Here is a 286368-nt window from a genome sequence, read left to right as displayed (position 1 = left end):
CTTAACTGGCTGTGTTGACCTTGAGTGAATACTTAACCTCCCTGAGTCCCAGTTTCTTCACCTTCCACAAGGAGAGCAACTGAAGTCCCCCTAAGGCAGTGTAGAAAGGGTGCCTTGAAGTCATTGCACCCTTCCATGGGAGCTAGGATGTAGAAAAGAGCCTCATAGAGCCCCCAGATCTCCATGACCAGGGACAGTGGGGTGGGATTGGGGGCAGAAAGTCACTGATCCCACAACTTTGGGGGTATAAGAGGAAGTAGGACTCCCCCAACACCCAGCACCTTTGTTCCCTCTTGCATCTGTCTTTCCACTCCCCAACCCTTCATTCCAGAAGCTTCCAGCATGAGGATCCTTCAGGCTTCTCTGAAGAAGAGGGGACTAATTAAACCTTAATTGACACAGCACTAATTAACTCCTTAATTACATGGAACCACATGATTAGCCACGCAGCAGACACTAATTGTTCATGAGGCAGTAGCCCCTTCGGTCCCCCTCCCCTTTTCTAGGACCTACCAGCTAAGGCACCTGAGAGGCCAGGTAAGCAGCAGCCCCACCCTCCAGCCAAGCCCCTGAGCCCATCAGCTCCTAGAGAATGGGCTGGAATAGTTCACACCACCCTGGCCTGAAGCGAGGTGCCTTCCATAATAATGTAAATGATAACAACTGGTACAATGTGGAGCAGGGTAGATCCTGGCCTCTGTCACCTTCCTCCCTCAAAACCTCTGCCCTAAATCAGGACTGAAGAATGGTGCTCCAGAGCCCTGAATTTCCACCTGCCTGAGGTGAGGGGAGCAGAAGGCAGGTCCAGCTTAGAGAGTGAGAAGGAACTGGCCTTCCCCAAAACCTCACCTTCCATCAGTCCATGCCCCTTGCTTAGGTTGAACCTCCTGGCACACAACAGCACAGGCCTTTTCCAAATGAGGAGACGGGGGTCCACAAAATTTGAGAAATATACCCAGGAGGTCCACATGGCCAGTAAGTGATGGAGCTGGCTCCAAATCTGGCTCTGTCTCTCTAAACCCAAGCCACCCCCAGTGGTCCTGCTGCTGCCTACAGAACTCTCCAGATCCTGCAAGCAATTTGAAACACAGACCTGGCTGGGAGAGGGACTTACCCTGACCATCCCCCCAGGTGTGACACTCTCTACATTTCTCCCCATCCCAGCCTGTTCTGGTCCCCCTAGGTGGCCTAGCCCCACCTGGCCCATAGAGGCCCACAGATGTCCCAGCTCCTCCTACAGAGGCGTGGGCAGGAAAGGGACTGACACTGTGTCTGGTGACCTCACATCTTGCTTCTCCCAAGGCAGTCACAGCTGTCACCTGTTGCCCTGATGCAATTATTAATAATGTCCCCTTCGATTGCAAGTGGGACTTTACCTAACAATTGCAATCAGTGTAACCTGGCTTATTGTACCCTCAATGAATCCCCAACAATAAAAAAATAATAATAATAATAATGTCCCCTTCTACTGTTGAAGACAACAAATGATATGATACCTCATTGGGTTACCCCCACCCCCGGGGCGGCTGTGATGACTGCATCCTCTGCCTGGGAGGTGGTGCAGTTGTCCCCGTATGATCAAAGAGGAAAAAACAAAGGCGTGGGGACATGAGCTGTGGGCGGAGGACTTCCCCAAGCCCCCACCACTAGGAAGGGGAGGAGTTGGGATGCTAACCCACATCCAGAGGCCTGGGAAACCCTTGCCCCTTGTCCTCCTGCCCCGCCATGCCCTCTGCTCTGTGCTAACAACAAAAAGGTGGGGTGGGTGATGAGGACTAGAGGCGGTGGGGTCCGGGAGACAGGAGGTTATCTGAGCATCTATGTTTTCAGAGTGTCAACTGCACTGCATTCCAAGGACCCAGGCCTGGTCTCCAGGGCTGAGATGCCCCTGAGCAGGGTGACCCACCTCCTTCCTAATTGGGTCAGCCCCTCCCTTGGTGAGGGAGGGGCAAGGGAAGTGAAGATACCCATCTCTGGACCCCTAGCGAGCAGGCTGTGGGCAGTGCCAGCCACTCCCACGCTCCACCAGGTCCCCGGTGTGCCGTAAAAGACACAGCAATTAGGTCAGCACCCCTCCAGATGCTCACCCCCTTCTCATTAACTGGAAACTGTGACAGTGTAGCAAGGAAAGCCTTCTGGGTGTGTTTTCCCATCTGTTGCTCTGTTTCTGACACATGCTCATCCCACCTGGAATTCCTGAGCCCGCCTCTCCTTCTCTTATCTAGACCCTTCCTGTCCTTGGACAAATTACCAACCCTCTCTGCACTTCTCCCTGTCTGCAGCATGAGTGGACATTTGTGGATGTGATAGTACTCCCCTCCGCACAAGACTCTCTGTGATCATTCACATAAGGCACACAGCACAGGGCCTGGCACAGAGGAGATTCTCAATAAATGGTGGCTATAATGTTCCCTCAAGGCCCAGCCCAAATCCCTCTTCCCCCAGGAGGCCCTCCCTGACTGCCCCAGCCATAGGTGGGCATTCCCTACACTACCTTCTGTTGCCCACTCCTTGGTGCTTTTCACACCCTGAGATACACTTACTGGGCCAGGCAATAAGCGCTTTACATCTGGTTATATTTTTTAAATTTCATTTTGTTTTGTTTGAGACAGGACCTGTTGCTCAGGTTAAAATCCAGTGACATGATCATAGCTCACTGTAGCCTCAAACTCCTGGGCTCAATGATCCTTCTAAGCCCTAAGCTAGGGCTACAGGTACGTGCTGCTGTGCCCAGCTAATTTTATTTTTGTAGAGACAGGGTCTTGGCATATTGCCCAGGGTGGTCTCAAGCAATGCTCCTGCCTTGGCCTCCCAAAGGGCTGGGATTACAGGCATGAACCACTGCAACCAGCTACATATGTTAACTCATTTAACCTTACAGCATCCCTATAGGATACATATACTATTATGATTCCCATTTTACACAGGAGAAAAATGAGGCACAGAGAGGTTAAGTAACTTGCCCAAGTTCACACAGCAAATAAAGTGATGATCGGAGGCCAAGAGCCCAGGCAGCCAAACTCCAAAATCCATGCTTGTAACTTGTACTATAATTATAGGCTTGATCAACATTTGTGGTAGGGAGGAAATACACATGACAAGTATTCAAGGGCTTTATGGAATCTCCATTTTCTTTTCTTTTTTTGGCTGGGGCCGGGTTTAAACTAGTATATGGGGCCGGCGCCCTACTCCTTGAGCCACAGGCGCCGCCCTTTTCTTTCTTTCTTTCTTTCATCTTTTTCTGAGACAGCGTCTCACTTTCACCCTCAGTAGAGTGCTGTGTCGTCATAACTCACAGCAACCTCAAACTCTTGGGCTCAAGTGATTCTCTTGTCTCAGCCTCCTGAGTAGCTGGGACTAAGGTGCCCACCACAATCGCTGGCTATTTTTAGAGACAGGGTGTTGCTCTTGCTCAAGTTGGTCTCGAACTCCTGAGCTCAAGCAATCCACCCCGCTCGGCTGGGGTCTGCATGTTCACGTGGCCTCTATACCAGTGCCGTGGTGTACGTTCACAGCATGTATACAATGCGTGTGCAGAGGAGTGTCTAAAGACTGTGTCGGATGTGTGCAGAGCTTAGACACCACAGGGAGTGCACATGCACACACATACAATGTGTGTGTGTACCTAGTGTGTGATTCTGTGTGGCGTTTGTAGAAGGGCGTGTCACACCCCTCTGTGTGGCCGTCATTCTACCTTTGCAACAGTTAAGTGCTGGGGAGGGAGGTGGAGTAGGGTTTATTTCCCCTTCTTTAGAAATTGAGATGCCAAAGGCTGGACAGGCCGCATGACCGGTTCCCCATGCTGCCCAGGCTTCTTTCTCCAGGACATACTATGTCTGCATGGACTGCACCATCATGACCCGAGCACGTGCACACACACATCTGTATACACACGCACACCTTGCACATGTGCGTCAAGGGCTTTGTATGTGTCTTTTGGTGCACAAAGGCTACATGTGCTCTGTGTGTGATAAACGTGTGCACGTGCGTGCAGCCGAGTTTATAGCGGGACGGGCGCATATGCATGCGTACATATGAGGAAACGGTGGTGGAAGATCAAACAGTAAACTAGAACTGAATTCCAGGCCTGCTTCTGTCACTGGCTAGCTGTATAATCTAGGACAAGTTGCTGAATCCCCCAAGGCTCAGTTTCTGTGTCACACAGTAAGAATAACAATACCTATCTCAGGAGAGCCTGGAGAGGAGTGGCGCTCACAGACGTGCAGCGCAGTAGGGTTCAGTACGTGAGTACTATTTGGGAACGTATCTGTGTGCAGCTGTGTACGTGCAGCTGTGCATTTGCAGAGTGTGGAGGTGCGTGTGGGGAGCACACAAGTGTCTGCAGGTGCCCAGTCTGTGGAGGTGAATATATGTGTGGGGGGTGCAGAATGGTGTGACCGTGGTGTGTGTGACCATGTGTGTCGCCCTCTGTGTGTGCCTGGGCCTGTACTCAGGCCCCTCATGCTAGTAAGGCAGGAGTCAAGGTGCCTGGATGGGCTGAGGGGGCTATCTCTGCCTGTCAGTCCCGAGGTGGGTGGGGGGCGCCCTCTCAGAGGTGATTGAGCCCCTGCTCTCCCACCAGGCCTGCCAAAATACAGCGAGACAGGGTGTAATTACCGGCACTTACCGTGGCCATTACCCCCCTCGCCGCTGCGCGTGACACACGACCCGTCAGCTCAGCGTTTGCACCATTAAGGGGCCTCATTAGCATCCCAGCTCAGAAGCAAAATTACCCTCACTGCTCATTTCAAGATGTCATCAATTTTAATTTAGGGCCCAAAAATAGTACAATGGGAAGGCCCTCCCCGGCCCGCCGCACACAGAGCAAGAAGAGAGGGTGGGGGAGGGGACTGTTACGGGGAACCAGGGCAGAAGGGGTGGTTGGGGAGCAGAGGGACAGGCAGGAAGGGAGGAAGGATGGGGTTAAGGGAAAAAGGGAGAAAAATGTTGATTTCCCCTCCAAGAGAGATCGCCAGGCTAGGACCTCCACTGGCACCCCCCTTAAGAGGGAAAAGGAATTGAGGGCATAGCGGGGGTAGGGCCCTGACTCACCCACCCACCCCCTGTTGGGCCATCTGGAGGCTGAGATGTCTGGAGCCACAGCATGAGTGAAATGCAGTGCCTAGCTTTTCCCTTCAATTATTCCTTGAATGCCCACAACCACCTTGGAAGGTAATGGGAAACTGAGGCAGGGAGGGGGCTCCATCACACATTGAGCCATGGCAGAGCCCACATTGAAATCGGGTCTGTTTGGCTTTGCTGCTCCCTGCCTTCCTGGACCCAGACATGTAGCTTTGTGGAATTGTCTCCTAGTTAACATGCCTGGGCTTGGGGGTAAAGCAGAGGTGGCTGCTCGCCCAGCCCCAGTCACTGTCAGTTCCACTGTGCCCTTTCATCTGCAGCTGCCCCCATTCCTCAGGCCTTTGCACACTGTGTCCTGTGCCTGGAAACCCCTCCCTCTCTGTCCATGTGCCTCACCCCTGCCCTTGTCAGCCTGGTCCCTCATGACCTAGCTTAATGTCACCTGCCCCTTTCTCCAAACCCACTGAGTCATTATTGCAGGCTCCCAGGTCTGTCTCCCTGTGTCTACCATGCCCCGGGGAGAGCTAGGCTGGCTTTCATCTATCGATGTATCACCAACACTCAGCACAGGGCTAGCTCAAAGTGGGTGCTCAGGATATTCTGAGTGAAGGAGCACCCACTTTGCTCCTCCCACATCCCATCTGGGCTTCCTGTCATCAGGGACCACAGAGGTCTCCCCACCCGACCCTCCCTTGCTCAGACGTATGCTGGGGCTTAAGATGAGTTGGGTAGGGGCTCAAGAGGGGCTATTTCAGTCTGTCTCTTGCACAAAAGCAAGTGTGCCACAAATGTTTATTGAATGACTGACTGAGTATATGAACGAATGAATAAATGGGTGAAAAGCATTTCTTCCTAGACACTTCTAGGTCCCTTCATAGACAGAAATCTTGGCTATTCCCTCACCAGGCCTTGCAGTAACTTGAAGTATCAATATTCCTGAGGCATTTTCATTTTATAAGCAGAGCCTGGGCACATTCCACACACTGAAAGAGTCTCTTTTGGAAATAGGAAAATTTCACAGCTAGTTCCATAGACCTCTAGTCAGTGGAGAAGATTTTCTAGAAGGCCTGGTTTGGGAAATAATGCAAGAGGTATTTCTCATCTTCTCTATATGTCCAACCAGCTCTGCCACCCCAGCCTGTGGTAACTCACAGTGGGCCTCAGTTTCTCCAAGTATAAAGGAAGAGGCCATCACCCATGTCCCGGCTCTGCAGGCCACTGTGGCATGAGGCTTAGTGACATGGCAGCCGGAGGAGGGCTGGGCCTGCAGAGGCCAACAGGCTTAGGGGAAAGGCCACTAATTGTACCTGACCTCAGCACCTGCCTCCCTCTCCTGCCTGGCAACACCCCAACCTCCTTGGCCACCACAGGGTGAAAGAAGGAGGAAGGGACCCCATCCTAAGCCCTGCGACAGGGTCCTTGCTGGCGGCAGGCACAGCTCCCCGGCCTCACAGAAGACAGATCACTCCCTTAATCACTCTGGAAAAGAACCCCAAGCCGATATAATATTATAATTAATTAATTCACTAAAAAGGTATTAAATTTCTCTCCCCCCCTGTGGATATTATCTGAATTCATTGACCTTTAGAAAAATCACCCTCTAATTGTAACCAGGTCCAAAAGCATTTGCAGCCCGTCCCTTTTACATTAATAATATCTTCCTGGACTCAGCTCTGGCTGCTTAAATATTGTATAAATTCCACTGCCCCCTCGGAAAGGAAAGAGCAAAGAAAAAAGATGAGACTGGAAGAGGCTGAGGGGGGATGGGAGCTGGATGCTGAGAGGTGAGGGTGGGGGAGGCCAGGGGCAGGAGGTGCTGGGGAGAGACTTTGGTTTCCCCCACCAAGCATGGGCTTTGTGGTAGGGCAGGGGCATGGATTGGGGGTAGGAGTGTTAGTCTTGGGGTCAGTTTGGGAGGCTGTGTGTGTGTATGTGTAGAGGATCAACAGTATGTACCATCCAAGTTAATGGCCCTAAATAATAAAGAAAAAATCTCTAATTTTAAAGGGCCATGCGTAATGGAAACTTATGTAATTCCAAGCCGGACATTCTCTTTTTTTTTTTTGACACAGAGTTTCACTTGGTTACCCTTGGTAGAGTGTTGTGTCATCTTAACTCACAGCAACCTCCAACTCCTGGTTCAAGCGATTCTCTTGCCTCAGCCTCCCAGGTAGCTAGGACTACAGGCACCCGCCACAGTGCCTGGCTACTTTTTAGAGACGAAGTCTTACTCTTGCTCAGGTTAGTCTTGAACTAGTGAGCTCAGGCAATCCACCCGCCTCAGCCTCCCAAGTGCTAGGATTACAGGCATGAGCCACCGCGCCTGGCTTCCAAGCAGGACATTCTGAAGAACTGCTCTCCACTCACTCGGGTTCTGACCTCCCAGACCTGCTCCAAAGGGAAGCAGGTCTTGGAGCAGATGTAGCCAGGCACTGGAACTACCTACGGCTGAGGAGGTGGGTACTAAGGCAGAGCGGGCAGCGAGCAGGACCAACAGACACAGGAACTGGAGCTGAGGACAGCAGGGGCAGGGGCGGGGCTCACTCTCCCAGCACCACCTCTGCCCTCCCGCCCCACCCTGGAGGGCAGCTACAGTTGCTTGTCCCCACATCTGCTCATTGTACACTCTGCTTGTTCTCAAGCCCCAGGGGGCTTTTTGGATAGAAATGAAGGAGCTTGGACAGGCATTTTCACAATAGCCAACATGCCCATTCTGCCTTTTTGAAAAGAATTTTCCCCCGTGGACCTGATACCCAGAAAGGTGCTGTCCACCAAATAAAGAACATGGCTAAAGAATGCATTCCCCGGGCGGCGCCTGTGGCTCAAGGAGTAGGGAGCTGGTCCCATATGCCGGAAGTGGCGGGTTCAAACCCAGCCCCGGCCAAAAGAAAAAAAGAATGCATTCCCTTCTTATTTAATCAGAGGTTCACAACCACCAGCCTGAAGGTGGCAAAGCTGATGGCCCAACTCCATTCCAACCACAAGATGAGGGTGGTGCAGGCCAGACTCAGATATAAGAATGCTTTCTGGTGGCTTATTGAAATGCTGGAGGTAGCCCTCGGCCATCCTTAACCAAACCAGCAGGACTGCAGGAGCCCAGGCAGGATGGAAGCCACCCAGGCAGACAGCTTGGAATGTACAGTGAAGCTGAGACTCCACCACCCCTACCAGCAGGGCAAGTGGCTGCCAGGTCCTGGCCCAGGGGCACCCTCTTGTGGACAAAACCCCACTCACACCTTTAGTCCTGTTGAAGTGCAGTCCACACTACACTCCCTAAGCTGTAGGTGGTGGCTGGGCTGAAGGAGCCCCGGGGACAGGAAATGAGCAAGCAGGTGGAGGGGTACCAGCGATCTTGAGGGCTACACGAGGAAGCAGGCAGCAGCTCTGTACTCTTCTGAGTGAAACCCCAAGGTGAAGTAGAAGACCAAGTGAGAGGGCTAGGGAGGTATTTCTTTCAGACTCCAGCCCCTTCAGGGCCAGGCAGCCAAAGCCTGAATCATCAGGTGTCTCCCAGCCAGAGTCCAGAATGGGCTTAGAGAGAGCTCCCAGAGCCTAGGCAAGCCCCAGGCAGTGGGGTAGGACCTGGAACTGGAAGCAGACACCAGTGCCCTGGTTGGCACAGACTCCACAAGGTCATCCATGGCTCCATCTGACCTTGAGATTAATCCTGCAGTCTCTGCCAGCCCAGCCACCAGCCCCCTTTCCTTCTCTCCCCTCACATATTAATTGCTCCAATGTTGATTTGATCTCCCATTTTGCACAGAGAAAATTGCCCTCTTTGCCACTTCCATCCTGCGATTTTTTTTTTTTTTTTAATTAGGCCCCTTCAGCCTCTCAGGGCCCAGGGAAGGGAAGCTATTTTGGTCTCTGCCTGAAGAGACTGGGAAAAGCCAAGAGGGAGCTGGACATTGCCCTAGAAGACCCTTTCCTCCTCCCCCCAGACTCCTAGGGCTCAAGGAGATACCACTTGGCTCCTCACTGCCCCAAGGCCACTTCCCCATCCTGGGTGAGATCAGAAAATCCCAGAATCTTAGCGCAGGTCTCTAGGGACTATTGTGTCTGGGGGATCCCAGCCCAGAGAGAGCAAAGGGTCACACTTGATGCAGATGGCGCCAGAGTGGAATAGTAGAGCCCCATGTCTCTTACACCTACCAGCATCCTGTGCTCCTATCTCCTCCCAATAGTTCACATGGGTCCCTTCCCCTGAAACTGCAAGATGCAGCCCCTCAGTTACCAGAAACCTGTCCTGCCAGAGACACTACAGCAGAGACAAGGTGCCAGCCTTGCCTCCTGAGCACCTTGCTAGAGCTTCTTAAGCTGGGTGTTGGCCCATCTGGGGAGGGGAAAGACATCTGGAGAGGTCACCGCTAGAAGTAGGGTCGGGGAGAGGAGAAACTTACCCCCTACCCTGGGCCAGAGATAGCCTGGGTCAAGAGTACCCAAAAAAAACAGCTGAGGTCGGTAGACTTGGTTGAAGAGCAGCCGGGTCCCCAGCATCATCACCTCCTGGGTCTGCCGCCACTGCTGGAGGTGTAGGACTAGCGTGGCTGCAGCGCCACCTTGTGGCCACAAGGAGGGACAATACCCCCCATCAGCACCCAGACCCAAAAGTAAGCCTACACCTCCAGCTTCCTGGGGCAGGGCTGAGGAGTAGGGGAAACCATCTGATGGGCTATTCCCTGTACCCCTCACCCAACCCCCTTCAAGGAGCATCCAAATTCTGCGGCCAGAAGAGGGCCCTTTGGGGGAAATTATTCTGTTTTTTGTCAGCCCTAGACCCATTCCAAAGAGACAGGACAAGCAGGTACAAAGCACAGTGTTTATTAAAGGCACAAAGTGGGAAGTCAGAGGGGGCTGCTCTTTCAGCAGTGACCCCGCAATCTAACCTGAACCCAGCCGCCCTTCTCTTCTAGTCACCCCCACCCTCACACCACCTGGTGGAGAGCTGTTAGCACCAAAGGCGGGGGGCAGCCAGGCTGAGGGGATGGGTTTGTTGCCATCTGAATCCCAGAAAGGAAGGCCTGGGCACCCCCAGGACCAGTCGCTGACTCAGAGAAGGAGCTTCTGGAATCCTCTGGTCCAATACATCCTTCATTGGTGGTATGGAAGATCAGGCTCAGAAGACAGGAACCCCCCATTAGGAGTCCTCGTCTTACCTCTAGTACACCTGTCCCTCTCTTCCCCCTCACAATTTCACCTCCTACTCCCTCCCAGCCTCACCAAGACGGCTGCCCTGGGGGGCACTGAGGCAGGTACGAGGGGGCTTCTCCTGACCCCACAGGCTGCCAGGCAGGCACTAAGTCCAAACAGGAGGGTCAATGGGGAATAGTGAGGCAGGGCAAGTGGCTAATTCACACACAAGTGCAGCCTGAAGGATGGGAGGGCTGGAGGGGATGCCCCAGCCCTCCCAGCCCCCAGGCCAGCCCCTGTTCCCTGGCACAGGGGCAGCCAGGGTCACAGCACATCGCCCTCCTCCATGCTGAAGCTACTCCGGCGGCTACTGGCCTTGGAGGCCTCAGGAGACATGGTAGATAAGAGGGGGTCAGAGGCCAGTGGTAGCAGTGAGTCATCCAGGAGCATGAGGTCCAAATCCTTCTTGGACAGGTTGGGGAATGGGGAGCCATGCTCTGGCCCCAGGGGTTCAGGATAACCCGGGGGCCCCTCATCATCTCCGCCCCCAAAGCTCAGGCTGTGGCTGAAGTCCAGGTGATGGAATGGGGATGGTGGCTGGGCAGGTGGGCCCAATGGGGCCTGGGGAGGCAAAGCCGGCAGCGGCTCAGGATCAGAGACCTCGGCACCCATCATCAGGGCCTCCCCTGGGCCCTCTTCACTGGGCAGCTCTTGCTTCACCACTTGCTGGGCCAGCTCGGCCATGTTCATGCCCGATGGGGAGGTGGTGGGGAGGCCGTGCACTCGAGCCTGCATCTCCAGTTCCTGCAGGGCAGACAGACAGAGGGCTGGGGGCACACAACCATAGGCACCAGCTGCTAGACAACCTCTCCCCTGGACCTCCATCCCAGCACTTGCCCCTGCCCTTGTGGCCCCAAGACAGCAAAATGTCCCAGCTGGAAGAAAGCACAGGGTAGCTCTAGAGTCCAGACCAGTGTTTTCCAACTACAAGTTGCAGCTCATTAGTGGGTTATGAAACCAAATAGGGACTCTTGACCAGCTCTTTCTCTATATTTATTTTTAGTTGAAAAAGACTTGTCTAGACTAGACTGGAATAGAAATTATCAGAACAAGTTGCACCTATTAAAGATGAGTGTTCCTTCATGAAACTTTGATTTTTCACTTTGAGCATGTCTATGTGTGTCAGATTTTAATGTAATTTGTATTATCTACCATGAGAAGCAGAAAAGTTTAAAAGCTGAAGTCTAATGATCCTTTGTGCAGAGGACCAGCCTCAGATCCAAAGATAACAAGATGCCCTCAACACAGCCAGGACTGGAACTGTGCGTCCAGCTGACAGAGTTGGTTTTCCCAAGCCCTGCTCTTTAGTTTGCCAATGTGGTGATTCCTAGCACTAGCACCAAATGATTCCAGCACTCTACCTCCCTGGCCCAGGGTGGCTTGGTCTTTACTTCTCCCTTGAGATTGGATGTAGGGTGTGCTTTCACTTGGTCAAGCACATGTAAGTAGAACCAGTGAAGAGTAACACGTCTTTAAGAGCCAGCTCTAGATGTGCCTGTCCATCAGCCTGGGTCCCAGAAGGAGGGTTTCATAAAACAGTACCTCAGCTGCTATTTGTTGTTTAAAGGTGCTGGGAATTGTTTGTCACCAAAGCATAAGTTCTTGACCGATACATCCTCCTTCCTCATGGGCATCATTCCCATGTCTCCAACTTTGGAAATGTAAGGACTGCCCCTGGGGTCAGGAGACAGGTCAGGGTCAGGGATCAGAGCTATCCAAGAAGTCCAAGTTCAGGATCAGACCTGGATACGGAGCCAGAGCTGTTTGTTGGTCATTTCCAGGCGCCGAGAGTGGTTCTCAAGCTCCCTGGACTTCTGCAGATCCTTCTGCATCCTCCGGATGTAGTCGACAGAAGCCTTGAGGATGGTGCCCTTGTTCCAGCGCACGTCCCTGTAGCAGCAGGCCAGGCAAAGTCAGAGGTGCACGCTCAGAGGAGTGGCCAAGTCCTTACCACTGATTTGGTGTCAGAGCCTATGTCGCCTCTCCCAGCCTTGCCCACCAGTGCCAGACCTGGCCACCCCCTATTTGTGGAAGAGGCTGATTTCAGTTGGCACAGAATAGGCCTTCCAGGTGACTTCTGTTGCCACCACGCACCTCTCTGATCTCATGGAACCAAGCAATTTGGAGCAGCCTCTTTCCCAAGAGGGTCCAAAGCCAAGCCTACCCTGGGCTCTCAATAGTCCTGCCCCTCCACACCTCTCTCCTTTCCACCAGTCCAATGCCCTTGAGGAAACTTTCCCAGAGTGACTCTTCCTCCAGGAAGCTTTCCTTGACCCCAGCCCACTCCCAGGATAGTTCATCTGCCTTGAGCCTCCTGATTTGTCTTTTCTCAAACACAAAAGTGATTCTCTCCCATCCTAGCAGCTAACATGGGGCTGGAGGCAAATAATATTTGTCAGCTTCCTCCCAGCCCAGCCCCCTACCCTCCCTCGCAGAAATCTGCTCACAAGTCATTGGCCTTAGGGATCAGCATTCCCAACTCCTTGATGCGGTCATTGATGTTGAACCTCCTTCTCCTTTCAACTACAGGTGACAGATTCCAGAGGGAGCAATTAGAGGGATGAGGACCCCACCTGGGGAGAAGCATCCACCTAGGGAGGAGCACCCCTGGGGCAACCTGCAGCTTAGATTGAGCTGTTCTAGGAAGTAAAGAGTAACCAAAAGATTGGGGTTTCTATGGAGGTAAGGAGGGCCAGGGCAAAGGCCAGACACAATTTAGGGGTACTACAAGGCATAATCCACCCGGGTTAGGCTGTTAGCACAGTGAAGCCACCTGGGAGGACTATTCCCCACTGCATGGAACTCCTCTGTGGCCCCAGGTTCCATGCCTCAAACCAGAAAACAATCTAATAAACTGGGGATTTCATGAATATCCTTTCCCAGGAGCCCCTCTCCTACCCCCTCCTAAAAAGGACTAGTGGAAAGAGCAAAAATAAACCCAGCCATCACTGAGTTACACCAGTGTAACTTAAAACATATGCAAGGGAGTTGGCCCTGGGTGGGGAAGCCTTTCTAGAACTGCTCCAGGTCAGGGAGTGGATTTCTAGCCAGTCCAGGTGAGGGAGAGAGAGAGGGCTCAGACTCACTTAGATTGTGATTGTCTTTCTTCTGCCGCTCCTTGGCCAGGGCCCGGCTCTCAGCATCTGGAGGCCAGGGGAAGACAAAGGAGTTGGGGGTGGGGGTGGGGATGGAGGAGGAGGAGACCCAGGGCACAGAGGGTGCAGTACCTGTGAGCTCTCGCTTCTGGGTCAGGTCCGCTGGGCAGGAGCTACTGGTGACGCCCACCAGGGAGGCTGTGACCTGGGGGTCACTGCTGTACACATTCAGGTGGCTGCTGGACAGGGGCAGCTGTAGGGTAAGGCGGGGAGGAGGACCTGTCATCCCAAGAGCAGCTATTCCCAGAGACTCCAGGGGCATCGGGTCCACCCTGGGCCCCTTCACCCAGCAATTCAACCTGAAGGTCTGCAGAGTCCCAAGCTGAATAAGACCGATGCAGCCCCTGCCCTCAAGGAGCAGATCAAACCAGTGATAAGTGCAGGACAGGCCCTAGAAACCATAGGGCGGGACACCCAATCAGTTCTGAAGTTTCTGAAGGGTTTCCTGGAGGGTGTGGAACTCGATAGAGTCCTGAGCAGAGATGGGAGGGAAGGCACTTCAGGCAGGGAGAAGGGCACAAGCTAGAAGGGGAGGCCAGAGCATGGCCATGGGCAGCAGTGCAAGTCCCAGGCCTGCCAGGTGAGCTGTGGACATGGCCAGGAGACCGGCCTGGGGGTGGGCCCCAGAATGCCCTATTCGACTTGCAAAGACGAACTGGGATTTGGGAAGGGTCAGCCAGTGGTAGTTTAAGCAGGGGCCTGGCAGGAAATGATTCTCAGCTCCTGCCATAGAAACACACCAAACAAATCTTAGACCCAGATACCCCACCATGGACTAGTAAAGCAAACAGATCCTTGCACCCTCCCTTCCTGCCCCCTCCTTCCTCAGCCCTTGCTGGCCCTGCTAGCTACAGGTTTAGACCCAACTGGTCCCAGCCAGCTCCTGCTAAGCCACCCAGCAATGTCACCAGGACAGTAGGGATTGAGAATTAACTCCTTGACTACCTGCCGCAGGAATTGAGGACTTTCCCTTGGTGGCATGGGCTGGGGCCAGGATCAGGGTAGAGGACAGGAGTAAGCAGGGGAGGCTTAGGACCTCCAGGAGAAAGTGTGGGCAGGGTGCTAGTAACTCCACCTGCTCAGTGTAAACACTCGTCAGCCTTGCCCTCGATTTCTTGCCTCATCAAATATTCCCATAACCCTGTGGGTCCATAGCATCACCCCCATTTTGCAGTTGGGAAAATGGGCTTAGAATGGTTGATGAACTTCCCAAGGTCAAAACGATAGCCAGAAGTGAGGCCTTTCAAGTCCAAACCCAGCTCCTTCCCGCTTGCCACCTCACCTCTGCCCAGGAGACCCAGAGAGTTGGTCACGCTGCCAGGACGCTGCCAGAAGGAGGGGTCTTGTGGTTGGGGACAAGGCCAACCCCATATCATTTGCCCCATGGACTGAAGGACAGAGGCCTTTGCCTGCTGGGCCCTGGGCTTGGTAGAGGCCAGATCCCTGATGGAACTCCACAGCTCCAGGCCTCCCTGTGGGCACATTGCCCACCCCTATCCCACAATGCTCTCCCTGCCTTCTCTCTGCTCCCACCCCACCTCTGAAAGTCTTCCCTACTGCCCCAGCACCTCTCTCCCCTCTGAAGCCCCATGCCATACAGAGGCTGAGGCACATGCTTCTTCCATAATTCTGCTGGACCCTGGGCCCTTGTCACCTACAGAAAGATGCTGGCTTTGCTTGGGGAGGACCCTGTCTCTAGCTCTCTCCAAGCTCAGAGCTACTGTGGGCTCTCCAACCCCCACACCCCTTACACACCCACCCCAGCCTGGCCAGGAGTACCGTGTTGGGCATCTGCATTTCAGGATTGATGTAGCCCAGGACATCGTCCAGACGCATGATGTTGTCAATGACATCATCAAACTGGAAAAGAGAAAAGTCCACTTGGGAAGGGCCCACCAGGAGATGGGCCGGAGGAAGGGGCACTGAAACAGCCACTGACTTGGAGGGACCTGGGAGCCCGCCTTACCCAACCTGCTCATCTGGGAGAGGAAGAAACAGACTGAGTGAAGGGAGGAGCTGTCCACATCTCGCTGGCCCCAAGGCCAGGCAGGCCTTCTGCCCAAGGAGCCTACCTGCCCCAGGACCTTCCTCCATATGCCTTCTGCCAATAGCGCAGTGGGTGTACTGGGCTTCCCTACATGAGTGTTTGGTTTCTCCCTATCACAGCTTTCTTTCTTTCTTTCTTTCTTTTTTTTTTTTGAGACAATATCAAGCTGTCACCCTGGATAGAGTGCCTTGGCATTTTCGCTCACAGCAACCTCAAACTCTTGGGCTCAAGCGATCCTCTTGCCTCAGATTTTCTATTTTTAGTAGAGATGGGGGGTCTCACTTTTGCTCAGGCTGGTCTCAAACTCGTGAGCTCAAGCAATCCACTTGCCTCAGCCTCCCAGAGTGCTAGGATTACAGGCGTGAGCCACCGCGCCCATCCTTACCTATCAGAGCTTTCAAAAGTGGGGATGGTGTTTTTCCTCCATTAGGCTGGGGCTCCCTAAGGAAAGGGCTGTGTCGCCCCTCAAACTGGGGCCCCCCAAGGACAGGGCTGTGTTTCCCCTCAGACTGAGGCTCCTTGAGGGCAGCACCCCCACCCCTGCCATTAGAGTAGGAATCTCAGGAGCACAGACGTGGCACCAGCTCTACCAGCCGCAGCAGCCACTGGCTAACTCCTCACTCACCTCCCTCTCCGGGTTGGAACCAATGTGCAGCATAGCCATAGGACTATTGGGAGCACTGTTGCCTGCTGAGGATGACAGCACATGTCCAGCCCGCACCCCTGGGGAAGCAGCTGGTGGGGGCTTCGGGGAGCCCTGGGCGGGGCTGATATGGGCAGCAAACTTGTTCCCGTAGGTCTCAGACAGGTACTCCCGCACCTTCTGGTGCTGGGACTGCTGCAGATGGTAGGATGTGGGATTCTCCAGATAGGACTGCACCTGGGAGGGGGAGAAGGTGAGGACTCTAGGGAGTGCTGGGACCAGCAGGGGTAGGGACAGGCCAGAGCAGGCCCTACCTTTAACACCTCCCCGGGCACAGGTGGCGGCGACTGGAAGTGGACAGGGGTGTTGATGGCTGGGGTGGGTGGCCCCCCCAGCTGCTGCTGCTGCTGCTGCTGCTGCTGCTGTTGCTGCTGCATGTAATGCATGACGGCTTGCTGCTGCATGCGCTCCCGCTGCTCCTCCTGCTGCGCCTGCTCCCGCATGAGCTGCATGCGCAGCCCGATGCGTGACGCCATGGTGGCTGCTGGCGCTGGCTCCCTGCAGATGGTGGGGGGAGGAATTAGGTCTGTAAGGTACTTATCCCCAGAGCACCAGAGTTTGGGGATGGGCCTGGGCAAGTGGGATCACACCCGTCATACACGGGAAGACACTGAGCCCCAAGAGGGGAAAGGATCTGCCCAAGGTCCCTGAGCAAGTGGGTGACACAGCTGAGACAAGAGTCCAAGTTTCTGGGCGGTGCCTGTGGCTCAAAGGACTAGGATGCTGGCCCCATATGCTGGAGGTGGTGGGTTCAAACCCAGCCCCAGGCCAAAAACCACAAAAAAAAAAAAAAGAAGAGAGTCCAAGCCTCTGGATCCTGGATAGAGCTGGAGATTCTCTGTTCTTCGTGTATTCCAGCAGGTCAGCTTCAAACTCCTGGAGGCAACCTGGACCTCTTGCTCTGTCTCATGCCTACACGCTGATCCCGTTAGATCTGACCTCAAACACATCCTCCTCTGCGGCCCCCTCCACCACCACCAATGGGGGCCCAGCCTACCTGTGTCTTAATGGGATTCCTAAAGGAGCCGCCTAACGTTCAGACTCTCTCCTCCTGTCTTGCCCCACACCATTCTGCTTGCAACTCAGTAATTAGATGGATCATGTTAAAACTTAAGCCAGATCCTGCCACTCCCTCTGCTCTGAACTCTCCATGGCTCCCACTTTACTCAGAGGAAAATCCAAAGTCCTTCCCATGTCCAGAAAGGCCCTGTATGATCCTCCCCTACCTCATACCCTCTCTGACTCCATCTCCCCCTTTTCTTCCCCTCGTTCCATCTGTTCCAGCCACACCTACCAGCCTCTTTGCAATCCCTCAAACACCCCAGGCATGCCCCACCTCAGGGCCTTTGTACCTTCTACTCCCTCTGCCTGGAATGCTTTTCCCCCAGATGCCATCATGGCTCACTCTTTCACTTCCCCCAAGGCTCAAATGTTACCTTCCACAAGTACCCTATCAAAATTGCAAACCGTTTACCCCCCACACCCTTGCTCCCTATGCCCCTTCCCTCTTATTTACCTCCATATCACACATCATCATCTTAAATACTATGCATTTTTGCTTAGTTATTTCATTCATTGTTTTTCTCTTTCTTACTAGGAATGCAAACTCCCCTGAGGGCAGACATTTTGTCTGTCTTGTTCCCTGCTATACTTTGGGCCTGTGATCCAGGGCCTAGGATGTGGTAGGATGTGGTAGGTGCCGAATGCATATGCAATGAACGATTATTGTTTATGAGCCAGGAACTGGGGGTACAACCATAGTCCCCGGGCTCGTGGAGCCTATAGTCTAGTAAACGAGAAAGGCAAGTCCACAAGTAATTACAACCCTGTGTGGGGAGGGCCACTTCAGGGCACCTGCTGCTGCCAAGGCCCAGAGAGGACGTCCCACCAACAGCCAGCACATCGGCCCTAATCTTTTTTTTTTTTTTTTGAGACAGAGTCTCACTTTGTCACCCTTGGTAGAGTGCCGTAGCGTCACAGCTCACAGCAACCTCCAGTTCCTGGGCTTAGATGATTCTCTTGCCTCAGCCTCCCAAGTAGCTGGGACTACAGGCGCCCGCCACAATGCCTGGCTATTTTATGTTGCAGTTTGGCCAGGGCTGGGTTTGAACCCGCCACCCTGGGTATATGAGGCCGGCACCCTACTCATTGAGCCACAGGCACCACCCTGATCAGCCCTAATCTTTTATGGGTCTCAGCAAGACAGGAGTGACAGGCTGTCAAGCCTAGCCTGGAAGGCAGGGGGATGGGCAGAATAAGTCCTGCAGCTCAGAACACTCCATCTCTAGCTCACAGAGTGACCTTGGGCAAGTCCCTTCCCCTATCTGAGCTATCCATGCACTAAATGAAAGCATTGGGCTCTGGGATTGGCTGGGACTCTCTGAAATGTGCAGGGCTCCAAGGGGCACCCCAAACTCCAAGAAAGTCCTGCAGAGGCTGGAGGGTCCTGTCTTGGGGATATTGCAAGAGGCAGTTTGACCTCATGGTTGAGCAAGGGCTGTTGAACAGGGCAGACATGGGTTTGAATTCCAGTTCCGCCACTTCTTGGCTATGTGACCTTGGGCAAGTCACTTAACCTCTCACTTTCCTCATCTGTAAACAGTTTCTACTTCAGAAGATTAGTTAGAGTGTTAAATGAAAATAGTATGTCTTGCACAGCACACAGCACCTGGTAGGCTGAGCGCCTGAGACATGGATGAGCACGTGCCTGGCAGGGTGAGCTGACCAGTATGGCCCAGAGGCCAGAGTTATGTCCCAAGCTCCTAAGAGTGAACCCCAGACCACTAGGAATGGTGATAGAAGGCATCACAGGCTGCAATGTTCTGGCAAATGCCAGATATAGGACTTAGCATTGGTGAAAAGTACTAGCAAATAGTCAGCAAAAATCACCAGATCATAGAAACAAGATTAACTTGCATTTTTTGAGCATCTCCTGAGTGTCAGGCAAGGTTCCAAGCACTTTCACCTCAAACAGCCCTATGAGGTCGTTTTGGTTATTATTCTCCTTTAATAGATAAGGAAAAAACAGAGACATAGGGAGACTGAGTGTCCTGAGATGAGGGCAGAGGACCAGTGGCAGGCAGGACCTCATACAGAGCTGACAAGGAGCTTGTCCCTGGCTGCACAGCTCGTTGATCCAGAGCCAGGTCTAGAGCCCAAGCCACCTGGCTCCCCACCTGGGCTCCCTCTGCCACGGGCCACTTCACTACAAGGTGGGAAAGCACACAGTACCCCTCACCTCACCTCCCTTCCTTTTCTGCCCTCCTAGGCCATGATTCAGTAAAGGGGCTGTCCCAGTGCCTCAGTGCCTGGGTCTCTCTGCCCAGGTCCTAGCAGGGCAGTCCCCAGGGAGAAAGGAGCACCCTCCCCACTTCCTCCTCCATCCTGCAGCAGGGACACAGCTGCAGCCTCCACCCATGCCTCCACCCTCCCCCTTCCCATGCTTCTACAGGGTACATCCCTGTCTTTGCACCCCCTATGTGCCCCATACACACTAGCCTTACAGACCTCACGGGTTCCGACCCTAGCCCAGCCCACCCTCTCACAGCTGCACCCCCCGTACACAGTGCTAGGCAGCCCCTCCCCACTCAGGGACAATCTAACTTCAGTTGGCAAGGGGTGGAGGCAGGCACCGGGCCTGGTGGTGCCAGCCGGCACGGGGAGGGCTTGAGGAGAACGAGCCCCTTGTTTCTCTGACAAAGGGCTGGGTGCCTGGCCTGTCCTGGGCTAGAGCAGGCTTTGCTGTGAGGACAGGACACTGTGCTAGGCCTGCTCAGCCTCAGTTCTCATCTGTAAAATGGACTCAGAAACCCCTACCCCACTACCTGCCTGGCAATCTGTGAGAGCCTTCTCCTAGGGGAGGATGTTGGATAATTGTCAATAGCAAGGGTCTGCATCAGAAAATGTTAGCAGCTTCAGCCTGTCCTGTGTGTTTCAACAGGGTGGTTTGGAAGGCAGGGCAGAGTGAGGCTTTTCCACTCACCAGCCTGTCATTGTCAGGAATGTCACATCCCACAGAGCTCCTTTTGCCAGCAGAGTTCCAGCCATCACCCTTTGCCCTGGTTCCCAGGCTGGGTCCCTACAGCTTCCCCCCCTTGCCCTAGTTTGGGTGGCATGTGGGTGGGGGTAAGGGAGGGGCTTGAGGGGATCAGAGGGCAAAGGGGGTGGTCCAGGACATGCCAATCCCCCTCCCTCGCTCCCAAGCACATCCACCCACTCTCAAAGCCTGAGGAGCCACTCTTAGCTTCCCCTATCGCCCAGTCTAGCCAGAAGAACTAAGAGGAGGGATATGGAAGAACCAAAAGGCCTCTCCACCATCCAGATTCCAAACTCACCATGTCTAGACAGGGTCCAGCATTCGAGCAAGCAGTAACACCAGGGGCCTAGAGGGCCTACTGGGTGCAGACACCAGGGTGGGTGTTTCCCAGAAGAACCAGATAACACCCTCCTTCTGAGAGGAGGGGTCTGACCCCGCCCCAGAGAACCCCTTCCCCTCCCAAGATGCACAGTGTGCCCTATCCATTCCCTCAGGACCCTCCATCTGCCTCCCGTGGCTGCCCACCAAGAGCCTCTCAGCTAACTCTGCCTCAGCCCAAAGCTCAGTCTGGCTTCCAACTTGGTCATGACCAAAATGAGCTTCGCAGCCTGACAGACTCACTGCCTGTACTGGCTGGGTGACTGAAAAGCCACTTAACCTCTCTGTGTTTGCTTTCTTTGTCTGTAAAATGCAGCCAATAACAGCACCTGCCTCGTGGGGCCATCGGAAGGATTCAGGTTGACACTGTGAGTGTGTGAAAGCCGCCTGGCCCGCTAGGCATTTGATAATGGGGGATCCTGGCCTCCTCTGGGCAAGATTGAAGCTAGATTCATGTAGCCTTGGTATGAATCATCGGGTCAGAACTTTTCCTGAGGGAAGAGGTGGGCAGACAGAGAGGAGGGACAAGGAGAAATCACTTACAAGTAAGGAGAAAACAGGAGGTTCTTCTTCTAGAACAGGAAAGCCTCAGACATAGGAAAGAAGACATCAAAGACACAGCACTAGGTGGAGGAAGCAAGCTGCAGAATCAAATGTACAGCCTGAGCCCATTTTGGCAAGAAATGGGTCCATGTGAAGAAAAGATTAGCAAGATCTTAATATTGGTAGCTGAATATTTGCTGAATGCCTTCTATGGCCCAGGGCTGGTTGCTGTGCTTTTATTTTTTATTTTATTTTTATTATTTATTTATTTATTTAATTTTTTGATGCCCTTAGAGTGCCATGCTGTCACAGCTCACAGCAACCTCAAACTCTTGGCTTAAGTGATTCTCTTGCCTCAGCCTCCCCAGTAGCTAGGACTACAGATGCTCCCCACAACACCTGGCTAGTTTTAGAGATGGGGGGGGTCTCACTCTAGCTCAGACTAGAACTCCTGAGCTCAAGCAATCCACCTGCCTCAGCCTCCCAGAGTGATAGGATTACAGGCGTTTATAGGAGTTTGAGACCAGCCTGAGCAAAAGTAAGACTCTGTCTCTACTAAAGATAGAAAAACTGAGGCAAGAGGATCACTGGAGCCCAAGAGTTGGAGATTGCTATGAGCAATGACGCCACAGCACTCAACACAGGGTGACAGCTTAAAACTCTGTCTCAAAAAAAAAGAATTATAGACATGAGCCACCATGTCCAATCAATGTGCTTTAAAATATTAATTCATTTTTTTCCTTCACTACAGCCCACTGAGGTGAGTGCTACTTACTGTCCCTATCTGTCACTGGGGAAACAGAGACACACAGAGGTAAAGGAACTTGCCCAAGTTTCCATGGCTGATAAATAGAAGAATAGAGTTTTGATCCAGGTAGCCTGATTCAAATCTCCCATCTTTAACTACTATTCTAGGCTTCCCCAGCGCCCTAAACTGTTCAGTGTGATTAGCGCAGGGCAGGGGAGTAAAGAAGGGTTTGGAGTTTCTCATTCCACTTATGGAGCACCTAACTCCTGTGATGTGAATTTGTCCTACCCATGTGATTCTCTTAATACAGGGGGGAGAGGGCAGGGCAGCTCCTAGAGGTTTGTGAGGGGCCCAACCTGCTTCCAATCATGTCCAAAGGTAGGTCTCCCAGGAAAGGCATCCCCCAGCTCCACCTAGTCTGGCCCAAATCCTGCCTTGCTCAGTGCCATAATTGTTAGGCCAGCCAAGGACCCTGAGTGAGTGGCCAGCAAAGGCACAGAGCCAGGGTCAGCAGCCACATACCAGCTGGAGATGGAAGACTCCAGCCTCTCCCTTCCATCCCAGGCATGAGCCCTTGGAGGGGGTATAGTCTTCATGCAGCACCCCTCAGACTGCTCTTAGCTGAGGCAGATCCCTTCAATTGCTTGTGGGGGCCTGGAGCGCCCTCTAGAGGATCCTTTAAAAACTGGAGTAGGAAGCTGACACACATCTACCCCGTGACCTACTGACTCCACTCGTACAGACATGCCTAAGAAAAAAGCATCTGTGTGTTCACCAAATGGAACCAGCAAATGGAATGTTCACAGCAGCACCACGTATAGGAGCCAAAACTAGAAACCAGCCAAATGGCCATTAAAGAAGAATGGATAAAGAAGTTGTGGTACATCCACAATCCAACACTACTCAGCAATGACAGCGAATGAACTACTGTTACACACAACAGAGACGACTCGCAGATGTAAAGTTGAACAAAAGAAGCCAGACACAAAAATGCATACAGCATGCACTACGGTCTATGTATATAAAGTTCAAAAACAGGAAAACGAATCTACTGTGTTAGAAGTCAGAACTCTATTTCCCTTTAGAGGAATGCCTGGGAGGGACACCAAGATGGCTTGACTAGGCCGGAGACTAGGAACGTTCTATAATCTGGCAGATGTTGGTGCCATAAAAGCTTCTTGTTTATGATTATTTGTGCAGCTGCTCACTTACAATTTGTAATTTTCTGTGTTATACTCTGATAAAAACATCACATAAAAAGGACAGCTATTCACAGTTTAAAAGAAGAGTTAAGCAAACTTCTTTCACCAACGTTCCCCCTTCCCTGACTGTCTATAATTTTAAGATGCCTTTGGTACCAGGTAACTTCAACACAACATCCAGAGCATATCTTGGCTCACCTCCTTAGAAAAGCAATTTATTGATATGTATCAAAGCTTTAAAAAAATTCGCTAGCTTGGCTCAGCACCCATAGTTCAGCACTGGCCACATACACTGGGGCTGGTGGATTCAAATCCAGCTGGGCTTTCTAAACAACGACAACTACAACAAAAAAATAGCTGGGCATTGTGGCAGGAGCCTGTAGTTCCAGTACTTGGGAGGCTGAGGCAAGAGAATTGCTTAAGCCCAAGAGTTTGAGGTTGCTGTGAACAGTGATGGCCACAGCGCTGTACTGAGCGTGATGTAGTGAGACTCTGTCTCAAAAAAAAAAAAAATTTACTAGCTTAAAGAAGTAATCCTAGAGCTCAGCGCCTGTAGCTCAAGCGGCTAGGGCGCCATTCACGTACACTGGAACTGGTGGGTTCGAATCCAGCCCAGGCCTGCCAAACAACAATGACAACTACAACTTAAAAATAGCCAGGCGTTGTGGCGGACGCCTGTAGTCCCGGCTACTTGGGAGGCAAGAGAATCGCTTAAGCCCAAGAGTTTGAGGTTGCTGTGAGCCATGATGCCACAGCACTCTACCCAGGGTGACAGCTTGAGACTCTGTCTCAAAAAACAAACAAACAAAAAGAAGTAATCCTAGATGCAGAAAAGCCTTTTGTACATAAAAATGCACTTTACATTACATAAATATAAAGAATAATTTCAATGCCTAGTTATAGGATAGTTAAATAAATTATGGTATGCTCCCTGCTAATGGAATGTAGCATTTACATTAAATAACATGGGGATATGTCAAGTGACAAAAAGTAAAATACAATATTGTATCTAAAATCTGATCACCACTGGGCAAAATTATGTGTAGAAATGCCACTTAGAGCCTGGGCACATAGCAAGACCCTGTTTCTATAAAAAAATATTTAAAAATAAAAAATCAGCTAGATATGGTGGCATGCACCTGTAATCCCAACTACTCAGGAGGCTGAGACAAGAGGATCACTTGAACCCAGGAGTTCAAGGTTACAGTGAGCTATGATTGGACCTCTGCACTCCAGCCTGAACAATTGAGAGACTCTATTTCCAAAAAAGAAAGAAAGAAAAAAAGAGAAGCGTCATTGGTAGGAAATGTACAAAAATATTACTTACTTCTTTGGATGATACAATCATAAATATTTTGTGTGGCTCTTAAAAATCTTTGGAATGTTATTCTTTTCCTATAATATAATAAACATATATCTTTCTAAGAAGGAAAAAATATTTTGTGTTACTAGCTAATGTTTATGGAGTGCTTACTATGTGCTAGGTACTGTTCGAAGCATCTTATTTAATTATCACAATTATGTCACTGACGTGAGTACCATTATTGTCCTCACAGGCAATAATGAGGAATGAGGAAACACAGGCACAGAAAGGTTGTCCCTTGCTACAGGTCACAGAGGCTGGACCCTGGCAGTCTGGCTCCACTGCCCTAACCCTGGAGTCAGGCCTCAGCCCTGCACTTGGGGTGAGGGTCGCCACATTGTGTTTTAGAGATTCCCACTGAAGAAGTCCCCCTGTGATCAGGGGTTTCAGCAGCTGATCTCTTTTCATCCAGCCCAGGGGCCAGAGGGTTTTCTGGACAATGGAATGGTCTGGAATCCTGAATACAAGCAGAAAAAAATTTTACCCTTCCTTAAAGGGCAGAGATAATTTCCTGCATTCCCAGAAAACACATGTCTGGCAGCTGAAACAACAAAGTGTGTGAGCCCGGCAGCTGGGGGACCTGTTTAAGCCATTTGGGGTGCTGTAGGCCTCTGTGGTCTGAAGCAGTTTTCTTCTGATCTAGTCTGTTACGAACTACCAGTTGTGTAGGAGCTGCCCAGTCAGTCCTGGGGAAGTAGACTGGCCACTAAAGGAAGGCCTCCTGAACAGGTGCTGAGGCTGCCAGAGGCAGCAAGAAGGACTTTGTGACCTACTAGGGACCTTTCAGCCTTGGGAAGGGAAGAGAGGGAAAGATTCCAGGTTGGGGGTTTGTTTTGTTTCTTTGAGCCCCTTCTGGCTGGGGAGGTGGCAGAGCAAGGCCTGATGAACTAGGAAACAGAACAAGAATTGCCACATAATCCCCATAGACAAGCCTCTTCTAAATTACCAAGAAGGTTGTGGGTCCCCGCAGGGGCTGGGGAGATGGCACCAGTTGACCCAGACCCAAACAGAGCTAGGCATAGGGAGGTGTCATATGGCTCCCAGGAGCCAGTGGGCCTGCCCACAAGATGCTGTGGGGAGGCTGAGGGCATGGCATCAGATGCTTGCATTCAAATCCCAGCCTTGGGCCTGACTCAGTACCTGGGCTCAGCCTCAGTCTCCTCATCAGTCAAGTGCGGTTTGCAGCTGAGGTCATCTCTCTGCGTCCTAAGTGAGGAAGCTGGGCATAGGGGCCTCTGTGAGGGTGAAAGCATGGGCAGAGAGGTGCCACCATTCCACCACTGTTCACTATCGCTGCAACCAGGCCCACTGGGGACATCCCTGCACAAGTTCCTTCTGCTCCACTTAAGTTCCTATTGGGGAAAGGGTCCCCATCCGTCCACCCATTGATTCACACACTACAACATCAAATGCCCAAGGCTGGGGCAAAGCAGAACAGCATGGCAGTGACCACAGCCTCTGCCTCTCCTTACTGGACAGGGTGAGGAAGGCCTTGGGCCAGCTTTTCCCATTGCCAACCACCCTTTTTTCTTTCCTCTCCAAAAACCTTGAGCTTTTAAGATTTTCTTTTCCAGGCGTCGCCTGTGGCCCAGTGGATAGGGCACCGGCCCCATATACTGAGGGTGGAGGGTTCAAACCCGGCCAAACTGCAACAACTGCAACAACAACAAAAATAGCCAAGTGTTGTGGCGGGCGCCTGTAGTCCCAGCTACTGGGGAGGCTGAGGCAAGAGAATTGCCTAAGCCCAGGAGTTGGAGGTTGCTGTGAGCTGTGACGCTACAGCACTCTACGGAGGGCGATAAAGTGAGACTCTGTCTCTAAAAAAAAAAGATTTTCTTTTCCAAAGCTTGTATGTCATGTAATTCACTGCAGTGGATCTGAGGAGAGAAAGGTGAGGAATAATAATATCCACCTCTTTGGGTTCTACAAAGATGATGAACCCATTTGTTAAGGCAGAGTACTTAGCACAGTGCCTGGCACATTGATGATGACATTTAATAATGTAGGTTTAATAACCTATATTACATTATTACATTGCCTGGCTCAGTGGTTACCCAGATGTTATAAAGGGTAACAACAGGGTTCTCTGGATACTCCCAATACTGAAAAATAGCAAGCCAAAGTTACCTGGCAGGCCAGCCATAATGGCTCACACCTATAATCCCTGAACTTTAGGAGGCCAAGACAGGTGGATTGCTTGAGCTCAGAAGTTTGAGATCAGTTGAGCAAGAGCGAGACCCTGTCTCTACTAAAAATAGAAAAACTAGCTGGGCATTGTGGTGGGTGCCTGTAAGTCCCAGCTACTTGGGAAGCTGAGGCAGGAGGATCACTTGAGTCCCAGAGTTTGACATTGCTGTAAACTATGATGCCATAGTACTCTACCCAGGTTGACAAAGTGAGACTATGTCTCAAAAAACTTAAAAACAGAAAACAAAGTTACGTGGTAAATTTGCACTGTTTGATTAGAGTGTTATCAGAAATGGAAATAAGGTCAATAGTGTGGGTACATACTTTTAATTATTTTTTTTTTTTTTTTTGAGACAGAGTCTCACTCTGTCACCCTGGGTAGATGCCCTGGTGTCATAACTCACAGCAACCTCAAACTCTTGGGCTCAAGTGATCCTCTTGCCTCGGCCTCCCAAGTAGCTGGGACTACAGGCACCCACCACAATACCCGGCTAGGTTTTTAGAGACAGGGTCTTGCTCTTGCTCAGGCTGGTCTCAAACTCCTGACCTCAAGCGATCCACCTGCTCAGCCTCCCAGAGTGCTAAGCTTTTAATATTTTTAATTCTTTCTAAAATCTTTTTATTTTTTTGTTGAGCTATACTTTATCCCAGCAAAATGTACAGATTTGGAGTACATAGCCTGATAAACTTTTATAGGTTTTGTACTTGTAAAATTCACCATTTAGGTCAAGATGGAAAAGGTCTCCAGGACCCTGCCCCAGAGGAAACTCCCTGTCTGGCCTCCATCACCATGGCTGAGTGTGCTGGTCTCACTGAAGCACATAAAGGCTGTCATGCAGGATGTGGCCTTCTGCATCTGTCATGCAACATAATCACTCTGCCAAGTGGGAACACTTATTGCTGACTAACCAAACCACTGTTTGTGATGAATAAAGATCTGGAAGTAAATAACGAAGCCAAGACTTCAGAAAAGGAACCTGCACAGTGCGCATCAGTGGTAGCAGAGTAAGACTCTAAGCCAGACCGTCCTGTGGCCACCTCTCCTCTACACAGGGCTGTGGGCTAGGAGCAAAGGCTTGTTTTTAAATCTCTGAGGACCAGCAGGAGGTGAGAAGGCGGGAAAGGAAGGAGAGGGGAGGAGATGGGCAGTCACAAGAGCTCCTGGCCCATTTAGTGGCCTCCAGTTCCCACAACTCAGGCCCATCAGCCCCAAGACCCAGGTCATATCCCACAGGAAAGGGCGGGAGCTGGCGCCTCCCAGCTGGCCAGCCTGTTGGCCTGGGGCAAGAGGGGGAGCAGCTTCAAAGGCAATTGCAGACCAGAGAGGTGCCCCGTTCTGTTCCACGGGGACCAGCTGGATCCTGGCACAAAGCCTACCCAGGAGTGCTGCCACTGGGTGTGGCAGGAAGGGGGTGGGGGGACATGGAGAGGAGAAACCAGAAAGGTCTGGGGGTGTTCCACCCTGGTGATAAGCACAGATCCAGTCCAGGACCGACTCTCTGTCTCTCTGTCTCTCTCTCTCTCGCCCTCACACACACACACACACAGGCACACTGCTGAATCCCTAGGCTGCTCTTTGCAGTCAAAGGCTCCCCTGAGCAGGCAGCGGCCTTTCTCCGGATAGGAGTGGGGTGGGGAGCCTGAAGTCCCACTCTTCCTTGCTCACTGCACCTTCCTAAGCATCCCATCCATTCATACATCCTGCCTGTGTCCACTCTGCCTATTTTTTAGATGTTTCCTAGCCCCTACCAGTCTCCTTAGCTACAAGGAAGCTTCCAGAGAAACCTTCTTCTTTAGAACCTCCACACCATCCCACCATTCAAACTTCCCAGAAGGAGACACAGGGCCCTCAGGGCTGCTTGTCCAATGGCCCAACAAATGCTCGATTAGCACACACCAGCAAACACTCCCTGAATCCCTACTACGCACTGGGTAAGCCACTTAACATGTGACCCAGGTCAGATCTCGTTCATCTCCCACAAATACCTCACAGGACAAATAGCACCACTGGCAGATGAGAAAACTGAGATGCAAAAGGTTAAATGACTTGTCCAAGGTCCTGCCGTGAGAACCTAGTGAGGCAGGGATTCAAGGCCAGGTCCCTCTCAGGTGTGTGGCCTGCACAGAAGAGGAAACCTGGGGCCCCTGGGAAACCTCTCCACGATGGAGATGGGTTATTGTCCCCTATGCTGCCAGCACTGCCTCACTCCCCGTATGCCATGTCCCCCCTCAGTGAATCCTACAGAGGCCCCCCAGGGAGGCCTATGCATCTCTTGGCCTTACCAGACACCTCATGATGCAGGCCAGACCCCACATGCAGACATTCCTGCTAAAGAGCCAGGAGATCCCTGCCCAGGAGCCCCAGGGACGATATATCTGAATCTCGCTGAGGTGCTTAACGTGGCCTGTGAGAGGGCTAGGGGTGAGGTGGTGTTAGACCAGGTTGGTCAGACAGAAATGTGACTACAATGATCAGAGTCCTGGCACTGGACCATGGTGCAGTGAGTGTGGTGGAGGGCAGTGGGGTCCAGACCTTAGATGGCTCCTGGTATAGGAAAAGGGCCTGAGGGCAAGGGAGGGGGCTCAGAGAGGACTCTGAGTGCCCCAAACCCCATTTCCTCACCCCATTGGACCTGCTCCCTTCCCCTGCCAGGGAAAGTCAGCTGTTCTCATGGATGTCCACAGCTGTCACCCCATGTGGCCACAGAGGCCCCTCTCCAGGGAGACTGAAGCCAAAAGCTCTGCCCGATTGGTTATTTCATGCCATAGTGGATTTGGGGACCACAAGCCTTGACCCTCTGGAATGAATTTGTTTCAGAAGGTTTTCCTCATCCCTATAGGCCCAGCACAAAAGCCTGCTTATGGCCATAGTGGGAAGAGCTTTGCTACCACCCAGCTCTGTGCCCTTGGGCAACTCCTGTCCTCTCTCTGGGCCCACCACTGGACCCACCACTGATAATGTGCAGAAGCTGGATGGGACCTCTCAAACGCTCCGCCCAGTCTGGGCTGCAAAGAGTTCTGCAGCACTCATATGTGCAGGGCTAGGCCCCTGTGGACTCAGCCTACAAGACTTCCCTTTCCAGAGCTATGGCAGCCTTAGGGCCCCAGCCTTTGCTTCTCCATCTCCTCAGGAGAGAGGAATCCATACCCCAGCCTCTTCTGTCAGCTACTTCGGGCAGGGAAGGCTCATTGACTCAGGTATGAGAAGATGCCGTACAAAGGGCACAGAGGAGTGTGCAGCCAGGCACACAGGTTTCTGGCCCACACCCAGCCCCAGGTCAGGCCTCCCTGTATCTGTCCTTCTGAATTGACTAATAATGGCCCTTACAGCCTCAATACCTAAGCCTCCCTGCCCCAAGTCCAGGGTCTGCAGAGCACTGCGACCCCACTAGTGCCTGGCCCCTGCCCCTGCTCCTGGGGTCTCCCTCTCCTTCCTCGCTTTTGACCCCATCCCTCCCCCCCACCAGCCCCAGCCTCCCCAGTCTCCTATGGCTTGCCCACTGGCTTTATTTTCACAAATCTAATCCACCCTGAGTACTTTGGAAATAACCACCTTATAACTGAAGTAGCCAGGCTTTGCTAAATAAAAGACATTGGAGAAGGGGAGGGAGGAAGAAAGGAAGAAAACATCTCTGAGCTTGGACAATTGCAGTAAGTTCACAGAAGGTGAACTGTTGTCTCCCAGGTACAAACCAACAGGCAGTGTCACACATATTATTGAGTTACTGAGCATTTGCTGTACACTAAGCATTGTTCTGAGTTGATAGTATTACTGATTTAAACTTCAAAGCAACCCCATCTACCCATGAGAGAGGTATTAATATATGCCCCCACTTTACAGAGAGGACAACTGAGGCACGAAAGGTTGAATACCTGCCCAAGGTCACACAGCTGGTAGGAAGTGGAACTGGGGTGACTGATGTTGGAGTCTGCACACCCGACCACTTCCTGCTCATACTCCTGAGCATGAAGAACACTCCCATTCAATCTCTCCTTCCCCCCAAGATACCACTCCATCCAAGAGCCACCCAGCCTACTCCTGCAATTCCCTGACAGCTGCATTTGATCCCCACCAGAGGATGAACCTGCATCATCCCTGCCGAGTCTGTCCACTGGAAGGCAGCTGGGTTTACTCTGGACCCTGAAGAACCAGAGTTCAAATCTGGCTTTGCCATTTATCAGCTGTGTGACTGGGGGCAGGAACTTAACCTTTCAGAGCCTTGGTTTCCCCATCTGTGAAACAGGAAAGCAATAATGCCACCTTCTTCAGTAGGGGTGAGGAGGTTAAAGGAGCTGAAGTCTGCGAGTCTGGCACATGAGGGGTGATCATGAGTGTTATTTCCCTGCCTAGATGGCCACAACCCATCTGGTTGGATACTAGGACCTTAGATAAGAAAGAGCCTTTTAAGACATCACATCTCCTGGTTAGAAATACAGACTCTCAGGCACCAGGCCAGAATACTGAGTCAGAATCTGCATTTTAGCAAATCACTGCAGGAGATTTGTGGTCACATTAAAGAAATTTTGCTTTTTGCCTTTGGGGACTTAGTTACCTACTTCTAAGCATGAAAACTGGTGACAGGTGGGAAAATCAGGGAGGTATAAGACCCCAGTAGACAGATAGATATCAAAGAACAGGCAGGACTCCACAGTGAACTTGAGCAAACAGCCTGATTCTCAGGCCCAGGAGCCAAGGGGAAAGTCAGAACTCAGGGCTACAGGCCGGTTCCACACTCAGCAGCTCACTCGGTGCTGAGCTCAGGCCCACGCAGGAGAGGGAAACAGTCCAGGTAGAAGCTGATATGGTTACCAGCAGAAAAACAACCCGGTGGAACCTTGTGAGACACACCCACTCGCCCACTCACACCATCTCTTGCATACAAACCACTGTACACACATACATACTCACCATCATATACCACTGTCCCAGAGCCCACCTGCCCAAAAAACAGCTCCAGCAGAGACAACCTTGGGGAGAGCGTACGCCTGGGCCTGTGTGCCACGTGCTCTGTAGGAAGCTTGGGGGAGCCAAAGCCCCCCAAGGAGCCCACTTATTCCCCATACTGCTTTGCCCCTACCTCTCACCTGCCTAAACCCTGCCTCCATCTGAGCAATGAGAAACCCTAGCCCTGCTCACCTGGTTAACAAGGACCCAAACGTTAACTGGTCACCTGCTGATCCCTGCCCCCTAGTGCACGATCACCCACCTCACCAGGTTGCTGGGTGGCAAACCACAGAGTGGGGCTCCGACCACAGGGTGCCCTGAGAGGCAGCCACATGCCACATAGCCCAAGTCCATCTCCAAGGCACACGCTCACACCGACAAAGCCAACCTTCTCTCCAACCACTCAGCTTCCATAAGGGTAGGGACTCCTGCCCACCTCATCCCTGGACAGGTGACAGCTCTCACCTTGCATCCCATCTTCAGCTCAGAAACACATACTGACCTCTTTTACCACCAAAAGTTGGACAGCCAGGGTCCCCCAGGTTCACATGGGCTCCAAAGAAACCCGTGGGCCAGAACCCCAAGCAGGCCCAGAATGCCTAAGAAAGAACCATCAACTAGGAGAGTCAGTCAAGGCCACAGCAGGGTGTGTGATTTCACAGGTTCTGGAAAGGCCCTGGGCCCCAAAATATCTCCCCTCTGGGTCCGGAAATCCCTCTAAGATTCACTGCCAGGAGAAGCTCCCACCTGAAGCACTTGTCAGCTCACACCCCTGGGAGAGGCAGCTGACAGCTGACCTGAGAGTGACTAAAGATGGCAGGGGCAGGGTGGCCGCCAGGCCCAGAAGGACAGTACTGCGAGCCAGGGCCACCCTGCCCGCCAGCTCCCAATGGGAGGGCGCGCTCTGCCCTTCCAACACCCCAGAGGGCTGGTCCCCAGAAACCAGCACCTTTTGGCCAGGGTGGAGGGCCTGGCAAGTGGAGGAGCATTTTAGCACACCCCTCCCATACATTCCAGGGGAAATCAAGCCATGTCCCAACTGTTCCCTTGAGGAAGTCAAAGTGCTGAGACCAGGAGGCGGTGGGAGCCCTAAGAGAAGGGGGTGGGGCAGAAGGGGGAATTAACCAGGTTCCAAAATAGCACAGTTGGTTCTGCCTCACTTCACCCTGAGCAATGTCTGGCAGCTTCTGCTTTCGATCTGACTCACGCCTGGTGGGGACAGGGCAGCCAACATAGGCAGTGGCCCAGGAACTCAAAAGCCAAGGGGCTCTTCTTTCCCATGACATGCACCTACCCCACCAGGTATCCTCTCCTGTCCTGCCCCAAGAGCTGGGCTTCTGGGAAGAGTTAACAGGGAAAGTCCAGGGGGCACCTTGCCTTGGTCCTATCCCAGCCCCAGCCCACCCCAGGACACCCAAATGATATCAAGTGCCCCAGATCCGGAGCTTGGCTTTGCTCCTGCCCTGCCCCAGTATAGTCCACCCCAGCTCCGGACAGAGGAGAAAGGGCCTCCTGCAGCAGCATCCCACCTGTCTCCCAGGGATGAGAGGAACATGAGGGCCTTATTCACAAAATTCACAGATATGTCTAACCCTTTATTCTATCCTTAAACACCACCAGAAGCACTCTGCCCTTTTCAGGACAGAAAGAGGAATCAAGTACCTTGAACTCTGTGCATGTTGGGGGCGTGGGAGGAGTGTCGGGAGGTCTGCTCTCCACTCTCATCATCTTGCACACATCCTTTCTCCATGCCTTCTGCCTCCCCAGCCCCAAGGCTCAAAGCTGCTCCTCTTCTCACACGGGGGTGAGACTCTTCCCTGGAGCAAAGATGCTGAAGCATAAGCCTGAGACAAGATGGAAGCCCCACCATAAACCCCAACTTCCACCTCCTGTACGAGTCCTCTGCGTTCTCCTCCAGGCCCTCACACCAACACACCTGCCTGGAATAAGTGTACAGCCACCTTTCTTTGCAAGTGAAATGTTCCCGCTGTCAAGGCCAGTCCTGCCCATGAGCTGGGGAATGGATGTTCCTAGTAAGGGGGAAAGATGTCAGAGGAAATGAGGTGGCAGCTACACTCCTGCATCTGCCTCTGGGCACATGCACCTTGACCAAACCTGGTTTGGAAGTGAAACTCAAGGGCAAAGGCAGGGGCTGGGTGGCTGGAGAGAGGCATCAAAGGGACTGTGATTTGGCATTCCTGCTGTGGCCCAACATACCATCTCTAGCTAGGACACACAGGCCAGTCCTGCCCCATCCCTGTCTTCTGCCCTCCCCCCGCACCACCACAGAGGGCCTTACCTACATAGCACTTCCCACTTTTAATTCTTCCCATTCGCTCAGACTCAGAAGGCATCAGACCTGGAGCATGAGGCTGGGAGTTCTGGGAGCAAAGCAGGTGAAGTCAAGAAGGAGGCCCCTCTCAGGTAGCAGGCATTGACAGAGCCATCACAGGGACAAAGAGGGATGCCCTTGCATCAAATGAACCCCCCAAGCCTGCGAATTGCACACTGTTGTGACGGAGACAGAGAGAGGGTACAGGAGGGTCAGTTCCCAACTGGCTACGAGGCAGCCACATGGCAGCCATGGGCAAGGGGAAGAGACAGGGGCATTGAGAGAAAGGAAAAGGAAGTCAGAAAACCGCTACAATCACAGTCTCAGGATGTGAGCATTGGGAGGGGACTCAAAGATGGCTCCAGGCTATGCGCCGCCCAGCGTGTGTGCACTCCTTCTAGGAGAGCATGTAGCGCAGAGGTGTCACTAGCCAATGTCTGGCATACGGTAAGTACCTCATTTATTCAAGGTCACTTTCCTCTGCTGCGAGTGCCTGGGGGACCCTGACAGCTCCCTCTTTCTGACCATGGTGCTGGTATCAGACACTTATGGGAAGGCATATGCTTGGGCAAGCCTCTCAGACATAAAAAGGGGGCTGTAAGAAGAGGGGTTGGTAGACCACCAGGGCCTACTGAGTGTAGCAGAAGCTGTCAGGGCCCCAGCCATGTGCCCTGGGCACTCACAGTCTCCAACCTGCCCACCTGGGCATTTCTAGGTGCTAGCATCTGCATTGGTGCCAGAGCCAAAAAAGTCGGCCCCCTGTCCTCTCCCATCACCCTCTAACCTAAGACCTCAATTCCTCCATTAGGTGACCGTAAAGCATGTGCTACAGTGTGCCCCAGTGGGATCAAGCCTCAGATGTCCACAGCAGTCACCTGCTGACTGACACACATTTTATCTGCTTCCTTCCCTTCCCTGTTTCACAAATCCTACTCTACTACTGATGCTCCCTGGGGTAATTTCCCAAATAAACCATTTGCATGCACATCCTTGTCTCAGCCAGTGGAACCTGAGGAGGCAGTTTTGAGCTGAAATCGAGCAGCTAACTCTAACAGCTTAGAAAGAAAGGCCAGTAAATGGCCAGAGCAATGGGTGCAGGCCCACTTGTGGGATGCAGGTGTATAAGACCCAGTTACTGAGGAGACAGGTTGAGCTGGATGCAATGGCCAAATGCACACTTCCCTCAGAAGTAGACTTCGGAAGGAAAAGAGAAGAAAAACGGATCTGCCATGGTTGCAAGTTGTATGGAGAAGAAACCTCCACACCAGGGGTGATGGCAACATTAGGTTACTAATGAGGCAAATGCCAATAGGACTGCCAATAGGCAATAGGCTTAGAAGGCCAGCATTGCCTTCCACCCCCATCCTGCCCCTGGGACAGAACTATAGAACTCCAGAACTCCAGAATTCTAGAACCTGGGCACAGCTATGTGGTCCACGCTCAAAACTAGGCACAGGTGACATTAAGTGAGGCCATTTGATTCAACACTAAGAGTATACATTTTGAAGCAGTTAGAGCTGAATTCCAGATCTGTAGTTTACTAGCTGTGTGACCTTCATCAATGCACTTAACTGCATAGGATCTTAGTATCCTCATGTGTAAAATGAGGATAATTTCCATCTTGGAAGGTTTCTGTAAGAATTAAATGTGAAGTATCAAATGTGTACTGCCTGGTACAGATGCTCAATAAATATTTGATGAAGGCAGGAATGCATGTATATAATGGATGAATGGATCGGTGGATATAATGATGAATGGATAGATGAATGGACAGAATGGATGGATGGATATAATGGATAGATGAATAGATATCACAGATGCATACATAGATGGATAAACAGATAAATACAATGGATGGATGGATGGATGTGAGTTTAATACAGGGATGGATGAATATAATGGATGGATAAAATGAATACAGGGGTGGATATAATAGATGGACAGATGGCTATGATGCATATATAGATGGATGGATGGATGGATGGATGATGCCATGGACACATGCATAGATGGATGAATGAATGATGGATATAACCTAAGGATTGATATAATAGATCCATGCATGCATAGATAGATGGATGTTTGACAGGAGACAGAAGAGACATGGCAGTTGTCTGCATAGTTTCTATCTGATTCACATCCCTTTCTACTAAATTCACAAACGAGAAAAGGAGAGCCCACCACTGCCTAATTTATCTGTTTTGGAAATCTGTATTTTCATTTATCAGGATGACAAATTCAAAGAAAGATCCCTCTTATGAGAGTTAGGCACGTCATTGGGGGAAGGTCTTTCCCTGAAGGATGTATTGCAGTGGTTCTCAACCTTCCTAACACCTCCTAATGCCGTGACCCTTTAAAATCGTGGTGACCCTCAACCATAAAACTACTTTCGTTGCTACTTCATAACTATATTTTGCTACTGTTATGAATAGTGATGTAAATATCTGATATGCAGGATGTATTTTCATTGTTACAAAGGGGTTGCGACCCGTGGGTTGAGAACCTCTGATGTATAGGGTCATGTCAGAACAGAGGCTATCCTCCTGGCTTAGTCACCTTCATACCAGTTCCTACTATGTGGTCACACCATGTCAGTATCCTTCTCCCCTCAAGTACAATTCCACCTAAAACCTATTCCAGGGAAGAGGGTCAGGGGCCTGGGAGAGGAAGGGGGAGCCAGATAGAAGTGAGCAGGGAGAATGAATGGATGGATACAATGAATGCAGGATGGTGGAAGGATGGATGGCTAGATGTAGGGGTGCATATAATACATGAATGGGTGGATATAATGGATTGATGAATGGATGGATATCTATCCAGGCCAGGATGGCCAAGGAGAAGCCAAGTACAGAGTATGGGTATTTGGGATGGAGGTGAATGGGGACCAGAGAGAAGATGCTGAGGGGCAGAGAGAAGGATTTATCATCTTTGAAAACATAGAGAATGAAAATAGCACTGTGAGGCTGGGCACCTCAGAGGCCCCTTCTGGCTCAATGTTTAGGGCGCCGGCCTCATGCATGGGGCAGGCTGGCAGGTTCAAACCCGGCTCAGGCCTGCTGAACAAAAAAAAGAAAAGAAAATAGCCCCATGAGAACAGAAAGCAGAAACAAAATGGACTGAGCAACAGAGAAAGATGTTTCTCCTGCTCTGTCACCCCAGTGACTCCCTGCCACCCACCAGATAAAGTCCAAACTCCCTAGCTGGGAGTTGGCCTTCAAGGCATGCAGAATCACTCTCCTTAAACAATCTCTAGGTTCGGCCAAGGGGACCTCCTTACTCTCTCACCCTAACCCAAATATGGACTTCTCAATGCTTCCCCCCAGTTCCTCTCCCATAGATTATCCGACCTTAATCTCTAGAAGCCCTACACCAGGGCCTCCTTCTCACCCAGGCACCCCACCCTGACTTCACCCTCCTCTGATCACATTTGAAAATAATCACTTCGTCTGTTCCAAGTCAGGTTCTGTGCCTGACACAGAAATACAGGAGTGAGTAAGAGAGCTCCTGTCCTACGGTACTCATAATTCTGCTTGGAAAAAATATCATTACCAATGACAACATCATATATTGTCATTCTTATACCACTATGAATTGTTACTATTGATAATAAGACCTGTATCGATCCTTTTTTTTTTTTTTTTTTCAGTTTTTTTTTGGCCAGGGCCAGGTATGAACCAGCCACCTCCAGTATATGGGGCCGGCGCCCCACTCCTTTGAGCCACAGGTGCCACCCCTGTATTGATCATTTAACCATCTGTCTGGAATGGTTTCTAAGGGCTTTATCATGTATTAATTCATTTGACCTTCCCCAAAACTCTAGAAAGTAGGAAATACTAGCATACCCATTTTGCAAATGAGAAGACTCAGGCAAGTAACTTTGCCTGATTTCCTGACTAGAATGTGAGCTTCCTGAAGGCCGACCCGGGTTTTCTCCTTCTCATCATCTTCCAAGTGGCCTCCAGGTAGAGGACACTCAGAACTGGCCCTCTGAGCTCTGCCATGTTTCACACCCTCTGGGCTCAACATGCCTATTTCTGTGGCCTGAGATGAAAATGTGTCTACTGGTTGGTGGAAATGTATTATATAAACAGAGGAAGAGCCCAAGCAGAATGGAGAAGGGGATAAGGCTCCAGGGTCCGGTGGGACGGGAAATGGACTCAGTGTCTCCCTGCAGCTTCTCTCTTCCCACCTGTCCCCAAGGCTCAGCTCTGGCATTTCACTGCAGAATGCCCTGGCCCTTTGCTAAGAGAGCTGAAGTAGCCCTGAAGGAAGGAGCCAGGCTTCATGCCCAGGAGGTGGGGGGCTCAGGTCAGGGGCAGTGGAGAAGAGAGAGTACTTGTCCCAGAAGGCCGGGACAATTGGAGTGAGTAAGTTGAGCCTGGAAAGTAAAAAGCAGGGCAAGCCAGATGCAGTGGCATGTGCCTTTAGTCCTGGCTACTCAGGCAGCTGAGGTGGGAGGGTGTCTCGAATTCAGGAGTTTAAGACCAGCCTGGTCAACACAGGGAGACCCATTCTGATCAAAACAAAAATGGGACAGACTCTGCAAGGGTCATGTCTGGGTACCCTCACCTTGGCCTGGGAGATATGGGCACGGCAAGGCAGAGGCAGGACCCTCACAGCTTAGAACAAAGATGCTCCCTTGGCAGCCTCACCTGGCCTCAGAGGCCCCTTCTGGCTAGGAAACCTGAGGACAAGGGGTGGTTCGGGCCAAACTCAGTACTAATATTTGGGATCTATTACGTATTCTCAGAATAGAAGTACTGAGAGGCCTCACTTTCGTGTCTAGGTTGGTGGAGGGGGTTTCCTGGCCAGCCCATGGAGCTTAGGACAGGGAAATAGGCCCCAGCCCTGGCCATATCTCACCTCTACATTCCTATCCCCTTCTAGAGGGCACAAGGGCTATGTAGTGCAGGTAGAGAAGGGAAACTGAGGCATAGAGCCTGCCCTTCAACTCTGGAGACCTGTTCTGCCTGGCCAGCCACTAGCACCATCCTTGAAAGTTAACTATGCTTCTCAAAAGCACACACGGACACCAGACCCTACCATCCCAGGATCCTCTTCCTCCCTGGGGACACATTTTCCAGAAAGAAAATATTCTTTGCTCCCCAAAGTTGGGCTATATAAAGAAGGCACCCTGACTTTCCTCGGTCCCAGCCCAGAGTTGAGTGAGCAACACAGTAAGTGGCTCAGGCCTGGCGCGGGCACCAACCCCAGCTCTGCTACTCAATAGCTGCGGGGTGTTGGACAAGTTAAAGAAGCCTCCCAGTGCCTCAGTTTCCTCCTCTGTGAGCAGGCTGAGCCTCCCTGTTCTTTGTCTCTTACAGTGGATGGCTTCTCAAGTATTTGAACGGTCCTAGCCCCTCACTGAGACTCTAACCTCTAATCACCAATCCTTCTTCCTATTCACCAGGGGCCCAAGGGCAGGGGGTGCTGAGGATTTGACGGAGCTACTGCTGTTGATAGAGCTGGTGCCAGGCCCTTGGCGGGCACAGGGCCCAGACACACAATGGGTCTGTGTGTGCACCCAGCATTACTCTGGAGCAGAGCTGGGCAGGCCAGCATCTGGGGTCAGGCCAAGAATTCATGTCCCTGGAGAAAACCTCCCCACCCCCTCAGAGGCAGCCCTGTCCAGGGGTGGGTAAACACCACTTACTCCCCCACTGAGCCCTGAGAGGGGAATGAGAATGCCCTGACGTTAGGGAATGGGGACTCCTTAGTCTAGCCACAGCTCAGGCAATGGTTGGACTTATGAGGCATTTGGGATCTATAATCTGGGGTGGCAGCTTCCCCTGCGGCCAGAGGGAGGGCAAAGTCTGCAGCGGCCAGGAGAAGGAGCAGAAGTCTGCCTGAGAACCCCACCCCACCCAGAGGGTCTCACTCCTTTCTCCTCGGCTTTCCAGGGCCCTGGACTCAGCCCAGGTTTTCTGAGATACCCAGGCTTTGAGCCACCCAGCCTGCACCAGGGTGCCCAGGTACCCAGGAGAGGAGCTGGCTCACTCCCCAGGGAAGTGAGTCACCAGCTGGCTGCAGCCAGGATGGTGGGGTGGGCAGTGGACAGGTAGGGCTTGTCCTCTCCCTTCCCTGGCAGGTCTTCTCAAGGTGGAGAGCAACTTGGCTGGTACCAGTGCTGACTAGTGTCCCAGCCCTGGCGTCAGCAGGTCAATTCCTCTCGTGTGGATATTGCCTGCCCTGTGGATTCAGGAGGCTTGATGGCCTCCCAGTCCCCACACTGACTCCTGTGGCAGCAGGTGTGGCCAGCCCAGCCCTCTGAAATGCCTCTGAGAGGGGTGCCAGACTGCAGGTGAAAGCAGCCACTTACCCGGAGTGAGAAACCGTGTCTGAGGAGGGAGAACTTGGGCACCCGGTAGGTGGCGGGACAGGGAGGAAGCCAGGCCACCTTATACCTGAGGTTGAGGCCAAAATGGGAAGGGCCCCTTTGCATGAACCACTTTCCATTCTCCTCAGAGCCAGGAACACCTGGCAACAGGAGCTAAATGCCTGTGTCCCTCGCTGGCTAGAAGCTGCATCCACACACTCCTCACACCCAGGCACAACGACACAAATGTGTGCCCCTCTGGCTGCCACCCACACTCTCAGAAGGTCACACACCAAAGTCACTGTGGCAGCCCCAGCCCCAAGGACACAGTTGGATGGCTGCCCATCCCCTGACACCCACGGGCACCCCCGCCTGAGCAACAACAGGCCACACCACATCCTGTAGGCCCAACAGTGCCACGGCTCAGGGCACTGGGCTCTGAGGGGCCCTGCTGGTCAGGGGAGAGGACCTTCCCTGGCTTGGACCACTTCACTAGACATTGTGCGCACACACGTATGGGGGGAACTTATGCCACCCCCACCTTCACCCTAAGAAATCACCCGTTACTCAAGAATAGAGGCTGTGGGAGCCAGAGGAAGTGCTGAAGACAAGCCCATCCCCTTATTTCACAGGTGGACAAACTGAGACTCAGATTGGGGAAGTGTCCTTGCTCAAGATTAGGAACAAGGCTGAGACTGGAACCCAGGTCTGGGGTAGCTTAAGGCTAGCCCAACAAAGCAGGCAGTGAGGGAGAGACGGAAGAGAAGGGCAGTGGGGGAGCTCTGCCACCATGTCAGGGCTACCACTTTGCTGGCACTGTTTCATTCTTAAATCGCAAACATTTCTTGAGCACTTACTATGTCCCAGCACTGTGGCAGGGTCCAATATCACCCCTCCATCCTATGAGCCTCCACCTTGGGATTGACTACTGTTTCCAGGGCTCCCCTTCCCAAGTGTGCAGTGAGGCCAGGCTGGCACTCAAAGCAATACCCCAAAGCAGCAGCCAGGAAGCAGCCCCCTCTGTGCCTCCACCCCAAGGGAGCCCCAGCAACTGGGGCCTTGGACACTTGGCAGCACCCCTCCCAGAGTCTATGCCAGTTGGAAGGCATAGAATGTCAGACAAGGACCCTGGGAAGTCAAGCAGCAGAGAGTCCTAGACCAATTTTAGCAGAAGAAACTGTTTGGGGGCAAAATTTGCCTGGAACCTCAACCATAAAACATGACAATAAAGCAGTTCCAGAGAGGCACCAGGGGTCAGTGTGAGGGCCAAGAGGGTATCTGTGGAGAGCAGGGGGCCAGACCACTTGCCTCCAACGGGAGGCCTCCACCACACTCCCAGACAGGCCACAGGTGCCTTTTGGGTTACTGAGGAAGAGTTGGAAAGTCAGTTTTCTCTGGCCTCTGCACCTTACAGAAGCTCAGAGGAAGTAGGTAGGGGATACAGATCACACAGCTCAGGAGCCAGAACCACAGTCCCCATCCCTCCAAACTTCAGGCCAAGCTGCTTCCCATGACTACAAAGGCAATGGGACCCTATCACTCACATGAGAAGGGGACACAGCAATAGCCCTCTCCCCTAAAAAATTTTTGCAGATTCAGGTCCTAGCATGTACCCTGCCCTGGGCAAATGCTCCATATACATCATGCTCTGTGGCCTAGGTCAGAGGTGGGGAGACTGAAGACTCTAGGTCCTTTTAACTGAATCCAAAGTTTACAGAACAAATCCTCTTATTTTTATTAATACAATTTTAAAAATTAACATATTTAAAATACCAAAGAATAAAATAAATATAAACAAAATAATCCTCCCAGATTGACTGGAATAATTAGAACATTAGTTTTAATGTTCCGCTACACTCATGACTTACTTCTAACTTCCCCCACCTGACTGGTGCGGTTATCACGAGGCTGGTTGGTGAGAGTTTATGGGGGTCAAGTATACCAGTCTGTTATTAGCTTTTGACAATGGTGCACTGTGTTTCTGTTTGAAGTGGAATTTGTAAATAGTTGCACAGCTCAACAGTATTTTTTAATTCTGTCTGCTTAACAGCCCATCATGTCAAAGAAGACCAAGAGAAGGCTGAAGAAAGATGAAGATTTTTAAGTGAGGATTGGGAATTGCAATATTATTTTGTTTCTGCTAAACATAAGATGATTTGCTCGCTTTGTGATACTCGTTCCAACACTCACAAGGACCAAAAATATTTTAGATTAGAGAGAAAGGCACAAAAGGTTGTATTGCAGAAATTAAGAGATTAAAAAAAGAAATTAAGAGATAAAAAGCTAAAGCAAAGACAATTCTTTCAAGCAGCAATTAGGCCTGGAAATAATGCCATTGAAGCAACTTATAGGATACCTTATTTACTCAGGGAAAAAAGAGAAGCCATTCAGTGATGCATAAAGTGTGAAAGAATGCGTTGTCAAAGTTGCAGGATGCTTAGACCTTAATAATGTTTCAAAGTGCAAACAACTACCTCTTTCAAGGACAACCATAACTGATCAGCAACATGAATTAGCCTTCAACTTAATAGAATAACTTCATGTAATAACTTCAAAAGCAAAATATATATTATTCAATTGCTTTGGATGAATCAACTGATACTACTGACTCCACACAGGTTTCATACTTCATTCAGGTCATAACAGAAGCTTTTCTTTGCTACAGTGAGTTACTCACTTTGGGCACTCTTGGGAACAGAACACCAGGAATATATACATCTTCAACAACTTTCAAGATAAAGTTATGAAGTCTGACCGAATTTGGTAAATTTAGTGAGTGTATCTATAGATGGTGCACCTTCCATGACAGGAAAACATGAAGGTTTATTCCTCAGATTAAAAAAACATATTAACAGATCTACATACTTTCATTTCTTTCCATTGTATCTTGCATTAATAAAATTTTTGTGCAAAATCTACTATTTTAAGTGACATTTGCAACAAGTTGTAAGTATTGTTGTTTTGGGGGGGTTGTTTTGTATTGTTTTGTTTTGTTGAAACAGCGTCTCACTTTGTCATCCTTGGTAGAGTGCCATAGCATCATAGCTCACAGCAACCTCCAACTCTTGGACTCAAGAGATTCTCTTGCCTCAGCCTCCCGAGTAGCTAGGACTACAGGCACCCACCACACACCCGGCTATTTTTAGAGATGAAGTCTCACTCTTGCTCAGGCTGGTTTCAAACTCCTGAGCTCAGGCAATCCACCCACCTAGGCCTCCCAGAGTGCTAGGATTACAGATATGAGCCACCATACCCAGCCATAATTATTAAATATTGTCAACAAAATTCATGCAAATGCAACACAACGTCATCAATTTTGTAACGTGCTGAAGTAGAAAGATGAGGTACTCAGTGTGGATTGTATCATTCTAAAGTGTGTTGGCTACGGCAAGGACTGGTGTTAGCCAGAATTTTATCTATAGGAGAACACATGGTTAAATTTTAAAAAGAACAGAATCAGTAATGTGAATTTTTTTTCTTTCTTTTTTTTTTTTTTATTGTTGGGGATTCATTGAGGGTACAATAAGCCAGGTTACACTGATTGCAATTGTTAGGTAAAGTCCCTCTTGCAATCATGTCTTGCCCCCATAAAGTGTGACACACACCAAGGCCCCACACCCCTCCCTCCGTCCCTCTTTCTGCTTCCCCCCCATAACCTTAAAGTAATGTGAATTATTGAAAGAAGATTTCTATAGGAATGCAGTATTTCTGTGTGATATCATGGCAAATCAAAATGACTTGAATATTTCTTTGTTAGGTAAAACTAAATCTATTTATGATATGTGGCAAAAAATCCAAGAATTTCCAATAAAGTTATCTTTTTTCAGAACACTTCTTCAAAAAGAAATTCTGGATGAACATTTTCCCCAGTTATCAAAGCTCATTGATGATCAGGATGATATATGTGAATTATCTGAAGAATACACCACTGTCACACATGTAACATTAATTGAAGAATGTAACGAAAAGTTCAAGGCCAAGCGCGGTGGCTCATGTCTGTAATCCCAGCACTTGGGAGGCTGAGGCAGGTGGATTGCCTGAGCTCATGAATTCGAGACCAGCCTGAGCTAGAGTGAGACCGCATCTCTAAAATATAGCCAGGTGTCATGGTGGGCACCTCTAGTCCCAGCTACTTGGGAGGCTGAGGCAAGAAGATCACTTGAACCCAAGAGTTTGAGGTTGCTGTGAGTTAAGACACCACAGCACTCTACTGAGGGTGACCAAATGAGACTCTGTCAAAGAAAGAAAAAGAAAGAAGGAAGGAAGGGAGGGAGGGAGGGAGGGAGGGAGGAAGACTCACTGATTCACAGGCAAATTAGCATTGCAGCTTCACCTAGTTAATAGCACCAAGGCTCCTAAAAAACTACAGACGGAATTGATGGAGCTCTCAGTCATGACATTTTAAAGTCATTGTTTGGGGCGGCACCTGTGGTTCAACGGAGTAGGGCGCCGGCCCCATATGCCTGAGGTGGCGGGTTCAAACCCAGCCCTGGCCAAAAAGTGCAAAAAATAAATAAATAAAGTCATTGTTTGATGCTAAGAAAGACCCAATCAGGATATGGAACAATGCAGTAAAATATCCCCACCTTTGGCAAGATGCATGCCCGAAAAATGCTTTCTTGCTTTTCAACCACTTATTGCTGGAAATCTATTCTTCCACCTAACCTAAATCTAGACACTCTTAAGGTCACAAATAATTCATACCCATCTCTAGAGGATCAACTGAACCTCCAAGCTGCAATCAAATATTCAAACAAAAAGTAGACACAACAAAGTCATTGAAAAGTTAACTTTAAAATTAACAAAAAGTTTTCTTTCTTCTTTTCTTTCTTTCTTTCTTTTTTTTTTTTTTTGTGTGGTTTTTGGCTGGGGCTGGGTTTGAACCCACCACCTCTGGCATATGGGCCCAGCGCCCTACTCCTCGAGCCACAGGCGCTGCCCCTTTCTTTCTTTTTTCTTTTTTTTTTTGAGACAGAGTCTCAAGCTGTCACCCTGGGTAGAGTGCCATGGCTTCACAGCTCACAGCAACATCAAACTCTTGGGCTTAAGTGATTCTCTTGCCTCAGCCTCCCAAGTAGCTGGGACTACAGGTGCCCACTACAAAGCCTGGCTATTTTTTTTTTGTTGCAGTTGTCATTGTTGTTTCATCAGGCCCGGGTCAGGGCCAGTCTCAGTGTATGGGCCAGCGCCCTACCCACTGAGCTACAGGCGCTGCCAGAGTTTTCATTTTTTGAAATTACTAAGTACATAGTAGTTAGATTTTTTCCTTTTTTTTTAATTAGGTCTTTTGTAAATAGATCATAATTACATTTATGCCATTTTCAGTGTGTTGATTATTTGTACAAATTGGAGTGCTTACATCATACTAATCAACATAGCTTTCACCTCATTTACCCAATTATAGCATTAGGACATTTGTGTTCTACACATGATAGATCCAACTTGTACTTGCAATGTGCGTCATAGTTGTGGTCCCCCTACTATCCTCTACTATCCCTCCCATCTCCTCCCCTTCCTTCTCCCTCCCCTTCCCTCCTTCATCCTAGGCTAAAGTTGTGCTTCATTTTTCATATGCAAGTGTGAGTTATTATAAATTGGTTTCACAGTAGTACTGAGTACATTGGATACTTTTTTTCCATTCCTGAGATACTTTACTAAGAAGAATATTTTCCAGCTCCATCCATGTACACATAAAAGAGGTAAAGTCTCCTTTTTTACTGCTGCATAGTGTTCCATGGTATACATATACCACAATTTATTAATCCATTCATGGGTCGATGGGCACTTGGGCTTCTTCCATGACTTGGCAATTATGAATTGAGCTGCATTGAACAATCTGGTGCAAATATCTTTATTGCCAAATGATTTTTGGTCCTTTGGATACACACCTAGAAGAGGAATTGCAGGATCAAACGGCAGGTCTACATTTAGATCCCTGAGAGTTCTCCAAACTTCCTTCCAAAAGGAATGTACTAGCTTGCATTCCCACCAGCAGTGCAGAAGTGTTCCCTTTTCTCCACATCCACGCCAACATCTGTTGTTTTGGGATTTTGTGATGTGGGCTACTCCTACTGGAGTTAGATGGTATCTCAGAGTAGTTTTGGTTTGCATTTCTCTGATGATTAAAGATGATGAGCATTTTTTCATGTGTCTGTAGGCCATGCCCCTGTCTTCTTCAGAGAAGCTTCTGTTCATGTCTCTTGCCCACAATGAAATAGTTAGATTTTTACGAGATAATGTACACTTTTAAGTATATCTAAGTGAAGTTTCTTGAATGTGGCTTCATTTGATTACAGCTAATACAGCCTTCCAACATGAAAAGTTTCCCCACCACTGGCCTAGGTATTACAATCTCTGTCTTATACATAAAGAAATGTTTGTTCGAAAAGGCCAAGTGATTCATCCAAAGTCATCCAACTTGTGAGTGGCAAAGCCCAGATTCCAACCCAGCTATATGCTACTGATCCCTTGCTGTAGCCTTGCAGAAATTGCCACCACCATGATGATGCCTGGGGATAACTGCCCCACTGCAAGCTTCATCTCACTCAGAGAAAAGCTGAGAAGCCTCTTACCCATCTCACCCCAACAGGATGTCACATACATTGCTTCTCATTAATAAAAACAATACAGGGAATAGAGTCCTTGACTGTTTTTTCAGCTTGACTATTGTTGGTATATATGAATGCTACTGGTTTGTGTGTATTGATTTTGTAGCCTGAGATGCTGCTATATTCCTTGATCACTTCTAAGAGTTTTGTGGTTGAGTCCCTGGGGTTTTCCAGGTATACGATCATATCATCTGCAAAAAGTGAAAGTTTGATCTCATCTGACCCTATATGGATACCCTTGATTGCCTTCTCTTGCCTAATTGCGATGGCTAAGACTTCCATTACAATGTTAAAAAGCAGTGGAGATAGTGGGCAACCTTGCCTGGTTCCTGATCTGAGTGGAAATGATTTCAATTTTACTCCATTCAATATAATATTGGCTGTAGGTTTGCTGTAGATGGCCTCTATCAGTTTAAGAAATTTCCTTCTATACCTATTTTCTTAAGTGTTCTGATCATAAAAGGATGCTGGATATGATCAAAAGCTTTTTCTGCATCAATTGAGAGAATCATGTGGTCTTTGTTTTTTAATTTGTTTATGTGATGTATTATAGATTTACGTATATTGAACCAGCTTTGAGAGTCTGGGATAAAATCCACTTGGTCATGGTATATAATTTGTTTGATGTGTTGCTGGATTCTGTTTGCTAGGATCTTGTTGAATATTTTTGCATCAATATTCATTAGAGAGATTGGTCTATAAATTCTTTTCTTGTTGGGTCTTTTCCTGGCTTGGGGATCAGGGTGATGTTTGCTTCATAGAAGATGGTGGGAAATATTCCTTCTTTTTCTATGTTTTGGGAAAGGTTAAGTAATATGGGTACTAGTTCCTCTTTAAAGGTTTGGTAGAATTCTGATGTGAAGCCATCTGGTCCGGGGCTTTTCTTTTTGGGAAGATTTTGTTGTTAGATTCTGCTATTTCAGAACTTGATATAAGCCTGTTCAACATTTCCACTTCTTCCTGGCTAAGTCTAGGAAGATGGCATGATTCCAAGTATCGGTCAATTTCCTTCAGATTTTCATATTTCTTAGAATAGAGTTTTTGTAATATTCATTATGTATTTTTGAATTTCTGCGAAGTCTGTGGTTATCTCGTCTCTGTCATTTCTGATTGATGAAATTAGAGATTTTACTCTTTTATTTCTGGTTAGGTTAGCCAAAGGTCTATCTATTTTATTGACCTTAATGAAACCAACTTATATTTACTTACACTTTCTTATGAAAGATAGAACACAACTATAGCCCAGGATGAAGGAGAGAAATGAAGTAGGAAGGGAAGGGTGGGGGGAGGTTTGATAGAGGGAGGGTAAAAGGCGGGACCACACCTATGGGAGCATATTGAAAGGGTACAAGTCAAATCTGTCAAGTGTAGAACATAAATGTCTTAACACAATAATCAAGTAAATGAGGTGAAAGCTATGTTGATTGGTTTGATGTAAGCATGTCAGATTGTATAAAAAATCAACACTTCGGCGGTGCCTGTGGCTCAAAGGGGTAGGGCGCCAGCTCCATCTGCCGGAGGTGGCAGGTTCAAGCCCAGCCCCAGCCAAAAAAAAAAAAAAAACTGCAAAAAAAAAAAATCAATAGAATGTACCCCACATATGCATAAATTTATTCATGATCTATGTGTATATGACTTAATAAAAAGAATACGGGCTAAGGCAGGTGAATTACTGGAGGCCAACAGTTTGAGATCAGCCTGAGCAATAGCAAGACCCCATCTCTACTAAAAATAGAAAAAATTAGCTGGATATTTTGTCGGGCACCTGTAGTCCCAGATACTCAGGAGGCTGAAGCAGGAGGATCTTGAGGTTGCAGTGAGCTATAATAACACCACTGCACTCTACCTAGGATGACAGACTGAGACTCTGTGTCAAATAATAATAATGACAATAAGAATAACAACAGCAACAACAATACAATTAAACTGATACCAACACCTCTCTATTATATAGCACTTTCTATTTAGGGACTTCATATGTTTTTCTGTTCGTTTGTTTTGTTTTGTTTTTACTTAATCCTCACAACACTAGACTTCCATCCCCATCTCACAGATGAAGAAACTGAAGCACAGAGAGGTTGATGAGTTGCTTAAGTTCACACAGCCAGGAAGTAGCAAAGCCAGGATTCAATCCCCAGCAGTCTGGACGCAGAGCCTGCACATCTAACCACTGTGGCTTGCCTTCGCCTCTGAAGCCTCTCTCTGCAGGGGGTTAGAGGTCAACTGGACTCCAAGGGTTGGACTCAAGAAAGCCTATCTAATGAACACCTGTAGCCCATCCTCTCTAGCTATATGGTAATGCCATCCCTCATAGGAGCTAGAGCTGGAAGGATGAGGAGGGCAATCAATGCACAAGCACGAATAGGACACCTAAGGCATGCTCATCTTCAAGTTGTGGCAGGTGCAGGAAGTAGAATGTTCTGTCCTTGCTCTCCTGCCAGAGGCTCCAGTCCTCAGAAATGCCCAAAGGGGTCGCCCCTGCCAACCCCATCTCCCTCAGCACTGGCTGCACCAGATGCTGGCAACACTTAGAAACAGGTCTAAAAATAGACACTATAATGAGTCAGGGCTAAGAATAACTTGGGCAAACAGACCTCCCAGAGAGAAGACTATCAGGGAGGCACTACCCCTTCTCCCTCCTAACCCATTCTGGCCTGCCCTCTGGCCTGTCACTTGGAGCCCCCACAGCTAGCAGAAAGCGCAAGTATTTCTACCCTACCTGCTGTGTCCATCAGCGTGCCCACATGCATTCCCATCACAAGCCAAGGGGGCAGCCTCCCTCTGTGAAGGGTGGGGGTGTCAGAGGGGTGGGCAGAGCTTCGGGGACTCCCAGATCAAGGCCTGAACCGAGGCACCAAGATGTTTTGAGTTTTTTCCCAACTCTAACACCAACTCCCAGCAGGAAACTAGGAAAATCAGATCTCCAATTTGAAAATCATGTCTTGTCTGTGAAATAGGTACATAAAGTCAGCCAGATTGGCCTTCCTCAGGGGTCAACAGGAAAACTGAGACCAGAGAGGGGTAGGTGGAAACACACTAAAAGGCAGACATCCATTGTGGAGGGACCAGAACTTAGGAGTCCTAACCGCAACACATCCCATGACCAGGGGACCTCTTTCTCCTTCATGTTTCCATTGTCCTCATCTGCCGCCTAACCAGAAATGGTTAGATTCGTGGACATCTGTATGTGGATTGAAAATTAATACAGCACATTTGCATATGATGTCAGAGCTGAACTCAGTAATTCCAGAAGACAGACGGGATGATGAGTTTCATCACACTGTTGTAGGGATAAGGCTCAGAAAATGGAACTAACATCCTAGGGGACCTGCAGCTGGAATGCAGCCTTCCCGCCATCCAGCAGCCTGGGAAATATCTCCCAGGAGCCACCCACTGGGCACAGCTCCATCTCCTCAGCCATGCCCAGCAGGGACAGGACACCCTATAATGGTGGGAGCCAGAGGGAGGGGGCCAGAAAAAGGTAAGGAGTGCTCAGGAAGGGAGCAGCACCACACACAACATTCCTCTGAGAAGATCAAAAGAAGGAGGAAAAGGAAGAGGTGTCCAGGCAGAGTGCTGGCTATGGAGTCAGAAGCACCGGTGTCCAGTCCCAGACCTGTCAGAAGTAACCGTATGACCTGGGAAATCTTTCCTAGATGTCACTCCAGTTCTCAGTCTCTCCACCCGGAAAATGAGGTTTTCACCACCAGGGCTTTGAGATACCCTGGGGTATATCATCATCACATATTGGACATGCCCAGTGAATATTAGCATGTCAAAGACTCTAGCAAGTCCTGCAACAAGGAAACCCATTTTGGATTTTCTTTTTCTTTCTTTCTTTTTTTTTTTTTTAAGAGACAGAGTCTCACTTTATCGCCCTCGGTAGAGTGCCGTGTCATCACACAGCTCATAGCAACCTCCAACTCCTGGCCTTAGGCGATTCTCTTGCCTCAGCCTCCCAAGTAGCTGGAACTATAGGCACCCACCACAACGCCCAGCTATTTTTTTGTTGCAGTTTGGCCGGGGCCGGGTTTGAACTCGCCACCCTGGGTATATGGGGCCAGCATCCTACCCACTGAGCCACAGGCACCTCCCAGGAAACCATTTTGGATTTTCTTTAGTTGGATGTGTTTATGGGGTACAAAGTGATGTTGTGACTTATGAATACTAAGTGGAATAATTAAATCAAGCCAATTAACATATCTATCACCTCAAATATTTATCCCTTTTGGTGGATTCAAAATTTATTTAGTGATTTTATAAGGCATAATACCTTATTATACACCATAGTCACCTTGTTATGGACTATCACTAAAAAAAAAAAAAAAGAAAGAAAAGAAAAAGAAAAAGGAAAAAACTACCCCTGTATAATTCAGGCTTTGTACCCTTTGACCTTCCTCTCCCCATTCCCTCAGCCCTACTTTTCTTTTCTTTTTTTTTTGACTCACACTCTCCCACACCTGCTTGACCCTCAAACCCTTCCACAGAAAATACCCTGGGAGACCCTGGAGTAGATTTGTGATCACCAGTTGAAGTGCCTGCAGGGATCAACAAGAAATGTGAGACCCTGAAGCTGGCCCACACAGAACGCATCAGGATCTGCAGTTAGCTGCGAGCCCTGAAAATTCCTGGCAGCTCTTGGGTTCAAGCAGTTTAGCATTGCTGTTTTACTGAAGGCCCTCCTCAGGATTCACCTGGGAATCCAACCCCTAAGAAGTCAGTAGCCAGCTTCGCACAACTGAGGAGACTGGGAGCCCTGAACTGGGAGCTGAGGGTCACACAGCAGGGTATTGCTGTGGGCAGGAGAGATGATGAAGAGGGTCCCATTTCCTAGGCCCTTTACTAGACACTTTACAGTCACCCTCTGACAGCAACCCTTCAAGGAAAACACAGAGGAAGGAAACTAATGGTCAGAGAGATTTAGTCACTGTCCAAGGGCCCGTAGGTAGTTAAGAGGTACCACCCAGATGTGAACACTGGCAGTCTGAATCCAGAACCCATTCCCTCAGCCCAGTACTGCCACTCACTAGCTAGGTAAACTTGGGAGAGGGACTTAACCTCTCTGGGCCGCAGTTTTCTCATTGGTAAAATGGGATAATAAAAGACCTGTACTATGTATTAGGTTATTGTGAAGATTAAATTTGCAAATATACAAAAGTTCTTAGCACAGTGCCTGGCACCCAGTAGGTGCTCCATACATGTGGTCTATCATTAGATACCACATTCTACTGTGGGAACTCACACCTAAGCCCCTGGGCTCTGTGTTCAACATGCTAGAAGCCACCCAGAGCTTCCTCAAAATCACCCCTCCACCAGGCAACACAGACCCCAAAGTAGGGCTTTTACACCACTGAAGGCAGATTGGGGGAGGGTTGGGGTTCCCAGACCAAGGCCAAGCCAGGGTCTCGTTCTCTGAAGTTCCTACCACGCCACCTCTGCTCAGACCAAGGATATCCCCAGCCTGCCATGGGCCACAGGCCTCCCTCTACCACTCCTCCCACTGCCTTAGGTCACGGGGTGGGGAGGCAGAGGGCTCTCCAGCCAAGCAGCTGATGTCCTCATGACCTTCCCCAGCCCTCCCAGCCTTAGTGACAACAATAATAACTCCACCCCACACCCCCGGAGCACTCCACACTTCCTACAGCCACTTCATCCACATTAGGTCACAAGATGGGCATCACCACTCAGGAGGCTGGCTGCTCATGGCTTAGTATGCCCACTTTATAGATGGATAAACTGAGGCTCTGACTGGACCATGCACTTCCCAAGACAAGGTTATCAATGGTAGAAAGGCTTCTGGCTTCTGGACCAGGGTCCAAGTTGAGAGCCAGGTCGCAGGCCAGGCCCACCACAGCCAACGGGGGCTGCAGATGGTGGAGAAAGCTCAGGAGCTGCCAGAAACCAAGGCAAAAGGAAGAAATGGCTGGGCCATGGGCCCTGGTCCAACTCATGTCCCTGCAGATCTTGGGAGTTGGGGGGCAGCATTAGTAAGACTGAGTCCTCTGCTACCCTATCCCACTCCAGCCTCGGGAGGCAGGCACAGTCCTCACCCAGTGCCCTCAGACAACCCTTACCCAACCCTTTGCTTTAGCTAGCATAGCACCTGCTAGCAAGGAGCCTCCCATCCTCCCAGGTGGCTCTCTAGCCTTCAGACCCTAAGCCAGCCACACACCGCAGGCATTGTTTCCTCTCACCATTCCCATCCAACACATTTCTGCCTGAACACCCCATCCCCTACCTCTCTTGACCCAGAGACAGAGCGGCCAACTTGCTAAGGATTGGCCTCCCAAAGTTCTGGGATTACAAGTGTAATCCACCACACCTGGATCACCCCCTCTCTGAAGACTATACACTGGCAGCGAGCCTCCATGGAAGTCCACTCCCGCACCCTAACTACTACAAAACCATTCCCTGTATGAACTTAACTCTTTATATCTGTTGAGTACAGATTGGAGACAGGACAGAGAGAAGACAAGTCTCCTTGGCCAGAGCTCACAGACTGCAAGGCCAGCCCTCACATCCCTCACAGTAGGCCTTGCTATCTCCTCCCCACCCACCCATCTCTAACTGAACCCAGAGAAGGGGCAGGGAGGGGTAGACAATTCTGCCCATCCCTCCTTCACTGACATCACTGTCCTAGGGCTGGTCATGGGAGCCCTCTGTGCCTCCACATCCCCATCTATAAAATGGGGGTGATTATAGCATCTTCCAAACAGGATGACTGAGGGCCAAGGAGCTGGTGTAGGTACAGCATTTGGCACAGCACCTGACGTGGCATGAGGCCGAGTAAACATGAGCTCTTGCTGTTAATATTATCCTCAGTTCCAACACAAATCTCCACCATCAAAAATAATCACCCAGGAGCCCTGGTTGGGTTTTTGCTGTCTGCACACAAAATACTCTGTACAGGTAAAACGTTAACCCGCACAGAGTGCTTACTTAGTGGCTGCCAGGCTCTGTTCTAAGCACGTCACATAAGTCTTTTTTTTTTTTTTTTGAGATAGAGTTTCACTCTGTCACCCCAGCCTGAGCTCTGTGGCTTCAGTCTAACTCACAGCAACCTCAAACTCTTGGGTTCAAGTGATCCTCCTGCCTCAGCCTCCTGGGTGGCTGGGACTACAGGCGCCCACCACCATGCCCGGCTAGTTTTTTCTTTTTCAGTAGAGATGGAGTCTTGCTCTTGCTCAGGCTGGTCTTGAACTCCTGAGCTCAAGAAATCTTCCCACCTTGGCCTCCCAGAGTGCCAGGATTACAGGTGTGAGCCTTTTAATCCTCAGATTGAACACAGGAAGTGGGCTCAATAATTGTCAATCTCTTTCACAGATAAGGAAACAGAGACATCGGAGGATAAGTCACTTGCCCAGATCATGTGGCTGCACAGCAGGTAGACTGTGGTTTTCAACTGGTGTGCCACAAAAATCAAAAATCTTCTTTTTGAAAGAAGTTCAAAGCACAGTAAGTATATTCTTTTTTTTTTTTAATCTTTTATTTGATCAACATAATTTAAGTGTCCTTGGAAGTTTAACTACAGGTTCAAGTGTGCCATGAGATAAAAAAGGTTGACAGACACAGGGTATATGCCCCCAGGCCCTGATGTCAATGGGTGTTTGCTGTGCTGGTGCTGCACTAAATACACCATGCCCATGACCTTCTCACCAGAACCTGGCAACATGCTTCCCACTATCCCATGCTCCTCCCTGAGCCTGGGAGGGTGCTTCTCCCTGGCTACCTGCTTCCCCATCCTTCCTGTTCTGGCCCTGCTCAGACCCTTCCCTGCCCCTCTTCAAAAGATATCTGATGCCAGTGCAGTCTGAGAGGCCACGTCCCCACTCACCCACCTCCCTAAAGACACCATAAATGTGCAAAATTGCACACACGCTCACCCCTCATACCTGGGAGAGGGCAGCCCCCAGAAGGAGGCCCCCTGGAATGCTTGGCTCCTCCGGGGGCCAGAGCCCAGGGCCGTGCCCCCACCCGAGCACCAGCCCCAGCTTCCTCATTTTCCCCAGCACTGTTCCTCACCCACCCCCCTGCACCTCAGCCTGAGAGGAAGTTGCACAATCCCCTGGGAGCTGCAAATGTGGCCGAGGATTACTCACAGCACAGGGGAACCACAGGCCCAAAGGCCTTTCACACACACCACAAGCCTACCCAATGCAGACTGCTCCAATCTCGCCCACCAGGGTGCCAGGCCGCCTATGGTACTCTTTCGTCCCCCCCAACAGAGCCTCTCACAGCATCCCCCACCCAGCCTGGCCTCAGAGGGCCTCAGACACCAAGGTGGAGAGGGAACAAGAACGTCACTGGAGTCAGAATCCCACCAGGTCCAGCGCAGGTCTAACCCTAGCCCAGGCCTCCTGCCAGACCCTCCCAGAGACACGCGCCCTTTTAGATAGAAGCCCTATAGTTAACCACCTGTTTGACCACATACCTGCCACCCTGGCCTTGGACCTTGCCAGGGCCTCCAAACACCCAGTTTGAAGCCTCACTGTAGCCCACCTTGAAATGGACCCTGAGACCAAGCACAATACTGGGAACCTCTGGGAAGAACTGAGTCATCACATATTTCTCACTTGTGGGAAATATTCTTGCTCTACATGCAGTTTTGGAGGTTCTTCAGATCCCCCAGAGTATTCCTAACAGCCTGTCAAGGAGATCTAACAGACATTTTACTTAGTGCTCCTTTCTGGTAGCTGAGGGATTCTCATCTTTGATGAGTAAATACCTCCTGTCAAGAAAGGTGGGCAGCTGTTATCTACATCCCAGAGTGGATGAGTTTATGGGCCCTTTTGTGAGCATGCTTCAGGAAGGAAGAATGTAGCAGAGAGAAAACTAGGTGATCATGGCTCCTGAAAAAGGTAAGAGATGCCAAGGTGAGGTGAGCTCAGAAAAGGAGCCCAGACTCTGACCCCAAACCGGGCCCTCCCTGGGATAGCAAACTCTGGAAGGATACGAAGGATGAGTAGGAGCCTGGTCCAGGTATGCAGAGCCCCCAAGAATGACCTCTGGCTCCCACCCTTCTCTACTTTGGACCCACAATGGGCCTCAGATAAGGAACATGATAAACACTTCTTATCACCCCCACAACCTTGGACTCCCATCCAGCTAAGGACAAAGTCAGAAATGGTTTTGTCTTGGGCCCCAGGGCTCCCAGACAGCCCCTCGTTTCTGCAGCCCTCATCAAAAGGCTGGGGCCCTCAGGGCTATGGGGGAACCACATGAACCAGGAATGAGGCTCACAGATGGTCACCTGATGCCTCCAGCTCAGTGGACATAGGACACAGTCAAAGAAGAAGGGCCAGTGCTGGAAAGCCCTGCCTCCACTGGAATGCAACGACCACAGGCTCCTTTACAGGACTGCTGCCCCGAATGTCTGTGTACTCACCATCTCCCCCATCCAGACAACAGCCCCATGGAGAGGAAGGGCAGGAACCCTTGATACTCCCATTTTTCAGATGATGAGACTGAGGTTCAGCACACTTAAGTGACTTCCCTGAGGGCATACAGCAAGTTTATGGCAAATCTCAGTTTCCTGGCTGTTTTGTTTTATTTTGTTTTGTTTTGAGAGAGTCTCACTTTGTCACCCCTAGTAGAGTACCATGGTGTCATAGCTCACAGAAACTTCCAATTCTTGGGCTCAAGCAATTCTCTTACCTCAGCCTCCTGAGTAGCTGGGACTACAGGTGTCCGCTACAACACCCGGCTAATTTTTTTTTTTAAGAGATGAGGTCTTGCTCTAGCTCAGGCTGGTCTCGAACTTGCGAGCTCAGGCAATCTGCCAGCCTCAGCCTCCCAGAGTACTAGGATTACAGGCATGAGCCACCTTGCCCAACCCTGGCTCTTTTCTTAGATCAGAGTTTCTCATCCTCAACTCCACTGATGCCCAGGGCCAGGTAATTATTTGTTGTGGGCTGTCTGTGTATATTAGGATGTCTAGTAGTATCCCTGGCCAATGTTATTAGACAGTGGCAAATGTCCCCCGGGGGGACAAAATCACACCCAGTTAAAGAACCACTGCCCTAGAAGCACCTAGAAAAGACAGGAACTGACAATTCTAAATTGAAGGGTACACTCTCTGAGGGCTCTAGCCCTACTACTCCCCTTCTCCCGAGCTGATGAACTGGGCTGGTGGACTCGAAGGGTAGGGGGTACTGAGGGCTCACTACCCTCTGGAAAAGGCTGCCCCCCTGACAGGCACTGCCACTTGGAGGTCTCCTCTCAAGATCCAATATCACCCTCCTCCTCCTAAGCTACACAAGAGCCCCCTTCCTAGCATTCAATATTACAATGAATGGCCTTTCAACTAGTTTGATCGTACGCTCCTATAAATAAAAAATTTGAGCACCCTCAAAACATGCTTCTTCCCTCCTAAAGTGCTTATCTAGACACTAAGGCATGAATATACTGTGCTTGTTAGCAAACACACATGAAATAGATCATGAAGAAAATCACAATGAGGTACTGTTGTTACACACTCACCAACACGGTAGAAGTTACATAGCTTAATGATACCAAATGTTGACAAAGACATGGAGCAACAGGAACTCTATGTTGTCACCAGCAAGGATTAAATTGGTATAACCACTGAACAAAATATTTACTAAAGCTGAAATATGCATTGCACGCCCTATGCTCTAGCACTCCAGGTTATACATGCTCAGAAGAAATTCATGCACCAATGCACTAGGGAGCACACATAAGGATACTCTTACAGCATATTTCTTAGAGCCAAAAAGTGGGAAGCAATCCAATGTCCACGAGTAGCAGAATGGATACTATACAGCAATGAAAACGAAAATGAACATACCACAGCTCCACGTGACATGAAGAAACCTCACAGATAAACTGTTGGATGGGAAAACATGACATAAGAGAACATGTCCACTGTCATTCCAACTCTATCAAATTCAAAGCCAGCAAAACTAAACTCTACTGCTAAGGGATGCAGACATAAGAGGCTGGGTTACATTGATAAAAAGAGCAAGGAGCTGATTATTATAAAAGTCAGGGTAGGGGTTACCTCTGGGGCAGGAGGACACAAGTTGATTTTAAAGTACAAGCTACATTATGTTTATTCATCTGGATGGTTGACGACCTAAGGGTTCACTTTCATAATTATTTACTACATTGTATATATATATTTATGCGCTTTTCAGCAACTGTGTCACATTTCACAATATCAAAGAGAGAAAAAGATAAGATATAAATAGAAATAAAAGTTCTAATATTTTCTTCTCACAACTGCTTTTGAAAAATACTATAATCTAAAGAACTGGATAATGATCTATAGTTGGTCACAGGCCTGGAGTATCTATCTGATGATGCTTGGGGCTACCCAGGGAGGGTCCCTGTCCCCCAGTTGGCCCATGTTGCTGGCTGCCCCTCAGTCCACAGAAGCCAGTTGTCATAGCCTCTTCCACCTCTCATTCTGTTGGGGATATCCCAGCCACCACGCACCCCTGCCTGGCCAAAGACCTTCATATCTACCTCACTCTACCCAAAACAGTCCCTCTAGGGCCCTGACAGCAGGACTTGAAGGTTCCCTCTGGGGAAGGTACTGAGGGTGGGCCTTAGTAACCACTGAACCCATTAAATGAAGGAGGGAGGCTAAAAATGGAATGAAGAGGGCTCGGCGCCTGTAGCTCAGTGGTTAGGGCGCCAGCCACATATACCAAAGCTGGCAGGTTTGAACCCAGCCAGGGCCTGCTAAACAACAATGACAACTGCAACAAAAAAGTAGCCGGGCGTTGTGACAGGAGCCTGTAGTCCCCGCTACTTGGGAGGCTGAGGCCAGAGAATGACTTAAGCCCAAGAGTTTGAGGTTGCTGTGAGCTGTGATGCCACGGCACTCTACCGAGGGCAACATAGTGAGACTGTCTCCAAAAAAGAAAAAAAGAAAAAGAAAATGGAATAAAGAGGATAGAGAGAATGGGAGACAGAGAGCAGGAGAGAGAGACATGCACACAGTAAGGGGCTGATGCTCCAGATACTGTGGAAGTAGATTGGGGGAAGAAAGAAGGTGCTAGAGGTGGGGGAGCGGAGGCACTGTCCCCAGGTTCAAGCTCAAGTCTGGGGGCTCAGCAACAGGCAGGAACAGAGGCCTGAGTTGATGGGCCCAACTTAGCACCACAACCTCCCATGGCCCCAGGCCTTCCACATGGCAGGTGGGTGGCTCAGGCCTCCCATGGCACTCAGCAGTCTCTAGTCCTCCAGAAGGAAGGACTTGTCCAGAAAGGAAGCTTCCTGGGCCCGTAGAGGTGACCCCCAGGTGGGAGGACCAGGGAGCAATAGAGCTGCCCTTTCTGGGGCCTAGATGGGGAAGGGGCTGACAGCTGAAACTGAGTCAAGGATTCTGTGCTAGCAAGAGGCAAGCAAAGGGCCAAGTGCTGGCATGTTCATGTTCATCTAGTACACGATTCCATACTATCTTCTTTCATTCTGCCTTCCTTTGTCCTCTGTTATTACTGAAACTCCCTGGCTAGGCCATTATCTAATGGGAGAAGCAATGTTTTTGTTCTCACCCACTTGCATGGCCAGCAGTGCCAGGTACCCCACAAAGTACTCAGGACATGTCTGCTAACCCAAATGGCACTGAGGCCATGGGTTGCTGGTCCCTGGCCTTGATCCCCACCTCTCAACCACATGAGGGCAGTACCAGCTACCCTCCAAGGCCCCCAGCCCAAGAGCTGCAATTGGTCCGAAGCAAAGCCAGCCAGACCCGTCTTGGCAGGACAGCTGGGTACACCTAGCTGGAGCCGGGAGGGGACAAGAGGCAGCAGTGGGTAGATGGTATAGTGTGTCACCTCCTGGCCACTCCGCACCCCTCAGGGATTGTGGGGGGCTGGGGCAGGTGCTGTCCCCAAACCAATTATAAACAAGGCAAAGGACAGGCTGTGACTTCCCTTGGCAAACAGGAGAAAACAAATCGGAGCCCCACCCACAACCTCACTGGCAGAACTGGCGGGGAGGACAAGGCAGAGAGCTCAAGGCCTTTTCCAGCTGTGTACAACGTCCCTGGGTATTAGATGGTGAAGCGCCGGCAGGGTAGAGACTATGGTAGAGCACTTTTTTGTGTCATGATTTCTGGGCACATGATGGGGGCTCCATTCATTCCACAAAGATACACTGATAGCCACTGTATGTGAGGTTCCCTTCCAGGCACTGGGGCTTGGCATGGAACAAAGCAGACCAAGCCCCTGTCCTCAGGGGACTAATTTGGGAACCTCCCACTCACCTGTCAACTGACCAGCTCAGACTCCAGGCCCATCTCCCCCAGGGTTGAAGGGCCTGCCACCACCTCTCCTTGCCTCTACCGGCTTGCCCCCAGTTCCCTCAAGTTTCCAAAGGGAACTCTACCCCCCACACCCCCAGGAGCGAGCTCCTAGGTTTCTCATGACTAGTGGCTACTTCACAGCCCAGGACCTCCTAGAAGATGATGAAGACACCAGCGCCTCCAGCAGGGACCCTCTCCTGTCCTCCCAAATCTGGGATCTGAGCGAGGAAAAGAAAGGAAAATATCTTCTTTTTGTGTGTGTCTTATCATTTTTACTATTAAGAAATATGATTTGGGGGCAGCGCCCAGTGAGTAGGGCGCCGGCCCCATATGCCGAGGGCGGAGGGTTCAAACCCAGCCCCGGCCAAACTGCAAACAAAAAAAAAATAGCCGGGTGCTGTGGCGGGCGCCTGTAGTCCCAGCTGCTCGGGAGGCTGAGGCAAGAGAATCGCTCAAGCCCAGGAGCTGGAGGTTGCTGTGAGCTGTGTGATGCCACGGCACTCTACCGAGGGCCATAAAGTAAGACTCTGTCTCTACAAAAAAATAAATAAATAAATAAATAAAAAAGAAATATGATTTGAACCATAATCAAATACTTGCCCTCCATTGGGTGGAAAAGTAAAATAAATTGATGGGCTTTTCAACAGCCTGGATTCAACAAGGTGCAGGTCAACTTTGGCCAACACCACCCTATTCCAACAATGCTACTTTAGCTTCAGGGACCTCCGCAGCAGCTTCAGACCCTGCCCTGTGTTCCAGCGACTCTCAGCTACTGTTATCCTCATTTGTCCACCTCATCTTGCCTTAATCACACACCATGTATTTAAGTACTTGTCCCAGGGATCGAGACCAAGAACTATAAAGCTGAACGGAGGTCAGTTTAACAGGAAGTGGGGCAGAAGGTGGAGGGAGGAGGGAGGACTGACTGAAGGGGACACCTCAATGGTCTCAGAAGTAGTCCCTACCCCTGGGAATCCCTGCCTTTGATAAGGAGACAGACCTAAAAGATCAAAGCAATAAGAGTAGCTGCAAAGCAGGAGGCCTCTAAGACAGTGATTCTCAGAGTGTGCTCTGGGGACAGATGGCATTAGCATCATCACCTGATGACTTGTCAGAAATTCAAATTCCAGACCTTGTGGAAGTTGCAGGCCTACTCATTCAGAAACCTGGGAGGGGGACCCAGAAATCTGTGTTTTAACATTCTCCCAGTAGATTCTGATGCATCTTCAAATTTGAGAACTACTGCCCTAAAGAAAGGGCATTAGAACCATCTGGGAAATTTAAAATAATGATGCCTAAAGCTCCTCTCCCCGAGATTCTGGTCCAACTATATTTTTTAAGAGCTTCCCAGATGATGGTGATATCCAGACAGGCTGCAGTAAGAACAATCCCCCTGGTCTCCTAGAAAGGGGTGCCTGATAGAGAGGAAGATTTGGGTTATAGGGAGGGAGTAAGGAAGGGAGAAAACATGGACCCTGGCTTTCTGGATAAAGAGTCTGGTGGAATTCCTGGATGAATCCCCATGGCATCACATCTTACTTTGGGACCTCCGCTGTATGTATGAAAGCTAATAAGATGGCCTGCCCCCAAGAAAGCTGGACAGGAGATTGGGGTGGCCAGACTTAATTTCTTCTCCTCCTTAGACCCACAACTTAAAATCCAGGAAAGAAAGCCAGTAATGTACCTGCCTGTTGCCTCTCAGCTACCCTCTGCTCTTACCCACTGCCCCACCACTCCACAGCAAAGCATTTCCTATGTGCAGGATAAATCCCAGACCCTACCCTATCACTAAGATTTCATCTCTACCCTCAGTGACATTCCAGCCAAGGGGATCCATATCTCTGGTATAGAGTGGAAGAGGGGCAGGCATCAGGAGGGCAGCGGATTGCTGCAGCTAGAAGTGGGTGGTGAGGGGCCCAGCCAGATACTACCCACAGAGACCAAAGGGGCAGGGCAGGGGTGACAGAGATGCTGCAAACATTCCCAAATCTCCTCCACTGTCACGTTAAATGAGGAGACCAGGCTGGGTGTGATACAACAGGGAGAAGTAGGGATCAGGGCCATTGAGTCTACAAAGCCCCACATAAGGTATGACATTAGAGGACATTAGACACATGGGAATGCCTGTTTGCAACCCACAGGTCTTTATTCCTTTCCTGAAGCCCTTTATGCCACTATTTCCTCACTTGAAAAGGAAAAATAAAGAAATATATGAGTTATGAGCTAATTGCACTCATATTCTCAGAGCTGCACATGCACCGACATGCTCAGCCCTCATGCAGCACTAATACGCAGGTGCTACAACAACTCTCACTCTTTAATTATGGAAACTGAGGCACATGGGGGTTAAGCAGTTTCCCTAGGCTCATGCAGTATTAAGTGGCAGAGCTGGGACTCCAAGCCAGCTGGCCTGGCCCCAGAGCCCAGGCTGTCAACAACCCCCTGACCAGGGTGCCCTGGCCCAGTGCTTAATACATGGTGGCTATGGCTACATCCCAAGAAAAACTGCCTGGTTACTCAGCCTGTAGCTAGAGCTTGATTCTGGGGACTTCAGGATCCTGCAAACACCCACCCCAATCCATACTCCTTCCTTTATGTAGCCTTTCTTGCCCTAGTGCCTTTGGCAAGGATCTGTAGAAGGTTTGCATTGAAAGGGACTCCACAGATGATCTAGGCTCAGGGACTTGGAAACAGACTGAGCAAAGCAGTAACCTGCTCCAGCCACACAACTGGTCAAAGGCAGAGTGGGGTCTCTCCATCCCCAGTCCAGCACTCTCAGGACTTTCATGGCCATCCCATTTTCACCCAACAGTCTCCACAGCCTTTTCTCCACATCTGATTAGGCAAGCACTGCTCAGAGCTTCACTGTGAGTTGATGGATGTGAGTTCCCAGAAGGCTGTTAGTGAGTCTGTTCCCTTTCCTTCCTGAGTACCCAGGAAGCCTTGTCTGAACCCACCTCCTCTCTGGCCAGTCAAGACAGGTTCCAGTCAGGGTTCCTTTGGTCACTCACCCTGGCAGCTCAGAAGAGCGGCCAGGAGACAGGTGTGGTTCTAGGGCAGGAGTCTCAACAAGTTCCCACATGGCTTAGGGCAAGAAACCCTGGATAGAGAAAAGAAGGTCCCTAGGCCACCATACTCCCACTTTAAGAGATAACTCTTTGGAAATCCTAAAGTGGTCTTCTTTAGGGATTAAGAACATGGATTTTGGAGTCAAGTGGACCTGGGTTAGAATCCTAGTCCTGACACTGCTAGGCTGTGTGACTTTAAGCAACTTGCTTAACTTCTCTGAATCAGTATAAAGAAAACAATAATTCCTACCTCACTCTAAAGAGTAAACACACAATGAATGTTGGCAACTACTGCATGATAAATTTTTATTATACTATTGTTCTAGTACAGCATAAAGAGATGACATTCTATTACTATAACATTGTATTATTGTTATACTCTTATAGACACACATATACAAAAGTCATCTATTCACCCGGACCTAGATACCCGTAATCTCACACCTACATATACAAACTCACGCCCATTACACAAACCCCACACTGACCCAGAGAGCAACATCACATACTCACCATGTAGTAGGAATTGCTCCTCCCTTAATCCTCACAACAGCATTATAAGTGTGTGCGCTTTGATCTCCCTCTTTCAGAAAAGGACATACATAGAACAGTGTGTACACACACTCATTGCGTAGTGCGATGTGGACATTTCTGGCAGCTCTGGGTACCCTGAACTCCCTCCCTCTAGTCAGAGGAGGCCAACCCAATTTCCACAGTCATCTCCAGGGCAGCCCCAGCCGGGCCCCAAGTGCTGACTGCCCTCCATCCCCAGGACAAAGGCTCAACCTGGCTTTCATGACAGCTGTGGTTGGGTGGTTGGGGAAACCCCTGCTGCTGGCAGAAATCTAGTTGACTTTGAAAAGGAAGAGACAGAAGCCAGGGGGTGACTGGGCCACTCCCTGTGGGGGCAGGTGCTAAGTAACTCTATAAACTCCGCTAATGATGCAATTATAGCCATAACAGAGCTGGGGAGGGATCAGGGCCAGAAGCCAGACCCTCAAAGGGCAGACAGGCCTGAGGGGTGGGAGTCCCCTCCCACCTACTATTCAGCTTCCCAGGAGCAGGCTGACACCACCATTATCCTGGTACCCTGGATGGGCTCCTGCAGGCCCTGGTCAACCCTTGCCCCCCTCTGAGTCACCAGGCCGTTAGCCCTCAAAAGCCCAGCTGCTCTTTCTGGATTCCATGCTTACCTAAGATGTCCCCTGCCCCATCCCCTGTACATGGGGACCCCCCCAGAACAAAGACAGCTGGGTCCTCACTTGGCTGCACCTGAGGTGAACACAGCATAACACTGCAGCTGGAACCCACCTCCTGAACTGTTTAAGCAACACAGGCTCTTGGAGCATGGAGCCACCCCAAACAGCCCTGCCCTTGATTTACACCTTCAGGTTCCCAGCTCTCCCAGTCCCAGCAGCCAGGCGACTGGCAAATAGTAGAGGGCCAAGTGAGTTGAAAATTTTCCTGGGGCTGGGGAAACCGAGGCATGGTAAAAACATACCGTCAGACTATCGTGCAGGGCTCCTAAGGTAGCCGACCCTTCCCCTTCCATTGCCTTGCCACTGCCTCTCCAGGCCAGCCAGGAACTACTGCGGGCTGTCTCTGCCCAAACTGTGGGCTCCCTGAAGGGAGGGCCTGGGGCTGCGTTCTGAACTGAGCACATCCGCATCTGGTCGCCCGAATGGAAATCAGAGACTAGTCTCCCAACTCACCCCCAATAGCCCAAGACGCCACGTCTGGGCCAGTGGAATCTCGGCCAGGGTGGGTGCAGGGGCCTGAGGCTACGCCCTAGAGGCGTCACTGGGGACCTGCATCGGCCTTGTCCCCTTTCCTGTTAGATAAAGCACCCCCTCACTTGGGGAGGGTGGGAGTGGGGCTGTAATTAACCTACACTTCGTCCCGGTGCGCTAAGTCAAGAACTGTGCTCAAATTTAATCCAGAGACTAAGCGCTGAACCGTCCCCAGAACAGACAGGGCAGAGAACGGCGGCTAGAGCTGACAGGGGTTCGGCGAAAGCCGCGGCGGTGTGGGGCGGCGGAGAACGGAATGCGGGGGCCGAGCAGAGCAGGAACCAGCCCCGCCCGGGGCGCCCTCCCTTCCTCCCCCGGGGCGCGGGGCTAGGGCGCGCCAGGCGGCTGCGGCGCGAACCTGCTCGCGCAGCCCGGAGCCGCTCAAAGCAGCCGTGCGTGAAGCCAGAGCCCCGCGCCGGGAGGGGGCGGAGGGCGAGGACCCAGCCAGCATCTGCCCGCTCCCTTCGAGAAGGCGCGCGTACACGCGGGGCCCAATAGCTGATGGGGTACGCGGAGGGGGGCCAAGGAGCGCTGAAGGCGGGGAGAGCAGGGGGACGAGGGTTCTGGACAGCCCGGGGGTGGGCGGCGCGGACTCGGGGGTTAGGGGGAAGGGAAGTGTTTTCTGGGATTCGGGACCGAGAGACGGTGCGGGAAACTCCGGGATCGGGCGAGTGCAGGGAGCGCTGTGGGAAGCAGAAAGCCGGGCGCGCGGAGGGTGCTCTGGAGTTAGTGTTTTCCGGGGGTGAAAAAGACTACCCAGGGACTCTAGAAGCACAGGGGTAAGGACGGCTTCTTCCAGACGCCGAGCTGGAGGAAGGGAGGCGAAGGGAGGGAGAGATGGTACTTCCACCCGCCCCTGCCCCCGCCCCCCTCAGCAGCCCAACCCCTAGGGCGTGGCGCCGCTCCGGCCCTCCCACTCCCCGGGACCATCCAGGCTAGGTCTGGCCCTGCCGGACTCGGCCCCTGAACACCTCCCCTAACTCCGACCCCCTCCCCAGCATCACTCGCCTCAGCCGCGTCCGGTGCAGAGGGAGTGGGCGCAGGGCCCACGCGTCCCTGAAACTTCTTGCGAGTTCGCTGCCTCCCACCCCTTCGACTCCCAGGTCCCCAGCCGGGAAGGCCCATGCCCGCCCCAGCCCCTCCCGCCTGGTTACATAAGGTAGCGGAGAAGCCGCCCCCGACCCGGCCTGACCGGAGGGGCCGCAGGGGCTCCCCGGCTGGGCTAGCAGCGCGGCTCCGGCCACGCGCTGGGCGACCAGGACTGGATGGACTACCGGGCGGGTGGCGGCGCACACGGTCCTGCTCCCTCTCCTGCCGGCATCCCCCACCTACCCACCTGTCTTGGGGACCCACGGGATAGGGGCAGGAGACTTGGGGCTGATGACTCGGGCCCGCCGTGCGCCCCTTGCCCCCGGCCCCGCTCACCTCACTCTGAAGGTCAATCCGTCCGCCGCCCGCGCCCCGCGGCTCCAGCAACTTGTCCCAAGTTTGGGTGCCTGGCCTGCGAGCTGCGCCCGCCACCCGCTCCTGGGCTGCTCCGACTCCACGCCGCCAGGGAGGCCCGCCCAGTCCGCCCTTCCCTCAGCTATCGGCGCCGCCGCCGCTCCCTGAGTCCAGCCCGCGGCCGCCGCCTCCGCTGTCACCGAGCCCCGCGCGGGGCGCCCGGGCTCCGGCTGTCACTCCGCGACCACTTCCCTCAGCGCCCGACAGAGGGCAGCACCCGCTGCGCCCCGCCCCGCCCCACACCCCACCAGTCTGCCGCGGCGCATGCGGGGAAGTGTAGTCCTCGCTGTGGCCCGGCTAGGCACGCCGGAAGTTGTAGTCCCGCGGGCAAAGGCCTACTGGAGTTTGGCATTTGACTTGGAATCTTTGTTCCTCTTCTGCCCCTTTGCAGTTTTTCCTCCCTCTGTTAATAATGTCCCGAACTAAGGCTTACTATGTATGCTGTAGCCTGTCTGACCCTCAAGGAGGGACCTACAGCATGCTGTATTTCTGGCAGTCTCGCAAAGATACAGGCTCCCAGCTGACTGTCATTGCCGAAGAGACTCCTCTGGTGGCTCTAGTTTCCCTCCTGGTTTGGAGTGGAGTGCTGGAACTTTGATTCCTACCCCTGAGGATAAGGGGCAAGGCTGTGTTCAGCCTGGATAAGGACACGGTAAAAATATGACTAGAATGGAGCCTGACCCCCCATTATGGGTTTTCCTTTTATACTCCCTTAGCAGCTTGAGCTCTTATCCACCACCATGTTGCTGGACATGATGTCTTTTCATACCCCCTTCCCCTGATGGAAGGTAACAGGGTGTTGAGACATCATTCTCTGCTTTCTCCCCACCCCCACCCCCCACCCCCGTTCTCCTCCCCCACCTGCCATGTTCCCTCAGGTTTCTGGATATTTTGCTAGGAGGAGCCTAAGAAAGACAAGGATGAAGTCTAGAAGGACAAGACCCTCTTGCTGAGTTGGTTAAACCAAGTGGGCTTGATTGTATGTGACTCACGTAGCTAATCCTCTTGTCCACAGCTGAGGGCCAGCCCTCCTTCAAAACGGGTCCTGGGACATAAGAGTCTGGGTAATAATACAATCAGCCTAACTTAGCTTCTGCCTCCTGAAATGAAACCCTCCTGGAAATAGTTTCTGGAAATATTGCCCTCTCCTCCCAAAGGATCCTATGACTTTTACAAGTACACATAGGCATCCAGCATTCCTCAGAAACTTCTAGTCCAAAATAGATCAGCAGGTGAGGGGATGGATGCCTAAACCTGAGGTGTATCACACCATTCATCACACTGCTAGTGGACCTGTTTGTGGGTCCCAATATCTCTGGGGTGGTTCTGATGGTAATTTGGTAAATTGGATCAGCAGAGCATTTCAGGTTGTTAGAGTAGGGCTCCTTTGCCTATCCCCCATGATGCCACTACCACTGTTTTCCCTCTCCAAGGGCAGAGATGGGGGCAAAGGGAAGATACGAATGACTGTATGCTTTGAATAGAGCCCATTCTAAGCCATGCCTTAGAGCACATTTCTCTTAGAATCTCCATGACCCACCAGGAAACCTCCTAACCATTTGTGGAGAACATCCATCAGTGTCAAATTTGCCCCTCACTCTCACTCTCCCAATTCCCTGAGACTAGAAACACCTTACAGGCCACAACTCCCCTCCAACAACAAACAGGCTGGCCAACATGAAAAAGAACTATTTATTATTAGAGAATGTCCAGAGTCCAAAAAAGGAAGGCTGAATCCAGAGGGGACAAACAGAGAGAACCCTGCTACAGGGTGCAGGGCCAAGAGGAGGAAGGGAACCCACATGTCCATGCAGCAAGTCTAGACTGCGGAGGCAAAGCCCACCATGTTGTTGGTCATGTCATAGATAGAGTAGTAGGCCCTGAGGAAGACATCTCCGAGGATCCACAGGGGCTGGTGGGACGGAGAGATCAGGTAGGTAGCCTCAATTCCCACGGTGCAGTGGCCCTGGTTCTGCTCAACACAGAGAGTCAGCATTCATTCATTTGCTCACACATTAGCTGGGTACCACTAGGCCTGAGCACTGGGCCAGAAGTACAAATGCAGAAATAAGTGAGCCAAGGTCTCTGCCCTTGAGGGTTCATAGGCCAACTGAGCCACCAGAACAGGGACTGATGGGAGGGATTTCTGAAACAGGCAAATTCAGGCTGCAGTGGTCTTCTGCAGGGTCTCTTCTCCCCATGGTGAGTAACTTCTCTTCCCATAGGCCTCCCTTTTGCTACCAGTTTGAGCAGATCAGCATGGTGGTGAAACCTTGCAGCCAGGAGAACTTGGATTTAAACCTTAGCTTTTACCCTAACTAGCTGTGTAGACTTGTTCATCCTTACTAGCAGTGTAGCCTGTTCAGTCAGTTACTTAACCTCTCTGAGCCTCCAAGTTTTCATTTATAAAACATAAATGAATAGCTTCTTCATCAAATGTTGTAATAAGTAAGTGGGATAGTGTATATGAAGGGCCTTGCACAGGCTCAGCAAAGAACCTAGTGTCTCTCCCCGCTATTTAATATTAATTGATAATAGATGACACTTTTCTATCTCATAGCCTTGTTCCAAAGAATGGGGTTTAGAATTAATGAGTTGGTAAAATGAAACAGTATTGCAAAGAGTCAAGAAATGGCAAAAGATAAGGAGGCTGAGCATTTCTGGCTCCCCACTCTTTCCTCCCACCCCTAATCATGGTGGCTCAGCCTGTAGGGAGCAAGACTTACATTAATGACGTATATAGTGGGTGGCAGAGGGAATGGCACACCGTTGATGACGAAGGTGAAGATGGGCAGGGACAGGATCTTCAAACAGTCCACAACATACTGCAAAAAGAAACAGGTCCCCAGTTGCCACCTGAGAGAACCCACCAACCCCATCATCCTAGCCCTGGGATCCCAGGCTTGAGCCCCAGGATGAGCCCCAAGTCTGCTTTTGGCCTGGAGGATGCAGCTCCAAGGAAAAGTCCTGTGTAGAGAGGGCCAGAACTGCACATGTGGACTCCTATAGAATAGAATTCGGGGAGACCCAGGACTCTCCACTACCCCAGAAACATTTCTCTTGCCTGAATTTTCCCTATGAGAGATTGAATCTCTGTCTTTTCTCTGAAAGTGTCCTTTTAAAACACATAGATCTGCAGAAAGAGCACTCCATTGGTCTCCTGAAGTTAGTGGGAATAGGTTAATTAGGCAAATCCTTTGCTGGGCTCAGGACAGAGAGGGGCAAGGGGGTATGGCCCTGTGGAGTGAGGGAGGTGTGGATTACAGGTTAGCTCTTGGTACTCACCTAGCCTTACATTCCAGTTATTTTACTATTGCCCTAAAGTCAAACAAGTGTTTAATCTGTTTTATCTGAGTGACTGCAACTCAGAAAAAATTCTTGCCTACTAGTTACCTTTCATCTTTCCTCAGCACAAGCCTCTGGCCTGCCTGAACCTCTAAGCCCTCACCCTCCTGCAGCTCCAGTTGGCTGAGGTCCCTCCCCTTCCCCTTTCTTAGGTAGCTAGAGGCATGGAGGCCAGGTTAGACTATTCTTGTGTTCCCAGCCCCTGGGCTGGCCTCCTCTGGAGAAGGGGACACTCCCATTAGACATACCTCTCTTTGTGAGTCCACCCTGGCCCCTAAGGTCTGCAGAATATGATACAGGTAATTCTGGGGCACAGTGAGCCGAGAGGTACCTGTGTCCACGATGGCCTGGCAGCCGTGAACACATAAGCCAGAGCGCTTATGGCCAAGGATAAACCTGAATGGGGAAAGATGGGAAGCCTCATCACCATACCAGTTCAAGGCTGCTGAGGATGGACTCTCCTCACCATTAAGGGACAGGCAGCTGGTCACAGAATCAAGCTGTACTTATGAAAGTAAGGACCCTGCAAAGGGCAATCCAGCTATTCCCTTGAGCATACCATTCTAGAATCTATCCAAGGCCCCCAAATGGCCATGGGATCTATTCCTAAAACATTTCAAGGAAGGTTCCAAAACACTAAAACCAGGGTTACTGATTCATTGTAAGGCTTTCCAGTATATTAGTAATCACACTCTTCATTTCAAATCTATAAACCAGTGGTTCTCAACCTTCCTAATGCCTTGACCCTTTAATACAGTTCCTGTGGGTCGCAACCCACAGGTTGAGAACCGCTGCTATAAACCACCTGTAATATTTATAGATGGGGTTGGACAATAGGGTCTCTAATGTTCAGGATTCCAGGTTTTGCCTCTCCCTATGTTGTCCCAGCCCCGCCCTTCCTCTCCAGGCTGACCTGAGAGGTTTGACGGTCCTGCAGAGGACAGTTGTGGCTTTGTGGCGACAAGCCTCTACCCCCCCACCCCCCAACCAATCCTTGGTTGTGTCTATGACGGGGGGTGCCTTGAAGCCCCCATGCCAAGGGAATGCCACATCCCAAGACCCCACCAAACTCACTCATCAATGGCAATCTGCCAGTACGCCTTCCGGGTGACGGGGAACCAGAAGACCATCCCCCTATACAGATTGTTGTCCACACCCCCAAAGATGACAAATCCCTCACGCTGAGAGCCCATGGTTCTGCAGAGACAAAAAGAAGGGTAAGTCAGGGAGAGCTGTGGGAAAGGACTTCCCTACTCAACAGTCACCTTCAGAGAGAAACACAGCTCCTTCCCTGGCTTCAGCCAGGGCATCTCCCCTCAGACTGGAGCTCCCCGAGGACAGGGCTCTCTGCTTGGGCTCAGAATTCCCAGTGTCTCAGGCTCTAGAATAATGCCTCCCTCCAGAGGAGTCCCCTTGTTGTTGGAACCCTATCCCATGGCCCCATTTCTCTGCCTTCTACTTCATGCCACTAGTGGAACATGTCACCAGGAGCCTAGTCCAGGCCCACCTTATTACTTTTTTTTTTGCTGGGACTGGAGAGAGGGCCTTGCTGGAAGGAAGGAAAGGACATTATATGTTTGTTCCAAAGGCCTCCCCTAGTAGCTGGAGCGTGGAACTGGGTGGAGCTCCTAAAGGTTACATGCAGACAAATTGTAAATACAGGAAGGGTAAATTAACAACATTTGTAATGGGGTGATATTGCTGAAAGTCATATTCAGGTATTTGAGCTTTAGAGAACAGATGCTAACCATCTCTAGAAGGTGCTTGGCTAATTCAGAAGAGGAAAAAAGGGGAGGCGCCTGTGGCTCAGTGAGTAGGGCACTGGCTCTATATACCGAAGGTGGCGGGTTCGAACATGACCCCACCAAATTGCAACAAAAAAATAGCTGGGCATTGTGGTGGGTGCCTGTAGTCCCAGCTACTCAGGAGGCTGAGGCAAGAAAGTATCGCCTAAGCCCAAGAGCTGGAGGTTGCCATGAGCTGTGACGCCACAGCACTCTACCGAGGGCAACAAAGTGAGACTTTGTCTCCAAAAAAAAAAAGAGGAAAAAAGAAGTTAGTCCCAGGCCACTCAGCCCCACCCATCAGCCTGCTTAGTAAGTGTTGGCTGGCGCTGGCCAGGATAACAGCTTGTTAGAAGTCAGTGGTGGACCTAGACCAGAAGACTCCAGGACCAGGCTAGAACAATAGATCAAAGAAGATGAAGCAATAGATTACTGTACAAAAGAGGTATACAGGTAGAAAACATTCAGTCAGAGGAAATGAGCTAGCTGGGGCCCAAGGCAGGAGGCAAATCCTAGAGGTGCCAAGAATCAGAGCAGCAACATTCAGAGCAAAGTTCAGCCATGTGTGAGAAAGTTCTGTCCAGACCAAGGCCAAGGAATACAAAAAGTCAGAATGAGCTAGAGATATACATAGGAGAGGGAGATGCCCAGCAATAAGTCCTGGAACAGGAAGGGCTGGAGCCACAGGTCTGCTGGGAGGCCTCCAAAGTCCAAAGCATTGAGCTTCAGTTGTCCAGGGTCTGCAGGGGAGGGGCTGGAGGTGGCGGTTCCTCACTTGTTGAAGTAGAAGCTGAAGACGGAGCTGGTGAGAAGGTGCCTCTGCATCATGCTCTGCAAGACTGTGGTGGCCCCACCGACGGATAGGGAGGGGTAGCCCATACCCAGGATGCCATCAAATCCAGCGTAGATGAAACTGGCACTGGGCTGACTCTGGCTGAGGCCAAACTCCTGGTTGTGGATCTGGATGTTCTGGATCTTGGGGGTATGGAGAGCACACCAAGGAGAGGAGGTGACAAGTCTGATTTCACCTACCATCCCTAGGTTTCTGCAGAGACCCCTCAAGCTCCCTTCTTCTTCCCTTCCTCATTCTGTCCTTTCCAGTTTTGGCAGGTCTTGCTGGAGCTACCTCTTCCAGGTAGCCTTCTCTGACTGGTTCCACATGCCTCCCCACCCCTCTTCTTCTTTGAAATCCTCAGGCTTTAAGCTCCTTAAGAAAAAGGACCATAAGCTGGGCATGATAGCTCAGTGGTTAGAGCACTGGCCCTGCACACCATGGCCAATGGGTTCATAGCTCACCTGGGCCTGATTAAGAAAATAAAAAAATACAAAGAAAAACACAGACCTTTCGGCAGTCTCAGTGGCTCACACCTGTAATCCTAGCACTCTGGGAGTCCGAGATGGGTGGATCACCTGAGTTCAGAAGTTCGAGACCAGCCTGAACAAAGCAAGATCCCTGTCTCCACTAAAAAAAGGAAACTAGCCAGGCATTTTGGCAGGTGCCTGTAGTCCCATCTACTTGGGAGTCTGAGACAAGAGGATTGCTTGAGCCCAAGAGTTTGTGGTTGCTGTGAGCTATGACGCCAGAGCACTCAATCCCAGGGAAACTGAGTGAGACTCTGTCTCAAAAAAAATAAATAAATAACAAAATAAGAAAAAGGACAATGTCCGTCTCATCCATTGTGATGTCCCTGTGCCTAACACATCATGGCCAATGGTGACTGTCCAAGGAGTCCCTGAATGAGCCTCACTTGTCCTGCATTCCTTCATGCTTCAGGCAAGTGTCCCTGCTGGCTCACAGATCACAGATCTGCCCTCTATTCCCACACTGGAGAGACAAGGAAGCACCCACTTACAGTTAGAGTGTCGAAGGCAAAAAAACCGAGGAGAAGGCCGCTACCGTAACTCAGGAGAAAGGTCTTCCCTTTCGTGGAGTAGGTAGAAGATGCACTGGGGTTGAAGCGAGAATGGCTGGCTGCAGGCAGAGAGAGGGGACAGAGGGTCAGACTGGCAAATGAAGACAGGGCCACTGGCTGTCAGGCCCGTAAGGCTACCACTTCTGCCTCTCACCCAGCCTGAGCCTCAGCAACCCTCCTCCCCAAGCCAAAAGGATCCACCAAGGCTCCTAGTGTTGGAAGGCCCATGACAGCTGGTCACCCTTGGCTCCAAAGCCCCCTCCAACTTACAGAATCTTGGGATGCCACAGGACTGTAGCCTCCCTGTGAGTAAGGATGCGTAGAACCCAGATCCCCAGTCTGTGTCCCTGGCTCTCAGCAGAGCACTTGACATAGCAGGTGCCAACTAATTTAATCACTCATCAGATAAGAGGTAAATGGGCCTCAGAATTACCCTAACCCTCCAAGACACCCCAAGTGCCTCAACCTTCTCCTCATCAGGAAACTGATCATAGAATCCTGAGCTAGCATGAGAGTGGACTAGCCGTCAAGGGACCCCTTGCGCCAGAGGGGTCAGGACCCAAACCCCAAGGCTTTGGCAGGGACCAGGACAAAATGAATACTATTGGTCTCCCAAAACTACACCAGTACCATGATGTCATCCTATATTCTGTCATGTCTCTTGGAGATGCTCAGTGAGAACTTAATAAAGTAGAAAAGAATGTTGTAGAATTGAGTAAGATGGAATGGAGCAGAAATTATTCATGTGGCATGGACAGAATGGGGTAGAGTATAACAAACTGGAGTGGAATGGAGTGGGGTGAGGTGGGCTGGCATAAACACAGGGATATAACTTGGTCAGCAGGGAAGGTAAAAAGCCACCCAGCTGCAGGACCAGCCTCTTCCCTCTGCCATGGGCATGCTATGTGACCCTGTATAAGTGCCCACTTTGTCCTCCCCAAGAATGAGTTTCCCCCAGCAATTCCTCATGAAGTGTGGCCCTCCCTGGTGGTGTCCACGCCCTGCCCTGCCCACTACCCCTCCTGGTCCAGCCCAGCACTCACTGCAGGCCTGGCTCTGGCAGTAGACAGAGGGTACCCAAAAGTTGGACGATCCAGTGTCAAAAAGGACCAGGAATTTCTGGGGTGGAGTCCCAATGCTGATCTCACCAAAGTAGGAAGCCTGGGGAGCCATAGACAGGCTGTTAGTTCTGAAGGGATTCCAGGGCCCAGGCTTCTCTTTGGGCAGAGCAGTGACAACACCTGCTCCTGCCCGCCAGCCTGTACCACAATCAGGCGCCAAAGTCTTCCTAGCACACCTGCTCAGAGCCCACTGCCCCTTTGTCTGTGCCTGCTTAGGATGGTCAGTCGCAGAGGTGTCTGTGGGCTCAGCTGCTCTAGGGAAGGGAGCAGACCACAGGGCAAGGTGGGAGGGGCAAGGAGGGGTTGTGGCTTGTCACTCAGCTTGGCTGTCACCCTTTGGCAGCAGGAAGAGGGCCACCCCGAAGAGGATCAGGACTTACATCCATGTCAAGGTTGGAGCCATTGGTTATACCGAAGTCGCCGAAGTGGTACTTCCAAGCGGGGTCGTAATTCTGAGTCCTCAGGAACTCCTCCAGTACGCCCTTCTCCTTCATGTTCTCTCGGATGGACTTAAATCTCATCAGGGGGACTCTGCAGAAGGGCTGTGTATCAAGGCAGGCCCCCTTCCTCTCTTTCCAGTCTCCCCCCTCTCCGTCTCTGACTATTGCCTCTGACCCTGACACCCTGTCCCCTGAGTCTGTTGCTTATGTGTATTTCTTTCCCTGACTTTCCCTCAGTTTCTGTTTCTCTGTCTATGTCTCTGTCACTGTGTATGTGTCTCTCTCTGAGTCTTTCTCCCTCTGCCTCTTTCTTCTCCTCCTCTTCTCTTTCTTTCAAGTTTTTTCTCAGCATTTGCTCCAAGATTCAGAGAACCATTAACTTCGCTCGTGCATGCCCTCATCCTATGCCCAGGGTCCACCCTGTCCCTCCACTCTCAAATACCCCATTATTTCCTTCAGTAAGGGGAGAGGGACTTCAGGCATTATTAGGCCTTTCCAAGATATGCACACTTTTTAAAAGGAAAGATTCAGAGATGGCAAAGTTCACCCCAGAGTCTCTTCCTTTGGTGGCCATCAGACACCTGTCACCAGCTGAATGAGACTGAGCATGGAGGAGTGAGAATAGAACTAGCTGGAACTCGGGAAAGAGGACCCTAGTTCTGCCCCTTCTGTTAATTGTGTGGCTCAGCATCATCACTGCTTTTCTCAGGACCCCAGGACCAGCGGGGAAGTTGGCCTGGGTGGTCTGGAGCCCAGATCAGCTTGGGCTGATCTGGAATTGGAACTTATGAATTATGGTCTCTGCCCCTCTCACCATGGCCAAAGTCACCCCCTTGGCTCTCTTCCTCCCAGGACTGCTTGCTGCCATTGCCAAAGAGTCTCTGGAGATTCACCCAGGCCTTACTCCAGGCCCCAGAATTCCTACTTCGTTCACTGCTTTCCCCTTCTCAGTCCCTATTTCCTCAGGACCCTGCATTCCCCAGAGATCCCCTGTTTAGCCCCTTCATGCTGAGCCAAGAACACTGACAGTTGCTTCCTGCTAACCACCTCTACCAAATTTGCACTGGAAGTTTCTGAGAGGAGCAGCTGGCCACCTGATGAAGTACTCTTCCGGGATGGACCACAGGCTGTGGTGAGTGGCAGGCAGGGAGCCTTCAGCCATCCCGTGAGCCCTGTCACCTAGAGCTCTGGGAGTTTTCTCCTGGTCCCTCAGGGTGTAGAGAATTACATTTACTGCTGCTTCTGCTTAGATAATTTTGGCCTTAAGAAATTTTTTAGAAGATTGTCTTATCCCTTATCCAAAAAAGCATTGCTCCTTTCAGTGGGAAGAAATTCTTTGCAGGCTGGCTGGATAGCTCATGCCTGTAATTCTAACTCTCTGGGAGGCCAATGCGGGAGGATTGTTTGAGCTGAGGAGTTCAAAACCAGCCTGAGCAAGAGTGAGACCCCGTCTCTACTTAAAATAGAAAAACTAGCTGGGCATCATGGCGGGCGCCTGTAGTCCCAGCTACTCAGGAGGCTGAGGCAAGAGGATCGCTTGAGCCCAAGAGTGTGAGGTTGCTGTGAGCTGTGTTGATGCCATGGCACTCTACCCAGGGTGAAAGAATGAGATTTTCTCAAAAAAGAAAAAAAGTAACTATATCCAACATTCAGAGGCTGCTAGGACAGTAGTCACCCCTAAATTCTCTGTTTTGGGTCCATCTTTTTCGCATCAATGGGTGAAGGAACGGTGCTTTTTCCCTTTGGGCTAGAAATTGGCTGAAAGCGGGCACTGTGTCTCCTCCCATTTCAGAGTCTTGTCCAACACCAGCAGAAATGTCCCCTCTTCCTGCAGGAATTCCAGAGCAGAGACAGGTAGAATGTCCCCTGGCCGAGCTGTCCCGTGCAGGGTTTTAGGCTCCCACTCAGCCTCCCTGTACCAGCAGCCAGGCTCCAAACTTACCTGATCACTGCTGCCTCCGAGAGCTGGAGGCAGACAAAGGCCACCGCCATCCACTTCATCATGCCGGTTCCCACCCAGCTACAGGGGAAAAGCCACTCCGAATTCGGCAGTCTCACAGGAGTGACGCCTGGCGCCTTCCTCTTTTATACCCCGAGGACCTAGCTGAGTCCCTGCCTCCTTGCCCTTAGGGTAAGCATGTCCCCAATCTAGTGTATACCCTATGCTTCATGTTTCAATTGTTTCTGTGGGATTTTTTTTCCTCTTGAGGCAAAATAACAGATTTTTCATCTTATTGACTTTTTAACACAAGCAGTAGGGACCAGGAGGTGCAAGTGATCAGAGAACAAAATTGCCAAAAGATGAAGTGGCAAAGATTACTTCTTTTTTATTGCTGTTTTTTTTTTTGTTTGTTTGTTTGTTTTTGAGACAGAGTCTTACTATGTCACCCTCGGTAGAGTGCAGTGGTATCACAGCTCACAGCAACTTCAGACTCTTGAGCTCAAGCGATTCTCTTGCCTCAGCCTCCCAAGTAGCTGGGACTACAGGCACCTGCCACAATGCTTGGCTATTTTTTTTTCATTGCAGTTGTCATTGTTGTTTAGCAGGCCCGGGCCGGGCTTGAACCTGCCAGCCTCAGTGTGTATGGCTGGCGCCCTACCCACTGAGCTACAGGCGCCACCCTTGTTTGGGGTTTTTTGAGACAGAGTCTCACTTTATTGCCTAGGCTAGAGTGCCATGGCATCAGCCTAGCTCATAGCAATCTCAAACTCCTGGGTTCCCCCAATCCTCCTGCCTCAGCCTGAGTAGTTGGGACTACAGGCAGCTGCCACCACACCTGTCTAATTTTTCTAATTTTTAGTAGTGATGGGGTCTTGCTCTTGTTCAGGCTGGTCTCAAATTCCTGAGCTCAAGCAATCCTCCTGCCTTGGCCTCCTAGAGTGCTAGGATTACAGGCATGATCACCCTGCCCAGCCGAAGATTTCTTCTTGTCTAGAAACCAGAGGCATGGTATGGGCATTTGGGGACAAAGGCCAGAAAAAGGTAAAGCCAGAGTGAGGGGCATGGGATCTGTAATCAGGGTTTCTCAGCCTCAGCACTATTGACATTTTAGCACAAACAATTCTTTCTTACAGGTCCTGTCCTGTGCACTGTAAAATGTTTCACAGCATGCCTGGCTTCTACCAACTCAATGCCAGCAGTAGTCCCCCCCACACACCTTGTTAAAACCAAAAGTATCTCCAGGCATTGCCACACGTCCCCTGGGGAGCAAAATTACTGAGAACTGCTGTTCTGTAGGTGATTAGATTGCAGGCTCACTCAAGTCCTGATTCCCAGCACCCTCAAACCCTGGCTGACGCAGGGCTCAGTAGCTAGGATAATCATTATGAAAATGCTGGTAAGAAGGCTATGCTGATGGTGGTAATAACAGCAATGTCGGGAGGGCTGATATTGGTGGTGGGGCTGGGAATCAGAGCTATCTGGGTGACTCTGGAGGCTTCCTAGGTCAAATAAGACATTAGGAGAAATTCTTAACATAATTCAGCAAGTGGTCAGGGCACACTCACGGAGTAAGCCACCCTGGCTTCTGGCCGTGCCTTTCATCCTAGCCTAGAACAGAGTGCTTCTGTCCTTCATTGCCTCTTCTCCTGCCCCACTGTGCCATTGCCCCATCTTTCCTTCTCTTAAAATACCTATGTCCCCCCCATTACGCTGTCCCAAACCTTGTCTGTCCCCCGAGCCTGACCTACAATGTTGCTCTATCCTTCATCTCCAGCTCCCACCCCCACCCCATCTGCCCCACTCCTCCAAGCCCACTTCCCATTTACATGCTTCCCATTGCCTAAAGAGACCTAGAGCTGGCCCAGTGTTTGCTCCCCTGGCCCAAGCAGGGAAGCTCTCCATTTTGGGATGAGTGGAAAAAGTTCCCATATGAACACCTTCTCTACTACCTAGTATCCTGTACTCAGGGTTCTAAGAAGATATGTCATGTCCTCAGGCCCCAGGCAGAAAGCCAGGACCAGACAGGTTGAACACTGATAACATCCAGCCATTGGGGGATTTTCCACGCTGGCCACTGCTACCCACTGCCCAGCCAGAGCCCTGGAGCCTTTCCTACGATGGGAAAGGGGAAGGAGGAACTAGAAGTCTGCCAGGCCTGGCAGAGAGAGGAAGGTCCTGGCCTGTTTGTCCCTCTAGGCCAACTCAGCTCCCGTTCCTTTGTGCAAGTCTCCAGAGATACACTGGACCCTGGGGTGGAAGGTAAGGTGGAAATGCCTTCCTTGGGGTGCTGATCCCTAGATTTGCAACAGCAGACAAAAGAAAGTTAAAGGACCCTTGGGATTTTGCCAAATCCTATGACTATAGCAGAGTCCATGGGATCTCATAAGTCTTGTGAGGTCTACCAGGCTTGCCAGTGTGGGCCTTCAGGGATCCTTTCTTTATCTGGTAGGACCCCGGGAATCTAGAGGCTGTCAGGCTAATTTTCCAAAGCCCCAGTCTCACCACATCCTCGGAGCATCCCTGGCAAGCTGCAAGGACATCCCTGCTTGGCTGCCAGGCCCTGGAAGTCTGTAGCCCCTGACTATCCAACCTGATCTTCCGTCAGCTCAGTCAGTCTCCTCAGAGTCCCCAGCAACCTGAGTCCCCTCCCGTTCCCAGCTCCTCTCACTCCTATATCTGGAAAGCCCACTTTTCTCCCTTCTCTGTGTCAATTTCTGGCCTCCTTCGAGGCCTCTCCTCCTGTAGCCAGAGATCGACAGAGCCTGAAGACACCTTAGAAATCATCCCAGGCCACCTTCTGCAAAGTACAGAAGCCATAGGACACCTGGCCGCCTGGTTCCTGCCCAAGTTCTTCTTCTACCCCTGACTGCTTCACCCCAGCTGGTGTCCTCCCCTTAGGACTGGATCTCACACTGTGTGGAATTGCCTTCCAGTTGTTTCCTGGGGGTCTGTTACTTTTCTCCATATACTAGAAGCTCCTAGAGAGCAGAGACTGAGGCTTCTGCATCCCAGTGCCAGGCCTGGAGCTCAGGAAATCCTGAACAGCAGTGGAGCCCATGGGATTATTCTCAGTGTGGTGTAGTTAGTTATATCTCCCACACCCCATCATCCCAGTGCTCAGATTTCCACCCCACACCTCAGAGGGCTATTGTCAAAATCCAGGGCCTGAGATGCCCTCATGGTAATGGTCTCCAGGAAGGGGGCATTTTCTTATCACTTTATAGTCTCCTTTCCTCTAAGCCACCCCTGCTTCAAAACTTATCAAAGGGGCTGGGAGCGGTGGCTCACCCTATAATCTTAGCACTCTGGGAGGCCGAGGCGGGTGGATTGTTTGAGCTCAGGAATTTGAGACCAGCCTGAGCAAGAGCAAGACCCTATCTCTACTAAAAATAGAAGAACAAGCCAGGCATTGTGGTGCATGCCTTTAGTCGCAGCTACTTAGGAGGCTGAGGCAAGAGGATCTCTTGAGCCCAAAAGTTGGAGGTTGCTGTGAGCTACAACTCTAGGATACTCTACCCAGGGCCACAGAGTAAGAGTCTGTATCAAAACAACAAAGGAAGTTGAAATTGTAATACTTAGCACCCTTCTGAATCACCTTCCAGCTCACTTAGATTTTGTTGTTTTGAATCTTGCTCCGTTGCCCTGGGTAGAGTGTGGCATCATCATAGCTCACTACAATCCCTTGGTTGCAAACTCCTGAGCTCAAGTGATCCTTCTGCCTCACCCTCTCAAATAGCTGGGACTATGGGTGATGGCCACAACATGCAGCTAATTTTTCTATTTTTTAGTAGAGACAGGGTCTCACTATTGCTCAGGCTCATCTGGAATGAGACTCACCTTAGCAGTCCTGCCTCCAGGAGAGTGCTAGGACTACAGGCATGAGCCATTGCCCCCAGCCACACTTAGATTTTAACGTAGCTGTGATCAGTGTATAAACGCAACTTCTGGTTTTCTCACTTTGGATTACTCACATTTTTACACATTATGACAGGCCACATTCTTATCACTTTCAGCGGCCTTACATTGCTCTCTTATCTTGGTAGCTAGGATAACTTGCCCCTGTTCATTTGGGTTATTTCCAATTTCTCATTCTATCAATAGCACTTGAAGTTCACAAACTGAAAATCATCCAAAAGAGCACAGTAATGAGTCATTAAAGCGGAGTCTAAAGAGGCAGAGGTAATGGATTTAAGGTTGGCCCAGGGGTCTGGTTTTCCCTATATACTCTAACCCTGGAGTTTGCTGCCTCAGCTTGGGGGACAAATACTCTATAAACCTTACATCTTTGGCAGCTATCTACATGAATTTTTAGCTATAGTTTCGGCTATTATCTTGATCTTATAGTTTTTTCTTTAAATGTTTTATGTGTGTGTTTTCTTTTGTTTGTTTGTTTGTTTTTGAGACAGAATCTCACTTTGTCGTCTCCAGTAAAGTGTTATGGCATCATAGCTCACAGCAACCTCAAACTCTTGGGCTCAAGTGATTCTCTTGCCTCGGCCTCCCTAGTAGCTGGGACTACAGGTGTCCACCACAATGCCCAGCTATTTTTTTAGAGATGGGGTCTTGCTCTAGTTCAGGCTGGGCTCGAACTCATGAGCTTAAGCAACCCATCCACCTCGGCCTCCCATAGTACCGGGATTACAGGCGTGAGCCACCGCGCCCAGCGTTTTATGTGTGTTTTATACTTAAACTATTAGTTTGACCAAACCTCTTAGGGACATACTAGACATGAGATTTATGCTTTTTTAATTTTATGTCTTTATTTACTTATTTAGAGATGAAGTTTCATTGTGTTGCCCAGGCTGGGGTACAGTGGCTATTCATGGGACAATTGTAGCATATTGCAGTCTCAAATTCCTGGGCTCAAGCAATCTTCCCACCTCAGCCTTCCAAGTAGCTGGGACTATAGTGAGCGCCACTATGCCCAGCTAGCTTTTTCATTTTTGTTTTGGCATAATTCTAGACTTACAGAAAAGTTGCAGACATAGTACAGAATTTTCCCCACATTCCTTTCTTCCAACATCTACTATTGTCAGCATCTTAGTAATAGCCATGGTACAATTATCAAACCCAGGAGATTAACCCTGATGTACTACTATTAAGTATTCTACAGACCTTATTTAAATTTCCCCAATTTCCCCACTACTGTCCTTTTGCCGGTCCAGGCTCCAGTCTAGATTCCCACATTGCATTTATTATTCATGTCTTTTGAGTCTCTGCCCACTCTGTGATACTTCTTCAGTTTTCTTTGTCTTATATGACCTCGCTGATTTTAGAGAGTACTGATGAGTTATTTAGGTCATTCTGATGTTTTCTCGTGTTCATCAGGAGGCATGCATTTGGGGAAGAATACCACAGAGGGGATGTGCTTTGTTCAGCTCGCCACAGAGGATTATGTATGACTTGTCTTATCACTGCTGATCTCCCCTCCATCTGTCAGTTAAGGTGAGGTCTAGCAGGTTTCTCTATTGGAAAGTTAATGCTTTTGCCTTGGTAATTTACAAGCACCTTCTGGGGAGATACTTTGAAACTATGCAAGGACATGTCTTGTTTCTCACCATCTTTTGCCTACTAATTTCAACATCCATTAATGGTTCTTTTCTGCAAAAGTCATTATAGTGGTATTTGCCTAACAGTGATTTTCTATTTCCATCATTTCTTCTACATTCTTTAACGAGGATTCTACTTTAAGGAAGAAGTGAACTCAAAGTTTTAAGATGGGCTTTTCTTCCCCTGCCAAGATTTTCCATCATTGAGGGTATGCCAAGCAGAGTGCTTCATGTTTGTTTAATCAGGCAATCCTCACCACAGTCCCACAATTCTCAAAATAGGCTTCCTTTTCTCCATTCTATAGAGGAGTCCTTTTTATCTATCTATTTCTCAAATATCCAGAAATAGATCTCTATGTCTAAATGGATAAACAGATTGATTATTTTCTCTGATCTGTTGGTTAACGTAATTTTGCTTGTAGATGACTGCTTACTTGTCTGGTTCTTGAGGAAAAGAGGGTATATTGGGTGCATGGAGGAACATATCAGAGAGTGACCAGCTGCAGGAAGAGGAAGGATAGGGTGCATCCTCAGGATCAACTAGGATCTGAGATCCAAACCCTACTCAGACCCTTTCTCTGTTTCTCCTTTCTACCTCACTTCACTTCCTCTTTCTTTCTCCCTGTAGATTGATTTTCTCCACATAAATGACCAACAGCAACTAAATTTTACCTTTTCAGAGAAAAAGTGAAGCCACAATTCTCAGGGAAGTTTTCTGATTGGCCTGTCTTGGGTCAGGTGCCCACTCCTGGACCCATCAACTGCACCCACCACTTTTTCCTGGACTGTAAATAGGATAATGGGTCCTGCCCTGCAGGTTGCTGTACTAATTCAATAAGGTCATGTTGATGAAGGTGCAGCACAGTAACAGAGCCAGCCCTCACTATCAGCTGAGTCTGAATCATTTTCTTTAAATTGGGCACTGGGCTGGAAGCAGGGGACGAAAAGGAAAAAGAATCATTGGGGAATGCTGATAATATCTTGTTTCTTGATCAATGTATCAGTTATATATGTGAGTATGTTCGGTTTCTGATAGGTGTACCTTTCTGTGTATGTATTATACTTCAGTAAAAGGTTATATAAAAATCATATTTTAAAAAGAGAAATAAGAAGGAGGATGAGGAGAGAGAATAGAAAGAAGACAGAAACAAGAGAACCCCAAAGGCAAAGGGGGGGAGTCAGTCTCTGTTCTTGGGGTTCCAGGCTGTTGGGAAAACTCACAATCACCCACATGTAACCACATAGCAGAGAAGCAGAGGTGAGTTTAGGTGAAATAAAGATGAGAGTTTTTTTTTTAATAACCACATACTTTTCATAAGGCATTTTAGCACAAATATGTAATAGATCTATCACACCCACGATTTCATGGACATGGTGGGTTAAGACAAGCCAATCTGCCAGTAATTCTGGGTAACCACAGGACTCCAATAGACCTCCTCTGTATACAGCTGGGTCTTCTGTCCCCCAAAGTTGACTTCTTCCATAGTGTGGCATCCTGTTGGCTGTGAAACAACAGTCAGACTCAGGAAAAGGCAGGCACAGAGTGACCAGACCCCCATTTCTGGAGCCTACGTTCTGTGTCACTCACCAGCCATGACCCCCTTTGTCACCCTCCTGCTTCTCTCAAGCCCCTGAAGGCCCAGGATCAGGGTGGATTAAGCATTTAAGGAGCACAGGAGGAAGCTCCTGGGCAGGGGCCTTCTCACCTGCCTAGATACTTGTTGGCACTGGGATCCAATTCCACTTAAGAAATTTATGACTGTGTGGGCGGCGCCTGTGGCTTAGTGAGTAAGGCACCGGCCCCATAGGCCAAGGGTGGTGGGTTCAAACCCAGCCCCGGCCGAACTGCAACAAAAAATAGCCAGGCGTTGTCCCAGCTACTTGGGAGGCTGAGGCAAGAGAATCGCCTAAACCCAGGAACTGGAGGTTGCTGTGAGCTGTGTGACGCCACGGCACTCTACTGAGGGCAGTAAAGTGAGACTCTGCCTCTACAAAAAAAAAAAAGAAAAGAAAAGAAATTTATGACTGTGATGGCCCCAAGCTGCAGAGATGGAAGAGTAGGCTTGGTTCCTTATCCTTTCAAAGTGAACTATTTCAGAGGGGTTTCTGACTCCATCTGATTTAGGCCAAGCTGTAGTTCTATACCCCTGAGGGGAGATTGTGCTTGAGGGTGGCCCTTAGGAGAACCAGGACCCAGCAGCCTCCCCAGCAAGAACATTCTGGCTCGCTTCTGTGCTGGCTGGCGACTGGCTGTCTATCATACATGTCAAAACCAGGACTCCGCTGAGACTGCTGTGGGGAGAAGGGGTCCTCTGAGGAGCAGCAGAGCACTCCCTGGGCTGGAAGTGCCCATCCCTGACTGTCAGGAGTGAGGTGGGGGATATCAGGTCCCACTCTTTTACTCTCTGTTTCCATGTGAGTCCCTGCCCCTGGCCGGGTCCTTGCAGTGACCTGCACCCCACTCAGAATCTGTGCTTCTCCTAAATGGTGAGCTAAAGGCAGCCTCTCTTTGCTGGTGCACACTCCAGTCACCTCTGCCACTTCTAATTCTGATGGGTCTTCACACCTTGCCTCCTCCAGGTAGCCCTCCCTGAATACCCAGCGCTCTGAGAGCCCGCCTCTCAGATCCTACATTGGACACCCCGAAAACATACAAGTTGCAGTGTTTCCTGCTGACCCTCTCCTGTACACCTTGCCTTTCTGGTGAGACTGGCAAAAATGCTGTCTTTTGCCTTTCTGGGACTTCCTGCTGTGGGGACTTCCTCCCTTCACATGAGAAGGGACTATTTCTCTCCCAACCTCTAGGCAATTTCCTTGCGGCTGGGCCACCCCTCGTGTGGAATATAGGTGGGCACTTGCCATAGGCCAGACATTCACAGTGGACAGACAGCACCCCCAGGTTGGCCAAGCCTGTGTCAGAGAGGATTATGAAGTTCTGAGGGGGTCCCCATACTGATCTCGCCATGGTAATTCATTTAGGGGAAGAGATTATTCAGTGACTGAGGGTGATTTGGTCCCAGGCCCACAGTGTACCCTAGCCTTTCTTCTCTACCCTACAGCAGTTCCTGTAGAGTATAGCTCTGACCCTTACAGATGACCTCCCTACTGTCTTAAATTATTAAGGTACATCCTTTCAATCTAGGGCTCCCCGAGGATGTGCTATGTCCCCCATCAGACTGGGGTTCCCTGAGGACAGAGCTGTGTCTCCTCTCAGGCTGGGGCTCCCTGAGGACAGGGCTGTGGGAGGTGGATAGGTTGATTTCTCAGCGGGAGCAGGCAGGTGGGGGGGGACACCCCACCACTATCCAGGAGAAAGTGAGCAGACATGCCATCCCTGGGGCTCATCAAGATCACTAAAGATGAAAGGAGCCCAAAGGTGCCCCAGATGGGGTAAAGTCACTAAAATCATCCCTGCCACCAGAGAGTTAGCTGGCGGGCAGGGCTAAATCCTTTGAACTCCTGATTGGTGGTTAGATTAGAGAACCTGGCTTGCTTGTCCTGCAGGAATGAAATATATTTTCCCCTTTTTCTAAATGCATTATCAGCTATTGTTGACAACTCACTACCCTCTGTTCCCAATCATCCAGGCGTTTTCTCTTCACCCAATCCTGGGGACTTGGGATTCTTCTAATCCTATTAGAATTTTGGTACCTTTCATTTTGCATATACACTTTGTGTTAGAGATCAAGAAAAGGTTTCTGAGAAGTCAGAAAGTCGCTGCATTGATTCAATCTGCCACTGTGGCGTGTGAGTCAATGTATACCTCTCCAGGCTCTCAGATTCTATGTATTAAGCTGGTGTAAAGTCATGAATTTTACCCCCAACAACGTCTCCCCTGTCAACTCCCAACCCAGGTTGGGATCTGCAGTGAACCCTGACAAAGGGCCATGTCTCCTTTCAGACTGTGGCTCCCCAAGGACAGGGCTGAGTCTCCCCTCAGACTGGGGCTCCCTGAGGACAGACCTACATCTTCTCAGGACTCAGCTTTAGCTTGCGTGACACAGCAACAAATGAGTCACCCCAGTGAGAAAGTGGATGATGGCAGGCAGGTGGACAGAGCCTGACCTACTCATGTCTATATACAGTGATGTGTGACGTGAGGAGGGAGTATGTTCTGAGGAATGCATCACTAGGTAATTGCATCGTCCTGCAAACACCATAGGGACTACTTTCAGAACCCTAGACAGCATAGCCTGCTGTACACCTCAGCTATATGGTGCAGCCTGCTGCCCCTGGGCTACCAACCCACACAGCAAGCTGCTACACTGAATACTGTTGGCAGCTATAACACCATCATATTGTATAACTAACCATAAATACAGAAAAGGTACAGTCAATATATGGTATTATGATCTTATGAGACCAGCCTTATATATGGTTATCTATGTGGTCTTTCATTGACTGTAACCATCATTAATTATGCAGCAGGTGACTGTGGTTGGCCAGAAGCCCATGGCTGATGTTTCTTCAGGAAGTCCTGTGTCCAGGCTGGAGCACGTCAAAGGCCACAGTGAGTAGTGCATGGTCTACATTTCTTTAGAGGGATCCTGGAAGGTAGATCAGTAGATTGCACTCATGGCCCAATTCTCTTAGGGACTAGATAGGATTGATGGGGCCAGGGGACCTGGGAGAGTCCCCTAGGAAAAGGCTGCTAGTTAGCAAAGTGTGGAACCCCTAGACCAGGAAATCTGAGTGCAGCTCAGGAACCACATGTGAGGCCACACTGTGTACAAGGTGGCATGAGAGACACAGGGCCAGGGACCTGCCCGAGGCCCACTAGGAGATGAGGATTAACTTCAGAGCCTCCCACCTGGTCCAGCTTCACCCATTACCCACATCCCATCACAAGGGAAGCCTCTGCCCCTCCCCACTCCATGCACTGACCCCCTCTTGCAGGGGCCTTTCCAACCCACGAGTGGGCTGTATAGTCACCTGGTAAATCCTGAGGAGAATTTCTTTTTTTAATGTAACTGACTAAAAGAACAGAATAGGGTTCAGATAATAAGACTGCGTGGTGCTTCATGAGGTCAGACAACTAAGTTTGCAAACTCATCCTAGAAAAAGTGCTACATACCTCATTGCTGAAATCACTATGGCACCAGATGGCTAAGGGGAGTACTTCAAAGGTGATTGCAGTGATATTCAGCAATGAAGTATGCAGCACTTTTTCTAGGATGAGTTCTAGAACTTAGTTGTCTGACCTCGCATGTGTGTGTGTACATACGTGTCCTGGCCCATGGTGCCAAAAGGGCCCTAAGCTCACACGGCCAGGATCGAAACATGCGAACGCACATGTGCAGGCACGTGGCTGCATGGACATATGCCCAGACCTAGCCCTTGGGCTGCACACAAGCTCCTGCACCCAGAGTAGCATCTGTGTGTGTTTCCATGGCACGGCCATGCCTTCCTGTAAGCAGAGGAAGCAGGGGCTGGAAGAAAGGAAGGACGAGGACCATGGGAGACTTCCTTTCTTCCACCCCCTGCTTCCTCTGTTTCTTGCCCTCCCTTTCCTCCTTCTCCTTTTTTTCCTCTCCATTACAGAGGGCCATGGGAGGGGTTGTTTTGACCTTTGGACTGAACTGATGTGGCCCCAGCCTGAGTCTCTCTGGGTGAAGGAATGGGAAGTGCTAGGATTTGGGGATTGGATGGCACAGAGGGGAGAGTGCTGTGTCCAGGTTCAGGCACATCAAAGTTGGGAGAATCTAATCACCATGTCCTGGATAAGGAGCAAGAACTGGGCCTGATCCAAAAGTCTCAAATCAAACACTGATAATGGGCTCAGGAGGCTCCAGACTTGCCCTCAACTCTCCTGTCCCATGGCCCCTAATCAAATCTCAGATGGATATGGTTACAGTCATAGGCACTGGAGGCAGGGTCAGCCCCACCCAGACTGCAGCCAATCTAGTTGGGTTCTGGAGAAGTGTGCCCAAGAGTGGCAGTGTGCAGCCTGCCTGGGCTCTCCCTCCACTCAAAGATCCTTGTATGGGACACCTGGGGCAAGGTGGGGCCTGGGAGCCCAGGACAGGGAGCTGGGGATGCCCCTTGGCAGCTGTGGGTAGCCACATCAACTCTTTCTAACATCCTAACATCTGGAGGGCCATGGTACAGTGTACAGTGTGAGAAACCTGGTGCAGGGAAGGGGGGGACCAATAGAGGGTCTTCATGCAAACCTGTAGTGATGGGGAAGGAGAAGGATCCAGAGGCTTTAGATGATCACCTGAGCCACCCCCAGTGATTCCTGCCTGAAGTTTCCTTTTGCAGACTCCGAGGTTCTCTTAAAGTATCTGGCTGGCTGTAGCTCTTTCTCGTCAAGTCCAAGAACCCTTCTCTGGCCTTTCTCATATTCCAGAAAGTGGACACTGTGGTCCTAAGGCTCCAGAAGGATCCCCAAGGGTCTCACATTTGTCCCTTTGCAGGAGAATGTGCAAGCGCGGCCTAGTGCTGGGCCCAAGGTGCCAATGGCTCCTCCTCCAGGGAAACTGTCAGCTGGGCTCTCTCTGTGCTGAATCCCCCCAGGCCACCTCTGGACCTTAATATGCCCTTCTACCTACAGCGCTGCTGCCTCATGTCCCAAAGCCTAAGGGGTGACATGAGGGCTCAGCATCCAAGTCATCCGTGGTAACAGGTCCAGCAGAGAGTACAGGGGAGTGACCTGGGGCCTCCACATGCCTGGCCTGGCCCCCAGGACTGTGAGACTGATGGAACCCTCAGGTCTGATTCTCTGTTGCCTAGAGGCCCCTGCTTTGCAGCCTGTCTCCAGGCATGGGTCATGTGTCAAGGACCTGTCCTCCAGCCTTCCAGCTTAAACCTGTCCCTCTTCCCCCTGCATTCCTTTCTCATTTCAGTAAGTTATCTCTTCTTCCAGTTGCAAGTTGTCGGGCCCCACACCCCAAAGCCCTACTTCGTCCCTCTGTTCCCTCTTCCCACACCACTCCCTAACCTCCTTTGCCAATGCCCTGTTTGGTTCACCTCCGGAATACATCTCAAATCTGTTTACCTTTCTCCTTTTCCGCGGCCACCACCCAGCTGCAAGCCACCATCATCTAGAATAGCAGTAGCCTCCTCTCATAGTCAGCCTGGGCTGCTATAACAAATTACCAAGGCCTGGGGGGCTTTAACAATAAATATTTATTTCTCACAGTTCTGGAGGCTGGGAAGTCAGAGATCATGATACTGGCAAATGTCATGTCTGGTGAGAGCCCTCTTCCTGGTTTGCAGATAGTCATCTTCACATGGTGAAGAGCAGAGAGAGCATCTTTCTTGAATCTCTTCTTAAAAGGGCACAAATCCTATTCAGGAAGGACCCATCCTCATGACCTAATCAACCTCAAACCTCACCTCCTAATACCATCACTCTGGGGGTTAAGATTTCAACAGATAGGGGGCGGTGCCTGTGGCTCAAAGAAGAAGGGCAGCAGCCCCATATGCTGGAGGTGGCGGGTTCAAACCCAGCCCTGGCCAAAAACTGCAAAAAAAAAAAAAAATTTCAAGAGATAGGGCGGAGCCTATGGCTCAGTAAGTAAGGCACCGGCCCCATATATAGAGGGTAGCAGGTTCAAACCCAGCCCCAGCCAACTGCAACAAAAAATAGCCAGGCGTTGTGGCTGGCACCTGCAGTCCCAGCTACTTGGGAGGCTGAGGCAAGAGAATCACCTAAGCCCAGGAGTTGGAGGTTCATGTGAGCTGTGACACCACGGCACTCGACCGAGGGTGATAAAGCGAGACTATGTTTCAAAAAAAAAAAAAAAGAAAGATTTCAACAGATGAATTTGGGGGACACAAACATTCAGTTCATAATACTTCCCAACATGTCTCCCTGCTTCTGTCCCCCTTTCTCTACCTCTTGGTCCCCATACAGCAGCCAGAGCCATCTTGTTAAAACCTAAGTCCAGGCTGGGCTAGGTGGCTCACTCCTGTAATCCTAGCATTCTGAGAGGCCAACGCAGGAAGATCCCTTGACATCAGGAATTTGGGACCAGCCTGAGCAACAGTGAGATCCTGTCTTCTATCAAAAATAGAAAAATTAGCCGGGTATGGTAGCACATACCTGTAGTCCCAGCTACTCAGGAGACTGAGGGAGAAAGAACACTTGAGATCAGGAGTTCCAGGCTTCAGTATGGTATGGTGGCACCGCACTCTAGCCTAGGGTGACAGAGGGAGAGATTTTGTCTCAAACAAACAAAGGAAAACCTAAGCTGGATCTCCTCAGCTTAGAACCCTCCAATAGGTTCCTATTGCCCTTAAAATAAAATCTGCTCGCCTCCCCTGGTCCTCCATGTCTTGGAACCTCCTCATGGCATGCCCCACCTTCTGCCCCGTTTCCCCTTTGACTACCTCGTTAGCCTTTTCTGACCCTTTGCTTTTCCTCCAATTTATCCAGCATATTCCCCACAGGCCTTTGCACTTGCTGTCCCTTGCTTGGACTTCTTATCTCAGCTGTTCACTCAGCCTTTGTCTTGCAACTCAAATCTCTGCTTCAATGTCACCTCCCCAGAGAGGTCTTCCCTGACCTACCCATCCCTGCCACTCATCACATTACTCCTTTTGCTTTTTTTCAAAGTTATCTCTTCCCTGAACTTCACTTGTTAATATGTGCTGATTAATCATCCTACCCTTACATTCTTCTCACAGTAGAATATAAGTTAGTAAGGCCAGGTGCTTTATCTGTCCCCATCACTTCTATGTCCCTAGCACCCAGCACAGCGCCTGACACATTAGCAAGTGCTTGATAAATATTTGTTGGGTGATGGTTGAATGAGTGGTTGAACACGTGCTCTGAGCCCACACCCCCCTCACAATCCACATGCAGACACCTAGCCTGCTGCTCCACATCCTGCAAAGTGGAGTCATCTCCCCGCTTCCCGACCACCTACTCTAGCTCTTCCCACCCCATGCCCCATCTGCCCCTCTCCCCAGCCCAATTCTTCCCCTCCCACCTGCCCTCCTGCCAGACTAATCACTGTGTCCACACTCCCCTCTCCTTCCTCAAATCCTCCTCATCTTCCTGGTCCACCTCCTTCAGGACACTTCCCCACACCATCTGCTACTGCTGTGACACCCACAACAAAGGTAAGCCCAGGCTCTGTGCCAAATACCCACCAAGTGCTTCACGTGCACTTTCTTTTTTTTTTTTTATTAAATCATAGCTGTGTACAATAATGCAATCATAAGGTACAATGTACTCGTTCCATATACAGTCTAAAATATTTTCACCGAACTGGTTAACATAGCCTTCATGGCATTTTCTTAATTACTGTGTTCAAACCCTTATACTCTACATACACGTGCACTTTCTTATTTAACTCCTAACAACATTAAAAGGCAAAGTCATTAGTTCTCCTTAATACGTGAGGAAACAGGCTCTGAGAGGTGGGGTGATCTGCCTGAGGTCACCAAGCTATCAAATGACAGAGCAACGTGTCTCATAATCTTGTCTTGTGTGAGCCTTGTTTTCCCAACTAGACCATAAGTTTTGGGGAATATCCAGATTTGTATCCTGGACTCACTATGTCCAACTTTTGTTTGCAAAATCAAAGCCACTATACACTGTGTCATACCCTTACCACCACCACCCCATGACACACTGACATGTTTCTCAGGCTATCTAATTCCAGGTAAGTAGGCACTCACGAGGGAAAGTATGCACCAGCCTACTGGACCAGAGAGAGAAGGAACCTCCAAGAACACCTGGTGACCCCTCCCCACCTGAGACCTCAGCTTGATACCCTGAACTCCTTTTGCTTTTGCTGCCCCCCCCACATCTCTACGGCTACCCAGCTCTCCCCTACCCTGGCAGCACACAGTTCAAGAGTCAAGATGAGTGATGTAATTGCATTTACATTCCTTTTCCCTGGGGAGTCAGAGCCCCCAGCCTTCCATCTCTTTGTCCTCAAACTCTTTTTTTTTTTTTTTTGGCCGGGGCCAGGCCTGAACCTGCCACCCCCAGTCTATGGGGCCAGTGCCCCACTCCCTGAGCCACAGGCGCTGCCCTGCCCTGAAACTCTTTATTGGACTGCCACTCAGTGGGGAACCAGATCAGACTGAAGGTGCAGGTGGAGGGAGGCAACATGAAGGGTTCCCCAAGGAATCATGCCTCCCCAGGCAAGTGGGTAGAGCAGAGGGAGACGGAGGCAGCTAAGAAACCCCCCTTGGTTTCTTGGATTAGCAGGCATGTCTCCCTCCCTCATTAAATCAGTCATTATACTAATCATCCCTTAAGAATGAGCATGGGAGGCTGGGTGAGGTGGCTCACGCCTGTAATCCTAGCACTCTAGGAGGCCGAGGCAGGAGGAGTGCTGGAGCTCAGGAGTTTGAGACCAGCCTGTGCAAGAAGGAGATCCCATCTCTAAAAATAGCCAGGTGTTGTGGTGGGCACCTGGAATCCCAGCTACTTGGGAGGCTGAGGCAAGAGGATCACTTGAGCCCAAGAGTTTGAGGTTGCTGTGAGCTATAAATGCCATGGCACTTTGAGTCTGTCTCAAAAGAAAAGGAAAGAAAAGAGGGAAGGGAAGGGGAGGGGAGGGAAAGAGAGGGGAGGAGAGGAGAGGGGAGGGAAGGAAAGAGGGTAGGGTGCTGGCCCCGTAAACGGAGGGTGGTGGGTTCAAATCTGGCCCTGGCCAAATGGCAGCAAAAAAATGGCTGGGCATGTGGCAGGCACCTGTAGTCCCAGCTACTGTGGAGGCTGAGGCAAGAGAATCGCCTAAGTCCAGGAGTTGGAGGTTGCTGTGAGCTGTGATGCCATAGCACTCTACTGAGGATGATAAAGTGAGACTCTAAAGAGAAGGAAGGAAGGGAGGGAGGGAGGGAAGGAAGGAAAAGAAAAAAAAAGTGATGACAAACTACACATGGAGCACAGGTGATGCTCTCACTCACCTGACCTCTCAGGTCCTCTCCACAGGCAGCTCTGTAAGGAATGACCATCTCCAGAGAAACTGGGGTCCAAAGAGGCTCAGAGAGGGATCCACCTGGTGAGCAAAACAGATAGCTGAGAAGACACCACAGTTATCAGGAAGGGAGGCTTTCTACCAACCATTAGCATACAGAATGAAGCTTCCAGAAGCACTAGGCTGAGTGCCCCAAACACCACAGTCAAGTTGTCATGATCCACCGTAGTGGAGACCCTACTCTCTGCCACCCTCATCCCCCATCTTTATTTTCCCATCACCTCCATGTCCATGGCAAGAGCTGGAGCCTCTAAATTCTAGGACAGACCCAGACTAAAATGAAGAAATGTCGCTTGGATGAAGGGACAGTTTGGATTTTGATTTAACAAGCCAAGAACTCCAACATAAAAGTGGGTCCAGGCAAGGAATGCTGCAGTTGTTCAGTGGAGAAGACCAGGTGGTTTCAGGTCAGCTTTAAGGTCCCAGGAGCCAGCAGGACCAGTGAACTGAGTGCTAACTCCAACTACATTAGCAAGAGCAGAATGTCTAGAACAAGGAAGATTTGGGCCTGTGGAAAGATAAAGGTCAAGTCTGGAAATTGCACTCAGTTCCAGGTCAAACTAGAGCACAGAGAGTGGGTACAGTCATGCTGGGAATGACGATGTTCAGGTGAAAATAACATCTGCCAATCATTGAGCCCTTACTATGGGCCAATTGCCGTGGTTCACGTTGAGTGGACATTTTCTTGTTTGATTCCCACAATTCCACAAGGAAGGAACGGTTGTTACCTCTGTGTGCCACATGAGGAAACTGAAGCACACTGGGTCAAGTGGTTAATAAAGGCTGACACCAAGTTTCAAAGCTCAGCACCCTTAGCAGAGAGACTAGATTTAGCCATGTGTGGATCCAGAAGCAAAATTAGGACTCAGTGGGAAGACTTTTAGGGATTTCTTTCTTTCTTTTTTTTTTTTTTTTTGAGACAGAGTCTCAAGCTGTCACCCCGGTTAGAGTGCTATAGCATCACAGCTCACAGCAACCTCAAAGTCTTGAGAGATTCTCTTGCCTCAGCCTCCCAAGTAGCTGGGACTACAGGCGCCCATCACAATGCATGGCTATTTTTTGGTTGTAGTTGTCATTGTTGTTTGGCAGGCCCTGGCTGGATTTGAACCTGCCAGCTCCGGTGTACGTGGCTGGCGCCCTAGCTGCTTGAGCTACAGGCGCTGAACCAGAATTGTAGGGATTTCGTAAGACCAGAGTGGAGGGTGAGCTTGTGAGATAGTGAGCTCCCCGTTACTGGAAGTATGTGAGCAAAGGGTAGATAAACATCTCCAGGAATCCTGTTCGCAGAAGCCCTGGATGGGTCCTGGGTCAGCTGCCAAACACGGTTGAGATTCTTTCTGGGCCTCTGTGATACTATTAAGTACAGAGCCCTGAGAGGCCCACATAGGGTCTCCCCACCCTTACCTCAGCTCTCCCTATCCCTGCGGCCTTTCTGAAACTCCTCTCCACTTCTGAGCGGATTCCCATTCCATCAGGAGATGTAGAGGCAGGTCAGGTCAAGTGTCTTCTCATTCACCTGCCCTGACCCTGCCCATCGACAGAACTTGGAGCCATTTCTGAGGATTCAAGAATAGAAGGGACTGGGTTGGTAGGTGAGTGTACGGCAGGTTCCCCCTGTAGTTAGTGGGAAAAGGACCTGGCTTGGAATTCACAAGGATTCCTAATGGGAGCTGGAATGTGAACCTCTGCTGAGATTCAACCCAACACACTCTCCCTGCAGCCCACCTGAGAGAACTGGGCTCCATCAGGCCAGACTAGGAGCAGGAAATGGGGGACACAGGACTGGCATCCAGCCCCAGCTCAAGCCACTAATTAACTTTATGGCCTAAGGCAAGTCACTTCACTTTACCACGGTTCCTCCTCTGTACTATGGGGAACATCCTGCCTGCCCAGGGAGGCCTGAAAGATAAATGGTCTGCCTGGCCCTATGGAAAGCCCACTGTGTTTATACTCTTGGAAAGTGCTATTATTACATTGGGGTGGGTTTGGGGCGGGCCACTCCTGGTCTGACCTGAAATGTCACTCCCAGACAGGAAGCTGCATCCTGTCTTTTCCTGAGGATAGCCCAAGGTTGGGGAGGACCTGTTTCTAAAGAAGAGAACCAAGCCTTCAGCAAACATTCACTGATGCTGGTGATGAAAACTGATTTCATCTGTGCACCACACCCTGATGGCAGGGCAGGCTTGGACATAGGGCAGCAGTTGCCCTCCCAGGCATCATTCCCTCCCACCCACCCCTTCCTGCCAGGAAAACTGACCGCTCATGCCCCACCCTCCCCATGAGAGGAAAATTCCTGTGGTAGACCTCATGGGTCAGAGGCAGTGACTAGGGGAGGGGACAGGGAAGGTTGGGGGCTACCCTGGCTGGAAGCCAACTCCTGGAACACATCTCTTAGACTCACTCCCCCAAGCCCTATAACTGTGCTCACTGGGACAATTATGCAATTATGGCTTGCTCTAGGGGGACCCCTGGGGTTCAGACAAGGATGTTGCAGTTTAGAGAATAACGGGCTTGGTGAACTGGTCAGCAATAGCACAGCAATAAGCCTGAGGTTGGGGGGAATGAGCTGTTGTGACTTTTTGGATTTTTCCTCAGTGAGTTGTTAACACAACTTGTTATCTTATCTCTTTCCAAAGTGGTGTCCTGTTCATTGTCTCTTTGGCCACCTCTCCCACCAGCTAAGTTATTTGGGGTAGTAGAGAGTACAGAGTGGCTAAGTCAGGACCAGACCTTAGGTCTCTTGACTCAAGCCAGCCTCTGGCTACTCCATGACAGTTTGTCCATTAGTAAGGAGGAGGCTGCCCAGATGCCTCATGCACAAGCATGGCCAGGGGCCTCTACGCCTGGTCCTGGCATGAACATACTCACCCCCATCTCGGCAGAGAGACCACCCCCAACTGTGGAGACCACGAGGAGGAGCAGGTAAGGCAAAATTGAGCTGCCTGGGTAGGCTGCAGAGAAGTTATAATAGCATTTCCCTACCACAATGTGGAAAAAAGTACAATGAATCCAGCCAGATCTTCTGGTCCAGAGATCAAAGGACGTGAGAAGGATTAGGTGTCTGATCCAGGGCTATGGAAGCTTCCCCCTTGGACCCTGCCAGGCCCTGTTTGAAGGGTTTCTCTCTCAACCTGTTGTGGCTGATCCACACTGCCCATTTCACTGAGAAAGTAACACTCAAGGTCAGGGGGTCTGGAAGCTGGTCAGTCCAATCCCAGGAAGTGGGGCCTGGACAGGAGGGGGAGGGACCAGGGTGGGGTGAGCTCTGGCCTGTTTACTTGGTGAGGATAGTCTGCTTGCTCCACAGGACAGGGCTAGAGCACAGTGACCAGAGGACAGACTCTTCCCTAAGTCTTAGACAAAGCCCACTGTCATTCCTTACCTAGGCCCTGAGTGGCTTATCACAGAGGCTGGATTTCCTTAGATTAATTGCATAGGGGGTTGAGTCAGAAACAGTCTTGGAGAATTGGAGGCCAGCATGAAGAAGAGGAAAGAGGCAGCCTCAGGACAGAGAGAGGGAGCTCCTGCCACAGAACTGGACAGAGGCGGGTGCCCAGGCACAGCCCTGTCAGACCCTGGGCTTCTAAGGCAGATGCTCCAATGTGGTGGCTATGCCAGGGCCCCACCTTTGCAGCAGGGGAATCCCACAGTCCTTCCTTGGGGAAAGTTCTCTGGGAAAGATACATTTTGTAAGACAGATTATCTAGTTACACATTATGCTGTTTTTTCCTTTTGCTATAATCCTGGGCTTTTAGGAAAAGTCCTCTTTAAAGGTTTGGCCTTGACTCAGCAGTGCTGGGGGCACTGCCAGGGCCTGCCTTTGGGCCAAGGTGTTAAAGGAGAGCAGTGGCCCCTGGGGTGTGCCCAGTGGGTGGAGAATCAGTGCATGGTCCAGAGAAGAAAATGATGCTTGTACAGTGGCCCCCACCCCATATTCCCAGCCTGTTGCTAACCTCAGAGGGTTAAGGTTCTATCCCATTAAGGCAGTGCTCCTCATAGGTCCTCCTTTTGCATCTAGGATTCCAGCCATCCTGTCACTTTGCTTCAACAGAGCATCCATCCCTGGCCACTTTAAGTTCTGGGGCAGGATTTCTTGGAGGAGAGAAGGAAATATCATTGGTTTGTTGCAAAAACCACATGGCTGGTCTGAAGGCAGTATCCCACTTGATTGTTCAGTCAGTTACAGACTGAACTCCTCGTTTTCTTTTCCCCCTTCTTACTATTGAACTTGACTAGTCTTAAAAATCAAAACAAAACCAAAAAACCCACAACCACCCCAGATTTCCCAGGAGAAGCCCCTACCTCTACTGGAGCTGCTTTACGCCCAACCCAGAGCCATAGCAGAAAATATTTCATAAAATGGTATCATTCACTGAGCCAGAATTTAAAAATAATTATATTAATAATAAATATGTTAATTACATTTAAAACAATAAATAGAAAAATAAACTGATAAATAAAATCAACAGGTACAAAATGTTTCAAAATTCCAAACAAAAAAAAACACACAGAGACAGCCGACAGACGAGACACATGGACACGACAGAGAGTGCTAAATGCAATCCTGGGAACCCTTCACAGTTTACGTCATGGCTCCCTCCTCGCCTGGTCACCCTCTTCTCTCCTCAGCTCAGGGACCAGGAGACTCAGTGGCTGATATCTTTGGGGATGCCAGCCAGGGTAAGGAAGCATCTGGTCCCACCTCAATGCCCTCTGCAAAGCAACCCTGAACCCTGGGGAGGGTTGGTTCAGAGGACAGGAGTGTGAGGCAGAGGCTAGACACGGTGGGGTAGAGGGTGGTGAGGACCAGGACATCCCTACAGAGGCAGGTCAGTGCTGTTGTGCCGGGTTTTCCTGGCAGTGCCATCATCTCGGGGCAGAGCCCTCTGCAGGTTAGACATGGCCACGGTCTTTTTGAGGTCAATCACGGCGTAGGAGTCTGAGCTGCGGGCAGGGTGGGTGGTGGGTGCTTGGGGGCCCGAGGGGTTCTGGGGCCCCTTGGGTCGGTCTCCACCCCAGCCCTTTAGCTCCACCTGGATGTAGTTGAGCTGCCTTGGGGGCTCGGGGCCCGGCCGGCGGAAATCAAAGTTGAAGACCCTAGGGGAGCCCCGGCGGCGGGTCAGTGGCACAGGGAAGCTGCCATGGCTGCGGACGGAGGCCCTGGAGCTGGTAGGCTTCTGCAGTGGGGTCTCGTCTTCCTCACCATCGGGGAAGCCGTTGGAGGAGGGTGTGAGCCCATCCCTTGAGTCCCCATCATCTCCAGCCTCCCCTCCCAGCTGCTGGGAGTGACTTTCCCACACAGGGGGAAGAGGGGGCAGGTTCTCATAGTGCAGCAGGGCAGCCCGGCGCTGAGCAAGGCCATTCCACCCCGGCTCCTCTGGGCTCAGTCTCCAGCCAGCCCCTCGCCGCAACCCCCCGCTGACGTTCTCGTATGTGCACTTGGGCTGGGCTGGGCACTCGGAAGGGCTCTCATTGTTATTGTTGTGATGGGCAGGGTCATGCAGGCTGGGACAGAGGCCCTGGCACTTCATCATGTGCCGCCGAGCAGGGGTTGGGCCCAAAACGAACTTCACCTGGCCTGGTTGCAAGAACACCTGTGGGTCCCGTTGGTCGGGGCCCTGGGCCTGCGGAGGAAAGGGTGCCTGCCCCTCAGGCAGTGGCTGCAGGCAGTGCCGGCTCCTGCGGTGGTCATCATCACTGGCCGGTGTGTTGACATAGGTGTGGGACTGCAGGGAAAGAGTCCAAGTGAAGCAGGAGGGTCCCAGGGCAGGGAGGAGAGAGCAGAAGGGACAGATTGAGAGAAACACAGGGGAAAGGGCTGGAGTTTCTTCTTGTCTGTCCTCCAACCTTGCAGGGAAGCTGCCTCCCTTTCTGGAGACAGGAAGGGACCCTATCTATTTACTTCTCCTTCTCATGTTCCTTAATGGGAGAAGGCAGCCTCCTAATCCCCCCTCGCCACCCGGACAAACAGGGCAGGGGCTGGCCAGCTGTGTGCTCACCTGCTCATCAGGGACAATAAGGGCATGGGTGGACTCTTCCCCAAGCGAGGGGTGTCGTAGGCTGCTTGTGGAGAGCCGGCGGGGAGCTGAGAATCGTGGGCCCTCTCCAGGGTAGCCGTTGGAGAAGCTGGAGACAGTGTAGCCTAGAGCTGGGCACAGGTGAGACAAGGCCAGGTGAGGGTACTTAAGCCACCTGACAACCACTTGCAGCTGTGTATGTGGTGTCCTGGGACTGTCCAATGGAGAGGAGACGTTCTGCAGGCCCCCACGGTGGTAAGCGCCACTGACATAGCAGCCCCATTATCCTTTACCTTTCTCCTGTGCTTTCCCTCAAAGCTCAGTGTGACTCCCACCTCCCCACTTACAGTGTTACCTGAAACACCTAAAGCATGCCTTGTCACAATTGGGCCATCCCTTTGCCTCATTCTAGCTCTGACGGTGAGCCTCAGGGAAGCTCCTCAAAAATAGGGACTGTGTTTCTATTTCCTCTGTCTCCCACAGGCCAACCCAGGGAGGACGGCACACTGAGCAGGTGCCTGACCTGGACTCAGTGACTAAACCAGTAGAAGCTGCAGGAACCTTTCCAGAATATGGTCATGGCCAGAGATGCCTGCATCAGCAGCCAGGAAAGGTGAAGAGATGTGACCCACTAGACTCAGGAAGGAAGCAAAAAAGCTCCAGACTATGGTTTCTATGGAAACCCGGTGTCTTCTTGTCTGCTCCCTGACCATCAGCTGATACAAGGCCCAGGATTCAACAGGCTGAGCTTAAGTCACTTGATTGGCCCAGCCCAGGACATATGCATGTTCAAGGATGGTTCTGATTGTGGACAACTGTCATGGAAGGCTGAGTGAGCGAGCACCCCCCTATCTACCCTATCCCGTCCCGTGACTCATGCTTCCTGGGTCTGTGTTTGTGTGTGTGCATGCACATGTGCGTGGTGGGATACTGAAGATGGGGTCTCCTCACCGTTGGGTGGCTGGGGGGCCCGAGGGAAGTCAAGCTCAGCAGGGTGGCTATTGCGGGTGATGATGACTGGCTCTTCCATCACATTGATGCTGTTGCACTGCATCAGATCCTGAAGGAGGTTGAAGATTTCCTCAGCCCGGGAGCACTTGAATGCAAATATTCCTGGAGGAGAGAAAAAAAAATGAGCCTTCTCCAACCCTGGACTCATCCGGGAAGACCAGAGGGGCTCGAAAGGCACCTGGAGTGCAGGAAATGTCCCTGAAATCCAGCCCCAGGCCTGCAGGAGAGTCTCTCCTCATCCAGGGCATTCTTTCCAGAATCATTTCTCTAGAATCTAAGCACTGGAGGAGCTGGGCCCATGGTACCCTGCCTCCACACCCATGCAATCCATTACCATGGTCTTTCTTTTTTAGTAAGAAATGGAGTCTGGCTCTATCACCCAAGCTGGAGTGCAATGGAGTATTCAACTCACTGCAGCCTCAAACTTCTGGACTCAAACAATCCTCTCACCTCAGCTTCCTGAGTAGCTGAAACTAATGTGTGCACCATCACTCCTGGCTAATTTTTTTCTTATTTCATTAGAGATGAGATCTAACTATGTTGCCCAGACTGGTCTCAAACTTCTGGCCTCAAGCAATCCTCCGCCTCAGCCTTCTGAGTTGCTGGGATTATAATTGTGAATCATTGCACTTTGCACCATCATCTTAAGAGTAAATACTTCAGCTATTAGTATTCCTCTGAGGTGAAACCATTTCATGAATGTATTCAGGGGTAAGGAAGAGACTAAAAACCAAAGTAGAAAAGGGTAGTATCAGATGAGCAAACATTCCACCTCATACGTTGCCTCCATCTTCTTCCACCTACCACCTCTACCACCTCCTGTTCCCCAGGAAAAGAAGGTCCACTGGGGCACCAGTCCACAGTTCCATGCCCACTAGCCTCTAAGCTCTCTGAGAGGAGGGTCTGCCCTGAGAGGAGATTTAGCCCAGTGCCTGGCCAGAGAGTGAATGCCTACTGTGTATTGGTCCCTGACCTCACAGAGCTTAAATTCTGGTGCAGAAAGAAAGAAAAGATGGGCAGACTAGCTAAAGACAAATATGGCAAGACAATCACAGGGCTCCTCAATGTAGCCAGCGTTACAGCCCTTCAAACTCCAGTTGTAATTCAAGGTCTTGGACACTGAAGAACTGGGCTAAGCATCAGTGATTCGGGGGATCCAGAGATGCTCTCAGGGTATTAGACCTGCCTGGGATTCTGCACCCTCTTCTACAACAGTGGGACCTGGGATTTGGGGGAATCTACTTGGGGTGTGCGTGAGTATATATCCACAACTAAGATAAATACAATTAGGCTAGGGAATGGGACAACTATGGCTTGTAAGAATGGGACGGGAAGGATGTAGGGAAGAAAAGAAGTATTCTCGCAAGATATGTTAAGGGTCAGAAAAGACCAGAAAAGCCCGGAGTTTTAAAACCCTGTGTTGGGGCCTAGAGCAGCCCCTCCAGGATCCCAAGCATAGATCAAACATGACCAGGAGCAAGGAAGCCTCTTCCTGCCCTCTCTCTACTCACCCTTATGAGCTCCAAGGATACGTAAGCTACATGGAGGGGAAGGCTCCTCCAGCAAACACAACCTCAGAGATTCACTGTTGTGTTGGCAGCCTCGTCAGAGAAGCTCGTTCATTCCACCTCTGCACAGTCATAATCCCAAACTGCATTTAACATAATCACATGCAGGATTCCTTTTGCAGAGTTTATGTCTGGATCCTAAAAGATAAACCCATACCACGCCACTCCTTCAAAGAGCCATGGCTGGCTCTAGCCTTGACCTGAAGTAATAACCCACCACCTGCTTTGACTGCGGTTTGGCATGGGATGGGGGTGAGAAAGGGAGCAAGGGGAGGGAGAATGGGGAGATAGAAAGCAAGGGGAGGGAGAATACATCACACACTCCATTGCCCACAGGGGATGGAGGTCAGTGATTAATCTCTTGAGGGTTAAAATGTACTTAAGGACCCAAGAGGCCTGCCTCTCTAAATCTCTCCTTCCCAAGCCACTCAGCCCCACAGTATACACAGTCTCCTACCTGACCTTTCTTTCATTACTGATGGGTCCAAGGTACATCATTTGGGGCCTATTTAGAGGGTAACAGGGCTCCTTGAAACTGGAGTAACAGAGGGAGGAGGAGAATCATGAGCTGTGCAACAAGTGTTCCCACACAGGGACTGGACTAGAGCTGCAACGACTGAAGAGGAAGAGCACGGACTGGGAATCCACTTAGTTCTGTGACAACATGTCAAGGGCAACAACAACCTGCCCTTGGCCAAGACTCTTCACTTCTCTGGAAAGCACCTGCCACATCTTAGGGCTAGGTCGCATGTTAAGGCCCATTCTTGAATTCCACAACAAATTTCCTGACAGTTCCCTAAACTGCACCTTCCAGCCCCAGTGCCTGTCCCAGGGTCGGGTAGGGCCTGGTACTCACCCTGGCCTGTCTGACACCGGCGGCCACTCTCAAAGGAGAAGAGATTGGAGTCATAGCCGTAGCGCCGCAGGCAGAGGTAGGGCCAGCGGACAGCCTCCCGTCCATGTAGATGCAGCACCAGCTCATTCTGTGTCAGCTCCATCACCCCAGAGCCCAGCTCCACTCCCTCATCATCCACATTTGTCACCTGTAGGGGCAGCACAGAAGGGTTAATGAGTGAGTCCAACAAATGTTTGCATGAGTCCTTGAGCCACTGGGAAGTCTGATGTAGGGCTACAGCTGGGGTACCAAAGGTGTCACATGAGGCTACCAGATTTTCCTGAGTGACATGTGATTACTGGGGAATGGATGGAGCAGTGCTATGGACGCACAGCAGTCCTCTGAGCAAACCCTTCCTCTCCAGACCTTAGATTTGTCATTTGGAAAGTGAAAGAAAATGTGGTTTACCTCCAAGGTCAGATCTTTAGATGACCTCAGGCAGCCATGGCTTCGTATTCAAGGACCAGATCTTAATGGGGAAGGGGTTCAATTGTAAATCCAAAATCTTAAGACCCTAGGAAAGTCAAGCCCAAGGCAGAACAAGTATATACTACCTCTACCACCTCCCCCACTGGATGACCTTGCTAAGGGCTCCCTCTTTTGGTGGGCAGGAGAAACATGCACCTTGACACCCCCACCCCAACTCCCAACCAGTGGGAGCAACTGCCCCTTGAGGGATGTGTTATAAGGGGGCACACACAGGTCCATTGGCCCTGTCCTTGGCTTCCCAAGAGCAAACAGCAAACACTGGTAGGAGTGTTGACCATGTGCTAAGCACTATTTTAAATACACACACCTTTCTTTCTTTCTTTTCTTTCTCTCTCTCTCTCTTTTCAGAGTTTCGTTCTATTGCCCAGGCTAGAACACCATGGCTTCACAACTCACAGCAACCTCAATCTCTTGGGCTCAAGCAATCCTCCTGCCTCAGCCTCCCAGGTATCTGAGACTATAACACCCATCACAATGCCTAGCTCATTTTCTATTTTTAGTAGAGACAAGGTCTCTCTTGCTTTGTCTGGTCTTGAACACCTGAGCTCAAGTGATCCTCCTGCCTCAGCTTCTCAAAGTGCTAGGATTACAGGCCTGAGTCACATTAAACCACACAATTACATATATTTACTCACAAATATAAACTTATTTTTTTCTCCAAAAACAGTATACAAAAATTTATTAAAATATACTGACAGGAGGAAATGCTCTAAAGCACCATTATAGCATTTCTTTATTCTTGGAAGTATGAAGAGCTGCAAAAATGACAGTGGCCTGAGCCTCTTTTCCTTAGGCTGCCACAGAGAGCTTGAGCTAGAGAAGCTTAATCAGCCCACAACCTCAACCTGTCATTTCGCTTTCTGTGGAGAGGCTGAGGCAACTCCATTACATGGGACCTGAGCCCAAGAGGCCATTTAGGGAACATGGGAGAGGAAAGGGCTTTGAGTACCTTGAACTTGCTGGGGTGGTTGTCTGGGACACTGTCTCTGTTCAGGCAGCTGCAGCAGCTCCCCATGGTGTCAGAGCAGCCAGCTCACCCTAGGGAAAACATAATGGATAAGCAGGTCACCATGTCAGTTCCAAAAGCCCCCCTCTGGAGAACTTGGGCAAAAGTACCTCATTGTGATCACCTACTCCATCCAAGAGACTCAATGACACAGACCCTCCCTCAAGGAACTCACACTCCCAATCCATACACGCATTGGAAAAACATTAATTCAAGTTACAGTGTGTTAAGGATTAATGCTGATGAGTGGAGGGTAGAGAGTTCTCAGAGGTAGTATTTCACATGGACCTTAAGAAGCATATAGGATTTTGACCTATGCAGTGGCAGAGAAGGGAGACCCAGCCAGAAAGAAAGCAAGAATACAGAGGTGCAGAAGTGAGCAGCAACAGATGGAGTCAGGTGCAAAGAAACAGAAACTGTTACTTGGGAGTCCCAGACACTTTGACCTATACCTTTCTCTCTTCTTCCCTACTCATTCTCACCCACATTCAGAAGACTGGACATTTGAAACAGAGCACAATTTTTATAACCTCAATTGGGTATTTCTTCATTAAAGAAAAAGTGCTGGGATTGTTCCCCTTTGTCTGAAGAGGAGACCAGAGACCTTACTATTGGCCTTTTCCTTCCAGGATTCTAGTACTTGGTTTATGTGTTACAATAGCCAGGCCTGTGTCTATGATGAAGGGGATACCACTAAGGCTTGAATGACTTAAGGGAACAAGAAACGCATGGACCAATCCCAACCATGAGTTTTAATGGGTTGCAGCTCACTGTAAGAAATGAGTCTGTAGGACTAGCTATCCTTCTGGAACTCCTGCTGAATGTTTAAAGCCTTGAACAATCCAATGAACTGCACCCTCTATTCCTCCCAACTTGGGAAACTCCAAAAAAACTGACTCCTGCACACAGCTCTTACCTCACCCAGGCCATTGGGGAGCTGACCATGGGAGGGGCATGAGGAAGGATTCCCACTTTATTCTCCCTGTCCTTGATGGAGTGTCATGGTAAACAGTCTGCAGAGAAGTTTCCTGGATCTTGCTGGGACACACCTGAGGCTCACCTAGCATAGGAGACAGAGATCACTGATTAATGGAAATCTATTCTCACCCCCAACTGTGGACCTGCTGTCAGTCCATCCTACCTGGATATCTGTTTTAGGCCCTAAAGAGACAAAAACACCAATGAAGAAAGAGAGATAAAGGAAAAAGGGACCACGAATCCCAAGTCCCATAGGCCCTGAGAGGGACAGATTAGTGTCAGGAAGTTTGAAGTTTGAGATAGCCCAAGACCCTGTCTATTTCCTTTAGATCCCTTTCTGAGTCCTGTTACAACCAATACCAAAAACACCACCTTACCTTTGCAAAGAACTTTAACTCTACAGTCCTCTCTCAAAAGGACACTATGATATAGTGGAAAGAACACTGGTTGAGGATTTAGGAAAACAATATTCTAGTCAGTTTTGTTTCTGCTTACTTATCAGGGAGAATGTCAAGTCAATCCCCTATCACCCCTCCCAACTCTCACCCAAAGGTCTTAGTTTTTACAGGAACCATATGTAAACTATGGAGCTTCCAGATTAAGTAACTTATAGAGGTAAGTATGAAAAACAAACATCACTAAAATGGACATATTCCTCTTCCAGGACATTCAATTTCACATTTGGAAGCTTGACAGGCTTTCTGTTCCCCAAGTTCTCAGAGGCCTAATTTTAAACATAAATGTTAACAATAAGCCAAAATTTCTGGGCATTTGAGCCCAAGGTAGACAAGTCAATAAGCCAGGACTCTGGAGATTTTTGAAATCCCACTCTCCTGCGCTGGAAAACCAATATTTCCCAGGGCCCTTTGTACCCTGCTTCCTTGGACAACTTCCAGGCAAAAGGACCTCAAGCCCCTTCCTCTGGTTTATTGTCTGGCAGGAGGAAGCAGGCTGAAGGTGTGCACAGACTAAAGGCAGGTCACTGCAAAGAAAATACTGGGGCTTGAGCCAGCAATGAGTGGGTGGGGGATGGTGTGGTGGAATGGATTTAGAATCAACTACAGGGTGCAAGATGGGGGAGGAGTTGCACTTTTCCTATCACCATCTCTTAAGATACCAAGACATATCAGATAGACTATTGAGGGGGCATTACATTGGGCGGGTTAAGGGAGGAGGCTCTGGTCTAGAATAAGTGTGGATTAGAGACAGAAGTTACAGGGGGTTATGGGAACTGAAAATGTATGAAAAGGTTTGGAGCAACATGGGCTAAAATTTTGGATTTGGGCATTTTGGACACTGCAACGAGAGAACAGGGAATATAAACGATCAGAGAAATTTCAGGGCAGTGGAAGCATTTGAGGGCATCCAGGAGAGAATGATGGGTCTGTGGGCGAATCAGGTGATTTGTAGAGTGAGTGAGGGGCTCCTCTAAGGGCTCCAAGAGATGCGAAGGTATGCCCAGGATGGAGGTGGGAAAGGGTGGGGTTTGGGAAGTGAGAGGCAGATTTAGGTAGCAGGACTGTCAGGGGAAATTTCTAGACACCCATAAAGAATCAGGAGGTAGGGGTGCTCAGGATTCCCGCCCCCAGCCCCGGGGTTCCACCGCCCGCCCGCCCGGGGCTTCCTAGGGAGGGAGCGGAAACTGCGGCGCGGCGCGACGCGGCCTCGGCGGAGCCACATCGTCCCCGCCCCGCCGCACCCCGACTCACATCGCCCCGCGGCCCGGGCGGCGCCGGGTCCCGCTGCAGCAGCCGCCGCCCGCCCACAGCTAAGGCCTCCCCGTCCCGCCCCACGGGCCGCAGGGTCGGAGGTCACCGGCAGCACCAACGAGACGCTGCGGGCGGGCGGACCCGAACGGGACTACCGGCGCGCAAGCCTAGAAGGTCCCTTCGGAGGACTTTGCAGTCGGGAACAGGGACCATGTGCAGACGCCAGAGGGCGCTCCCGGCCAGCGCTCTGGCGGGAGCTGGGCGAAGCTATGGGCGGGGGCAAGGGATAGGGGCGGGCCGCATAGGCGGGACAAAGAAAACCTGGGACCAGGGGCATTCTGGGGAGCCGAAAGGGGATGGAGAATAGGGAGAGAAATATGAATGATACAGGAGAGGGCTGAAGGAACAGAAGGGAGAAGGGCAATAAGAGGGACCCCGGGAGAGGGCTGAGGAGTGGGTAAGGAGGCGGGGAGACCACTGGAGGACAGGTGAGAGGAAACTGGGGGAAAACACGGGGAGGGGCGGGGCTAGGAGACCAGAGGGAGGGTCTGGGGACCCGGGAATGCGGAGGGAAGGGTCTGTGGGCTCGGCAACGCGTTTCCATTCTGCGATTGGTTGAGAATCTGGCATAAGCGCAGCCCCTTGTGTCGCCTGGATGCGTATGGGGGAGCAGTTCTAGCTAAAAGCCGATACCCTTTCCACCCTGGGATCCCACAAACGCTTTCCTTCAGAATACAGCTCCAGGCCTCTCCCGGAGCCACCTTTCTCCTTCAGCCTGGGAGAGGCAGGCGGGGCTCCTGGGGGCGTGGGAGAGGAAGGACCGCCCTATCGGGGCGGCCTAAGGCTGGCGCTGAGGCTTAGGGTTGGGACTGGGCGAGGGGCTCCACGGCCGGTTCGGTTCAGAACAGCCCGAACTCGAGCGCGCAGCGAAGGCGGGACCCCAGAAGACTTCCCTCCTTTCCCTTAAACTCCCAGCAATCAGACGGGGAACACCCGCGGACTCGGGAACCACACGGTGCCCCCGACCCAGAGGTGGGCCCCACCAAGTCCTAGATCAGGACCTAGAAAACTTGGGGGATCTGTGGAGAGGGCACTTGGCGGGACCGGGCACTCCCTTTCTTCTCCCTCCTACTGTCCTGGGGAAATTTCCCATCCCTCCACCACCTCCCTAGGTTCTAGGGCCTCTCTGGCTCTTCCCTTCAGAGTAGAGGTGGAGAGGGGAGATCTAGCTCCTGAGCCCAGTTGCACTTAGGTTGGAGGTCCCTTATCTGAGGAGGGAATGAGAGGGGAATTATGGAAGTGATCTGGCATGTTAGTAAGGTGGGTTCCAGTGCTCGGTGGAGATGGAGTTTGGCCACCCCGGGAGAAGGGTGGGGAGAAGAGGGCTGATTTCTGAGTGTTGTTTCCGAGAAATTATTTCTGTGTTTGTGCAAACTAGACCTAACCTGAAAGAAGGTGCAAGTCTCCCTTCAAGGCCCCCTCCTTGCTGCCTGAAGCAGGGACAGAGCTGTTAGGGAAGTGGCTACTCCTGATTCTAAGTGTGAACAGCCCATCCTGGCCACCTTCCACAGGAAACCTGACCTGAGGGACAGAGAGGAAGGAAGCAGGTGGGTGTGGAGCCAGGAAGGATGGAAGGGTGGCACAGGATATTTGTAGGAGGTGGGGAGATGAGGGGATCAGGGCTGGGAAGCAATATAAATTGTTATTGTATAAATTGTTATAAACTCCAAATCCTGGCCCCAGTCCCCAAGCTGGGTCTTAAAGAGGCCAGGGATTTGACGATGGCCCTCCAGTGGCAGCTACTGTCAGAATCCATCCTTGGCCAGGTGTGGTGGCTCACACCTGTAATCCTAGCACTTTGAGAGGCTGAGGCAGGAGGAGTGCTTAATTCCAGGAGTTCGATACCAGCCTGGACAACATAGGAAGATCCCCATTTTTACCAAAAAATGAAATAAAACAAAAAATAATTTATACCAGCTCTGAGAGGCTACCTCCTCCCAAAGCTTCCCTTAGCCTTCTAGTGTGATCCAATTTACCTCAGTTTGTTTCAACAATCAAATAGGATAATAGAAACTACCTGATAGGATTATTGTGAAAATGCACTATATTATAAAAAATTCTAGAGTAGTCCTTGGCTCACAGTAAACATTATGGAAAAGATGGACTGGTTATGCCCCCCACCCCCTGCAAGGTGTATGCATATCTACCATTAGCTCTGCTCCCATTCTACTTGGTTTCATCTCTGTCTTACCCAGTAGACTATGAACTCCTTGAGGGAAGGGCCTATCTCTTCTATACATTAGTAGTCCTTGTCCCCAAAATACTGTGGTCATACATGTATCAGGACTTACTGACACTTGCTGAGAGGAAGGCTGAAGAGATGCACTTAGATTATGCAATGAAATTGCTGCTATAGAGGATAGAAAGGAATTTACAGACCTGATGAGGAGCTGAGAGAGATGCAGGGAGCAAAGAGAATAACATTAGCTGCTAAATCTTGGAACACCAACTGCACTTCTGGAGCTCAGAGAAAGGAGAGCTGGTATGGGCCAGAGATACTGAGAAGGGTTTCCTGGTGATGCGCTCCTTCAGCCTGTAGAGCTGGAAAACTGGGCCTATGTAGGGAGTTGGGAGGAAGAAGGCTCACTGGACAGTGGGTACACAGTGAGGCAGGGTGAGAATAAAGACTCATGAGGTGAGGCAGGAAAGGCCAACCTGCCCAAAGGCTCACCAGACAGGCAAAATGCTTTCTCTTTCCACTGTTGGGAGACCCCAGAATTTAAATTTCATAAATGCTGAAGTTAAAAGACCCATCCTCAAGTCCTGGCTCTGCCACTTATGAGTTGTTTGACTTGGGTGTACCATTTATGCTCACTGATCCTCAGTTTGGCCATCTGTAAAAAGGGGACAATACCACCTAAGTCACTTGGGTGCTGGGGGGATTGAGATGATGCCTGTAAAGCACTTAGCACTGCCTCTCACATTATAGGGGCTCAATAACTGGAGGTCTTTTTATTGTTTTAGGATAAGACTTTGCCACTAATGTCAGTGCTGAACCCTGGCTGGCCCCACCAAGAGGACAGCCCCACCCCTGGGGAGCCAGGTCCACCAGCCAACTCGGACAATGACTTAGGCCACCTGCCAGGGGAAGACCCTGAGGATACTTCCGCTCAGGTATTAAGAATCCTGCCTTTCTAGGCAGCGCCTGTGACTCAGTGGCTAGGGCGTCGGCCCCATATACGAGGGTGGCAGATTTGAACCCAGCCCTGGCCAGCTAAAACAGCAGTGACAACTGCAACAACAACAAAAAATAGCTGGGTATTGTGGCGGGTGCCTGTAGTCCCAGCTACTCAGGAGGCTGAGGCAAGAGAATCGCTTAAGCCCAAGTGTTGGAGGTTGCTATGAGCTGTGATGCCACAGCACTCTACCAAGGGCTATGGAGTAAGACTCTGTCTCAAAAAAAAAAAAAAAGAAAGAAAAAAAGAGAATCCTGCCTTTCCTCTGAGCCCAGCATAACCTCTATCTTTCACAACTCCTCTCTTTTCCACCAACCGGGAGGTAGTTTGCCTTTGTGCCTAACCTCTTGTGACCTTTTCTGTTTTCAGGAATTCCCATTTCTATATCTTCTTACGACATATGGTTTTGACTTTAAACTTATTCACATGAATAAACATTACCTCTTTAGGTGGTCTATATTTTCAAAGCGCACTAGGGGCTGTGGCCCTAAGGAATGAAGGGGGCAGTTTGGGGCATAAGAAGGGAAGCTGTTTGGGGTATGGAGCCTCCCCAACCTCCCTCAAGGAAGATCCCAGTTGTAGGAGTGGATCACTTGTCCTTGTACTCAGAAAGGATCTGGACAGAAGATTCTCTAAATGGAGGGAAATGCTTAGAAACCGTTCTAGATTGAAGGAAGGTGGCAATGAGGAGGGGGAAAGGAAAAACGTACTTCTCTCCTTTGCCCTGTCTCCTTAGGGTCCTACAGTTCTGCACTTGGGCCCCTCTTTCCTGGACACCAACCAAGCCCTCAAGTGGCCTGGACTTTGGCCCCTCCTGCAGCAGCTCCCTCCACAGGACAGTGATGTAGGTCTCCCATCTCTATCTTCCCATTTTCCTTTCTCTCTGTTTCTTTACTTACTGTGATAAGAACCTTTGTCCAGAAGGCAGGAGGCATATAGTCAAGGTTCAGCTATACCACTCAGAAGTCATTCCCCGCCAGCCTGAGTTTTCACATCTACCTAGTGATGCACTAGCATCTGTTCTGCTCTGCCCACCACAGTACTTCATTCAAGAGCAAATAAGAAAATGGAAATGAACGACTTTTGAAACAGATAATGGAATGTACAAATGTAGAGAGTATGGTTGATAAGTATTTATTGAGGCCCTACATGTAAGCTTAAAGGCTTACAGTTCAATTGGGGTGGTAAGACATATGGGGTGGCATATGAAATTATCAGAGAAAACACAAGAATGAGAAGTGATACTGAGCTCTAGATCACTGGGAGCAAAGACCTAAATATATGGTGACAGGGCTGAGTGTTGTGGGATTGTCAGGACTTGAGTGGTGACTATTTGGTGGGGAGGCTGAGACTGAGGGGAACTTTCTTGAATTCCTTTCCCCCTCCCTTCTCAATGCCTTTCCATATTGTTACCGCGTGCACTCCCTGAGGTTCTACAACCTCTCTGGCCCAGCAGCTAAGCCTTCTTTCTACAACAAACCAGTCTTGGCTTCTGAGGCTCTCCCCGTCACATTGTAGGCCTGTTTTTGCAGGAACTCTACTGCCTGGCCCTTGGGGAGGAGGAGCTGGCTGAGCTGCGGCTCTTCTCCACACAGCGGAAGCAGGAGGCCCTGGGACAGGGGGTGGCCTGCCTGGTACTTCCCAAGCATGAAGGACACACCTGTGAGAAAGTATGTAGTGCCTCCTGACAAACATTCCCTTTCTTCCGTTCTTTGCTCTCTCACTTCTGCAGAAAAGGCTAGCTTCTAGGGCTCTGGTTGAAAAACAGGGTTTAGGGATTGGTAATTTAGCAAACATAGAAAAAAGAAACCAAGTTTGGGAGCTCTTGATGGAATCTGCAGTGGGTTTAGGGTTGCCAGGGTATGGGGAGGGCAGGTTAAGTTTCCGGGGAAAGGGCCAGGAAGGAAGCTAAGAAGGTGGTGCAGAGCCTAACCAGACTGGCACCCCTGCCCAGCAGTGCAGGGAGCTGCTGACACCAGGGAAGTATGGAGTGTTTGCAGCACCAGCCGGGGAGCAGCGCTACTGGCACCAGCCTTGCTTTGCCTGTCAGGCCTGTGGCCAGGCCCTGATAAACCTCATCTACTTCTACCACGATGGACGTCTCTATTGCGGCCGTCATCATGCAGAATTACTGAGGCCACGCTGCCCGGCTTGTGACCAGGTATAGCTCTGAGGAGAGGGAAATGAGGTGGGAGGTGGAGCGTGTCTGTCCAGGGTCCAGAGTGGTTAAGATGTAAGGGAACACCCTCCTGGGCCCAAGCATCTCCCAGTATCGCAAAGTGGGGGACAGCAAAGTCCCTCAAATTTTCTTGGACTCAGAATTTCTCTGGAGAAATACAGATGTTCATCTCAGTCTGCTAAAGTGCTGGGTGCTATGCCTGATCATGCTAGAAATTCTCCTAATGTAAGGTAGAGCCCTGGGTTGGAGGGTCTAGGCGGCCGCTTGGACTTTGGGCTGAGCCACCTGCTAGCTGGGAGATCCTGGCTAAGCCAATCAGCTCTCACTGCGTCCCCGAGTGGCTGAGTAGATCAATGGCAATGTCTGTAGATGTATTTTAGCGTTAACTAGATGTAAGGCGTGGTTATTCGGTGAATGAATGAGTGAATGAATGAATGAACCGTTCTCTCCCTTTCCTAGCTGATCTTCTCCCCCCGCTGCACAGAGGCGGAGGGACGCCGCTGGCATGAGAACCACTTCTGCTGTCAGGACTGCGCTGAGCCCCTGGGCGGGGGACGTTATGCCCTGCCGGGGGGCAGCCCCTGCTGCCCCAGCTGTTACCAGATCCGTTACTCGGGTGCAGGCTGGAGCCCTGCCGAGGCACTAGAAAGGCAGACATCCCTTGGTAAGGGAGATAGTACAGATCGAAGCGGGAGGAGGCGGTGCCTTGGGCTGGGCGGAGGAGGGGGTTCTCCCGAGCTGAGACCCTGGCCCCTATCCCACACTGTCCCGTCCCTCCAGCAGCCCCTGTCCTCCCACCGCACCCCCCAGCCCCAAGCCTTGGGGCCCGCAGCTCTCACCGCGCGTCGCAGGCAGAGCGCTCCAAGGGCCTCTCGGACCCACCCCGCGCCGCGGTCGGGGCTGCAGAACGGGACTGGCTCCCAGGAGGGGGGACGCGGCCGCCCTCTGGTGGGCGGAGGCGAGGACAGGCGGGGGACCCTGGAGAGGACTCGCCGTGGCGGTGCGCACGGCCCGGGGTGGGGCGGGAGGCTGGGCCTAATCCCCGCTAACTTCAGCTGGCCGTCCGGCCAAGCTCTGGGAGAGGGGAACTTGGGCTTTGAGAGGGGCGTTTCTGACCCCGGAACAGGGAAGACTAGACCAGACCGAAATGAAGGAAGGGACCGCGCATCGCTAAATGCTGTGACCATTTCCCAAACAGCCCTTCTCGCTGCTGCCGGCAGTCCCAGTCTGGAAACCCAGACGGGGCTGCCTGCATCCAGCCCCGAGCAGGAGAGCCGAGTTGGGGGCAAGGCAGTGGCATCCAAAGTACGGGAGCAAGACCGCCCGGAGACTCCCCATGATTCCGAGGACGCCCACTGCCCCACCTGCTCTTCTTCCTCTGACTCGGAACCCGAAGACTTTTTCTTAGGCCAGCGCCTTCCTCGGCTCTGGAAGACCCGCGGAAGCTTCCAACCAGGGGACAGCGACACCTCCAAGAAGCATTGCACCATCTGCTAGTGGCGCAGCCCAGAGATGGGCTGTGAGTGGGCAGGAAGGGATCTGTAAAACAGGAGAACAAAGTTCTCCAGACTGAATGCAATTAGGGGCACGTCCGGGAGGGAAGAAATGACAGATTTGGCATGCGCCCTCTTCAGGACGTTCTATGATTTGATGGACACTTAAGGAACCTCATTTCCCAAACCTACTCTTCCCCTGCTGATCTACTGATAACCCACAGGCCGGGACAGCGTCGTCCCCACCATCTCCCTCCTCAGCCAATTAAGCGATCACTTAGCACGCGTGGACATAGAGACCGGCTGGAGAGCCGGAGGTGGGACCTGGAGCTAGGGTAAAGCTGGACTGCGCTCCTCGCCTCGCAGTTCGCGGACGCACAGCGGGGGGCTGTACCTCTCCTGGAGGTCGGGCCCAGCTAGAGCAGCACCACCCTCTGCTGGCCCCCAGCCGGCGGAAGTGCCAGACCGGAAGTTACATAAGCAGAGGGTGCCCGTACGGTGCGTCCTGCAAGGCCTGTGTGGAGCCTAAAGGTATTACCATGGCTTCCAGCGCGGTTTCTGTGAATGCTGCCGGCTCGGCAGATGAAGCTCCCGAAATTCCGGACAACGTGGGAGATTGGCTTCGGGGTGTCTATCGCTTTGCCACCGACAGAAATGATTTCCGGAGGTAACTGAGCTTGGGGAACTTGGTCCCGCTCTGGCCATCGCGACAGTGTACCTGTGCGAGGCTGGTGCCCCCGTAGATTTGTTTGCTTGTCTGATTTGTTTTTAATATTGCCAACATAGTTGCCTTTTCGTGGCTCTGGGTTTGCTTTGCTGACCCTTTTTACTACAATGCCTTTGTGGCAAAATCTGTCACGTGCTTATATTTATAGACAGTGTCACCCTGACTGGAGAAGAGACGCTGCCAGCACATAAACAGGTTTTCCAGCCGTAGACGAGTGTTTAGCTGGCCTTTGTGCTCTTACTAGGCACAGAAACAACCTCCAAATTTCTGCGTAGGGTTTGAGCAACCTGCCATGTAATAACCTTGTGTCAATACTTCAGGAAGCCATTCCCCCTCCGTACTTTTCTTTAACCAAATGATAATATGAGAACACAAGGTTAATGAAATATTGTTTTCCTAGGAACTTGATCCTCAATTTGGGACTCTTTGCTGCGGGAGTTTGGCTGGCCAGGAATTTGAGTGACATTGATCTCATGGCACCTCAGCCAGGGGTGTAGCCGAGTAGGTAAGCACTTAACTACAGCCTTATCTAGAGGCTGGGAGAAGCAGTAATTAATACCAACTATTCCCTAAGTGTAGGAAAGAGACTGGATGTAAAACCCTTAGCTATTCCTAGTTAAATGTTTCTAGATGGTGCAAGGGATTTAAATATCTTACCAGTTTACTTACAGTGCCTTTACGTTTCTAATGCCACCTGTTGTCCTGTCATCTGATTACAGACAATTGGAATCCTGTGCTGCACCTGAACCTTTCAAAAACAGAGCCTATAATCTGTGGCCACCACAAGATATGCCTTGATGGCAGCTGAAGTTTGATCCTCATGGGCACCTTCCCCTTCTCTACCTGGTTTCATTTTGTTCCAAGTCCCCTCAGAACTCCATTTTCTGGTCAGCAGTCAGGCTTCAGCTAAAGCATTGCCTCTGGTCTGTAAAGTTCTGTACATAGTTCAGTACAAGTTTTTGCAGAGGGTGATCTTTGAACATCTGAGGAATAACGATGTTGTTTTAACAAATATTTGAAATAAAGACTGCACACAAAGATAGCTATTTTATTCTTTTAATAAGAAACTTCTTACAAAAACAAGGTGTAAAAAGTCAAGATTACAAAAATCATAAAAACATGATTTATTTTTCACACTTATATAGGAACAAGCTCCAAACATGGATTGTTATGGAGTTGATTTGCTTCATTTGAAAAGAAAAAAAGAAATGGAAACTAACCACCATACGTTGACGTTAACATAGCAATGAAGTTTATTCTTGGGGAATTTGCATTGTTGAATAGTACTGGGGGAAGAAGCCATTTGGTGTTGCATAGCATTTTAGTGCACCAGGTGGGTTTTCCAGGCACCAGAGAGATGTTGTTGCTGGAACAGACTGAGATCTGGAGGCAGAAAAGCGCACTGATGTGTAGGAGGAGGCAAGGTTTACGTATGTCTGGATAGAGCGGCACCTGTGGCTCAGTGGGTAGGTTGCCGGCCCCATATACCGAGGGTAGCAGGTACGAACCCAGCTCCAGCCAGCTAAAACAGCAGTGGCAACTGCAACAAAAAATAGCTGGGCATTGTAGTGGGCACCTGTAGTCCCAGCTACTTGTGAGGCTGAGGCAACAGAATTGCTTAAACCCAAGAGTTGGAGGTTGCTGTGAGCTATAATGCCACAGCACTCTACCAAGGGCAACAAAGTGAGACTCTGTCTCAAAAAAAAAAAAGTATGTCTGGATAGTGGGCACTAAAGTGATACTGCTGAGAAAGATGCTTCCTTTATAGCAGTGATTTTCAGCTGGTGTGCTGCAAAAAATTTTTAAAGATCATTAATTAAATTATTTTTGAAAGAAGTCCAAAGCACAGTAAGTGTATGTGTATATATATATATATATATATATTTTTTTTTTTTTTTTGAGACAGTCTTACTATGTCACCCTTAGTAGAGTGCTATGGCGTCACAGCTCACAGTAACCTCAAACTCTTAGGCTTCAACGATTCTCTTGCCTCAGCCTCCCAAGTAGCTGGGACTACAGGCACCCGCCATAATGCCTGGCTATTTTTTTGTTGCAGTTGTCACTGTTGTTTAGCAGGCCTGGGCTGGATTTGAACCTGCCTGCCTCAGTGTATGTGGCCGGCACCCCAACCACTGAGCATAGGCACCAAGCCTCTTTTTTTTTTTTTTTTTTTGCAATCAACATAATTTAAGTGTGCTGTGGAAGTTTAACTGTGGGTTCAAGTGTGCTGTGAGATAAAAAGGTTGAAAAACACTGCCTTAAAGGAAAAAGATGTTTTCTGACCCTAAAATTCATGGTAGTGCTGTTAAAGGGTTTGGAGTTTTTGGAAGTGGAGTATGTGAGGAACTGGCATGGAAAGACTCGTGCAGCCAAAGAATGAGGTGGAGATAGAGATAGGTTCCTCATGGCAAATTTCTTCTAGTTGGTTTACTCCAATAGGATTTTTTTTTTCCCCTCAGAGACACAGTTTTACTCTATTACCGGAGGTGGAGTGCAGTGGCATCATCAGCATCATCATAGCTTATTGCAACTTCAACTGCCTGGGCCCAAACGATCCTCCTGCCTCAGCCTACTGAGTAGCTGGGACTTGGGCTATACACCCTTTACCCAGCTAAATTTTCTATAATAAGAGTCCCATTCTATAATAAGGATCTCACTCTGTGTGTCAGGCTGGTGGTATATACTCCCAGCTTCAAGCAATCCTCCTGCCTTGGCCTTCCAAAGTGCTAGGATTACTGGCCTGAGCCACCTTGCTGGGCCAGTATTTTTTCAAAATACTGCTTTTGTATGCCAAGTCTCTTATGGAACTGATGGGAGATTAAAAGACAGAATTGGAAAGAAGGGTCAGTATAAATAGTGTAATTGTTACAGCTGACAGATGTCTCTAGCAATTTGTTTACCAAAGGTAAATAGGACAAAATAGTCTTTCCTGACCCTGCCAGTATAAATCTCATTAAGAAAGCTGTTTGTGAATTAGATTTTTTTATATGTTAAAAAAAAACAGCTACTCGGGAAGCTGAGGCAAGAGAATCGCTTAAGCCCAGGAGGTTGCTGTGAGGCCACGGCACTCTACCGAGGGCCATAAAGTGAGACTCTGTCTCTACAAAAAAAAAAAAAAAAAAACAAACTCAGCCCCGGCCAAAAACTGCAAAAGAAAAAAAACAAAACCTACCATTCTCTTTTGGGTATTAATCTGATAGGGAGCCAAGACCCTTTAGCATCTGTCTACATAAGATCACAGATGATCTCAGGGGTTTATATTTTACTGGCTATTAGGACGAAGAAGGATCATATACATGAGAGCAAGGCTAGGTTTGAAGCTGTCAGTGCCAGGGGGGGAACTTTTAAGCCATAGCATAGATAGTAAACCCCATCAGACCTGCATCAGACCACTGCTACAAGAAATACCAGCACCTGGTTTTCATGAAGAATGAAACTTAGATCCTTAAAATCTGCTACATGATTTACTCATAATCGTGAGGTTCTATTTGATAATAATTCCCAAAGTTGAAAAATCAAAATACAGCAAGAATTAAGAAATGGCACCTCCCAAAAGCTTAATTTAAATTTCACTCAAATTGTAATGTTTTGGCTTTAAGTAATAATGTTTACTGTTGAGCAGCGCCCGTAGCTCAGTGGGTAGGGTGCTGGCCACATATACTGAGGCTGGTGGGTTTGAATCCAGCCCGGGCCAGCTAAAACAATGACAACTGCAACAAAAAGAAGAGCCAGGCGTTGTGGAGGGCACATATAATTCTATCTACTTGGGAGGCTGAGGCAAGAGAATCGCTTAAGCCCAAAGAGTTTGAGGTTGCTGTGAGCTGTGATGCCACCGCACTCTACCCAGGGCAACAGCTTGAGATTGTCTGAAAAAAAAGAAAATGTTTACTGTTTGTTGGGTAAAGTTTCATTTACTAGCTTATCAAAGTGATAAGCTATTTTTATCAAAGTGATAAAAATTTGTAAATAAGACCACTAAATCTACAATTTCTAAAAGTTTTGACAAATTTTGTAAATGAAAGTGCCAGCTTTCACCATTGCCAATCCAACAGTCTTCCCAAGGGAAGTTAATTGTATATCCTGTCACTTTTCAGCCCTAGCTAGTTGATACATAGTACTATGAAAATCTCTCACTAGTTAGATTTTTATGAAATATGCCGGCAGAAGTATGGAAAGAATCTACAAAAATGACTGCTTGCCTCTGCTATAGTAGTTATGGCATATTTAAAGCAGTGTGTAGGTTGAACACAAACAAAATGATTACAGTTATAGCCCCAAATCAAGAGATCTGCTATTAAACTTGTTAGATAAAAACTCAAGAGTCATACTTAGAAGGTGCTTTTCAGCTTTAGTGCTGATTTTTAAAAGAATGTGAACCAACAGGGAGATGCATACTTACCAGGTTAAAAAACTAAGTGGCCATGGGAAATTTTACCTGAAAGATACCTCTTCATCTAATTTGTTGATTAGCTAGGCTGAGGGACCCAATTATCAAGTGTGATTTGAATAATGAGCTTTTTAAACACCTTTTGGTGGGCGGTGCCTGTGGCTCAGTGGGTAGGGCACTGGCCCCATATACCCAGGGTGGCAGGTTCGAACCCGGCCCCGGCCAAACTGCAACCAAAATAAAAGTAGCGGGTCTTTCAGGTGGGCACCTGTAGTCCCAGCTACTTGGGAGGCTGAGGCAAGAGAATCACCTAAGCCCGGGAGTTGGAGGTTGCTGTGAGCTGTGATGGCCATTGCACTCTACTGAGGGCAATAAAGTGAGACTCTGTCTCTAAAAAAATAAATAAATAAAAATAAAATGAACACCTTTTGGTGACATCTTATTAGTTCAGTGGAAACTTTTAGGTTGGTGTAAAACATAAGCTATAACAGCCCTCCAGTCTTAGCTGGGTTTTAGCACCTTCCATAGCCACTCAGTACCATCTTAGCCCCTGCCAGGAAAAGGGTATGAAGGCCTGGGACATTGTCTTCGTGCCTTTCCTTTTGCATCATTTGCCTTTGTGTATTACACAGTGCATTGGCTTGTCTTACGATCTAAAAGTTCACATGTGGGGATCGTTTTTTCCACTGCTTCTTACATTTTTATGCAAAAGAACTTCAGAACCAATGAAGGTACCACTTCAGAAGGAACCATTTTTGTTTGGTTTCCACTGTATGTTGCTCAGCATTAATTACTGTTTTGATAAAAACTAAAATACCTTTTCTGAACATTTGTGCTCTCTCAACTAGCTGGAAAAGCAACCCTTCCATTCATAAAATATAATCCCAGATAGGGATAGAGTATACATTTAAGAAGGGGTAGCCTCCCAACCTGATTTGAAAAGGCTCAAATTAATGTTTGGAACAAGAAAAGCGTGGTGAAAAACAATGGTGTACATAGTCTGCCTTGAAAAGCAGTTATATGATGAATAGTCACAAATACAGAATCTGGACATTATAACAAAATTTCAGAATTTGCTGGTAAGAATGATTTGCATTCACACGTGACATGAAATGCTATCTAAAAGTCTGTGATCCCAAAAGTCCTTTAAACACTACACAGACCCATTTGCCCCTTGAAATGACAAGAAGGAATCCTTTCCCTTAATCTTTTCTATCCCATGCAAACAATAATTGGATACAAGGCACCAAATTTTATGAATTGTATAAAATTAGTTCACAAAGCTTTATCAGTAAAACAAATTCCATTTCTCCCTCCTTGTTGCCCTCCTACCTCCACCCCCCAACCCCCTCCTTCCCAACCAAGTTTTCATTCTGCACAACCGTTGAACTCTCTAGGGCCTGCGCTGGGGGATGCCCCACTGCCAGTTAACCCACCTCATTGGTCTTCCCTTGAACTTGGATGGAGTTGTTTGTAAGCATAGCCAGAGTAGGGAACTCATACAATTACTGAGTCTAGAAGCCTTGCCATTAGAAACAAAAATAAACTCTGCTATTGAGTCCATAGGACACAGTAACACTTCTACAGTTTCCAATTTTATTCATGACATTTTAAGAGACCTCTGGAAATTCTTTACATTGTGGCACTGCCCCCCACTCAGCCTGAGAGGAGCTAGATGAAAGCTGGCAAGAGCTCTGCCCACCATTTAATAGAGCTTCAGTATCTGGCTGCAATTTTTTTTTAAACACTAGACAGATACTCAGAGGGTCAGGTCAGATTGAGGTAAAAAATCCTTTTTGAGGGCCAGGGTGCATTCATTTTGGCTGGCTGTGGCAGCAAGCATACATGCCAGCCTGGAAGAGGATTCTTAACTACTTGCCCTGGGAGAGAAGCAGGTCCGTTAATTAAGGTTCGGTTAGGAGACCTTGGGTTTGATTTGGTAGTGTCTAAGTCAGTGTCTACCTGGTTCTTATTTTCTTTTATTTAGAATGTTTCAATTTAAGGTACCATGCAACTGAGACATTCATCAACTCCCAATATGTAAATAAATTAAAGGCAAAGGGACACTTCCCTCATAACAGCCATTGGCTTATGCAGCAGGGAACTCTTTCCTTTAATAAAAATCTCCTTAAATACTAACTTCCTAAGTGTCTAATGCTGCTGCCTCTGGGCACCTGAGGTGTCTGACTGCAGTGGGCACCTCCTTAAGTGTGTAGCTCAATAGAGACTCTGATGTTCATTTCTTTTTTGATACGTGGGTGTTCAGGGAAGTTAAGCACCTATTTCACAAAGTTCTTAATCTGCTTAATAATCCTTATAATATTTGGTATAAAACTACTTAAAAATTAAATTTGAAGCTCTTTCAATTTTCCATTAAGTTTTTATTAATAAGTATTCAAGTATTCCCCCCCCCAGACAATCTGAGGGGTGAAGGGGATGCTCTCTAGAGCTCTTTCCCATCTTGTAAGTTCTCTTTTTTTAGAATAATAAATATAGGGTTCAATGAAAGATGAGGCACAATTCATAAGTTTCTTTTCCTTTTTACTCTCCTTGTTTTTTTTTTTAGTTATGGGGCTTTTCTATTACCACAAAAAGTCATTACCAATCATGCTGACTTATAAATGTGGATCTCAAGAGTACAGCTTCACATCAGAGCCTCTGGCAACATGGGCAGCTGTGACACTTTAAAACAGTGTCCAGGAGAGGGTGAACCCAGGCAAAGCTTATACAAAAAAGCCTGCAGTAGACAATATAAAATAAACAGCATAAAAAATGCCATACGCTATCGCTTCCAAATAAAAGCTAAATATTACAGAAACCTCACAGTGTTGGAAAAAGCAAGTTTAATTTAAATTATAGTCAACTCCTTCCCTATCAGGGTGAGCCATTTTTGTCTGAATTTCCTCCATGTCTCAGTGCTGCCTGGTGGGTCCTATGGGAGAGTTCATCTCAGAAGAGGTCAACAGCAAATGGTACAGATCTGTTCGGGAAATGTGGCTCATCAACATTGCTAAAGCTATAACCCTCATTCTTTAGCCTCACTTTCCCCACTTCCCACCCCTCCCCAAACTCCCTTCCACATCTACTCCCTTCAAGTGACAAATATACTTCTACCTGAATTCAAACATTAATATGATATACTCAGTCAAAAGATGAGCATTATTAGTGACAGGTTGAGGCTCACTGCAGCAACCATAACAACAAGAGTTAGGGCTTGCATTCACTTTCACAGGTGAGTCTAAGTGAAGGATTAAGAAGGGCAACTCATCCTTAGGGACAGTGTCTACTTAAAAAAAAAAAAAGAATGGAAACTCAATGGTGTCTGATGGGGAAACAGGGTTTTTATGTGAGCAATTTCGTTCTATTTAGAAACTGACCCAATTTAAAAAGAAAATGTATTTTACTTGCACTGGAGTAAAGGACAGGGCACTCCTTTTTTTTTTTTTTTTTTTTTGGTAGAGACAGAGTCTCACTTTACCGCCCTCGGTAGAGTGCCATGATGTCACAGGACTCACAGCAACCTCCAGCTCTTGGGCTTACGCGATTCTCTTGCCTCAGCCTCCCGAGCAGCTGGGACTACAGGCACCTGCCACAACGCCTGGTTATTTTTTTGTTGCAGTTTGGCCAGGGCTGGGTTTGAACCCGCCACCCTCAGTATATGGGGCCAGCGCCCTACTCACTGAGCCACAGGCGCCACCTAGGACAGGGCACTCTTGCTTTTTTTCTGTAATGGATTCAGTATAGAAGGGTAAAGCAAGGGTAGAGATTAACAGATCTGGGAGGAAATAAGCCACAGCCATCAACAATAAATTGTTCAAATATGTAGGGGATAGATTCCTAAGGAGTTCCCATACCCTAGAAAAGCAAAAGCTACCAAATGTGAACGTGGACATTCTATTCTCCAGGAGCAGGAAAGAAGCTGTAGGCTAAGAAGCTGCATGCTATACCAAGGTGAGAACAGGTGATGTACATTCAAATAAGCCCTGGACCACCAGCTATCCCTGCCCACCTTCAACTGAGTTCTAGAAAGCTTCAGACAGCTGATTAAGGAGCAATTTAAACCAAACTATGTGCATACCCTAGACCTGAACCAGGAACCTGCTAAAGAACTGGGATAGCCAGGAGTGCCCTTAGGCTCTGCATGCAGCAAAGAATATATTCTAGTCTACGGCTTCCTTGTACGAACCGCCCCATTTTTAGAATGAAGGAGAATTCATGCCAGTCTCAGAAGTGTGGAGTGATTAAATTACAGCAGCAGTCAGGGAGGGTATGATGTATGAAAACCCACCCATTTTGCATGGGGCAATTTGCTCCATGGATCTCACTCTACTCTTCAACTGCTAGCCCCTGCAAAAGGAAGCAAGCATGTTTTCAGCCTTTAAGGGTTATTTCCTTTGTGGGAATAAATCCTTATACTTTTATCTCCCACCTGGGAACCAATACCATCCAGCAAGCTGCCAGCCCAGGGCCCTTCCTCATGTGCTCTGTCCAGGGCTGCTCACATAGGATGGGTTCTTCTGGTGCTTTAAGGAGGTCCTGATTAGCAGGAGAATCACAAAATGGAGAGAAAACAGGGCTGCTCTCCTGCATGGATATGATCAATCTATCCTCTTTCCTTTACCCAGATCCCTCTAGATTCAAAAACAACTGATGAAAGAATCTTCACAGAAGTTATTCCTTTTGATTTGTTTTTATGAAAAGAGGGAATTTCCAAATCCGTTCAAGAGAAAGTAACTATAAAATTTATAGTAGTACATGAATTACTCAGCACCTTCTACTCTAGACCCAGTGAGGTAAAGCCAGTAATCTGTTCCTGCAGTAAGCCTTATTTCCTACAAGAGGAAAGATGTATGGACACCAATAGTTTAAAAGCAAGCCAGTCTTTGATACATGCCTCCCATTCAGGGGAATGTCTGTGGTCTGCCTTCATCGTTGTTGCTGGACTGCACCTGAGCTTGGAGTTGGGTTTCTGAGATTCTTGCATTGCCCTGCACTGTTCTTTGAGTGTAAAAAAGGATGTAGGCCTGGGTTTTGCACACTTCCTCGACACTGCATACATTCAGCTTTGAGTCATTGCAGTGGACCCAAAAACCTGGGAAACCAAAGGAGAGAAAGAGAGAAAATGACTACCCAGCTTACATTTCCAAACAGCAGGCAAAATCAGGAGATGAAGAAAGGGACAAGAGGAGTTCTGAATAGAGCCAACTCTTGATTATTGGTGTAGGGGACAAATAAATGAAACCAACAGACTTCTCTGTAACTGGCTTTATCCCACCAAACCCCACTACAACATTACAGGCTGGTCTCAACTACCAACTGACTGTAATTTTTGTCCTCATTTTACTCAGGCTTTTTCATTGTCCATTCGGGCCTTCTACAAAGATATCGAGGCTGTTGGGAGGGAGGCAATGGGAAGAGGAGGAGAAGGAGAGGAGAAATGGAAATAGAGGAGTGAGATAAAATAACATTTAGAATGAATAAAACAGTTATTTGTTCACAGGCTCTAGCTGCCCCAAGGGCTGAGGGGTTTGAGAACAGTATACTGCTGAAAACACAGGTGTAGCTCATCTGCCTCAGTGCAGTAGCTGGGAGGCTCCACTCTGGAGGACAAGGACTGAAATCGCCTTTGGAGGGGACCTTGCATCCTCACACCTCCCACATAAAGGAAGCATTAAGGATGTAGTAAGTGCTCAGTAAATGTCCTCAGCTTTATTATGAGCTTATGCTTATGAGATTCATACAATATCTCCATATTACACAAGTACTTTTGTTTCTGCACAATCAAGAAGGAAACTGAGATCTACAAAAGAAGCATTACCGCAGCAATAGTAATACTATAGATAACCAATACTACCAATAATATCAATAATACTACAATATCCTCCAACACTGAGCAAGTACTATGTGCTAGGTGCTCTTCTAAGCATTTTTTATGTGTCAGTTCTTTTTAATTCTTAGAATGAGCATATGTTGTTACTTAGTGACATACCCAAAATTTGAATCCAACTTTCATGGTTGTTTCTACTAGATTTTATTGTATATAATTTTCTCCTAGGTAACGAGTGGGATAGAAATAAATGGGAAGCAATAAAATGTGGACAAATCAACCCTTGTGTCCCCCCACCCCACAGTCAAGCGCACGCACCTCCCTCTGTGTTGTAGCAATAGGCTGTGTAGTGTCCTGAGCCAAACCCTTTCCCGTGATGCATGACCACTGCGGAGAGATCATAGGCAAAGGTCTCTTTGTCAAGAGAGGAGAGCATGTCCCTGCAGCAGTAAGGTTCCATGCTTAATACCTGGTCAAAGACGACATGGACCCCAATCTTCTCTCGATGATTACGGCCAGACCACCTAGAACATGGATATAAACTTCTTACTGATAAAAACTGATATATGCATTCAGAGGGAGAGGTAGGTAAAGGTAAAGCAGGCAACCAAGAAAACTTAACTTTCTGCCTTTGGTTTTCCCATCAATAAAATGGTGGTAATCAATGCCTGTATATATTTGCTGTGAATGTTCCATGAAGTACTCTGAACCTAGAGATCCCTAAACAAGCAACCTAGGCAACAATCCTTTTGTATTTACTGTTTGCCCTTCCTTTCACACATTATTTTGCACTTCATACTGAAGATGGATCTACATAAGCCCAAGTAAAGCTAGAAATTACTTTCTTTCCTTCTCTCTCTCTTTTTCTTTTCTTTTTTTTTTTTTGAGACAGAGTCTCAAGCTGTTGTCGTCGTGGGTAGAGTGCTGTGCCGTCACAGCTCACATCAAACTCCAACTCTTGGGCTTAAGCGATTCTCTTGCCTCAGCCTCCCAAGTAGCTGGGATTGCAGGTTCCTGCCACAACACCCAGCTATTTTTTTGATTGTAGTTGTCATTGTTTGGCGGGCCTGGGCTGGATTCGAACCCACCAGTTCCAGTGTATGTGGCTGGTGCCTTAGCTGCTTGAGCTACAGGCACCAAGCCTTTCCTTCTCTTTTTTTTTTTGCAGTTTTTGGCCAGGGCTGGGTTTGAACCCACCATCTCTGGTATATGGGACCAGTGCCCTACTCCTTTGAGCCACAGGCGCTGCCCTCCTTCTCTTTTAAAATAGGTTCTCACTCTGTCACTCAGGCTAGAGTGCAGTGGTGCAATAATAGCTTACTGTATATTACATCTCTTGGACCAATTGATCCTTTAACTTCAGCCACTCAAGAAACTAAAACTACAGGTGTATGCCACCATACTCGGCTAAGTTTTTTAAAACTTTTTTAGAGATGGAGTCTTGCTATGTTGCCCAGACTGGCTTCAAACTCCTGGCCTCAAGCAATCTTCCCGTAGAAAATCTTTAAGCGCAGATACCTAGGCTAGACAATTAAACAGGGCCATGAGAGCAGAAGTCCAGTCCTGCTTGGCCCCAACATCAACATACCTTACTGGATATGAACCATTTTATTTCCATGGAAAGCACAAAGTCTTAAGGGAATAGGTCTCTTATCCTCACATCAAAGAAGTCATTTTCTCCCAACAAAGCCTTTGAAGCAAGCTATTCCCACAGCCATCTGGGACTCCCAGTGCATTCTCACCTGAATCTTTTAAGGTGCAGCCGGAGGACCTGAGGTAGTCTGTAGATTATTAACTGTTTTCTAGCTTCAGTCAGAACAAGGGGTTTTGGATTGGATTTTCGTCGTTTGCCTATATGGTTTGGAAAAGTATAAGACAGATGGTGAGGAGTCACATTCTTTTCTAGCTATGGCATAGTCAATGACTTGCTACTCAGAATGCATTCTCCTTGTTTACCAGTATTTGAACCTCAGTTTTATTTGGGACAGCAATGTGATCCTCTTTAAAGCTGCATTTCTTAGCTTCATATGCCTACATGATATGGCTGTGGAAGTTCTGGCTAAGATGAAAGGAATGATGTGTGGCACTCTTGGAATGGGAGTGACTTAGTTGTAAGGAAGTTATAAGACTTAAAGGGAGCTGACTCAGTTGTAAGGTGCATCCCTTTGTCCTTCCCACGGTCTGCAACAGCTGGAATTCCTCTTGGGCCACAAAACAACCTGAGGATGGAAACCTTGCATTAGGATAGTAAAGGAAAAAGACAGAAGGAGTTTGGGTCCCTGATGACCATACAACCTTCATGCCAGCCCCTGAATGTCTGTCAGAGTTCTTTTATACAACAGAAGGTTGTATGGTTGTATGTCTGTCAGATTTCTTTTATACAACAAAAAGGTTGTATCTCTTGTCAAGTCACTGTTATTTGGGTTGACTGTTACATGCAATCAAACTCACTTTTCAAACTTTTGCCGTCAGCAATTTCTAAAATAGGTAGAGGTTTACAATAATGCACTCCTGATAGCATGGCTTTAATTGTGAATAAGAAACATATGTTAGGGTTCTTGCCCTTTATATATGGACTCATAAATTATAATATAGCATAGTATAATTTTAAAAAGCTTTTTGTTTTCACTAGAAAGTCCTAATTCTATTTCCTGTTTATAGCCAGTTGTGTGCTACTGGATGAATTATTCAAAACTCAGAAGCTCAGTTTCCTCACTAGTAAAAGAGAGAATAATCCATATATTTCAGGCTTAGGAAAAAGATAAAAAGGGTAAGATTACCAAAGATCAGAATATTTACACAGATTTTTTTCAGCATGATTTGCTTATGGCACATTAGAAAAATATTTAGAAAATAAGCTCTGGCTAGGCACCTGTGGCTCAAGTGACTAAGGCGCCAGCCACATACATCTGAGCTGGTGGGTTCGAATCCAGCCTGGGCCCACCAAACAATGATGGCTACAACCAAAAAATAGCTGGGTGTTGTGGCGGGCGCCTGTAGTCCCAGCTACTTGGGAGGCTGAGGCAGGAAAATCACTTGAGCCCAGGAGTTGGAGGTTGCTGTGAGCTGTGATGCCACAGCACTCTACCCAGGGGGACAGAAAAAGAAAATAAGCTCTGCTGGTTCTGTATTTTTATGCTGTACCTAGTTTTGGGGATATGTTTCTTTGACAGAAACATACTGCTGGACATGCAGGACAAAGCTGATAGGTGTCTAAATTCACCTAGTCCAAAGCAGAACCAGTTCTCAGACTGTAATTTTATTTCTGGTAGGAAATGCATTTCTAAATTTCAGCAAATAAACAATGAAAAAGTTCTCTTCATTTCCATCAGCAGCCTTCTTGAGAACATTCACTGGTGACTATTCTATTTTATTTTATTTATTTATTTATTTATTTATTTTTCTAATTTTATTTCTGGTAGGAAATGCATTTCTAAATTTCAGCAAATAAACAATGAAAATAAAGTTCTCTTCATTTCCATCAGAACCTTCTTGAGAACATTCACTGGTGACTGTTCTATTATATTAATTATATTGGTAAATGGATGGGCATATAAAACGAGTGGTCAAGTGTGGTTCTTGCTAATTGTCTTCAAGCTATTGAAACCATGGTCTCACTGTCTGAAGAGCTTGGCATCTGATTCCAAGTCCTGTCTATACCACTTGTAAAAAGTAGCAAATGACAGCCAGATGCCATACACAGCTTTCTGTGACAATAGGATGTGGAGGTGTTGCTTCTCATAATAAATTGCATCAAAATGAGTGTGCCGTAGGAGAAGCTGTTACCAGAGTGTGCAGTCACAATATGTGGGGGCATGAGCAGAATTCAGAGGGGCCTGGCCTTATTTTATATTCCTATTCACCAGATTTTTGAAAATTACTGCAGCTTTGCCTGAGAACCCTCGCAGTGACTGCCACCCTCAGCAGAGGGAGTATGTGAGCTAAAATGAAGACAACATAGAATCCGGCTTTGTTTCCCTAAAATGAAATTCACAAAGAAAAGAAATTAGGGATTCAATTGAAATTGATCAATTCTGTCTCTGTTTGATTAAACTGGCCACACAGAGAGATAAAAGACCGACAATTTTGGAATTTCACAAGCAACAGATCAATGCATCTTATGCCCTCACCATAGCTTCCCTTCCCTGTCATTATTTGCATCTGCCTAGAGAAAGCCTGCTAAATTGGCATACCTGGCAGCCAGAGAAAACAATCTTTTCTTGAATAAAATAAATAAAAGTATTTCTTAGCTAATCTATCACATCCCAGAATGATAAAGCTGTTAATATCCTTTTGTTACTTACAAGTTAAAAAATATATACTGCTCCAATGAAACAAATCAACTCACCTGCTTCTCTGTATCTCAAAATAAAACAGTACAACATTTCAAAAAAAATTTTTTTTTGAGACAGAGTCTCACTTTGTCACCCTTGGTAGAGTGCATGGTGTTATAGCTCATAGCAACCTCAAACTCATGGGCTCAAGCCATCCTCTTGCCTCAGTTTTTCATTTTTAGTAGAGACAGGGTCTCACTCTTGCTTAGGCTGGTCTTGAACTCCTAAGCTTAAGTGATCCATGCAACTTGGCCTCCCAGAGTGCTATGATTACAGGAGTGAGCCACCTCTCCCAGCCTCAAATTTTGTTTTAAAATGTCAAAATGATATCAAGCATGACTTTTAGTTTTTATCCTAATCCCTCAAAGAACATAACAGGGCTCCTATAATTTACTATTTAAAAAAAAAAAAAAGCAGGGCGGCGCCTGTGGCTCAAGGAGTAGGGCACCGGTCCCATATGCCGGAGGTGGCGGGTTCAAACCTAGCCCTGGCCAAAAAAAAAAAAAAAGCAAAATATATTAAAAAGTGGTACCATAAGATTTTTTTTCTAAAAATTATAATCCAAACTATTTTATAACTGAAAATTGATTTCTAGGTCTCTGTATATAATCCATTAATTTTATATTTTTAGTTTCCAAATCTTTATATGCTATAAAACCCAAACATAGCTTGTACATATTTGGACCGCATTTCCTCTGTCCATGCTGGGTTAGCAAAACATTAAGGTTTGTGTGGCAAGACAGAAGGACCCTGCATAAGATGCCCACATAACCATATGAGGAGAGCTCTGCTTTAAAATTAAAGCTATAATAGATAAAAGCCTTAGGATCCTCTCTAAAATGTGAAATTTTCAGACAAGTGGAAAAAAATATGGAGAAAATATCCATTAAGTTGCTGCCTTAAGACTTAACTTTCTTGGGCATATTGTACCCATTTTAAGCATCACTTTTGACAGACTTTAATTCTACCAATTTAGTACAATAGCATGCTTTTATTTCTTTTTTTTTTTTTTGAGACAGTCTTACTATGTTGCCCTCAGGAGAGTGCCGTAGCATCATAGCTCACAGCAACCTCAAACTCTTGGGTTTAAGCGATTCTCTTGCCTCAGCCTCCCAAGCAGCTGGGACTACAGGTGCCCACCACAATGCCCAGCTATTTTTTTTTTGTTGTAGTTGTCATTGTTGTTTGGCAGGCCCAGGCTAGGTTCGAACCCACCAGCTTGGGTGTATGTGGCTGGTGCCCTACCTACTGGGCTACGGGTGCCACCCACAAAACATGCTTTTCTATTATCATACCCTTTAAACAAGCTATGCCATCTGAATTTAGATTAAATAAGACCTGTCAGACTCCATATTCATGAATTTAAGCAGAAGTCCTATAACACTATGAAGCTAATTACTAACATTCTCAGAGTCCCCATTTTAGAAATTATACTTTCATATACCTCCCAAGATAACTAATGGCAATCAGGAGCAGTCAAAGGAGGCACAATTCCTCCATCTTCATTTTTTGTTTGTTTGTTTCAAAATAGTTTAACTATTGCCCCAGGTTTGAGTGCCATGGAGTCATAGCTCACAGCAACCTCAAACTCTTCGACTTGAGCAATCCTCTTGCCTCAGCCTCCTGAGTAGCTGGGACTACAGGAACCCACCACAATGCCTGGCTAGTATTTTCTATTTTTAGTAGAGATGGGGTCTCACTGGTGCTCAGGGTGGTCTCAAGCTCCTGAGCTCAAGCAATCCACTTGTCTTAGCCTCCCAGAGTGCTAGGATTATAGATGTGAGCCACCTCACCTGTCCCTTTGTTTTGTTTTTTTACCATGTTTTTTACCATTTTGTTTTTTACTATTAAATGCTGTAAATTATTGTGCAATCATTCAAGGAAACAGTCTGAGATGGAGAATCTGCAAGTCCCTGTTCACTTCTCTCACCCTGGCATTCTTCCTCTTGACTTCAATCCTTCCATGAGCTTGTTTTCAGAGAAATAAGAGAAAAAAAAATATTTAAAAGATGCTTTACGGCTTGGTACCTGTAGTACAGTGGTTACAGCACCGGCTACATACACCCAGGCTGGCAGATTCGAACCCAGGCCGGGCTAGCTAGACAACAATGACAACTGCAACCAAAAAATAGCCAGGTGGTGTGGCAGGTGCCTGTAGAGGTTGAGGCAAGAGAATTGCTTAAGCCAAGAGTTTGAGGTTGCTGTGAGCTGTGAGGCCACGGCACTTTACTGAGGGCAACAAAATAAGACTCTGTCCCTCCCCCCCAAAAAAAGATGCTTTAGAACCATTCAATATCAGTATTACTTTTGACTAAGAAGGAAAAAGAGACACCTAAAACTAATATTCCAGTTGCACCCCCCTCCATCTGTACCCCTTCCACACAGCACTCACTGTTACACTGGTCACAAGCGTAGATTCTCCCTTCTAGAGCTTCTGTCTCTGTGAACTTGGCCAGCATCTCAGTGAGCAGGCACTCGGTCTGATTCAAAGGGACAAACCCCTTTTCTATGCAGTGATAGCGTTCCGGGAATTCCAGGGACAGATCCCAAAAGGGCTCAATGGTATTGGATTTGTAATTGCATGATACACATGTGACCTAAAATGAAAAGAGTGATTTACAGATTATATAACTTTCATGCTTTCCACATACATTTTTGTTTGTTCTATATAAAACACATAACTTTATGAAAACTAAGTGTATTATTTTTTTAAAAATTATATTAAAGTAACATACATACTTTAACATATTATTTCTATATATATTCTTAACTATGTGATGGTAGCTGGAATTCAAACACCACACTGAACAGAGATTATACCTCCTCCCTTTCCTCTTCTCTCCCAAAATACATACTCTACTATTAAATGCTGTAAGTTATTGTGCAATCATTCAAGGAAACTCTGAGATGGAGAATCTGCAAGTCCCTGTTCACTTCTCTCACCCTGGCATTCTTCCTCTTGACTTCAGTCATTCCATGCAGTTCAAGTTGCCTTTGGTTTTGCTCTTCTTTCTTGAAGGACCCCTAAACAATCCCCTCCATCTCCAGAGCCTCAAAGTACTGTGATAACATCTCTTCTCCCCCACAACTTAACCAGATGCACCTTTCTTTGTAAGGGAAGAGGAGATAGAGAAGATGCTGATAAATACTCTCCTTTCACATGCTAAAAACAAAAACCTAAACAAGCTTTTTCCATCCCTCTCACCATTCTTTCAAAACACTAAACCCTAAGACACAAAACCTCAGTAACACAGTACAGAGATTTTACTTGAATCTCTTAAATTTTTACCATAAAAATTTTCTTTCTGGGCTTGGTGCCTATAACTCAGTGGTTAGGGAGCCAGCCATATACACCAAGGCAGGCGGGTTCGAACCTTGCCAGGGCCTGCTAAACAACAATAACTGCAACAAAAAAAGAGCCAGGCGTTATGGTGGACGCCCATAGTCCCAGCTACTTGGGATGCTGAGGCAAGAGAACTACTTAAGGCCAAGAGTTAGAGATTGCTGTGAGCTATGATGTTACAGCACTCTACCGAGGGCGACATATGAGACTCTCTCAAAAACAAAATTTCTTTCTGGATATTTTCATAAGGCCTTATCTATGAATCTTTGCATAGGTCCATAAATGGCAAAAGATTCAGAAAATGAAAGATAATAGGAAGGAGAGGTACATAGGCCTTCAACACACCACTAGCCACCTACCTTCCTTGTACATAAAGAAGGAAGAAAGCTTTCAGACTACTATGGAACCAGAATAACCAGAGTTACTATGGAACTCTGTTCAGTTTTCTAAAACTGATCAAAGGATGGCATGCCAACAATGCGTACTTAATTATAGAAATGAGAATATATACCCATATCTTCATTAATAGGTAATACATTTACTGAAACTAAAGTGATGCGGCAAGTTTAACTAAAAATGTAGCCAAAAAAAGAACATAGGTAAGTTCACCAACAAGGCCATCACAATGTACAGAACAATGAAAGGTACAATGATCACCCTTAAAAAATGCATAATTGCAGCAATTGTTAGCTGTCCTAATTATTAGCCCAATAATCTGGGGGAGGCATTCATAGGAAACCCCAACATAGAATCTCTCTCAGTTGTGTTAGGCAGAGTTCGGGTAGGAGTGGGCACACACCTACCTGACTAAGCAGCTGCCCATGAAAAATGGTATTTACCACCTTTAAAACCTGTTTGGTGAGCTTTCTCTGGGAGAAGGGGATGAGGATGCGGCGCGTGGTGCCCTCTGATTCAAGTTCCTGCTGCACTTTGTGCAGTAGTTCGCAGAGAAATTCCTGCGCATCCTGTTGGTCGTAGCCACGGAAGGCAGGGATCAGGCTCCAGACGGAGTGAAGCATGGCGAAGGGCGACACGAGGGCCCACTTCCCAGACCACATGACTCGAAAGAGGGTGTGGAGTTCCCGGCAGAGGGAAATGTGCTTGGAGCTCGGCTCCTTATTCTGGATGAGCTCTAGACTCCGTGTAACAGAGGCCCCACCGTTCCTGCAAAGGCCCTCCCGCTCGCATGCCTCGGCCCTGTCGCTCCTCGAGTTCAGCTCCGTGGCCGAGGAACTGGCCAGCCTGCCAGAAAGCTGAGGCTTCCCATTGGCGGCTTTGGGAAACAAATATTCCGTTTGGGAAGGGTCAAGGTTCAGGAAACATTCTCGGAACTTTTGGAGGTGGCTGAGCACCTGGAGGATGGAGTTCATGTAGCAGGTGTTGCCCAGATTGCGCAGGCCAGTGACGCCCGGGGCCACGGCCGGCTGGCGGCGGGGCTTGAGTGCGGCCGGGGGCGCTCTGCGTGAGGTAGGCAGGGTGGTAGGGCGCTCGGCGGCCAGGCCCGCGTCCCGGGGCGTGTGCGGGAGCAGCCGCGCGCTTTTGCGCGGAGGGGCGCTGGCCAGCTCCTCCAGCAGCCGCCGTTTCACCTCGCGCCGCCGCTCCCGCGCGGCTTCCTTCTTGCGCTCCAGTGCCTCCTCCTGCCGCTGTTGCTGCAGCTTGGCTCGGCCCCGGGAGCTCTTCTCGAACCACAGCCGCAGTGTCTTGGCCAGCAGGCGCTGGCGGCGGTACCACAGCGCAGTGAGCATCTGCGGCTGTCCCTGAGGAGCACGCTGCTGCGGGACCACGTCCTCACCCGAAGCCATGGACCTTAGCGTCCGCCCATGTCTCATTAGCTGGTCCTCCTTCTTGCCACGGACTGCCAGGAGGGAGCTTCTCAGCAGCTTCAGGTCCCCCTCGGGGTTATCATTGAGCACGTAATCCTTGCACAGGTAACAGAACACATAGAGATCCCGGACTTCCATGGCTAGCGGGTGTCCAGTCGCTTCAAAGTGTTTCAGTGCGTGGTCCTCAATGTAGCGGCCGCAAGCCACGTGGGAGCACTTGAGACAAGCCCACACAGACTCGGTGGTGGTGCACTCCATGCAGCACCACTTCTGAGGGTTCAGGATGGAGTGGTCCTGGGCGAGCCGTAACCGCCCTACATGTTTGCATCTATCCATGTCTTATAGAAGTCGCCACTTTCTTAACCTGGCACAACAGAAACGAAACAAGAAAAAACAAAATACTGTCAGCAAAATATCTTCCTTTAAAAAGACTTGCAATTAGCACTTCAACTCAAGATTATTTCATTTTCAATTTGAAATTGGTTCCTTTGAAAGTTCTCTTTTTTCTTTTTAAGGCCTATTGGAGCAGGATGTGGTGGCTCACGTCTGTAATCCTAACACTCTGGGAGGCTGAGGAGAGATCACTTGGGCTCAGGATTCCGAGACCAGCCTGAGCAACAGTGAGACCCTATCTCTACTAAAAATAGAAAAATTAGCCATGCATGGTGGCAGGTACCTGTAGTCCCAGCTACTAGGGAGGCTGAGACAGGAGGATTGTGTGAACCCAGGCTAGAAAGCCATGGCATCAGCAACCTCAAACTCCTGGACTCAAGCCATTCATCCTCCTGGCTCACTCTCCCTCACCCTCCACAGTAGCTGGGACTACAGGTGCACACCATAATGTCCAGCTAATTTTCCATCTTTAGTAGAGATAGGGTCTCACTCTTGCTCAGGCTGGTTCAAACTCCTGAACTCGAGCGATCTACCAACCTTGGCCTCCCAGAGTGCTAGGATTACAGGCATGAGCCACCACTTGGCCTAGAGGACAAATTTAAAGAACAACTTTTTATTAACATCTTTTGGAAACTTGGCTTGGCGCCTGTAGCACAATGGTTACAGTGCTAGCCACATACACCCAGGCTAGTGGGTTCGAACCCAGCCCGGGCCAGCTAAGCAGCAATGACAACTACAAAAAAAAAAAAAAAAAGATAGCCAGGCACTGTGGTGGGCACCTGTAGTTCCAGCTACTTGGGAAATGAGGCAAGGAAATTGTTTAAGCCCAAGAGTTTGAAGTTGCTGTAAGCTGTGAGGGCGACATAGTGAGACTGTCTCAAAAACAAAACAAAACAAAAAAACACACCATTCTTTGGCAGCTTGACAAGTTTTGTCTTTTCTTTTTTTACAATACCTGGATTTAAAATTCCCAAAATGGGGGTGGCACCTGTGGCTCAGTGGGTAGGGCACAGGCCCCATATACCGAGGGTGGACAGGTTCAAACCCAGCCCCGGCCAAACTGCAACAAAAAATAGCCGGGCGTTGTGGCAGGTGCCTATAGTCCCAGCTATTTGGGAGGCTGAGGCAAGAGACTCGCCTAAGCCCAGGAGTTGGAGGTTGCTGTGAGCTGTGATGCCACGGTACTCTACCGAGGGCGATAAAGTGAGACTCTGTCTCTAATAAGAAATAAAAAATAAAAATAAATAAAATTCCCAAAATGGGCCTGGCGTCGTGGCCCACATCTGTAATACTAGCACTGTGGGAGGACAAGGCAGAAGGATCACTTGAGCTCAGGACTTCAAGACCAGCCTGATAGAGAAGACTGAGACCTTATCTCTACTAAAAATAGAAAAATTAGCTGGAGGGTTGTAGTGGGTGCCTATATTCCTAGATACTCGGGAGGATGAGGCAAGAGGATTGTCTGAACCCCTGAGTTTGAAGTTGCTGTGAGATAGACTGATCCCATGGCACTCCAGCCTGGGCAACGGAGTGAGACTCTGTCTCAAGAGAAAGGAAAAAAGAAAAAAAGAAAATTCCCTAAAGGTAGTTCCTCTTATAAAGTAAACTTCCTTCATTTCCATTTGTTCTCTACTTTTCATTTCTGTGAGCAAATGCCATGATTATGGGGTCAAACCTAAGAAGTTCTAAATCCAATGTACTGTGAGTAGTCCCTTTAGTTTTCCAGATGCTCATTTTGCTCTAGTCCTATTGCCAAAAACCACAAATAAATATACTGTAGGGACAAATTAGAGAATCTTCCCCTTTTTGTCCATTCCAGATGGCAGAAACCATGTCTCCACATAAGACCCTCAAATCAGGGCAGCGCCTGTGGCTCAGCGGGTAGGGGGCTGGCCCCATATGCCGAGGGTGGCGAGTTCAAACCCGGCCCCGGCCAAACTGCAACAACAACAACAAAAAAAAATAGCCGGGCGTCCTGGCGGGCGCCTGTAGTCCCAGCTACTCGGGAGGCTGAGGCAAGAGAATCGCCTAAGCCCAGGAGTTGGAGGTTGCTGTGAGCTGTGTGACACCACGGCACTCTATCGAGGGCGATAAAGTGAGACTCTGTCTCTACAAAAAAAAAAAAAGACCCTCAAATCATACAAAGGGAAGCAACCTAGACTATTCTCAAATCAGATCATGTTTTCTATTTAAATGTCAAAATTTAGTTTCCAATAAATTATTTTCACAATTATTGACTTATTGGTAAGTACCCATAGGTCATATCTCTGGATGTGTTTATCCATTTTCTAACTAGATATAAAGTAGTTCCCCCTTATCTGCAGTTGTACTTTCTAAAGTTTTAGTTACCCCAGGTACATATAGTACCTTTGATATTTTGAAAAAGAGAAAGAAAAACTACTTTCACGTAACTTTTATTATAGTATATTATTATAATTGTTCTATTTCCTTATTGTTGTTTTATTATATATTAGTTGTTTTCTTGTTGTGCCTATTTATTTATTTATTTAGACATAAGGTCTTGCTCTTTCAGTGCAGTCATCCTCACTTACTGCAACCTCAAATTCCCAGGCTCTGTGTGCTAGTTTATGAATTAAATTTCTTTAAGATGGGATCTTACTATATTGCCCAAGAGGGTCTTGAGCTCCTGGCCTCAAATGATCTTCCACCTCAGCCTGTGAAAGTGCTGAGCCACTGCACTCAGCCTATATACAGGAAAAATATCATACTATATATAGGGTTTGGTATTGTCTGTGGTGTCAAGCATCCATTGGGAGTCTTGAGACATCTCCCATGAGGGCAGGAGGGCAATTATCATCTCCTTCAGAGAGGACATCACAGGTTATACTTCTGTTTTTATTCCTGTATAATTCTAAGACTTGTGCGTGCTCAACTGTTAGAATTCAAAAGTATTCTGTTAGAATTACCCTCCCACACAGTCTGGAATAGTATTGAAATAACCATTTTTGTTTGCTTTTCTAGGCTCTGCCAAATCAAAACACGCATACATTAAAAATTAAATGGTAATAAATAAAGTTTCTTTTTGCTACTTAATACTAATTGAGAGTACAACTTGAGTACACATGATGTTTACAACTAATTACTCGGGACACAAAGTCAGTAATGAAGTAATGAAAAGCGCAAATCAAGAGATAGAAATTCCCAAGTTTCTCACTAATTTAATCTATTCCAAAATTTTAGACCCTCAATCTCCTACCCAGCACCAGAATCCCCTAGACTGCTTGTCATAAATACAGATTTTCTGGTTAGTACTTTAGACACAAGGAATCAAGAGTCTAGGAAGAGGTCTAAAATCTCCAATTTAAACAAGTTCTACAGATAATTCCTTTGTACATTAAAACCTTAAACCCTATGCATTTATCCAGTAAATTTTAGAGATGAAGAACACAGAAATGAAAGAACTTTATTTCTTAAATTCTTCCTCTTAGACCAACATTGTTCAATAAAACTTTCTGTAATGATAAAAATATTCACTATCTGTGCTGTCCAATGCTGTAGTAACCACTCACATGAAACTACTAAGCTCCTGAAATATGCTAGTATGACTGTGGGACTGAACTTTTTATTTTATTTGATTTTACTTAATTTAAATTCAAACAGTCATGAAGACACAAGCTACCAAAACCTGTGGGATACTGCAAAAGCAGTTTTGAGAGGAAAATTCATCGCTTTAGATGCCTACATTCGAAAAACAGAAAGAGAGCGCATCAACAATCTCACAAGAGATTTTATGGAATTGGAAAAAGAAGAACAATCTAAGCCTAAACTCAGTAGAAGAAAAGAAATATCCAAAATCAAATCAGAGATCAATGAAATTGAAAACAAAAGAATCATTCAGAAAATTAATGAAACAAGGAGTTGGTTTTTTGAAAAAATAAATAAAATAGATAAACCATTGGTCAGAGTAACGAGGAATAGAAAAGTAAAATCTCTAGTAACCTCAATCAGAAATGATAAAGGGGAAATAACAACTGATCCCACAGAGATACAAGATATCATCTCTGAATACTACCAGAAACTCTATTCCCAGAAACTTGACAATATGAAGGAAATGGATCAATATTTGGAATCACACCCTCTCCCTAGACTCAGCCAGGAAGAAATAGAGCTCCTGAACAGACCAATTTCAAGCACTGAGATCAAAGAAACAATAAAAAAATCTTCCAACCAAAAAATGCCCTGGTCCAGATGGCTTCACACCAGAATTCTATCAAACCTTCAAGGAAGAGCTTATTCCTGTACTGCAGAAATTATTCCAAAAAATTGAGGAAGAAGGAATCTTCCCCAACACATTCTATGAAGCAAATATCACCCTGATACCAAAACCAGGAAAAGACCCAACCAAAAAGGAGAATTTCAGACCAATCTCACTCATGAATATAGATGCAAAAATTCTCAACAAAATCCTAGCCAATAGATTACAGCTTATCATCAAAAAAGTCATTCATCATGATCAAGTAGGCTTCATCCCAGGGATGCAAGGCTGGTTCAACATACGCAAGTCCATAAATGTTATCCACCATATTAACAGAGGCAAAAATAAAGATCACATGATCCTTTCAATAGATGCAGAAAAAGCATTTGATAAAATCCAGCATCCTTTTCTAATTAGAACACTGAAGAGTATAGGCATAGGTGGCACATTTCTAAAACTGATTGAAGCTATCTATGACAAACCCACAGCCAATATTTTACTGAATGGAGTAAAACTGAAAGCTTTTCCTCTTAGAACTGGAACCAGACAAGGTTGTCCTCTGTCACCTTTACTATTCAACGTAGTGCTGGAAGTTCTAGCCAATACAATTAGGCAAGACAAGGAAATAAAGGGAATCCAAATGGGAGCAGAGGAGGTCAAACTCTCCCTCTTTGCTGACGACATGATCTTATACTTAGAGAACCCCAAAGACTCAACCACAAGACTCCTAGAAGTCATCAAAAAATACAGTAATGTTTCAGGATATAAAATCAATGTCCACAAGTCAGTAGCCTTTGTTTACGCCAATAACAGTCAAGATGAGAAGCTAATTAAGGACACAACTCCCTTCACCATAGTTTCAAAGAAAATGAAATACCTAGGAATATACCTAACGAAGGAGGTGAAGGACCTCTATAAAGAAAACTATGAAATCCTCAGAAAGGAAATAGCAGAGGATATTAACAAATGGAAGAACATACCATGCTCATGGACGGGAAGAATCAACATTGTTAAAATGTCTATACTTCCCAAAGCAATCTACCTATTCAATGCCATTCCTATCAAAATACCAACATCATACTTTCAAGATTTGGAAAAAATGATTCTGCATTTTGTATGGAACCGAAAAAACTCCCGTATAGCTAAGGCAGTTCTTAGTAACAAAAATAAAGCTGAGGGCATCAGCATACCAGATTTTAGTCTGTACTACAAAGCCATAGTGCTCAAGACAGCGTGGTACTGGCACAAAAACAGAGACATAGACACTTGGAATCGAATTGAAAACCAAGAAATGAAACTAACATCTTACAACCACCTAATCTTCGATAAACCAAACAAGAACATGCCTTGGGAAAGACTCCCTATTCAATAAATGGTGTTGGGAGAACTGGATGTCTACATGTAAAAGACTGAAACTGGACCCACACCTTTCCCCACTCACAAAAATTGATTCAAGATGGATAAAGGACTTAAATTTAAGGCATGAAACAATAAAAATCCTCCAAGAAAGCGTAGGAAAAACACTGGAAGATAGTGGCCTGGGGAAAGACTTCATGAAGAAGACTGCCATGGCAATTGCAACAACAACAAAAATAAACAAATGGGACTTCATTAAACTGAAAAGCTTCTGTACAGCTAAGGAGACAATAACCAAAGCAAAGAGATAACCTACACAATGGGAAAGGATATTTGCATATTTTCAATCAGACAAAAGCTTGATAACTAGGATCTATAGAGAACTCAAATTAATCCACATGGAAAAAGCCAACAATCCCATATATCAATGGGCAAGAGACATGAATAGAACTTTCTCTAAAGATGACAGACGAATGGCTAACAAACACATGAAAAAATGTTCATCATCTGTATATATTAGAGAAATGCAAATCAAAACAACCCTGAGATATCATCTAACCCCAGTGAAAATGGCTCACATCACAAAATCTCAAAACTGCAGATGCTGGCGTGGATGTGGAGAGAAGGGAACACTTTTACACTGCTGGTGGGACTGCAAACTAGTACAACCTTTCTGGAAGGAAGTATGGAGAAACCTCAAAGCACTCAAGCTAGACCTCCCATTTGATCCTGCAATCCCATTACTGGGCATCTACCCAGAAGGAAAGAAATCCTTTTATCATAAGGACACTTGTACTAGACTGTTTATTGCAGCTCAATTTACAATCGCCAAAATGTGGAAACAGCCTGAATGCCCACCAACCCAGGAATGGATTAACAAGCTGTGGTATATGTATGCCATGAAATACTATTCAGCCATTAAAAAAAAAATGGAGACTTTACATCCTTCGTATTAACCTGGATGGAAGTGGAAGACATTATTCTTAGTAAAGCATCACAAGAATGGAGAAGCATGAATCCTATGTACTCAATTTTGATATGAGGACAATTAATGACAATTAAGGTTATGGGGGGGAAGCAGAAAGAGGGATGGAGGGGGGGGCCTTTGTGTGTGTCACACTTTATGGGGGCAAAACATGATTGCAAGAGGGACTTTACCTAACAATTGCAATCAGTGTAACCTGGCTTATTGTACCCTCAATGAATCTCCAACAATACAAAAAAAAAAAAAAAATTCAAACAGTCATATGTGGCCAGTGGTTACAATATTAAAACAGCACAGACTTAAACACAGGACATACTATCTTTAGCTCACTCAGCTTTTTTGTTGTCTTTCCTACAAAAGAATCAGTATTTGCTAAATCATATCTGAAAAGCCTCCTCTTGGAACTCAAAACCTAATGGCTGACCAAATCCCCAGCCTTGGTATGACTTCAGGAATTTAATTGCTACTGAGATATTATCATAGAAAATACAGTACAAATCCTACAAAAAAAAATTTCTATAAATAGGAATACAGCAACACAACACCGAGAACACTGATGGCTTACAAAATGAACTCCTGTGCTAGAGAAAATAGGCTGAAACAACCAAAAGCCAAAAGAGAACACTAAAAAATCATTCCACACCCTTCTCCATGGAGAGCTGTCAAATGTAAAGCGCACTCTGGAAATTCTTTCTTCCGATTTCATTTTCTGATCTATAAATCTGCTGATCACGCACATCTTTTCCTGCACAGCCCTTTTCCCATTACAAATCTGTTGTGGCAAATCACTAACCTGCCATATGGCAGAGTAAATCCATTCAGGAAAACACAGGGCTACTTTGCACCTCACCACACTGATTTAAGCTAAACAGACCAGTTTCTCTAGAGGAAAAGCATATCTGATTATGATATGGAAATCTCCCAAAAATGACATAAAGAAAAAAGCTACTTTTACCTATGCATAAAATAAAAAATAAAGACAACACAACGTCAGGTTGCTCAGTTCAAAAAGACAATGTGTTTGACTCACCTCACACACACCCTCTGACCATTTTATTTCAGAACAAGGCCTAACATCCAGTGGCAGAAAGATTTCTATTTTAAATTTTTCTAATGTGTACAGCTTTCCCTTCATATTCTCAAAGTTCACAATAATTCTAACATTTCCATTTAAAATGTATATCATCCAGTGTGATAAGTACCCAATATCTAAATCTGATAAACTTACAGTGTAATTGGGAAAGAACATGATGGGTCTGAACAGTTCTACATCATTAAGTACATCAGCAGCTTTAAATAAATGTCCTGCACATCCAGGGTTGATATGCATATGGGGAAAGTAAATCTGACAAAATGTTAGCTTTTGCCTTTTTAATTAAGCCATAGTTTTATTTAAAAAATCTGAATCAACTGGAGATAAAACCATAGTCAATATTTAAAACATACTATAGATAAATATCACTATTAAATGAAAAGACAATGGAATTTTTTAAACTTTTGTCTTTTGTTCTGATGAAAAACTTCGAGATCTATCTCATTTTTAAAGTCTCCATATGAGAGATGACTGAACATAATAATCATGTGCCAAAAAATCGAAAGCCTGAAAATATGTCTTTTAGTTGGACTATTCTAGTAATTCTCAGGTAGCAAATTTATTAGCAGATCCTAGTGCATAACTACATCACCAGAAATAAAATTTGGAGGGGGGAGTAGTAATAAATAAAAACAAAATAGGAAAGAAAAAGGGAATCTACTTTAGGGAGATTTCCATTTCTTCTCTCTCTCTCCCCTTCCTTGTATTGATTTCCTCTCAGCTCTTAACTAAGGGCTGTGGAATAATCCTGCTTAGTTTTGGTGAGACCAAGTGGCATAAATTCCAGCTTCAGAGAGAAGAGACACTATGGCAACATGCTGACAGCCTTCATTTACATAAAAGAATACTAATTACGTGGTATCATCAACATCTGTGATTCTGCTCACTGCCATATGTGACAGCACTGGGTATTTTAACCCTTAAACTCACTAAATGTACGCAGAATTATGTTTACTACAAAATCTGCAGAATTGCTTGAAGAGACAGTGAATATATTTTACAAATAAGTGTTAAAAATCAATTTCATTTTCTGCTAACATTTTATTTCCAACAGGTATGGGGAAATATAATTTAGTATCAATAGACAGTTAAGAAAAAGATTTAAAAAGGCAGGTAGAAATCGCATAAAAATATAGGTAATGACCCAAATGGCAAGACATTCTAGAACATTATGTAAGACTTTAAAAGGCTATAAATGCAATGACATTAACCTTCTGAATTTTTACATGGCTAAAACAAAAACAAAAAATGGGCAGAGACTGAGAAGGACAGAGTTAGAGAAAAATTGTTCAGAAGTCTTTTGCTAAGGGAGGGGGGTGAGTAGAGATTGCTGAGTGAGTAGTGTCCTTGCAGGCTGCTGTACTTTTTGTCTTTCTTTTTCTTTATTGTTTGGGATTCATTGAGGGTACACAGAATTAGGTTACATTGATTGTGGTTGTTAGGTAAAGGCCCTCTTATAATTGTGTCCCACCCCCTGCCATACACCATAACCCCACCTCCAGTTCCCCTCTCCCTGATCCCTCATTCCCCTACCCCCTTCTCTTGCATTAGATCATCTATTGCCTTCATATTAGAATCGAGTACATTGGATTCTTGCTTCTTCATTCTTGTAATGCTTACTAAGAAGAATATGTTCCACTTCCATCTGCACTTTGTTTTTCTTCTTCATTACTATTGCCTATGAATATGGAGGTGGGTAAGAGGTAACCTATAGTTCAGAGCACAGCTCAAAGACTCCTGGAGAGGCAAAACTCTGAAAGAAGGATTCAGAAACTCTGACTAAAGGTGTTCTTTAGCTCCCTGACCTGAGAGCTGGACTGTCCACTTAAGCAGTGGCTCTTGACCACAGGTGATGGAACCTGATGTACTGGATGTGCCAGAACCCATGAGGGGTATGCTATCACTCATTTGTCATCAGTAATTAAGTGCTGATGTTCAAGAATGAGTTTGTTTTATCATGAGTCATAACAGATTTAAGGTTATTCCAACATGATAATATCACACTTGCATTAAGATCTGCTTTTTCAATGAAAAAGGAGTAGAGTTCGTCTAGAGAACTAGGGAAGGTACACAACACTAGTTTGCAAAGGGGAAAGGGGCCATCTTTGCTGTCATGCCAGGAAATGACAAGACACAACCACGGGCACAGTATAGGTGCTTTGTTCCACATGCCCTCCGTACCTTCACTGTCTGTCCTCCTTTGTTTGCATCCTTGCTCTTGCTATAAATATTCTCAATTCTCTTCTGTCTAAAAGAGAGAGATACAGACAGACAAAAGTTTGCCCCACCTCTAAACTATCCCTGACTCTACTTTTTAGGCTTGTTATGGCAAAGGTAATATGCAGCTTCATCTCCCTCCCAATTCACTCCTTCCTTAACACCTCCATTTTCATGGAAACTTTACTTAAAAAGGTCACTGGTGGACAGCGCCTGTGGCTCAGTGGGTAGAGCGCCGGCCCCATATACCGAGGGTGGTGAGTTCAAGCCCAGCCCCGGCCAAACTGCAACAAAAAAATAGCTGGGTGTTGTGGCGGGCGCCTGAAGTCCCAGCTACTCAGGAGGCTGAGGCAAGAGAATCGCCTAAGCCCAGGAGTTGGAGGTTGCTGTGAGCTGTGTGACGCCACGGCACTCTACTGAGGGCGATAAAGTGAGACTCTGTCTCTACAAAAAAAAAAAAGTCACTGGCAATTTCCTTATAACTAAAATCATTAGCCTTTTCTCAGTCCCCATACACTTTTATTCTTCATTTGACCCTGAACATACATTCTCTCCTCAGTTTTGGGCAATTGTTCTTGCGTGGTTCTCTTCCTGTGACTGTAATCATATTCTGTTTTCATGAGTTTCCCTTCCTTGAAATGTAGCCTTTCCTTAAGGTCTCCTCTCAATTTCATCTATTTTCTAGAACCTCAAGTATCACTTTAATACAGGATAATGTATTTTAACCTCTACAAATACTTTCAAAAAACCAATTTATTGGGATATAGTTTAAATACTATAAAAGTTACTCATTTAAAGTATACAGTTTGAAAATATTTAGTGTACTCATAGTCCCACACATAACTTTTATTTTATTGTTATATTTTTTTAGAGACAGGGTCTTGCCATGTTGCCAAAACTTGACTTGAACTTCTGGGTTACTTTAGGTATAGGCCACCGTGCCCGGCTCCCACATATACTTTTGAGTCTCAGGTTGAATTTCCATATACTGTTACCTGCATTATGGTACACTACTATTAATGACATTTGCAGGATAAAGCTACTAAATATGTTTTTTACTTTTCTGTTTGGTAGCAATGATGATCTTGCACTGAGTTATAAACACTGTTTCATCCAGATCTCCTGGTATCAAGATCTGTAAGATGACTGATGGATGTCAAGGAGAAGCTGAGTTGGTTGGCCTTCAAGAGATCAGAATTTTTTTTTTTTTGAAACAGAGTCTTGTTTTGTTGCCCTTGGTAGAGTGCCATGGCATCATAGCTCAGAACAACCTCAAACTCTTGGGCTCAAGTGATCCCCTTGCCTCAGCCTCCCAAGTTAGCTGGGACTACAGGCATCCACCACAATGCCCGGCTATTTTTAGAGATGGGATCTCGCTCTAGCTCTGACTGGTCTCAAACTCATGAGCTCAGGCAGGGATCAGAATTTCTGATTCATTAATTTAATACTCTTGCCAAAGACTTAACCCTCTTTTAACAGTATAGTAGATTGGAGGCAAGAAAATTTTGAGTACACAAGGAAAATGCATACACACACGTGTGTGATCTTAAAAATGTTAACTCTGACTCTGTGCAAAGGAGAAGTAGCAGCCCAAAGTGGAAGAGAACAAATAGGCTGTGTAAGGATTAAGCAGGTTGCTTCAGAGCTTAGTATTAATAGTTTGTGTTGCCTCCAGATGGAAGAGGACTACTTTCTGGTTTGGGCACTGCATGTTCCAGAGGCTATTCACAGTGCTGACTTCAAATAGGCATTGCGTCTGGTATCCTGTCCTCAGTCTGTCCCACAGCTCAGGCTCTGCTCAATAGCAGTTTTCTCATCAGCCCGGAAAATTAGCTTTGTCCATGCCTTGATCTCAGCTAACCCAACTTCCCTATAAATCCCAACACAGGTACACTCAAACCAGTGGAAGAAAGGTGTCATTCACAGGCCAGGATTTTTCTTAAGCAAAGAAAAGATTATCCTGTGCAAAAGAACCCCTGATTTGCTAACTCTTCTCCTCACTGAAGACATGCATTTTACTGTCCTCAGCTATATCATGTGTATGACCCACTGGCACAAAGACAGATCAACTCCATTGCGTGCAAAAGAAACTTTGCAGCACATGTGCAACGAGACTTGCAAAGTGCTAAATACTTTCAGTGTCTCATTCTGCCTGGGATTACTACATTGGTATTAAGAGGTTCCCAAAAGGAAAGGAGGAATAAAAAGTTTGTAAAGGAATGAAAATATTTCCCTTTTAAAACATTTTTTTTCAATTCTGATATGAGGACAATTGATGCTAGTACATGGCGGTGGAAGGGGGCATGGGGGAGTGGAGAGAGGGAAGGAGGGAGAGGGTTGGAGTCATGGGGTGTGACACACCTCTTGGGGCAGGACATAATTATAAGAGGGACTTTACCTAACAAATGTAAGCAGTGTAACCTGGTTCTTTGTACCGTCAATGATTCCTCAACAATTAAAAAAAAATTTTTTTTGAGATGTTTTTGGTTTTGAAGTGGAATAGTAAGTCAGTAGGCAGAGACAAGGTTGAGTTCATGTAATAAACACCTGAACAGCAAGTGAGTATCTGAAAGCAGTTATTTAGGATATCTGCATAATAAAATCTGTAAGGGGAAACCAAAGAGCTGTTGTAAGTTTTTTGCTTTGTTTTGGCATGATCTCCCTGATAAGCTAGTGATAAAGGAAGGTCCAAAGCTAAAGTATTCCCTGTTCCGTACTGCCACACTGAAAAATATGATCTACCACTGAGAGTAACAGGGTTTACCCTTCAAAAAACTGACTGCAGGAATCATGTTTTATCCCTGCAGTGAGCATCCCAAACACCATGTTCTCTATAGCAGCTAGCCAATCATCAAAAATGTGGGTGTATATATATATATATATATATATATATATACACACACACACACATACCAAAGTGTATAATATATATGTCAAAGCTTCTTGAATTACACCCTTTAAATATGTGTGGTTCACTGTATGTAAATTACACCTCAATACAATTATTCAAAATTGTACAGAGATAGACACAAGTGAATGATTTACTCCTAATGAAATAAGGAGTTAGGCAGTGGCTCCTTAAACTATTAGGTAAAAACTAACAGGGAATTTTATAATGGATGGATAAGGCTGACAATACTTAACTCCACTGATCAATTCTGCACTAAAAGTAGGGCAAATAGACCTCCCTGATATGCAATAAAAGGTTCACAGCAGCATGACCTATAAAGAACTCTTGCTACAAAATTGATTCTGGTACCATTGAAAACCTATTAACAACAATAAACAAAACAAAACAAAAACAGAAGAAAAAAATAAAAAATATAAGTGAGACTGAGTCCAGTGAAGCCTTTGGATTTAACTTTCAGTTTATAGGAAACACCACATATAGGAGATAGGAGCATGCTACCACAAGGCTATGATTAACTAAATCACCAAATCAGAATGTGGCAAGTGCTACAAGATCAATGATCTAGGTTCTTGAAAAACTAAATAGCATGAAAAAGGGGAGGACTGGCTCAACGCCTGTAGCTCAGAGGCTAGGGCACCAGCCACATACCCCTCAGCTGAACCCAGCCCAGGCCTGCCAAAACAACAATGACAACTACAACAAAAAAAATAGCCAGGCATTGTGGCGGGTGCCTGTAGTCCCAGCTACTAGGGAGGCTGAGGCAATAAAATTGCTTAAGCCCAAGAGTTGGAGGTTGCCGTGAGCTGTGATGCCACAGCACTCTACCGAGGGCGACACAATGAAACTCTGTCTCAAAAAAAAAAGAAAAAGAAAAACAAAAGGGGGAGGGCTGGTGGCTCTGCTATAGATTATCAGAAATCTAGAGAAATATTGACAAAATGTAATGTGTAGTTCTTATTTATTTATTGTTGAGACAGAGTCTCACTATGTCACCCACAGTAGAGTGCAGTGGCATCACAGCTCACAGCAACCTCAAACTCTTGAGCTTAAGCGATTCTCTTGCCTCAGCCTCCCAAGTAACTGGGATTATAGGCACCCACCACAATGCCTGGCTATTTTTTGGTTGTAGTTGTCATTGTTGTTTGGCAGGTCTGGGTTGGGTTCGAACCCTCCAGCTCCGATGTATGTGGCTGGTGCCCTAGCCGCTGAGCTACAAGTGCCAAGCCTACAAAAAAGATGCTTTTTAGATAATCAGGAAAAATATTTTTAAATACTGTCTGACTTTAGCTACACCACTAGTTTTTTCTTTTAAACAGCTTTAAATATTTATAATATAATTGACAAACAATGAACTGCACATACTACATGGGTAAAGTACACAATTTGATAAATTTTGAAATATGGTACATACTTATGAAATTACAATTCAAATAATGAAGACATCCATCACTCCCAGAAGTTTCCTTCGAAATCCCTTTCTCCAGCCCCCCTCCCCGCCATCCTCAGTCCACAATTAGAGAAATGTGACACAGAGTATTAGATGACATCAAGTAATTAACAGTTTGATATGATAATGGTACTGTGGTTGTATCTTTGAAATCTCTGTATGGTAGATAGTTGTGAAATATTATGATACATGGAATTTGCTTTAAAACATTCTAGGAAAAAGAACGTGGCGGTTAGATAGACACAACAAGATTGTCAAAATGTTCCTAATTATTGGTTGATGGGTGCATGGAATTCATTATACCACTCTCTTTATTTGGGGGCATAATTGAAAACTTCCATAAAAAATATTTTTAAAGACAAAAAAGCAAACAGTATGCTCTCTGATAGTAAGAGAAAACCTTGGGATACAAACGATTCACAGATTAGACAGTTTTATGAGACATCCTTCATTTCTATCACCACTTTACCATCATTTCTAGTTTTACTTTGAAATGCACCCTCCCTGCCCTCCCCCAACCCCATGCACACACAAAAGCAAAGCCATGCAGTTCTTCTCAGTAGTGTCAATCACAGAGATTGCCTGCATAGGCCTTTCTGTCTGGGCCTCCAGTCTAACTTTCAGAATTAGGTGGCAACCCCCACTCCAGTTTCTTTAAGTAACCTCACCAATTTTTATCCACCAATGTGTCTATAAAATTTCCTGGGGTATCTCTGTTTCTGGGAGCATGAAACCACTTTTGTCAGTCTGTTGAAATGCCCCTGCTTATTCTAATATTTTTTCTCTTTCTGAAAGTCCTTAACTCCTACCTTTACTGGGAAAGAAAAGTCTTTTCACAATTCTGCTCTTTCCTCACTAACTCCAATTATCCAGGGGGGAAAAAAGTTCATCTTACACATAAGTCTCACTGCAGCCTCAGCAAACAGTAGCATAAAAATTCTATTTTTAAAAATCCAAATATTTACTCCCATTCCACATGACATTTGGTTTGGTGAAGCAAAATCTGGCCACACAGATCCAACACAAATTCACAAACACCAACCAACAGGTTGTTTTTCAGTTACGGCTTTGCAATATACTTTATCATGGAAACAATGTTATGAATAGCGCTCGGTCTAATTTAAAAACCCTATTGAATCTATAACGTATCTATAGTACATACTGAAATACTAATGGTATAACTATGGAAGCTAACTACCAAATATATTTTCTCTAAGAAAATTAATTCAAACTTGCATCTTGAAACACCAAGAATTACTTTCCCAGCTGCAGCCCAAGCAGTGAAATTGGGAATCTCCCTCCTCCCACTTTCTCCACACAGCAGAAAAGGGCTTTCCACACGTGGTCATTTGTATGGAAGACACACATCTATGTTAGGAACTGCCTTCAGGGAAAAAAAGGAAAAATTTCTGTGAATAGAAAATAAATCTGCCTAGAATTTACAAATGGATCCTCAGGACTAGATGCCAGTGTTGGTTATTTCGGTGGCTGATCTAAGAAATAGGAACCCATCTCCCAAATGTCCTGCTGCTTAAAAGACAGCAATACATTTAGTCCTGTGCCTCTCTCACAACAAACAAGGTATAACTGCTAGGATGCAGGCCCAGGATATTTCATGTGAACAAGTTTTAAGCACTTGATTTTAAAAACTACAAAGAGGGGCGGCACCTGTGGCTCAGTGAGTAGGGCGCTGGCCCCATATGCTGAGGGTGGCGGGTTCAAACCCAGCCCCGGCCAAACTGCAACCAAAAAATAGCCGGGTGTTGTGGCGGGCGCCTGTAGTCCCAGCTGCTTGGGAGGCTGAGGCAAGAGAATCGCGTAAGCCCAAGAGTTAGAGGTTCCTGTGAGCCGTGTGACGCCACGGCACTCTACCCGAGGGCAGTACAGTGAGACTCTGTCTCTACAAAAAAAAAAAAAAAAAAAAACTACAAAGAGAACACTTAGGTACTTCAATAGGGAATAAGTTAAATAAACGGTAAATCAGCCATACAATGGAAACCACCAGTTGTCTAAAAAAAAGAAAAAGAAAAAGAGATAGGCCTATGTGTGTACCAATTAAAAATACCATAGGTGAAGAAAAACAAAAAGGCAGAATGGTGTATATAGTCTATCATCATGAGTATAAAAAGTGCACACATACACACACAAACACACACAGATCCATGCACTCATGTAAGAAAGAAGATAAACAAGAAACTGTAACATCACATGCCATGTGGGAAACTGGAGTGGAGATGAAAGGATACTCAGTCATCAACCTGTGTGCCTTATTACCTGTTTGTTTTGTTTTTTAAATTTTATTTATTTTTTTTTATTATTACTATTTTAGGTTAATTTGAGGGTACAAAGAATTGGATTACAATGTTAGCATTTGTTAGGTAAAGTCCCTCTTATAACTGTGTACCACCCCCAAAAAGTGTGTCATACGCCCTAACATTGTGCCCATTAAGTGGGAGCACACCCATCCTCCCCATTCCCCTGCCCCCTTATTACCTATTTTTAAAAAGACATGGTGCGGGGTGGTGCCTGTGGCTCAAAGGAGTAGGGCGCCGGCCCCACATACCAGAGGTGGCAGGTTCAAACCCAGCCCTGGCCAAAAACTGGAAAAAAAAAAAAAGGACATGGCGCTGAGGAGACTCAGTGTTTCAGCAGTCTTAAAAATTTAGGCATCAGCAAGATGACGGGAGATAAGCACAGGGCAAATATGGTTTACTATGTTTTCCTTAGGAAATAAAGATTTAGAGAGATATTTACCGTATATGGAGTAAGGAATTATATTCCAGTAGTGCTAGTCACTGCAGAAAGAGCCCCCTCCTCACACCTCCTCCATAACTTTATGACTGGCAAAGAGACTGGAGATCTCTTCGGTATATTGCAGAGCCTCAGTCAGTCATGTGTCAATCATTTGACATTTCATATCAACCAAGGTACTAAGGTACTAAGGTAATACTAAGACTTCTTCCCCAGGGGCCACTACAGAAAATTGTCCATAGAAGTGAATTTGAGACTCCTTCTTCTCCCCATCTCTCAAGACATCTTCCTTTCCTTCACTGAACAGCCCCTAACATTATTCCAGTTTACTGGTTGGTAAAAAAAAAAAAGTCTCTCCACACCCAACCAACATCTCTGAAGGAGTAGGGAAGTGGGGGACGGGGAAGAAAGAAAGCGAATTAAGAAATGGAAAAGGGAATCAGCTGAAGAGTGAGACACCCCTCCTCCATACCATTCTAAGTACAAAAGGTACACTTATAAGCCTCAGTTTCTCAGACTATAAAGTTGAGGAGCATAATACCTACTTTAAAGAGCTGTCTGAGAGATGTTTATGTACTGAATGCACTCTGAAAGTAGTTAAATTTAACCAAAGTACTGGCTGACTTGGCCAGTCCTGTCACCCATCCCTAAAAGAAGGCTCTTAGGCTTGGCGTCTGTAGCACAGTGGTTACGGCAACAGCCACATGTACCGAAGCTGGTAGGTTCAAGCCCAGCCTGGGCCAGCTAAAACAATGACAACTGCAACAAGACAATAGCCAGGCGTTGTGGTGGGTGCCTGTAGTCCCAGCTACTTGGGAGGCTGAGGTGAGAGAATCTCTTAAGCCCAAGAGTTTGAGGTTGCTGTGAGCTGTGACACCATAGCACTCTACCAAGGGTAACATACTGAGACTCTGTCTCAAAAAACAAAAAAAGCAAAAAAAAAAAAAAATGAAGGCTCCTAGAGGCTAGTTATTTTTGCTGATTAATTCAGCATCATATAGGATACTTTCATCTAATAAAGCATTCATAATGAAATATTCTTTTTTTTTTTTTTTTAAAGACAGAGTTTCACTTTGTCACCCTCGGTAGAGTGCTGTTTGCATCACAACTCACAACAACCTCAAACTCTTGGGCTTAAGCAATTCTCTTGCCTCAGCCTCCCGAGTAGCTGGGACTACAGGCACCCACCACAATGCCTGGCTATTTTTTTGTTGGAGTTTGGCCAAGGCAGGGTTTGAACCCACCACCCTCAGTATATGGGGCCGGCACCCTACTCACTGAGCCACAGGCGCCGCCCCATAATGAAATATTCTTTTTTTTTTTTTTTTTTGTAGAGACAGAGTCTCATTGTACCACCCTCGGGTAGACGGGTAGAGTGCCGTGGCGTCACACGGCTCACAGCAACCTCTAACTCTTGGGCTTACACGATTCTCTTGCCTCAGCCTCTCAAGCAGCTGGGACTACAGGCGTGCACCACAACGCCCGGCTATTTTTCTGTTGCAGTTTGGCCAGGGCTGGGTCTGAACCCGTCACCCTTGGCATATGGGGCCGGTGCCCTACTCACTGAGCCACAGGCGCCGCCCATAATGAAATATTCTTAAAACAAGAAATGAAAGGATATTTTTATATTAAAAACAAGAAAAATCACAATCTTTTCAAAACAAATTGAGTGTTTTCTAATATTATCTATACATTTCCAGCTATTTCTTTGGTTTTTAAAAGCAATACAGTACAAGGACAGTAGAAGTCCAATTAAGATGTTAAAAACAAACCCACTGCATCTTGAAATGCAGTTGAATTAAAGAAGCAGAATCAGCGTCAACTCATCCTTCAGAGGGGCTGTGTCCCTTGAATACTTACAGGTTCAAGAGAATGTGCTGTGTGGCAAACATATAAAAGGGGCCTTCTTTCAAATAAGGCATAGAATGCATTTCAAAGACGGTGAACTGTGCATGAACCCTCATCTCTTGTATGAGAATAAAGCAGAAGTACTTCTGGGAACTCCACTACAGTAAGCAGGCACAAGAGGTGAGAGGACCGGGCCCTAACTTGTGCAAGAATAAAACAGGCTCACCACAAAAAGAGGTCCAGTGTACACCCAGCCAATGAACTACATGTAGTTTAAGCCCCATAAATCCTCATCACCTCTGCTCCTATTTTAAAATATCAACCTTCCTGGTCTACCAGTGAGTTCCATCATTTCAATGAAGACATCACAATCCCCATCAAAGGCAAATATATAATCTTATTTGTATCAGCAAAACACACTAAGCCAATCAACTCCTAATAAATAAGTGCAGGTTAATTTACCATAGCAGGAGATAGAAAGTGGAGCTCTGAGGGACAAGATATTATATAAATGAATGCTGACAGTGAGGAAGAAACTAAAGAGGGAGGGAGAAGTATGAATCATTGCCTGAGATCCCACAGAAGGAAGATCTGAGTCTTAAGGTTGTTGACAGACATCAACAAGGGCAGTCACTAAAAAAAGGAATGAGAACATGAAAAATAAGCCTCATGGACTTCATAATTTTTTTTAACATCCCTCTTCTGTGGCCTGTGGTAAATATGCTGAATGAGGTACATAGCCAACAGTGAGGTATGTCTTTAACAAATATTCAATAATGGAGCAACATACATATATATAATTCATTAAGTTTAGCTTTTAATACATATAACTAGAAAAGTAATTTTTGTTTTTTTTTGAGACAAGAGTCTCACTTTGACACCCTTGGTAGAGTGCGTTGGTGTCATATTTCACAGCAACCTCAAACTCTTGGGCTCAGAGTGATTCTCTTGCCTCAGCCTCCCTGGTACGTGGAACTACAGGTACCCACCACAATGCTCAGCTATTTTTTTTGTTTGTTTTTTGGAGGATTTTTTTGAGATATTTTTTAGAGACAGAGTCTCACTCTTGCTTAGGCTGGTCTTGAACTCCTGAGCTCAGGCAATCCACCCACCTCAGCCTCCCAGAGTGTTAGGATTACAGTTGTGAGCCACTGCACCTGGCTGAAAAGTAATTATTCTTAAGTTAAATCTTTAATTTATGAACAATGTGTTGTCCAAGCCTGATTTCTCAGTAAAACTGTTACTAGTTTTAAGTTAATGGTCACTAACAGCCAAGGGTAAATAAAGAATAGCTTATTTGAAGACAAATGAGCTGCCTCAAAGATCTCCTTTAGTCACCTAACTCAGCTACAACCAACTTAGCATAACATACATACCACCACTATACCTACCACTCGCACAAGAACTTACCAGAATAAGAATTAAACTGCCGGGCGGCACCTGTGGCTCAGTGAGTAGGGCGCCGGCCCCACATGCAGAGGGTGGAGGGTTCAAACCCAGCCCCAGCCAAACTGCAACAAAAAAATAGCCGGGTGCTGTGGCGGGCGCCTGTAATCCCAGCTACTCGGGAGGCTGAGGCAAGAGAATCGCTTAAGCCCAGGAGCTGGAGGTTGCTGTGAGCTGTGTGATGCCACGGCACTCTACCAAGGGCCATAAAGTGAGATTCTGTCTCTACAAAAAAAAAAAAAAAAAGAATTAAACTGCTATGAAGAAACTATGACTAAGAAAATCCTATTTAACTTTTGGGTTTTTTGAGACAGAGTCACTCTGTTGCTCTGGGTAGAGTGCCATGGCATCAGCCTACCCTTCAACAACTTCAAACTCTTGGGCTCAAGTGATCCCCCTACCTCATCCTCCTGAGTAGCTGGGACTACAAGTGCCCACCACAATGCCTGGATAATTTTTCTATTTTTAGTAGAGATGGGATCTCGCTCTTGTTCAGACTGGTCTCAAACTCCTGACCTCAAATGATCCTCACACCTCAACTTCCCAAGTTTTAGGATTACAGGCATGAGCCACCATACCCAGCTCATCCTATCGAATATTGGCAGAAGCAATTACACATTTTAAGAAACCAAACAACAAAGGGACCATTTAATGCATTACAAAATCTAATAGGACAGTTTTCAAGTCTGCCTATAAAGAAAATATCCGATAAAATTCTTCCAGATATGATTTGTACCTAATGGAAAGGTGGAGGCAGAACCACTAGGATGATGATGTCATTGAGCAGGTTTATTATGACATGACAATGATATAAAATGTCTCCAAAAAGCAGTTAAGACTGAAGTTATAATAGAAAGAAAAAAATGACGTTGATACTAAATGATTAATCTATTTAAAATACCAAAACCCTGACATGTGAGTGACTACAGAGTTCCAGGGATCCCCAAATTCAGTCAGCATGACCCAGTATGACCTCAGAGAGCCAAAGGAAATATGATCATTGTGAACTCTCAGCTTATGCCTGACCACAGACTAGAGATCAGCAGTAAGAGGGGTACATCCTCCGAACAATAATTAGGCAGTGCTCCTTCTAGACGGCTGAGGAGAACAGGTGCCCTGCCTCATAAATACCACTACTCAATTCTGGTGCTATCATATAAGGGCCTGATACTATAGAGCATCCCAAAAGTCACCCCTAAAGTTGCCATACATAGGGAAAATAGGAAATTATAGCTAAATGTACTTTTATTTATAAAATATTCATTATTAGATTTTACATAGAGGTGGCCAACATGTAGAGAATATTTTATAAATATTTTGAAAAACTTTGTAATGAATATTTTATAAATAAAGGTACATTTAACTATAATTTTCCATTTTCCCATATGTATGGTGACTTTAGGGGAGACTTCTGGGATACCCTGTATTAGTCACTGAAACCATCCAGCAGACTCCCTTTGCATTGACTCTTTACACAGAACACCAAAATTGATTTTCCACATAGCTTGCCTTCAGGGAGAGAATGCAATAACCACAAACTCAAGTATTAGTCTGCTTAACAGTTCTATTTCTCACTGTAAATGAATCTTCTCTCTTATGATTTTGAACACGTAAGTCAGTTCCCAAGAAACTGATCATCATATCTTGTTCTCATAAAATCAAGGATAAGGATAAGGTAGCTTCTAGTTATGACTTCACCAAGGCAATGCCACCTGGGAGGGCTCTAAGTAAGAAACTAGCTAGAATTTTCAGGAGTAGGTAGCTTCTTTATTTAATATCTCTTCAAGTAGATTACAGCTAGACAAAATTTTGGCTGGGTCTGGATACTTTTCAGTATTTTTATAATTAATTTACATTATAAATAATTAAAGCAACTATCACTTGTTGAACGCTTAATACATTCAGGACCTGTTCTAAAACATAATAATATTATTTATTTGTCATGCAAATTACTTGAGGTAGTAATTTTAACCTCATTTTAAACAGAATAAACAGGCTCAGAGAGATAAAGAAATCTTTCCAAGTTGTACTGCTGAGCTGTGAGTTAGATTCCAAAGCTGGCTGTTAGCCAAATGTGATTGATAACTGTTAGAAATAATAAGAACTAAACTGGTTTAGTTATCAATGGAAACATCATATTTAATATTGACAGGAACAAAATAACGGGCATTACATCTTCCAAGAGACCAACCTCTATGTTTTATCTTTTTCTTACTTAATAGAGTTTTTTACATATTCTGAAAACAAGGCCTCTGCCAGTTAGATGGGTTGTAAATATCCTCTGGGGCTTGTCTTTTGTTATGCGTACAAATTATAGTCAAGGCAATTATATATTCTATGATTTTATGTTTGTTTATTTTTTTCTTACCCCAAGGTAATAAAGATATTCCCTTATAGCTTCTCCTAAAAGTTTCAAAGTTTACACTTATGTTGTCAATATATTTCAACTTTTTTCTCCAGTCTGTTATATTGGCCTATTTGACTTACTCTTCTTTCCCAGTGCCACACTGCTCTGATTTACCAGAAAGGTTCTGCAAATACTGCTGGCCCACAGCACCTCATCTCCACCAATTCTTTCTCAAAATAGCCTTGGCTATTTTTGGCTCTTTACTATATGAAATTTAGGATGAACTTCTAAAATTTTGTGCAAAATATCCTTTAGAAATTTTGACTGTTATTGCATTGAATTTATAAACTTATTCGGGAAAAATTAACCTCCTCATAATAGCAAGTGCTCTCATCCATCAACAAGGTATCTCTCTGTTTATTCAGGTCTCTCAACCTTGTTTCCTCTCCAAGATATGTATTTTTTGTTCAGATATTTTCTGGATACCTTATGGTTTTTGGTGGCTGTTGTGAACTGGGTTTTTTTTATCTGATATATGTTCTTAAAATAGGAGATGGGATCTCACTCCATTGCCTAGGCTGGAGTGAAGTGGCACGATACTTTACTGCAGCCTTGAACTCCTGTCCTCAACGGATCTTCCTGCCTTTTACTAAATGGTTATTGGTAGTACATAGGAATGTGATTAGGTTGGGTCAGATGAAACTGTTGGTATTTATTTGACAATTTTGACCTACAAAAATGGTAATTTCATGTTGTTTATTCATAAAGTTGCTGATCTGATACTCAGCATCCTTGGTGAACTTTTTTTTTAAATTTTTTATTTTTATTGTTACATCATAGCTGTGTACATTAGTGCAATCAAGGGGTACAATGTGCTGGTTTCATATACAATCTGAAATATTCTCATCAAACTGTTCAACGTAGCCTTCATGGGATTTTCTTAGTTATTGTATGTAGACATTTGTATTCTGCCTTTAGTAAGTTTCGCCTGTACCCATTCTAAGATGCACCATAGGTGTGGCCCCACCCATTACCCTCCCTCCACCCTATCTTCCCCCATCCCTTCCCCTTCCTTGGCCCTTTCCTCGTAGTCTTGTGCTATAGTTGGGTTATAGTCTTCAGGTGAAAGCTATAATTTAGCTTCATAGTAGGGCTGAGTACATTGGATACTTTTTCTTCAATTCCTGAGATACTTTGCTAAGAAGAATATGTTCCAGCTCCATCCATGTAAACATGAAAGAGGTAAAGTCTCCATCTTTCTTTAAGGCTGCATAATATTCCATGGTATACATGTACCACAATTTGCTAGTCCATTCGTGGGTCGCTGGGCACGTGGGCTTCTTCCATGACTTACCAATTATGAATTGGGCTGCAATAAACATTCTGGTACAGATGTCTTTGTTATATTGTGATTTTTGGTCTTCTGGGTATAAACCTAGTAAAGGAATTATAGGGTCAAATGGCAGGTCTATTTTTCGGTCTCTAAGTATTCTCCAAACATCTTTCCAGAAGGGACATATTAGTGTGCATTCCCACCAGCAGTGTAGAAGTGTGCCCTTTTCTCCACATCCACGCCAACATCTCTGGTTTTGGGATTTTGTTATGTGGACTACTCTTACTGGCGTTAGGTGATATCTCAAAGTAGTTTTGATTTGCATTTCTCTGATGATTAAAGATGATGAGCTTTCTTTCATGTGTTTGTAGATCGTGCGTCTGTCTTCTTTAGAGAAGTTTCTCTTCAAGTCCCTTGCCCACCCTGAGATGGGATCACGTGTTCTTTTCTTGCTAATATGTTTCAGTTCTCTGTGGATTCTGGTTATTAGACCTTTACAGAGGTATAACCTGCAAATATTTTCTCCCATTCTGAGGGCTGTCTGCTTGCTTTACTTACTATGTTCTTGGCTGTGCAGAAGCTTTTTAGTTTGATCAGGTCCCAGTAGGTATTTTTGATACTGCTTCAATTGCCTGGGAGTCCTCCTCATAAAATATTCACCCTCTAGCCAGGCGTTGTGGGGGGTGCCTGTAGCCCAAGCTACTGGGGAGGCTGAGGCAAGGAAATTGCTTAAGCCCAGGAGTTGGAGGTTGCCGTGAGCTGTGTGACACCACAGCATTCTATCGAGGGTGATAAAGTGAGACTCTGTCTCTACAAAAAAAAAAGGAAAAAGAAATGGGCGGCACCTGTGGCTCAGTCAGTAAGGCACCGGCCCCATATACGGAGGGTGGCAGGTTCAAACCTGGCCCCAGCCGAACTGCAACAAAAAAATAGTCGGGTGTTGTGGTGGGCGCCTGTAGTCCCAGCTACTCAGGAGACTGAGGCAAGAAAATCACTTAAGCTGAGGACTTGGAGGTTGCTGTGAGCTGTGTGATGCCATGGCCATGGCACTCTACCAAGGGCCATAAAGTGAAACTCTGTCTCTACAAAAAAATAAAAAAAAATAAAAAAAATATAGATATATATATATATTCATCCAGACGGATTCCTTCAAGAGTTTTCCCTGCACTTTCTTCAAATTTTTATAGTTTCATGTCTTAAGTTTAAATCTTTTATCCAGTGAGAGTCTATCTTAGTTAATGGTGAAAGGTGTGGGTCCAGTTTCAATCTTCTACAGGTTGACAGCCAGTTCACCCAGCATCATTTGTTAAATAGGGAATCTTTTCCACACTGAATGTTTTTAATTGGCTTGTCAAAGATCAAATAATGGTAAGTAGCTGGATACATCTCTTGGTTCTCTATTCTGTTCAAGACATCTAGTTCTCTGTTTTTGTGCCAATACCATGCTGTTTTGATCACTATTGATTTGTAGTACAGTCTCAGGTCTGGTAGCGTGATTCTTCCTGCTGTGTTTTTATTGCTGAGTAATGTTTTGGCTATTCGAGTTTTTTTCTGATTCCATATAAAATGAAGTATTATTTTTTACAGATCTTTAAAATATGACAATGGAGCTTTAATAGGAATTGCATTAAAATTATATATTGCTTTGGGTAGTACAGACATTGTAACAATGTTGATTCTTCCCAGCCATGAGCACGGTATGTTTTTCCATTTGTTAACATTTTCAGCTATTTCTTTTCTTCAAGTTCCATAGTTCTCTTTCTAGAGATCTTTCACGTCCTTTGTTAGGTATACTCCCAAATATTTCATCTTCTTTGGCACTACTGTGAAAGGAATAGAGTCCTTCACTGTTTTTTCAGCTTGGTTATTGTTGCTATACATAAAGGCTATAGATTTATGGGTGTTGATTTTGTAGCCTGAGACATTGCTGTATTCCTTGATCACTTCTAAAAGTTTTGGAGAAGAATCCCTAGTGTTTTCCAGATATATGATCATATCATCTGCGAACGGTGAAAGTTTGATCTCTTCTGACCCTATGTGGATACATTTGATGGCCTTTTTCTTCCCTAATTGCAATGGCTAAAACTTCCATTACAATGTTAAAGAGCAATGGAGACAATGGGCAACCTTGCCTGGTTCCTGATCTAAGTGGAAATGATTTCAATTTAACTTCATTCAATACGATATTGGCTGTGGGTTTGCTGTAGATGGCCTCTATTAGTTTAAGAAATGTCCCTTCTGGGCGGCACCTGTAGCTCAGTCGGTGGGGCGCCGGCCCCATATACCGAGGGTGGCGGGTTCAAACCCGGCCCCGGCCAAACTGCAATCAAAAAATAGCCGGGCGTTGTGGCGGGCGCCTGTAGTCCCAGCTACTCGGGAGGCTGAGGCAAGAGAATCGCTTAAGCCCAGGAGTTGGAGGTTGCTGTGATCTGGGTGAGGCCACGGCACTCTACCGAGGGCCATAAAGTGAGACTCTGTCTCTACAAAAAAAAAAAAAAAAAGAAATGTCCTTTCTATACCAATTTTCTTAAGTGTTCTGATCATGAAGGGATGCTGGATATTATCAAAAGCTTTCTCTGCATCAATTGAAAGAATCATATGGTCCTTATTTTTTAGTTTGTTTATGTGCTGAATTACATTTATAGATTTACGTATATTGAACCAGCCTTGAGACCCTGGGATAAATCCCACTTGGTCATGGTGTATAATTTTTTTGATGTGTTGTTGGATTCTGTTTTTTAGGATCTTATTGAGTATTTTAGCATCAATATTCATTAGTGATATTGGTCTATAATTTTCTTTGCTTGTTGGGTCTTTCCCTGGTTTGGGGATCAAGGTGATGTTTGCTTCGTAGAATGTGTTGGGTAATATTCCTTCTTTTTCTATATTTTGGAAGAGGTCTAGTAATATAGGTACTAGTTCTTCTTTAAAGGTTTGGTAAATTCTGACGTAAAGTCATCTGGTCCTGGGCTTTTCTTTTTAGGGAGATTTTGTATAGTTGATGCTATTACAGAAATTGATATAGGCCTGTTCAACATTTCCACTTCATTCTGGCTAAGTCTTGGTAGGTGGCGTACTTCCAGGTATTGGTCGATTTCTTTCAGATTTTCATTTCTGAGAGTAGAGTTTCTGGTAGTATTCATTAAGGATTTTTGAATTTCTGACGGGTCTGTTGTTATTTCATCGTTACCATTTCTGATTGATGAAATTAGAGATTTTACTCTTTTTTTCCTGGTTAGGTTGGCCAAAGGTTTATCTATTTTATTGATCTTTTCAAAAAACCAACTTTTGGATTTATTGATCTGTTGTATAATTCTTTTGTTTTCAATTTGATTTAATTCTGCTCCGATTTTGGTTATTTCTTTTCTTCTGCTGGGTTTGGTGTTGGAGTGTTCTTCCTTCTCCAGTTGCTTGAGATGTCCTATTAAGTTATTAACTTCCTCTCTTTCCGTTTTCTTGAGGAAGGCTTGCAGTGCTATAAATTTCCCTCTTAGGACTGCCTTTGCAGTATCCCAGAGGTTCTGGTAATTCGTGTCTTGATTGTTGTTTTGTTCCAAAAATTTGGTGATTTCCTTTTTAATCTCATCTATAACCCATCTACCCTTCAGCATAAGGTTGTTTAGCTTCCATGTTTTTGTATGGGTATGCAGGTTCCGGTTGTTATTGAGTTCAACTTTTATTCCATGACGGTCTGAGAAGATGCAAGGAATAATTTCTATTTTTTTTATTTTTTATTTTTTTATTAAATCATAGCTGTGTACATCAATATGATCATGGGGCACCATACACTTGTTTCATAGAATATTTGACATATTTTCTTTTTTTGTTTTTTTTTTTTGTAGAGACAGAGTCTCACTGTACCGCCCTCGGGTAGAGTGCGGTGGCGTCACATGGCTCACAGCAACCTCTAACTCTTGGGCTTACGCGATTCTCTTGCCTCAGCCTCCCGAGCAGCTGGGACTACAGGCGCCCGCCACAACGCCCGGCTATTTTTTTGTTGCAGTTTGGCCGGGGCTGGGTTTGAACCCGCCACCCTCGGCATATGGAGCCGGCGCCTTATTCATGAGCCACAGGTGCCACCCAATATTTGACATATTTTCATCTCATTAGTTGACATAGCCCTCCTGGCATTTTCTTAGTTACTTTGCCAAGACATTTACATTCCACATTTGGGTACATTTGTCAAGGCTCACATGTACCCTTGTAAGATGCACCACAGGTGTGATCCTTTCAGTGCCCCTCCCTCTACCCCTCTCCCCCCTCCCTCCCCACGCTTTCCCCCTTCCCCCTGTTCTTAGGTTGTAGCTTGGTTATAGCTTTCATGTGAAAGTCCTAAGTTAGTTTCATAGTAGGGGTGAATACATTGGATATTTCTTCTTCCATTCTTGAGACACTTTACTGAGAAGAATATGTTCCAGCTCCATCCATGTAAACATGAAAGAGGTAAAGTCTCCATCTTTCTTCAAGGCATAGTATTCCATGGTGTACATATACCACAATTTGTTAATCCATTCATGGATCGATGGGCACTTGGGTTTTTTCCATGACTTAGCAATTAAGAATAGGGCTGCAATAAAGATTCTGGTACAAATATCTTTGTTATGATGTGGTTTTTGGTCTTCTGGATATATGCCCAGCAGAGGAATTACAGGTTTGAATGGCAGATGTATTTTTAGATCTCTAAGTGTTCTCCATATATCTTTCCAAAAGGAATGTATTAGCTTGCATTCCCACCAGCAGTGCAAAAGTGTTCCCTTTTCTCCACATCCACGCCAACATCTCTGGTCTTGAGATTTTGTGATATAGGCTAGTCTCACTGGAGTTAGATGATATCTCAAAGTAGTTTTGATTTGCATTTCTCTGATGATTAAAGATGATGAGCATTTTTTCATATGTCTGAAGGCCGCTCGCCTGTCTTCTTCGGAGAAGTTTCTTTTCAATTCTCTTGCCCAGCCTGTGATGGTATCCCTTGTTCTTTTCTTGCTAATGCGTTTGAGTTCTCTGTGGATTCTGGTTATTAAACCTTTGTAAGAGACATAACCAGCAAATATGTTCTCCCATTCTGTGGGCTGTTTGCTTGCTTTACTTACTGTGTTCTTGGCTGTGCAGAAGCTTTTTAGTTTGATCAAGTCCCAAAAGTGTATTTTTGAAGCTGCTTCAATCGCCCGGGGGGTCCTTCTCATAAAAAACTCACCCAACCCAATTTCTTCAAGGGTTTTCCCTGCACTCTCTTCTAGTATTTTTATAGTTTCATGTCTTAAGTTTAGGTCTTTAATCCAGTAAGAGTCTATCTTGGTTAGTGGTGAAAGGTGTGGATCCAGTTTCAGTCTTCTACAGGTTGCCAGCCAGTTCACCCAGCAACATTTGTTTAATAGGGAATCTTTTCCCCACTGGATATTTTTAATTGGCTTGTCAAAGATTAAATAACAGCAAGTAGCTGGGTTCATCTCTTGGTTCTCTATTCTGTTCCAGACATCTACTTCTCTGTTTTTGTGCCAATACCATGCTGTTTTGATCACTATCGATTTGTAGTATAGTCTGAGGTCTGGTAGCATAATTCCTCCTGCTTTGTTTTTATTTTTGAGTAATGTCTTGGCTATTCGAGGTTTTTTCTGATTCCATATAAAACGAAGTATTGTTTTTTCAAGATCTTTAAAGTATGACAGTGGAACTTTAATAGGGATTGCGTTGAAGGTATATATTGCTTTGGGTAGTATGGACATTTTAACAATGTTGATTCTTCCCAGCCATGAGCATGGTATGTTTTTCCATTTATTAACATTCTCGGCTATCTCTTTTCTTAGAGTTTCATAGCTTTCTTTATATAGATCTTTCACAAGCTTTGTTAGATAAACTCCCAAATATTTCATCTTCTTTGGCATTACTATGAATGGGATAGAGTCCTTAATTGTTTTTTCAGCTTGACTATTGTTGGTATATATAAAGGCTACTGATTTATGAATGTTGATTTTGTAAGCTGAGACGTTAGTGTATTCCTTGATCACTTCTAAGAGTTTTGTAGTAGAGTCCCTAGTGTTTTCCAGATATACAATCATATCATCTGCGAAAAGCGAAAGTTTGATCTCTTCTGACCCTATGTGGATGCCCTTGATCGCCTTTTCTTCCCTAATTGCGGTGACTAAAACTTCCATTACAATATTAAAAAGCAATGGAGACAATGGGCAGCCTTGTCTGGTTCCTGATTTAAGTGGAAATGATTCCAATTTAACTCCGTTCAATATGATATTGGCTGTCGGTTTGCTGTAGATGGCTTCTATCAGTTTAAGAGATGTCCCTTCTATACCAATTTTCTTAAGTGTTCTGATCATGAAGCGACGTTGGATGTTATCAAAAGCTTTTTCTGCATCGATTGAGAGGATCATATGATCTTTGTTTTTTACTTTGTTTATGTGCTGAATTACATTTATAGATTTACGTATATTGAACCAGCCTTGAGACCCTGGGATAAAGCTAACTTGATCATGATGTATGATTTGTTTGATATGTTGCTGGATTCTGTTTGTTAGGATCTTGTTGAATATTTTTGCATCTATATTCATTAGTGATATTGGTCTATAATTTTCTTTTTTTGTTGGGTCTTTTCCTGGTTTTGGGATCAGGGTGATGTTTGCTTCATAGAACATGTTGGGGAGTCTTCCTTCTTTTTCTACATTTTGGAACAGTTTGAGTAATATAGGTACTAATTCCTCTTTAAAGGTTTGGTAGAATTCTGATGTGAAACCATCTGGTCCCAGACTTTTCTTTTTGGGGAGGTTTTGTATGGTTGATGTTATTTCCGAACTTGAAATGGGCCTGTTCAACATTTCCACTTGATTCTGGTTAAGTCTTGGAAGGTGACGAGCTTCTAAGTATTGGTCCATTTCTTTCAGATTTTCATATTTCTGAGAGTAAAGTTTCTTGTAATATTCATTAAGGATTTTTTGGATTTCTGAGGAGTCTGTTGTTATTTCATCTTTGTCATTTCTGATTGATGAGATTAGAGATTTTACTTTTTTTTTCCTGATTAGGTTGGCCAACGGTTTATCTATTTTGTTGACCTTTTCAAAAAACCAGCTTTTTGATTTATTGACCTGTTGTATTGTTCTTTTGTTTTCAATTTCATTTAGTTCTGCTCTGATTTTGGTTATTTCTTTTCTTCTACTGGGTTTGGGGTTGGAGTGTCCTTCCTTTTCCAGTTGCTTGAGATGTCCCATTAAGTTGCTAACTTCCTCTCTTTCCATTCTCCTGAGGAAGGCTTGCAGCGCTATAAATTTCCCTGTTAGAACTGCCTTTGCGGTGTCCCAGAGGTTCTGACAGTTCGTGTCTTCATTGCCATTTTGTTCCAAAAATTTGGCAATTTCCTTCTTGATCTCATCTCTGACCCAGCTATCGTTCAGCATGAGGTTATTTAACTTCCATGTTTTTGTATGAGTATGTAGATTCCTGTTGTTACTCAGCTCAAGTTTTATTCCATGATGGTCCAAGAAGATGCATGGAATAACTTCTATTCCTTTAAATTTACTGAGGTTAGATTTTTGATCTAAGATGTGATTGATTTTGGAGTAAGTTTCGTGGGCTGATGAGAATTATGTGTATTCAGTTTTGTTAGGATGAAATGTTCTGTAGATGTCTACTAGATCTAAATGCTGGATGGTTAGATTTAAATCTAAAATTTCTTTACTCAGCTTTTTGTTGGATCGATCCAGCACTGCCAAAGGAGTGTTAAAATCTCCGACTATTATGGAGCTGGAGGAAATCAAGTTGCTCATGTCTGTTAGAGTTTCTCTTATGAATTGAGGTGCATTCTGATTGGGTGCATAGATATTAATAATTGAAATCTCATCATATTGAGTATTACCCTCAACAAATATGAAGTGACCATTCTTGTCCTTCCTTACTTTTGTTGGTTTAAAGCCTATTGTGTCTGCAAATAAAATTGCAACACCTGCTTTTTTCTGGTTACCATTTGCCTGAAATATGGATGACCATTCTTTCACCCTAAGTCTCTATTTGTCTTTTAAGTTAAGATGTGACTCTTGTAAGCAACAGATATCTGGTCTAAGTTTTTGTATCCAGTCAGCTAATCTATGTCTCTTTAGAGGACAGTTTAAGCCATTCACATTAATGGAGATTATTGATTAGTTTGGTGAAATTTTGGGTATCGAGTTTTTCAAAAGTCCAGTGGACAATTTTAATCTTTTCGCCATTGTAGAAGTTGGAGTTTGATCAGGAGTTTCTGAGTGAGTTTACGTTTGTAGTAGAGGATTGGGTTGGTCATTATGGAGGATAGGTCTGAGAATATCCTGAAGAGCTGGTTTGGTTGTGGCAAATTTCTTCAACATATGAATGTCGTTAAAGTATTTAATTTCTCCATCATAGATGAAACTCAGTTTAGCTGGGTACAAGATCCGGGGTTGAAAGTTATTTTGCTTTAGGAGATTAAAAGTCGATGACCACCCTCTTCTGGCTTGAAAAGTTTCAGCAGAGAGATCTGCAGTCATTCTATTGTTCTTACCTTTGTAGGTAATGGCTTTCTTTCGCCTGATAACCTTGAGAATTTTCTCCTTCATGTTGACTTTAGTGAAGCTAATTATGATATGTCTGGGGGATGACTTATTGGGGTTGAATCGTGCTGGAGTTCTGAAACTGTCTGCTATCTGAATTTCAAAATCTCTAGGCATGTCTGGAAAATTCTCTTTCATAATTTCATGCAGAAGGGCCTCTGTGCCCATCGATGCCACTTCATCGTTTTCTGGAACTCCTATTATTCGTATATTTGCCTTCTTTGAATTATTCTAGAGCTCTCTAAGAGAAAGATCCGTTTTTGCTCTCCATTTCTCTTCCTCTTTGAGAGTTTGGGAGTGTTCGAAGGCTTTATCTTCGATGTCAGAAATCCTTTCTTCTGCTTGGTCCTTCTGTTGCTGAGGGATTCTACTGTATTTTTCGTATCTTTAAGGGCTGCAAATTCTTGCTTCATTGTGTCTAAGTCTTTGGTGATTTTGTCTTTAAATTCGTTAAATTCTTGAGACAACTTTTGAATTTCTCCTCTGATTCCTAATTCCATTTTATCAATCTTGTATGCAATCCAAATTCTGAATTCGATTTCTGACATGTCTGCCAGTTGTTTATGAATGGGATCTTCAATTACATCCACCATTTCTTTCCTTGGGGGGTTGATCTATTCTGGTTATTCATGTTACCGGAGATTTTCCGCTGATTCCGCCCCATGGTTGTTTTACTCCCTTTGATTTTTCCCCTAGGGTTTTGTTGAGGGCCCATTCAGTGTTGTAGCCTGAGAGACTGGGGCCCTGTCTGGTGTGGTGGGGCTGAGTGGTTCTGACTTATTGTCAGCTGGCTTCTGTTTGACCTCAGTGAAGCACTTACTCGGGTTGAAGTCTCAGTTCTCTGAGTCGGCCCTACCCTGGATGTTTCCGGGGTCTGTGAGTCACCTCAGGCAAATCCTATACTCAGGGGTGGCCTCCTCTGGTTGCCCAGGGAGGCAAGGGGTATGGCTTCAGCCTCCTCAGGGAGCTGCCGCTCTGATGTGGGTCTCCCCCAGCCTCACTCCTGTGTCCCGGAGTTAGGACCGACCAGCTACAGTTCGGGCACTGTCCATGCCCCAACAAATCCCTCAAGAATCTGGACTCCTGGGGCACAGGCCTCCAAATCCCAGAGGGTGTGGTGGGGTGCTGGGAGCTCAGAGCCGCCGGCAGCAAGCTCACTCAATTTCTCCCGATCTTTGGCTCCACTGCACCGCCACAGCCCAAGCCTCCAGGCTTCAGAGTGAGGACGGGGTGGGAGGAGCGGCTGGAGCCCAGAACCGCTGGGCAACGAACAGACTCAGCTCCACCCAGTTCCTTGCCCAGCCACACAGGAGGCGCTCAGGTCTCCAGACCACACAGTGAGGGCGGCGGGGGAGCACCGGGGGCTCAGAACCAGCAGGGGCTCCAAGCTGCAGGGAGCCCAGTCGACAGCAAGCAATTTCAGTTCCTCCCACTCTCTCGCCCGGTTGTACCACCGCAGCTCAAGCCTTCAGGCTTCAGAGTGGGGACAGGGTGGGGGGAGTGGCTGGAGCCCAGAACTGCCGGGCAGCAAACAGACTCAGCTCCACCCATTTCACTGCCCGGCCACACGGCAGGGGCTCAGGTCTCCGGACCATAGAACGAGGGCGGGGGGAGCGCCAGGAGCTCAGAGCAGCTGGTAGCGAGTTCGACTCAGTTATATGCCTGGTTGTATTGTTGCCCAAGGACGGCTGCTGCACCTTGCCTCGGGGAAGCGCTGCCCTGGTGAGGGTCTCCCTCTGCTGACTTGTCCTCACCTCTCTCCCATGCCCCAGAATCAGCGCTGACCAGCTGCAGCTCGGGGACTGTCCTCTCCCCTTTAGGAGTCACCCAAGAATCCGAACTCCTGGGGGACAGGCTTTCAGACCTCAGAGAGAGTGGAGGGAAGTGCTGGGTGCTCAGAGTTGCCGGCAAAGGATATTTACAGATTTACACAGTTTTGTGCCTGGCAGGAGAACACCTAGGCATCCTAGTAAGGGAAGTAGGTCCAGTTTGTAGTAGGTCTCTCCTGTGAAGTGTAGTGGGATGGCCTTTGATTTCTGCCCTTTTGTTTGTGGGGCCCTTAAGCCAATCAGGTGGGGGAGGGGGGACTCCCGTCTGCTTGGTGATGGGTTTTGTACCTTTTGATTGCTTCCTTGTGGTCGCAGCTCTCCTCAGCAGGGTTGATGTGCGTTCTTCAACTTTCTCACTTGGTGTTGCTCGAATCCATCAGGTTACTTGCTAAATTTTCGTCCCCTAACTCTCCTTCAGCCTCTGTGGAAAGCTGGCTTCAGTCCGCCATCTTCCCATCATCCCCCCAATTTCTATTTTTTTAAATTTGCTGAGGTTAGATTTGTGGCCTAGGATATGGTCGATTTTGGAATATGTTCCATGGGCTGATGAGAAGAATGTGTATTCAGTTTTGTTGGGATGAAATGTTCTATAGATGTCTGTTAAGTCCAGATGTTGAATGGCTAAGTTTAAATCTAAAATTTCTTTGCTTAGCTTCTTTTTGGAGCATCTATCCAGCACTGCTAAAGGGGTGTAAAAATCTCCAACTACTATGGAACTGGAGGAAATCAAGTTGCTCATATCTGTTAAGAGTTTCTTTTATAAATTGAGGTGCGTTCTGGTTGGGTGCGTAAATATTAATAACTGAAATTTCATCATATTGAGTATTACCTTTAACAAATATGAAGTGTCCATCCTTACCTTACTTATTTTGGTTGGTTTAAAGCCTATTGTGTCTGCAAATAGGATTGCAATGCCTGCTTTTTCTGCTTTCCATTTGCCTGGAGTATAGATGACCTTCCCTTCACCTTGTGTCTATAATTTTCTTTTAATGTAAGATGCGATTCTTGTATGCAACAGATATCTGGCTTGAGTTTTTGTTTCCAGTCAGCCAACCTGTGCCTCTTTAGAGGACAATTTAAACCATTCACATTAATTGAGAATATTGATAAGCCTTTTGAGAGTCCAGTGGACATTTTTAAACATTTTGCACTGTGTAAGTTGGAATTTCATCAAAATTTTCTGGGTGGGTTTACTTTTGTGGTGGAGGATTACGCTGGTCTTTATGGAGGATAGGTCTGAGAATATCCTGGAGGAGCTGGTTTAGTTATGGCAAATTTCTTCAACATGTGAATGTCATTGAAGTATTTAACTTCTCTGTCATAAATGAAACTCAGTTTAGCTGGGTACAGGATCCTGGGTTGAAAGTTACTTTGTTTTAGGAGATTAAAAGTCGATGACCATCCTCTTCTAGCTTGAAAGGTTTCAGCAGAGAGATCTGCAGTTATTCTAATATTTTTGCCCTTGTAGGTGATGGTTTTCTTTCGAATGGCAGCTTTCAGAATTTTCTCCTTCATATTAACTTTAGTGAAGTTGATTATGATGATGATGTGTCTGGGGGATGTCTTATTTGGGTTGAGTCGTGCTGGAGTTCTGAAACTGTCTGCTATCTGAATTTCAGAATCTCTTGGCATGTCTGGAAAGTTCTCCTTCATAATCTCATGGAGAAGAGACTCTGTGCCTTGTGAAGCCACTTCATCGTTTTCGGGGATCCCTATAAGACGAATATTGGTTTTCTTTGAATTATCCCAGAGCTCTCTGAGAGTGACCTGTTTTTGTCCTCCATTTCTCTTCCTCTTTGAGAGTTTGGGAGCGTTCGAAAGCTTTGTCTTCAATGTCAGAAATCCTTTCTTCTGCTTGCTCCATTCTGTTACTGAGGGATTCTACTGTGTTTCTCAGATCTTTGAGGGCTGCAACTTCTAGTCTCAATGTGTCAAAATCTTTGGTCATTTAGTCTTTGAATTCGTTGAATTCTTGAGATATCTTTTGGGTTACTGCTTGGAATTCTAATTCGATCTTATTTGCTATCCAGATTCTGAATTCGATTTCTGACATTTCAGCTATTCGTTTGTGCATGGGATCTTGTCTGTGTCTGCCCCATTGATCCTTGGGGGAGTTGATCTACTCTGACTATTCATATTGCCAGATTTTTTCTGTTGATTTTGCCTCATGATTGTTTTTCGCCGTTGCCTCTGGCAATCCTCAGAGTTGGGGAGGTATTTCTCCAAGATTAGACCCCAACGGGATCACTCTATTGTTGCTGGATCTTTGTAGGGAGTGGCCCTGTGTAGTTCCTCTGGGGCTGCCCCAGCCAGGGAGTTCTGGTTGTGGAAGCAGCTTCAGAGTGTGACACACCAGGATCCAGCAACAGGGCAGGAGGTGGTGTGCATGGTTCTGGAAGTGCCTGGCGCCCAGTGACTTTGGCACAGAGAGCCCAAGGCTCCAACAGTCTCTGGCCAGGAGAAGGGCTCTGCGTAGAGGCAGGGAGAGCTCCAGAGGGCACACGGCTACCAGAGTCCCTGGCCAGACAACGGACTGGTGTGGAGGCAGGGAGGGTACAGGAGGGAGGATGCAGGGTTGCACGGCTACTGCAGTTCCTGGTCAGGGCATGTGGAGGCCGGGCGGGCGCGGGTCGCAGGTCGGGGGTCGTAACGCAGCTCTTATGGAGGTCCAGGCGGCGCCAAGCCCAGGAGTTTGTGGTTGCTATGAGCTGTGACGCCACCGCACTCTACCCAGGGCAACAGCCTGAGGCTCCAGTGTGCCAAAACCAGTCTCACTCTGCCCCTGAGGGTTAAGGCTGTAAGGCAGCTCAGTCCCCACCTTTAGGCTGCTCAGTCACTAGGTTACTAGCTCCCGCCCGATCCTTGCTCTGCGTCCCTAAGGGCTGAGCTTGCTGAGGCAGTTCTCTCACAATGGCTCCCTGTGGCCCACAGCCGAACACTATTAGCTCCATCCGGCTCAGCGGCTCAGTCTGGGGCCCTAGACAATGCCCAAAGTTCTCTGCACTCCTGCTCAAACTCTCCCCAAAGGCAGTTCAACTGAGTGCCAAGTCCAAAAACACCAAAATAGTTCACAGGTAAGGCTTTTCCAGTTTGCAGTCTCACTGCTGCTTGTACTTATGGCTGCCGGTGGGATTAGGTCGATTGGACACATGCAACCACTTGCCAGTTTTCCACTGTTTTTGTCCTCCTCTTGGGGTCCAGAAGTCCCTTGCTGACTCCCTGTATCCTCAAAGGGATGATTATAGGCAGATCCCACCAGCCAGAGATGCCTGGCGTCTTATCTTCCCAGACTCACTGTGCCCTGTTGCAGGGAGGCTGTTACTCGGCCACCATCTTGGATTGTCTCTCCCTTGGTGAACTCTTGTTACTAGCTCTAAATTATGGATCCTCTTGAATTTTCTAGGGATAAACACATCATCTTCAAATATAAAATAACATTGTTCTCTCTCTCTCTTTTTTTTTTGAGACAGAGCCTCAAGTTGTTGCCCTGGTTAGAGGGCTGTGGCATCACAGCTCATAGCAGCCTCCAACTCCTGGGCTCAAGCAATTCTCTGATTCTCCTGCCTCCACCTCCCAAGTAGCTGGGAGTACAGGCACCCACCACAACATCTGGCTATTTTTTGGTTGCAGTCATCATTGCTGTTTGGTGAGCCCGAGCTGGATTCGAACCCACCAGCTTATGTGGCCAGTGCCTTAGCCGCTTGAGCCACAGGCGCCAAAACTGTTCTCTCTCTCTCTCTCTCTCTTTTTTTTGTTTTTTTTTGAGACAGTGTCTTGCTATGTCACCCTTGGTAGAGTGCTGTGGCGTCACAGCTCACAGCAACCTCAAACTCTTGGGCTTAAGCAATTCTCTTGCCTCAGCCTCCCAAATAACTGGAACTGCAGGCACCCACCACAATGCCCAGCTATTTTTTTGTTGCAGTTGTCATTGTTGTTTAGCAGGCTGGGCTGGGTTGGACCCCACCACCCTCAGTACACATGGCTAGCACTGTAACCACTGTGCTACGGGTGCCGAACCTATTCTCTCTTTTTGTCTCTTTTATTTCTTCCTTTTGTTTTCTGGCATTAACCACGAACTTCAGTTCATTAGTAAATAGTAAGCCTGAAAGTGGGCACTATGTCCTATTCTTAACTTTAGCAGGAAGAGCTTTATAATTTTATTGTAAAGCATGATATCTACTATGGGGGTTTAACTTTAGGTTAAAGAAGTTCTGTTTTATTTCTAGTATGGTTGAAAAAATATTTAAACTAAATATTACATTTCATCTAAAGTTTTCTTTTGAACCTATTAAAACCACGTGACTTTTCCCATTTAAACATTAACACAATGGCCCAGGAATGGACTAACAAGCTGTGGTATATGTACACCATGGAATACTATTCAGCCGTTAAAAAAATTGAGACTTTACATCCTTCGTATTAACCTGGATAGAAGTAGAACACATTATTCTTAGTAAAGCATCACAAGAATGGAGAAGCATGAATCCTATGTACTCAATTTTGATATGAGGACAATTAATGACAATTAAGGACATGGTGGGGGTCGGGGAAGGGGAGAGCAGAGAGAGAAAGAAGGAGGGAGGGGTGGGGAAAGGAAGAGCAGAGAGAGGGAAGAAGGGAGCGGGGTGGGGCCTTGGTGTGTGCCACACCTTTGAGGGGCAAGACACGATTGCAAGAGGGACTTTGCCTAACAAATGCAATCAGTGTAACCTGGTTTCTTGTACCCTCAATGAATCCCCAACAATTAAAAAAAAAAATTAACACAATGGATTACATTGGTGGTGTGTTTTTAGATGTTGTGCCATCCTTGCCAATAATAAAATTTAAAAAGGACTATTGGATCTTGATGTTTTGTTTAATACAATGATATGTTTAATTTGTTAATACTATATTTAATATAATGATACATTCGATTGCTAATTTTTTTTGAGACATCGGCTCACTACATTGTCCCAGTAGAGTGCAGTAGCATCACAGCTCACAGCAACCTCAAACTCCTGGGCTTCAGTGATTCTCTTGCCTCAGCCTCCCAAAGTAGCTGGGACTACAGGTGCCCGCCACAACGCCCAGCTATTTTTTTTTGTTGCAGTTGTCATTGTTTTTAGTTGGCCCAGGCTGGGTTCAAAACATACCACCCTGGGTTTAAAACACATCTGTAACCACTGTGTTATGGGCACTAAGCCTCAATTGCTAATATTGAATATATCAGTACATGTATCACTCAATATTAGTGTTAGTATTTTCAGAAGTGAGATTGAAGTTTCATTTTCTTGCATGTACTGTCCTTCCCTGTTTTGTTTTTGAGACAGAGTCGCATGTTGTCATCCTTGGTAGAGTGCCATAGAATCACAGCTCACAGCAACCTCCAACTCTTGGGCTCAAGCGATTCTCTCCCCTCAGCCTTCCAAGTAGCTGGGACTACAGGCACCTGCCACCATGCCTGGCTGCTTTTTTTTTTTTGTAGAGACAGAGTCTCACTTTACTGCCTTCAGTAGAGTGCCATGATGTCACAGGACGCACAGCAACCTCTAGCTCTTGGGCTTCAGCAATTCTCCTGCCTCAGCCTCCCGAGCAGCTGGGACTACAGGCACCCGCCACAACGTCCGGCTATTTTTTGGTTGCAGCTCAGCAGGGGCTAGGGTTTGAACCCGCCACCCTCGGTATATGGGGCTGGCGCCCTACTCACTGAGGCAGAGGCGCCACCCCCTGGCTACTTTTTTAAGACAGGGTCTCGCTCTTGCTGCGGCTGGTCTTGAACTCATGTGCTCAGGCAATCCGCCTGCCTCAGCCTCCCAAGTGCTGGGATTACAGGCGTGAGCCACTGCACCTGGCCTCCTTCCCTGTTTTTATATGAAGCTTTCACTAACTTTAAAAACAGAGATGGACAGCCTTCCCTTTTACCTCCTCTCTGAAAACAGTTTAGTTCTCCCATGGTTTATTGGTTTCATGAAGATCTGGTAAAACTTACCTATAAAATTGTCTCTTCTAGGCATTTTTATTTATTTATTTATTCATTCATTTATTCATTTATTTTAGAGATAGCAGGGTCTCACTCTGTTGCCTAGGCTGGAGGGCAGTGGTGTGATCACAGCTCACTGCAGCCTCAAACTCCTGGGTCCAAGTTAGCTTCCCACTTAGTGGCTGGGACTACAGGTACATGCCACCGTGCCTGGCTAATTTTTCTTATTATTTCTTTAGTGAACTCCTGACCTCATCCTACCCACCTCGGCCTCCCAAATCACTGGGATTAGAGGCATGAGCCTCTGTACCCAGCTGTCTTCTTAAACATTCTGTAGGATTGTTTTAGTGGTTACTATAGCCAAGTTCAGAGCAAATCCAAAAATCTTGGGAAAGTCTGTTTTGGTAAGCCAGTGTCTGCTTTAACCCCTGCAGAAATTCCATTTTGGTTTCTACTTTTTTGTTTGTTTTGAGACAGTCTTGCTCTGTCACTTGGCCTAGAATACAGTGTTATCATCATAGCTCACTGTAGCCTCAAACTCCTGGGCTTAGGCAATCCTCCTGCCTCAGCCTCCTGAGTAGCTTGGATGACAGGCATATTTTTTTCTATTTTTGTAAAGATGAGTCTCACTGTTGCTCAGGCTGGTCTCAAACTGCTAACCTCAAGCCATCTTCCTGCCTCAGTTTCCCATAGTGCTAGGATTATAGACATAAGCCTCTGTGGCATAATGGTAGAAAGAGAGATAACAGGAAAGCAAACAAAATAGATTTTGGCTCAGTAAAGAAGGCACCAGCCCTATATACCAAGGGTGGAGGGTTCAAATCCGGCCCGGGCCAAACTGCAACAATAACAAAAATAGCCGGGCGTTGTGATGGGTGCCTGTAGTCCCAGGTACTCGGGAGGCTGAGGCAAGAGAATCACCTAAGCCCAGGAGCTGGAGGTTGCTGTGAGCTGTGATGCCACAGCACTCTACCGAGGGAGACAAAATAAGACTCTGCCTCTTAAAAAAAAAAAAAATTGAGTTATGATTGCACACTGTGGTCCAGCCTGAAGAACAGAGTGAGACCCTGTCTCAAAAACAAACAAAAAACAATGGTGAGTTTAAGAGGCTATGAATTTTCCTGGAGAATAAGAGATTTTCTTTCTTTCAAACATTTATTTTGTGTGATTGCAGTTAAAGGAAAGTTCTTTGTGCAGAATTAGGAACTCTTTTTAAAAAGATGCTCTTGGCTTGGTGCCCGTAGCACAATGGTTACAACGCCAGCCGAGAGCTGGAGGGTTCGAACCTGCCCCAGCCAGCTAAACAACAATGACAATTGCAACAAAAAAATAGCTGGGGGTGGTGCCTGTGGCTCAGTGAATAGGGCTCCGGCCCCATATACCGAGGATGGCAGGTTCGAACCGGGCCCTGGCCAAACTGCAACAACAACAACAACAACAAAAAAAATAGTTGGGCGTTGTGGTGGGCACCTGTAGTCCAGCTAGCTGCTCAGGAGGCTGAGGCAAGACAATGACTTAGGCCCAAGAATTTGAGGTTGCTTTGAGCTGTGACACCACAGCACTCAACCAAGGGCAACATAGTGAGACTCTGTCTTAAAATAAATATATAAAGATGCTCTTAAAATCCACTGGCCTTGGCGGCACCTGTGGCTCAGTGGGTAGGGCGCTGGCCCCATATACCAAGGGTGGCAGGTTCAAATCCGGCCCTGGCCAAACTGCAAACACACACACACACACACACACACACTTACAAGTAATTCAAACTTAGGAAAAGAGTTTGAAGCACTAGTGCTGCCTGGCCAAGAACTCATTGTACACTGGTGCTACCTGTACTGGCTGACTGATGTGAGGAGTATGTGTATATGGTATGCCCTTCCAAACAAGACAGCCTGCACTATTGCTATAAAATGTAGTACTTTTATTTTTTGAAGTAAACTAATCAATTCCTTTCACCAGTAGCTCTCTTGAATATCTAAATCCATACTTAATATTAACCATTGCTCCAAAGCAAAACTAAAACAACCACTACAACAACCCATAACTACCACTTTTAATGGCTTGCACTTATAATAAATTCTAAGTTCCTTAGCCAAACCTTCAAAAGTATTCCACACAATCTGGCCCCAAACTAGCTTCTAATACCATCACTCACCTTCTCTTTACATGTAAACAATTAGCCAGACTGGTCTACTCACCACTTCCTCAGAAGTCCCAAGAACACTCACTTCCCTGATACGCTATCCTCCCTCTTCTATACTAACCCTTAAGCCCAGTCTAGGTCCTATCCTTTTTTAAGGCTTTTCCTGACCATCAACTACCCAGTAAATCTCTCTCAAGGAACACCTCATTGTCCACAGCCCTTAATTAGTTATCTGGTTTCCTAACTACAATCCACACTCTTTAAGGAAAAGGTTGTATCACTAAGTAAAAGGTTACTATCACTTACCACCCACAGTCCCTACTTAAGAACTAAGTACCCAAAGTCCCTGAAATAAGACATCTTGACCAATAAATAGTATGAAATTTGTCCTGTTAAAAGCAAGGTAATCAAAACATTCGCATTCCCTGTTCTCCTCATTCCCATGAATACCATCATGACTCTCTCACTTACCCAAGACTGAGAAGTTCTGCCTTTATCCATTTTAAATGGAAAATAACTTCCCCCCAATCTTAGCCAAACACCCTCTTCCACTAATAACTGCTTTAAAAAATATCAATAGCACCAGCTCAGCGCCTATGGCTCAAGTGGCTAAAGCACCAGCCACATATACCTGAGCCGGCGGGTTCAAATCCAGCCCGGGCCTGCCAAACAACAATAGATGGCTGCAACCAAAAAATAGCCGGGCGTTGTGGCGGGCGCCTATAGTCCCAGCTACTTGGGAGGTGGAAGAAGGAGAATTGCTTGAGCCCAGGAGTTGGAGATTGCTGTGAGCTGTGGTGACACAGCACTCTACCCAGAGTGACAACTTGAGGCTCTGTCTCAAAAAAAAAAAAAATCAACAGCACCTTACTATTCTGTGTTTAATATTAAAAACTTTATTATCTGGCCCTATCATCCTCTTCAACTATTTCTGATTATTTCCCATAGGCCTCACAGTAGATAAACTAAATTACTTATTATCTGCCTCCCAAACAATCTACCCACATTCTTGCCCTCTCTCCTTTGCACATATCCTCCTCCAGGAAGGGCCTCTACATTCCCTTCCAATCGTTAATTTGTTTAGTAAATAATTTGGATATCTACTAGGCATTCTGTGGGCCCTCAAAACTTTACTGTAAAAAAAGGAACAGTCCCTGTCTTCAAGGAATTTACCATCTAGAAAAGCTCATTCTTTCTTCACTTGTAGGTTAAAGATCCATCTACTTAGGAAGTCCTACTCTGAGCTCCTATTGTATTTATGGGTTGCTCACTTGATCAGTGTTGATCACAATCCTAAAAGACACAATCTCAAACACCATAATCCTGAAAAATCAAAATCTTTAACATTTAAAAATCCTACAAAAATCAGAACTCTCTTAAATTCCAAATGTTGAAAGCCTAAAAGCCAAATTCAGGGAAAGGGACTAGAGTGTTTTCAGTTGTATGCAAGTCAGTTGTTTTCGTTTCAGTTGTATCATGCTACACAGAACTATTACTTTGTTATTGTATTAATTGTATTTGGTGAAAAATTCAGGTAAGTGGATTTGCCATGTGATATGACAACAATGAAAACCTCATTTTAAAAATGCTTCACTGGCCAGGCACGGTAGCTGATGCCTATAATCCAAACACTTTGGGAGGCCAAGACAAGTGGATTGCTTGAGCTCAGGAGCTCAAGACCACCCTGAGCAACAAGGAGATACCATCTCTACTAAAAATGGAAAAAACTAGTCAGGCTTTGTGGTGCATGCGTGTAGTCCCAGCTGAGTCAGGAGGACTGCTTGAGCCCAAGAGTTTGAGGTTGATGTAAGCTATGATGCTATGGCACTCTACCAATGCCAATGGAGTGAGAATCTGTCTCAAAAGATAAAATAAATATGTGCATTGGCATTACTTCTAGCAGATGAAATTCCAAGAGCTTTTATGAATTATAGCAATATTACTATGAAGAAAAGTTACTGACTAGTCCAAAAATAATTATGCGCATGGTAGGATAAGACACATATGCAAATGGTGTTGCTCTTCAATCACCAGTATTGTTTGCAACAAATTTGTGTTCTGTACATATTGCTTGTGAAATGGATTTCCACATACCCAAAACAACACAGAAGCATGTTACAGAAAATTAACATAGGGAATGGGAAAAATTTAATGGGGAATGCTCGTGTTGGTATATGTCAAATTATAGAAGAATTTCAAAAGGAGGAGCACCATCTAGTAAATAAATGTGAACATATTCTCCAAGGAGAGCCATGCCCTAAAAGAAAACAAGCAGCTATTCATTGTAATGCATTATTTTTTATAGTTCACTACACTATATATTTTATCTTCACATCATTTCTAGTACTGGAGGTATAATTATTTATGTACTTTTTGCAAATATGACTCCATGAAAATACATTACCACAACACTGACATTGTGCATGTACATAAAAATGTTGAAACTTCCAGCTCAGCACCCGTAGCTTAGTAGTTAGGGTGCTGGCCACATACCCAGGGGCTTGTGGGTTTGAACCCAGCCTTGGCCTACTAAACAACGACAACTACAACAACAACAACAACAACAAAATAGCTGGGTGTTGTGGCAGGCACCTGTAGTAGCTTAGGAGGCTGAGGCAAGAGAATTGCTTAAGCCCAGAATTTGAGATGGCTATAAGCTGTGATGCTATGCCATGGCACTCTTCCAAGGGCAAAATAATAAAACTGTCTCAAAAAAAAAAAAAAGTTGTAACTTCCTCAGTACTAAAGAGATGTCTTTTTGTACATCTGCATTTGTGAAAGGTAAAACTTCTCAGGTAGGCACAGTGATGCTAGCTAAGTAGTAGTCCCAGCTACTCAGGAAGCTAAGGCAAGAGGATTGCTTGAGCCCAAGAGTTCAAGGCTGCAGTGTGTTATGACTATGCCTGTGAATAGGCACTGCACTCCAACCTAGGTAACAGAGTTATAAAAATAAACACTTTTTTTTTTTTTTAAGAGACAGAGTTTCACTTTGTCACCCTTTGTAGAGTGCTATAATGTCACAGCTGACAGCAACCTCCAACTCCTGGGCTTAGGCGATTCTCTTGCCTCAGCTTCCTGAGTAGCTGGAACTACAGGCACCCGCCACAACACCCGGCTATTTTTTTTTTTTTTGGTTGCAGTTTGGCCGGGGCTGGGTTTAAACCCGCCACCCTGGGTATGTGGGGCCGGCACCCTACTCACTGAGCCACAGGTGCCTCCCATAAACAAAACTTTTAAATGTAAATAAATACCTTTTAAAGTTTTTAATTAATGTTTTTCAGAATTATATTTTCAGAACTTTGATCTTTCAGGATTGTGATTTTTGTGATTTGACACATTAGGGATTTTGATCCTTTGAAATTTCAATATTCAGTATTATTGCATTCAGTACTGTATCTTTTGAGATTATAGCCCAGACCCTGTACTGTATCAAATATTGATACTTTTAACTTATAAATTTTGTTGTCTCAACAGGAAGTTATGTTATTTCATGCCAGCTACCATTTCCTCTTACCTCCAATGCCAAGTAAAATGCTTTAAAAGTAAAAATCATTGGAGGAAGTAATATCAGCAAGATAGTAGACTAGGAAGGTACAGGTCCTTCTCTACCAGAGACACAGAGAAGGCAGAGACTGTGCATTTTTGTGCTATAATAATAGATATTCAAGATAATAGTAGTAGAAGGCAGTGTGGAGGCCCTTCCTAGATGGGGGCAATATGAGGAAAGATGAGAGAGTAAGAACCTATTTAGTGTTTTAACAACACTATATATATGGAATACCCCTGTAAGAACTTTAAAGATGAGTTAAGAAGCTATAGCACTCAGGCCATTGTAAAACCAAAAAGAGATGACAGCAAAAAAGGATAGGAAAATTCATAGAATTTGGCATGCTCATCCAGGTCCCTCTACCTTACAAGGCATAGCACAGAACAAGCACCCCCACCCCCATACAAGTCTCCTCCCTCTGGACAGAAATGAAACAATGGACTGTGTAACAAACATTCTGGCTTGTCTGGGGGGTACCTGGAGGACTGGTTTCTATCTCACATGACTTGGAGACCTGACTAGACAGGCTCTAGAATTTGGAAGATATGGGGGCAGAGGAGAGCAACAAGTTAGCACTCTAGTTCCATAGGCAGACATCAGCGGGAACAAGAAATCAAGAAAAGTGTTAAGGCTCGGTGCCTATAGCTCAGCGGTTAGGGCACCAACCACATACACTGGAGCTGGTGGGTTGGAACTCAGCCTGGGCCTGCCAAACAACAATGACAACTACAACAGCAACAAAAAAAATAGCTGAGTATTGTGGCGGGCACCTGTGGTCCCAGCTATTTGGGAGAGTGAGGCAAGAGAATCGCTTGAGCCCAAGAGTTTGAGGTTGCTGTGAGCTGTGATAACATGGCACTCTACCAAGGGTAACATTATGAGACTCTGTCTCAAAAAAAAAAAAAAAAGTACTAAGAAATCTTAGAACAGAAATAGAGCCTAAAGAAATGCAGATCTATGAGTGCTTGACAAGGGTATTAAAGTAACTGTTATAAAGATGCTCAATGAGGTAGACAAGAACACAGATATAAAACTAAACAAAGTAATACATGAATAAAACAAGAATAAAAACATTTTTAAAATCCAGACAGAAATTCTGGCACTCAGGTGGCACCTGTGGCTCAGTGGGTAGGGCGCCAGCCCCATAAACAGAGGGTGGTGGGTTCGAACCTGGCCCCGGCCAAACTGCAACAGAAAATAGCCAGGTGCGTGGTGGGCACCATTAGTCCCAGCTACTCGGGAGGCTGAAGCAAGAGAATCGCCTAAGCCCAGGAGTCGGAGGTTGCTGTGAGCTGTGACACTACAGCACTCTACCGAGGGAGATAAAGTGAGACTTTGTCTCTAAAAAAAAAAGAAAGAAAGGGGCGGCGCCTGTGGCTCAGTGAGTAGGGCGCCGGCCCCAGATGCAGAGGGTGGTGGGTTCAAACCCAGCCCCGGCCAAACTGCAACAAAAAAATAGCCGGGCGTTGTGGCGGGCGCCTGTAGTCCCAGCTGCTCGAGAGGCTGAGGCAAGAGAATCGCGTAAGCCCAAGAGTTAGAGGTTGATGTGAGCCTGTGACGCCACGGCACTCTACCCGAGGGCGGTACAGTGAGACTCTGTCTCTACAAAAAAAAAAAAAAAAAGAAATTCTGGCACTTAAAAAATGTAATAACTAAACAGAAAAAATCATTAGAAGGGTCAATAATAGGCTTGATCAGGCAAAAGAAAGAATCAACAAACTTGAAGACATGTCATTTGTCTTTGAGTCAGAGCAGTGGTTCTCAACCTTGCTAATGTCACGGCCCTGGCCCTTTGAAACAATTTCTGTGGGTCGCGACACACAGTTGAGAACCACTGAGACAGAGGAACAAGAAGAAGAGGGGAGTACCTGGATAGAGTAAAGTGTTGCCCAACTCTATAATCTCTAAATAAAAGCCTATAAAGATTTATTTTTTATTTTTTGAGACAAAAAACCACCATTTATTTTTTGAGTCAAATCCACCTGCCTCAGTGTATGTGGCCGGCGCCTTAATGACTGAGCTATGGGCACCAAGCTTAAAGACTTCTTTTTTAAAGAAAGGAGAGAAAGAATGAAGAAGAGAGCCTAAGGGACTTACAGGACACTAACGAGAAAATATTACAAAATGTGCATTATGAAAACTCAGAAGGAGAAAAGAGAGACAAAGGGGCAGAGAATTTATCTGAAGAAATAATGGCTAAAAGGACCTCAAATCTAAGGCGAGAAATGTATCCACAGATTCAAGAACCTCAAAGAAATCTAACTAGGATAAATCCAAACAGAATCACAAATAAACACAAATAATCAAATTATCTAAAATCAAAGACAAAGATATAATCTTCAAAGCAGTAAAAGAAAAGTGATTTATCAAAAGGGTAGCTCCATAGATTATCAGCAGATTTCTCAACAGAAACTCTATAGGCTAGAAGAGAGTAGGAGTACATATTCAAAGTGACGAAAGGGGAAAAAAACCTGTCAACCCAAAATACTGTACCCAGCAAAACAATACTTCAAAAATAGAAGGAGAAATTGAGACTTTTCTAGATAAGCAAAGGGAGAGATCATTACCACCAGATCTGGTCCAAAGAATTGCCAAAGATCTCCTTGAGTGAAACTGGCATGAAAAAAAAATAAATAAATAAAAAGAGAAGAAATGGGGGAGTCTTTCAAGTAGAAATGAAAACGGATGGCAACATTAAGCTGTATGAAAATACGAGGCATGGACAAATACAGTAACCTGTATTAAATTTAAAATGCATAAAATTTAAATGACAAAACATTTTTTAAAACTGTAAATCTCTATTACAGAGTATATAATATGTAAAGATATAATTTGTGACATCAGTAACAAAGGGGGGGGTGAATCTACAAAAATGTAGAGTTCTGGCTATGTGTAGTGGCCACACCTGTAATCCTACCACTCTGAGAGGCCCAGGTGGGTGGTGTTGCTTAAACTCAGGAGTTCGAGACTACCCTGAGCAAAAAAGAGACCCTGTCTCTACTAAAAATAGAAAAAATTAGCTGAGCATTGTGGTGGGTATCTGTAGTCCCAACTACTTGGGAAGCTGAAGTAGGGGGATCACTAAAGCCCAGGAGATTGAGGCTCCTGTGAGCTAGGCTGATGCCACAGCATTCTAGCCAAAGCAACAGAGACTGTCTCAAAAAAAAAAAAAAAAAAAAAGAAAATTGACTTGGCACCTGTGGCTCAAGCGGCTAAGGTGCCAGCCACATACACCTGAGCTGGCGGGTTCAAATCCAGCCCGGGCCCACCAAACAATAATGGCTACAACCAAAAAATAGCCAGGCATTGTGGCAGGCTCCTGTAATGCCAGCTACTTGGGAGGCGAAGGCAGGAAAATTGCTTGAGCCCAGGAGTGGGACGTTGCTATGAGCTGTGATGCCACAGCACTCTACCCAGGGTGACAGCTTGAGGCTCTGTCTCAAAAAAAAAATTGTCCAAGACAACACAACCTGTAACCTTAGAACTTACAATCTTATATGGAAGATGAAAAATAAACACAAAGAACTTGGATAGGTTAGGTCATCTCAGGGTGCCAAGGCAAACACTAAAAGACTTACTAAGAAGCAGGATAAAATACAGTTCAACTAGCATTTCCCTGAGCATACTGACATGATGATGCTACCACCTGGGAGTCCATTCTAACCCAATGTAACTTATCCTAACTCAAAACAGGATCCAAACCTACCCTGAAAGAGTTCCCTGATGACTAATGTTCAGATCAATAATTTCACTGGCTGGGATAAGATTCTTCTTTTTTTTTGAGATGGAGTCTCACTGTGCTGCCCTTGGTAGAGTGCCGTGGTATCACAGCTAAGCAACCTCTAACTCATGGGCTTGCGATTCTCTTGCCTCAGCCTCCCAAGCAGGTGGGACTACAGATGCCCGCCACAACACCCAGCTATTTTTTGTTGCAGTTGTCATTGTTGTTTAGCTGGCCCGGGCTGGGTCCAAACCTGCCACCCTCAGTGTATGTGGCTGGCGCCGTAACCACTGTGCTATGGGAGCCAAGCCTGGGGTAAGATTCTTATCTGTTTTGTTCTTGGGTAACACTGGTGTTTTATTAAGAAATTGTATCTCGGAGGCGGAGCAAGATGGCAGCCGAGTAACAGCTTCCTTGCATCTGGGCACCGTGAGTCTGGGGATATAGGACTCCAGGCATCTCTGGCTGGTGGGATCTGCCTATCATCACCCCTGAGAGGATACAGGGAGTCAGTGAGAGACTTCTGGACCCCAAGAGGAGGACTAAAACAGTGGAAAACCGGCAAGTGGTCACGTGTGTTCAATCCATCTAAACCCGCCCGCAACTGTAAGTTCAGTAGCAGCGAGACTGCAAACCAGAAAGGCCTTACCTGTGAACTGTTTTGGTGTCTTTGGACTTGGCACTCAGCTGAACTGCCTTGGGGAGAGCCTGAGCGGGAGTGCGGAGAACTTTGGCCTTTGTCTAGGGCCCCAGTCTGAGCCGCTGAGCCAGACGGAGCTAATAGTGTTTGGCTCTGGGTCACAGGCAGACATTGTGAGCGATCTGCCCCGGCAAGCTCCGCCCTCAGGGTCGCAGAGCTAGAATTGGGTGGGAGCTGGTAACCCAGCCACCAAGTAGCCTAAGGGCGAGGTCTGAGCTGCCTTGCAGCCCTAACCCTCGGGGGCAGAGGGAGACCAGTTTTGACACACAGGGTAAGTGGATAGCCACTTCAGCAGTGATTCCAGCGACAAGCACTTCCCTGAGAAAGCTTCTGCTCAGTAAGTGAACAAGTTCAAAGTGCCTTTTAAGTGGGCTGAAGAGAGATTTAGGGTGTCTACCTGCCGGGGTTTGAGAAACTAGCAGCCTCCAGTCGTATCAGAACTGTGATTAACATCTCATACCCCAGAAGACCACGTGTTGCCCAGACAATATTCAATAACATATACATACTGCTTTGTTTTTGGTTGTGTTTTTTTTTTGGGGGGGGGGGTTTTGGTTGTTTTTTTTGTTTATTTTGATGTTGTGGATTGTTCTTTTGTTTTTAAATTCAACCTTTTCCATACAGATCCTTTTTCTTTCTCAATTTTTCTAGTTTAATTATAATTTCCCATTGCTGCCTATTTCAATAATTAGAACTTCATTTTTGTTAGTGTTTCTACCGCTATTATTTGGTTTTTCCAGCCAATTTTATCCCGTAAAGTTTTCTGTTTGCTTGTTTTGGTTTGATTTATAGCATTTTTGTCTTTCCTCTCTACTTGGTGGAGGTGGGGTACTGTGTCTGATCAGGTTAGCAAAGAGCTGCTGACCTCAAGGGAACCACCCAACTGGGCACCCCCAGAAGGTGGTTTTTTTTTTAAGGTTGTATCAAAGTACCCTACTGTACACCTATATTGCTCTGTCTCCCTCTTTCTGTGCCTCTCTTCTTTTTGTCAATATTCCTTTTACCCACCCCCTCTCCTTTCTCTATATTTCTTTTTTTTTCCTTATCACTCAGTCCTCCTTTCTTTCATCCCTTTTTTGCTCTTCAAGCTTCTCACCCTTCTGGTCCTGTAACCCTTAGTCCACAGGCACGAGAACTTAAAGAGCAAGAGGAAGTGAAAGGAAAATTAGGGCAAGGAAACAGATAAAAGAAATCACCCATGAGGAAGAATCAGCAGAAAACTCCAGGCAACATGAAGAACCAGTCCAGAACAACCCCGCCAAGGGACCATGAGGTAGCTACTGCAGAGGATTCCACCTATACAGAAATGTTAGGAATGACAGAAAGGGAATTTAGAATACACATGTTGAAAACAATGAAAGAAATGATGGAAACAATGAAGGAAACTGCTAATAAAGTGGAAAATAACCAAAAGGAAATCCAAAAACAGAATCAAATCAGAGATGAACGATATGAAGAATATAAAAAGGATATAGCAGAGCTGAAGGAAATGAAACAGTCAATCAGGGAACTTAAAGATGCATAGGAAAGTATCAGCAACAGGTTAGACCATGCAGAAGAAAGAATTTCAGAGGTAGAAGACAAAGTTTATGAGATAACTCAGATAGTAAAAGAGGCAGAAAAGAAGAGAGAGAAAGCAGAACGTTCACTGTAAGAATTATGGGACTTTATGAAGAGTTCCAACATACGAGTTATAGGAATTCCATACTATGGAATGGAAGCCATACTAGAGAATATTATAAAAGAAAATTTCCCAAATATCACCAAAGATTCTGACACACTGCTTTCAGAGGGCTATCGGACCCCAGGTCGCCTCAACTCTAACCGAGCTTCTCCAAGACACACATTGTGATGAACCTGTCCAAAGTCAAGACAAAAGAAAAGATTCTGCAAGCTGCCAGGAGTAAGCACCAGTTGACCTACAGAGGCAAATGCATCAGATTGACTGCAGACTTCTCTAATGAAACTTTTCAAGCAAGAAGACAATGGTCATCTACCTTTAATCTACTTAAACAGAACAATTTCCAGCCCAGAATTCTGTACCCTGCTAAGGTAAGCTTCAAAATTGACGGAGAAATCAATCATTTACGGATATACAAACATTGAGGAAATTTGCCACAACAAGACCAGCTCTACAGGAAATACTTCAACCTGTTCTGCACACTGACCACCACAATGGATCAGCAGCAAAGTAAGAACTCAGAAATTAAAGGACAGAACCAAACCTCCACACTGATGCAAAAGATAAAACTAAGCAATGGACTCTCACAAAATAAGACGAATAGAATACTACCACACTTATCAATTATCTCAATAAATGATAATGGCTTGAATTCCCCACTGAAGAGACATAGATTGGTTGACTGGATTAAAAAACACAAGCCATCCATTTGCTGTCTGCAAGAAACACACCTGGCTTCAAAAGACAAATTAAAGCTCCGAGTCAAGGGTTGGAAGACAATTTTTCAGGCAAATGGAACTCAGAAGAAAAGAGGAGTTGCAATCTTATTTTCAGATACATGTGGATTTAAAGCAACTAAAGTCAAAAAAGACAAAGATGGTCACTTTATATTGGTCAAGGGAAAACTACAACAAGAAGACATTTCAATTCTAAATATCTATGCACCCAATTTAAATGCTCCCAGATTCTTGAAACAGACCTTACTCAGTCTGAGCAATATGATATCTGATAATACCATAATAACAGGGGACCTTAACACTCCTCTTACAGAGCTGGACAGATCCTCTAAACAGAAATTAAACAAGGATATAAGAGACTTAAATGAGACCCTAGAACAACTGTGCTTGATAAGACGCATATAGAACACTCCATCCCAAAGATAAAGAATATACATTCTTCTCATCACCCCATGGAACATTCTCCAAAATTGATCATATCCTGGGACACAAAACAAATATCAACAGAATCAAAAGAATTGAAATTTTACCTTGTATCTTCTCAGACCATAAGACACTAAAGGTGGAACTCAACTCTAACAAAAATGCTCGACTCCACCCAAAGGCATGGAAACTAAACAATCTTCTGTTGAATAACAGATGGGTGAAGAAAGAAATAAAACAGGAAATCATTAACTTCCTTGAGCATAACAACAATGAAGACACAAGCTACCAAAACCTGTGGGATACTGCAAAAGCAGTTTTGAGAGGAAAATTCATCGCTTTAGATGCCTACATTCAAAAAACAGAAAGAGAGCACATCAACAATCTCACAAGACATCTTATGGAATTGGAAAAAGAAGAACAATCTAAGCCTAAACTCAGGAGAAGAAAAGAAATATCCAAAATCAAATCAGAGATCAATGAAATTGAAAACAAAAGAATCATTCAGAAAATTAATGAAACAAGGAGTTGGTTTTTTGAAAAAGTAAATAAAATAGATAAACCATTGGCCAGACTAACGAGGAATAGAAAAGTAAAATCTCTAGTAACCTCAATCAGAAATGATAAAGGGGAAATAACAACTGATCCCAACAGAGATACAAGAGATGATCTCTGAATACTACCAGAAACTCTATGCCCAGAAATTTGACAATGTGAAAGAAATGGATCAATATTTGGAATCACACCCTCTCCCTAGACTCAGCCAGGAAGAAATAGAGCTCCTGAACAGACCAATTTCAAGCACTGAGATCAAAGAAACAATAAAAAATTTCCAACCAAAAAATGCCCTGGTCCAGATGGCTTCACTCCAGAATTCTATCAAAACTTCAAGGAAGAGCTTATTCCTGTACTGCAGAATTTATTCCATAAAATTGAGGAAGAAGGAATCTTCCCCAACACATTCTATGAAGCAAACATCACTCTGATACCAAAACCAGGAAAAGACCCAAACAAAAAGGAGAATTCCACACCAATCTCACTCATGAACATAGACGCAAAAATTCTCAACAAAATCCTAGCCAATAGATTACAGCTTATCATCAAAAAAGTCATTCATCATGATCAAGTAGGCTTCATCCCAGGGATGCAAGGCTGGTTTAACATACGCAAGTCTATAAACGTTATCCACCATATTAACAGAGGCAAAAATAAAGATCACATGATCCTCTCAATAGATGCAGAAAAAGCATTTGATAAAATCCAGCATCCTTTTCTAATTAGAACACTGAAGAGTATAGGCATAGGTGGCACATTTCTAAAACTGATTGAAGCTATCTATGACAAACCCACAGCCAATATTTTACTGAATGGAGTAAAACTGAAAGCTTTTCCTCTTAGAACTGGAACCAGACAAGGTTGTCCTCTGTCACCTTTACTATTCAACGTAGTGCTAGAAGTTCTAGCCAATACAATTAGGCAAGACAAAGAAATAAAGGGAATCCAAATGGGAGCAGAGGAGGTCAAACTCTCCCTCTTTGCTGACGACATGATCTTATACTTAGAGAACCCCAAAGACTCAACCACAAGACTCCTAGAAGTCATCAAAAAATACACTAATGTTTCAGGATATAAAATCAATGTCCACAAGTCAGTAGCCTTTGTGTACACCAATAACAGTCAAGATGAGAAGCTAATTAAGGACACAACTCCCTTCACCATAGTCTCAAAGAAAATGAAATACCTAGGAATATACCTAACCAAGGAGGTGAAGGACCTCTATAAAGAAAACTATGAAATCCTCAGAAAGGAAATAGCAGAGGATATTAACAAATGGAAGAACATACCATGCTCATGGATGGGAAGAATCAACATTGTTAAAATGTCTATACTTCCCAAAGCAATCTACTCATTCAATGCCATTCCTATCAAAATACCAAGATCATACTTTCAAGATTTGGAAAAAATGATTCTGGGCGGCACCTGTGACTCAAGGAGTAGGGCGCTGGTCCCATATGCCGGAGGTGGCGGGTTCAAACTCAGCCCCGGCCAAAAAAAAAAAAAAAAAAGAAAAAATGATTCTGCGTGTTGTATGGAACCGGAAAAAACCCCGTATAGCTAAGGCAGTTCTCTGTAACAAAAATAAAGCTGGGGCATCAGCATACCAGATTTTAGTCTGTACTACAAAGCCATAGTGCTCAAGACAGCATGGTACTGGCACAAAAACAGAGACATAGACACTTGGAATCGAATTGAAAACCAAGAAATGAAACTAACATTTTACAACCACCTAATCTTTGATAAACCAAACAAGAACATACCTTGGGGGAAAGACTCCCTATTCAATAAATGGTGTTGGGAGAACTGGATGTCTACATGTAAAAGACTGAAACTGGACCCACACCTTTCCCCACTCACAAAAATTGATTCAAGATGGATAAAGGACTTAAATTTAAGGCATGAAACAATAAAAATCCTCCAAGAAAGCATAGGAAAAACACTGGAAGATATTGGCCTGGGGAAAGACTTCATGAAGAAGACTGCCATGGCAATTGCAACAACAACAAAAATAAACAAATGGGACTTCATTAAACTGAAAAGCTTCTGTACAGCTAAGGAGACAATAACCAAAGCAAAGAGACAACCTACACAATGGGAAAGGATATTTGCATATTTTCAATCAGACAAAAGCTTGATAACTAGGATCTATAGAGAACTCAAATTAATCCACATGAAAAAAGCCAACAATCCCTTATATCAATGAGCAAGAGACATGAATAGAACTTTCTCTAAAGACAACAGACGAATGGTCAACAAACACATGAAAAAATGTTCATCATCTCTATATATTAGAGAAATGCAAATCAAAACAACCCTGAGATATCATCTAACCCCAGTGAGAATGGCCCACATCACAAAATCTCAAAACTGCAGATGCTGGCGTGGATGTGGAGAGAAGGGAACACTTTTACACTGCTGGTGGGACTGCAAACTAGTACAACCTTTCTGGAAGGAAGTATGGAGAAACCTCAAAGCACTCAAGCTAGACCTCCCGTTTGATCCTGCAATCCCATTACTGGGCATCTACCCAGAAGGAAAGAAATCCTTTTATCATAAGGACACTTGTACTAGACTGTTTATTGCAGCTCAATTTACAATCGCCAAAATGTGGAAACAGCCTAAATGCCCACCAACCCAGGAATGGATTAACAAGTTGTGGTATATGTATGCCATGGAATACTATTCAGCCATTAAAAAAAAAATGGAGACTTTACATCCTTCGTATTAACCTGGATGGAAGTGGAAGACATTATTCTTAGTAAAGCATCACAAGAATGGAGAAGCATGAATCCTATGTACTCAATTTTGATATGAGGACAATTAATGACAATTATGGTTATGGGGGGGAACAGAAAGAGGGAAGGAGGGAGGTGGGTGGGGCCTTGGTGTGTGTCACACTTTATGGGGGCAAGACATGATTGCAAGAGGGACTTTACCTAACAATTGCAATCAGTGTAACCTGGCTTATTGTACCCTCAATGAATCCCCAACAAAGAAAAAAAAAGAAATTGTACCTCTCCTTCATTCTTGGTGTTAAAATGTTCTTTCTTTAATGGTGATGATAGCAGATGGTAGTTTAGGTTAGGGTGTATGTGTGGGTATGTGTGTGTATGTACACACATGTTATTTTCCAGATCCATGAAATTGAAAAAGTCTGAGATTCATGGTTTTAAATCAAGTCTTACACTGGGCACAGTGGCTCACGCCTATAATCCTACCACTACTAGAGGTGGAGAAGGGGGGATTGCTTGAGCTCAAGAGTTGGAGACTAGCCTATGCAAAAGTGAGACCCCGTCTCTACTAAAAATAGAAAAATGTGCTGTCATTGTGGCAGGCATCTGTAGTCCCAGTTACTTGCAAGGCTAAGGCAGGGGATTCTGAAACCAGGAGTTTGAGATTGCTGTGAAATAGGCTAAGGCCATGCACTCTAGTCTCAAAAAAAAAAAAAAAAACTTGCCAAGATCACAAGTTGACACTAATAACAAAATAGATACTATGAAAACTAACTTCCTCTCTAAGATCCTTCCATCAGAACCCTACCTACTCCCCTTCTCACTGGTTGAATATTATAAAGGTCATTTCTGGGAAAATAATTACTTTGGGCTCTTAAGAGTTATCTGTTCTAGTAAAACCGAAATGCTTAGGTTCTACACACCCTGATCCTCCCATTTTAACATTATAAGTTTGTTTATGATTTAAAACAACCTTCTTTCATACCCCCTTTTTACTTGTACAACTGGAAACTTGACATACTTAAGGTTTAAAAAACTTGTAATATTAATAAGCTCCAACACTTCAGCAGCCTCTCTCTCAAGGATACCTTCTGAAATTCTCTGCTTTTGAAGACGCACTAAAGTGCAACTTCCAATGATAAAGCACCATTGGGGACTTAGGGAAATCATAGAGGCAGATAAACCTAGGAAACACTGACAAACATCTGGAGTATTTCTTTCTGAAGACAGGGTGGAAGGTGTAAACAGTGCCAAACTCAGTACAGTGGTCTTCTCTTCACTGAGGTTTTGATTTCCCAGATTTTGGTTACCTGCAGTCAATTATGGTCTGAAGATAGATGGGTACAGTAAATAAGACACAAAGAGTGAGAGCAAAAGTGAGAGAGACCACTTTCACATAATTTTATTACAGTATATTGTTTAAATTATTCTATTATTAGTTATTGTTAGAAATGTTTCCATTTCATTTACGTTTTTAAAACCTTAATGTCTTCCTGTGCCTAATTTATAAATTAACTCTATCAAAGGTATACATATATAGAAAAATCTTAGTACATAATAAGATTTGGTACTATTTATGATTTCAGGCAACCACTGGGAGCTTTGGAATGTATCCCCCAAGGATAAGGGGAACTACTGTACTTGGAGTTTCCAGCCACAAACCAGGTACCAGTGTGTGAACTGTGAGGCTAGATAGCAATTGCTATTCGATGGCTATCACCTTCAATACAAAGGATAAGTTGTGGCTCTCTATATCTGCAATCCTCAACCAGTTATTTATCTCAGCACTAAAGCAACAGTGGCCTAGAAGCATATTTACCTACCTACTTAAAAAATAAAGATGGGAAGAATTTTACATAAAGGGAAAACACATAAAAAGCTTAATAAAATTGGGCAGCGCCTGTGGCTCAGTCGGTAAGGCGCCGGCCCCATATACCGAGGGTGGTGGGTTCAAACCCGGCCCCGGCCAAACTGCAACCAAAAAATAGCCGGGCGTTGTGATGGGCACCTGTAGTCCCAGATACTCGGGAGGCTGAGGCAAGAGAATCGCTTAAGCCAAGGAGTTGGAGGTTGCTGTGAGCTGTGTGAGGCCACGGTACTCTACAGAGGGCCATAAAGTGAGACTCTGTCTCTACAAAAAAAAAAAAAAAAGCTTAATAAAATTTGTTTTTTGGCTTGGTGCCTGTAGCTCAGTGGTTATGGCGCCGCCCACATGCACCAAGGCTGCGGGTTTGAACCCAGCCTGGGCCAGCTAAACAATGACAACAGCAACAACAAAAAAATAGCCAGGCATTGTAGTGGGCTCCTTTAGTCCCAGCTACTTTGGAGGCTGAGGCAAGAGAATAGCTCAAGCCCAAGAGTTGGAGGTTGCTGTGAGCTGTGACGCCATGGAACTCTACTGAGGATGACATAATGAGACTCTGTCTCAAAAAAAAAATTTTTTTTGTTTTGAGCCATATTGACATGCTTGTTTGTATCTTATTATATATAGAAAAGCCCTTTACAATATAAAACCTCAAGTTAGATAAGATTTTATGAACTCTGAAAGTAGAAGTTTTGTTATTTTTTATTTTTACCCTGAGTATCTGCTCTTCCTCCACAGGGCTATGTGGTTCAGGACAAACTGACCTCAACACTAGCTCAGGGGTGTATACTGGAAGATAACGGGTATATACCAGTTAGTGCACGATATCCCCTGGCAATGGTCACTGGTCCAGCTGTGGGCATGAAGTGGCCTAGGCTCATCAAAGTAAGGGAAAGGCATAATCCATGTGTAGGAAAGAGCTGTCATCTCAGTGATGGTATCAATTGGTTGTCTTTTCCAAATAAATTGGGGGTGTCCTGGTTTTCTGTAGGTGTAGTAATTTTGTATTCTGAACATTTTTTAATATTCTGAGGCTGAAGTCTTCTTTAAATCATACAATAAATGTTTCATTTTAGTAGGCAATCAGCCGGCTGGAATCACAAGATCCAACCAATCTTCTGTGGGTATAATTTAAATATCAGTAACACAGTCAAAGCTTTGCAGAGCTATTCAGATCTGTCTGGCATGATACTACTCAGTGGCCAGTCTAGGACCCAGCTGGTGATCTAGCTCATAGTTCAATTCCAAAGCCTTTAGTATGCTGTTTAAAGGAGGGCCTGGGAGTTTATAAACAACTTTATGAGGTTTCCTTCCCACATTCTTCTCTGTCTTCTTTCTATATATTTTTTAAGTTTATTATTATTTTTTTTTTTATTGTTGCAGTTTGGCCAGGGTTGGGTTTGAACTCACCACCCTCAGTATATGGGGCCAGCACCCTACTCACTGAGCCACAGGCACCATTAAGATCTTCTTTCTAGGGCGGCGCCTGTGGCTCAAGGAGTAGGGCGCCGATCCCATACGCCGGAGGTGGTGGGTTCAGGCCCAGCCCTGACCAAAGAAAAAAAGATCTTCTTTCTATTTTTAAAGATCTTAATCAGGCTCGGTGCCCGTACTCAGTGGTTAGGACTCCAGCCACATACATCAAGGCTGGTGGGTTGGAACCGGGCCCAAGCCTGCTAAAATAACAATGAGAACTGCAACAAAAAAAATAGCTGGGTGTTGTGGCCAATACCTGTAGTCCCAGCTGCTTGGGAATCACTTAAGCCCAAGAGTTTGAGGTTGCTGTGAGCTGTGATGCCATAGCACTCTACCAAGGACGACAGAGTGAGACTCTGTCTCAAAAAATTAATTAATTAATTAATTAAATAAAGACATCAATCAGCTTTATTTTGCAGTTTTAGAGTTGGGCAACACTTCATCTCACAAAATACAGGGTTTCCATAAAGTTCATGTGCAATTTAAAATAATTTTACGTTGGGCGGCGCCTGTGGTTCAGCGGGTAGGGCGCTGGCCCCATATGCCGAGGGTGGCGGGTTCAAACCCAGCCCCGGCCAAACTGCAACAAAAAAATAGCCGGGCCTTGTGGCGGGTGCCTGTAGTCCCAGCTACTCGGGAGGCTGAGGCAAGAGAATTGCCTAAGCCCAAGGATTTAGAGGTTGCTGTGAGCTGTGTGATGCCACGGCACTCTACCGAGGGCGATAAGGTGAGACTCTGTCTCTACAAAAAAAAAATAATAATAATAATTTTACGTTGTGAATTGCATGCAAACTTTATGGATACCATGTAGAATAACTGTTCTCTCTCTTCCCATTTTCTCCCAAGTACTTTCTACCTTCCTAGCACTCCCCTTTTCTGTCTGCCAGCCAGAAAGCTGGAGCTTTAGCTACCATACTCCATCACATATTTTGGGGGGTGGGCAGCAATAAGATAAAGAAAAAAAATGGGGCGGCGCCTGTGGCTCAGTGAGTAGGGCGCTGGCTCCATATGCCAAGGGTGGCGGGTTCAAACCCAGCCCCGGCCAAACTGCAACAAAAAAATAGCCGGGCATTGTGGCGGGTGCCTGTAGTCCCAGCTGCTCGGGAGGCTGAGGCAAGAGAATCGCGTAAGCCCAAGAGTTAGAGGTTGCTGTGAGCCGTGTGATGCCACGGCACTCTATCCGAGGGCGGTACAGTGAGACTCTGTCTCTACAAAAAAAAAAAAAAAAAATGATGGGAGTTTTCCTCACTCTTTTAGGACTACATCCTCTCTAAATAGAGGTTTACAATTTCAGGCATATGAGGGCCCCTGCTGCTGTCACTACCAACACAAATACAAGATTGCCTGGGGCAGGAGAGGAAAGAGAAAATGTTTCAAAGAGAGGAGTTTCTTTTACTCTGAGCATTAGAAGTTTCTTTTCCCACTCCCGCCAGAATTAAGAGGGTTTATCCTGGAGTTCTCTCTGTCCAGGCCTGATGACCACTTTAAAGTTTGGGTTGCTTTGAGTCCAGTCCAAGGATACCAGAAATAAAAGGGAAAACTCCCAGTTGGATTGATGGTACTTCAAATTCTGGTCTTCTCTAATCCACCTGCTACTATTTATTGTTCAGAGTCTTCCGCTGCTGTTCTATGCATTCTGTGCAGGTTTTCAGCTGCATTCAGTGGGCAAGGCTGAGCAGAATGTGCTTACTCTGTCTTCGAGAATTGGACTCCCCCCATCCCCAGGGCAAACCTTTATAAATATAATGGTCATATAGTATTTTAATGTGTTTTATAAAATAATAGAAAGTTCCTGACTCCATGTTTTAAGGATGAAGTTTGAGTAGGTGTTTGAGTAATATATATATATATATATTTTGTATATGTGTATATATATATTTTTTTGAGACAGAGTCTTACTATGTCACCCTTGGTAGAGTACTGTGACTTCAAAGCTCACAGCAACATCAAAAACTCTTGCGCTTAAATGATTCTCTTGCCTCAGCTTCCCTAGTAGCTGGGACTACAGGCCCCTGCCACAATGCCCGGCTATTTTTTGGTTGCAGTTGTTATTGTTGTTTAGCAGGCCCGGCCAGGCTCCAACCTGCCAGTCTCGGTGTATGTGGCTGGTGCCCTACTCACTGAGCCTAAGTAATAATTATTTTAAAAAGGTAATTTGGTTTATAGAAAAATATTAAGTAACTCCAGGCCAGACACAGTGGCTCACGCCTGTAATCCTAGCACTCTGGGAGGCTGAGGCGGGTGGATTGCCTGAACTTATGGGTTTGAGACTAGTTTGAGCAAGAGTGAGACGCTATCTCTAAAAATAGCTGGGCGTTGTGGTGGGCGCCTGTAGTCCCAGCTACTCAGGAGGCTGAGGCAAGAGAATCACTTGAACCCAGGAGTTTGAGGTTGCTGCGAGCTGTGATGCCACTCTACTAAGGGCAACAAAGTGAGACTCTGTCTCAAAAAAAAAAAAAAAAAATTTATATATATATATATATATATAAAGTAACTCAAAGATATTACTATAATGTGGCAAAAATCATGAAAATGGTATATAAATGACAGAGGTAGTCTGAGAAATATGCTTAACAAGATAAAAGACACTTTATTTTTAAAGCTACTTCTGTATAGTTCTATTTTTATAATAGCATTAACGTATATTATAAATTCATATAAAATAAAATCCACATGAACCTGCTTTATACGATTTACTTTCTGTTAACTGACCTTGAGTTGTTTCCTTCTAGCTAATACAGTCTACAGAATACTAAGAAAGAATAAGGAAGATAATTCAGGGACCTGTAAACAAAATTTTCCTCAGGAAGATAGGTCTGAGGGACTTGGAAAGAAGGACAGAATGTAGGATTCCACAGACATTAGCCAGTAAATGAAAAGACCATGGATTCAGAAGTTATCCTCTTAGAAGATTACCTAACTTAACCTAGAGTATAAGGAACTCTTTCTTGGTATTTCTATAATATCTTCTTCCCACCCAATATTAGGTAGGCCTAACTGGTTCCCTGGTTCCCTCTATCTACCTAAAGTCCTTAAGATCCATAATAATGATCATCTTAGTGTCATCTTTGTAATCCAGACATCACACAAAGATGTAGATAGTTCATCAGTGAGTGAGGTTTCAAGGGACAAGGAAAAGGGATAAAACCATGTTTAGTACAGAGTCATAATGACTTCTCTCTCAGTAAAAGCAGCTATACATTCAACTATGTTAGTGTCAACCAGGGATTTAGCAGACAGCTTAAAGACTGACAATAAGGAAAAAATGCAAATGGTGTGTGTGTGTGACATGTGGTGATTGTGCCAGGGAGCAGTTTTCAGTATTCTAGGGACTCTGTCCATACCTAGCCTAGCATTGCTGAGTGATGACTCGCGCATTCTCTTGGCTGCTGAACAAAGTCTGTCCCTAATTGGAGACCTACCAAAACTGAAGGAAAACGCTTTCTATGCTGACAGACTTTTCCCCACTTTATAATGGGTGCCATCAATGTTATATCACCCCCAAGGTTGTAGTAAAAGAGATATTTGCATAATAATTTGCATCTTAAGCTTGTCTGCTCCAGCTCCTTTATTATTTTAAATGAAGTCCGAATTCACACATTCTGAGATCATTGTGTTCCCCTTCTCAGTGATGGTTCCCTATCTCAAGACTCCTTCCTCTACACCACTTCCTGTACCCTGTCAATCACCAAGTCCTATTGGTTCTTCCTTAGGAAACTTGATTCTATTTTTTTCCATCACATCTTTATAATGACCAGTAAGACTCCCTTCCTCTCTGATCTCAGCTCCCATTACTTTCCCTCACTTATTCCTTATCAGTCACATTGGCCTCCTCCTCACTGTTCGCTGACATACCAGGCACTCTCTCATTTCAAACCTCTGCAGTCCTATTTCTGCTGCCGAGAATGCTCTTCCCTCAGATTTCCACGTGGCTTGCTTCCTTACTTTGTTCAGATGTGTGGTCAGAAGTTACCTTCTCTGTGAAGCCTTTCCTGGTCATTCCATATAAAATCATTCCCCACTTAATTAATACTCCCTATCTCTCTCCATTTGTCTTCCTCCCTGGCAATTATCACTACCTAAACATAGTATATATATTTGCTTATTTATTGTACTTCTCCCCTCTAGACTATAAGCAACATGAGAACAGGAGTTCTGTTTTGGTCACAGCTGTAACCCAAGTACTTGGAACAGCACCTAGCAGAAAACGTGTTCAGTAATTATTTTCTGAAATAATTAATAAAACTACCTTCACCAGCCAGGCATAGTGGCTCATGTCCATAATCCTAGTACTCTGGGAGACTGAGGCAGGAGGATCAATTGAACTTAGAAGTTTGACACCAGCCTGAGCAAGAGTGAGAGCCTATCTCTACTAAAATAGAAAAGTTAAGTTCGGCGTGGTGGCTCACGCCTGTACTCCTAGCACTTGGGAGACTGAGATAGGTGAATTGCCTAAGTGCACGAGTTGGAGACCAACCTGAGCAAGACCTTGTGTCTAAAAAATAGCTGGCCACTGTAGCGGGCCTGTAGTCCCAGCTACTTGGGAGTCTGAGGCAAGAGAATTACTTGAAGCCAAGAGTTTGAGGTTGCTATGAGCGAAGACATCACGGCACCAAGGGTGACCAAGTGACACTGTCTCCAAAGAAATAAATAAAATAAGAAAGTTAGCCAGGCGTGGCAGCAGACACCTCTACTTGGGAAGCTGAGACATAAGGATCTCTTGAGCCCAAGAGTTTGAGGTTGCTGTGAGCTATGATGACCCCAGGGCACTCAACCCCAGGGTGACAAAGTGAGACTCAGTCTCAAGAAAACAAAACAAGCAAACAGACAAAACTATCCCTACATCCATTGCCTCTAATCTAATTCAGACTATCATCAGCTCTAGACTACTTTACTGTAACTGCCTTTTACTGGATCTTCCTCTATTCAGCCTAAAATCCAAAATGTCATTTTCATTGCTTGGAAATAAAGTCCCTAAGTCCTCAACATGGTTCACCAAGTCTTTTGTACTGTGATCCTGCATACCTCTCTAGCCCACCCCTCTTTCCTTATAGCATGACTATGCTCCAGCTATTCTAAATCATTTTTAGTTCCCCTAAGGAACTATTCTTACTTTCTGATAGGGCTTTCCCAATTAACTGTTCCCTCCTTTAGTGGGTTCTCATCATCCCCCTGGCTACCCACTCCTTCCTACATTTGACTCTTCCTTATCCTTTACATCTTCTTAGTCATTTCTTCCTCCAGAATACTTTCCTCTGCCCCACCAAGACTTGGTTCAGTGTACCTTCTATGTGCTCAGAGTATATGTGTACTTTCTCTTATTCAACATCTACCATGTTGCGCTATAATTGCCTGTTTGCTTGACTGTACCCTAACTACAACAAATCTGAGGCAGACACAGGGCCAAGAACACAGCAGGTACTTAATAAACTTTGTTGAATGAAAGACTGAATTAATAAATAAACAACTTTCTACTTCAGTGTCTTCTTTGACAAATTAGTAATTGCGATGTCTAAGATTCTTTTCATTTGCCCTCAAAATAGAAAAAATTATTCTGATAAAAAATTGAGAAGGCAAAAGTAACTTTTTAATTGGGGTTTGAAAACAGGATAATCTGGCTCAGCGCCTGTGGCTCAAGTGGCTAAGGCACCAGCCACATACACCTGAGCTGGTGGGTTCGAATCCAGCCCGGCCCACCAAACAACAATGACGGCTGCAACCAAAAAATAGCTGGGTGTTGTGGCAGGCATCTGTGGTCCCAGCTACTTGGGAGGTGGAGGCAAGAGAATCACTTGAGCCCAGGAGTTGGAGGTTGCTGTGAGCTGTGATGCCACAGCACTCTACCCAGGGTGACAGTTTGAGGCTCTGTCTCAGAAAAAAGAAAAACAGGATAATCTTTCAGATCAAATAGAGTACTTTTTAAACCATGATGAAAGAAAAGGTCCGAGAAAAACCAGAACACCAGTGGAAATAGTTGCAGACAATGTAAAAAATTATAAAGTGTTTAAAATAATCTATACTTAAATGTTGTATACCCTAGAATACTTTACATATTGACCAGAGCTACTAGCCAATCCACTTACAGAAGACTCTCGGGAATTAGTAGACCTAGGCAATGACCATCAATGGCTAGTCACATGGAAATATATATTATTAATTATTGGCTCAGCATTCATAGCTCAGCAGTTAGGGCACCAGCCACATACACCAAGGCAGGTGGGTTCAAACCCTGCCTAGGCCTGCTAAACAACGATGACAATGTCAACAACAACAAAAAAATAGCAGGGCATTGTGGCAGGTGCCTGTAGTCCCATCTACTTGGGAGGCTGAGGCAAGAGAATCGTTAAAGCCCAAGAATTAGAGGTTGCTGTGGCCTATGACACCACAACACTCTGGTGAGGGTGACATAGTGAGACTCTGTCTCAAAAAGCAATAATAAAAATAATTATTATTATTAAATACTTTTTCCAATAAAAAAAGGAATCTGAATCTAGGATCTAAATTTTAACTATCAATTTATATATATATATATATTTTTTTTTAGATATTTGAAATACAACTTTATTCTGATTCTAAACGAAAAGGAATGGGAATGACAATGACAAACAAGATTTCACCACTGGATATTGTGATGTGACTGTAGCAGTCTTATATTTGAAACTCAAGAAGGAATCGACTGCGTTCCAAACAGCTAAATATGCAGGTCCAAACAATGAAGGTTATTTTTTTTAAACTGCCACATTCACTCCAAAGCCCATTCATCTCCTTCAGCATCCCAGATGAAGCAATCAATTTATAGATAACATAGTAAAGCATATAATAAATGTTTACTGACACCCACTGTGATTCCATTACCAATATTCAAACTGAAGGAAATTCTACAGGAAAAATAACTAAATTTCTTTCTTTCTTTTTTGAGACAGAGTCTTACTCTGTCACCTTGGAGAGAATGCTGTGGAATTATAGCTCACAGCAACCTCAAACTCTTAGGCTCAAGTGATCCTCTTGTCTCAGCCTTCCCAGTAGCTGGGACTATAGGCACCCACCACAATGCCATACTGTTTTGTCTTTTTTTTTTGTAGAGACAGAATCTCACTGTACCGCCCTGGGGTAGAGTGCCATGGCGTCACGCGGCTCACAGCAACCTCTAACTCTTGGGCTTACGCGATTCTCTTGCCTCAGCCTCCCGAGCAGCTGGGACTACAGGCGCCCGCCACAACGCCCGGCTATTTTTTTGTTGCAGTTTGGCCAGGGCGGGGCCTGAACCCGCCACCCTCGGCATATGCCATTACTGTTTTTTAGAGACAGGGTCTTGCTCTTGGTTAGGCTGGTCTCAAACTGCTGAGCTCAAACAATGCTGGGATTTCAGGTGTGAGCCACTGACACTTTAAAAATTAAATATATATTTATATATTTTGTTGTATGTCTTTCGGTATGATGAATTTTTATCTACTTTTTCTTTTTAACATGAATTGTCAATTCATGAATGAATTGTTATTCATTTGACAATTATACATATAATTGTCAATTATATGTATACCACAGAATACTATTGAGCCATGAAAAAGGCAGATTTTTGTATCCTTTGTTACAATTTGGATGGATTTGGCGTCACATGTACTTAATACTAATTTGAAACTTATGGGCGGCGCCTGTGGCTCAGTGAGTAGGGCGCCGGCCCCATATGCCGAGGGTGGCGAGTTCAAACCCAGCCCTGGCCAAACTGCAACAACAACAACAAAAAATAGCCGGGCGATGTGGCGGGCGCCTATAGTCCCAGCTGCTTGGGAGGCTGAGGCAAGAGAATCACGTAAGCCCAAGAGTTAAAGGTTGCTGTGAGCTGTGTGAACTCATGGCACTCTACCCGAGGGCGGTACAGTGAGACTCTGTCTCTACAAAAAAAAAAAAAAAAGAAACTTATATATGAACAACAACGTGCTCACATGAAAGAAAAACTCAATTAAATTCAACGGGGGGTGCTCAGCAGGTGCCTACCCAGCAGGAATAGGTATATGGCACACTTCCTGCGTGGACACAACTACAACTTGGTCTTTACCTCACAAATGCAAACAATGTGGCAGCGCCCATAGCTCAGTGGGTAGGGCACTGGCCACATACACCCAGGCTGGAGGGTTCCAACTCTGCCCAGGCTAGCTAAACAATGACAACTGCAACAAAAAAATACCCAGGCGTTGTGGCAGGCATCTATAGTCCCAGCTACTTGGGAGGCTGAGGCAAGAGAATTGCTTAAGCCCAAGAGTTTGAGGTTGCTGTGAGCTGTGATAACCACTGCATTCTACCAAGGGCGACATAATAAGAGTCTGTCTCAAAAAAAAAAATGCAAACAATGTAACCTAATTGTATATAAATTTGTTGTTAATCTGAAATTTAAAAAGAAGAATGAGGTGGCTCCTATGGCTCAAAGGAGTAGGGCGCTGGTCCCATATGCTGGAGGTGGTTGATTCAAACCCAGCCCCGGCCAAAAACTGCAAAAATAAAATTGAAAAGAAGAATGAATTAAAATGTCCCTCTTGCTTCTTTTTTTTTTTTTTCCCCCTCTTGCTTCTTAAAACTAGTCACCCTTTCCATTCCATTGCTATCCCCTTTCCCTAAATCTAGGCCCTTAACGCTGCAAGTCTGCATTATTACTGCCTTTTTTTTTTTTTTCTTTTTTTGAGACAGAGTCTTACCCTGTTGCCCAGGCTAGAGTGTCGAGGCATAAGCCTAGTTAGCAACAATTCAAATTCCTGGGCCCAAGTGATCCTCCTGCGATAGCCTCCCAAAAAGCTCATGCTACAAGGGCCTGCCACAACACCTGGCTAATTTTTCTATTTTTAGTAGAGACAAGGTCTCATTCTTACTCAGGCTGGGCTTGAACTCCTTAGCTTATGTAGCTCAAGTGATCCTCCAGCCTCAGCCTCCCAGAGTGCTAGAATTACAGGCTTAAACCACCAGACCACCTGCATTATTACTGGTTTAACTGCTAGTTGATCTTGATGCCTCTGACCTTGTTGGATCTGACCACAATGAATCTTAACTATTATCACTATATTAAATAAAAACAACATTCTCATCCTATACCATATTTCTCTGCTTAAAAACCCACAACAGCTATCTAACATCCAATAGATAGTCTAACAGAAAGCACATTGATTTCAGAAATCTATCTCAGACCTGGCATTACCTTTTACTAGTGGTGTGACTTTAAGTTTGTTATTTTATTTTTCTGAATTTATTTCCATATTCATTAGAGTATAATTATCTATATCCTTTGCAGAGTTGCTGTGATGATTACATAAAATAATTTATGTGATAGCGCTTAGCATATAGAAAATACTCAAAAAATTAGATGAATAACATTAATGTGAATGAATTTTCTAAGCTTCAATATAATTTGAAGGGATTTTCAAATCAGAGAAAAGGGCTGAGGCAAGAGAATCGCTTAAGCCCAGGAGTTGGAGGTTGCTGTGAGCTGTGTGAGGCCACGGCATTCTACCGAGGGCCATAAAGTGAGACTCTGTCTCTACAAAAAAAAATAAAAAAATAAAACAAATCAGAGAAAAGACTAAGTGTCTAACACAATTCCTGGTATGTTATATGACCTTGATAATACATATTTAACTTTGGACTTCCAGTAAAACACAACAGAACGAATACACACATTTATCTCTTCTCCCTCTTAAAACCCCAATAAAAATCACAATAAAGTAGTAAAAAAGGGGCATGATTTCATAAGGACAGAAAGAATGTGAGAAAATGATATACTAGCAAATAAGAGATTTCATGAAAATCATGGAAGCTAGAAAGTAAATGGAGGAATGGAAACTAACAGACAGGAGTGTGCTAAAACTTAAATGCTACCTACACCAAGAAGAAATAAACAAAAAACAAGTTGGCTAGAACTTCAGGGCATGGAAAGCCTCAGGAATTGGAGGGTCCACATACCTCTGAAGGTAGAGGTAAGGTATAAGACCAAAGTTTAGTTAAACACTTTTTATTTTCTTTTGAGACAGAGTCTCACTTTGTCACCCTCAGTAGAGTGCTATGGTGTCATAGTTCACGGCAACCCCAAACTCTTGGGTTCAAGCGATTCTCCTGCCTCAGCCACCCAAGTAGCTGGGACTACAGGTGCCCGCCACAACATCCAGCTTTTTTTTAAATGTGGGATCTTGCTTTGGCTCAGGCTGGTCTCAAAACTGTGAGCTCAGGCAATGCACCTGCCTTGGCCTCCCAGAGTGCTGGGATTACAGGCATGAGCCACCACGCTGGTCTGGCTGAACACTTTCATAAGTATCCTCCCCCAAATTTCTCTCTCCTCAGCCTTGGAAAGCCCTTAGACATTCTGGCTGGGCATAGTGGCACACATACCTATAGTTCCAGGAGGCTGGGGCAGGAAGATCACCTGAGCCCAGGAGTTTGAGGCTACATTGCACTATGACTTAGCCACCATGGGCCGAATGAAATCCCATCTCTTAAAAAAAATCCCACCTCTAAAAAAATAGCTGGGCATTATGGCGGATACCTGTAGTACCAGCTACTTGGGAGGCTGAGGCAGGAGAATCGCCTGAACCCAAGAGTTTGGGGTTGCTGTGAGCTATGACACCATGGCACTCTACTGAAGGTGACAAAGTGAGACTCTGTTTCAAAAGAAAAAAAGCATTCAACCAAAGTTTGGTCACTCCAGCCTGGGTGGCCAAATGAAATCCCATCTCTTAAAAAAAAAAATTCTGGTCTTTGGTACACCAGGCAACCAGGCACAGCCAAGAATGGGGTTCCTGGGTGGTAGCAGTACAATAGACAATAGCCATTTGGTTCATTTGTTTTTTCTGATTAAAAAGTTCCTTTCACATCTTCAATGAAGGAAGGCCAAAATGCCACCCAATTTTTAAAAAAGGACTTCTACTAAAATGCATCTTAAAATTAATCTTTAGAGAAAATTTGGGTCATTCACATTTTGAATGTCAGTTTCTTTTCCATTAATATTCTAATGGTATTCCCAATTATCTGCACTTAGAAATGGCTGGAGTCAGTGAGTGTTAACATCAACATCTGATGACGGTATTAGTTAACCTTCAAGTCATTTTTTTTAATTTTTAATTTCAGCCTCCTTGTTCATTCTTCTTCGTTTGAAGTACTCTTTTTTGTTGTTCATTTTCTTCTTCCTCTGGCGATATTTTTGATGTTAGTAGAGATGGGGTCTTACTCTGGCTCACTGCTGTTCATACTGGTCTCGAACCTCTGAGCTCAGACAATCCACCCACCTCGGCCTCCCACAGTGCTGGGACTACAGGCGTGAGCCACCACGCCCGGCCCTTCAAGTCATTATTAAGTAACTCAATCTAATGAGCCAAGTAATCTTTTTCTGCATAAGTCTATCAAATAAATTACAGGGTCTTGGGAGCAACTCACCAGGCAAAGAAAATCTCCCACATGTAAGAACATTTTTCATTTTCTTTTCTTTTTTTTTTTGCAGTTTTTGGCCAGGGCTGGGTTTGAACCCGCCACCTGCAGCATATGAGGCCGGCACCCTACTCCTTTGAGCCACAGGTGCTGCCCAGAACATTTTTCTTCAAATAATAAAAAACAACTAGAATATGAAGGGCGGTGCCTGTGGCTCAAAGGAGTAAGGCGCCGACCCCATATGCAGGAGGTGGCAGGTTCAAACCCAGCCCCAGCCAAAAAAAAAAAAACTAGAATAAACTTAATATCTACTGGTATTTAATATTCTTTAAATTTCTTGACAAAATTGGCACTAACTTTAAGGGCAAAACAAGATTAAATCAACCACAACAAGAATGATAGGATAGGCCCTTCTTTTTTTTGAGACAGAGTCTCACTATGTTACTCTCCGTAGGGTCCCATAGTGTCACAGTTCACAGCAACCTCAAACTCTTGGGCTTAAGCAATTCTTTTGCCTCAGCCTCCCAAGTAGCTGAGACTATAGGTGCCCGGCTATTTTTTGCTGTTACAGTTATCATTATAGTTCAGCTGGCCGGGGTCAGGTTCAAACCCACCAGCCTCGAGGTAATGTGGTTGGCGCTATAACCACTGTGCTATGGGCGCTGAGCCTGGATAGGCCCTTCTTTATTGCTATATTGGAATTTCATGTAAGATTTGAAAAATCCCCATTAGTTGGTGCCTTTTTTTTTTATATAATCAAAAAATCACAGGCTGGGTACAGGGGCTCAAACCTGTAATCCTATCACTCTGAGAAGCTATAGCAAGAGAATGGCTTGAGTTCAGGAGTTCAAGACCAACCTGAGTGAGACCCTATCTCTACAAAAATTAGAAAAATTAGCCAGGCATCATGGCACGTGACTCAATCTAATCCCAGCTACTTGGGAGGCAACGGCAGGAGAATTGCTTGAGCTCAGGAATTGGAGGTTGCAACGAGCTATGATGATGTCACTGCACTCTAGCCAGAGCAAGACTGTATCAGAAACAAAAAAAAAACACAAGGGCGGCGCCTGTGGCTCAAAGGGGTAGGGTGCTGGCCCCATATGCCAGAGGTGGCGGGTTCAAACCCAGCTTTGGCCAAAAACTGAAAAAAAAAAAAAACCCCACAAAATGTTAGCTCGGTGCCTGTAGCACAGTGGTTACAGTGCCAGCCACGTGCATTTAGGCTGGCGGTTCGAGCTCGGCCTGGGCCAGCTAAACAATAATGACAACTACAAGAAAATGGCCATGGGCAGCGCCTGTGGCTCAAAGGAGTAGAGTGCCAGCCCCATATGCTGGAGGTGGCAGGTTCAAACTCAGCCCCAGCCAAAAACTGCAAAAAAAAAAAAAAAAAGAAAGAAAGAAAATGGCCAGGCATTGTGGCGGGCACCTGTAGTCCCAGCTCACCTGAGAGTTTGAAGTTGCTGTGAGCTGTGATGCCACAGCAACTCTACCTAGGGTGACATAGTGAGACTCTGTCTCAAGGAAAAAAAAAAAAATCACAAAATGTCAAGCCACACTATTCTCAGCACTCAGCGACTGAGAAACACCAGTCAGTGTTTAAGATCCACAGTGGGCATCAAATCTGAGATTCCCCTCATGAGGGAGCTGTGTCCAAGGCAAAGGACTCAAAAGCTGGATTGGAAGTTGACATATAAGTTCTATCAGGGCGGAGATTTTTTGGCTTTCATTTTGTTCACTGCCTTGTTTCTCTAGAACAAGGCTAGAACACAGCTGGTGTTCACTTAATACTATAAAATAAAGTTTGTCCTGAATGGTCCTTTCTAAAGTTGGGAATAAACCATAAAAAGAACATTCTTTGTTTGGTATTTGTCAGTGGAAGAGGACACCATGACTTTCTAGCCTACAGTGGGGTCATTACAATGTTTGGATGTAGAAACAAATCATGGTGCTTTGCTCATAGCAAATCTAGTGAAGAGAAAGGCCTTATTTTGTACTTTAGCAAATCTTTTTAACATCTGGATTAAGGGGCGGCACCTGTGGCTCAGTGAGTAGGGCGCCGGCCCCATATGCCGAGGGTGGCGGGTTCAAACCCAGCCCCGGCCAAACTGCAACAACAACAACAACAAAAAAAAAAAAAATAGCCGGGCGTTGTGGCAGGCGCCTGTAGTCCCAGCTTCTCGGGAGGCTGAGGCAAGAGAATCTGGGTAAGCCCAAGAGTTAGAGGTTGCTGTGAGCCGTGTGACGCCATGGCACTCTACCTGAGGGCGGGACAGTGAGACTCTGTCTCTACAAAAAAAAACAAACATCTGGATTAAGGAAGATGGCTGCATTCTCCTGCTTCTGCATTCACTCAGTTGCATATATGGAGCCTTTGGAAGACTTCGCTGCACATTTGTGAGAGAATGAGGATGGAAAAAGCAAATAACATTTTAGTATTATAAATAGTTCTGACTTCATCAGTCCCTGAAAGGGTCCCAGGAGCTCTTAGATCACCTTCTAAGAGATTTTAAGGTGATTTTTTTTTTTTTTTTGCGACAGAGCCTCAAGCTGTCACCCTGGGTAGAGTGCCATGGCATCACAGCTCACAGCAATCTCTAGCTCCTGGGCTCAAGCGATTCTCTTGCCTCTGCCTCCTAAGGAACTGGTACTACAGGCATCGCCACAACGCCTGGCTGTTTTTTGGTTGCAGCCGTCATTGTTGTTTGGCAGGCCCAGGCTAGATTCGAACCCACAGCTCAGGTGTATGTGGTTGGCACCTTAGCCGTTTGAGCCATAGGCGCCAGACATGCACAATAAGAGCCATAACTTTTCTGACCAACATTCAGAAGAGGTTCTCAGGCTAGGGAAAGAGGTTAAAAAAAATAAATAAATAAAGAGGAAAGAGAGGAAAACACAACTGATTACTACAAGAAGCCACGCTTCCTGTAGGAAGACCAGGACATTTTAACAGCATACTTGGCACTTTAAATGTAGCTTACTCTTTGTACTCTACCATATTTCAATAGAAAATGAATTGCCATTAGGAGAAAAGTCAGTGCTTCTCTCTGACAAGGCAGACCCCAGAACAAAAACCATGTACTATAACTCCTTCCAGTTCCCATATAAATGTCGATTGTTAATGTACATTGACTTTTTAGGGCATCGTTTATAAGTGACACTCTAATTATAAGACCTGTAGGTCACCTTCTTTCTGGCTTTTATTCTCTTGCACAACTCTCCACCGACTGTCATTCAAATATTATTTAACAGGACAAAAGAGAAATTTCCAATCATCAATCAGTTCCAAACTGCTGCACAGTTCAATCTTTCTGTTTGCGTGTTTTTATGAATAGCTACTGAACGCTAATTTATAAATCAAAACACTCTAATCCCTTCTAAACATGTATTGTTCTACAGCTAGTTCAGGTGATTTTTATCTTCTACAAATGATTCATAACAAAGCAAAACAGCAATTTTCATTTAAGCATGGTCAGGAAAAATAATTATTTTTGAATAATCATCTCACATCATCATTTTTCCTATACTTAGGAAGGTACATGATTTCAGGCAGGGCATGGTGGCTCACACCTGTAATCCTGGCACTCTGGTAGGCCGAGGTGGGTAGATTGCTTCAGTTCAGGAGTTCCAGACCAGAATAAGCAAGAGTGAGCCCTGTCTCTACTAATAAAATAGAAAACCTTGCCAAGCATTGTGGTGGGCGCCTGTAGTCCCAGCTATTCAGGAGGCTAAGACATGGGATAGCTTGAGCCCAAGAGTTCGAGGTTTTTGGGAGCTTTGATGCCATAGCACTCTACCCAATGGACAGAGTGAAAGTCTGTCTCAAAAAAAAAGGGTGGCTCCTGTGGCTCAGTGAGTAGGACACCAACCCCCTATACCAAGGGTGGCAGGTTCAAACCCGGCCCCAGCCAAACTGCAACAACAAAAAAAAACGGGTGTTGTGGCAGGCGCCTATAGTCCCAGCTACTTGGGAGGCTGAGGCAAGAGAATCGCCTAAGCCCAGGAACTAGAGGTTGCTGTGAGCTGTGTGATACCACGGCACTCTATCCAGGGTGATAAAATGAGACTCCGTCTCTACAAAAAAAAAAAAAAAAAAGAAGAAGGAGAAAATACATAATTTCAAATTTTCATTCCCACAGGCAAGTAAAAACAAATTAGTTATGGTAACTTTTCCAGGCGGTCTTTAGTTTTCATACCTTATTTCAATTCACACCCACCCTAGCAAACCTTGTAAGAATTTATGATCTAGAACAGTACTTCCCTAATCAATAATATAGACCCAGGTTAAAATCCTGAAGCCTGCTATTTGCAATGTGACTTTGGGCAAGTTACCTAATGCTCACCTCTTTATTTTCTTTAAAATGAAGATAACAACAGTATCTACCTAATAAATGGATGACAGGGTTAAATGAAATGATGAATAAATGAGGAAAGCACTTAAAACATCACTGACACGCAGTACTCAGTAAATGTTAATGTCTGTTTTTATATTTTAGTCTTTAAAGCAGTCTCACTATAGTCTCAGCAGATAGTTTATAACAATCTAATAGAGGCTCAGAACCATTCAAGAAGAAAATACTACAAGTAGATTTTTCTTCCAAATATCTAAGAAAATGCTGACAAGTGATGGAAAAGCTCAAAGACATTTTCAAAAGTACTATGATTCTGTGCAACACAAAAAGAAAACTCAAGATGGCATGTCCTTCAAAATAGATTGGTGGAATCTTAACAGAACATTTGACACAGCTACCTAGAAATATGGGAATTGTGCATCCTGCTTTGACAAAATATTTTTATAGGCAAGAAAACTATGATAGCCTGAAGATATGCAGTAAGAGGTGTAGGTATATAACTCTATACTTACACACAATACAGCAGCATACTTAGAAATGAAGCCAAAAAGAAAAGTATTTGTGAAAACATTTTTAAATCTTTTGCTAGCACCATTAACCTTATCTGAGATGGTTTAACTTTTAGAGTTTTTCACAGGAAAATTCACATGTAAATACATAAAAATGCTAACTAAGATATATATAGTGTTCCAAAAAAAATGTATACGCATTTTAAGAAAAGAAAATACTGTACTAAAACCACACTTGACTTCTCTAATTACAAGAGATACAGGCTTGGCGCCTGTGGCTCAAATGGCTAAGGCGCCAGCCACATACACCTAAGCTGGCAGGTTCGAATCCAGCCCGAGCCCGCAAAACAACAATGACGGCTACAACCAAAAAATAGCCGGCATTGTGGCAGGCGCCTGTAGTCCCAGCTGCTACTTGGGAGGCGGAGGCAGGAGAATCATTTGAGCCCAGGAGTTAAGAGGTTGCTATGAGCTGTGATGCCACAGCACTCTACCCAGAGAGACAGCTTGAGTGAGACTCTGTCTCAAAAAAAAAAAAAAAGATATACTTACAAGATACAATATACACAATAACAAACATGAATATATATTGAGTATTATAATTTTAATACAGTATTTTCCTTTCTTAAAATGTGTATATATCTTTTTGGCACCCTCTGCATATGAGAATAATAGTTAACATTTACTGAACCCTTACCATGTTCCAGACACTAGTTAAAGTTTTTATATGGAATAACCAATAAATGCTCATCATCACCGTGAGATAGGCATTTAATTGTTCCCACCTTATACCCAAGAAATTGAGGCATACAGAGATTAATTTGCTCAAATGTCAAATTAATACTGGCTGGTTAAAAATAGCCTGGCTCCAAACCCGTGCTTTTAACCACTAGATAAAGAACATTGCACAAATACATGCCATATATTTATATATTATGAGAGAGGCTACGGTTTAAGTAGAGGGTTTTGGTTATCTATAATGTTTGAATTATTGACAATAAGAATGGATAGACTAAGGTAATTAAATATTTTGTACATTTTATTGGGGATTCTCTTTTTTCAATTCTATTTGATTACCACCTGACACACATCCATACTTGCTCAAATGAACAGGATCCCCATGGTGAGGATAACATCAAAACAGCCGAGGCTGGGCATGGTAGCTCATGCCTGTAACCCTAGCACTCTGGGAGGCCGCGGCAGGTGGATCGCCTGAGCTCACGAGTTCAAGATCAGCCTGAGTTAAAAGCGAGACCTCATCTCTAAAAATAACTGGGCACTGTGGCAGGCACTTGTAGTCCCAGCAATTAGGGAGGCTGAGACAAGAGGATCACTTGAGCTCAAGAGTTTGAGGTTGCTGTGAGCTATGATGCCAGGACATTCTACTGAGGGCAACAAAGTAAGACTCTGTCTCCAAAAAAATGATAATAAATAAAAATAAAAATAAAACCACTGACAGTATTTAGAGAAAAAAAAGAGTTGATAATTATTCTTCACAGGTCACGACAGACATGGTCCCTATCCAACCACCAATATGTCTCAAGACCTATCTTAGACTTGTTTTAGTATGATTGCTGGTCTCTATGTCCCATTTTATCTTGAAATATCTCCATATCCCCTCTTAGTTTAAGATAATTCAAGGTACTAGAAAATGCACAAAGTTTAGATGGAAGCAAGTCATAAAAGTTCAGAACAGGGATAAAACAAAGAGTGATAAATCATTTACCCTAACAGTACACCAACCTCAGCCACATACTACAGATTGACCATACCTAATACTATGAAGAGTTTTCATTAAAAATGTCTTATGATAGGTTTATTTCTTACCCATTAAATAGGTTTTTTCCATCTTCTTCCATATTATTCCACAGTCACTGGTTAGGTTTCCTCTTCTCTATTAACTACGGAGGGAGGAACAATTGAAATAATCTGTTAGGCTGGAAAAATGGCAAGAAGAAAGCGATTTCATTAATTTTATTTACAAACTCAAAAAAGGATAAGCATATTACAATGCCGTGAACTCCCTACAAATCCTCAAAACTGATGAAAGAGTGAAAGAAACTGTGATCTTTTTTTAACTAAGAGCAATCAAAGAATCAGTCACTTTAAGGACAGATTGATCCATAAATAAAGTATTAAAGGTCTACTACCTGAAAAAAATTACTTCTGAATTTGTTTTAGGGTTTAAAGGTTACACATTGTCTTTACATATAACCTAAAACTGGGGTAAAAAAAGTTCATGGTAACAAAAATACAAGTATCAAAAGCTAAAATTAGATTATCCCTAATCATCAGAGAAATGCCAATCAAAACCACCCTGAGGTATTACATAACTCCAGTGAGAATAGCCCACATCACAAAGTCCCAAACCTGCAGATGATGTTGTGATATGGAGAGAAGAGAACATTTTTACACTATTAGTGGGACTGCAAATTAATACAGCCTCTCTGGAAAGAAGTATGGAAAAATCCTCAAAGAGCTAAAAGTAAACCTTCCATTTGATCCCACAATCCCATTACTAGGTATTTACCCAGAAGAAAAAAAATCATTTTACCATAAGAACATTTGCACTAGGATGTTCATCTCAGCTCAGTTCACAATTACCAAGATGTGGAATTGATCCAAGTGCCCATCAACTCAGGAATGGATTAGTAAACTGTGGTATATGTGTACCACGGAATACTATCCAGCCATAAAATGATGGAGACTTTACATCTTTTTTATTAACATGGATAGAGCTGAAACACATTCTTCTTAATGAAGTATCACAAGAATGGAAAAGTATCCAATATATGTAATACTAATATGAAACCAATAAACAACTACGTGCCCACAGAAAAGAAAAACAATTAAATTCAAGGGAGGTAAAGGGGGCAAGGGAAGAAGAGAGAAAGGGGATGAGGGGGAAAAAAAGAAGGGGAGTGGGGAAGGAGGGAACTTGGTAGGCTCTCACTGAATGGGCATAATGTAAAGATATATAGCACACTCCGTGAGTGAAGGGCTCAACTACAACTCGAACTTTAACAAATGCAAATAGGATAACCTAATCATTTGTACCATCATATTAATCTGAATTTTTTTTAAAAAAGACATTTAAAAAATATAATGTCTTTCACCCAGATATATCCAATGTCAGTGGAAGACCAGTGTGACTTCATTAGATACATTAGTGTATTTGAGTGTGTAAATTTGTGCTTTGAACTGTAGTTTAATAAATGTAAAATTGCATCATAGTATTTGTTGTATTTGACCTAATGTAACCCTTGTATGATTGCAATAAAATTTTGTGCAGATTTAAAAAAAAATAAATAAATAAAGGGAACAGTCTGGCAAGAAAAAGAAAAAAGCTAAAATTAGCTGGATGTGGTGTCTCAAGCCTGTAAATCCTATCACTTTGGGAAGCCAAGGCCAGAGGATCCCTTGAGTTCAGAAGTTCAAGACCAGCCTCAGCAAGAGCAAGACTCAGTACTCATCCCCCCAGGGCAACCGAGTGAGAGACTGTTTCTTAAAAAAAAAATTAAGGGGTGGCGCCTGTGGCTCAAGGAGTAGGGTGCCGGTCCCATATGCCAGAGGTGGCGGGTTCAAACCCAGCCCCGGCCAAAAAAAACAAAACAAAAAAAAAAAAAATTAAGGTTATGGGGGGGGAAGCAGAAAGAGGGACGGAGGGAGTGGGGTGGGGCCCTGGTGTGTGTCACACTTTATGGGGGCAAGACATGATTGCAAGAGGGACTTTACCTAACAACTGCAATCAGGGTAACCTGGCTTATTGTACCCTCAATGAATCCCCAACAATAAAAAAAAAAAAAAGGAGAGAGAGAGAGGGCAAGAAGACCCATCTCTACTAAAAATAGGAAAACCAGGTTCAATGCCCGTAGCATAGTAGTTACAGTGCTGCCCACATGCACCAAGGGTGGCGGGTTCGAACCTAGCTGGGACTGCTAAACAACAATGACAACTGCAACAAAAAAAATAGCTGGGCATTGTGGCAGGTGCCTGTAGTCCCAGCTACTTGGGAGGCTGAGGCAAGAGAACTGCTTAAGCCCAAGAGTTGGAGGTTCCTGTGAGCCGTGACACCACAGCACTCTACTGAGGGCGACACAGTAAGACTCTGTCTCAAAAAAAAAAGAAGAAGAAAAGAAAAGAAAAATCAGCTGGGAGTTGTGGTGGGTAACTATAGTCCCAACTACTCTACAGGCTTGAGCCCAGGAGTCTGAGGTTGCTGTGAGGTAGGCTGACGTCATGGCACTCTAGCCTGGGCAATAGAGTGACACTCTGTCTCAAAAAAATAAAAGCTATATTATTGATTTAGGTAAAATTACATGTATAATAATTTTTTAGGTTTCTGACACTTTATTCAGGAAGCAGGACTCCATAAAGCTTTAAATTGGTATGCTCAGCCACCATATAACAGGATGAAAAATTCTCACTCTGTCACCCCATTGGAGTACAGTGGCCTGATCATTGCTTACCATAACTGTGAGTAGCTGGGACTACAGGTGTGACAACACCTTTCTTCTTCTTCTTTTTTTTTTTTTTGGAGACAGAGTCTCACTCTGTTGTTCCAGGCTAGAGTACCATGGAGTCAGCTAACAGCAATCTCAAACTCCTGGGCTCAAGTGATCCTCCTGCCTCAGCTTCCCAGTAGCTGGGACTACAGGTACTCACCCAAACCATGGCTAATTTTTCTACTTTTTTTTTTTTTTAGAGACAGGTTCTCACTCTTGCTCAGTCTGGTCTGTAGTTCCTGAGCTCACATGATCCTTCCTCTTCCTCCCAGATCGTTAGGTTTACAGGTATGAATCACCACACCCAGCCCTCCCAGCTCCCGCCAGAAACTGCAAAAAAAAAAAATTATTTTTTGTAGAAACAGGGTCTCACTTTGTGCCCAGGCTTGTCTCTTAACTCCTGGCCTCAAGTGATCCTCCCGCCTTGGTCTCCTAAATTACTGGGATTACAAGCATAAGCCACCACATCTGACCTGGAAAATTCTCTATTTTGCCATGCTAACAACCAAAACAAGAATTCCTCTTGAAAGAAACTTTGTGAAAGTAAGTTCCTATAATATGGGCCCTCACCTCTCATGTCCAGTCCCCTTTGAGTGGGTATAAATGGGGGTTTGACATGCATAAAATGTCCTTCCTTCCTATCCAAATGACCCAAGTTTCAATATAAAAACACAAAAAACTTTAAAGTTAACTTAATTACATTTAAATTCAAGTTACTTTGGTAATTTTGCATGCTCCCCACCTGTAATCCTAGCACTCAGGGAGTCTAAGGATAGCTTAAGGCCAGGAATTCTAGCCCAAAAGCTGACTACAATAATCAGTTTTATTCTAAGTAGCACCTCAGACCTATAACCACATGAAGTTCAGGCTTAAAGCCCCAGTTAATAATTTGAAGAGTAATGACTTCAACAATTACAATGTTGATTTTATTTTGGGGGGCACAGAGTCTCATTTTGTCGCCTTTGATAAGAGTGTCCTGGTGTCATAGCTTACAGCAACCTCAAACTCCTGGGCTCAAGCAATTCTCTTGCTTCAGCCTTCCAAGTAACTGGGACTACAGGTGCCCACCACAACACCTGGTTATTTTTAGAGATGGAGTCTCGCTCTTGCTCAGGTTGGTACTGAACCTATGAGCTCAGGCAATCTATCCGCCTCACCTTCCTAGAGTGCTAGGATTACAGGTGTGAGCCACTGCACTTGGCCATTTTATTTATTTTCTTTTTTTGAGACAGTCTTACTTTGATACCCTTGGTAGAGTGCAGTGGCATCACAGCTCACAGCAACCTCAAACTCTTGGGCTCAAGTGATCCTTTTGCCTCAGCCTCTTAAGTAGCTAGGACTACAGGCGCCCACCACAACACCTGGTCTCCCTCTTGCTCAGGCTGGTCTTGAACTTGTGCATTCAAGCAACCCACCTGCCTCAGCCTCCCAGATTGCCAGGATTACAGGTGTGAGCCACTGCACTTGGCTACAATGGTGATTTTGAAATTATAAAGTCAGCTCAATTCTGAAAACCATTAATAGAACCCCACGCATTCAAATATTTTCTATCTAGGTCCCACTCACATCATTTAAAATTCTGTAATATACTTTTGAATGGGCGGGAAGTGGAATTACAGACACAATATATAAAACAACTAAAACTGTGGATGATATCCCTTTAAATGGTTATTGGAAACAAGGTTCCCAACAGTCATGAAAGCATATTCCAAGCTTACCTAATAGTGAAATTGCTGAACTCTTGGCTGTCTGGTGTCAATGCAAAGCAAGAGTACAGGATGTGGAGTAACAGAGAGGAGTTACCACAACGGTGTCCATTTATTAGTATGAGACCTTACTTAACTTCTCAGGGTCTGTTTTCTAATCTACTTCATAGCTCTGACATAAACATTAAATGAGAATGAAGGTAAAACACTAGTATTCTGCCTGGCGCGTAGCTGATGACCAACAAAGGTTTCATTTCCTTCTGGTATCTTTCTACCTATAGTTTAGAGCAATTTTTCAGGGCTTGAAAAAGAGAAAATCTATTCTTAAAATCTTACACACTTTTCCTTATTCTGCCAAATGAGAACATGATAATGATGATAGCTAGCTAGCTATTTACACTTATATAGCCTTTAAAATTTTTTTAATTTCAAAATATCAAGGGGGTACAAATGCCTTTTTTTTTTTTGTTTGTGTTTGTAATAGTCTCAAGCTGTCACCCTTGGTAGAGTGCTGTGGCGTCACAGCTCACAGCAACCTCAAACTCTTGGGCTTAAATAATTCTCTTGCCTCAGCCTCCCAAGTAGCTAGGACTACAGGCACCCACCACAATGCCCGGCTATTTTTTTTTTTGGGTGGGGGAGAAGGTGGTGGCTGTGACTACTGTATGTACCTCAATTCCCCCCACCCACCCCTGGGCACACAAGCCGTGAGAAGGAATGGGCTCTGTCGCCTGGAGTCTATGGCCTGGAGGGCAGCTACCTGCCAGCTCAATCCTGGGAAGCCACAGTGGATGGCCAGGACTGCAGGGCTGGAGCCAGGAGGGGAGGCCCAGCAAGGAACTGCCACCTGGGGATGGGGGCAGAGGGCAAGGGGAAGCTTGTCACAAGGCAGCACACTCCTGGGATGGATAAGAATCATAATGACAGCATCAAACTAAACAGAATGATTCCTTTTTTTTTGGTGGTTTTGGCCAGGGCTGGGTTTGAACCCGCTACCTCCAGCATATGGGACCGGCGCCCTACCCCTTTGAGCCACAGGCACTGCCCTGCCTAGCTATTTTTTGTTGTTGTTGTAGTTGTCATTGCTGTTTGGCAGGCCTGGGCTGGATTCGAACCCACCAGCTCCAATGTATGTGGCTGGTGCCCTAGCCACTGAGCTATAGGCACTGAGCCTACAAATGCTTTTGTTATATGGATACCCTTTATAATGCTTAAGTTGGGGCTTTTAGTGTACCCATCACCTGAATAGTGTTCATTATACCCAACAGGGAGGTCTTTATCCCTCCCTTTCTCTCCCCTCCCCCCTTCTTGATTTTTCATGACCTTTACATCTCTTCGTGCCCATCAATTAGTTCCAAATTACTGGAAAATACATGTGGTACCTCACTTAGGATAATGGTCTCCAGTTCCATACAAGTTGCTACAAATAACATTATTTCACTTATTTTTATGGCTGAATAGTACTCCATGGTATATATATGCCACATTTTCTTAATCCACTCATGAAATGATCCAGCACTTAGGTTGATCCCACATCTTTGCGATTGAACTGTGCCACAATAAACACTTGAGTGCAGGTGTCTTTTTGATAAAATAACTTCTTTTCCTTTGGGTAGATACCCAGTAGTGAAATTGTTGGGTCAAACAGTAGACCTACACTTATTTCTTTCAGGAATCTTGATATTGTTTTCCATAGCAATTATACAGCCTTTAACATCCGCCAGACATTCATCTAAGTGCTAGTATATATTAACAGTCAGGAGTCCTCAAACTTTTTAAACAGGGGGGGCCAGTTCATTGTCCCTCAGACTGTTGGAGGGCCGGACTATAGTTTAAAAAAAAACAACTATGAACAAATTCCGATGCACACTGCACATATCTTATTTTGAAGTAAAGAAAACAGAACGGGAACAAATACAATCACACTGCCTCATGTGGCCCACAGGCCGTAGTTTGAGGACCCCTGTAACTCATTCAATCCTCACAACTATGAGTTATTTTTATTCCCATTTTATAAGCAAGGACACTGCAGCACAAATAAGTTCCACAACTAATAAAATCTAAGTTCCTGGGTGGCACCTGTGGCTCAAGGAGTAAGGCGCCAGACCCATATATAGGAGGTGGCGGGTTCAAACCCAGCCCCGGCCAAAAACTGCAAAAAATCTAAGTTCCTACTTAAATACTAGCACTAAGAATGAATGTCAAGGCTCAGCGCCTGTAGCTCAGCAGCTAGGGCACCAGCCACATACGCCAGAGCTGGCGGGTTCAAATCCAGCCGGGGCCTGCCAAACAACAATGACAATTACAAGCAAAAACTAGCCGGGGATTGTAGCGGTGCCTATAGTCCCAAATACTTGGGAGGCTGAGGCAAGAGAATGGCTTAAGCCCAAGAGTTAGATAGAGGTTGCTGTGAGCTGTGACGCCATAGCACTCTACCCAGGGTGACACAGTGAGACTCTGTCTCAAAAAAAAAAGAATGAATGTCAAGATGATAGCAGCAATGCCTTTTCTTTCAGAGCTCTCTAATATTAATGTACTCAAGTAGGGAATGTTCAGATGTCTTATGAAGTAGAATAGATCTGCTATCTTGAAAATATATACTAATATATAATTTTATATTTTAAAAATATAGCTTATATGTTTTAAAATATATTTGTATATCTCAAAATATTTTAATATGGTATGCATATTTTCTAGTATTTCTTTCTTTTTTCCTTTCTTTTTGTGAGAAAGGCTCCCACTCTGGTACCTGGCTATAGGTAGTGGTACCATCACAACTCACTACAGCCTCAATACCCTGGTTACATGGAGTTCTCCCTGCTCCACCTCCCAAAGTGCTGGCTAGGATTACAGGTGTGAGCAAGCATGCCTACCCTCTATTTTTTCATTTTTAACTTTTATTTAACAACCAAGCAAAAAGCACTGAATCTAACATTTTTTAAGGCTTAAAAAGCTGACTAAGATAACCAGGCGTTGTGGTAGGCACCTGTAGTCCGAGCTACTTGGGAGGCTGAAGCAAGAGAATCGCTTAAGCCCAAGAGTTGGAGGTTGCTGTGAGCTGTGATAGCACTCTACCCAGGGCAACATAGTGAGTCTCTGTCTCAAAAAAAAAAAAAGACAAAAAAAATTAATAAATTTCAATCAGAAAATAAATTTAATCAAGACCACACCTTTTTAAGCAAGCTGAGTCATGTAGTACATACCAAAACAAAGCATGTATTATCCTATGTTATACCTTGTCTGTAAATGATTTCTCCTATAAACTGCTGGAGGACAGCAATAGCATTTTGTTTTACCTATCATGAACACCTCTGGTGTCTAAAAAAGTGCCTAGTCCTTACTAGGTGCTCCATGAATAATGAGAGAAGAATGAAGAGGCTGGAGATTAAACATGACAAAATTTTCAAGTCCACCTACTACTTCCATTTATATCATGAGGCAGTTAACACACTAGGCTTATTTCCCACCACCTATCCACTCTATAGAATTTTACTATCAGCCAGGCCTTGCTGTATTTAAGGGTTTTCCACAACCCAGTCATATATTTGGCCTATCCCAATCTATAAACTCACATAACAATATGCCTTTAATAAAATGTCTCAAGGATACAATTAGAAGATCACTTTATGGTTTTCAGAATGCTTCCACACATATCCCCCCGGTACCTCCAGACAGCCCTGACAGTAGGCAAGGCAAGTGGGATAAACTAGGATAATCTAATGCTGATTGTCTGGAGTGGAAGCATATCCTCATCGTCACTACCAATGAACCAGTGGCTCAAAACCTGAGTTAGATGTTTTCTCTAAATTTAGGTAAAACAAGTACAACGCACAAAATTCACACAACTAAATAAAAGAAAATTTTACAGGTATCCACAGCTAAATAAGGAAACCTTGTAGAAGATTTTAAGGAGACTACAATCAGCAATTACAATTAAATCTCTCCTGACTGCCATATTAGGAAGCTCAGCATAGCCTGCTAGGAGAACTAACCTAGGTATCAAGAAGCCTGGGTTTCAGTCTGCTACTGATGAACCATGTGATCTCCAGACCCACTCAAATTCTAAAATCTTGTACGTATCACCCAGAATAAATAATAACAACCACATAATTGTTTCTTTACATTTTAGTGCACAACACAGACAGCATGAACAAAAGGTTCAAGATCTTCTGACTTCACTGTCCTAAGATTCAAAATTATTACACTACTATGGGTTTTACCCATTTACAGCTCTCAATAATGGTTTAAGTTCAAATTCAGGGCCTCTGCACAGAAACTACACAATAGATTTATGAAGTCCTATGAAACAAAAAGCATGCTAGGATTATATTTACACATTTTGACTATGGTTCAAAGAATAACTTAGATAATAATAGTGCTGTTCACTTGCCAAATGGATTGATCTCTTACAAGCTATATTAAAATACTTCTTTGCCATTAAACAGAAATGGGCTCATAGCTGTGTTATGTGCAGTACACATGGAAGGGCATCCTAGACTGTGGGCTTCCTGGGGGCAGGAATTGTTTCTTGTCTATCACTGTGCCCTGCTGACAAAGTATAGTATATGACACAAAAAATATACTAATATAACATATATTGCTGGTTGAATGAATCACTGATAGAGGAACCCATTTTTAAGTTCATCTTAAATTTTACTTCTTAGGTAGCATGATTTCTTTTTTTTTTTTTTTTAAGAGACAGAGTCTTACTTTATCACCCTCGGTAGAGTGCCATGGCATCACACAGCTCACAGCAACCTCCAACTCCAGGGCTTAAGCGATTCTCTTGCCTCAGCCTCCCGAGTAGCTGGGACTACAGGCCCCAGCCACGACGCCCGGCTATTTTTTTGGTTGCAGTTTGGCCGGGGCTGGGTTTGAACCCGCCACCCTCGGTATATGGGGCCAGCGCCTTACCGACTGAGCCACAGGCGCCGCCCCGGTAACATGATTTCTAACATTTATAAAGTACTTATCTTTTTTCTTTCCTTCTTTCTTTTTTGTTAAGAGACAGAGTCTCATTTTGTTGCCCTCGATAGAGTGCCATGGCGTCACAGCTCACAGCAACCTCCATCTCTTGGGCTTAGGCGATTCTCTTGCCTCAGCCTCCTGAGTAGTTGGGCCTAGAGGCACCCACCACAATGCCCACCTACTTTTTGTTGCAGTTTGGCTGGGGCTGGGTTCAAACCCACTACTCTCAGTATATGGGGTCGATGTCCTACTCACTGTGGCTCAGTATATGGGGCCAATGCCCTACTCACTGAGCCACAGGCACCACCCTTTTTTAGCCTTCTTAAATTAAAAAAAAAAAAAGTGAATACAAAGATATGTAAGAATCCAGAGCCTCAGTCAAGCCCTGCATTAGACATTTTCTTCTCTAAATGCCTGTATGGTAGCTAGGATTAAAAGGGCTTCAGAGGTTGGGCATGGTGGCTCTTGCCTATAACCCTAGCACTCTGGGAAGCCAAAGTGGGAGGATCCCTTGAGCTTAAGAGTTCAAGAATAGGCTGAGCAAGAGCTGGACCCTGTCTCTAATAATTAACCAGATGCTGTGGTAGCACCTGCAGTCTCAGCTACTTGGGAGGCTGAGGCAGGAGGATCCCTTGAGCCCAGGAGTTTGAGGTTGCTGTGAGGTAAGCTGATGTTATAGCACTCTAGCCTGGGCAACAGAGTGAGACTCTGTCTCAAAAAAAAAAAAAAAAGAACACCACAAACAAAACTAATAGATGATACCTCAGAAGATGATATTTGCATAGTCCAAAACAAACTAGAGGGCCAAAGAGGCAGCAGCAGAAATGAAGTTTAATCCCTTTGTGACTTCTGACCAAAGAAAAAACTGCAAAAGACATTTCAATGCACATTTCCAGGAAGATTATGTCTTCCCCTCTTTCCAAGAGCTAAGACAAAAGTACCATGTTTGGTCTACGCCCATCCAAGTTCAGGTAATTCAGGGACACTGTAACAGGAGCAGAAATATGTCGTCTATACTGAGCAGGGAAAAGGCTAATAGCACAACTGTCCAGTGGGTATTCACCCCAGCAAGATGGTTACTACTGGGCCTAAACTGGACAAAGACCACACACACAAAAAAAAAACTTTGAACAGAAAGCCAAATCTTGCCAAGTAGGAAAAGAAAAAGGCAAGTACAAGGAAGAAACCACTGAGAAGATGCAGGAATAATCTTATATACAACTTTCATTAAAAACTGCTAAAAGTGGCCCAGCAGCTAAGGCACCAGCCACATACACCTGAGCTGGTGGGTTCTAATCTAGCCTGGGCCCCCAAACAATGACAGCTACAACCAAAAAACAGTCGGGTGTTGTGGCAGGTGCCTGCAGTCCCAGCCAGTAGATCACTTAAGCCCAGGAGTTGAAGTTTGCTGTGAGCTGTGATGCCACGGCATTCTACCCAGGGTGACAGCTTGAGGCTCTGTCTCAAAAAAAAAAAAAAAAACTAGAGAATTTAGATAGAAAGAAGTTTTATAAATCAAGAAAAACAGAGGAAATAAAGGATATGAAAATGCAATCACAGAAGTAAAACAGCTAACTAGGATATAAAGAAATGCTCAAACTCACTAGTATTAGAAATACTAAATGAGGGCGGCGCCTGTGGCTCAGTTGGTAGGGCGCCGGCCCCATATACCGAGGGTGGCGGGTTCAAACCCGGCCCCGGCTGAACTGCAACCAAAAAATAGCCGGGCGTTGTGGTGGGCGCCTGTAGTCCCAGCTACTTGGGAGGCTGAGGCAGGAGAATCACTGAAGCCCAGGAGTTGGAGGTTGCTGTGAGCTGTGTGATGCCACGGCACTCTACCGAGGGCTATAAAGTGAGACTCTGTCTCTACAAAAAAAAAAAAAAGAAAGAAATACTAAATGATGGCTCAGTACCTGTAGCTCAAGCAGCTAAGGCGCCAGCCACATACACCAGAGCTGGCGGGTTCGAATCCAGCCGGGACCTGCCAAAACAACAATGACAACTACAACAATAAATAGCCAGGCATTGTGGCAGGTACCTGTAGTCCCAGCTACTTGGGAGGCTGAGGCAAGAAAATCGCTTAAGCCCAGGTGTTGGAGGTTGCTGTGAGCTGTGTGATGCCATTGTACTCTACCAAGAGCCATAAAGTGAGACTCTCTCTACAAATAAAAAAAAAAAAGAGAGAATCGCTTAAGCCCAGGAGTTGGACGTTGCTGTGAACTTTGATGCCATGGCACTCTACCCAGGAAGACAGCTTGAGGCTCTTCTGTCTCCAAAAAAAAAAAAAAAGAAAGAAAGAAAGAAAAGAAAAAAGAAATACTAAATAGCAAAAATTAGAAATGTAGACAATAGCAAGTGTCGGGGAGGAACCCAGTGCTTGTGGGATACAAACTGATATAACCAGGCAGCAGCCTGACAGTACTTATGCCACAATGTTACTCCCTGGATCTGTTGTCCTAAAGAAATTATCAAACGCATCCATAATGGAGATGTGCAAGACTATTACTGGTAGCATTGTTTGTGGTAGCCTAGGTGCCCATCACCATGGGAATGAATGCACACTGCAGAATACCATACCACAGTTAGGAGCAATTAGCTAGATCTACATCCAACATAAATAGATCTTAAAACATAATGCCAAGGTCTTAACCAGAGTAAGACCTGCAGCATTTTATAGCATTTTTCTATAGTCAAATGCTACAACAAGTGTGGCATGATGAACTATTTTGTAATTAAATATAACAAAAAAAAAATCACTAAATATTTTACAAGTATGCATATAGAATCAAAGACATGTATCAAATACATTAGAGAGGGTACCTGTGGAGTAGAGGAGGAAAATGCACACAAGAGGGAGGGCTGAACAGGAGGCCTTTGTACACACCAATGCTAGACTGGATCCAATCAAGAGAATATGAAGTCCAAATTCAGAATAATAAGCATATACTAACTGATTCAATAAAAATTTATTGGACACGTCTTGTCAAAAACTCTGCTTATATAGAAACTTTTCTTGTTATTTCTCCTAATTTTTTTTATATCTCAAGAAGACATGTTTCAACTGGAAGTAGAAAGGAAAAATAATTTACATTAGAATATATGTACTACAAAGTGAGAAACTCATCATCCTTAAAATACTCCATGAATGGGCAGCGCCTGTGGCTCAGTGAGTAGGGCGCCGGCCCCATATGCCGAGGGTGGCGGGTTCAAACCCAGCCCCGGCCAAATTGCAACAAAAAAATAGCCGGGCGTTGTGGCAGGCGCCTGTAGTCCCAGCTGCTCGGGAGGCTGAGGCAAGAGAATCATGTAAGCCCAAGAGCTAGAGGTTGCTGTGAGCTGTGTGATGCCACGGCACTCTACCTGAGGGCGGTATGTGAGACGCTGTCTCTACAAAAAAAAAAAAAAATACTCCACGATTTTTTTTTTCATCAGAAAGAAACATACCTTGAAGTTCTTTAAATGACAAATTTAAATGACAGGTCAAAAATACAAAAAGAACTCTAAAGCCCTACCGAAATTACATTGCCCCATCTCAATCCTCAGGTCAAACACCTTTTCTTGTGGCTTTCAGTGGTGAAACAATTACTCTCTGGAGCAAAAATGTGTTTGACTTTATTTGTTCTATGTCATTCCTCCCCTTAGCCCCACCTCAAAGATATTTCAACTGCTCAGGAACATTTCTCACCAGATTTCTGTTTTCTAAAAGATTTCACAAGCAGATTGCTGGCTGCCAATGTAGGTGTTGTAGCTAATATGCTCATTATGCCACACTGCTAACAAAAACTGATTAACACGTTCAGTGCAAAGCAACGTGTCTATTCCACATCCCCTGGGCATAGCAAATAACATTTTCCAAAAAAATTACCTCTTCTCTCTTCTTTTAATGTCTCTTAATGAAGTGCCACAAATCTCAAATGTTAATTAGTATATATGATAATACTGGTATAGAAAACTAATAGCTTGTAGAATACCATATGCCTATAAGGCTCTAGAATTATAATACTTCAATATTTCAGATTTTAATACTGTCCAGTATCAAGCAGGAAGATCCAACAGTAAAAAACAGAAGCGGTTGGGCCAACCATCAAAATTACCAGGAAAAAAAGCAAACTACATGATCTCTCTCTCTTTTTTTTTTGGTTTTTGGCCGGGGCTAGGTTTGAACCCGCCACCTCCGGCATATGGGACCAGCGCCCTACTCCTTGAGCCACAGGCGCCACCCCAAACTACATGATCTCTCGATGGGGTCAGTGGAATCATCACCACACATAATAAAGGATAATACATTAATTTATACAGGCTTGCAAAAGATAATGTATTTTTCATTCAAAAAATATTAGCTAACACTGTGCACTTACTACATGCCAGTAACTGTTCTACACAATTTATGTGCATACTTTACTCCTCACAACAACTCAATAGACTTAGGTACTATTAATCATCTCCATTTTACAAATCATTTTTCAAATAAAATTCAGGTTCTCTATTTCTGCCTTTCCTTTAAAACCTCCACCAAGGCCTGGCATGGGTCTTGAGCCTATGTACTTTAAGAGGCTGAGGCAGGAGGATTCCTTGAGCTCAGGAGTTCAAGACCAGCCTGAGCAAGAGTGAGACCCCATCTCTACTAAAAAAGAAAAGAAATGAAAAAAAAAAAATTAGCTGGGTGTTGTGACCAGTGCCTATAGTCCCAGCTATTGGGGAGGCTGAGGCAGGAGGATTGCTTGAACCCAAGAGTCTGAGGTTGCTGTGAGCTAAGCTGATGCCACAGCACTCTAGCCTGGGCAACAGAGTGAGACAATATCTCAAAAACAATCCATCAAACAGAAAAACCTTCCATGAGTGACCTCAACTTCCATTATAACAACCCCTTTCTGTCATTCCAGTCCTCATTTCCTACTCAAAAACCTAACCAATACCTTATGAATAGAACAGTTCTCTCTTATGACCGAGCTCCTTCTCCTCTCTTACTACTACTACAGAAGACTGCTTCATAAAAATGTTCTTAGTTAACACATCCTCACATATTTGTTAAAATTAAACATTTCTAGAAGTATACAGAGCAAAAAGTGAACATCCCCCCCAAAAAAGGACTTTAATCTCAGTCTTTACAGCATATAAAAATAGAAATATTCTATAGATATTGTATTGAATATGGAAAGTTTTTTATAACTTAACAATGAACATCTTTCCACATTACCAAATAGAGATCTATTGCATTCTTTTTTATTTTTTTATTGTTAAATCATAGCTGTGTACATTTATGCAATCAAGAGGTACAATGTGCTGGTTTCATATACAATCTGAAATATTCTCATCAAATTGTTCAACGTAGCCTTCATGGCATTTTCTTAGTTATTGTATATAGACATTTTGTATTCTGTATTTAGTAGGTTTCACCTGTACCCATTCTAAGATGCACCGTAGGTGTGGCCCTACCCATTACCCTCCCTCCACCGGCTCTATTGCATTCTTAACAGCTAAATGGTATTCCATTGGGCAGATTCATTACACATTATTTAATCAGTTAATAAACATTATTTTTTGCTGTAATGAACAGTGCTGTAAAGAAAAACTTTGTAAACATGTTTTCATGCAATTGTACGAATATATGAATGGACAAATCTCTATTCCTAGTATTATTAACTGGGGAATAGAAATTGCTAGGTCATAGGATACACACATTTTAAATTTCAATAGACATTGCTAAAATTTACCTCCAAGAACACATTTCTGCCAATGATGTGTTAGAGTTCCAAATTTCCCACATCCTCATCTATTACTGGCTACCATCAACTTTTTGAATCTGTGTCATTCTAATTAGTGGTAATTATACTTATTCAAGTGATTAAGATTACTGAATTTTCCTAACTGCTAAAACCATTTTCTTCCACCTGGTTTTACTGTAACATTTGGAAAAGGAATAAATTTTGTCCTTTAAAAAAAAAAAAAAAAAGATTACTGAATTTATAGCTTAAATATTTTGACTTTCAGTAGTTGTAACCTAAGCTAAACTACATATGAAGAAAAAAATTCAAGAAGAATATTAACAGTATTAACTAGGGAGACTGGTAATCTTTCACCAATCTGGGATTTTTAGCATGAAACAGAAAATGATACCAACTACAAATGAAACTGATGTCTTCATTTAAACATTCTTACTGTTCACTTGAAATGTTTTGTTATAAGCTTTTTAAGTACACAATACTTCTTGTAATCAAAACTGAAGAATTTATTGCTGGTCTGAAGCTTGCTTTATTTTACATTTAAATAGAATTTACATTTTTCTACAAATAGCAGATAACAATAATTAAAAGAATTTAATAGTGACCTATTCAAATAAGGCAATCACATTGGGAGTAAACTTTTACGTAATTCAAGCTTTATGAAAAGCCAATAAATGGCCAGGTGGGGCAGCTCACACCTGTAATCATAGCACTCTGGGAGGCCAAGGCAGGTGGACTGCTTGAGTTCAGGAGTTCGAGAGACCAGCCTGAGCAAGAGTGAGATCCTGTCTCTACTAAAAATAGAAAATCTAGCCGGGCATTGTGGTAGGCAACTGTAGTCCAGCTACTTGGGAGGCTGAGGCAAAAGGATCAGCGGACTTGAGGTTGCTGCTCGCTATGTTGCCTCAGCACGTTACCCAGGGCGACAGAGTGAGACTCCCGTCTCAAAAAAAAAAAGCAACGTAATTGAAAATTGGATTCTCCCAATAAAGCCTTAAGTAGTCAAAGCTTGAAAGGGTTAATTTAAAATAAGCAAACAAAATAACAACAAAAACCCTATAGCAGATCTTGCTGAAATACTTTTTAAAGAAAACAAAATGAGCTTAATCTTTACAAAAGTTATTTTATCAATCAAAATTATCTTAATTCTACAAAGAAAGGAGAGGGCTTTGACTTTGTGCCATCAATTCCTTACAAACTTACCTTTTTCATCAAATTTGGCCATAAATCAAACTTCTGTGTGTCCCTGTTTCCAAGAGATTCCTCTTGCAGAAGAGGTCAAGTACAAACATGGAAGAGTAACTGCCTAAGCAAGTAGTAAAGTGTTCCTTAACAGTATGAAACAATATGGAGTCCTGGGTTAATCTCTGGAACTCAATCTACACCTTGATCTTGACTTTGAGCCAGATCTAGAACGGGGTCTTAAAGTAGCTCTTTTTGGTGGTGGGGACACAGAATGAACTTTTGACGGTGGAAGAAGTAAAGGTGAATTGGTAGAGACTGGCTCCTTCATCTGGATTTTGACTTTACATCACCTTTTCCATTTTCTTTGGGGAATCCAGTCCTTGACTGAGACCTGCTTCAAGATTTCTCATACTCCTTAGATCTGAATCCGAAAGACCAGGAGCCGCGATCAAATTTGGCTTTAGACTTGCTCTTTGAACTAGATTTCCTGCCTTTTGATGGAGAACGTGACCTGGATCCAGAGGGACTTTTCGAGATGTGACTATGCCTGAGACTCCTACTTTGTGACCTCCTAAATTGAGACCTAGATCTGTTCCCAGAATAAGGCTGCCTATGGCTTGCGCATGGCTTATCTTCACTAAGCCTACTATTACTGCCACCTACTTCGGTACCATCCAGTAGGAACAAAACTCAATTATGCCCTCATTTGTGCGTTCCTTATGATCAACAGCATAGGTTAGTTACCTCACCTGCCTGTCGCATAAAATCCTTTAAATCTTGCCAACTGCAGCCTGGCTTGGTGGCTCATGCCTGTAATCGTAGCACTCTTGGAGGCCGAGGCGGGTGAACTGTTTCAGGAGATCAGACCAGCCTAATATAGCAAGACCTGTCTCTACTAAAAATAGAAAAAATTGGCAAGGCCTACGGACTTCTGCCTCTAGTCCCAGTTACTCCGGAAGCTGAGGCAAGAGGATTGTTCAAATTCACGAGTTTGAGATTGCTGTGCGTTATGATACCAGGGCGACAGAGTGAGACTCTCTTAAAAAGAAAAAATAAATAAATAAAATATATATATATGAAGAGAGAGGGAGAGAGAAACACAGACCTAGATCTGTTCTTTCTATCTATCCATCTATCTATAGCCAAGTACAACGACTAGAAAGGTTTTCTACAATAAGCCCGTACTCTGTACGAACAGGTGGCCCCTATTCGTCTCCGCCCTAAGCCCTCCAGCGCATCTCCACCACTGTGGCTTCCGCGACTGCTGTAGTGCTTCTGGAAATTGTAGCCCAGACGTCCTGTGTAGATGCGCGTGGTACGTCCGTGGCTGGCAGGGGCCCACAAGCTGGCTACTGAACAGCAGACCGGTGAGGGTGTGGGGATGGCGAAAGCTGGAACATGCACCTCACACCATAGCAGCAGCCAAGTCCAGCCACACAATGTACGTAATACATTTTAGAAACATTTCTTTCAGGATCATATTCAATTCCATAGTCATATATTCACTTTCTTCTTTATTTGTACATATAACACGCCTCTCCAATCAGTTCACTCGGATGATACTTTACTTTTTTTTTTTTTTTTGAAGTTTTTGGCTGGGGCTGGGTTTGAACCTGCCACCTACGGCATATGGGGCCGGCGCCCTACTCCTTTGAGCCATAGGCGCCGCCAGATACTTTACTTTTTTATATGCGATGGTATTAGCCTGACCTTTGACCTCTTATGTTACAATAACTGTCTAGCCACCAGCATTCAATATAATTAAGACAGTTGATATAGATGGTTATATATTAGAACATAGGAAAAAGAGTAAGGCTAGGTGTGGTGACTCACTCCTGTAATCCCAGCACTTTCGGAGGCTACCACATTAGAATCACTTGAGGGCAGCAGTTCAAGACCAGTCTGGACAACACAGTAAGATCCCAACTGGGCGTGGTGATGCATGCCTATAGTCCCAACTACTGGAGAGGCTGAGGCAAAAGGATGGCTTGAGCCCAGGAGTTCCAGGTTGCTGCGAGCTACAATGACGCCACAGCACCCTACCCAGGACTCTGTCTCAAAAAAAAAAAAAAAAAAAAATTGTTTTTTTTAATTAGCAGAGCATGGTGGTGCACGTCTGGTAATCACAGCTATTTGAGAGGCTGAAGCAAGAAGATCACTTGAGCCAGGAGCTCAAGAGTGTAGTAAGCTGTGATTGCACCATTACACTCTAGCCTGGGTGACAAAGCAAGACCCTGTATCAAAGGGAAAGAAAAGAAAAAAGAAAAGAAAAAGGAGAGTAGGCTGTAAATGTTAGCAATACCCATCCATAGGGATGTTCTACACATTCTGGTTTATAAAAATAAAACATTAATAAAGCAGCACTTAACTGGTATAAATGCTTACATAAATGAGATGACCTGTTTGTGAATGCTTATTTCCTGTGGAGGACTACATGTTTATGATTACAATGCTATTAACAATGATGGCTGAACTGAGCTATTCACACATTTTCCTACCTGATCTTCTTTGTGGCTACCCCTAGGTAACAATTTTTGTCAAGAAAAATCTAATTAGTTTTCACAGGGACTTTGACCTTATTACCCTGATAAATCAGTATCCACAACTGCAGAAATAAATACCACAAATTATCTAGAAAGGTTTTGCTTCAAAACTGATGTCAGTAAACCTCTATCTACTCTTCCTTTAATTTTCAACTATAATTTATATTCACAAAACTGATTCTTAGAGACTTTCTTTCAAAGTCAAAGCTTTTGCTATTATTTTATTTTTTATTTTTTTTTTTTTTTGCAGTTTTTGGCTGGGGCTGAGTTTGAACCCGCCACCTCCAGTATATAGGGCCAGCGCCTTATCCTTTGAGCCACAGGCACCACTCCTAAGCTTTTGCTATTTTAAAGTGTCCATGTGGCCCATCCAAGGGAGCACATAACAGATCTTACACATCTTTCCGAGCTCAGTGACTGAAAGAAAGAGAATAGAAGGCAGGAAAGAATAGGACATAAATGTGATAAAAATGCTAAAACAAAGGTATAAATTATCTTTTGGTCACTCTCTGCTGCATTTTTCAAAAGCTGACATAACAGTAGGGGCTATCCTTCCTTTGGATAGATATGAGGATCATATAAGAACAGCTTCCTAACTCACTAGCCATGGTGCTACCCTTCCATCCCTCACACAACTTGCTCAGCAAGAGAAGCAAGCAATGTAGGGTTCTAAAGACAATGACTGAAAGCACTGTGTTCTGACGATGGAAGCGAGTAACCAAGACCAGCTTCGTGGGCTCTAAACTATGCCAGACTGCCCTGCTAATCCTCCCCAAATCCCACAATGTTGGGGTGGGGGTGGGGGACAGAATAGAAAACAATCCACAACTGAATCAAGGACAGAAGCTCTAGGTTACAGAAGATCATAATATTCCCATTTGAATGTGGGGAAGAGATGGTGGAGTGGAGAAAGGATATATACAAAAGGCTTTAAAACACATCTTTTAAAACATCACACAAAAATGAATTTTATCCCTGATCCTTCTGATGTGCTAACCAACATCTGCCCCTAATCATTTGCCAGTCCTGGCTGCAGGGAAGGCACAGAGTAGCAGGCATTTTCACACAGTAAGTCTGGAAGACATGCTACTAGAGTGTAAATTACTAATTAGCTCAATAGAAGACAAAGAAAGAAAATACCTGTCACAGAATGTTGTTTACAGCTTGACATATAATAAAAATCAACCCTGAAAATTTGAAGAGAGTGCCTTACTTCCAGACTTCTATTAACATGTGAATAGAAAAGGAACAGTTTTACAGTCTTTAAAAACTGCCCATGTCTCAGAAACAATAATGAACTGCTAGAAAGATGCTTCCCAAATAATTTATAATTTTCTCATCCCTATGAAAGGGAAGTGTTTTTAATTATTACAATCAGCTTTAATAAGGATCTGTATATCACAGCTTTGATGATGGCTTAAAGAGAGGGAGAAAAGGAAAATAAGCCCACAAGTGATGTATTTTATATTTCTCAAAATACAACTAATATTCCTTTCACTTAAACTGACAGGACTTTCTGCATGCCATGCCTTTTTCATATGGACAGGCTATCATTCTAATGAGGACTAGGGATGACTGCAGATGGGGAAGGAGTAAGTTAAATTTCTTTATATGACATAATTGAAAAGACCCCTAAAATTTAGGTTTATTTTGAGGGAAGGTAGGTAATAGAATGTTAAGATATGTCATTCATCCCCTCACCATAAATAAGACATTAAACCTACTTGTATAAATCCTAACCAATGTTCTTTTTTTTTGGAGACAGGGTCTTGCTCTATCTCCTAGGTTAGAGTACAATAGTACAGGGGCATCATCATAGCTTACTGCAACTTCAAATTCCAAGGTTTGAGGGGTCCTCCAGCCTTAGTGTCCTAAGTAGCTGGACTACAGGCGCGCACCACTACACCCACCCAATTTTTCTATTTTTGGTAGAGACAGAGGTCTCAGTCTTGCCCAGACTGGTCTCAAACTTCCTGGACGTGAGCAATCCACCCACCTAAGCCTCCCAAAGTGCTAGGATTACAGGCATGAGCCACCATGCCAGGCCTCAGCCAATGTTCTTAAAGCATCTTGTATTTTTATCTTTTCCAGCTCCTTGAAGCTACATAAGAATCTTCAAACCATATATTTCACCTAAATAATTATTGGTTAGGGTAATGAAAGGCTCATGGTTCCTATTTCCCACACAACAATCATCCATATATCATCAATATCTAGCATGTTCTAAGGACACACCCACATGTAAGCAGATCATGCCATGAGCTGGGGAAGTTCCTAACAGAGGGTTACGATTTTTGCATTCACAGGTGAGAATATACTGAAGGCAGCAGAGCATCAAACTACAAAAAAAAAAATCCATTCTTTATCCAATCTTCAGATTTCTTTGCTTTAAGTGCTGACTAAAATCAAGCATACACCAAACTATGTGATATATTCAAAACCTGCTTCCCTTTTCTCTTTAAAATTAAAGCATTCATATGCACTTTCTTCAATTTTACTTACTTAAAAATGCTCAAAAGTGAGAGAAAATAATAATGCAAACAAGGCAAAATGAAAACAATGGATGGTTTTGAGTAAGCCTATATAGAAGTGCCTTGTATCATTTTTGCAACTTTTCTATAAATTTGAAAAATTGTAACAAAATAAAAAAAATAGAATATTAACAACAGAAGGTCTCTACCAGGTTGTTTTGAGTTTGAAACAATTCATACACTTAGCTAATGCAAATATTTAGTAAATAGTAATTGTTAGGACGTGGCTCACACCTGTAATCCCAGCACTCTGGGAGGCTGAGACAGGTGGACTGCCTGAGGTCACAGGTTAGAGACCAGCCTGAGCCAGAGCAAGACCCTACCTCTAAAAATAGCCCAGCATTGTGGTGGGGGGGGAGCCTATAGTTTCAGATACTTGGGAGGATGAGGCAACAGAATCGCTTGAGCCCAAGAGTTAGAGGTTGTTAGGAGCTATGACAACTCTACCAACGGCAACAAAGTAAGACTCTGTATCAAAAAAAAATAATAATAATTAATTAATTAAATAGTATTGTTGTTTTTTGTTTGTTTTTAACAAATAGATCAATTTATTTAACCGATTAAAGCATACATAATGAGTTCGGCATAATGAGTAGCTCAGCGGCTAGGGCGCCAGTCACATGTACCAGAGCTCGCAGGTTTGAATCCAGCCCAGGCCTGCCAAACAACGACAACCACAACCAAAAAATAGTCAGGCATTGTGGCAGGCACCTGTAGTCCCAGCTACCTGTAGTCCCAACAATTCTCTTGCCTCAGCCTGAGGGAAGAGAATCGCTTAAGCCCAGGAGTTTGAGGTTGCTGTGAACTGTGACACCATGGCACTCTACCGAGGGCAACACAGTAAGACTCTGTCTCAAAAAGATAAAAATAAGCATACACAAACGGGCTCAGCGTCTATAGCTCAGCAGCTAGGGCACCAGCCACATACACCAGAGCTGGCAGGTTTGAATCCAGCCTGGGCCTGCCAAACAATAATAATTACAACCAAAAAAAAAAAAAATAGCTGGGTGTTGTGGTGGACGCCTGTAGTCCCAGCTACTTGGGAGGCTGATGCAAGAGAATCTCTTAAACCCAAGAGTTGGAGGTTGCTGTGAGCTGTGACGCCACAGCACTCTATCCATGGCGACAGCTTGAGACTTTGTCTCAAAAAAGAAAAAGAAAAAAAGCATACACAAATGGCCATAGCATATTACTGAAGCACAAAAAACAGAAGATAGTAATAGGACAGCAGGTTCGAACCTGGCCTGGGCCAGCTAAACAACAATGACAACTGCAACAAAAAAACACAGCTGGGCATTATGGCTGGCGCCTGTAGTCCCAGCTACTTGGGAGTCTGAGGCAAAAGAATCGCTTATATCCAAGAGTTGGAAGTTGCTGTGAGCTGTGATGCTATGGCACTCTACCAACATGATATAGTGAGATTTTTGTCTCAAAAAAAAAAAAAAATGATAGTAATACATTCAACTATATACCTCTTATAGTACATAACAAATACAGAGCCTTTTCCTAGCTAAAAAGATACACAATCTATAATGCAGCAAGGCATTTTTAACTCATTTTGGGTTATTTTATAAATATAATTTTGGAATGAAAAAAATAGAAGGATGTGAGAACTTTGATATAATCTTTACAGTATACATAACCCTAATGGTGTTTGCCCCAGGTTCTCCATCTAGAAAGGAACTGAGAAAAAGTTAATAATGGAACCACAATGATAATTTAAGGGCTGGCAAACAAAACCTGTTTATAGAATTTGAAGAGAAGCATGCTCACGAATGACTTCACAATAGGCAAACAGAGGTAAAATCAGAGCACAGACTCTGCTGGCAAAATGCCAAAGGTGACACTGGGTAGAATTCTACCTTCTAAACAGAAAAAAAGATTAAATGTTTCGCTGGGTTCAGATTTAACAAAAGGCAGTATTATTAGTGCTAAAAAATTATTACCTTACCAAACTAGTAGTTGTAGAAATGTCTGAGTACAACCTTGGGCAAGTCATTTAATCTCAAGGACCTTCTATTTCATCACATACAAAATGAGAATAGTAATAGTACCTACTTCTTAAGATTGTTTTGAGGAATAAATGAGTTCTAATTTGCAAAGTACTTATACCAGTGTCTGCCATAAAAGCATTATACACGGGATAGCTACTATTATTACATTTATGAAGAACCACAGTCTTATGAATACTATACTAAGCAGATATTTTTCACTCAAAAATTGAGAATGGAGTAAGAGGATACAAATACAGCATTAAGTGTACACTGGTTAAAGAGAAGACAGACTCTCCTGGTACAGAAAATAATTAAATAGTAGAAAAGATTATCTACAAAAGTTGCCAAACTACTGTTAAAGATTTATTTTAAAAATAGGATAAATTTTTATCTACCTGGAATGATTTAAGTGGGATATTGACTGAAGTTGCAGGATAAACTAGAGGTCCTTTCAAGGTCTCTTCCCATCCAAAGAATCTACAATTAACAAGGAAAATATTTAATTATGTACAACACACTCACATTTAAATCTGAAAATATAAACTTAAAAGTTTCTTGATTAGCAAATAAGATTATAATCAAAATAAAGTTAAATTAGGTAGAATTTTACTTGATGAATAAATGAAAATAAAGTTTAAATTTACCATGGAAGACTTTATTGATATAGTACTATCAGAATCTTTTAAAATCCATTTTCAGTTTTAGAAATGTCAACTGAGAAATAACCACTCACAATGAGAATGAGCGGCTTAGCACACTATGGCAGCATATAGAAACAAAAGGTGGGACCCAAATGGACCTCTTTCCCTCAGGTGATCGCATAACTGGTATTTTCTACTTCACCAATATCAAGTAAGTCTAAAATAATTTGTATAAAGATGGTAAACTTAAGACAATTACATTATAAAAATGGCAAACCAGGGTGGTGCCTGTAGCTCAAGGGGGTAGGGCACCGGCCCCATATGCCGGAGGTGATGGGTTCAAACCCAACCCCGGCCAAAAACTGCAAAAAAACAAATAAATAAATAAAAATTAAAAAAAAAAAAAGGCAAACCATACACAGAGTACAACCTGCTATTAACCCAGCCCAAACATATCTATGAAGGAAAGGAACATACACATATTTCACAGAAACAAGTGCTTCGTATCAAAAAGTTACTCTTTATCTTGAAAGTGAAATTTTCAAACTAACCTGCTTAAAACTTAGCAGCAAAAATAGTAATTTTTTAAAAATCCTGTTAGATTGTTAAATCAGTCTAATTCCTTTGAACATATGCTTAACAGAATCCAGGAAACAAACCATGTATTAAATATCATACCACTAACAGTAACTAAATCCAAAAAGGGTTAAGTTCTAAATTTATCTATAGTAATAACCGAGGTTTCTGATATCCACAAATCAAAATCTCCTCTTCGCTAACTACTACAAATGCCATAAACCTAATCTTTGCTATTTACACAAACACCGACTGACACAACTTTGTTTTTTCTTTTTTAATTATTTTTTATTAAATCATAACTTTGTACATTGATGCATTTATGGGGTGACACAACTTTGAAAAAAAAGAAAAGGTACCTTTTGGATTGGAATGTACGCTAACGAAATAATTCCAAATAAGATTCTCAGGAGCAGTTTGCTTGTTTTCCCAAGTATTATAGGCTATTATCTGCCATCATTAAACACAAAATATTCATTCACATTCTTAGCTAAATGTAAATATTTAAGAATAAAAATCTTAAAAACAAAATACTAAGTAAGAATAACCTAAATTTTGCCCCAGATTTCTTCCTTTTAATTTCCAAAGTGTCTTAAAAAAAACAAAAACTTCCAGAAAATTAGTATTAATCTGGCCTTCTTTAGTCACAACCATAAAACACAAGAGAGGAGCTGTCCAAAACTCCAGCTGGCAATATTATCTTAGAGACGTTTTTCCATAAAATTACTCATAAATTAACCAAAAAAGTAAGTCTGCCACTCTAAAATTCTCCCTGTCTTTATTCCACTTCATTAAATGGGTGAGTTACTTCAGTATAAAAGGTCCCACACAACTCTAAAGGCAGTTTAGGAGCCAAAGCCTGCAGCCCTTATTTAAAACTCTCCCCCAGTAAATTTCTCTGGTTGGTTATCTGCCTTTCTCTGAAATAATTTCTCAATATTCTCCAGCCACTGAAAACAATTAAGCAGAAACCTGGTTGACTAATGGAAACAAAGATTCTTTTTAGCCCAACAACAGTGCACTCTTCATTGAAAATGAAAATGCTGTAGATTAAACATTGCCCAGCACTTCAGGCATAACATTGCTACAGCACCAAAACTATCACACTACACTATAAACAAACACACTCTTTTTCCTCATTATAACAACACTAGTGAAATGCGAGGTTGTTGCCACCCAGAGTTGATGCTTTATCATTGATATAAAACCAAATCAAATTAAAATTGATCTCATCTCCTCAAAGTAGACAGGAAAGTCGAATTAAAAGCAATGAAAAGTGGAAGTGAAATCAAGATTCCTTGAAGAGAAAAAGAGATTTCTGGAATTTCCCACTTTTAGGGACAAAAGGACTCACAGTTTCAACACACAATTCTCTTCTCAACAAAGAATCCCTTTCTTGCACCCCCCAACATCCCTGCCCTTACTTTTATATTTTTACCCCTGTGTCTAGGAACCCTTTCACTCACCATAGTTCCTCTTCTTCTGCACGAAAAGCTCCCTACACTTGATCCTTCACTATGGCACCTGTGCCCTGATCCTTGCAAACCTTCTGGAGCATCTCCCCACGATATGCACATTTGATTCCCCTGTGCATCTATCCCAGCTCTACATTGATCAGGACTCTCCCAGTTTCCCCTAGCCTCCTCTTCTTCCCTTATGCCCCATCTCATTCTAAATCCTGGGGACCATCTCTTCCTTGTTCCTCCCCATTTGCTTGTAGCTCTGTCTCTTTACCTCAACCGTTTTCACCTCGGATCTTGTTGAACCTCTTCAATTAACATAATCCCCTAGTTACCCTTGCCCCAGACACAAACACTTCTTACACCCTTACTCTAGTCACCTTTCAGCTTTTTTGGTCCCGGAGTTGTCCCATAAACACCCATCTCTCATTTGTTTCCCTTTGCCCTTCCACCATACTCTTATTCCTGACTATCCCTGGTTCTAGTCCAGGTTCTCATTCGCTCTTCCTCACTTTGCAGGAATTCACACCCACTGCCCACCTAACCCATACCCTTCTCAGAACCTCAAAAGCAGTTCCCACCACATCGCTGGTTCTAGTCCTTCAGCTCATCTCGCTCTGCACTAGTTCACACCCTTGTCACGTCTGGCTCTTAATCACTCCTCTCTCCTCCCAACTATTACCCCAGCTCTGCCTCTCCTCGTCTTCCACTTCCAACTCTTACCCAGTACCCCTTACCCCAACACCATCCCCTACAAAGCTTTCCCTTCAAACCCCAGCTCTTCACACCTAACCCCAGGATCCCTCTTCCAAACCCTGGTTTTCCTAACCTCATTCCCTGCCCGGCTTCCCTTAACGCCCAACCTGATTTTTGCCTCTTTCCTACCTCCTTGGCTGGCTTCACTCCTCTCCCTGGCTTCTAACCCTTTCTCCCCTTAATCCTCTTCATCTCATTCTCAGCCCGGTTCCCCTCAACCGCCCCCAAGCTTTCCTTCCCCTCTTCCTTCGAGGCTTTTAACCCAAATCTAGTAGCCGCCCTCTCAGCCAAAATAAAGCGCTCTCGCGCCCCTACTCCCGGCTCTCGCCTCCGCCGCCCCCGCCCCGGGCGCCCCCAGCCCGCCGGCGCCGCGGTCCCGCCCCCTGCCGCCGCTACTCCCGCCCGCGAGGCGCGCGCCGCCTTTGTCGCCCCTCACCCGGTGTGTGAGGATTTTGCTTCTTTAAAGGGGAGGGCTAGTGTGCCGAAGACTCCTGTCCCCGCCTCCGAGTCTTAGAATGGGCTCCCAGGCCGTTGAGGCCTCTCCAGTCCCAGTCCCCCCACTCCCTGGAGCCACCCCCTCCGCCGCCTGCCCACCTCCTCCGCCCCCTCCCCCAGCCCCCCTCTATTTACCGCCATCATCAGCACGCGCGAGCTGTCACTAGGGCGCGAGACAACCGAACACGGCCCCGCCTCCTGCCTATCTATTGGCCCGCCCGCAGGAGCCCCGCCCCTCGGGCCCCGCATTGCGCCAACGGCGCAACACTGGGCCCCGACCCCAGCACTGACACCGTCTCTGAGGGTTCGCGCCGAAGGCGCAAAATTTAGGGTCAGCCACGAACGCGCGGCCGTTTAGAGCCTGGCGTAAGGGGCGGCGGCGTAGAGGAGCATTGTGAATCGCCGGTCGAAGTTTGGTTGAAGCACAGGAGGGTAAATAAGAAGGCTTCCAGACAAAGAAACTCTTAAAGGTACAGTCTTATGTCTGTTCCTCCTCCTTAAAGGGCCAGAGACTCTCTCGAGCCCATCTCTACTCCTTCTCCCCAGCCTTTCATCCCGGGTAACTGTAAAGGAATTTGACAGAATTTTCCCCCGTACTGTTTCTGGTTCACCTTTAACATAGCTTGCCAGTGCAAAAGGGCAAAACCTTTCGCACTATCCCATCTATATGTTTGTGTGTTCTGTCAGACTTAATTTTAACTGTGTTGTTCCTAAAGAGCAGCCTGCGATCCAAGGGGTTTCCAGAAGCAGCGTTTGCAAAAGTTACTATTGGCTCCCAGACAGGCGAGCACGTGTCAGACTTTTGCCATTGATGACCTAGGTGGGGATTCAACTGTTTATTGGAAATACCCACCAAGGAGGAGGATCGCTGTCATGAAATGTTCAGCAGATTCAGAAGAGCCAGACTGAGTTTGGTAATGGCTCTGAGGACTTCTAAAGAAATGGGAATGGAGACCATACGGAAGCAGCATAGCCGCCTAGTTCTACAGAAAGAGCAGTGTCCCTGGTGCACTGTCTTGACATGCTGGGGGAGGTCACTCAAAATAAGAGCAACACTGTTTCAACACTCGACACTCGTTTAAGGCTTACAATTAAATATAAGGACAAGTAAAAGAAATATGCATTATCAGCATTAGTAGTGGCTCTAGGCTACACACCTGTAAATATGAAATAGGGAAGCACAAAAGCCAAAGACCAAACACACACACACACACACACACACACACACACACACACACACACACACAGGAAAGAAGAAACTACAATGCCTGGAGCTAAGCACAGTGATGGCAATTAAACGAGTATTTTAAGGAAGTTTGACAGGAGAGATGCGGAGTTGTTACGTTTAGTTTGTCCTGTGGTTCAAAGGCTGAGTGAGATCCAAAACTTAGCACTCCCTTTGTTGTGTATCACCTTTAACATCATTCTTTTTAAGGAATTCTTACATTATAACTTCTTAATTATCTATCTTCTTCCCTTACTCTCTAATCTCCAAGAAAATTATTGGAGAAGAAAGTCTATCTTATTCAGTGTTAGTTCCATACCAAGGTGTTTTTGATGAGTGAAGAATTTGGGAGCCACTTAAAACTTCTGATAGAAGGGGTGCTGTCAAAACAGCAATCCAGAAGGGAAAGACTGTCAGAGCTGTGAGCATAAATTAGATCAGTGGTTCTCACTAGCCTGAGAAGCCCTAGGGATCCCTGGGACCCTTTGGCAGGAGGTGGGAGATGGTAATAAAGACATTATCTGCCTTGTCAGTGTGATGACATTTGCATTGATGACACAAAAGTAACAAAGAGTAAAATCACAGCTGCCCTAGCACAAACCCAGGCTATAGCATCAAGTGGTAGTAGCAGTCAAGGTATTCATCACTGCCAGAATAAAAATACCTGCTTCACTTAGAAGGTCTTTAATGAGGCACTAAAAATTATTTGTTTTACTTAAGTACACATTTTAAATATTATTATTCTAAATTAATTGGATGTATATATGCATAAAGCACGTGTTAGTACAATGTTTATCTTGAGGAAAAGTACCTATGCAATTTTTTGAGTTTTACACTGAATTAATAATGGCTTTTGTCACAGAACACCATTTTTACTTGAAAGAACAGCTAACAGATAAGGTGCAGTTACTCACAGGGTATTTCACAGACATTTTCTTGAAAATAAAGTGGAGCCTGACAGTATTATCAGCAATGATAAACGTAAGCATTCAAGCAAAACTTAGGATTTTTCAAAACTTGTATCTCCCATGTGAGCTTGACTGCTTCTCAAATCTTTTCTAATAAGACTAAGTATATTAACAACATGACTCTTTGATATTATATAATGTGTGAACATTTAGGAGATCTGCAGTATTTTCAAAATGGCCAATCATGCTACAAAATCACACATTACTAAAAGATCCATTCAAAGTATAAAATAAATCAATAAATATTATGTAAGAGTACAAAAATTTCACTGATATAGTTTGAGATTCCACATTGCAATTAACTTTTAGAAGCGTTCTTAGTATCAGAGAATATCCAAGAATATCCACAATGATCTGAAAAGATAATTTATACACCCTCCTCTTTCCCAATACACATCTGTGTGCGGCTGGATGTTTTTCATATTCTTCAACCAAAGCAACATATTGCAACAGAGTGAATGGAAAAGTATATGACTATCCAACTGTCTTCTATTATGCCAGACCTTTAAAAGATTTATAAAAAATAAAACAGTGCTACTCTTTACACTAAATTTTGTGTGAGAAGATAGTTATTTTTCATTAAAAATATTTCATTTATGTTAACATGTGATGGTTTTATTGTTCACTTTGCTATTATTTTTTCTTTTTTTGACAGAGTCTCACTATGTCGCCCTCAGTAAGTGCCACGGTGTCACGGCTCACAGCAACCTCAGACTCTTGGGCTTAAGTGATTCTCTTGCCTCAGCCTCCCAAGTAGCTGGAACTACAGGCGCCCACCACAACACCCAGCTAGTTTTGGTTGTAGTTGTCATTGTTGTTTGGCAGGCCCGGGCTGGATTCGAACCTGCCAGCTCCAGTGTACGTGGTAGGTGCCAAGCCTAAACTTTTTTTTTTTTTTTTTAACTTATTTGAGAGACATGGTCTTGCTTATGTTAGCCAGCCTGGCCTCAAACTCTTGGGCTCACGTGCTCTTCCTGCCTCAGTCTCCCAAGAAGATAGGACTATAGGTATGCAATACTTCATCTAGCTTTTTATTTTTATTAGTTTCATTTTATTATTTTTTGAGACAGAGTGTCACTTTGTCACCCTTGATAGAGTGCTGTAGCATCATAGCTCACAGCAACTTCAAACTCTTGGGCTCAAGTGACCTTCTTGCCTCAGTCTCTTGAATAGCTGAACTACAGGCGCCCTCCACAATGCCCAGCTATTTTTAGAGACAGGGTCTTGCTCTTGCTCAGGCTGGTCTTGAATTCCTGAACTCAAGCAATCCACCAGCCATGGCCTGGCAGAATGCTAGCATTCTAAGAGTGAGGCCCACTCCTGGTCCTTATTATGAGTTTCAATAAAGTGAATATCAATGGGTATAACCTACACAAATAAAACCTTTTTAAGAATAATAAGGGGTCCTGAAACCAAAATGTTTGAGAATCATGAATTAAATGGGAAACAGAAAGCATAGGAAGAAGGCTATTTTTTTTTTTTTTTTTGTAGAGACAGAGTCTCACTTTATTGCCCTTGGTAGAGTGCCATGGCCTCACACAGCTCACAGCAACCTCCAACTCCTGGGCTTAGGCGATTCTCTTGCCTCAGCTTCCCAAGTAGCTGGGATTACAGGCGCCCGCCACAACGCCCGGCTATTTGAAGAAGGCTATTTTTAAGTAATTCAAGTATGGAAAGGGTATTTGGGAGCAGTGGCTCATACCTATAATCCTGGCACTCTAGGAGGCGAAGGTGGAAGTATTATTTGAGGTTAGGAGTTTGAGAAGAGCCTTAACAAAAGAGTGAGATATCATCTCTACAGAAAATGAGAAAAATTGGCCAAGGCATAGTGGCTCACACCTATAATCCTAGCACTCTGGGAGGCCAAGGCAGGAGGATCCTTTGAGCTCAGGAGTTTAAGACCAGCCTGAGCCAGAGCGAGACCCCGCCAGGCATTGTGGCAGGCACCTGTAGTCCCAGCTACTTGGGAGGCTCAGGCAAGAGAATAAGCTCAAGAGTTTGAGGTTGCTGTGAGCTATGACGCCACAGCACTCTACCGGGAGTGACACAGTGAGACTCTGTCTCAAAAAAAATAAAATAAAAGAGGGGCGCCTGTAGCACAGTGAGTATGGCACTGGCCACACACACTCAGGGTGGAGGGTTCAAACCCGGCCCAGGCCAGCTAAATAACAATGATAACTGCAACAAAAAAATGGCCAGGATTTGTGGTGGGTCTGTATTCCCAGCTACTTGGGAGGCTGAGGCAAAAGAATCGATTAAGCCTAAGAGGCTGCTGTGAGCTGTGACCCCAGTGACCCCACTGCACTCTACCAAGGGCAACATAGTGAGACTGTCTCAAAAAAAAAAACCAAAAACAAAAAAATGTCCATATTCCAGAGATAGTCTATATAATGTACGCATGGATATGGTAAAAAAAAAAAAAAAATACACTCTGGACTCTCTACACTGCTCATTCTCTACTATAAAACCACTCTTTGGGTTGAGGGAGAATTATAACCTGCCACCAAGCAGCAATGACTGCATATACATCTTGTTTTAAAATCCTAACCAAACACCAATATCTTTAGCAACATTAAAAAAATTCAAACGCAGAGACAGCATCTCCTTGCCTACAAAGCACTCTTCTTACCTATTCTCCTTTGAACCTCTCAACAACCCTATGAAATATGGGAAGTAGCATCATTATTCCCATTATACAAATAAGACCCTGAGAGAACTTTTTTTTTCTGACGGAGTCTCAAGCTGTTGCCCTGAGTAGAATGCTGTGGTGTAATAGCTCACAGCAACCTCCAACTCTTGGGCTCAAGCAATCCTCTCGCCTCTCTTTTTTCTATTTTTAGAATAACTCCCTTTTTGCTCGTAAGCTCAAGCTATTCACCCGCCTCAGCCTCCTAAGTGCTAGAATTACAGGCGTGAGCCACTGCGCCCAGCCAAGAGAACAACTTTGACTGAAGTTACCTGGCAAATCAGGAGCAGTACTATGGGTACACCCAGCCATCTGTCTTCTAAAGCAGTATTCTCTTCCCTCCAGCATGCCGCCTCATCTCCTGTCATCTCCACAAGCCCCAGCCTTACCTTTCCTGTACAACAAGATTTCCAATACTGAAATTGGGACAACTGAGGTTACATAGATGTGGTCCCTAAATTCTCTTTTTTAAAGCCTCAGAAGAAAATTCAGTAGAATTCATATTAATCTTAAAAACTGGCCTATGCTATCTGATCGGGTTGGGGTATATTGATAATGAAACACAGAATGCAAGAGAGTTAGGAATCTTTGTCCTAATAGTTTCAATAATTTTTTTTAAGAATTGTTTTACTTTAAATTTCATCACTAGGGCAAAGAACTATTTCTCCACCTCAGCAATCACCTCACTCCGAAAAATGAAATGTATGTTCATTATACCAAATTCTATTACAACAGAGTAACTGTCAGATTTCATGGAGTGTCTCATACTGGAAGAGTAACTCTAAAGCCACAAAAAAAGCTATAAAGATCGCTTCATACATCTTTACTTATGTTTCTAAAGGAAAAGGGGAAACTTATCAGAAAGATAAGAGCATGAATACAATCCTAGAAACTGAAAGGACTGAAGGACTGACTATAAAATGAAGGAGGAAAATCCTCTGTCTAGGAACCCCAATACAAGGTCCAAAGGCAGGGGATGGCTCTGTGCCCGTAGCACAGTGGTTATGGCACCGGCCACATGCACCGAGGGTGGCAGGTTCGAACCCACCCAGGCTAGCTAAACAACAATGACAACTGCAACAAAAAAACAGCTGGGCGTTGTGGTGGGTGCCTGTAGTCCCAGCTACTTGAGAGGCTGAGGCAAGAGAATTGCTTAAGCCCAAGAGTTTGAGGTTGTTGTGAGCTGTGATGCCATGGCACTCTACCAAGGGCAATATAGTGAGATTCTGTCTCAAAAAAAAAAAAAAAAAAGGCAGGGGATGATCTTGCTCACAAACAGCCTCTTGGCTCTATTTCAAACCTGCTCAGACAAACTATATCTTCATGCTGTTTCTCTTTTAGGATTTGCTCTTCTGTTAGTGACTCCTTGTTGGATCACAAATATTTAAAATACTCTAACAAGACCTATAAATCCTATTCCCCAAAAATGGCACACATACACAAATTCTACATCTAGTTTCAAGTCATTTTAGGCCTCTTGAGGCTCCTTCAGGAGCTGATAACCTGCAGTAACCTAAGAACCCTCTGTTAGAACCCTAGTCCTCTCACATTCCAGAATGAATAAATGCATCCCCTCAAAAGCATAATATAGTCTCCATAATCTGGGAGGGAAAGGAAAGGCAGGTTATGTTTTTGTCTCAGAATTAATGAGAAAAGAAATACAGAGAAGGGATTTCCCTAGATGAAGCCAAGGTGCATGACCTCTGGGAGGTACAGTGTAAAAGACATCTGAGGGGCGGTGCCTGTGGCTCAAAGGGATAGGGTGCTGGCCCCATTTGCTGGAGGTGGCAGGTTCAAACCCAGCCCTGGCCAAAAACTGCAAAAAAAAAAAAAGAAATCTGAGTACTGAATGATGGTCAAACTGGGTGATCAAAGGGTCCCTCTAACTTAGTGGTTCTCAACCTTCCTAATGCCGCAACCCTTTAATACAGTTCCTTATGTTGTGGTGACCCCAACCATAAAATTAATTTCATTGCTAGCAATGAAACATGAAGAACTGTATTAAAGGGTCACAGCATTAGGAAGGTTGAGAACCACTGCTCTAACCCAAAAAAATGATTTGGGAATGCTCTACAGTCTACATACAATGGTAGAGACTCACCTTGGGTGAAAGCCTACCCTCAGAGCAAATGAGTGTTCACAAGCCAAACACTAAATGCCCAGGAGACACACAAACTTGCAATGCAATTGGTTTTAGCCATTCCTTAAGCAATGATAGTTGGGGCCTGCAGCCTAAGACACTCAGACAGCAACAGATATAGAAAGGGAGGCTGTGTGGCAAGGGAAAGGCAATGTTGAGAGTTAAAGGTGTGGCCTGGAGACAGCAAAGCCATACATGAGTTCTGCCTGGCAACTTCTGACACCTGGAGCACATGCTTAGATGGGAAATTTCTGAAATTAACTGATACTCACTTCCCAGGATTTGGAGAGAAAAATTTTACGAGTTTCTCAACACACTGGGTTGGGGTAGATCTGGTGGCAGGGAGGAGTGGTCAGTCTCTAGGTATTTCCTTCAGTGGAGCAGCAACAAATAGATGGGAAATGTAACTACTCTGCAGTAACATTAGAGGAAAGCCAGCAGGAGGCAGCCTGGGAAAAGAGTATAGAGAATTGCAGCAACACAACAGGAAAGCACCAGAGTGGGAAGCATCACAGACACAGAAACTAGACTTGAAGCAGCTTACAGTTGTTCCCCAAATCCCAGCACGTGCTTTCTACTTCCACAGATTTTTGCCGTTTGCATGTTATCATTTGTACTATAACTTAATAGTTCCCTTTAAGGGGAAATCCATGAGAGGTGATCTGTTAACTTACTCTTCCTAAGGAATTAAGTACTAGTTATATACTTTTCTTTTAAAACACATTAGAATAAGACTTAAGTACTAGTAGAAGAATATTTTCCACATTACAACTAAAATCACTTGGCACCCCAGAAAGCAGCAGCTACCATATGTAGGTGCATGCAGGTAGCCAGGAGTCCTGAGCCTGAAGTTTGGTACTGACTGCTTCCTCAACTCTCTGCATGACCTCTCTGGGAGCCACAGACTCCTCACTGTACAGTGAGGGAGAACTAGATGAGCTTGAAAGCTGCCCTGCACAGCTGACAGTCAAGGCTGGCAGATTTGTGTGGCTCTGGCCAAAGTACCCACCAAGGTAACATGTTGGCAGTACCTCAAAAGTTTCCCTATCTCTGCCCTGGGGGTAGCTACAGATGGGGAAAGGACTAAAAGCTTATGAGCTGGAAGCTTATGAGTTGAGTTCAAGATCTTTCTTTTTTTTTTTTTTTTTTTGTAGAGACAGAGTCTCATTGTACCGCCCTCGGGTAGAGTGCCGTGGCATCACATGGCTCACAGCAACCTCTAACTCTTGGGCTTACGCGATTCTCTTGCCTCAGCCTCCCGAGCAGCTGGGACTACAGGCGCCCGCCACAACGCCCGGCTATTTTTTTGTTGCAGTTTGGCTGGGGCTGGGTTTGAACCCGCCACCCTCGGCATATGGGGCCGGCACCCTACTCACTGAGCCACAGGCGCCACCCTCAAGATCTTTTTTTATAAAATGGGAATCGGCAGGTACAATGGCTCACTCCTATAAATCCAAACACTCTGGGAGGCAGAAAGGTAAAGATCACTTAAAGCCAGAAGTTTGAGACAGCTTGGGTAACATGGCAAGACCCCATCTCTATAAAAGAGTTTTTAAAATTAGCCGGATATTGGGCGGCACCTATGGCTCAAGGAGTAGGGCGTCAGTCCCATATGCTGGAGGTGGCAAGTTCAAACCCAGCCCTGGCCAAAAAAAAAAAAAAATAATAATAATGATAATAATAATAAAAATTAGCCAGATATGAGGGCCAGGTGCAGTGGCTCATCCCTGTAATCCTAGCACTCTGGGAGACTGAGGCAGGTGGATTGCTTGAGCTCAGGAGTTCAAGATCAGCAAGAGCAAGAGCAAGACCCCATCTCTAAAAACAGCTGGGCCGTGTGATGGACACCTGTAGTCCCAGCTATTGGGGAGGCTGAGGCAAGAGGATCTAAGCCTGAGTTTGAGGTTGCTGTGAGCTATGACTCTATAGCACTCTACTGAGGGTGACAAAGTGAACTCTGTCTCAAAAAAAAAAAAAAAGTAGGTTGGCTCAACGCCTGTGGCTCAAGTGGCTAAAGCGCCAGCCACATACACCTGAGTTGGTGAGTTCAAATCCAGCCCGGGCCCACCAAACAACAATGATGGCTGCAACCAAAAAAAAAAAAAAAAATTAGGTATGGTGGCACGCACCTGCTGTCCCAGGTATTCAGGGACGTGAGGCAGGAAGATTGCTTAACTCTAGCAGTTTGACTGCAATGACCTATGATCACACCACTGTACTCCAGCCTAGGTGGCAGAACATGATCCTGTCTCTAAAAAATTACATTGAATTTTTTTTTTTTTTTTTTGTAGAGACAGAGTCTCACTCTATGGCCCTCGGTAGAATGCCATGGCCTCACATAGCTCACAGCAACCTCCAACTCCTGGGCTTAAGCGATTCCGTTGCCTCAGCCTCCCAAGTAGCTGGGACTACAGGCGCCCGCCACAATGCCCAGCTATTTTTTGGTTGCAGTTTGACCGGGGCCGGGTTTGAACCCGCCACCCTCGGTATATGGGGCCGGCGCCTTACCGACTGAGCCACAGACACCGCCCTACATTGAATTTTTTTAAAAAAATTGTTTTAATGCAGATAATCATGGCTTTTCCCCATAAATTTATATAAATAGTCCTCAACTTTCATTCAATGTGAACTTTCAAAAATTATACACTGACGATTACATCCTAAATGACTCTTGAAGGCCCAATCAGAATTACACACAAAAGCTAGATGATATTTGGGCCCTTCTTCTCAGTCACCAGTTCTGTTTTGGCAACTCTGCTTGTGGAGCCATATTTGTTAAATTATTTAAGAAATGTATTGCATTAAATCACCTCTTTTAATGACAGATGCCCTTCAATTGACACATAGGACAAAAATAGACAAAAGTACCCAAATGACAGTTCTTAACCTTTGATGCAGTATTCACTGCATTTAAACATAGAGAAATGTGTACTCAAATTTAAGGGAAAAGAACAAAAGTGAAAAATGGTGGAAATCGGCTTGGCTCCCATTAGCACTGTGGTTAAAGTGCCAGCCACATACAGAGGGTAGCAGGTTCAAATACAGCCCAGGCCAGCTAAACAACTACTGCAACAAAAATATAACTGGGCATTGTGGCAGGCGCCTGTAGACCCAGGTACTTGGGAATCTGAGGCAAGAGAATCGCTTAAGCCCAAGAGTTTGAGGTTGCTGTGAGCTGTGATACCACAGCACTTTATCGAGGGCAACATAGTGAGACTGTCTCAAACAAAAAGAAAAAAAGAAAGAAAAAGAAAAACTGCTGGAAATGTATGAGCCAAGACTATGCCTAAAAGGCAAAGTATAGTTAAGGATTTTACACTATTTTTCACCTTTCAGGAAACAGACCCTGGCCTTTATAATGTGTTAGTCACAGGGGTCCTCAAACTATGGCCCGCAGGCCACATGAGGCAGTGTTGATTGTATTTGTTCCCTTTTTTTTTACTTCAAAATAAGATATGTGCAGTGTGCATAGGAATTTGTTCATAGTTTTTTTTTAACTATAGTCCAGCCCTCCAATAGTGCGAGGGACAGTGAACTGGCCCCCTGTTTAAAAAGTTTGAGGACCCCTCTAAGGCAAGGGTAGGGCACCCTTTCATGTTGGAAGGCTGCATTAATCTACCTGTAATCAAATAAGGCCACATCCAAGAAACTTGAGTTAAATATACTTAAAAATGTACATTATTTTGTAAAAGTCTAACTACTATGAACTTAATTTCAAAAAATGACAACTATTTGTTAATTTTAAAGTTAACTAACCTTTTAATGACTTTGCTTTTTTGTTGGAAAGCATTTGAATATTTGGTTGCAGCATGGAGGTCTGCAATTTCAGTTGATTGTCTTGATGAGTATTAGTCACTTGTGACCTCAAGGCCATCGTGATTTGGGGTAGGTAGGTAGAATGTAGATTCACAGCAATAAGTGGTTGAAAAGCAAGAAAGCATTTTTCAGGCATGCACACCACCAAAGGTGTGGGTATTCTACCCCATTTTTCCATATTTCAATTGGATCTTTCTTAAATCAAACAATGACTTTAAAATGTCATCTGCTGAGAGCGCAAAAAATTCCACCTGTAGTTCTTTAGGTGCCTTGGTGATATCAACTAGGGGAGACTGAAATGCTAATCTGAATGTGAATTCATGATTCTCAAACTCAGTGAAATTTTCTTTTTTCCTTTCTTTGCAGCAGGTGAACACGACTTAAACTCCCTAATTTATTTGAATCACAGGAGAATTAAGAGCTCATCACTGTGAGCTATTTAAAAAAAATACCATTCTTCCTGAAAGTGTACAATGCAGTGGGTGCTCTGGCCAAAGCCATCTACAAGAAGATGTTCCTGTGGATGGTCACCCACATCAACCAGCAGCTGGACACCAAGCAGCCCAGGCAGTACTTCATCCCGGGTCTTGGACATTGCTGGCTTTGAGATCTTTGATGTGAATTGAGTCAACAATTGCCAGGAAAAGACCCTTCCACTTTGTAACGTGCTTTGCTGACTCACCAATATACTCACTCAAACTCTTTTCTATCTGAAACACCCAGTTCAACAGTCTGGAGCAGCTGTGCATCAACTTCACCAAGGAGAAACTGCAATAGTTTTCAACCATCACATGTTCGTGCTGGAGCAGGAGTACAAGAAGGTAAGCATCGAGTGGGAGTTCATCGACTTCAGCATGGACCTGGCCACCTGCATCGAGCTCATTGAGAAAGTTTGTAGGACTTTTCAAGCAAGGTATAGATGTTATTTCTTTACATCTGATCCAAGTAGTTCCTGCCATTTCTGTGTCTCCTATAGTATGGGGATGATTTGTGACTCTCTTTCACCAGGTTTTCTTCAAAGCTGGCCTTTTGGGTTTTCTGGATTATTTACCCAGCATGATTGCCGTCTCCTTCCACACACACTGCACGTTCATTTCACACAACTGCACTAATTCAGGTCTGTATTGTAAGTATTCCTGAGTCTTTTCCATGTGTATGCCCTGGGGTTTGTATCAGGTATCTTCCTTTGCAGAGTTACCTCCAAGCCACCGCCAGCTTAAACTCAGTGAAATTTTCAATGTATTTTCCAATTAATAGGTATATATCAGCTACACAGTCTCCAAATTGATTCACATTCCGCTCATCAATGACCTTTGCTAACTGGGGAAAACGTTCAACTAAAATTTCCTTTTAAAGAAGTGTTTTGAAAAAGATAGCTTTTTCTAAAATGCTTGGATTTTTTGCCATATATCACATATAAACTTAGTTTTACCTTGCAAAGAAATATTCAAGGTGTTTTGATTTCATGTATCACACAGAAATGATGCATTCCTATAGAAATCATCTCTCCATAATTCATATTGCTGATTGTGTTTTTCATAAAATACAACTATCTGTTCTCACAAAGATAAAACTTTGGCTAACGCCTGTCCCTGCCATAGCCAACACACTTTAGAATGTTAGGGCAAATCCACACTGAATAGGTCATCATTCAACTTTAGGATGTTACATATCTTGATGCCATGTTGCAAAGTATCAATTAAATAGTAGTTTAAGTACAGAAATTTGGGTCAGGCAAGATATAATGAAAAGAAATGAAAGCATCCGATCTATTAATATTTTCTTATCTGTGCAATAAAGCTTTCATGTTTTCCTGTCATGGAAGATGCACCATCTGCAGATACACTCAAATTTATCAAATTTAGTTCAACTTAACAGCATTTATCTTTGAAGTTGTTTTTTTGTTTGTTTTTTTGAGACAGAGTCTCAAGTTGTCACCCTGGGTACAGTGTTGTGATGTCACAGCTCACAGCAGCCTCCATCTCCTGGGCATAAGCGATTCTCTTGCCTCAGCCTCCCAAGTAGCTGGGACTATAGGCGCCTGCCACAACATCCAGTTATTTTTTGGTTGTAGTTGTCATTATTGTTTGGTGGGCCCAGGCTGGATTCAAACCCACCAGCTCTGGTGTAATGGGTTGTACCTTATTAACTGCTTGACCTACAGGCGCCAAGCCTATCTTTTAAGTTGTTGAAGAGATCTATTCCCCATGTTCTGTTCCCAAGAGTACACATAAATGAGTAACTTTTTTTTTTTTTTTTTGAAACAGTCTCATTATATAATGTCGCCCTTGGTACAGTGCCATGGCGTCACAGCTCACAGCAACCTCCAACTCTTGGGCTTAAGCAATTTTCTTGCCTCAGCCTCCCAAGTAGCTGGGACTACAGGCACTGCCACAACACCTGACTATTTTTTTGTTGCAGTTGTCATTGTTGCTTAGCTGGCCAGGGGCCAGGTTCAAAACTGCCAGCCTCGGTTTATGTGGCTGGTGCCATAACCATCATGCTACAGGCGCCGTGCCAAATGAGTAACTCTCCATAGTAAAGAAAAGCTTCTGTTATGACCCGAATAAAGCATAAAATCTGCACCAAGTCAGTACTATCGGTTGATTTATCCAATTGAATAATATATGTTTTGCTTTTGAAGTATTGCATGAAGTTGTTCTAGTAAGTTGAAGGCTAATTCATGTTGTTGATCAGTTATGGTTATCCTTCAAAGAGGCAGTTATTTGTACTTTGAAATGTTATCGGGGTCTAAGCATTCTACATCTTCAACAGTGCATTCTTTCACACTTCCTCTTTTTTTTTGAGACAGGATCTCACTATGTTAACCCTCGGTAGAGTGCCGTGGCATCATCACAGCTCACAGCAACCTCCTACTCTTGGGCTTAAGCGCTCTTGACTCAGCCTCCCAAGTAGCTGGGACTACAGGCACCCGCCACAATGTCCAGCTATTTTTTTGTTATGGTTGCCATTATTGTTTGGCAGGCCCAGACAGGGGTTCGAACCTGCCAGCCCCAGTGTATGTGGCTGGTGCCTAGCTGCTGAGCCACAGGCACCAAGCCACACTTTTTTTTTTTTCTGACAGAGTCTCACTATGTTGCCCTTGGTAGGGTGCTGTGGCATCACAGCAAGTTCCAACTCTGGGGCTTAAGCGATTCTCTTGCCTCAGCCTCCCAAGTAGCTGGGACTATAGGTGCCTGCCACAACGCCTAGCTATTTTTGTTGTCGTTGTCACTGTTGTTCAGCAGGACCAGTGGGGTTCAAACCTGCCAGCCCCAGTATACATGGCTGGCCGCCTGCCATAACCACTGAGGTACGGGAGCTGAGCCCTTTCACACTTACTTTTCTTTTTTCTATGTCGCCCTCAGTAGAGTGCCATGGCATCACGGCTCACAGCAACCTCAAAATCCTGTGCTTAAGGGATTCTCTTGCCTTAGCCCCCCAAGTAGCTGGGACTACAGGTGTCCACCACAACACTCGGCTATTTTTTATTGCAGTTGTCATTGTTGTTCAGCAGGCCTGCACCAGGTTTGAACCTGTCAACCTCAGTTTTTGCAGCCTGCACCATAACCACTATGCTACTGGTGCCGAGCCCCCTTTTAGACTTTCTGCATCACTGAATGGCTTCCCTTTTTTCTTGAGTATATAAGCTACTTTATTATAAGTTACTTCAGTGGCATCATTTCCAGGTCTTATTCCGCTTGAAAGAACTGTCTTTGCTTTTGCCTTTCATCTTTTTTTTTTTTTTTTTTTTTTTGAGACAGAACCTCAAGCTGTTGCCCTGGGTAGAGTGCCATAGCATCACAGCTCACAGCAACCTCAAACTCCTGGGATTAAGCGATTCTCCTGCCTCCGCCTCCCAAGTAGCTGGGACTACAGGCACCCGCCACAACACCCGGCTATTTTTTGGTTGCCACCGTCACTGTTGTTTGGCAGGCCTGGGCTGGATTTGAACCTGCCAGTTCAGGTGTATGTGGCTGGTGCCTTAGCTGCTTGAGCCACAGGCGCTGAGCCACCTTTCATCTTTTATTTTCTGCAATATAACCTTTTGCATCTCTCCCTCTAATTTTAAATATTTATGGTCCTTGTGTCAGAATACTCATGAGCATTGAATTTCTTTAATGTTGATATTGCAGTATCAAAAAGAAAGTAAATCATTTTTAGTAAAAACAAGATAAAATCACAATTCCCAATCCTCATTAAAAAATCTGTTTTTGGCTCGGCATACATAGCATAGTGGTTACGGCGCCAGTCACATACACGGAGGTTGGCGGGTTGGAACCCAGCCTGGGCCAGCTAAACAACAATGATAACTGCAACAAAAAACAGCTCGGCTTTGTAGCAGGCACCTGTAGTCCTAGCTACTTGGGAGGCTGAGAAAAGAAAATCACTTTAGCCCAAGAATTGGAGATTGCTATGAGCTGTGATACCATAGCACTCTACGGGGCAACATAGTGAAACTGTCTCAAAAAAAAAAATCTGTTTTCTTCCTTCAACATTCTCTCCATTTTCCTTGACATGATGGGTTGTTAAGCAGACAGAATTAAAAAATACTAAGGTCGGGCATGATGGTTAACACCTGTAATCCTAGCAATCTGGGAGGCTGAAGTGGGTGGATTGCCTGAGCTTATGAGTTCAAGACCAGCCTGAGCCAAAGCCTCATCTCTAAAAATACCTGGCCGTTGTGGTAGGCACCTGTAGTCCCAACTACTCAGGAGGCCTAGGCAAGAGAATCGCTTGAGCCCAAGAGTTTGAGGTTCTGTGAGCTGTGACACCACGGCACTCTACCTACTGAGGGCCGACAAAGTAATACTCTGTCTCAAAAAAAAAAAAAAATTAAAAAATACTGTCGAGCTGTGCAACTACTCAAAAACACCACTTCAAACAGAAACACAGTGCATCATTGTCAAAAGGTAATAACAGACTGGCATACTTGACCCCCATGAGCTCCCACCAACTATCTTCCTGCCACAGTAGCACCAGTCAAGTGAGGGGGAAGTTAGAACTAAACCATGAGCATAGCAATTTAGTCCTTATGGCCTACTAATGTTCTAATTGTACTGGTCAATCTAGGAGTATTATTTCATTGAAGCTTATTTTATTTTTTGATATTTTAAATACCTTTATTTAAAAAATAGGGCAGTGCCTATGGCTCAAGGAGTAGGGCACCGGCCCCATACGCTGGAGGTGGTGGGTTCAAACCCAGCCCCGGCCAAAAAAAAAAAAAATACAAAAGATGATCAAAAATCTATTAATAAAAATAAAAGGATCTGTTCTATAAATTTGGATTCAGTCAAAAGGTCTCTCTTAAGGACTAGAAGGCTACATGTGGCCTTAAGGCTGGAGGTTCCCAGCCCCCCGATCTAAAGAGTGCATATCTACCATATTCAATATTTGTATATTTTCAGGAACATATTATGTTCAAAATCCTTCCTATATGTTGTTTCATTCCATAAAAGATTTGAGGCAGCCTACAGAAAAATACAAGTAGATAAATCTGGACAAGAACAATTATAAATCAGAAGGCCCAAAACATAAGATTTGTCCATTTTATTGTTGTAAATGATATCTAAAACATACCATAATATAAAAAAGCAAAAACAAAATAAGCAACAACAAAAATGGGGACGTTAGAATGAAAAACACAGATGACAGGTCCTATAGTTATGAAGTTGAACTGAGCTTCCTGCCACCAAAGCTGGACAGGAAACATGACAAATACCTGACTCCTGTTGCACAGGCTTTAGATCTGAGCACTTAGATCTCAAAATGTCTCTTTGGATGCCTTCAGTAAGGCAGAGTAAGTATCCTTGATAACACTATACTATATGTTACCCATTTTCCTAAGACCATCTCTGTGTATTTCAACTTTAGCCTGGCTAAATATTCCTGTAGCAGAAGTTGGGTAGGCAGGCAGTGTGGTCAAATGAGTAGCTTGGATGCTCAAACAAGAGAAAAAGAAAGAGCTCAGGAAACCATGAAGCAGGGGGCAAGTACCAGATCAACTGTTTTAAGCTCTCGGTACATGAGAACTGAAGAGGCCTCAATGCTGAGACTTAGATAAGGAATTGATTTCCCAGTATGATTAATCCAACTGAGTTCAAAGTAACTCTGGGACCAGCCCTAATCCCAAGACAGCTCATAAACACATACCTTAGTTACAGAGGGTATTAACTGCAAAATAACAGCCAACAGCATTGCTGGGAGTGTCCTTTGAGCTCCACGTAGCAGAGGCCACTAACTGGGACCTTGCATCCATATTCTCCAAATCCTTTAAGTCATAGAACCTCCTGAGTTTAAACTGGGCATATGACTGCCCAGATAAGCGGCTCTGCCCCAGCATCTCTATCAGCAAAGTATGCCAGCCACAGTGATGTCTTTTTCTGGCTCTTCCTCCCCTCCTATTATCCCCCTCCTTTCTCCTCTCCCCCAGTGGAATGAAGACATGGAGCTGATGAGTCTGCTTTAACCTTGTGGGTAAGGACAACATATTGGGAATGGCTGACTAACAGGACAGAAGGAAACCAAATTTCTAATGACCTTGTAGAGTTAAATCTGCTCTAGACTGAGTACCTCTGTACTATTAGATGAGAGAAAATCAACTTTTATCTAGTAAGAGCCCCCGTACTTTTGGTTCTCTGTTACAGTAGTTCTGCTTACAGCTTAACAGAATTCACAACAGAAGCGAAAAACATCAGGAGAGTTCAAAGGATTCAGGCAATACCCAAAGAAAGTCAATTCACAGATCACTTTAGTAAACAGGTCAGAAAATGATAATCAAACAAGTCTCCCACTCCATCTACAGGATAGAGGCCAGCCACACCCTGAGTGGAGGAAGAGGCTTTTATTACGGCACAACCTTAACACAAAACATAGCTTGTCCATTGCAGGCCTAGGCCAAGCCCTCAATAGCTGAGGATGCAAATGGTTTTCCCTGCCGACATTAGGCAGGGACACCCCTGTCCTACCTTTTTCCCTAAAGCAGGAAAGGTCCAAACTTCTCCATTCTTCATAATTACCATTCTTGAAGACAGGTCAAATCCAGTAAGGCATGTGTAAAACAGCTGTTAGGGGGCTGTGTGTGAGGGTCAAGGGACAAAGAGTACAGAGCCCCCGAACAAAAGCCACAGCTAGGAACTGGAAATAAGAAAGTAGCCTCCACTTCTACACAGAATTTCTGGGGTCCAGGAACCTGAGAGTACGGCACCTGCTCCTCCTCTGGAGTATCCCTGGTGACAGAGCTTAGCTGGCAGCTGCCAGTCACTAACGAATCCCAGCCACTGGAACCTGCTGCTGCTTGCGGATCTTGTTGAAGAGTTCCATGTACTGGACCATGGTATCTGCTGGGCCATAGATGGCATCATGTCTGTTCCCAAATACTGCAGGAGCTCCTGGAGTGTGGCTGCCAAGAAAACTCTGTAGGAACTCGAGCAGCAGGCTCCAGCAGTCACTAGCTACCACACAGGGACCATACTCCACCTGGGAACCAAAAGAACAATGAATGAGGGTGAGTGACACCAAGTACAACATCCAATTCTTTTTTTTTTTGTCACCCTGAATAGAGTGCCATGGCATCATAGCTCACAGCAGCCTCAAACTCTTGGGCTCAAGAGATTCTTTTGTCTCAGGCTCCCAAGTAGCTGGAACTACGAGTGCCCACCACAACGCCTGGCTACTTTTAGAGATGGAAGCTTGCTCTTGCTCAGGATGGTCTCAAACTCATGAGCTCAAGCAATCCATCCTCCCCAGTCTCCCAGAGTGCTAGGATTACAGGAGTGAGCCAATGTGCCTGGCCTAAGATCCACTTCTCTTACACCTCCTGCCCCATGCTCACATCTTCCTCAACCCTAAGCCAGAAACACGCATCTTCTATCATGGTGCTCATCCGCAGGAAATATTCAGCCCGGACATTAGGGACTCAGCGTGCCCAGCATCATTCCCTTTAGGCATCTCTGATGTTCTCATCCTGAATATGAGCCAACTCACAGCCCTCCCCACTACACCCAGGGGCAGATCTGCCCCCCCCACTTTTTTGAGACAGAGTCTCACTATGTCACCCTCGGTAGAGTGCTATGGGGTCACAGCTCACAGCAACCTCCAATTCTTGGGCTTAAGCAATTCTCTTCCCTCAGCCTCCCAATTAGGTGGGACTACAAGCGCCCACCACAACGCCCGGCTTTTTGTTTCAGTTGTCATTGTTGTTTTAGCAGGCCCAAGCCAGGTTTGAACTGACAGCGCCGTAACCAATGTGCTGTGGGTGCCAAGCCAGACACCGTTTGATTATCTTAGATCTGTGTAGTTCTCTGCTATGCAGGGTAAGGATTCAAGGAGAGCTCAGGAAACTTCTGAGAGATAAAACAGAGATAGAAAAAAAATGGGTGGTAGGTGTGGGGTGAAGGTGGTTCAGTGGAGGACAGAGGAGACACATGAGTCTCTTCAGGACCAAATGCTACTCCCAAGGTAGACCCAGCCTGAGCTCTGGCCCTAAGATTTCCCCAACCAATGTGGCAACGGCCAAAAAATATACATCCTACTTTCTCATCCCTCTCTCTTAATTTTGCACTAGAGAGACAGCGGGAGGAAATGAATAGTGACTGTAAGGAGTTGGTAAGGCGCCGGCCCATATACCGAGGGTGGCGGGTTCAAACCCGGCCCCGGCTGTACTGCAACCAAAAAATAGCCGGGCATTGTGGCGGGCACCTATAGTCCCAGCTACTCGGGAGGCTGAGGCAAGAGAATCACTTGAGCCCAGGAGTTGGAGGTTGCTGTGAGCTGTGTGATGCCACGGCACTCTACCAAGGGCCATAAAGTGAGACTCTGTCTCTACAAAAAAAAAAAAAAAAGAAATAGTTGGTGTGTGTTTATACTATAAGGGTCAGAAATGTGCAGTATAAATAGTGGGTCCCCAGTAGGTCTCAGTCTCCATAAGTACAACATATACCACAAACTGAAAAGGTTTGGGAAATCTCAGCCCCAGAGATTGCCAAGCAGAAATCACCAGGCCCCCCCACCTTTTTATTTTTTTTGCAGTTTTTGGCTGGGGCTGGGTTTGAACCCACCACCTCCAGCATATGGGGCCAGTGTCCTACTCCTTTGAGTCACAGGCGCTGCCCTCACTAGGGCCCTTTTTCCACCTGGGATGCTTTCTGGACTTACCTATTCCCATGTCAATATGTTTTAAGTCCCTACTTAAATTTTGATCCTCCAAGAATTATCACAACCAAAGCTTTTGGCCTAAAACTGCCTCCCTATCCAATCTTTTTTTTTTTTTTTTTTTGAGACAGAGCCTCAAGCTGTCACCCTGGGTAGAGTGCTATGGCATCACAGCTCACAGCAACCTCCAACTCCTGGGCTCAAGTGATTCTCCTGCCTCTGCCTCCCAAGTAGCTGGGACTACAGGGGCCCGCCACAACGCCTGGCTATTTTTTGGTTGCAGCCGTCATTGTTGTTTGGTGGGCCCAGGCTGGATTCCAACCCGCCAGCTCAGGTGTATGTGGCTGGCACCGTAGCCACTTGAGCCACAGGCGCCGAGCTGTCTATCCAACCTTTTTTTTTAAGAGACTGTGACTCATGTCACCCAGTGCAATGGCCTGGTCACAGCTTACTATAACCTTGAACTCCTAGGCTCAAGCAATCCTCCCACCTCAGCCTCTCAGGAAGTGGGGACTTTAGGTATAAACCACCATGCCTGGCTAATTTTTAACATTTGTTTTAGAGACAAAGTCTAGCTATGTTGCCCAGGCTGGTCTCAAATTCCTGGCCTGAAGAGATCCCACCTAGGCCTCCCAGAGCCCTAAGATTACAGGTATAAGCCACTGTGCCAAGCTACAAACTGCCTCTTTTATGGCATTTCTTAAATTAACTTCAAAAATAGTTTGTATGCCTTGTCTCTTAATAAATCACAAATTTTCAAAAGGCAGTCCCTATAAGCTACTAGTATTTTTATCTCAGCACTGGGAAATTTTGGAACTCTTTTTCTGGAATGGCCATCAGAGCTGTCATCTTAAGGTCTGACAATTAAGTTAGTGAACTCATCCTAGAAAAAAGTGCTTTGAAGGTAGAGTAGGCACTGGCATCAGTGTATAGCTTCTCACGGGAAGTACTTCAAAGGTAACCATAGTGATATTCAGCAATGAGGTCTGCAGTACTTTTTCTAGGATGTGTTTATGAACTTAATTGTCAGACCTCATATATTTAGGCTCACAAAATGAAGTAAGCTCCCATACAACCCTTTCCACCATGAAAAAAAGTAGATAGTAGGGTGGCACCTGTGGCTCAAGGGGTAGGGCGCCGGTCCCATATGCCGGAGGTGGCGGGTTCAAACCCAGCCCCGGCCAAAAAAAAAAAAAAAAGTAGATAGTATATCAAAAGGAAAAGCATATTTTTGCTCCACAACTTTGAAGACTTATCTTAAAGTACACTAAGGAGAGGTGCATAGACACATATGATTTAGGGCCCACCTCCCAAAAGCTGCTCCAAAAGTTGTCCTGGTCTGCTCCAGTCTTTCTTGGGGTGGGTGACTGGTCCCTCTATAAGTCACCTGCCTTCCTTGAATATCCTTCCCTTCTCCCACAAGCCAGCCTTCCTAAGCTTTCTACTTACTATAAACCCAGCCCCTACTGCCTACTTCCCATACAAGGCAAGCAATTCTCTGAATGAGTAAAGGAATGGTAAGAGTCAGAGAAAACACAGATGCTCTGGAGTCAGGGACAAGGCTGACATAAACATCCGTTTGTATTGAGACAGACTGGGCAATCTTTAGAGCCCTCCGTTCAGCAGCCTTCTCAGCACATCCTGCTCCTGTTTCACCAAGGTCTTACCTCCACAGAGATGCCCCGGGCACTGGGCCCCATTGTGACTGTGCCCACCTTCACCAGGAAGTCACAGTACTGGTAACGGGTGCCCCGAGTCTCAATCTTGCTGGCCTTAGCACTCTGGAAAAAGCCCTTAAGCTTCACCATGAGCACATCAAAGTTGGTATCGGCAATAAGGCACGGGCCATTTTCGAAGAGGGCAAAACAGCTCAATGGGTACTCTGAGTTGTGCATCACATACATCAGCTTCCCAGCCTGACCTGCAAGGAATAGAGATCCCACTTGTCACCCAGACTTTCACCAGCAAATCCCAGAACAGAGTCAAATGCACAGAACAAAGCCAGATGGCAATCTTAGTGAAAGGTGAGGAGAATCCTCTGACAGCCTTCTGCGTAGAGGCAGGAAAAGGAGCAGCAGACAAGGCAGCATGTGGTAAAACCCACCCTGTTCTATAGAAAAAGAGGAGGGGCACACAGGGAACTCTGCTAGTGTTGACAATGGTTTAAGATGCTTATTATGACGATTAATAACTCCCACAGAGGGCGGCGCCTGTGGCTCAAGGAGTAGGGCGCCGGTCCCATATGCCAGAGGTGGCAGGTTCAAACACAGCCCCGGCCAAAAACCCAAAAAAAATAATAATAATAACTCCCATAGATGGCTCAGCGCCTGTAGCTCAGTGAGTAGGGCGCAGGCCACATACACCAAGGCTGGTAGGTTCAAGCCCGGCCCAGGCCTGTTAAACAACGACAACTGCAACAAAAAATAGCCAGGCATTGTGGCAGGTGCCTGTAGTCCCAGTTACTCAGGCAGCTGAGACAAGAGAATTGCTTAAGCCCAAGAGTTTGAGGTTGCTGTGAGCTGTGACGTCACAGCACTCTACCAAGGGTGATGTAATAAGACTCTGTCTCAAAAAAAAGAAAAAGAAAAAATAATAACTCCCATAGATTTATGTATAGTCTTTTGTATATTATCATATATAATATGTTAAATAGAAGTAACAGCATTGGGGCATGTCAAATGAAGCAGGTGTTCATTTCTTCTGTTTATCTCTACCTACCTTGACCTCTTCCCTCTTTGACATCTCTAGTAAATGGTTGCATAGAAGCAGCAAAGATGAGTATCTGAGCATAAAGCTGGAAATGCAGGTCAGAGGCAAGTTATAAAGTCTTATCTACCATGCCAAGAAGTTTAGACTTCATCTTGACCACAATGGGGAGCCCTTGGATAATTTTAAGAAATCTAGCCAACTTGGGAAGCAAGCAGCACACTATAGTAGACAGAACTCAGGATCTGGAACCAAAAGATGAAGTTTCAAGGCCCAGCTCACCCCTTCCAGTCTCTGAGAAATGAATCTCCTCATTGATTTCCATAGACTTTTTGCAAGAAGGAGGAAAAGCTATGTATCTAGTTAAGTAGAAAACACAAGAAGGCAAAAATGGAAAGCAAGTTTGCTCTTTTAGACACTGCAAGAGTTTATGGATAGAACGTCACAATCCCAAATATTTATTATTTACTTAAAACAACTCCAACACTGTGCTTAAGGATTAAGGGACATACAAGTAGAGGACTTAGTCCCTAACTTCAGGAAACTGACATCTTATGAGAGATAAGCTAAAAACTTTTTTTTTTTGTAGAGACAGAGTCTCACTTTATGGCCCTCAGTAGAGTGCCGTGGCCTCACACAGCTCACAGCAACCTCCAACTCCTGGACTTAAGCAATTCTCCTGCCTCAGCCTCCCGAGTAGCTGGGACTACAGGCGCCCGCCACAACGCCCGGCTATTTTTTGGTTGCAGTTTGGCCGGGGCAGGGTTTGAACCCGCCACCCTCGGTATATGGGGCAGGCGCCTCACCGACTGAGCCACAGGCGCCGCCCAGGCTAAAAACTTTTAAAAATAAAACAAGTGATTATCTAGAAAAGACTAGAAGTCTTTGGAAGGAAAGGAAGATATCAAAAATGGGCAAAAGTCAGCAGGAAAAGCTTTCATGGAAAAAAGCAGGACTTGAACTAGGATATGAAGAGAGGGTAGTATTCAGACACACAAAGAAGGAAAGACGACATTCTAAGCAGGTAGAAGGGTATCACTAAAAAAGAGGCAGGGTATGTCAGCAGGGGGCGCTGTAACTTCCCTAAACAGGCCTGCACTCTGCCACCACTTGAACATATGCTTTGTGCTGCCAGTTTACAATTTCCATCTTCTTTTTACTCCAGTTCAAAACATTTCAATCAACCAAAAAAAAGAAAAAAAAACAAAATAAAAAAGCCATCCAAAGCTGATTTCATCATTGTATCCCAATGTCTACTTGCTGTAATTACGTACTTAATTCATACTATATGAGTTGAATCTGCAAGCGTTACTGCCTCATAAATATCTTTACAGTCAAATACAACTTTTTTTTTTTTGAGACAGAGTCTCAATTTGTCACCCTCAGTAGAGTGCCATGCTGTCACAGCTTAAAGCAACCTCAAACTGCTGGGCTTAAGCGATTTTCTTGCTTCAGCCTCCCAAGTAGCTGGGACTATAGGTGTTCGCCACAATGCCCGGCTATTTTTAGAGACAAGGTCTCACTCTGGCTCAGGCTATCCACCTACCTCGGCCTCCCAGAGTGCTAGGATTACAGGCATGAGCCACCACACCCAGCCCAACTACGATATTTTTTGTGAAATGAGGAAGGCATTTACAATTGTTATAGACAATAATTTCTTTTATTACAACAAAGTCCTTTCATAACTATACAACATTGTGAAGCAAGCAGAACCAATGTTACTATCCTCCTACAGATGAGGAAAGCTAAGCTAACTGGGTGTCAGCAGCAGCATCAATATCACCTGGGAACTTCTTAGAAATGCAAATTATCCAGGGTCCTTATCTAACAAAAGCAATCAGTGTAACCTGGTTCTGTGTACCCTCTAAGAATCCCCAACAATAAAAATAAATAAATAAATAAAAAAAGCAGGGTGGCACCTGTGCCTCAGTGAGTAAGGCGCCAGCTCCATATACTGAGGGTGGTGGGTTCGAACCTGGCTCCAGCCAAACTGCAAAAAAAAAAATAGCCGGGCATTGTGGTGGGTACCTGTAGTCCCAGGTACTCTGGAGGCTGAGGCAAGAAAATCCCCTAAACCCAAGAGCTGGAGGTTGCAGAGAGCTGTGACACTACAGCACTCTACCAAGGGCAATAACGTGAAACTCTGTCTCAAAAAAAAAAAAAAAAAAAAAAAAAATGCAAATTGTCATCTATCCTCCCTCACTCCCCTCAACCACTGAGTCAGAAATTGGGCTGGGGGGCGGTGCCTGTGGCTGAGCGAGTAGGGCTCCGGCCCCATATACTGAAGGTGGTGGGTTCAAACCCAGCCCTGGCCGAACTGCAACACAAAAATAGCCAGGCGTTGTGGCTGGCGCCAGTAGTCCCAGCTACTTGGGAGGCTGAGGCAAGAGAATCACCTAAGCCCAAGAGCTGGAGGTTGCTGTGAGCTGTGATGCCATAGCACTCTACTGAGGGTGAGACTCTGTCTCTACCAAAAAAGAAAGAAAAATTGGGCTGGGGGCCATAATCTGTGATTAATAGGTCTTCCAGGGAGATAGATGGTGCTAATACTCATCAACTATGAGAACCAGTAACAAAAGCACAGAGCCAGCAAGCAGTACAACTGAAACTTCAAGGCAGGCCCCTTGACTCCACGTTTACTGCTCTTTCCATTCTACCCTGCTGTCTGCCACGAATGTGTTGTCTTCCCAGCAAAACTGTAGGTTCTTCGAAGTAAAGCCCTAATTAACCCACACGAGGTAGTGTCACTAGAAGTAGTATTTTCTTATATCTATGTACAAATATTTTATTTTTCAAATGCCTTCATTACCAGTATCTCTTTGCCTTTCTATTTACTGAAGGCAAACAAATGGTAATACGCAATTTTATCAGTGATGATAATCAGGAACTCAGCATTGCTCCAAGCTACCATTTATTAAAATATTACATGATAATTTCAGTTCTAAATGCTTTGCATGCATTAAAATATTTAATTAGACTGGATGCAGTGGCTCATACTTATAATCCCAATACTTTGGGAGGCTGAAGCAAGAGATCACTTGAGGTCAGGGGTTTGATAACAACATAGGGAGACCTCCATCACTATAGCAAATTAAAAGAATTAGCCTGGCATGATGGTATCTACCTGTAGTCCTCGCTACTAGGGAGACTAAGCCAGGAGGACTGCTTGAGCCCAGGAGTTGGAGGATGTGGTAAGCATACTACTGCACTCCAGTCTGGGTAACAGGGGGAAAAAAACAAAAAGTAACACACATACAAACTTATTTAATTTGCACAAAATTAGGACATAAGCACTATGAGTATCTTCATTTCATAGATCAGAGAACTGTACTGGGAAGATTCCAAAAACAAAGCCCATGCCACATAGTTTCAGCACAAGAAAGAAATACTGAAACAAGTACAGGGTTGGAAGAAAGGAAAAACTAAACAGAACGATCAGACAACCCAAAAGATTAGCAACACAGGAAATCACTAGTATCCCTAGGGCTGAAGGGAAAAAGAGAAGCTATGCCATTGTAAGAGTCAGGAAAAAGGGCAGTGCCTCTGGTCCCATATACTGAGGGTGGCAGGTTCAAACCCAGCCCCGGCCAAACTGCAACAAAACAGCTGGGCACTGTGGCGGGCGCCTGTGGTCCCAGCTACTCAGGAGGCTAAAACAAGAGAATCACCTAAGCCCTTGGGCGGCACCTGTGGCTCAAAGAGAATCACCTAAGCCCAAGAGCTGGAGGTTGCTGTGAGCTGTGACGTTACAGCACTCTACCAAGGGCAACAAAATGAGACTCTAACAACAACAACAACAAAAAAAAAAAGTCAGGAAAAAGGGCTGTCTAGGAGCTAGAACTAAGGACACACAACCATGGCTAGCGACACCATCCAGAGCAGAGAGACAAGAATACCTGTCTCTCTTTCTCCCATCCTCAAATTTTCCCTAATACCTCTTATTAGGTATCTTGAAGAGGTAACTAGGAGAAGGCCTGGAAAACACAGTTTGCAGGGGAAGGGCAGCAAATGGATCTAAGGGAAACTGGCACAAGACTGGCAGAGAAACAGTCACAGATGGCTTGTGGAACTTATCTATAGTTACACCGTTAGTATGTGGCAGAGCCAGGACTCAGGAGTCTTACTCCATGATCACAACTACTGTGCCCACGGTCAAGTTACCAGAGAGACTTTCCAAGACTAAGAGAACCAGGTTGCTTAATTCATATTCAAAGATCCTCTTTCCCATCCTACCACCACCAGCACCATCCACATCCCATCTCACCACTCAACATACTGAAAAGAAAAGTTGATTTATTGGTGAAGGTTATGGTTATGAGGAGGCCACTGGTTAAATGTGGGAAATAGAAAGCCTTTACATAGAAAGTTCTAAAAATTCTAAAGCTCTAAGAAAATCATATACAAAGACTTCTGGGCCTAAAACAAGCCTTTCTCAAACTTGGGAGTACATCTGGGGAGTTTGTTAAAATATCAACCATGAGGTATGCAACAGCAGTAATCTTCAACTTTAACAAGTAACCCAGATGGCTCGGTGCCTGCAGCTCTAGCGGCTAAGGCGCCAGCCACATATACCAGAGCTGGTGGGCTCAAATCCAGCCCAGGCCTGCCAAACAACAACTACAACCAAAAAAAAAAAAAAAATAGCTGGGTGTTGTGGCAGGTGCCTGTAGTCCCAGCTACTTGGGAGGCTGAGGCAAGAGAGAATTGCTGAAGCCCAGGAGTTGGAGGTTGCTGTGAGCTGTGATGCCACAGCACTCTACCCAGGGCAACAACTTGAGGCTCTGTCTAAAAAAAAAACAACAAGTAACCCAGGTAATTTTGATGCAGTTAGTCAGTGACCAACCCTCTAAGAAATACAAGAGAATTTTTGGACATGATGGATATGTTCAGCCATATCCATTGATTGTGGTGCTGGTATCACAGATGCATGGTTAAGTCCAAACTCATGTATGCATTAAGTGTGTACAACTATTTATATATCAACTATACTTAAATAAAGCTTTAAAAAGCCCCATTCTAAGAGATGAAAGACCAAAAAATAATAAATTTTTGCTACCTGTTTAATGATACTACCCTTACCAGAAAAGCAGAAAGACTTCTATGAACCTGAACTCCATACTAGTTTCCAGTCATCCTCAGACCAATCTCACTGACCTTGGCTGCCAAGGGTAGACGCAGCTGTATGGTAAGTTTCACAGTCCACACAAAATGTTCCTTGTTTTTCTGCCCCAAGAATCTCCAATTTCCGAGTGAGGAGCTCCACAGTCTGCTGGACACTCTTGCCCTCAGCCACAGGCATCTGCGACACACTGGAAATAAGAGCACCAAATTATCAATATCCAGAGACATGTGCGCTAAGTCACTAACTCACAGAATCACATCAGGGCAGAAGTTATCTTTTTTTTTTAGAGACAGTCTCACTTTGTCACCCTCGGTAGAGTGCCATGGCATCACACAGCTCACAGCAACCTCCAACTCCTTGGCTTAGGCCATTCTCTTGCCTCAGCCTCCTGAGTAGCTGGGACTACAGGCGCCCGCCACATGCCCGTCTTATTTTTTAGCTGGCCAGGAACAGGTTTGAACGCATCACCCTTGGTATATGGCCCTACCCACTGAGCCACAGGCACTGTCCAGCAGAAATTATCTTAGAGAACATTTGCCCTGAACTCCTCCTCCCCAACTCCATTTTCTTTCTTTTTTTTTTTTTTTTTGAGACAGTGACACTATGTCACCCTCGGTAATCACAGCTCACAGCAACCTCAAACTTTTGGGCTTAAACAATTCTCTGGCCTCAGCCTCCCAAGCAGCTGGGACTACAGGCGCCTGCCACAACACCTGGCTATTTTTTTTGTTGTAGTTATCATTGTTGTTTAGCAGGCCCCAGCTGGGTTCGAAACTGCCAGCCTAGGTGTATGTGGCCGGTGCCCTAACCACTGTGCTATGGGTGCCAAGTCCCCAACTCCATTTTAAAGAGGAGGAAATAGAGACGAACAGTCTCTAAGAGCCTCTCTAAAACTACAGCCCAGGTCTTAGGAAACTCATGCCAGGACAATGAACTTCCTATCATGCCAGCATTTCCAAAGGGTGGCATGTATGCCAAAATGTTCACGTTAAGATTCCAAGTGGCACATAGACTGACCATTCAATAACTGTGTCATACATTAAGAAAGGAATTCCTGGGTGGCGCCCGTGGCCCAAGGAGTAGGGTGCTGGCTCCATATGCTGGAGGTGGTGGGTTCAAACTCAGCCCCACCCAAAAACTGCAACAACAACAACAAAAAGAATTCCTTTTGTAATTCTTTCAGGTCTGACTATATTGAGTTAGTATGTTTTTACCAACTCTTTGAACTTGAGCTGCCCAATATAGTAGCCCAAAGCCACATATGGTAGAGGTAGGTATACTAGACAGTACTGATATAAAACATTTCCACCATCACAGAAAGTTCTATCCAAAAACCCTAGGAACAAAGAGAAACTAGACCTCAAATTTACAATCTTGGAAGTGAAAGGCAACTGGTATTTAAATAATTTTTTTAGGCCAGGCCCAGTGACTCACGCCTAGACTCCTAGCACTCTGGAAGGCCGAAGTGGGTAGATTGCCTGAGATCAAGAGTTCAATACCAGCCTGAGCAAGAGTGAGACCCCATCTCTAAAAAACAGCCAGGCATCGTGGCAGATCCCTGCAGCCCCAGCTACTTGGGAGGCTGAGGCAAGAGGATCACTTGAGTCCAAGAGATTGAGATTGCTGTAAGCTATGACGACGCCACGGCACTCTACCCAGGGAGACAGAGTGAGAGTCTGTCTTTAAAAAAAAAAATGGCTCGGCGCCTATAACTCAAGTGGCTACGGTGCCAGCCACATAAACCAGAGGTGGTGGGTTCAAATCAAACAACGACAACTACAACCAAAAAAAAAAAAAATAGCTGGGTGTTATGGCTGGCGCCTGTAGTCTCAGCTCCATCAGAGACTGAGGCAAGAGAATCGCTTAAGCCCAGGAGTTGAAGGTTGCTTTAAGCTGTGACAGCATGGCACTCTACCGAGGGTGACAAATTGAGACTCTGTCTCAAAAAAAGGGGGGGGGGGGCGGTACCTGAGGCTCAGTCAGTAAGGCGCCGGCACCATATACTGAGGGTGGCAGGTTCAAACCCAGCCCCAGCAAAATTACAACAAGAAAATACCCAGGCATTGTGGCGGGCGCCTGTAGTCCCAGCTACTCAGGAGGCTGAGGCAAGAGAATCACCTAAGCCCAGGAGTTGGAGGTTGCAATGAGCTGTGTGATGCCACAGCACTCTACTGAGGGCCATAAAGTGAGACTCTGTCTCTACAAAAAAAAAAAAAAAAGATAGGCAGTGCCCGTAACTCAGTGGGTAGTGAGCCAACTGCAACAACAACAACAAAATAACAACAAAATATCTGGGCATTGTGACGGGCGCCTGTAGTCCCACCTACTTGGGAGGCAGAGGCAAGAGAATCGTTTAAGCCCAAGAGTTTTAGGTTGCTGTGAGCTGTGATGTCATAGCATTCTACCGAGGGTGACATAGTGAGACTGTCTCAGAAAAAAACAAATAGTACAGGTGGTACTAAGAATCAAGACCATCACAGATGATTGATTTTTGGGTGACTGCAGTATTTTATTATCTACTAAATGAAGGTAGTAGAGTCTCACCATTACTAAAATTGTTACTACTCTCAAAAAAACCACTGCTGGACGAGGCTGATGATGTGTATTATTTTGAAATATAAGAGAATCCTGGCTCGTCACCTGTGGCTCAAGCAGCTAAGGCGCCAGCCACATACACCTGAGCTGGTGGGTTCAAATCCAGCCCGGGCCTGCCAAACAACAATGACGGCTGCAACCAAAAAATAGCTGGGCGTCGTGGCAGGTGCCTGTAGTCCCAGCTACTTGGGAGGCTGAGGCAAGAGAATCGCTTAAGCCCAGGAGTTGGAGGTTGCCACAGCACTCTACTCAGGGCAAAGGCTTGAAGCTCTGTCTCAAAAAAAAAAAAAGAAAAAAGAAAAGAGAATCCCTAATTTGGCCAGGCATGGTGGATCACACCTGTAATCCTAGCACTTTGGGAGGCAGAGGCAGGTGGACTGCCTGAGCTCATGGGTTCAAGACCCGCCTGAGCAAGAGCAAGAGCCTGTCTCTAAAAATAGCCAGGTGTAGTGGCAGGTGCCTGCAGTCCCAGCTACTTGGGAGGCTGAGGCAAGAGAATCACTTGAGCCCAGGAGTTCAAGATTGCTGTGAGCTATGACGCCACTGCACTCTACTCAGGGCGACAAAGGAGACTCTGTATAAAAAAAAAAGAGAGAGAGAGAGAATCCCTAATTTCTACAAGGGAAAGAAGTCCCAGTATTCTGAAAAAATTGATAAGGGTGTCAATGGAGAGTCCCTTTCCTCAGGCTGCCTTCTCCACTGAAAGAGTAAAGACTCTCAGAGTGGCCAGGTGCAGTGGCTTACCCCTATAATCCTAGCACTTTGGGAGGCAGAGGCAGGTGGACTGCCTGAGCTCGGGAGTTCAAGACCAGCCTAAGCAAGAGTGAGACCCCCCCCCATCTCTACTAAAAATAGAAAAACTAGCCGAGTATGGGGGCATATGCCTGTAATTCTAGCTATTCGAGAGGCTGAGGCAGGAGGATCACTTGACCCCAGGAAGGAGTTTGAAGTTGCTGTGAGCTATGAAGGCCACTGCACTCTAGCCTGGGGAAACCGAGTGAGACACCATCTCAAAAAAAAAAAAAAAAAAAAAGACTCCCAGAGTTCCAAGCCTCTGAGCTGCAACCTTTCCACTTCCATTCATCACACATTCCTCTTACACTAGAGGACTCAGAAAAGGATCAGTGTCAACTGTGGGAACTAAAACTGTAATCACTGAGAAACCTGCAAGAGCTTGGTCTACCAAAAGGAAAAGTATTTCCCACACACAAGCTTTTACGTGAAAAGCCACCCCCCCCCCAAAAAAAAAAAGTCCTGAGACCCAGTATCTTGGAACTAACACCTCCAAGAGCACTCTGGGAGGTCCATATCCTTCCCCCAACACTTCACTTTCCAATCACGTAATTAAACATAGTAGAAAACAGTCCTTAAGGGGTACAGTGCCTGGAACCACAATATCCTAACTCCTAATAGCCTCACTTTTACTTTCAGATCCAAATTCTTAAAATGGGCAAATAAGAACCAAATACAGGCTTGTCTAACTACATTTGGTGGTTGGGGGAGAGGCGAAAATCGAAAGAAAAAAAAAAAACCAACAACACTGTTACCTCTTACCCACCCTCTCCGGTCTATCTGTTGTCTTAGTCCAGAAATCCTATTTTTAACCCTGAGATTCCACTCCCGGCAGTACTATGGGCTCACCGGAAGGAGGATGGACTCCTCCCCCCACCCCCCGCCAAAAAAGAAAGGAAGTAAGTACACAACCACAGATAGATAGGTTCATGTGATAAAATCTTTGCCCTCCAGGAGAAAGGGACTCATCGCTGAACAGGCCCACCGGGTGTCCCCTTGTCCACACAACCAGAGGACATTTTGCTCCCGGGGGACAGAGGAGCTTGGTCCCAGTCCTTCTCCCGGAGCCACTGCTGGCTCCGAGGACCCTTCAGAACCCAAGTTGCGTCACCCCCAAATCCCTGCTATCCTACCAAGTCACTCCCATGGCGTCCGGCCAGAGGGTGGCAAAGCAAAAACAGTCGAAATCCAAGGTTGTCTGCCCACATTAACCGAAGACCCTAACGCAACCTCCGTGTGCAGCAGAAGTTCCGGAAATACGTAATACCAGAGCGCCGGTGAACGCGCCTACAGAGAACCGGAGCGATTTGGGGCATCCCGTCGGTGATGCATCTGTGACGTCAACAGACCGCTTCCCGCCCCCAGGTTTGCAGTTTTGGAAATTAGCCTTTGGGTTGGTACCCTAAGCCTAGTTCCACAAAGCTAGCAAAGCGAGGCCCATGCTGCCACCATTTAAAGAAGCCAACATTAAAGACAATCTATTCGGGTGTCCAACTCAGGTGCTGGCGGCGCTTCTAACCTCCAACCGGTAGGGGGCGCTATGATCGCTGCGTGACCTAAGAGATGGTAGGAAGTACTCCACGCAAGCGCACTCTAGCCATTTCGCTGTCCCCACGTGGGAACCTTTCCGTCAACTTTTCCCAGAAAAATGCCTAAATTGAAGGCAGGCCGTGGGGCCGGAGGTCAGGAAAAACATGCCCCTCTGGCCGAGCAGATCCTGGCTGGGGACGCGGTGCGATCAGGGGCCCGGGAAAAGCGGCGGGGTCGTGGAAACAGAGAGGAGGAGGAAGAGTATGTGGGGCCCCGGCTGAGCCGACGGATTTTGCAGCAAGCACGCCAACAACAGGAGGAGCTCGAGGCAGAGCATGGCACTGGGGACAGGACCGCGGCACCACGGGAACGCACCACGCGGCTGGGTGAGTGCTGAGGGGTCCCAGAAAGAATGAGTGGGTAGTTAGAGGTCAGGTGGACAGCTAAAAGGTGTCTGTCAGGGGGATAACTTGGAATCAACAAAGGAGCCGACATCACACTTGGCAAAGGGATGGGAGACGGCTAGAATTTTCCATGCCCACTCCTAGGTTTAGACGCTCCTTTTTGGGCACCCCGAAGTTGGGACGATAGAAAGTGATCGTTCGCACCACTAAATTATAGCATTTATCCATTGAATATATATTTATGGGATGCCTACCAACCACGAGCTTTGCACTATGCTCGGGGTTCGCCTAGTTTGGGTACAGAAATAAACAACCTAGACATATGGCTGACTTTAAGATCTTACAATCAAGCCCAGGAGAGACAATTAAACAGACTATTAGGATCATATATTCTATTATAGAGTATCACTTTCTGTTAATAGTAGTCTTCCGGTCAGGATTCCCAGATTACATGATTTTTATGCAGAGACCCGAAAATAAATGAAGAGTGCCCTGAGAAGGAAAAATCAGTATTAAGAGCCAAAGAGAGAGACGAATTGAAAGACGTTTCATATTTGCTCAGTAGGGAGGGAGTGTTGACCTCCAAGTTGTTTAATCCTTTTCTCAGAGCTCCTCTTAAAGCGCTGTTTGGCACAATTGAATCCTGGCCTGCTGGTTATAGCATTCACTTGGTTTCTAAAACATTGCACTTCTATTTTACTGCTACTGCACTTCTCAGTATCCTCAGCTGACTCTTCATTTCTCCCCAACTCTTATCATTGACTCTTCTTGCAGTCTTTATACCTCTTCTCTTCAAATACATTTGTCTTTGGTGCTGTCATCAAGTTTCATGGTTTAAAAACCATCTAGCAGGGGGCGGTGCCTGTGGCTCAGTCGGTAAGGCGCCGGCCCCATATGCCGAGGGTGGCGGGTTCAAACCCGGCCCCGGCCAAACTGCAACCAAAAAATAGCCGGGCATTGTGGCGGGTGCCTGTAGTCCCAGCTACTGGGAGGCTGAGGCAGGAGAGTCGCTTGAGCCCAGGAGTTGGAGGTTGCTGTGAGCTGTGTGAGGCCACGGCACTCTACCGAGGGCCAGAAAGTGAGACTCTGTCTCTACAAAAAAAAAAAAAAAAACCATCTAGTAGGGCTCAGGGCCCGTAGCTCATTGAGTAGTGCACTGGCCACATGCACTGAGGCTGGCAGATTTCAAGCCTGGCCCAGCCCTGCTAAACAACAATGACAACTGCAACCAAAAAATAGCCAGGCATTGTGGTAGGTGCCTGTAGTCCCAGCTACTTGGGAGGCTGAGGCAAGAGAATTGCTTATGCCCAAGAGTTTGAGGTTGCTGTGAGCTGTGACGTCACAGCACTCTACCCAGGGCAACATAATGAGACTCTGTCTCAAAAAAAAAATCTAGTAGGGGCCGGACGTGATAGCTTACGCGTGTAATTCCAGCACTTTGGGAGGCCACGGCGGGTGGATTGCCCTGAGCTCACAGGTTCAAGACCAGCCTGAGCAAGAGCAGACCCCATCTCTAAAAATAGCCGGGCATTGTAGCAGGCGCCTGTAGTCCAGAATCACCCACCTTGCCGGGCTCCTCGGCTGTTTTTTTAGAGATAGGATCTTGCTTTTTGCTCAGGCTGGTCTCAGACCTGTGAGCTCAGGCATTCCACCCACCTTGGCCTCCCAAGTGCTGGGGTTACGGGCGTGAGCCACCACACCTGGCCCCAGGTTCTATATTCAACTGTCTATTTGGCTTCTCCAATTTGAAGTCTAATGGACATCTCAAACTTGTCCAAAACAGAAATCCTGGCCTTCTCACTAGACCTGCTTCTCCCACTGTTTTCCCCATATCAGTTAGTAGCATGATACCCTTTCATTTGTTCCAAACAGAAACTTTGGGCTTTCCTCTTTCTGTCTTCCATATCTTACCTGTCAGAAAATTTGAATGAGTCTTCATAATAGATCCAAAATCAGACTCTTCGCCACCTTAGAACACCATCCTGTTCAAGCTACCACCATCTCTTACCTAGGTTATTGCAGTAGCCTCCTAATTAGTATCTCATACTCCCAATAGTCCACTTAACAGCTAGTGAGTTCTAGTGGTTCACCCTATATGATCTGCCTCTGTTGCCAGTCTGATCTCTCCCACTACTTTCCCCTTTGTCCTCTCCACTCCACCTACATAGGCTTCATTGTTTCTTTTTTTTTTTATGTAGAGACAGAGTCTCACTTACTGCCCTCGGTAGAGTGCTGTGGCGTCACACGGCTCACAGCAACCTCCAGCTCCTGGGCTTAAGCGATTCTCTTGCCTCAGCCTCCCGAGCAGCTGGGACTGCAGGCGCCCGCCACAACGCCCGGCTATTTTTTTTTTTTTTGCAGTTTGGCCGGGGCTGGGTTTGAACCCACCACCCTCAGCAAATGGGGCCGGCGCCCTACTCACTGAGCCACAGGCGCCGCCCGGCTTCATTGTTTCTTAAACGCTGTTAGGACCTTTGCCGTGGTGTTCCTTCTGTCAAGGATTCTGCCTAGGATGGTCTATTCCCTTACACCTACAGACTTACTTTCTCCTCAGGCCTACGCTGACCTCTCCTTTTAAAATTACGACACCCCCACCTGTCTCTATGCTGCTTTCATCTGTGCTCTTATTTTCATAGTAGTTTTTTTCTTCTAACCCAGTGTAATTCTGCTTGTTTATATCTGTCTCCTCCAATTAGAACGTAAGCTCTGTAAGGGCAAAAATTTTTGTTTCTGTCATTCAGTGATGTACTTCTAGTCTCACATACAGTAGGCATTCAGTGTTTGCTAAATGAATGGATTAATGAATGATGTTTAGGCAGGTAAGAGTCAAACCTACAAAAGACTTGGAGGCCTGTCCGGGATTTAAAGCCATCCTTTTTTGTTTTATTTTGGGACAGAGTCTCAAGCTGTCACCCTGGGTAGAGTGTGTTGGTGTCATAGCTCACAGCAATCTCCAACTCTTGGGCTCAAGTGATCTTCTTGCCTCATTTTTTCTATTTTTAGTAGGGACAGGGTTTAGCTTTTTTCTCAGGCTGTTCCCAAACTCCCCTCAGCCTCTCAGAGTGCTAGGATTACAGGTGTGAGCCACCGCGCCTGGCCTAAAGCCATCTTCCAAGAGTGGAATTGGAATATTCCTAACACAAAAAAATGTTTAATGCCTGAAATAATGGATACCCCAATTACTCTGACTGGATTAATTCACATTGTGTGCCTGTACCAAAGCATCACATGTACCCTGTAAAGATATATATAATTATTTGTCCCCATAATAATTAAAAATTTAGCCAGGTGCAGTGGCTCAAGCCTGTAATCCCAGAACTTGGGACGCCAAGGCAGGTGGATTGCCTGAGCTCACAGGTTCAAAATCAGCCTGAGCCACAGCAGGATCTCATCTCTAAAAATAGCCGGGCGTTGGGGCAGGCACCTGCAGTCCCAGCTACTTGGAAGGCTGAGGCAAGAGAATTACTTGAGCTGAAGAGTTTGAGGTTGCTGTGAGCTATGATGCCACGGCACTGTACCAAGGGTGACAAAGTGAACCTCTGTCTCAAAAATAATAATAATAATTTAAAAATTTTAGAAAAATAAAGCCATCCTTACTGCACTGGGAAGCTTTGGAGAGTTTTGAGTACAGGATTGACTAAATCAAACATGTTTCAAGTGCCTCTCAGGTTTAGCATTGAGTGGATGATGGTGCCATTTAGTGACCTGTAGAGTACAGTGAGTGGTATAGACCTAGAAGGAATGAAAAGGAGTTCAGTTGGCGGTGCCTGTGGCTCAAGGAGTAGGGCGCCGGTCCCATATGCCAGAGGTGGCGGGATCATACCTAGCCCCGGCCAAAAATCCAAAAAAAAAAAAGAAAAGGAGTTCAGTTGATGACAGGTGAGATTTCATGTGCCTGGGGTCATTGAAGAACAACTATACATTAAATACCTGTAGTCAAGGGTCTGGCACTAAGATCCATGCTCAGGTACAGATTTGTGAGTTGTTGGTGTGTGGAGAAAATGTCTGTTCCCATTTATTTATCTTTTATCATACACTACTTCTGTTCTTAATGACCTATGCATATGTAACATTTTATCTGCCCACTTGGATTACTAGACCCCTTTCTAGATACCCAGATAGCTGAAGCCTTATAAAAATCTATTTAAATGCACTGGTGGATTAAATCTGAACTCCTTTTGCTGGCTTTTAAGCACCCTTCACCCCAAGTCTGGCTTCACCTTTCCCACTACTTTTTCCTATTGCCCGTGAGACATGTGTAACTAAGTCCTTTTCCCAATATTGTTACCCAGGTCTGGGGCATTCTCCTGCTCCCAAACAGCCTGTCCAGAACTTAAGCGTCCTCAGCACTCATTTTCTAAGTGTATATTGTCTCTACCATTCATTTTGACATATCATCAAGCCCTACTGTGTGTAGAATAGTGGTAAAGAATGCAGTATTAGGTGAATACTCAGCTCTTCTGTGCTCCAATGTACCCATTGAAACTGGGTATAATAACAGTACCTACCTACTTCTTGGGGTTATGAGGGTTACCCAGTTAATGTACATACAGTGTATTTAGAAAATTCTGCTACATGGCGGCGCCTGTGGCTCAAAGGAGTAGGGGTGCCGACCCCATATGCCGGAGGTGGGGGGTTCAAACCCAGCCCCGGCCAAAAACTACAAAAAAAAAAAAAAAAAGAATGAAAATTCTGCTACAGGCTGGACACCCATAGCTCAGTGGTTAGGGTGCCAGCCACATGCTCTGGGGCTGCTGCATTCGAACCCAGCTCGGGCCTATGAAACAAACAAAAAATAGCCAGGCGTCGTGGCAGGCACCTGTAGTTCTTGCTTGGGAGGCTGAGGCAAGAGAATCGCTTCAGCCCAAGAGTTTAAAGTTGCTATGAGCTGTGATGCCACAGTACTCTACCCAGGGCAACAAAGTGAGACTCTGTCTCAAATATAAATAAATAAATAAATAAATCCTGGCTCGGTGCCTGTAGCACAGTGGTTACCACACCAGCCACATACACTGGGGGTCGAAGGTTTGAACCGGGCCAGCGAAATAACAATGACAACTGCAACAAAAAATAGCCAGGCATTGTGGTGGGCACCTATAGTCCAGGCTACTTGGGAGGCTTAGGCAAGAGAATTGCTTAAGCCCAAGAGTTTGAGGTTGCTGTGAGCTGTGACACTATGGCACTCTACCAAGGGCGACATAGTGAGACTTTGTCTAAAAAAAAAAAAAATCCTGTTACAATAACTTGAGTATGGTGTGTTAACTATCATTTATGCTAATAGCATTAAGTGTTGCTTTCTCATTGTTTCCTCTGTATACATTTTGTTTCTTAAGCAAAATTGCAAGCCTCTGGGACTGGAAGATGGTGTGGGCCTCATCTGTTTCAGTGCATACATCTTTATCTATTGCAAGCACGTGTGAAGCCTGTACTACACAATGGCTAAAGTTAAATTGACTAAATCCCTCACCTACTCCTTGCTGTGCTCATCCATTTTGTCCCCTTCTAGGTCCTGGAGTGCCACAGGATGGATCAGATGATGAGGATGAGGAGTGGCCCACCCTGGAGAAGGCTGCCACGATGACAGGAGTGGGCCACCATGCAGAGGTGGTCGTAGACCCTGAGGATGAGCATGCCATTGAGATGTTCATGAACAAGAATCCTCCTGCCAGGTAGGCCTGGGGATTTGGCATAGTAGGTCCTAGCAGAAAATTTCTACAGACCCTGGCATGATTTTCATTTTCTACCTTTGGAAATGGCCTTGGCATTGCTAGTTCTGGAGAACCACTTTTGATAGAACTGGCCCACCCTTAAAGAACCATTCTAAATAGGATGATAACCCAGACTCAAAATCCCTGCTTTTCTTCTGTACATTTATTCTAGAACTGCCCAGTTATAGCTAAAGGCCCTTTTTATGTCTCTTGGGAGATCTGTCCCATTGCATTTGGTCTTGGTAGCTCAGTTTTTTGGTGATAAGCTCATATTCCTTGTGAAGATCTCTTTCATACCTAAGTTTCATTTAATTGAGGGTTTTTCTTTCTTTTTTTTTTTTTTTCTATTTTTTGGCCGGGGCTGGGTTTGAACCTGCCACCTCTGGCATATGGGGCCAGCGCCCTACTCGTTGAGCCACAGGCGCCGCCTAATTGAGGGTTTTTCATTCTCAGCACGATTGGCATTTGGAGCTGTATAATTCTTTTTTTGTGGAGGCTGAGTTATGCAATGCAATATAGGATATTTAGCAGATAATCTCCAGTCTCTACCATCTAGATATCAGTAATGACCTTCCTTCTAGTTGTGAAAGTCAAAATAACTCCACACATTGCCAGAGGCCCCCTGGGTGTGTGGGTGGGAAGGAGGGATCACCCCCAGTTAGAACCACTAATTTATCCCTATCTATAATTAATGCTAGCTCCAAGATACGCAGGCATTGAGGCTGCCTGTGGTCAAATCACTGAGGTCAGAGAGTTTAGCTCTGGGGAGGGGAGTCTAGGATAAGAGCCCTCATCCAATTCATTCTGACCCTCTGATAATAACATGATGCTGTCCTTTGTTCTTTAGGCTGTGTTGGTCTCTCATTGCTAACCATACTGCAGAAAGACAGGGAGACTGATAAGTTCTATGGCAGCTTATTTAGAGAGCACAGAATGAAGAAATGAGCCCTGTTCCTAGATTGATGCTCAACAGCTAAAATAGATGTCACAAAGTGTGGACTTGTGCTGATCCTGCCAGAGAGTCTCTCAGGTTCTTTCTCAAGACCTCATAACTTCTACTTTAGAGATAATTCTGATGAACTTAGCAGAATGGTTTTCCAGCTTGCAATAAATAGAAGAGACAAACTGCTAGAAATAGGAACTCCTGGCAGTCTTAAAAATTGGTAGCTGGCATCTTCAGAAAGCAAGGCTAGATCCACATAAGCTCAGCAGTCAGAGACCATTTAGTTTGGGGGGCACATTATGGGGTATTAGAAAATAACTTTAGAACTTCTGAGCTTGACTCTTTTCCCCTACTTGACAGTTGTGAGACCTGGGGTGAATTATGTGAATCACTACAAAAGTTTTGAGACAGACTGTGTCATGGTCCATTATTTCACTTCCAAAAAACATAGTTGACCGCATCCTTGCTGATTCACCTGTGTAACTTTCAACTTGCTTGGTTTATGGGTGTTGCTGGGAGGGCTTTATTTGTTTCCATCCATGCAGGTTTCATGTTTCTTTTTTTTGCTTCTGGAAGCTTTGTTCTTTAATGAACCCTGAGGTGACTTGCTCATCAAGCTGCTTTTATGTAGCCATACAATGCATATTTTGAGTGACACAAACTGTACTTTATACAGATGATGTCTTGCTCACCCCCTCCATAAAAACAAAAAATGAAATTACATATTGCCTTATTGATTGCATCAGGAAGGTAATTAGGTCTGTGGTGAGATAAGTCATTCTTCTTACAGAATTATCCTATTAGGCTCACACCTGTAGTGCTAGCAGTCTAGGAGGCTGAGGCAGATGGATTGCCTGAGCTCACAGGTTCAAGATCAGCCTAAGCCAGAGCAAGACCTCATTTCTAAAAATAGCTGGGCGTTGTGGTGGGCGCCTGTAAACCCAGCTACTGGGTTGGGTAAGGCAAGAGAATTGCTTGAGCCAATGAGTTTGAGGTTGCTGTGAGCTGTGACAACACAGCACTCTCCAAGGGCAACAAAGTGAGACTCTTTAATGAGAGGAAAGTTTGTGCCATCATCACTCTCTAATGATCCCAGCTACATGAAATCTTGTAGATAATTCAGGTTATCTACAAGACCACTCTAGAGTGATCAGACCTGGAATTTGTAATTGGAGGGTTCTCAGCATATTGCCAGCATATGATGGGTGTTTGTGAAAGAGGCAGAGCTCCTTATACACTTGTTGTATGCTGATAGTTCCAAGTAACAAATGCACATTAACTTATTTAGTCCGTATATTAACCTTATGAGGGAGGTATTATTATTTTTTTATTGTTAAATCATAGCTGTGTACATTAGTGCAATCAAGGGGTACAAAGTGCTGGTTTCATAACAATCTGAAATATTCTCATCAAACTGTTCAATGTAGCCTTCATGGCATTTTCTTAGTTATTGTATGTAGACATTTGTATTCTGCATTCTGCCTGTACCCATTCTAAGATGCACCGTAGGTGTGCCCCACCCATTACCCTCCCTCCACCCTAACCTCCCCCCTCCCCCCTTCCTTCCCCTTCCTTGGCCCTTTCCCCATAGTCTTGTGCTATAGTTGGGTTATAGCTTTCATGTGAAAGCTATAAATTAGCTTCATAGTAAGGCTGAGTACATTGGATACTTTTTCTTCCATTCCTGAGATACTTTGCTAAGAAGAATATGTTCCAGCTCCATCCATGTAAACATGAAAGAGGTAAAGCCTCCATCTTTCTTTAAGGCTACATAATATTCCATGGTATGAGGGAGGTATTGTTATTATACCTCTTTCACAGATGAGGAAACTGAGGCATAGAATGGTAAAGTAACATGCCAGTGATCATACAGGAAGTGGAAGAGCTAGGATTTGAACCTGGCAGACGGACTTCAGAGTTGGTTCATAATAATACCATATAACTACCAGCTTTGTCTTAAATCAAATGACTTTCAGTTCTTCTGCACTGTACAGTTATTCTGTTGTAGGAGAATGAGTGCAGAGAGGGGACTAAGGCTGCACATCCTAGAAGGGTCACAGTTCATCTATGCTCATAAGGGACTGTGGAGAGCCTGGAGCTTCCCAGTGACCCCTTCTCTCCTCTCTCCTCCCTTCCCTTCCCCTCCTCTCTCCTCCCTCCCCTTCCCTTTTCCTCCCTCCCCTCCCTCACCTTTTAGGCGCACCCTGGCTGACATCATCATGGAGAAGCTAACTGAGAAGCAGACAGAGGTTGAGATGGTCATGTCAGAGGTGTCAGGCTTCCCTATGCCTCAGCTGGACCCCCGGGTCCTGGAGGTCTACAGGGGTGTTCGGGAGGTAAGAGCTAAGAGGGGACCCAAGGTGGAATAACCTTACAGGGGCTGTGGGCACCTGCCTCAGGGGTTTTTTCCCACATCCCACACCAAATCAGGCATGATAACAGGAAACAGACTTAAGGGTCAGTGCGTAAGGTTCAGATTCCTGCTCTGCCTGTTAGTGACCTAACAGTCTTGGGTCAGTTGCTAGAACTCTTCAATCATCGTAAACAGAATAGTACCTCCTTATAGGGTTTTTGTGAGGGCGAAGTGAGTTAGTATATAAAAAGCATCCAGATAAGCACCTGGCACATAGCAAGCACTAGTTTATTAATGATGATTATTTTACCTCCCTCATCCCTAGGTGTTATCTAAGTACCGCAGTGGGAAATTGCCCAAGGCATTTAAGATCATCCCTGCACTCTCCAATTGGGAGCAGATCCTCTATGTCACAGAGCCTGAGGCCTGGACTGCAGCTGCCATGTACCAAGCCACCAGGTAGAGTCTATAGGTGAAGGCTGGGCCAGGGATATACAAGCTTTGCCATTACATTTGAACTTGTCCCAGAGCTCTCTTTTGTGTTTCTATATTTCATCATTTTCCTATCTTTTCCTGTTCCATTTTGGAGGGCCAAGATGCAGTTGGGAATCCCCTGGGATGAATTTCTTTTTTTTTTTTGTTTGTTTGTAGAGACAGAGTCTCACTTTATGGCCCTCAGTAGAGTGCGGTGGCCTCACACAGCTCACAGCAACCTCCAACTCTTGGGCTTAAGCGAATCTCTTGCCTCAGCCTCCCGAGTAGCTGGGACTACAGGCGCCCGCCACAACGCCCAGCTATTTTTTGGTTGCAGTTTGGCCGGGGCCGGGTTTGAACCCACCACCCTCGGTATATGGGGCCGGCACCTTACCAACTGAGCCACAGGCGCCGCCCCTCTGGGATGAATTTCTAAGGGAGAACTATAGCTACTAGGATACAACCCTGTCAGAGTGGCCTCAGGTCTGTGGCTGCCTGGGCATGCACACATCCCTTGGGAGAGTAGTAGGGTACAGAGGACTTGTGCTAGGGAGAGGAAGGTGAGTAGCTGAGGAGCTATCAGTTCAGAAGCACTCGGGTTCTTCCAGTGACAACATTCACCATTTGGGTACCTGTTGCCTCTCCTCCTTTCCCTAATCCAAACTCGGTTCTTCGTGCTCACAGTTCTCCCACACATCCCTCACTGAGAGCAGTTGCGTATATTACTTCAAAATCTCTTGCATGCACACTGATATCTGAAGGACCAGGTCTAGACTATCAATATGACTTGGAAACTCCCCTCTTATGCCCCACTAGGATTTTTGCCTCTAACCTGAAGGAACGCATGGCCCAGCGCTTCTACAACCTTGTTCTGCTGCCCCGGGTACGAGATGACATCGCTGAATACAAACGACTCAACTTCCATCTCTACATGGCACTGAAGAAGGCCCTGTTCAAACCTGGGGCCTGGTTCAAAGGTGGGAGGAGCCCAGAGGCAGGGAAGAAAGGGAAGGGCCAGGCTCTGGGGGAGAAAGCAGCAGACCTGACTTGAGAAGTGGCTGTCTCTAAGGCCAAGGTTTAGTCCCTGGGGTTGTGGGGAGTGCTTCCTACTATAATACTTTCTCTCACCCTGGACTCAACATGACTGCCCTCTGCTTCTCCCTAGGGATCCTGATCCCACTATGCGAATCAGGCACTTGTACCCTCCGGGAAGCCATCATTGTAGGTAGCATCATCACCAAGTGCTCCATCCCCGTGTTGCATTCCAGGTAGTGTTGGTGGGGGTGGAGGAGGACTGGTCAGTGAATATTCAGATAATGGAATTGCCGGAACTTGGGGATGGTGGTCAGAGTAGGGAAGGAGTTAAGAATAGCCCTGGGTTTGTGGCTTGTTTAAACCAGTGGTTATATCCTTACCCCACTAGAATAAAAGCTCCACAAGAACAGGATTGCAGCCTGGCTTGTGGTATGTGCTCCATAAATAGTTGAAAAAATGAATAGGGAACACAGGAAGAAAGGAGATGAGGGGTGGAGATGTCAGGGTGTTTGGACATACTCCAGCTGGATATTGAGACAAGTACTCTAAGCCAGAGGTAGCAATTTGGGATGGATCTGTCTAGAGATGATAACTGGAGTCAGGGGAGTATAATAAGATTGGGTAGGTGGGAAGGAGGCCTGAGATTGCTCGTTTAGGAATCCTATAGTGTAAGAGCCACATGGGGGGGAGGAAGAAGAGGGGAAGAGCACAGAGGTAAAGTTGATCCTTCTCTCATCCCACCCAACCTCCCTTTCCCACCAGTGCTGCCATGCTGAAAATTGCTGAGATGGAATACAGCGGTGCCAACAGCATCTTCCTGCGACTGCTGCTGGATAAGAAGTATGCACTGCCCTACCGAGTGCTGGATGCCATGGTCTTCCACTTCCTGGGGTTCCGGACAGAGACTCGTGAGCTGCCTGTGCTCTGGCACCAGTGCCTCCTGACTTTGGTCCAGCGCTACAAGGCAGACTTGGCCACAGATCAGAAAGAGGCCCTCCTGGAACTGCTTCGGCTACAGCCCCATCCACAACTGTCTCCCGAAACCAGGCGTGAGCTTCAGAGTGCAGTGCCTCGCGATGTGGAAGATGTTCCCATCACTATGGAGTAAGAAACAGTCACCTGTCCTAATCCAAGGGGCATGGGAAGATGCCAGGCCCCCTGTTGGTGACTAAAGATGACACTGAGCCTTAATGCAAGAAGACCCAGGTCAGGACAGTGAGGGCGTCACAGGGGCATCTGTGGCTCCCTGCATAAGATGAGGACTCCATTCTAGGCCTGCTTTCTGCTCAGTTCTGAGAGCTGACTTGAGAGTGGAAATCCCAGCATTCCCTCTCCTCAGCTGGGATTCATTTTAAGTACTTTCTGGCTGTTGCCAAATCACTGGGATTCGGAAAAAGCAAAAACAGGTATTTATTGAACCTCTTCATTTTGGTGTAGTCATTGGAAGCCTTTGACCTTTCCTTCTTCAGTTGGAAGGAAAAGTAAAAGACCTTTTCCCCTGTTGCTATCTATGGGGTAGATTCTGACCTAGTTTTTACAGAGGGCCTCACTCCTAACCCTCTGAGCTAAAAGTTTATTTCTCCAGGCTACTCTCACCTTGTTAGCCCTTGGGGAGCGGGGGGCATGTTGGCTGCCTCCCCCTCACATGACACTGGCTGCTTTGGTTGAATGCCAGCAACCAGGAGTAGGCTGTCCAAAGATGGTCATGTTTCAGCTGTGGATGAAAGGGCAATAGGAGAAGCCCCTCCTTGAGGAAAATGGAGATTCAGAGACAAGGTCAAAGATAAGGTTGGCTTAAGGATGAGTAGATCTTGGCTCGAACCCTGTATCACAGTGGTTATAGCACCAGCCACATACACCAAGGCTGGCAGGTTCAAACCCAGGCCAGCTAAATAACAATGACAAGTGCAACAAAAAATAGCCAGGTGTTGTGGCGGGCACCTGTAGTCCCAGCTGCTTGGGAGGCTGAGGCAAGAGAATTGCTTAAGCCCAAGAGTTTGAGGTTGCTGTGAGCTATGATGACACAGCACTCTACCAAGGGTGACAAAAAAAGGAAAAAAAAAAAAAGGATGAGTAGATCCTAGGTTAGCTTCATGTTTCCATAAGAAGCTTCCTATCTTCTTAAAGATAAAGGCCGTGTTCTACTTGGGAGGCTGAGGCAAGAGAATCGCTTAAGCCCCCAAGAGTTAAAGGTTGCTGTGATATATGACACCACAGCACTCAAACAAGGGCAACATAGTGAGACTGTCTTAAAAAAAAAGATAATGGCCATGTTTATTATAATCTTTATCACTTCCTACCTATTTAACATGTGTAGAAACAAAGCTATCCTGTTGCCTTTTTAAAAAAGTATCACTCGGATGGCCCCTATGGCTCAAAGGAGTAGGGCGCTGGCCCCATATGCCGGAGGTGGGTTCGGAGGTGGGTTCGGGCCCAGCCCCTGCCAAAACTGCAAAAAAAAAAAAAAAAAAAAATCCTAAAAAAGTATTACTCATTAAGTTTTTGAGTACTATACCTCAAGCTCCATTTTCCCCATAAGCCCTCTGGTTTTTGTTGTGCAGTTTTGCATAGCATA

At 45.5% G+C, this 286368-nt stretch overlaps 8 protein-coding genes and 1 pseudogene across 25 annotated transcripts; 3 read left to right on the top strand and 6 right to left on the bottom strand.

Annotated features, from left to right (window-relative positions):
- Positions 1–9883: 9883 nt before the first annotated feature.
- Positions 9884–66656, bottom strand: TFEB (transcription factor EB). 6 transcript variants are annotated; one of them, XM_053601968.1, is made up of 9 exons: positions 66392–66656; positions 16432–16675; positions 16100–16354; positions 15207–15287; positions 13500–13620; positions 13359–13415; positions 12720–12795; positions 12015–12162; positions 9884–11016 (listed from the first exon to the last, which is right to left on the bottom strand). In XM_053601968.1, exons 2-9 carry the CDS (start codon positions 16651–16653, stop codon positions 10537–10539), a joined length of 1440 nt encoding a protein of 479 aa, XP_053457943.1. In that variant the 5' UTR covers positions 16654–16675; positions 66392–66656; the 3' UTR covers positions 9884–10536. The 6 variants fall into 6 exon arrangements, with proteins under 6 accessions (XP_053457943.1, XP_053457945.1, XP_053457944.1 ...); XM_053601970.1 differs by lacking the exon at positions 66392–66656 and adding an exon at positions 64678–64937; XM_053601969.1 differs by lacking the exon at positions 66392–66656 and adding an exon at positions 63690–64253.
- Positions 66657–68185: 1529 nt separating this feature from the next.
- Positions 68186–77073, bottom strand: PGC (progastricsin). The gene is made up of 9 exons (XM_053601979.1): positions 77015–77073; positions 75013–75163; positions 74555–74672; positions 73452–73570; positions 72374–72573; positions 70889–71011; positions 70063–70210; positions 69196–69294; positions 68186–68441 (listed from the first exon to the last, which is right to left on the bottom strand). Exons 1-9 carry the CDS (start codon positions 77071–77073, stop codon positions 68289–68291), a joined length of 1170 nt encoding a protein of 389 aa, XP_053457954.1. The 3' UTR covers positions 68186–68288.
- Positions 77074–97884: 20811 nt separating this feature from the next.
- FRS3 (fibroblast growth factor receptor substrate 3) lies at positions 97885–113452 on the bottom strand. 4 transcript variants are annotated; one of them, XM_053601976.1, is made up of 8 exons: positions 107180–107290; positions 105409–105552; positions 104436–104524; positions 102959–103145; positions 100475–100636; positions 99506–99654; positions 98540–99232; positions 97885–98450 (listed from the first exon to the last, which is right to left on the bottom strand). In XM_053601976.1, the coding sequence occupies exons 3-8, from the start codon at positions 104499–104501 to the stop codon at positions 98427–98429; spliced, it is 1281 nt and encodes a 426-aa protein (XP_053457951.1). In that variant the 5' UTR covers positions 104502–104524; positions 105409–105552; positions 107180–107290; the 3' UTR covers positions 97885–98426. The 4 variants fall into 4 exon arrangements, with proteins under 4 accessions (XP_053457951.1, XP_053457949.1, XP_053457950.1 ...); XM_053601974.1 differs by adding an exon at positions 105848–105891 and having other exon boundaries at positions 97885–99232; positions 107180–107243; XM_053601975.1 differs by lacking the exon at positions 107180–107290 and adding an exon at positions 113434–113452 and having other exon boundaries at positions 97885–99232.
- On the top strand, positions 107538–114277 carry PRICKLE4 (prickle planar cell polarity protein 4). Of its 6 annotated transcripts, none has more exons than XM_053601984.1 (8): positions 107538–107636; positions 108618–108786; positions 110204–110353; positions 111152–111259; positions 111948–112085; positions 112370–112576; positions 113054–113258; positions 113793–114160. In XM_053601984.1, exons 3-8 carry the CDS (start codon positions 110222–110224, stop codon positions 114089–114091), a joined length of 1089 nt encoding a protein of 362 aa, XP_053457959.1. In that variant the 5' UTR covers positions 107538–107636; positions 108618–108786; positions 110204–110221; the 3' UTR covers positions 114092–114160. The 6 variants fall into 6 exon arrangements, with proteins under 6 accessions (XP_053457959.1, XP_053457960.1, XP_053457958.1 ...); XM_053601983.1 differs by lacking the exon at positions 107538–107636 and adding an exon at positions 107678–108211; XM_053601986.1 differs by lacking the exon at positions 107538–107636 and adding an exon at positions 107680–108211 and having other exon boundaries at positions 112373–112576; positions 113793–114277.
- A 200-nt stretch (positions 114278–114477) lies between these two features.
- Positions 114478–115853, top strand: TOMM6 (translocase of outer mitochondrial membrane 6). Its single transcript, XM_053601998.1, has 3 exons — positions 114478–114754; positions 115215–115319; positions 115534–115853. The coding sequence occupies exons 1-2, from the start codon at positions 114627–114629 to the stop codon at positions 115309–115311; spliced, it is 225 nt and encodes a 74-aa protein (XP_053457973.1). The 5' UTR covers positions 114478–114626; the 3' UTR covers positions 115312–115319; positions 115534–115853.
- Positions 115854–121567: 5714 nt separating this feature from the next.
- USP49 (ubiquitin specific peptidase 49) lies at positions 121568–240328 on the bottom strand. 5 transcript variants are annotated; one of them, XM_053601965.1, is made up of 9 exons: positions 240279–240309; positions 236611–236692; positions 225060–225133; positions 212888–212961; positions 133509–134892; positions 131755–131959; positions 126771–126879; positions 125347–125552; positions 121568–124293 (listed from the first exon to the last, which is right to left on the bottom strand). In XM_053601965.1, exons 5-9 carry the CDS (start codon positions 134862–134864, stop codon positions 124103–124105), a joined length of 2067 nt encoding a protein of 688 aa, XP_053457940.1. In that variant the 5' UTR covers positions 134865–134892; positions 212888–212961; positions 225060–225133; positions 236611–236692; positions 240279–240309; the 3' UTR covers positions 121568–124102. The 5 variants fall into 5 exon arrangements, with proteins under 5 accessions (XP_053457940.1, XP_053457937.1, XP_053457939.1 ...); XM_053601962.1 differs by lacking the exon at positions 225060–225133 and having other exon boundaries at positions 240279–240328; XM_053601964.1 differs by lacking the exons at positions 225060–225133; positions 240279–240309 and adding an exon at positions 240085–240193.
- Positions 229323–230355, bottom strand: LOC128593710 (serine/arginine-rich splicing factor 6-like; annotated as a pseudogene).
- Positions 240329–256510: 16182 nt separating the features above from the next.
- MED20 (mediator complex subunit 20) lies at positions 256511–272763 on the bottom strand. Its single transcript, XM_053601994.1, has 4 exons — positions 272480–272763; positions 267992–268146; positions 261799–262052; positions 256511–258457 (listed from the first exon to the last, which is right to left on the bottom strand). Exons 1-4 carry the CDS (start codon positions 272491–272493, stop codon positions 258242–258244), a joined length of 639 nt encoding a protein of 212 aa, XP_053457969.1. The 5' UTR covers positions 272494–272763; the 3' UTR covers positions 256511–258241.
- An 84-nt stretch (positions 272764–272847) lies between these two features.
- On the top strand, positions 272848–285211 carry BYSL (bystin like). The gene is made up of 7 exons (XM_053601977.1): positions 272848–273262; positions 278787–278949; positions 282129–282267; positions 282610–282743; positions 283575–283735; positions 283924–284026; positions 284556–285211. The coding sequence occupies exons 1-7, from the start codon at positions 272995–272997 to the stop codon at positions 284899–284901; spliced, it is 1314 nt and encodes a 437-aa protein (XP_053457952.1). The 5' UTR covers positions 272848–272994; the 3' UTR covers positions 284902–285211.
- The last annotated feature ends 1157 nt before the right edge of the window (positions 285212–286368 follow it).

The sequence above is a fragment of the Nycticebus coucang genome, chromosome 9 (genome assembly GCF_027406575.1).
Source record: "Nycticebus coucang isolate mNycCou1 chromosome 9, mNycCou1.pri, whole genome shotgun sequence".
NCBI classification, from domain to species: domain Eukaryota; kingdom Metazoa; phylum Chordata; class Mammalia; order Primates; family Lorisidae; genus Nycticebus; species Nycticebus coucang.
The sequence above is the reverse complement of the archived record's forward strand: the minus strand, read 5'-3'. Positions and strand labels throughout refer to the sequence as shown.

Bases quoted from the DNA above. Each gene is read 5' to 3' on its own strand.
- MED20 (XM_053601994.1), bottom strand. The intron at 262,053-267,991 runs GTCAGTGAGATT...TATTCCTTGCAG, and splicing joins GTCTACCCTTGGCAGCCAAG to GTCAGGCTGGGAAGCTGATG. The intron at 258,458-261,798 runs GTAAGACCTTGG...TTTGGTTCCCAG, and splicing joins CCCGGGGCATCTCTGTGGAG to GTGGAGTATGGTCCCTGTGT.
- TFEB (XM_053601968.1), bottom strand. From the start codon at position 16,653: ATGGCGTCACGCATCGGGCTGCGCATGCAGCTCATGCGGGAGCAGGCG. The intron at 15,288-16,099 runs GTGAGTGAGGAG...TCTCTTTTCCAG, and splicing joins GTTCCAACCCGGAGAGGGAG to TTTGATGATGTCATTGACAA. The intron at 12,796-13,358 runs GTGAGTCTGAGC...TGTCACCTGTAG, and splicing joins GAAAGACAATCACAATCTAA to TTGAAAGGAGAAGGAGGTTC.
- FRS3 (XM_053601975.1), bottom strand. From the start codon at position 104,501: ATGGGGAGCTGCTGCAGCTGCCTGAACAGAGACAGTGTCCCAGACAAC. The intron at 103,146-104,435 runs GTACTCAAAGCC...CTGCCCCTACAG, and splicing joins ACCACCCCAGCAAGTTCAAG to GTGACAAATGTGGATGATGA. The intron at 99,655-100,474 runs GTGAGGAGACCC...ACCTGTGCCCAG, and splicing joins GGCCCCCCAGCCACCCAACG to CTCTAGGCTACACTGTCTCC.
- BYSL (XM_053601977.1), top strand. From the start codon at position 272,995: ATGCCTAAATTGAAGGCAGGCCGTGGGGCCGGAGGTCAGGAAAAACAT. The intron at 282,268-282,609 runs GTAAGAGCTAAG...CCTCATCCCTAG, and splicing joins TCTACAGGGGTGTTCGGGAG to GTGTTATCTAAGTACCGCAG. The intron at 282,744-283,574 runs GTAGAGTCTATA...ATGCCCCACTAG, and splicing joins GCCATGTACCAAGCCACCAG to GATTTTTGCCTCTAACCTGA.
- TOMM6 (XM_053601998.1), top strand. From the start codon at position 114,627: ATGGCTTCCAGCGCGGTTTCTGTGAATGCTGCCGGCTCGGCAGATGAA. The intron at 114,755-115,214 runs GTAACTGAGCTT...TTGTTTTCCTAG, and splicing joins GACAGAAATGATTTCCGGAG to GAACTTGATCCTCAATTTGG.
- USP49 (XM_053601962.1), bottom strand. From the start codon at position 134,864: ATGGATAGATGCAAACATGTAGGGCGGTTACGGCTCGCCCAGGACCAC. The intron at 131,960-133,508 runs GTAGGTGTGTGC...TTTTCATTTTAG, and splicing joins ATGGGCAGCTGCTTAGTCAG to GTCACATGTGTATCATGCAA. The intron at 126,880-131,754 runs GTGAGTGCTGTG...CAAACCATATAG, and splicing joins CGCTTGTGACCAGTGTAACA to GCAAACGACGAAAATCCAAT.
- PGC (XM_053601979.1), bottom strand. From the start codon at position 77,073: ATGAAGTGGATGGCGGTGGCCTTTGTCTGCCTCCAGCTCTCGGAGGCA. The intron at 75,164-77,014 runs GTAAGTTTGGAG...GCCCTTCTGCAG, and splicing joins TCGGAGGCAGCAGTGATCAG to AGTCCCCCTGATGAGATTTA. The intron at 71,012-72,373 runs GTGAGGAACCGC...TTGTCTCTGCAG, and splicing joins TTCAGCTTCTACTTCAACAA to AACCATGGGCTCTCAGCGTG.
- PRICKLE4 (XM_053601988.1), top strand. From the start codon at position 110,222: ATGTCAGTGCTGAACCCTGGCTGGCCCCACCAAGAGGACAGCCCCACC. The intron at 111,260-111,947 runs GTAGGTCTCCCA...CTGTTTTTGCAG, and splicing joins TCCCTCCACAGGACAGTGAT to GAACTCTACTGCCTGGCCCT. The intron at 112,577-113,053 runs GTATAGCTCTGA...TCCCTTTCCTAG, and splicing joins GCTGCCCGGCTTGTGACCAG to CTGATCTTCTCCCCCCGCTG.